Raw genomic sequence first — 271,325 nt, 5'->3', positions numbered from 1 at the left:
GGCTTGGCGGGTGCGGGATTAGAAGCTGGAGCACGTGGTGACCGTCTCCACTCCCCTTCTGCACCCTCTTCCAGGCCCAGGAGTGGGGTCAAGGCAGGTGACCGTCCTGCTCCTGGGTGCTGGGACCCTCGAGGCTCCCTTGGGGAGGTGGGGGCACCCAAGGTGGAGGAGAAAGTTTCTGCCAGGGTTCACCATGCAGAGACCTGTTGTGCTGGTGTGAGGCTGGGGCAAGGATTGGTGCGTGGCCCAGTGGGAGGTCTCGGGGGGCACGTGGGGAGGGGCTGGAGCACAGCCCATGGCAGGCAGACCCCGTCAGGCCCGGGACAGACACGGGCAGGCGGGTTATCGGCGGCTTTCAGGATTCCCCTCAAAGGGAGGGCAGGGAGCAGACATCCAGCCCAACCAGCTCATCACTCCAGTCTTCCTCCAGACCCTGTTTGGGCTTGGGAGAATACAGGGAATGAGCAGGTCCGGGTCAGGCTCCCCTTCAACAGTGTCTATCAATCGATCAATCATATTTATTGAGCGCTTATTCTGTGCAGAGCACTGAACTAAGTACTTGGGAGAGTACAATATAACAATATAACAGACACAATCCTTGCCCACAACAAGCTTACAGTCTTGTGGGAGGGAGGGAGGAAACAGACGTTAATATATATTCCGGATATGTAAGTAAGTGCTGTGGGGCTGCGGGAGGGGCCGGTGAATAAAAGGAGCAAGACATGGAGACACAGGAAGGAGTGGGTTAAAAGGATGTGAGGGCTTAGTCAGGGAAAGCCTCTTGGAGGAGATGTGCCTTCGCTAATGCTTTGAAGGTGCGTAGAATAATCGTCTATCAGATATGAAGAAGCGGGGGACATTCCAGGCCAGAGGCAGGAAGTGGGTGATTACTGCATCAGCCTCGTCTCTGATCTCCCATCCTCCTGTATCTCCCCACTTCAACCTGTACTTCACGCTGCTGCCCGGATCATCTTTGTGCAGAAACGCTCTGGGCATGTTACTCCCCTCCTCAAAAATCTCCAGTGGCTACCAATCAACCTACGCATCAGGCAAAAACTCCTCACTCTCAGCTTCAAGGCTGTCCATCACCTCGCCCCCTCCTACCTCACCTCCCTTCTTTCCTTCTCCAGCCCAGCCCGCACCCTTTGCTCCTCTGCCACTAACCTCCTCACTGTGCCTCATTCTCGCCTGTCCCACCATCGACCCCCAGCCCACGTCCTCCCCCTGGCCTGGAATGCCCTCCCTCCGCACATCCGCCAAGCTAGCTCTCTTCCTCCCTTCAAAGCCCAAATGAGAGCTCACCTCCTCCAGGAGGCCTTCCCAGACTGAGTGCCCTCCTTCCTCTCCCTTCCCCTCCCCATCCCCCCCGCCTTACCTCCTTCCCCTCCCCACAGCACCTGTATATATGTCTGTACATATTTATTACTCTATTTTACTTGTACATATTTACTAGTCTATTAATTTTATTTTTTTAATACGTTTTGTTGTCTGTCTCCCCCTTCTAGACTGTGAGCCCGCTGTTGGGTAGGGATCGTCTCTATATGTTGCCATCTTGTACTTCCCAAGCGCTTAGTACAGTACGATTGAATGAAATCATATTTACTGAGCTCTTGCTGTGTGCAGAGCACTGTACTAAGCGCTTGGAAAGTACAAGTTGGTGACGTCGGCAGAGATAGACGACATCGAGGAAGAGTGAGTAGGTTAGCATTACAGGAGTGAAGTGTGTGGGCTGGATTGTAGTAGGAGAATAGTGTGGTGAGGTAGGAAGGGGCAAGGTGACCGAGTGCTTTAAAGCCAATAGTAAGGAGTTTCTGTTTGGTGCAGAGATGGGTGAGCAAACACTGGAGGTTCTTGAGAAGTAGGAAAACGTGGACTGAACGTTTTTGTAGAAAAATGATCTGGGCAGCAGAGTGAAGTATGAACTGGAGTGGGGAGAGACAGGAGGCTGGGAGGTCAGCAAGGAAGCTGATACAGTAATCAGAGCGAGACAGGATAAATGCTTGGATTAACATGGTAGCAGTTTGGATGGAGAGGAAAGGGAGGATTTAAGCACGGTTGTGATGGTTGAACCGACAAGATTTAGTGATACAGTGAATATGTGGGTTGAATGAGAGAGAGGAGTCAAGGATAATGCTTAAGTTACGGGCCTGTGAGACAGGAAGGATGGTGGTGCTGACTACGGTAAGGGGAACGTCACGGGAGGGGACAAGGTTTGGGTGGGAAGATAAGGCGTTCTGTTGTTGACATGTTCGAGGTGATGGCAGGACATCCAAGTAGAGATGGCTTGAAGGTAGGAGGGAACACAAGACTGTAGAGAGGGAGAGAGATGAGGGCTGGAAAAGGAGATTGGAGAATCATCCACACAGAGGTCATGTGAGCGAATGAGTTCTCCAAGAGAGTGGATGTAGATGGAGAATAGAAGGAGACCCAGAACTGAACCTTGGGGGACACCCTCGGTTACGGGGTGGGAGGAGGAGAAGGAGCCTGCAGAAGAGGCTGAGGATGAGCATCAAGAGAGATATGAAGAGAACCAGGAGAGACAGTGTCAGTGAACTTGAGGTCGGATAATGTTTCCAGGAGAAGGGGATGATAGATGGTGTCACTCATTCATTCATTCAATCGTATCTATTGAACGCTTACTGTGTGCAGAGCACTGTACTAAGCGCTTGGGAAGTACGAGTCGGCAAGAGAGACGGTCCCTACCCGACAACGGGTTCACGGTCTAGAAGGGGGAGACCGACAACAAAACACGTAGACAGGTGTCAAAATCGTCAGAACAAACAGAATTAAAGCTATATGCAGAAAAGCAGCTGGGTGAGCAGCTGTGTCAAAAGCAGCTGAGTGGTCATGGAGGACTGGGATGGAGTAGAAGCCACTGGATTTGGCAAAAAGAAGATCAAAGGTGACATTCAAGGGGGCAGTTTCTATCGAGTGAAGGGGATGGAAGCCAGGTTGGAGGGGGTCAAGGAGAGAGCTGGAGAGGAACTTAAGACACGGTGTAGGCAACTCATCTGTAAAATGGGGATTAAGACTGTGAGCGATCTGTGAGACAGGGGCTGTGTCCAACCTGAGTATCTTGTATCTCCCCCAGCACTTAAGACAGTACCTGAAACATAGTAAGCACTTAGCGAATACTATTAAAAAAAATAAATATAATTGATGATGATGCACCTATGTGGATCCTATGGGGCTGGGGGCAGGTATCAAATGATTAAGGAGAACAGATCCAAGTGCACAGACAATGTAGAAGGGAGGGCAAATAGGAGAAATGAGGGCTTAGTCAGGGATGGCATCTTGGAGGAGGTGTGATTTTAGTAGGGCTTTGAAGGTGGGGGAAGAGATGGTCACCATGGATGCCCACTTTCTATTTGGCACAAAGGGGTGAAAAGGAAGCAGGACTTTTAGTAGAGGAGCAAGTGGTTTGGGAACTAACAGAAAGGCTTTGAAAAGCTAAGTGGTGAGAAAGACTCAACAGTGTCAGTTCAACTGCTCGGAAGTGTTTAAATCTTGTGGGAAACCAGCTCAAAAGAACGTCAACCGCAAACACCTTGAATTGACTGAGCACTCTAATGCTTCCAAAGCGCTTTCGTACCAACGATCTCGCCGCATCCTCACATCGTCCCTGTGAGGCGGGGATAATTCTCCCCATTTTACAAATGAGGCGACTGAGGCAGAAAGGTTACGCGGGTCAGTGGCAAACCAGGACCACGTGGTTTCCACGAGTAGCAGCAGGGCACAGTGGAAAGAGCACTGGACAAGGAGTCCAAAGGTCATGGGTACTAATCTCAGCTCTGTCACGCGTCTGATGTGTGACTTTGGGCAAGTCCCTTCACTTCTCTGGGCCTCAGTTCCCTCATCTGTAAAATGGGTATTGGGGCTGTGAGCACCATGTGGGACAGGGACTGTATCCACCCTAGCTCTTGGTACAGTGCCTGGCATATAGTAAGCGCTTAACGAATTCCCCCATTATGATAATTAAGCACATTGTGGGCAGGGATTGTCTCTATTGCTGAATTGTACTTTTCAAGCCCTTAGTACAGTGCTCTGCACATAGTGAGCACTCAATAAATACGACTGAATGAATGAATGAATATTAAAAGGGGGATTGAGACTGTGAGCCCCGCATGGGACAGCGACTGTGTCCAACTCAATTTGCTGTCTCCACCCCAGTGCTTAGTACAGTGCCTGGCACAGAGTAAGCTCTTAGGAAATATCATCCTCATCATCATCATCATTTCCAGTAAGCCACACTGCTTTCAAGCCCTGAGGGAGAAAAAACGACATCAACTGCCTCCTCCCTTCCCAGATTGCAGGGGATCATGGAGAGAATTGGAGAGTAACTTAAGACACAGGAGTGGGCAACTCATCTGTACATACTTATTACTCTATTTATTTACTTATTTTACTTGTACATATCTATTCTATTTATTTTATTTTGTTAGTATGTTTGGTTTTGTTCTCTGTCTCCCCCTTTTAGACTGTGAGCCCACTGTTGGGTAGGGACTGTCTCTATATGTTGCCAATTTGTACTTCCCAAGCGCTTAGTACAGTGCTCTGCACATAGTAAGCGCTCAATAAATACGATTGATTGATTGATTGATTGATTGACTGATCTGTAAAATGGGGGTTAAGACAGTGAGCGCTCTGTGAGATAGGGACTGTGTTCAATCCGAGTATCTTGAATCTCCCCCAGCACTTAAGACTGTAAGTGGCTAAGTGGTAGGGCCTGGGCATCAAAAGGTCACGGGTTCTAATCCCGGTTCTGCCACATGTCTGCTGTGTGACCCTGGGCAAGTCACTGCCCTTCTCTGGGCCTCAGTTCCTGCATCTATAAAATGGGGATTAATAATAATGATTGTGCTTGTTAAAGGCTTACTACTATGTGTCAAGTACTGTTCTAAGCACTGGACATATGCCCTATATGGGACAGGGATTGGGTTCAACCCGGCTACCTTGTATCTAACCCAGCGTTTAGAACAGTGCTTGGCACACGGTAAGTGCTGAACAAGTCCCCTAATTATAGTGCCCGGCAGTTAGTACAGTGCCTGGCACACAGTAAGCACAGAACAACTCCACCAATTACAGTACCCAGTGCTTAGTACAGTGCTTGGTATATAGCAAGCGCTGAACTAGACCCGTAATTACAGCACAATGCTTAGTACAGTGCCTGACACATAGTAAGTGCTGAACAAGTCCCCTAATTACAGTACCCAGCGCTTAGTACAGTGCCTGACACGATAAGTGCAGAACAAGTCCCCTAATTACAGCGCTCCGTGCTTAGTACAGTTCCTGGCATATAGTAAGTGCTGAACAAGTCCCCTAATTATAGCGCCCAGCAGTTAGTACAGTGCCTGGCACATGGTAAGCATTGAACAAATCCCCCAATTACAGCGCCCGACACTTAGTACAGTGCCTGGCACATAGTAAGCGCTGAACAAGTCCCCTAATTACAGCGCCCAGAGCTTAGTACAGTGCCTGGCACACGATAAGCACTGAACAAGTCCCCTAATTACAGTGCCCAGTGGGTAATACAGTGCCTGACACATGGTAAGCGCAAAACAAGTCTCCTAATTACAGCGCCCAGCGCTTAGTACAGTTCCTGGCATATAGTAAGTGCTGAACAAGTCCCCTAATTATAGTGCTCAATGGTTAGTACAGTGCCTGACACATGATAAACGCTGAACAAGTCCCCTAATTACAGCACCCAGCGCTTAGTACAATGCCTGGCACACGGTAAGCACTGAACAAGTCCCCTAATTACAGTGCCCAGTGGTTAGTACAGTGCCTGGCACATGATTTGTGCAAAATAAGTCCCCTAATTACAGTGCCCAGCGTTTAGTAGAGTGCCTGGCACATAGTAAGTGCTGGACAAGTCCCCTAATTACAGTGCCCAGCGCTTAGTACAGTGTCTGACACGGTAAGCGCAGACTGCGAGCCCAATGTTGGGTAGGGACCGTCTCTATCTGTTGCCAACTTGTACTTCCCAAGTGCTTAGTACAGTGCTCCGCACACAGTAAGCGCTCAATAAATACAATTGAATGAATGGATGAACAAGTCCCCGAATTACAGCGCCCAGCGGTTAGTACAATGCCTGACACATAGTCAGCCCTGAGCAAGTCCCCTAATTACAGCGCCCGGCGGTTACTACAGAGCCTGGCACCCGGTAAGTGCCGACCAGCTCCCCTAATTACAGCTCCCAGCGGTTAGTACAATGCCTGGCACACAGTCAGCCCTGAACAAATCCCCTAATTAGAGTGCCCGGCGGTTAGTACAGTGCCTGGCACCCGGTAAGCGCCGACAAGTCGCTGAATTACAGCGCCCAGCGGCTATTGCAGTGCCTGGCACCCGGTAAGCGCCGACCAAGTCCCCTAATTACAGCGCCCACCAGTTAGTACAATGCCTCGCACATAGCCCTGAACAAGTCCCCTAATTACAGTGCCCGGCGGTTAGTACAGCCCCTGGCACCCGTAAGCGCCGACAAGTCCCCGAATTACAGCGCCCAGCGGTTAGTACAGTGCCTGGCACATAGTAAGTGCTGACCAAGTCCCCTAATTGCAGTGCCCAGTGGTTAGTACAATGCCTCACACATAGCCCTGAACAAGTCCCCTAATTACTGTGCCCAGCGGTTAGTACAGCGCCTGGCACCCAGTAAGCGCAGACAAGTCCCCGAATTACAGGGCCCAGCGGTTAGTACAGTGCCTGGCACATAGTAAGTGCTGAACAAGTCCCATAATTACAATGCCTAGCGCTTACTACAGTGCCTGACACACAGTAAGCGCCGACCAGGTCCCCTAATTACATCATCATCATCATCATCAATCGTATTTATTGAGCGCTTACTATGTGCAGAGCACTGTACTAAGCGCTTGGGAAGTACAAATTGGCAACATATAGAGACAGTCCCTACCCAACAGTGGGCTCACAGTCTAAAAGGGGGAGACAGAGAACAAAACCAAACATACTAACAAAATAAAATTACAGCGCCCAGCGGTTAGTACAATGCCTCGCGCATAGCCCTGAACAAGTCCCCTAATTACTGTGCCCAGCGGTTAGTACAGCGCCTGGCACCCGGTAAGCGCCAAGTCGCCGAATTACAGCGCCCAGCGGTTAGTAAAGCGCCTGGCACCCGATAAGTGTCGACAAGTCACCGAATTACAGCGCCCAGCGGTTAGTACAGTGCCGGGCACATAGTAAGTGCTGAACAAGTCCCCTAATTATAGTGCCTAGCGTTTAGTACAGTGCCTGACACATGGTAAGCGCTGAACAAGTCCACTACGGCGCCCAGCGGTTAGCACAGTGCCTGGCACCCAGTAAGCGCCAAGTCCCCTAATTACAGCGCCCAGCGGTTAGTACAATGCCTGGCACATAATCAGCCCTGAACAAGCCCCCTAATTCTAGTGCCCGGCGGTTAGTACAGTGCCCGGCAGAGGGTGAGCGCTCGGCAAACGGCATGATGGTGCCGCTTCACATCTCTGTGCCTCAGTTCCCTCATCTGTAAAATGGGGATGAAGACTGTGAGCCCCCTGTGGGACAACCTGATCACCTTGTAACCTCCCCAGCGCTTAGAACAGTGCTTTGCACATAGTGAGCGCTTAATAAATGCCATTATTATTAGTAGTAGTAGTAGTATTATTATACAGTGCCCAGCGGTTAGTACAGTGCCTGGCACCCAGTAAGCGCCAAGTCCCCTAATTACAGCGCCCAGTGGTTGGTACAATGCCTGCCACATAGCCAGCCCTGAACAAGCCAACTAATTATAGTACCTAGCGCTTAGTACAGTGCCTGACTCAAGGTAAGCACTGAACAAGTCCACTACGGTGCCCAGCGGTTAGCACAGTGCCTGGACCCGGTAAGCGCCAAGTCCCCTAATCATGGCACCCAGCTGTTGGTACAATGCCTGGCACATAATCAGCCCTGAACAAGCCCCCTAATTCTAGTGCCCGGCGGTCAGTACAGTGCCCGGCAGAGGGTGAGCGCTCGGCAAACGGCATGATGGTGCCGCTTCACATCTCTGTGCCTCAGTTCCCTCATCTGTAAAATGGGGATGAAGACTGTGAGCCCCCTGTGGGACAACCTGATCACCTTGTAACCTCCCCAGCGCTTAGAACAGTGCTTTGCACATAGTGAGCGCTTAATAAATGCCATTATTATTATTATTATCATTATTATACAGTGCCCAGCGGTTAGTACAGTGTCTGGCACCCGGTAAGCGCCAAGTCCCCTAATTACGGCGCCCAGCGGTTGGTACGATGCCTGGCACATAGCCAGCCCTGAACAAGCCCCCTAATTATAGTGACCAGCGCTTAGTACAGTGCCTGGCACATAGTAAGTGCTGAACAAGTCCCCTAATTATAGTGCCTAGCGCTTAGTACAGTGCCTGGCACATAGTAAGTGCTGAACAAGTCCCCTAATTATAGTGCCTAGCGTTTAGTACAGTGCCTGACACATGGTAAGCGCTGAACAAGTCCACTACGGCGCCCAGCGGTTAGCACAGTGCCTGGCACCCAGTAAGCGCCAAGTCCCCTAATTATGGCGCCCAGCGGTTAGTACAATGCCTGGCACATAGCCAGCCCTGAACAAGCCCCCTAATTCTGGTGCCCGGCGCTTAGTACAGTGCCCGGCAGCGGGTGAGCGCTCGGCAAACGGTATGGTGATGCCGCTTCACATCTCTGTGCCTCAGTTCCCTCATCTGTAAAACGGGGATGAAGACTGTGAGCCCCCTGTGGGACAACCTGATCACCTTGTAACTTCGCCAGCGCTTAGAACAGTGCTTTGCACATAGTGAGCGCTTAATAAATGCCATTATTATTTTAATAAATGCCATTATTATTATTATTATTATACAGTGCCCAGCGGTTAGTACAGTGCCTGGCACCCGGTAAGCGCCAAGTCCCCTAATTACAGCGCCCAGCCGTTGGTACAATGCCTGGCACATAGCCAGCCCTGAACAAGCCCCCTAATTCTGGTGCCCGGCGCTTAGTACAGTGCCCGGCAGAGGGTGAGCGCTGGGCCAACGGTATGGTGATGCCCCTTCACTCCTCTGTGCCTCAGTTCCCTCATCTGTAAAATGGGGATGAAGACTGTGAGCCCCCTGTGGGACAACCTGATCACCCTGTAACCTCCCCTGCGCTTAGAACAGTGCTTTGCACATAGTGAGCGCTTAATAAATGCCATTATTATTATTATACAGTGCCCAGCGGTTAGTACAGTGCCTGGCACCCGGTAAGCGCCAAGTCCCCTAATTACAGCGCCCAGCGGTTGGTACAATGCCTGGCACATAGCCAGCCCTGAACAAGCCCCCTAATTCTGGTGCCCGGCGCTCAGTACAGTGCCCGGCAGAGGGTGAGCGCTGGGCCAACGGTATGGTGATGCCCCTTCACTCCTCTGTGCCTCAGTTCCCTCACCTGTAAAATGGGGATGAAGACTGTGAGTTCCCCGTGGGGCCAGCCTGATCATCATCATCATCAATCGTATTTACTGAGCGCTTACTATGTGCAGAGCACCGGACTAAGCGCTTGGGGAGTACAAATCGGCAACATATAGAGACAGTCCCTACCCAACATCAACTTGTAACCTCCCCAGCGCCTAGATCAGTGCTCTGCACATAGTAAGCACTTAAAAAAAGCCATCCTCCCGGCGGGCAGGGGTGTGGGTGTCGGAGGGGGCCGCGTCCCGGGCACCTGCTGGCCCTGTCGGGCTGGTCGAGGTGGTGCTTGCGGAGCAGGAGGAGATGCTGGACGCGGAAGGTGTCTCCGTCCCAGGCGGCGCGGTGCAGCTTGCCCAGCTCTCTCTCCTGCAGCCGGTAGCCGGCGGGGCCCGGGGGGTCGCCGGGGGTCGGGGGCAGCGGGGCCTGGGGGGTCTCCGCCAGCGGCAGCAGCAGCCCCCCCCCCGCCGCGATGCTTCTTCTTCATCCCCAGCCCGAAAAGCGTCCTGACCCGGGCGGCCAGGGCCGGCCCGGGGCCGCCCGGGCCCCCCGCGCCCCGCTGCCAACGCCGCCGCCCCACCTCCATCCTCCGGGTCGGGTCGGGCCCGATGCTGGTCCAACCTAGCAACGCCCGGTCACCCGGGCAACGCCCGGCGACCCTAGCAACGGCGCGGCCCGGGCCCCGGAGGCGCCACCGCGCACGCGCCGCGCCCGCCCGAGGCGAGGCGGTGCGCATGCGCGGGCCCCGCGGGACCCGGAACGGGGAGACTAAACCAGACCCGAGCGATAGGGGGCGCGCTCATCTCTCCTGTATAATAATGCCATTTATTGAGCGCTTACGATCAATCAATCAATTAATCGGATTTATTGAGCGCTTACTGCACTTGGGAAGTACAAGTTGGCAACACATAGAGACAGTCCCTACCCAACGGTGGGCTCACAGTCTAAAAATCCACTATGTGCAAAGCACCGTTCTAAGCGCCGGGGAGGTTAAAGGGTGATCAGGTGGTCCCACGGGGGGGCTCACAGTCTTCATCCCCATTTTACAGATGAGGCAACTGAGGCTCAGAGAAGTTAAGCCCCTTCCTTCCTCTCCCCCCTCGTCCCCCTCTCCATCCCCCCGTCTTACCTCCTTCCCTTCCCCACAGCACCTGTATATATGTATATATGGTTGTACATATTTATTACTCTATTTATTTATTTATTTATTTTATTTGTACATTTCTATCCTATTTATTTTATTTTGTTGGTATGTTTGGTTCTGTTCTCTGTCTCCCCCTTTTAGACTGTGAGCCCGCTGTTGGGTAGGGACTGTCTCTATGTGTTGCCAATTTGTACTTCCCAAGCGCTTAGTACAGTGCTCTGCACATAGTAAGCGCTCAATAAATACGATTGATTGATTGATTGATTGATTAAGCGACTCGCCCAAAGTCGCGCAGCTGACAGTTGGCGGAGCCGGTATTTGAACCCATGACCTCCGACTCCAAAGCCCGGGCTCTTTCCACTGAGCCACGCCGCATTAATTGAGAGCTTACTATGTGCAAAGCACCGTTCTAAGCGCTGGGGAGGTTACAAGGTGATCAGGTGGTCCCACGGGGGGCTCACAGTCTTCATCCCCATTTTACAGATGAGGGAACTGAGGCCCAGAGAAGTGAAGTTTTTTTTTTTTTAAATGGCATTTATTAAGCGCTTACTACGTACAAAGCACCGTTCTAAGCGCTGGGGAGGTTACAAGGTGATCAGGTGGTCCCACGGGGGGCTCACAGTCTTCATCCCCATTTTACAGATGAGGGAACTGAGGCCCAGAGAAGTGAAGTTTTGTTTTTTTTTTAATGGCATTTATTAAGCGCTTACTATGTACAAAGCACCGTTCTAAGCGTTGGGGAGGTTACAAGGTGATCAGGTGGTCCCACGGGGGGGGGGGGGGGGCTCACAGTCTTCATCTCCATTTTACAGATGAGGCAACTGAGGCCCAGAGAAGTGAAGTGACTTGCCCAAAGTCACACAGCTGACAAGTGGTGGAGGCGGGATTTGAACCCACGACCTCTGACTCCAAAGCCCGGGCTCTTTCCACTGAGCCACGCTGCTTCTCAATACTGATATTCATTCCTTCGTTCAGTCCTATTTACTGAGCGCTTACTGGGTGCAGAGCACTGGACTAAGCGCTTGGGCTGGTCCAACCTAGCAACGCCCGGTCACCCGGGCAACGCCCGGCGACCCTAGCAACGGCGCGGTCCGGGCCCCGGAGGCGCCACTGCGCACGCGCCGTGCCCGCCCGAGGCTAGGCAGTGCGCATGCGCGGGCTCCGCGGGACCCGCGGAACAGGGAGACTAAACCAGACCCGAGCGATAGGGGGCGCTCTCATCTCTCCTTTATAATAATAATAACGGCATTTATTGAGCGCTTACTATGTGCAAAGCACTAAGCGCTGGGGAGGTTACAAGGTGATCAAGTGGTCCCACGGGGGGCTCACAGTCTTCATCCCCATTTTACAGATGAGGGAACTGAGGCCCAGAGAAGTGAAGTTTTTTTTAATGACATTTACTAAGCCCTTACTATGTGCAAAGCACTGTTCTAAGCGCTGGGGAGGTTACAAAGTGATGAGGTTGCCCCACGTTGGGCTCACAGTCTTAATTCCCATTTTACAGATGAGGTAACTGAGGCCCAGAGAAGTGAAGTGACTTGCCCAAAATCACACAGCTGACAGTTGGCGGAGCCGGATTTGAACCCATGACCTCTGACTCCATAGCCCGGGCTCTTTCCACTGAGCCACGCTGCTTCTCAATACTAATAGTCATTCCTTCATTCAGTCCTATTTATTGAGCGCTTACTGGGTGCAGAGCAGTGGACTAAGCGCTTGGGAGCATTATAATAATAATAATGATAATGGCATTTATTAAGTGCTTACTAAAAGGTTACAAGGTGATCAGGTGGTCCCACTGGGGGGCTCACAGTCTTCAATCAATCCATCATATTTATTGAGCGCTTACTGTGTGCAGAGCACTGTACTAAGCGCTTGGGAAGTACAAGTCGGCAACACATAGAGACAGTCCCTACCCAACAGTGTCAATTTGGGAGACAATCCCCATGGGCAAATCAGCAACCGCAAGACATTTAGACTGGCCCTCCCAAGGGCCAAGTGGCCCCAGTGCCCTCCTCATTTGTGCCATGGAGACAGAGAATTGGCTCTCCCAGTCCTCAGAAGGGGTATCTGGACCAGAGTCAACGAGGTGTGGAGGGGAGGGGGTTCTCACACGGCCTGCATTAACTAGCTGGTGGTCTAATCTCCCTCCCCCTCTGCCCGAGCACATGTTATTACTCTATTTTATTTTGTTAGTATGTTTGGTTTTGTTCTCCGTCTCCCCCTTCTAGACTGTGAGCCCACTGCTGGGTAGGGACTGCCTCTATATGTTGCCAACTTGTACTTCCCAAGCGCTTAGTACAGTGCTCTGCACACAGTAAGTGCTCAATAAATACGATTGATAGATTGATTGATTGATAAATAAGGGCACAGCGGGAGGTCATTTTGGCTCAAGCAGCTTGCCCAGTTTTAGGACCAGGGTTTCCCTGGCCCACACCGACTTGTCCTTGAAAGGACCCGTTTTTAATTCTGGGTCTCTTCACCTGGTTAAAAGTGAAGCAGCAGGGCCTAGTGGGATCTGGATTTTAATCCTGACCCCACCACTAGCCTGCCGTGTGACCTTAAGCAACTCGCTTCACTTCTCTGTGCCTGTTACCTCAACTATTTATTTTATTTTGTTAATGTTTTTTGTTCTGTGTCTCCCCCTTCTAGACTGTGAGCCCACTGTTGGGTAGGGACCATCTCTATGATGCCAACTTGTACTTCCCAAGCGCTTAGTACAGTGCTCTGCACGCAGGAAGCGCTCAATAAATACGATTGAATGAATGAACTGTAAAATGGGGAATAGGACTGAGCCCCAGGTGGGACATAGGCTGTAGTAGTCTACGGTCTACACTGTACTTAGTACAGTGCCTGGTGCATAGTAAGCACTTTAAAATGCCATTAAAAAATCTGTTTTTTCCTGGGTCTGTCGAGTTGTTAATTTTGGAGGGCACACATGTTGGGAAGAGCTTGTCTTTTTTTAATTGGAATCAGACTCCAAAGTCATCCAGTTCTTGATTTAATTTTACATTTCGGCACACAGCAGGAGGCTGCTTCCTCATTATTATTCACTGGCAGGTTTCCTCACTTGAGGGGCTAATTAAATCTCTTTCATCCAGGTCCGTGGTAAGAAAAGTAGTCTGGCTTAGGCCAGACTGTCTCTAGGGCAGCCACTTGTAATTCAGAAAGCCATTTCACAATCTTTGTCTCCCGGAGCACCCCGACATTCAGTCTCCTCAAACCTCTGAGCTTCCTCCCAGTTCGGCCATTCCACTTAGCTCATCTTTGGGCTGGCCTCTAAAGAGGTAGGAGGGGAGAGCAAGACTGCTTAAAATGGCAGGATTTACTTAGTACTACTGATTGTGTTTTCACAACCATCCTTCTGCCTCTGGAGAACAAATACTTGCAAATAATTGTCTTGGACATGGCGGTGCGTAGTATGTAAGTACTGCCACCAACAGAAAACTCACTGGTTATGTCTGCTGGGGCCAGGCTCATAATAATAATAACCATGGTATTTGTTAAGCACTTACTATGATCCAAGCACTGTAATATACAAGATATATACCACACTTGTACTTCCCAAGCACTTAGTACAGTGCTCTGCACACAGTTGGCACTCAATAAATACAACTGAATGAATGAATAAATATACAAGACCCACACCAGGCTCATGTTTCGTAGGTGAGTTTCCAGATGGAAAATTCCCCTTTGGCCTGAATCTGCCTGCTGAAAACTACCCATGTTAGAAAATGACAAAGGAGGAGTCCGGTGTATAATTTGCACCCAACTTCTCATTGACTTGAGCATAACACAGGATGTATATAACAGGTGAGAAAAGAGTGATCCCCACCAGGTGATCCAACAAACACTTCTAACATCTTTTCCTGTTTTCTACTAGGTTAATAAAAGAACTAGTAGGTGGGCTTGTAATCACCTCAGTGCCTGGCACACAGTAAATATTTAGAAAATACCGCGTATTTATTGTTGCCTGCTGCATAGCTTTAGTTTTACCCAGCACATGGGCATCCACAGGAAAGCTGCAAGTCAGATGGAGAGACAAGTGTTTCTATGTAGGTGTGCGTTAGATACAGAAAAAAAAAACATCTGCAGGTAGACAGTGGACAGATCTTTGCATAGAGGGAAGGTGAATTTGAAGAAAATGTAGTGACGGCCCCAGAGCATAAAGTATGATCCCCAGCTCCCCCGGTTCTTACCGCTTAGCAGTGGGTAAAAGATTGAAAAGGGGCAGGATTTTTTGGTCCCATTGCCATTTGCAAGTTACAGCTGGTCTTCAAGCAGCACAAATCTGGTCCCAAATATGCTGATATGGGTCTGGATGGGTTTTGCCTGGGCTCTTCCAATTGCTTAATGGATCACCCTGGGTAAGTCACTTAACTTCTCTGTCCCTCAGTTACCTCATCTGTAAAATGGGAATGAAATCCTCCCCTCTCCAATTTAGACTGTGAGCTCCATGCAAGGCAGGGATTGTGTCCGACCTGAAAAACTTGTATCTACCCTGTGTCTGGATCAGTTTGACAATGCAGTAAGCACTTAGCAGATACCATAAAAAAATTTTTTTAATTAAAAAAAAGAGGGAGCTCCATCGAGGAAGATCCCTTTTCTTGTTGAGAATTTGCATTCCTTGAATAACAGGCTTTGGAAATAATAATAATAATCAATCAATCGTATTTATTGAGCGCTTACTGTGTGCACAGCACTGTACTAAGCGCTTGGGAAGTCCAAGTTGGCAACATATAGAGACAGTCCCTACCCAACAGTGGGCTCACAGTCTAGAAGGGGGAGACAGAGAACAAAACCAAACATACTAACAAAATAAAATAAATGGAATAGATATGTACAAGTAAAATAGAGTAATAAATATGTATGTAATAATAATAATACTTCCCAAGAGCTTAGTGCAGTGCTCTGCACACAGTAAGCGCTCAATAAGTATGATTGAATGAATGAATAATAATAATAGTACTTGTTAGGCATTTAATATGTGTCAAGCGCGGTTGTAAATACTGGCTTAGAGACATGCTAACCATGTTAGACAAAGTCCATGCCCCATTTAGGGATCACAGTCTTGATCACCACTTTACAGATGTGGTAACTGAGGCCCAAATAAGTGACTTGTCCAAGGTCACGCAGCAGAAAAGTGGCAGGATTAGAACGCAGATACCCGGCACACCGTACACAAATAAAATTAAATTAAAAAAACAAACCTAATGCTAAATATTTTCAACCTCCTGTTGGGTTTGTTTCATGCAAAAACGTCCAAAGTTTTTTTCTTACTGGATGTTTCCTAGATTGCTTTCGCTCTTGTGTATTACTGTGGAAGGCTGAACTATGCATAAACATTTTAAAATGTTCAAAAATTATCAAAAGCCATGACAGTTAGTTCCTCTGTGGAAATATACTTGTGTTTTTAAAAATGCACTAGAATTGGGAGGTAACTCATGCTGTGGTTTGAAGTTAGGTAATCCACCCACGATTGCCTCTAACCCTAAAAAATTTCTGAAGCAAAAACACTCCCCAAAAGCCCTCTTTCCTTGAGTCATATTAACAGTGCTTAGCTCTTGTTATTTAAAATTGGTGATTAATTCACCAATTCTCAAACCATCAATCACTTGCTGAGTAATTTACATGGGGAATTAAAAAAGTGACTGTTCTGGTGATTGACAGTGAATCTTATAAAACTGTTTTCTAGTTGTTTTTGATGGTTGCAAAGCGTTCCTGAAGGAATACGTCACCTACGTTTCTTTAGGCAACCCAAAGCATGACAGCCTCATATAATCCAGTTCTTTTAGAAAGTGAGGATTTATATTCTTAACAACCCCCATGTTAACTATTTACATGCCCCATGACCTACGCTATGCATGTGTGCTCCATCGTTTCTTCCAACATCACACCCTATCCAGATTCATGCACTCTGTGGGATGAAGTTCCCTAATTCCCCAATAATTCTAGCCCCAATATGTGCTAAAAACTCAGGTTAAAAATGAACTGTGCCCTGACAGCTTTTAAAATCCAGGTACCCTGGATTTGGTAGGGCAAAGATATTATCAACTTGGATGTGGTAGTGTTGTGATATGTTCCATTACACTTTTCCCAAGGAATCGTACCTGCTTCCAAATCTGGGAGAAATCAAATGTGACTTTGGGCAAGTCACTTAACTTCTCCGGGCCTCAGTTCCCTCATCTGTAAAATGGGGATGAAGACTGTGAGCCCCCCACGGGACAACCTGATCACCTTGTAACCCCCTAGCGCTTAGAACAGTGCTTTGCACATAGTAAGCGCTTAATAAATGCTTTCATTATTATTAGAAACCGAAATGATTAAAAACTACATACACAACACCCCCTAATTAAAATGTCATTCCTCATCTAAATTGTTTGAAAAGGAATGTGAAAGAATTCAAAATCCCCAGGAGGTCTCAGAAGATTCAGATGAAGAGTTGGAGACCTCTATTTTAAGGGGATCCTGAATAATCCTCAATTTGCGTAACCCACCCTTTGACATATTCTGCTATGGGTTGAAGGCCATTCATTTTGTACAGGTGAACTTTTTAGCATACTTCTTTAAGGCATAGGTTAGATACTAGCTACAATGACTACAAATTGTGGCACTGGGACTAAAGTGTCTTCAGAAATGTTAAGGAATGCAATGAACGATTTATCATCCTTGCAGATGCCACCTGCTGCTAAAAAGCTTTTCCTAGACTCGGTTCCAAACTTTATTCCCACGACCATTCCCTTCCTCCACTTTTGTGTCTCCTAGCTATTATACAACACCTGTTGCTTAGTCCCAACAAAACATCCTCTACCTAGTCTAATTTTCCCCAGCAAGGGGAAGCCTGTCTCCTCTCCCAAGGATATTCTTAAATCAAACCCTCCCACCCTTCACCCTTCCCAGAGAAAGGGGTGGCAAGGCTCCACAATTAACAGGACTGGCAAACATCACTGGTAGCAAAGGCAACAAATGTGACAGCTACAGTTTCCTACCTTATGACTCCGTTTTCTCTGACTCTTGACTCGCAAGTACTAATCCATAGTTCTGATATAATTAACCCAAAAATTCTGCCTAGAAAATGTCTCCCAAACCTTTGAAAATGTCAAAGTCACCACTTTTATAATAAAAATGCCAAATGTCATCAGGAATAATCTTCGCTAGGTAATCTGTGCTTAGTAAAAAAAAAAAAATCTGGCTGCCAAATTTGCAACTTCACGAAAAATCTTGCATTTAATAACTTTAAAAATGTTAATTTACATGTTCAACTACAAAACATTCACCAAAAGATGCGTGCAGACCCTGTAGATGGCAATGTCACACAATTTATAAAAACGCTACGGCATCAAACGCAGATAAACAGTTCTTTACAGCCAGCGATTTGCCAAGTCCCATGAATCCAGCTTCTCCTTCTCCTCAGTGTGCGACAGAGTTCAACGGTTCTGCTCGTATATTTCCCAAGTCGAGAGCGGAGTCTGTTTCTTCATCGATTTCTCCGATGACTGCACTGTAAACAATTGTGATAAAGTGGAACGAATTAAAATTTCTTACGGCCAAGTCTGAATGATACGGAATACTCACTCAGTCATATTTATCGAGCACTTACCGTGTGCAGAGCACTGTACGACGTGCTTGGGAAAGTATATTACAACAATATAACAGCTGGGAGATACGGCCCTTGCTCACAATGAGCTTACAGTCTAAAGGGAATAAATTCCCCGCTCTGCCGCTTTTCTGCTGTGTGACCTTCACTTCTCTGTGCCCCAGTTATCTCATCTGTAAAATGCGGATTAAGACTATGAGCCCCCCGTGGGACATGACTAGCTTGTATCTACCCCAGCACTTAGTACACTGCCTGGCACATAGTAAGTGCTTAACAAATACCATAAAAGCCTTGGATTATACATTGTTGTTCTACACTTTTACAAGTGGAAGGGGGAAGTAGCCAGAAAGACCTCAAACCGGGTGTAGGTTTTTTTCTGTGCCTTCCATTCTGCCAGGTGGTTTGAAGGAACTGTGGCATCAAAGGCCTCCCTCTTTCAAATAAGAAATCTTCGCCAACAGGTCTCCTCTATTCCAAGAGGTTCCCTGGCCACTACTTTTACAAGGGCACAAGCCCATCCCCTCCTTTTCCTCTCTGATCTTCAGATGTGTGGCTGAGAAAGTGAATCACGGACGCAGACCTTGCCTTTCAAGCAGCGTGGCTGATTAGTGAGCGTGGTCGACGGAGTGTGTTGGCCCTAATGGACGACGGTGTGGACAAGGTTATTCCTCCTAAGTTTCTTAAATAGACTGCGCAAATACCTTCATGACCTCCATCTACACTATACACTCATCTTTAGACTGTAAGCTTATGGTGGACAGGGAACGTGCCGCCAACCAACTGTTGTACTGTGCCCTTCCAAGTGTTGAGTACAGTGCTCCACAAATCAAATGTGGTTGATTGACTGATCATAAATACAGGCAGCCAACATTCAGGGACGGCAGCAAGAGGAATCCTGAGGACGCCACCTCCTCACTTAATCAATCAGTGGAATTTATTGAGCATTTACTGTGTGAAGTACTGTACTCTAGGCGCTTGGGAGAGTGCAATACATCTTACAGATGAGAAAACCGAGACTCAAAGAAATTAAATGACTTGCTCAAAGTCACACTGCAGGCAAATGGCAGAGTCTGGATTAGAACGCAGGTTCTTTGACTCCCCAGCACGTGTTCTTTCCACTAGGCCATGCTGCTTCTCAACTAATAACTAACCATAACTAATCAATCTGAGATATGGTTTCCATTTTGGTGGTAAACATCAAGAAATTTGACTTTCTGAGGCCAACGTTGTCTGGATTGAAATAAACACCAGACTCCTAATCCCGCCAGGTACTGCCCTTTCACAGATGGTCTTTTTTTTAAAAAAAAAAAAACCAAAACATCCAATTGTGGGGTTGTAGTTGGAACGTATTCTACTTACACATTGTCTCCTCTTACGATGTACAGCCCGAGGACCACTTGTTCTACTCCTTGGGAAGAGCTGAAGACCCGTTCATGGCTTTCATCTAAAATCAGGTTGATGGTCTGATCGAAACCTTTCAGGGTTCCCTAGAAGGTGCACAAAGTAAAAATCAGCCCAGTCTTTCATTCATATTCATTGAGCGCTTACTGCGTGCGGAGCATTTTGCTAAGCGCTTGGGAAGTCCAAGTTGGCAACATATAGAGACGGTCCCTACCCAACAACGGGCTCACAGTCTAGAAGGGGGAGACAGACAACAAAACATGTAGACAGGTGTCAAAGTTGCCTGAACAAATAGAATTAAAGCTATATGCACATCATTAACAAAATAAATAGAATAGTAAATATGTACAAGCAAAATAAATAGAGTAATAGATCTTTACAAATATATATACAAGTGCTGTGGGGAGGGGAAGGAGGTAGGGCGGGGGATGGGGAGGAGGAGAAGTCCTAAACAAAATCCAAAACACAGTTCATGACTAAGTTAGAGATCAGACAGATGCCTTTCTATTTCTGGGATACTTAACCATTTTAAAAGAGAAAACGGTTCTAGTGAAAATTCTACAACACAAGCCCTTTTTGACGATCTCCAGTTATTCCAAAGCAGAGAGGTTTAGTTTGGCCACGAAAATACACTGCTTAGCCTACCTTGTTTTAGAGCTAAATAATTGAAGATATACAAGTCCCAAGATCACAGAACGACCTTGCATTCTTCGGCCAAGCATTTATTGTTTCACCTCTGCTACATCCTTGTCGCCAGTCCCCTTTTCCCACTTCCTCTCCGACTGGGGACGGTGGATCAAGGCCGATGTCTCGATCTCACGGTCGGATTCTTTCCTAGCCCTCCGCACAATGCTTTCCACAAAAGTAAGCACTTACTGGTACTATTATGGTATTACTAGGCTAGAATTTCTTGACGAACCCCACATTTCCTGAGAACCAGAAGCAGTCTCTTGGAGGGCAAGTAAATGCATGGCATAATAAGTCCTTGAAATAGGCTTGGGTTTGAACAGAAAACAATGGATAAAATCGCTTGCCCGTCTACAGGTCTTGGAACTGGGCAAGTGATTATTCCAGTTACTGGTTCTGAGGCTCTTTGGGAGGGAGGCGGGATCCCGTCCCTTGGGCCCCCATCCCACTTCCCTAAACTTCCAGAATATAGACGTCTCCTGGAGATAAAAGTGGGCTCAAATGCTCCCATTTCACTTTCTTGCCTCTTCTTGTTACCTTTAAAAATGAGCCTGTGTATAGAATTCCACCCCCTTCATATTCTTAACTCCTTTGACTGTCATATAATAGAAGTTGATGAAGCCCCTGCTTTTTAAGTGAGCCAAGCAGGTGACTCCTTTGATTCCACCACTCACTTGCCTAACCCTCATTCCAAGACAATAATTAATAAATACAAGGCACGTCCTGTTCCGAGGTTTACTTCCCCAGATTCAGTAAAGCCAAATTAAAATAATGGTAACGATGACATGTACCAAGCGTGTACAATGTACCCTGAAGCGTGGCCTAGCGGAAAGAGCACGGGACTGGATCTGGGTTCTAATTCCAGCTCTGCCAGTCGACCGCCGTGTGACCTTGGGCAAGTCATATTCTCTACGCCTCAGTTTCCTCACCTGCCAAATGTGGATTAAAGCCTTCTACTTAGCCTGCGAGTCAATCAATCAATTGTATTTATTGAGCGCTTCCTGTGTGCAGAGCACTGTACTAAGCGCTTGGGAAGTACAAGTTGGCAACCTAGAGAGACGGTCCCTACCCAACAGTGGGCTCACAGTCTAGAAGGGGGAGACGGAGAACAAAACGAAATAGAATAAAATAAAATAACAAAATAAAATAGATATGTACAAGTAAAATAAATAGAGTAATAAATATGAACAAACAAATATACATGTCCTATGTGAGCAGCGTGGCTCAGTGGAAAGAGCCCGGGCTTTGGGGTCAGAGGTCGTGGGTTCAAATCCCCGCTCCGCCACTTGTCAGCTGTGTGACGTTGGGCAAGTCACTCCACTTCTCTGGGCCTCAGTTCCCTCATCTGTAAAATGGGGATGAAGACTGTGAGCCCCTCGTGGGACAACCTGATTACCTTGTACCTACCCCAGCGCTTAGAACAGTGCTTTGCACATAGTAAGCGCTTAACAAATGCCAACATTATTATCATTATTATTATTATAGGGACAACTTACAATCTGATTATTTTGTACTTACCCCCGTGATTAATACAGCGTTTGGTACGTAGCAAGTGCCTAAAAAATACCCTAATTATGTGCTCAGCACCGAGGTTGATACAAAATAACCATAATGGACACACAGTCTAAAAGAGAGGGAGAACAGGAATTTTCTCCCTTTTGTAAAGATGCGGAAACCAAGGCACAGAGACTTGCCCAAGGACACACAGCAGGCATATGGCAGGGGTCATGGGTTCAAATCCCAGCTCTGCCAAATGTCAGCTGTGTGACTTTGGGCAAGTCACTTAACTTCTCTGTGCCTCAGTTACCTCATCTGTAAAATGGGGATTAAGACTGTGAGCCCCACGTGGGACAACCTGATCACCCTGTAACCTCCCCAGCGCTTAGAACAGTGCTTTGCACGTAGTAAGTGCTTAATAAATGCCACTATTATTATTATTATTGTTATTATATGGCAGAGCCGGGTTCAGAACCCAGATTTCCTGACTCCCAGGGTCCTGGGCCCTTTCCTATGAACGGGATGAGGGAATCTCCTGGTGCAATCACCAAACAAGCCTTGGTCCAGCCACAAAAATTTAGGGATCAAGGATTCACGGAAAGGAATCGAATATAGTGATAATGATTTTCTCAGAGCCAATTTGCACCCCCTCCCTGCCTCTCAAGACTTCAAAAGGGCAGTGCCAAACGCGCTGGGAGGCAGCAGGGATGCAACACACTATGAAGTGCGTGCATTAATTTCACATACAAAATGCATTTATGCCGTCATTTAGACTGTGAGCCCACTGTTGGGTAGGGACTGTCTCTATATGTTGCCAACTTGTACTTCCCAAGCGCCTAGTACAGTGCTCTGCACACAGTAAGCGCTCAATAAATACGACTGATGATGACGATTGATGATTTATAGTCAAAGGGAAAGCAGGACTCGGGCAAGCAGTCACGGATCAGCGGGCAGTTGCCAGGATAGCCGCCTTTGGTCACCTAAGTTTCAACTATTTTCAGGAGGTTACGGAGATACAGGTAACTTGGTGGTGGGACAGGTAAAGTAAAACCAATATAAAATTAATTAATCCCCAGACAAGAGCTACATAAAAAAAAAAAAAAGCACGGAATAATGAGCACTTACCACAATCATTCTCCCATCAGACGTAATCACTGCGACGGTACCTGATCCCTGAGTCAAGGAAACATCTCGCAGAGAAAACCTACATTCCCTGGAAACTTGATATAAGAATTTAGGATTTTCTGGAAACCTACAGACCCCATTTGTTACTCAGGAACATTATAGCTACCCCCTGTAATGGAGCTGAGGATATTCTACGGATTAGTTCGAAGTTTACGGAAAAAATTATTTGGGTATGCTTTGCTTTGCAGAAACAGTAAATCAATCAATCAATCAATCGTATTTAAAGGCGCTCAATAAATACCACTAAATGATTGGTCAATCAATCATATTTATTGAGCGTTTACTGTGTGCAGAGCACTGTACTAAGCGCTTGGGAAGTACAAGTAAATCTCCAGGCACTAAGGATAGATATGTAAGCTCCTGTGTGCACGGATTGTGTCTACCGACTCTACTACACTGTACTCTCCCAAGCGTTTCATACAGCGCTCTGCACACCAAAGGCGCTCACTAAATACCACTAAATGATCGGTCAATCAATCAATCATATTTATTGAGCGCTTACTGTGTGCAGAGCACTGTACTAAGCGCTTGGGAAGTACAAGTAAATCTCCAGGCACTAAGGATAGATATGCAAGCTCCTGTGTGCACGGATTGTGTCTACCGACTCTACTGCGCTGTACTCTCTCAAGCGTTTAATACAGCGCTCTGCACACCAAAGGTGCTCAATAAATACCACTAAATGATCGGTCAATCAATCAATCATATTTATTGAGCGCTTACTGTGTGCAGAGCACTGTACTAAGCGCTTGGGAAGTACAAGTAAATCTCCAGACACTAAGGATCGACTGTAAGCTCCTGTGTGCACGGATTGTGTCTACCGACTCTACTACACTGTACTCTCCCAAGCGTTTAATACAGCGCTCTGCACACCAAAGGCGCTCACTAAATACCACTAAATGATCGGTCAATCAATCAATCATATTTATTGAGCGCTTACTGTGTGCAGAGCACTGTACTAAGCGCTTGGGAAGTACAAGTAAATCTCCAGGCACTAAGGATAGATATGTAAGCTCCTGTGTGCACGGATTGTGTCTACCGACTCTACTACACTGTACTCTCCCAAGCGTTTAATACAGCGCTCTGCACACCAAAGGCGCTCACTAAATACCACTAAATGATCGGTCAATCAGTCAATCATATTTATTGAGCGCTTACTGTGTGCAGAGCCCTGTACTAAGCGCTTGGGAAGTACAAGTAAATCTCCAGGCACTAAGGATAGATATGCAAGCTCCTGTGTGCACGGATTGTGTCTACCGACTCTACTGCACTGTACTCTCCCCAAGCGTTTAATACAGCGCTCAGCACACCAAAGGCACTCAATAAATACCACTAAATGATCGGTCAATCAATCAATCATATTTATTGAGCGCTTACTGTGTGCAGAGCACTGTACTAAGCGCTTGGGAAGTACAAGTAAATCTCCAGGCACTAAGGATAGATATGCAAGCTCCTGTGTGCACGGATTGTGTCTACCGACTCTACTGCGCTGTACTCTCTCAAGCGTTTAATACAGCGCTCTGCACACCAAAGGCGCTCACTAAATACCACTAAATGATCGGTCAATCAATCAATCATATTTATTGAGCGCTTACTGTGTGCAGAGCACTGTACTAAGCGCTTGGGAAGTACAAGTAAATCTCCAGGCACTAAGGATAGATATGCAAGCTCCTGTGTGCACGGATTGTGTCTACCGACTCTACTGTGCTGTACTCTCTCAAGCGTTTAATACAGCGCTCTGCACACCAAAGGCGCTCAATAAATACCACTAAATGATTGGTCCTGAACCTTCCATCTTTAATCACCTTCTAGCTTAAAAAAAACCCCAGAAAACATATCGAACGTGGGGTACGCCTGCCCCAGACACAGCTGATGGGTGGAAAGCCATTTCTTTTGACAGATCAATCTGAATTTTCTAATTTTCTTCGGTCCTCTGAGACGGTATCCAGGCCAGCAAAGGAGGAGGAATTGGAGGCCATCCGGCCTGGAGGGAAATTTGTGTTTCAATAGTATTTATTGGACGGCTGCTCTCGTAGGCGCTTAAAATGAAGGGGGATGGACGGAAAATTAAGGCACGAAAGGAGGGGAGGCGATGAGGTGACCAGGCCAGAGCTGCCATTCTCCTGATCGACTGGGGATTTCGAGACCACCCCAGTGTAAACGGTCCCAGAAGCAGCGGCGTGGCACAGTGGACAGAGCGCGGGCCCTAATTCATTCATTCAATCGTATTTATTGAGCGCCTACTGTGTGCACAGCGCTGTACTAAGCGCTTGGGAAGTCCGAGTTGGCAACATATAGAGACAGTCCCTACCCAACAGCGGGCTCACGGGCTAGAACGGGGAGACAGAGAGCAAAACCAAACATACTAACAAAATAAAATAAAAAGACTTGGGCGAGTGGCTTCACTTCTTTGTGCCTCGGTTACCTCATCTATAAAATGGGGATAGAGACTGGGAGCCCCTCATGGGACAGGAACTGTGTCCGGCCCGCTTTGCTTGTATCCACTCCAGCCCTGAGTACAGTGCCCGGCGCGTAGTGAGCACTGCTTCTCTGCTCAACGGGGCCACGCTCCTTAAATACGACTGAATGAATGAATGAATGAATGAATGAATGCTGTTATTAGGGAAGCTCGGTGGAAAGAGCCCGGGCTTTGCAGTCAGAGGTCATGGGTTCGAATCCCGGCTCCGCCACGTGTCTGCTGCGTGACCTTGGGCAAGTCACTTAACTTCTCGGACCCTCAGCGCCACACTCCTTAAATACGACTGAATGAATGAATGAATGCTGTTAGGGAAGCTCAGTGGAAAAAGCCCGGGCTTTGCAGTCAGAGGTCATGGGTTCGAATCCCAGCTCCGCCACGTGTCTGCTGTGTGACCTTGGGCAAGTCACGTAACTTCTCGGACCCTCAATGCCACACTCCTTAAATACGACTGAATGAATGAATGAATGCTGTTATTAGGGAAGCTCAGTGGAAAGAGCCCGGGCTTTGCAGTCAGAGGTCATGGGTTCGAATCCCGACTCCGCCACGTGTCTGCTGTGTGACCTTGGGCAAGTCACTTAACTTCTCGGAGCCTCAGTTCCCTCATCTGTAAAACGGGGAGAAGAGTGTGAGCCCCACGCGGGACAACCTCATCACCTTGTATCTCGTTATTATTATTATTATTATTATTATCTGTAAATGGGTATTCAATACCTGTTTTCCCTCCTACTTAGACTGCGACTTCCATGTGGAACAGGGTCTGTATCCAAACCTGATCATCTTTGAACAGTGCTCACCACATAGTAACATTTAACAAATTCCATTATTATTATTAGCATTCTTCTTATCATCAGACTGTGAGCCCACTGGTGGGTAGGGACTGTCTATGTTGCCAACTTGTACTTCCCAAGCGCTTAGTACAGTGCTCTGCACACAGTAAGCGCTCAATAAATACGATTGAGTGATTAGAACGGTGCTTTGCACATAGTAGCGCTTAACAAATACCACCATCATTATTACTGCAACCTCCCCAGCGCTTCGCACATTGTAAGCGCTTAACAAATACCATCATTATTATTACTGCAACCTCCCCAGCGCTTCGCACATTGTAAGCGCTTAACAAATACCATCATTATTATTACTGCAACCTCCCCAGCGCTTTGCACATTGTAAGCGCTTAACAAATACCCTTATTATTATTACTGCAACCTCCCCAGTGCTTCGCACATTGTAAGCGCTTAACAAATACCATCATTATTATTACCGTAACCTCCCCAGCGCTTCGCACATTGTAAGCGCTTAACAAATACCCTTATTATTATTACTGCAACCTCCCCAGTGCTTCGCACATTGTAAGCGCTTAACAAATACCATCATTATTATTACCGTAACCTCCCCAGCGCTTCGCACATTGTAAGCGCTTAACAAATACCATCATTATTATTACCGCAACCTCCCCAGCGCTTCGCACACTGTAAGCACTTCATCATCATCAATCGTATTTATTGAGCGCTTACTATGTGCAGAGCACTGTACTAAGCGCTTGGGAAGTACAAGTTGGCAACATCTAGAGACGGTCCCTACCCAACAGTGGGCTCACAGTCTAAAAGGGGGAGACAGACAACAAAACCAAACATACTAACAAAATAAAATAGAATAGATAGGTACAAATAAAATAAGTCATTAAGTGGCGAAGCCAGGATTAGAACCCACGACCTCTGACTCCAAAGCCCGTGCTCTTTCCACTCAGCCTATTTATTTGTTTATTTTACTTGTCCATATCTAGTCTATTTATTTTATTTTGTTAGTGTGTTTGGTTTTGTTCTCTGTCTCCCCCTTTTAGACTGTGAGCCCGCTGTTGGGTAGTGACTGTCTCTATATGTTGCCAACTTGGACTTCCCAAGCGCTTAGTCCAGTGCTCTGCACACAGTAAGCGCTCAATAAATACGATTGAGTGATTAGAACGGTGCTTTGCACATAGTAAGCGCTTAACAAATACCACCATCATTACTGCAACCTCCCCAGCGCTTCGCACATTGTAAGCGCTTAACAAATACCATCATTATTATTACTGCAACCTCCCCAGCGCTTCGCACATTGTAAGCGCTTAACAAACACCATCATTATTATTACTGCAACCTCCCCAGCGCTTCGCACATTGTAAGCGCTTAACAAATACCCTTATTATTATTACTGCAACCTCCCCAGTGCTTCGCACATTGTAAGCGCTTAACAAATACCATCATTATTATTACCGTAACCTCCCCAGCGCTTCGCACATTGTAAGCGCTTAACAAACACCATCATTATTATTACTGCAACCTCCCCAGCGCTTCGCACACTGTAAGCACTTCATCATCATCAATCGTATTTATTGAGCGCTTACTATGTGCAGAGCAATGTACTAAGCGCTTGGGAAGTACAAGTTGGCAACATCTAGAGACGGTCCCTACCCAACAGTGGGCTCACAGTCTAAAAGGGGGAGACAGACAACAAAACCAAACATACTAACAAAATAAAATAGAATAGATAGGTACAAATAAAATAAGTCATTAAGTGGCGAAGCCAGGATTAGAACCCACGACCTCTGACTCCAAAGCCCGTGCTCTTTCCACTCAGCCTATTTATTTGTTTATTTTACTTGTCCCTATCTAGTCTATTTATTTTATTTTGTTAGTGTGTTTGGTTTTGTTCTCTGTCTCCCCCTTTTAGACTGTGAGCCCGCTGTTGGGTAGTGACTGTCTCTATATGTTGCCAACTTGGACTTCCCAAGCGCTTAGTCCAGTGCTCTGCACACAGTAAGCGCTCAATAAATACGATTGAGTGATTAGAACGGTGCTTTGCACATAGTAAGCGCTTAACAAATACCACCATCATTATTACTGCAACCTCCCCAGCGCTTCGCACATTGTAAGCGCTTAACAAATACCATCATTATTATTACTGCAACCTCCCCAGCGCTTCGCACATTGTAAGCGCTTAACAAACACCATCATTATTATTACTGCAACCTCCCCAGCGCTTCGCACATTGTAAGCGCTTAACAAATACCCTTATTATTATTACTGCAACCTCCCCAGTGCTTCGCACATTGTAAGCGCTTAACAAATACCATCATTATTATTACCGTAACCTCCCCAGCGCTTCGCACATTGTAAGCGCTTAACAAATACCATCATTATTATTACCGCAACCTCCCCAGCGCTTCGCACACTGTAAGCACTTCATCATCATCAATCGTATTTATTGAGCGCTTACTATGTGCAGAGCACTGTACTAAGCGCTTGGGAAGTCCAAATTGGCAACATCTAGAGACGGTCCCTACCCAACAGTGGGCTCACAGTCTAAAAGGGGGAGACAGACAACAAAACCAAACATACCAACAAAATAAAATAGAATAGATAGGTACAAATAAAATAAGTCATTAAGTGGCGAAGCCAGGATTAGAACCCACGACCTCTGACTCCAAAGCCCGTGCTCTTTCCACTCAGCCTATTTATTTGTTTATTTTACTTGTCCATATCTAGTCTATTTATTTTATTTTGTTAGTGTGTTTGGTTTTGTTCTCTGTCTCCCCCTTTTAGACTGTGAGCCCACTGTTGGGTAGGGACTGTCTCTGTATGTTGCCAATTTGTACTTCCCGAGCGCTTAGTACAGTGCTCTGCACATAGTAAGCGCTCAATAAATACGCCTGAATGAATGAGGAGGGACCTACTTGTGCGCACGCGCGGGCCGGCGGGACCGGAAGTGAGCGGCCGGACGGGACCGGAAGTGCCCGACCCGAACCGGAAGTGACCGACCCGAACCGGACCGAACCCCGCCGAGTCCCGGCGGCCCCCGCGGCCTTCCCCGGCGAGCCGGGCCCCGCTCAGCGTCCGGATACGGTTGATAAAGTTCTCCAGGGCGGACGTCATGGCTCCGGCAACCGCCGCCTCCTCCTCCTCCGCAGATCTCGCGAGACGTCCTCCGCCCCCACCTCTCGCGAGACCTCCTCCCGCGCTCCCTCTCCCCCCCCGCCCCACTCTCGCGAGATTTTTGCGGGCCCAGGGCGCGCTCGGCAGTCTCCTACCTGTGGGCGGGAGGGGGCGAAACGCCTGCGCATGCGCGGAGGGGGCGAAATGCCTGCGCATGCGCGGAGGGCCCCCAAAAATCATCCTTGGGCTGTTTGTTCATAGTAATCAATCAGTCAATCAATTGTATTTATTGAGCGCTTACTATGTGCAGAGCACTGTACTAAGCGCTTGGGAAGGACAAATTAGCAACATATAGAGACAGTCCCTGCCCAACAGGGGGCTCACAGTCTAAAAGGGGCTCACAGTCTAATGGTGGTGGTGGTTATAATAATAATAATAATAAAGGCGTTTATTAAAAGCTGACTACGTGCAAATCACTGTTCTAAGCGCTGGGGAGGTTACAAGGTGATCAGGTGGTCCCACGGGGGGAGCTCACAGTCTTCATCCCCATTTTACAGATGAGGCAACTGAGGCCCAGAGAACAATAATAATAATAATAATAATAATGATGGCATTTATTAAGGGCTTACTATGTGCAAAGCACTGTTCTAAGCGCTGGGGAGGTTACAAGGTGATCAGGTGGTCCCACGGGGGGCTCACAGTCTTCATCCCCATTTTACAGATGAGGGAACTGAGGCACAGAGAATAATAATAATGATGATGATGGCATTTGTTAAGCGCTTACTATGTGCAAAGCCCTGTTCTAAGCGCTGGGGGGGATACAAGGTGATCAGGTTGTCCCATGGGGGGCTCTCAGTCTTCATCCCCATTTTACAGATGAGGGAACTGAGGCCCAGGGAATAATAATAATAATGATGATGGCATTTATTAAGCGCTTACTATGTGCAAAGCACCGTTCTAAGCGCTGGGGAGGTTACAAGGTGATCAGGTGGTCCCACGGGGGGCTCACAATCTTCATCCCCATTTTCCAGATGAGGGAACTGAGGTTCAGAGAATAATAATAACAATAATGATGGCTTTTATTAAGCGCTTACTATGTGCAAAGCACTGTTCTAATTGCTGGGGAGGTTACAAGGTGATCAGGTTGTCCCACGGGGCATTTATTAAGCGCTTACTATCTGCAAAGCACTGTTCCAAGTGCTGGGGAGGTTACAAGGTGATCAGGTTGTCCCACGGGGGGGCTCACAGTCTTTATCCCCATTTTACAGATGAGGGAACTGAGGCCCAGAGAATAATAATAATAATGATGATGATGATGAGGGCATTTATTAAGCGCTTACTATGTGCAAAGCACCGTTCTAAGCGCTGGGGAGGTTACAAGGTGATCAGGTTGTCCCACGGGGGGGCTCACAGTCTTCATCCCCATTTTACAGATGAGGGAACTGAGGCACAGAGAATAATAATAATAATAATGATGGCATTTATTAAGCGCTTACTATGTGCAAAGCACTGTTCTAACTGCTGGGGAGGTTACAAGGTGATCAGGTTGTCCCACGGGTCATTTATTAAGCGCTTACTATGTGCAGAGCACTGTTCCAAGTGCTGGGGAGGTTACAAGGTGATCAGGTTGTCCCACGGGGGGGCTCACAGTCTTTATCCCCATTTTACAGATGAGGGAACTGAGGCCCAGAGAATAATAATAATAATGATGATGATGAGGGCATTTATTAAGCGCTTACTATTTGCAAAGCACTGTTCTAAGCGCTGGGGAGGTTACAAGGTGATCAGGTTGTCCCACGGGGGGGCTCACAGTCTTCATCCCCATTTTACAGATGAGGGAACTGAGGCACAGAGAATAATATTAATAATAATAATAATAATAATAATAATGGCATTTATTAAGCGCTTATTATGTGCAAAGCACTGTTCTAACTGCTGGGGAGGTTACAAGTTGATCAGGTTGTCCCACGGGGGGCTCTCAGTCTTCATCCCCATTTTACAGATGAGGGAACTGAGGCCCAGAGAATAATAATAATAATGGCATTTATTAAGCGCTTACTATGTGCAAAGCACTGTTCTAACTGCTGGGGAGGCTACAAGGTGATCAGGTTGTCCCATGTGGGGGGCTCACAGTCTTAATCCCCATTTTACAGATGAGGTAACTGAGGTTCAGATTATAATAATAACAATAATGATGGCATTTATTAAGCACTTACTATGTGCAAATCACCGTTCTAAACGCTGGGGAGGTTACAAGTTGATCAGGTTGCCCCACAAGGGCTCACAGTTTTAATCCCCATTTTCCAAATGAGGGAACTGAGCCCAGAGAATAATAATTATAATAATGATGGCATATATTAAGCGCTTACTATGTGCAGAGCACTGTTCTAAACGCTGGGGAGGTTACAACGTGATCAGGTTGTCCCATGTGGGGAGCTCACAGTCTTAATCCCCATTTTACGGATGAGGTAACTGAGGCTCAGAGAAGAATAATAACAATAATGATGGCATTTATTAAGCACTTACTATGTGCAAATCACCGTTCTAAGCGCTGCGGGGAGGGGGGGGGGCGTTACCAGTTGATCAGGTTGTCCCACGGCGTGGGGGGGCTCACAGTCTTCATCCCCATTTTACAGATAAGGTAACTGAGGCACAGAGAATAATAGTAATGATGATGATGGCATTTATTAAGCGCTTACTATGTGCAAAGCACGGTTCTAAGCGCTGGGGAGGTTACAAGGTGATCAGGTTGTCCCACGGGGGGGCTCAGTCTTCATCCCCATTTTACAGATGAGGTAACTGAGGCACAGAGAATAATAATAATGAGGATGATGGCATTTATTAAGCGCTTACTATGTGCAAATCACTGTTCTAAGCGCTGGGGTGGTTACCAGTTGATCAGGTTGTCCCACGGGGGGCTCACAGTCTTCATCCCCATTTTACAGATGAGGTAACTGAGGCCCAGAGAATAATAATAATAATGATGATTATGGCATTTATTAAGCGCTTACTATGTGCAAAGCACCGCTCTAAGCGCTGGGGAGGTTACAAGTCGATCAGGTTGTCCCCCGGGGCGCTCACAGTCTTAATCCCCATTTTCCAGATAAGGTCACTGAGGCCCAGGGAAGTGAAGTGACTTGCCCAAAGTCACCCAGCTGACAATTGGCGGAGCCGGGATTTGAACCCACGACCTCTGACTCCAAAGCCCGGGCTCTTTCCACTGAGCCACGCTGCTTCTCTTGTGAGGCGCTTACTACGTGCCAAGCACTGTTCTAAGCGCTGGGGGAGATCTAGCGTCATCAGACGTCGTCATCAGTTGCATCATTCATTCAATCGTATTTATTGAGCGCTTACTGTGTACTAAGCGCTTGGGAAGTACAAGTCGGCAACATATGGAGACGGTCCCTACCCAGAAACGGGCTCACAGGCCAGAAGGAGGAGACAGACTCCCAAACAGAACAAAAAATCGTCGGAACAAATAAAATTCAAGCTATATGCACATAATTAATAAAATATATAGAATAGTAAATATGTACAATTGAAATAAATAGAGTAATAAATTGGTACAAATATATACAAGTGCTGGGGGGAGGGGATGGAGGTAGGGCGGGGGGATGGGGAGGGGGAGAAGAAAATGGGGGCTCAGTCTGGGAAGGCCTCCTGGAGGAGGTGAGCTCTCAGGAGGGCTTTGAAGGGAGGAAGAGAGCTAACTCGGTGGATGTGTGGAGGGAGAGCATCAAGAAGCAGCGTGGCTCAGTGGAAAGAGCCCGGGCTTGGGAGCCAGAGGTCCTGGGTTCTAATTCCGACTCCGCCGCTTGTCAGCTGGGTGACTTTGGACAAGTCACTTAAATACTACTACTAATAATGATGACATTTATTAAGCGCTTACTATGTGCAAAGCACCGTTCTAAGCGCTGGGGAAGTTACAAGGTGATCAGGCTGTCCCACGGGGGGCTCACAGTCTTCATCCCCATTTTACAGATGAGGGAACTGAAGCACAGAGAAGTGACTTGCCCAAAGTCACACAGCTGACAATTGGCAGAGCAGGGATTTGAACCCATGACCTCTGACTCCAAAGCCCGGGCTCTTTCCACTGAGCCACGCTGTTTCTCATAATAATGATGGCATTTATTAAGCGCTCACTATGCGCAAAGCACCGTTCTGAGCGCTGGGGAGGTTACAAGTTGATCAGGCTGTCCCACGGGGGGCTCACAGTCTTCATCCCCATTTTATAGGTGAGGGAACTGAGGCCCAGATAAATAAAGTGACTTGCCCAAAGTCACACAGCTGACAATTGGCGGAGCCGGCATTTGAACCCATGACCCCTGACTCCAAAGCCCGTGCTCTTTCCATTGAGCCACACTGCTTCTCACTTCACTTCTCTGGGCCTCAGTTACCTCATCTGTCAAATGGGGATGAAGACTGTGAGCCCCCCGTGGGGCAACCTGATCACCTTGTATCCTCCCCCAGTGCTTAGAACAGTGCCTCGCACACAGTAAGCGCTTAACAAATGCCATCGTTATTCATTTATTATTATCAGGTTGTCCCACGTGGGGCTCACAGTCTTAATCCCCCCATTTTACAGAGGAGGGAACTGAGGCACAGGGACGTTAAGTGACTTGCCCAAGGTCACACAGCTGACAAGCGGCAGAGCCTGGATTAGAACCCACGACCTCTGACTCCCAAGCCCGGGCTCTTTCCACTAAGCCATGGGCGCTTACTATGTGTCAAGCACCGTTCTAAGGTCATCAGGTTGTCCCCCTTGGGCCTCACACTCGTAATAATAATAATAATAATAATGGTATTTGTTAACCGCTTACTATGTGCAAAGCACTATTCTAATCCCCATTTTACAGATGAGGGAACTGAGGCACAGAAAAGTGAAGTGACTTGCCCGAGGTCACACAGCAGACAAGTGGATTACTAGACTTAGAGAAGCCACGTGGCTCAGTGGAAAGAGCCCGGGCTTGGGAGTCAGAGGTCATGGGTTCTAATCCCTGCACCGCCAATCGTCAGCTGTGTGACTTAGGGCAAGTCACTTCGCTTCTCTGGGCCTCAGTTTCCTCATCTATAAAATGGGGGTTAAGACTGTGAGTCTGATCACCTTGTATCCTCCCCACCGCTTAGAACAGTGCTCTGCATAGTAAGCGCTTAACAAATGCCATCATCATTATTAATATTATTATTAGACTGTGACTGTGAGTCTAGACTGTGAGCCCATTGTTGGGTAGGGACCGTCTCTATATGTTGCCAATTTCTGCTTCCCAAGTGCTTAGTACAGTGCTCTGCGTACAGTAAGCGCTCAATAAATACGATTGAATGAATGAACGGATTAGAACCCACATCCTCTGATTCCCAAGACGGGCTACGCTGCTGCTCAAAAGCAAAAATAGAGGAATTAGTAGAAGGTGGCATCCATAAGACTAATCAATTCATTCCATCACATTTATTGAGCGCTCACTGTGTCTGGAACACTGTACTAAGCTCTCGGGAAAATACAGTACAACAATAAACGGTGACGTTCCCTGCCCACAAGGAGTTTACAATCTAGAGGACGAGCTTGTCCATCAATCCGTGCTATTTATTGAGTCCTTACTGTGTGCAGAGCACTGTACTAAGCGTTTGGGGCTTAGTACAGTGCTCTGCTCAAAGTAAGCGCTCAATAAACACGACTGAGCGAATGAATGAGCGTGCAGTACAACAGAGTCGGTGGACACAGTCCCTGCCCACAACGAGTTTACAGTCTAGAAGGTTTTATTTGTTCACTTGTCACTCATTCGATCTTTCAATCCACTGCCTTCTTTGGTTTTTTAGCTATTGTAATCAGTATTTGGCAATTCATGACAGCTGATCGCCCTCATTATTCATTTATTCATTCAATAGTATTGAGCTCTTACTATGTGCAGCGCACTGTACTAAGCGCTTATTCATTCATTCAATCAATCCTATTTATTGAGCGCTTACTGCATGCAGAGCATTGTACTAAACGCTTGGGACAGTACAATTAAATTTTAAGCTTTCCGAGTGGAGGAAACCATGACTTTTAATAAAAACGGCATTTAAGCACTTACTTTGTGCCAAGCACTGCTCTAAGCGCTGGGGTAGATACAAGGTAATCAGGTTGTCCCACGCGGGGCTCAAAGTCTCAACCCCCATTTTACAGATGAGGCAACTGAGGCACAAAGAAGTTGTGACCCGCCCAAAGTCACACAGCTGATAAGCTGTGAGCCCCACATGGGTCAACCTCATCTCCTTGCGTTCCCCCCAGCGCTTAGAACAGTGCTTTGCACATAGTAAGCGCTTAACAAATACCAACATTATTATTATTATTATAAGCAGCGGTCAGAATTGGAACCCATGACCTGTGATTCCCAAGCCCATGATCTTTCCATTATGCCACGCTGCTTCTCATGCTGTACGTTATACTTATGCTGTATGTTCAGAAGTGTCCAACATAGTGTCCTTCACCCAGTAAAGTCCCAGTACAGAGTTTTGTTTGCACTGAGCACTCAGCACAGCGCTGTGCTTACTACAGGCACCCAATGTAATGCGCTCTGTATGAAGTAGGTACTCAAGCAGCATTGTTGGTGAGGAAAAATTCCAGAGTGAGCGTTTAGTGGGGTAAATTATTGGTATGGAAATGGGAGAAGATCCTTAAAATGCATTTTTTTTTTTTTTGCAATCCTCTGGGCTCTCAGAATTCGTCTGTTAGACCATGCCTCCTTCCAACACAATGCTGTTGACTTGTTACGGAAATGGGAGAAGATCCTTAAAATGCATTTTTTTTTTTGCAATCTTCTGGGCTCTCAGAATTCATCTGTTAGACCATGCCTCCTTCCAACACAATGCTTTTGACTTATTATGGAAATAGGAGACGATCCTTAAAATGCATTTTTTTTTTTTTTGCAATCTTCTGGGCTCTCAGAATTTGTCTGTTAGACCATGCCTCCTTCCAACACAATGCTGTTGACTTGGTATAGAAATGGGAGAAGATCCTTAAAATGCATTTTTTTTTTTTTTTGCAATCTTCTGGGCTCTCAGAATTCGTCTGTTAGACCATGCCTCCTTCCAACACAATGCTGGTGACTTGTTATGGAAATGGGAGAAGATCCTTAAAATGCATTTTTTTTTTTTTGCAATCTTCTGGGCTCTCAGAATTCGTCTGTTAGACCATGCCTCCTTCCAACACAATGCTGGTGAGTTGTTATGGAAATGGGAGAAGATCCTTAAAATCCATTTTTTTTTTTGTAATCTTCTGGGCTCTCAGAATTCGTCTGCTAGATCATGCCTCCTTCCAACACAATGCTGTTGACTTGTTACGGAAATGGGAGAAGATCCTTAAAATGCTTTTTTTTTTTTTTTTGCAATCTTCTGGGCTCTCAGAATTCGTCTGCTAGATCATGCCTCCTTCCAACACAGTGCTGGTGACTTGTTATGGAAATGGGAGAAGATCCTTAAAATGAATTTTTTTTTGCAATCTTCTGGGCTCTCAGAATTCATCTGTTAGATCATGCCTCCTTCCAACACAATGCTGTTGACTTGTTATGGAAATGGGAGATCCTTAAAATGCATTTTTTTTTTTTTACAATCTTCTGGGCTCTCAGAATTCATCTGTTAGAACATGCCTCCTTCCAACACAATGCTGGTGACTTGTTATGGAAATGGGAGAAGATCCTTAAAATGAATTTTTTTTTGCAATCTTCTGCGCTCTCAGAATTCGTCTGTTAGACCATGCCTCCTTCCAACACAATGCTGTTGACTTGTTAGGGAAATGGGAGAAGATCCTTAAAATGCATTTTTTTTTTTTGCAATCTTCTGGGCTCTCAGAATTCATCTGTTAGACCATGCCTCCTTCCAACACAATGCTGTTGACTTGTTATGGAAATGGGAGAAGATCCTTAAAATGCATTTTTTTTTTTTGCAATCTTCTGGGCTCTCAGAATTTGTCTGTTAGATCATGCCTCCTTCCAACACAATGCTGTTGACTTGTTATGGAAATGGGAGAAGATCCTTAAAATGCATTTTTTTTTCTGGCAATCTTCTGGGCTCTCAGAATTTGTCTGTTAGACCATTCCTCCTTCCAACACAATGCTGTTGACTTGTTACGGAAATGGGAGAAGATCCTTCAAATGCATTTTTTTTTTTTTGCAATCTTCTGGGCTCTCAGAATTTGTCTGTTAGACCATGCCTCCTTCCAACACAATGCTGGTGACTTGTTATGGAAATGGGAAAAGATCCTTAAAATGTATTTTTTTTTTTGCAATCTTCCTGGGCTCTCAGAATTAGTCTGTTAGACCATGCCTCCTTCCAACACAGTGCTGTTGACTTGTTATGGAAATGGGAGATCCTTAAAATGCATTTTTTTTTTTGCAATCTTCTGGGCTCTCAGAATTCGTCTGCTAGATCATGCCTCCTTCCAACACAATGCTGTTGACTTGTTAGGGAAACGGGAGAAGATCCTTAAAATGCATTTTTTTTTTTTGCAATCTCTGGGCTCTCAGAATTCGTCTGTTAGCCCATGCCTCCTTCCAACACAGTGCTGTTGACTTTTTACAGAAATGGGAGAAGATGCTTAAAATGCATTTTTTTTTTTTTTTGCAATCTTCTGGGCTCTCAGAATTCGTCTGCTAGATCATGCCTCCTTCCAACACAGTGCTGGTGACTTCTTATGGAAATGGGAGAAGATCCTTAAAATGCATTTTTTTTTTCAATCTTCTGGGCTCTCAGAATTCGTCTGTTAGACCATGCCTCCTTCCAACACAATGCTGGTGACTTGTTATGGAAATGGGAGAAGATCCTTAAAATGATTTTTTTTTTCAATCTTCTGCACTCTCAGAATTTGTCTGTTAGATCATGCCTCCTTCCAACACAATGCTGTTGACTTGTTATGGAAATGGGAGAAGATTCTTAAAATGCATTTTTTTTTTGCAATCTTCTGGGCTCTCAGAATTCGTCTGTTAGATCATGCCTCCTTCCAACACAATGCTGTTGACTTGTTACGGAAATGGGAGAAGATCCTTAAAATGCATTTTTTTTTTTTGGCAATCTTCTGGGCTCTCAGAATTTGTCTGTTAGACCATTCCTCCTTCCAACACAATGCTGTTGACTTGTTACAGAAATAGGAGAAGATCCTTAAAATGCATTTTTTTTTTGCAATCTTCTGGGCTCTCAGAATTTGTCTGTTAGACCATGCCTCCTTCCAACACAATGCTGTTGACTTGGTATGGAAATGGGAGAAGATCCTTAAAATGAATTTTTTTTTGCAATCTTCTGGGCTCTCAGAATTCGTCTGTTAGCCCATGCCTCCTTCCAACACAATGCTGGTGACTTGTTACAGAAATGGGAGAAGATCCTTAAAATGCATTTTTATTTTTTTGCAATCTTCTGGGCTCTCAGAATTCGTCTGTTAGACCATGCCTCCTTCCAACACAGTGCTGTTGACTTGTTATGGAAATGGGAGATCCTTAAAATGCATTTTTTTTTTGCAATCTTCTGGGCTCTCAGAATTCGTCTGTTAGACCATGACTCCTTCCAACACAATGCTGGTGACTTGTTTTGGAAACGGGAGAAGATCCTTAAAATGCATTTTATTTTGCAATCTTCTGGGCTCTCAGAATTCGTCTGGTAGATCATGCCTCCTTCAAGCACAATGCTGTTGACTTGTTACAGAAATGGGAGAAGATCCTTAAGATGCATTTTTTTTTTTTTTGCAATCTTCTGGGCTCTCAGAATTCGTCTGTTAGAACATGCCTCCTTCCAACACAGTGTGGTTGACTTATGGAAATGGGAGATCCTTAAAATGCATTTTTTTTTGCTATCTTCTGGGCTCACAGAATTTGTCTTAGATCATGCCTCCTTCCAACACAATGCTGTTGACTTGTTATGGAAATGGGAGAAGATCCTTAAAATGAATGTTTTTTTGCAATCTTCTGGGCTCTCAGAATTTGTCTGTTAGACCATGCCTCCTTCCAACACAATGCTGTTGACTTGTTACGGAAATGGGAGAAGATCCTTAAAATGCATTTTTTTTTTTTGCAATCTTCTGGGCTCTCAGAATTTGTCTGTTAGACCATGCCTCCTTCCAACACAGTGCTGTTGACTTGTTACGGAAATGGGAGAAGATTCTTAAAATGCATTTTTTTTTTTTTGCAATCTTTTGGGCTTTCAGAATTCGTCTCCTTCCAACACAATGCTGGTGACTGAAACGGCCACTGGAGGACACCAAAACTGTCTTATCCTGGAGTTGTGGCAACCAACATTTTCCCCGGAAATTTCCAGGGTAAAGGCAACTTAATTGATGGTTTTCTAGTGCCTATTCCCCCCTTCAGGGCGGGATTACACCGAAACCCTCCCCCCACTCATAAGAATGGTCTTTTTAGAGGCTGCCACAGTTGATGATCCCTTGGAAACCTGCTTCAGGTTTTTGTATCTGCTCCTGACAGAAAGGGATGTTTCCTCCCTTCTGTTACAAGAGGCTGGTGATGTAATCCCCTCGAACTCTAGGATTTAGGCAGGGATGCGAGTACCAGAAAGGGGAAAGAGATAACTGCTGTCTGTCATCATAAATACCATCGTTATTTATTGAGCACTTACTGTATAACAATAATAATAATGCATTATTACTGTATTTGTTATGCGCTTACAATGTGTCAGGCACTGCATTAAGCACCGGGGTGGATACGAGAAAATCGGGTTGGACACAGTCCCTGCCCCACGTGGGGCTCACAGTTCCAATCCCCATTTTACAGATGATGTAACAGAGGCCCAGAGAAGTGAAGTGAGTATTTATTTATTTTATTTTGTTAGTATGTTTGGTTTTGTTCTCTGTCTCCCCCTTTTAAACTGTGAGCCCACTGTTGGGTAGGGACTGTCTCTATATGTTGCCAGTTTGTACTTCCCAAGTGCTTAGTACAGTGCTCTGCACATAGTAAGTGCTCAATAAATACGATTGATGATGATGATGATTAGAACCCACGACCTTCTGACTCCCAAGCCCATGCTCTATCCACTATGCCATGCTGCTTCTCACTGCATATGGTATTTGTTAAGCCGAGCACTGTTCTGGGGTAGATACAGGGTAATCAAATCAAACACAGTCACTGTTTTTCCTGTAAAATGGGGATTAAGACTTTGGTGGAGCAAGGATTAGAACCCAGGGCCCTCTGACTCCAAGGCTCATGCTTTATCCATTAGGACACGATCCCTGTCCTTAAGAGGCTTGCAGTCTACTTTCTGTCATCTTGCAATGCTCCACCACTGCCGTTTCATTATTTTAATCAGCTTCCTTTATCCCCTCATTCCCCTGGCTGGAGACACCAAGCCTGTAGGGTTCAGGGGATAGGGTAAAAACAGAGGGAGAGTGAGAACGGCACCTAAGCCCACATGATAAAATCCAAGACGGAGTCATGCCAGAGAGTTCACTGATGGGTGTAATGGTGGTCTTTCATTCATTCATTCACTCGTATTTATTGAGCGCTTACTGTGTGCAGAGCACTGTACCAAGCCCTTGGGAAGTCCAAGTTGGCAGCATATAGAGACGGTCCCTACTCAACAGTGGGCTCACAGTCTAGAAGGTCTGTGGCAGTCCGCATGGAAACAAGTTAATCGGGTGTATTGAGCACTTACTCTATGCAGAGCACCGTACTAAACGCTTGGGAGAGTATAACAATATAACAGATACATTCCCTGCCCACAATGAATGCACAGTTCAGACAAAATGACCTATCTAAGCTGTTCAAGACCCCACTGCTACAGGCTATATCTTTCACTTGGATCCTGTACAACCCTGGCCTTTTTCAGCCTACAGAACATGACTCTAAGGAGAAACCAACTTTGGAAAAAGTTTCAGGAGACTGAAGTCAACTGCCACTCTCTCCTTTCCCTAGCCACCCAAATCATGCTTCAGAGTATGAGTATTTAGCTCCTTTGAGATGGCAAAGAAGTAGCGTGGCCTAGTGGGTAGAGCTTGTTTATTTATTTTACTTGTACATATCTATTCTACTTATTTTATTTTGTTAATATGTTTGGTTTTGTTCTCTGTCTCCCCCTTCTAGACTGTGAGCCCACTGTTGGGTAGGGACCATCTCTATATGTTGCCAACTTGTACTTCCCAAGCGCTTAGTACCATGCTCTGCACACAGTAAGTGCTCAATAAATACGACTGATTGATTGATTGATTGGACCTGGGAGTCAGAAGGACCTGGATTCTAATCCCGGCTCTGCCATTTGTCTGCTCTGTGAATTGGGGCAAGTCACTTCACTTCTCTGGGCCTCAGTTGCCTCATCTGTAAAATGGGGATTAAGACTGTGAGCCCCACGTGGGACAGGGACTGTGTCCAACCTGATTAGCCTGTATCTACCCCATTGTTTAGAACAGTGCCGGGCACACAGAAGCACTTAACAAATACCATTAAAAAAAGAAGACATACTACGGAGGAGAAGAGGAAACCGAGAAAGAAGGAAATGGTGTGGCCCCTGCAAATAGGTCAGTAGGCAGGAAACCACATTAGCCCTCACACCTCCAAGAGGCCTTCCCTGAAAGGCCTCCTTCCCTCTTCTCCCACTCCTTTCTACATCATCCTGACTCGCTCCCTTTATTCATCCCCCTCCTCCCAGCCCCACAGCACTTCTGTACATATCTGTAATTTATTTATTTATATTAACGTCCACCTCCCCCTGACCCCAGACTGCAAGCTCGCTGTGGGCAGGGAATGTGTCTGTTTATTGTTGCACTGTAGTCTCTCCAGGTACATACAAATGAATGAATGAGTGAATGAATGAAACTCCGAGCTAGGGAGGGCCGAACGTGGAGGCTAGCCCCAGAGGCTCTTTTTTGTTTGGGAGAGCCCTTGTTGGGAATGGAAAGGGGGGCAAAAATCACAGCTGGGGTCTCTCCTTCTGCTCCGGAGGGCTGGGGATTGAAGCCGACTAAGGAGGAGGTGTTGCCTTTTCTGGAGACTGGCTGTGTCAACATGGCCACGCTGCTTCTTTGCCATCCCAAAGGAGCTAAATGCTCGTTCTCTGAAACATGATTTTGGGTGGCTAGAGAATGGAGGGAGCTGCAGTTGAAGTCTGTCTCCTGAACCGTTATCCTTTATCCCTGAGTTTGTTCTTCAGCACAGCGCCTGTCCCTGCAGGGGATGCAGATGGTAGGTGGGAGTGGGAGAGGAGGGGGATGAAGCTTTTCAGAGTTTCTGCACCGAGATGCATTGCAGGCTCCTATTAATCGCTTTTGACAGTGGTGGATCATTTTTCAGGGAGATACAAGATGTCTTTGTGACTCGTAGCGAATAATCAGAAAATGGTTTTTAAAAAGTTCAATGGAAATCAGAAAATATAATCAATCAATCAATCAATCAATCATATTTATTGAGCACTTACTGTGTGCAGAGCACTGTACTAAGCGCTTGGGAAGTACAAGATGGCAACATATAGAGACAGTCCCTACCCAACAGTGGGCTTACAGTCTAAAAGGGGGAGACAGAGAACAAAACCAAACACACTAACAAAATGAAATATAAGACTGGAGACCTTCGATGCAGGAGTTACTGAGGCAAGTGCCAAGTGATCTTGCTATAGCAACTCCCTCCTTGCTCTCAGGATGCTGTATTTAACTTTAGGGACTATAAAGACCTTTCATTCCTTAAATAGCAAAGCATTCCAGTGTAATTCTTTTGAGAGGGCTTCGATGCTCTTTCCTTTCTTTAATGATGGATCAGTGATAGAAACATATAAGTGCCCTTTCCTATTGTAAAATCACTGGAGTTCAAACCATCAAATTGGCTAGTCCCAGCAAACTGCCATGGAAGTGATTGGGAAGACAAATTCCAAAAGGGCAGGGTGGGGATCGGCTATTTGACTTGTCCTGTAACATGCCCAGTTAAATAATAATAGTAATAATGGCATTAATTAAGCACACTTACTATGTGTCAAGCACTTATATCAATGCTGGGGTTATACAAGTTAATCAGGTTGGGCACCATCCCTGTCCCACACTGGATTCACCGTCTAAATAGGAGAGAGTCAGTTGGACAATCGCATTTATTATTACTGTACACTGAGGAGAGTGCAATATAACAGTGTAACAGATACATTCCTTTCCCACAATGACCTTATAGTCTAGAAAGAATGGGCATTGAATCCCTATTTTACAGTTCGGGAAACTGAGGCACAGAGAAGTTAAGTGACTCTCCCAAGATTACACAGCTACCAATTGACAGAGCCAAGATTAGAACTCATGTCTTTCGACTCCCAGGCTCTTTCTCTTTCCACTAGGCAACAGGGCTTCTCACTAGGTATAGTGATAGGTAGAAGGTGAGAAGCAAGCACCGTGGCCTAGTGGATAGAGCATGTGCCTGGGAATCAGAAGAACCTAAGTTTCCAATGCTGGTTCTTCCACTTTGCTGTGTGACCTTGAGCGAGTCTCTTAATTTCTCTGGGCTTCTGTTACCTCATCTGTGAAATGGAGATTAAGACTATGAGCCCCATGTGGGACACGGACTGTGTCCAACCTGATTAGCTTGTATATACTCCAGAGCTTAGTTTGGTGCCTTGCATGTCATAAGTGCTTACCAAACACCATTTTTTTTTTAAAAAAAAGGTGAGCTGGAGATGGAGAAGAGAGTGAGCTGGGGGTGGTAAGCGAAGAGAGCACATATGGAAGTTGGGGTAAATTAGTGAGGTCATTTCAGTTGGCTCAGGATAGGGATCTCTAATCCATTTCCTGGAGCTATACTACAAACCACTTTGAGTCACTACTAATCTAGACCCAGTTTGGAAAGGATAAAGCCTTCTCCATGAACCACCTAATTCTCAATCAATCCATCAACCCGCGGCATTTGTTGCCCGCTTACTGTATATATGTTTGTACATATTTATTACTCTATTTATTTATTTATTTTACTGGTACATATCTATTCTATTTATTTTATTTTTTTAGTATGGTTTTGTTCTCTGTCTCCCCCTTTTAGACTGTGAGCCCACTGTTGGGTAGGGACTGTCTCTATATGTTGCCAACTTGTACTTCCCAAGCGCTTAGTACAGTGCTCTGCACACAGTAAGCGCTCAATAAATACGATTGATTGATTGATTGATTACTGTGATCTCCTCTAAAGAGGCTGGCTTGTACGTCCGTACAAGTCAGACACCTCAATCAATGGTATTTATTGAGCACAAAGTACGGTATTACGTCTTCGGAGAATAAAATGCCTATTGTACAGTTCGGGAAACTGAGGCACAGAGGCACAGGGTTGGTGGATATGTTCCCTGCCCACAAGGAGCTGTCAGAGGATTTTTAAAATCCCAATTCTCTTTCAAAAGAGAAGGTCTTCTTAGATCATTAAACTGCACAGGCTTTCTCAGAGTGAGTCTGCAAAACACTCAGCTTCATCAAAGTGGAAATACTCACATCAGGAGGATTTCAGCCTTAAAATTAGATTTTTGAAACTGCAATGTTATTGGTTTTTTTTCCATATTGCATTTCCTGGGTAGCTGCTAAAACCTATATTCACAGTCTATTTTGGTTGGCTAAAGGAGAGGATGATAAACAGAACCAAACAAAAAGCTAACATTCAAGAATGTTAATTATAGCTCAGTAGGCTTGACAAGCTTGGTAACCAATTAATGTCTTAACATAGAAAATTACAGGGAAACAATCATATAAATCAAGGCTAAGAGGAGATCATGAGTTTTGGGAGAAGCCACTAAACTGGTGTGCTTGGAGTTTGTGTTCATTTACAACTGGCTCGATGGGATCTCTTGGCCCTACAAAACAGATGAAAAGCTAAGCAATCAGTATTATTTAGTGAGCTCCAGTTGGTGTAGAGCATTCTACTAGGCTGTTTGGGAGAGTATGCTGAAAATGGGAAACATGGTCTCTGCCCTCAAGGACCTTTCAATTTAATGGGGGGAGACAGGCAACCTTGAATCATTTTCAAATTTCCATTAATCAATAAATCATTATTTGAGGGCTTACTGTGTGCAGAACACAGTACTAAGTTTTAGGGGAAGTGCAATATAACAGAGTCGGTAAACACATTCCCTGCCCACAATGAGATTACAGCCTAGAGAAACAGAGTGGCTTAGTGGAAAGAGCAAAGGCTTGGGAGTCAGAGGTTGTGGGGCTAATCTCGGCTCTGCCACTTATCAGCTGTGTGACTTTGGGCAATCCACTTAACTTCTCTGGACCTCAGTTGCCTCATCTGTAAAATGGGGATGAAGACTGTGAGCCTCACGTGGGACAATTTGATTACCTTGTACCTACCCCAGTGCTTAGAACAGTGCTTGACACATAGTAAGCGCTTAACAAATACCATTATCATTATTATTATTATAGGGGGACCTGGGTTCTAATCCTGGCTCTGACACTTGTCTGCTGTGTGACCTGGGGCAAGTCACTTCATTTCTCTGTGCCTCCATTACCTGAAGGGTATTGAGGGTGAGGAGAGTCAATAATAATAGGAGGGAGAAACTTGGTGGAGAGCGTTGGAAGTATTGGTTAGTAGTTTCTGCTTAGTGTGAAGACACATGCAGAAACAAAGCAATTAAACTCTTGGAGTGGGACCGTCATGCTACTAAAGTTGAAAGATGCTACGGATGGTGCCATTCTTTCAGTCTGTGCAGGTATGGCTAGTGATATCCATCAACATTTGACCAACTGTCCCTTTTACATCTTGTGCAAGGAAGGTTAGACTCTTATTCTGTGGTTGGATTTGTCACCCATGGTGCCTGGTACTGCTTTTTTTTTTTTTTTACCCTTCACAGTCTTACCTAAGTCTCTGTTCCAGTTTACCCCATTTCCAACTGCTGTATGCCAGACAGATTTATTTTCTGCTGCTGTTCCCATCTGCAGCTACATCACATCTTTGAGTTTGCACTTCTTGGTGTCTTTAAAGTGTTTCCCCTCTCCACCTTGTCTCGTGTTAGGTGTGGACTGGAATGTCACTTGAGCCGCCTTCCAGTGGAAGCAGCATGGCCTAGGGGAAAGAGCACGGGCCTGGGAATCAGAGAACCTGAGTTCTAATCCCAGCTCTGTCTCTTGTCTGCTCTGTGACCTTGGGCAAGTTACTTTACTTCTCTATGCCTCAGTTTCCTCATAGGTGAAATGGGGATTAAAACTTTAAGCCCCATGTGGGACAAGGGACCGAGTCCAACCTGATTATCTTGTATCTACCCCGGCGCTTCGTGCAATGCCTGGCACAATTTAAGCACATAACAAATGCTACTATTATTATCCATAGTGCTTTACTGATGTTGAAAAGCTGTTCACTATCATCTGCGATCTTTTGGTTTCTTGTGTGTGTCTGTGTGTTTGTATATGCTTCAAGAGAACAGAGTTCGATGTTCAGAAAATCCTGGATAATAATAACTTTGAATATATTGACTACTTATCTTTTTCCATAGGACTGTCACATCGATGATCTCATTTTATCCTGCTCTAAAAATATATGAATCAGGATTTTAAGGAATGTATTTTCCCATAAATGCCCTGGCTTTACAACTGTGTTGAGCCCCAAACAAAGGACACTGGGAGAGGGCAAAATTAAAAAAAAAAAATAAATATATTGGTACCACTCTCAGAAAGATCTGCTCCCAAAATGCACAAAATTGCACTTGATAAAACATTGTTTCTCTGACTGCAGCCACTGCCTACATACTGTATTATGTGTTGCATTTTCAAAACCAAGACTTTTATTCATCGTATTTATATTCCTCATGGGAAGCAGTGTGCCTGGTGGATAGACCATGGGACTGGGAATCAGAAGGACCAGGATTCTAGTTTCAGCTCTGCTACTTGTCTGCTGTGTGACCTTGGGCAAGTCACTTTACTTCTCTGTGCCTGTTACTTCATATTTAAAATGGTGAATAAGACTCTGAGCCCTACATGGGACAGACTGTGTCCATCCTGATTAGTTTGTATCTACCCCTGTGCTTAGTACAGTGCCTGGCACATAGTAAGCACTTAACAAATATCATTTTTTTAAATGATATCTTCTACATCATTGCTTAATTGTATGTCTCTCCAATTGATAGACTAATCTTCTAATCTACCCAGCCTTGTCATTCCATTGGTATGCTTAGGCACTCGTTTATTTGTTTCTGATTGATTTATCCATTCTCTTTTTTTTCATATCTTTGGCCTTTTCAGTCACATGGGCACTCATAGGTGAGTTTCACCATCAGTGGTGACTTCTTCAAATACAAAAGGCAACTAAATATATACATGCCTGATATCTATGCTCATGCTCCCTTAACTATGATATAGTCATAAATTTATGTTGGCCTTCCTCATCAGATGGTAAGTTCTTTGAGGTCAGGAATCATGTTTGATACTTCTTCTACTATGCCTCTCAAGTGTCCAGTACAGAGTTCTGTGCACAGTAGGTGTGTGTCAAATACAGTTAATGATGATAATAAGGGTGATGGTGTTGATGTGATCATCATAATTATTGACACCAGGATAGCCTACTTCCCCTTGGTCATCTAACAGGAGAAAAGCAGCCTGGCATAGTGGAGACAGCACAGGTCGGGGAGTTGGAGTACCTGGGTTCTAATCCCAGCTCTGCCACTTACCTGCTGACTTGGGCAAGTCGCTTAACTTCTCTGTGCCTCAGTTGCCTCATCTGTAAAATGGGGATTAACAGTGTGAGCCCAACGTGAGTCGGGGTCTGTGTCCAACCTGATTATCTTGTGTCTACCCCAGCACTTAGTACAGTGACCGGCACATAGTGAGTGCTTAACAAATGCCTTTAAAGAAAAGGAGAGGATACTGATTCATTACATCTATCCCCCGCTTTCTGTGCATAAATTTCAGGATTTACTAGGACTCATGGTTCTAAGCAAGCTTCTCAGTGGGAAAAGAAAACAGGCCTCATTAGGATTAGCCTCAAAGAATCATTAATCACAGTCCAGCTTCTGTTCTGGTAGGGAACCCTGCCCAAAATATTCAGCCCCTGAAAAGTACAATAAAATAGTCAGTGTTATGGCCTGTAATATTCTTATGAAGTTGTGCGAACATTATGTTGCTAGCCATACTCAAGAAAACTGCCTGAGAAATATTCCAGGATAATAATTATGGTATTGATTAAGCATTTACTATATGCCAAGTACTGTACTAGGCATTGGGGTAAATTCAAGATATTTAGGTCAGACACTGGTTCTGTCCTGCATGGGATTCACAGTTTAGGTAGAGCAGATATTTATTTTCCATCGAACGTTCAAAGTATTTATTGAGCTTTCACTGTGTGCAGAGCACTGGGAGAGTACAATATAACAATATAGACAAGCAGCTTGGCTCAGTGGAAAAGAGCCAAGGACTTTGTAGTCAGAGGTCATGGGTTCAAATTCCGGCTCTGCCAATTGTCAGCTGTGTGACTTTGGGCAAGTCACTTAACTTCTCTGTGCCTCAGTTACCTCATCTGGAAAATGGGGATTAAGACTGTGAGCCTCCCATGGGGCAACCAATCACCTTGTAACCTCCCCAGTGCTTAAAACAGTGCTTTGCACATAGTAAGCAAGTAAGCACTTAATAAATGCCATCATTATTATTAGTAGTAGTAACAGAGTTGCTAGACACCTTCCCTGCCAAGAAGGAGCTTACAGTCTAGAATCTTCAGTCTACAGTCTCACCTGTCTCGTCACCGACCCCAGCCCACGTCCTGCCTCTGGCCTGGAACACCCTCCCTACTCAAATCCTACAGAAAATTACCATTCCCTCTTTCAAAGCCTTATTTAAGGCCACATTTCCTCCAAGAGCCTGCTCAGACTAAGCCCCACTTTTCCTCATCTCCCACTCCCTTCTGTGTCACCCTGACTTTCTCCCTTTTCTCTCCCCCCACACCAGCCCCACAGCATTTATGTATATATCTGTAATTTTGTTTATTTATACTGGTGTCTGTCTCCCCTGCCCCTAGATTTTGAGCTCGTGTAGGCAGGGAATGTCACTGTTTATTATTGAACTGCACTTTCCCAAGTGCTTAGTGCAGTGCTCTGCATACAGTAAGCACTTAATAAATATGATTGAATGAATAGTCTCTTTCTTTTCACTGTATTCCCCTTTTCCAGTTGCTTAGTACAGTATTCTTTACTCAGTCAGTGCTCAATAAATACCATTGATTGATTTTACAGGTGGAGAAACCGAGGCATGAAGTCGCTAAGGGTTGGAGATGATTTGGCAGCATAAGAAAAGACCCCTCTAGACTGTAAGCTTTTTGTGCACAGGGAATGTGTCCAGCACCTCTGCTGTACTGTACTCTCCCAAGAGCTTACAACAGTGTTCTGTACAAGGTACGCAGTCAATAAATACCATTGATTGACAGACTGATACCCCAGCTAAGATTTGGATTTAAGATAACTTACACCGATTTTTAAAATGAATTTTTAAGAATGATTGAAGAAGATCCTGATAGAAAGAGGGGATTTAAAGGAGTGAAGAGTCCAGGAGAAGGTGGCCCATCACAAGGTACTCTAGGAAGACAGGAAGAAGACTCTTGTTCAATCTAAATTGGAAAAATTATTCAACTAGAAGAAACACTCACCAGAACAAGTTTTTGCTTTAGCAAACTGCAGCAAACATTCATAATCGTACTGCAATTCCTCATTTAGTTAATGTTGTATTGTCATGCTTCGAATTACTTTACCGAAGATTAAACAGTATGTTAGGGATGTTTTAACATAACAGCCTGTAGCACATAAAGGAATTTCATATCCTTTTTCCAGATGTTTTGGCTCGGATCCCAGTGTAAGTTTCTGGGAAAATCCCACCCTAAGATTCGTCAGTAGGGGAGCGCTGCAAGGTTTAGTGGAAAGAGCATGTGGCTGGGAGCCAGGGGACCTTGATTCTAGTCCTAGCTCTGCCACTTGCCTGCCATGTGATCTTGAGCAAGCCGCTCACCCTCTCTGTCCTCAGTTTCCTCATTTGAGAAACAGGGACAAAATGCTTGTTCTCCCTCCCTGTTAGACGGTGAGCCTGGTATTTGACAGCAATTGGGTCATATCTAATTAACCTGCATCTTACTATGTACTTGGCAAATAGCAACTCCCTAATAAATATCTTAAAAAAAATGCAGCTTCACTTTCCAGGAGGCTATTGTTGTTCCTTTTGTGACATGGGGAATACCTTTATTCTGGGTTCCCCTAATGCATGGTTATCTTGACGACTCCTGGGTTTATTGTTTTATTGTTTGCATTTTCCTTTTGCTTTGCTTATTGAAAATAACTTGGTGGTGTTTTTTTCCTGACCACACATTTTTTGTGTCCACTTTGTACATTCAAACCAAATTTCTATCATCTGGTGCCTGCAATGTCCATTATAATAATTATGGTATTTGGTAAGCACTACGCACCAGACACTGTACTAAGTGCTGGGTTGGATACAAGGAAATCAGGCTGGACACAGTCCTTCTCCCATATGGGGTTCACAGTCTCAATCCCCATTTTACAAATGAGGTAACTGAGGCACAGAGAAGTTACAAAGTTATGTGATTTTCCCAAGTTCACACAGCAGGCAAGTGGTGGAGCTGGGATTAGAGCCCATTACCTTCTGCTTCCCAGCCTGTGCTCTATCCACTATGCCATGCTGCTTCTCTAAGCCCTGCCTTTCTGTCACTCAATTGAGGTATATATCACTGGGATCCATCATCCTGAAAATGGTGGACTGATTGGGTGAGGAAGAATAGCTCTGATCCCTCCCTTCAGTTTCCTTGCCCTGAGTTACTGATGGATCAATAGGGAATTGAGCTCCAGTTGCCCAACTAAGGGCCTAGTTGCAGTTGATCCAAGATCCAAGATCCAAGGTACTACCATCTTTTCCATCTCACAAGCCCGCAACCTTGGTCTCATCCTCGACTCCGCTCTCTCGTTCACCCCACACATCCAATCCCTTACCAATCTCACCTCCACATCATCAAGATCTGCCCTGTCCTCTCCATCCAAACTGCTACCTTGCTGGTTCAATCTCTCATCCTATCCCGACTGGATTACTGCATCACCCTCCTCTCTGATCTCCCATCCTTCGGTCTCTCCCCACTTCAGTCTATTCTTCACTCTGCTGCCCGGATCATCTTTGTGCAGAAACGCTCAGGGCATGCTACTCCCCACCTCAAAAATCTCCAGTGGCTGCCTGTCAGCCTACAAATCAATCAAAAACTCCTCACTCTCAGCTTAAAGGCTCTCCATCACCTCAACCCCTCCTACCTCACCTCCCTTCTCTCCTTCTACAGCCCAGCCTGCACCCTCCACTCCTCTGCCACTAATCTCCTCACTGTACCTCCTTCTCACCTGTGCCACCATTGACCCCCGGCCCACGTCCTTCCCCTGGCCTGGAATGCCCTCCCTCCACACATCCGCCAAGCTAGCTTCTTCCTCCCTTCAAATCCCTACTGAGAGCTCACCTCCTCCAAGAGGTCTTCCCAGACTGAGCCCCCTTTTTTCTCTCCTCCTCCCCATCCACCCCGCCCTACCTCCTTCCCCTCACCACAGCGCTTGTATATGTATTTGTATGGATTTATTACTCTATTGATTTTACTTGTACATATTTACTACTCTATTTATTTTGTTAATGATGTGCATATACTCCTAGACTGTGAGCCCATTGTTGCGTAGGGACTGTCTCTTTATGTTGCCAACTTGTCCTTCCCAAGCGCTTAGTACAGTGCTCTGCACACAGTAATCACTCAATAAATATGATTGAATAGCTTTAATTCTATTTGTTCTGATGACTTTGACACCTGCCTACATGTTTTGTTTTGTTGTCTGTCTCCCCCTTCTAGAATGTGAGCCCGTTGTTGGGTAGGGACCGTCTCTATATGTTGTCAACTTGTACTTTCCAAGCACTTAGTACAGTGCTCTGCACACAGTAAGTGCTCAATCATCATCAATCGTATTTATTGAGCGCTTACTATGTGCAGAGTACTGTACTCAATAAATATGATTGAATGAATGAATCCTACAACATTCTGGCACCGGGCCAGATTTGGTGATCCTGAAGAGGTAGTAGGGGGTTGAGAAGCAGCATGGCTCAGTGGAAAAAGCCCAGGCTTGGGAGTCAGAGGTCATGAGTTTTAATCCCAGCTCTGCCACTTGTCTGCTGTGTGACCTTGGGTGAGTCACTTCACTTCTCGGTGCCTCAGTTCCCTCATCTGTAAAATGGAGATTAAGACTGTGAGCTCCACGTGGGACAACCTGATTACCTTGTATCTACCCCAGCTCTTATAACAGTGCCTGGCACATAGCAAGTGCTTAACAAGTACCATAATTATTATTATTATTATTATTACCCAGAAAAGTGGTGTGCTCTTGGAACAAGTGATAGAGACTAACAGTACTTAAGACTTAGTAATAATAAAAGTTATTATCATTAGCATTATGGTACTTGGTAAGCACCTACTATGTGCCAAGCACTGTTCTTAGCACTGGGGTAGATACAAGTCTTTCAGTTTGGACATAGTCCCGGTCCCACTTGGGGATCACACTTTTAGTCTCCATTTTACAGAAGAGGTAACTGAGGCCCAGAGTATCAATCAATCAATCAATCGTATTTATTGAGCGCTTACTGTGTGCAGAGCACCGTATTAAGTGCTTGGGAAGTACAAGTTGGCAATATATGGATACAGTCCCTACCCAACAGTGGGCTCACAGTCTGAAACGGGGAGACAGAGAATGAAACCAAACATACTAACTAAATAAAATAAATAGAACAGATATATACAAGTAAAATAAATAAATAAATAAATAAATAGAGTAATAAATATGTATAAACATATATACATATATACAGGTGCTGTGGGGAAGGGAAGGAGGTAAGATGGGGGGATGGAGAGGGGGACGAGGGGGAGAGGAAGGAAGGGGCTCAGTCTGGGAAGGCCTCCTGGAGGAGGTGAGCTCTCAGTAGGGCCTTGAAGGGAGGAAGAGAGCTAGCTTGGCGGATGGGCAGAGGGAGGGCATTCCAGGCCCGGGGGATGATGTGGCCCGGGGGTCGATGGCGGGACAGGCAAGAACGAGGCCCGGTGAGGAGATTAGTGGCAGAGGAGCGGAGGGTGCGGGCTGGGCTGTAGAAGGAGAGAAGGGAGGTGAGGTAGGAAGGGGCAAGGTGATGGACAGCCTTGAAGCCCAAGGTGAGGAGTTTCTGCCTGATAGAGTAGTGAAGTGACTTGCCCAAGGTCATACAGCAGACAAGTGGTGGAACCGGGATTAGAACCCATGACCTTCTGCCTCCCAACCCTGTGCTCTATCCACTACTCCATGCTGCTTCTCACACTAAGCCATGCTGCTCCGGCCTTGAGGACCAGTCTGTGATCTCCTAGTCCCAATCCCCAAATCAGTCTGGTGCCCAGAGTGAATGTAGCAATCCTATGGTCAAGCTGACAGCTGAGCTCATGTCTCTGCAGAGCACAGGCTGAAGAGTACTAGATTGTGTGTGGGTGTCTTTCTGAATTTGTAGTAATCTCTCCTCTGGCTAGCTCCCTTTTTACCAGTCAACTCTAGGCTCTTGCTCTGCTTCAGCTCCTGCTCTTGGCTCCTCACAAGTAAACCGAACAGTCCCTCTCTTTCATCCCCCGACTTCCAATCAACAGCTTGAGAAGCAGCATGGCCTAGTGGATAAACTGGGATCTGGGTATCAGAAGGACCTGGGTTCTAATTCTACCTCTGCCATTGTCTGCTGGGTGATCTTGGGCAAGTCATTTAACTTCTCTGTGCCTCCGTTACCTCATCTGTATAATGGGGATTAAGGCAGAGACCCCCATGTTGGACACGGACTGTATCCAACGTGACTAACTTGTATTGACCCCTGCCCTTAGTACCGTACTTGTTTCATAGTAAGCACTTAACAAATATCATAAAATAAAGACAGTTCACGTCTTTCTCCCAGAGTGGAAGACAGACATTTCATGGCTTCTCTGCCTATCTTGGGTTCTGCTTTTGGGTAAAAAGACTGCACGATCCATGGGGTTGAGTCCAGCTGGGCTTGGTTTATGGCCTTCTTTTCTTCTTTAGAGCTCACTTCATCACCCTTAAACTGATTTCTGCAAGGGTCTCTATTAAAACCTGGATCTCTAGTATGTGACTGGGTTGTCTAATCCGTATTTGTTTCCATCAGCCTGTCGCTGACCATGCTCAACTTCAGATGACCCAGCTAGATATTTTGATATCATTTTTACAGAGATCTTGCATCAGCTTGCCAGGAGAACATTTATTATCCACAGTGAGTGATTTTTCTTCTCTACTTCTGAAAAAAAAATGATAGGGAGATACTTCCTCAAATCAAGTGTCTATTCATGGAGGATCAATGGAATAACAATCTGCTTGGGGTTGAAGCCAAAGGCTACATCATTGGGATGGGCTGGAAGACTATAAAACGTCTGTATTTTGTCTTTACTTTTTAGATTTTGCAGATTTCTACTTATCCTCTGGAGATGGGAATGGAGCCAGTGGTATTGTGGGGGCTGGGGTGGGAGGAAGAGTCAATCAGAATGGGGCCTGGGAGTGGGTCAGACTGAATTAGCCAGTGTCTCCTAAGCTAAGGATGGAGGCAGCAGGCAGAGCAATCTTCTGCTGTGCTTTCATCCAAGGACTTCGGGAAATTCTAGTCCCCATCACTCCGCCAAAGCCTCTCAGTTTCCCATCCAGTGGGAATAGGCCTTTACTTTCTCAGATTACCGTTAAGATAGTAAAATTCAGCCTGGCACTGTGTTCGTGAGGAACCTTGCTAACTGGAATTTGATGATGTTGGTGAGGAGGAAAAGGATATACATCAGCTGGGCTTTCGGTACTTCAACTGCAAATCCAGCCAGTTGATTTTCTTAAATGATGATTCTGTTCTTCCATTGCATGTGGACATCATTTACTGTAGACAAACATGAGGCACGTACTTAATTCCCATCCCTCTCTGCCATGCTCCGATGGAGATCCTGGCTAAGTGATGATACGTTTCCTCAATTGGCTCAGTAGTTAGTTAATTTTTAACACCTGGAGGATTTTACGAGTCAGTCGAACTTCCAAAAATTTGTGAAAGTTAATTCTGGGATGAAGTCTGATTGAGCTGTCTCCCTCACTTACAATGGGGTGAGGGGGTAGTGGGGAGGAAGGGAGGCATGTCTTCCCTTTTCATGGAAACTGGCTTATATCACTCCTGCACTTAAAAAATCCCATGTGCAGCATTCAAGTCCAGGTAGCCAAGTGAAAATTCTAGAGTCTTCTGGGTCTGCCTGTCTTCTCAAGCCCATATACACCCCGTCTTGGCTTTGGGCCTTTGGTTTGACTTACTATAAAACTTTTCTTCATGTGACTTAGAGACACTGAGTAGGAACTCAGAGTCCAAATCTGGTTTATGTCACCCCTTAATGCGAGCAGATCTTAGTTAGGTACTGGAGAAGTGGCTCAAACTGACAACTATCAAATTTTCTCTCCACTTTGCAGAACTACATTTTGCTTTTAGAACGTTTTCAATGGTACTGCTGAAAAGAAACACAGACTGCTTCAGATGAGTGTCTTTCTCCATTTCTGCCAGGGCCCCTGCATGATTCTTCTGGGTCACCAGCAGAAAGTAGACTGTCCTCATCCCCCTGATGTTCCCCTGTGAGTGCTTTTTCCGCTAAGGAATCTGTTCCCAGGCTGGGTCCTTTGAATCCTTCTGGAGTTCATGCTGCTTGAAATCTGGAGGTCTTTGGCTTGAGTCCAGGCCCCCCTGGCCCCCCAGGCCCCCAGTGAGAACACAGAAGCAATAATTAACCCTGTCACCCCAAAACAGCATCAGTTTGATCCCATCATAATTCTAGAGAATGGTAGGGGAGGTTTATAAGAGCCTTTGCTTTCTCAAGGACAGACAAGTTTCCCAAGGCAAAGTTATAGCATCTCTGTTTAATTAAGAGATGTTAATTCTATTCTCCCCTAATTCCAACCTACTCATTGTGCCTCGATCTCATCTATCTTGTCACCGACCTCTCACCCACAACCTGCCTCTTTCATGGTATGTTCTCCCTCCTCATATCCAACAGATGATCACTCTCCTCACCTTCAAAATCTTAAAAGCACATCTCCAAGAGGCTTTCCCTTACCAAGCCCTCATTTTCTCTTCTCCCATTCCTTTCTGTGGTACCCCTGCATTTGGATTTGCACCCTTTATTCACCCCTCCCTCAGCCCCACAGCACATTGAGCACATAGAGCAGCAGCGTGGCTCAGTGGAAAAAGCACGGGCTTTGGAGTCAGAGGTCATGGGTTCAAATCCTGGCTCCACCAATTGTCAGCTGTGTGACTTTGGGCAAGTCACTTAACTTCTCTGTGCCTCAATTACCTCATCTGGAAAATGGGGATTAAGACTGTGAGCTCCCCGTGGGACAACCTGATCACCTTGTAACCTCCCCAGTGCTTAGAACAGTGCTTTGCACATAGTAAGTACTTAATAAATGCCATTATTATTATCGATCTTCTTGCCAAATCCAACAGCTTCAACTTCAACATAATCCTCCCTTACCTCTCAGCTGCCTTCGACATTGTCAACCACCCCCTTCTCATGGAAACATTATCAAACCTGGGCTTCACTGACACTGTCCTCTCCTTGTCCTCCTCTTATCTCTCTGGCCACTCATTCTCAGTCCCTTTCACAGGCTCCTCCTCTGCCTTCCACTCCCTAACTGTGGTTGTGGGGGCAGGGGTCCCTCAAGATTCAGTCTGGTCTATTCTCCATCTACTCCCACTCCCTTGGAGAATTTATTAGCTCCTATGGCTTCAACTACCATCTCTATGCAGATGACAACCAAATCTACATCTCCAGCCCTGATCTCACTCCCTCTCTGCAGTCTTGCATTTCCTCCTGCCTTCAAGACATCTCTACTTGGATGTGCTCCCATCACCTCAATCTTAACATGTCCAGAACAGAACTCCTTATGTTCCCTCCCAAGCCCTGTCCTCCCCCGACTTTCCCATCACTGTAGATGGCACCACCATCCTGTCTCCCAAACCCATAGCCTTGGCGTTATCCTTGACTCCTCTCTTTCATTCAACCCACGTATTCAATCCATCACTAAATCCTGTCGGTCCCTCCTTCACAACATAGTGAAAATCCTCCCTTTCTTCTCCACCCAAACTGCTACCACAAGAGCACAATCACTTACCCTGTCCCACCTTGATTACTGCATCAGCCTCCTTGCTTACTCCCAGGCTTCTATTTCTCCCCACTCCAGTCCATACTTCACTCTGCTGCTTTGGTCATTTTTCTACAAAAACATTCAGGACATGTTTCCCCAATCCTCAAAAACCTCCAGTGATGTCCCATCCACCTCCGCATCCAACAAAAACTCTTCACTATTAGCTTCAAAGAACTCAATCACCTCGCCCCCTTCTATCTCCCTCATTCCTTTCCTATTACAACCCAGGCTGCACACTTAGATTCTCTATTGCTAACCTTCTCACTGAACCTCGATCTTGTCTTTCTCACTGCCAACCCCTAGCCCTCATCCTGCCTCTGGCTTTAAACACCCTCCCTCCTCAAATCCCACTGGAAATTACTCTTACCCCCTTCAAAGCCTTATTGAAGGCACATCTCCTCCAAGATTCCTTCCCTGACTAAGCCCTTCTTTCCTCTTCTCCTACTCCATTCTGCATCTCCCTGACTTGTTCCTTTTATTCATCCCCCCTCCCAACCTCAAAGCACTCTTGTACATATCTGTACTTTGTATATTTATATTGATGTCTGTCTCCCACTCTAGACTATAAGCTCATTGTGGGCAGGGATTATGTCTGTGTCTTGTTTCATTATACTCTTCCAAGAGCATAGTACAGTGCTCTGCAAGCAGTAAGTGCTCAATAAATACAATTGAATAAATGAATGAATGACTGGAAAGTCTCTTGGAGGACATGTGATTTCAGTAAGACTTTGAAGATGGGGAGAGTAATTGTCTATTGGATATGAAGAGGGAGGGCATTCCAGGCCAGAAGCAAGATGTGGGTGAAAGTGAGACGGTAGGTATTAGAAGAGCAAAGTATGTGGCCTGGGTTGTAGAAGGAAAGTAGCGAAGTGAGGTAGGAGGGGGAAAGGTAATTGACTGTTTTAAAGTCAGATACATACAATGTACTCACACATGGGGGGAAGCAGCTTGATGTACTGGATAGAGCACAGGTTTGAGTGTCATGAGGTCATAGGTTCTAATCCTGCTCTGCCACTTGTCTGCTGTGTGGCCTTGGGCAAGTCACTTAATTTCTCTGGGCCTCTGTTTGTGTGGGTACATGCACATATATGGCCATATGGATACGTGCAAGGATGTATGTGTGTGTGAGTGAGTGTGTGGGTATGTGGGTGTGCATGCATGTGTGGGTGGCTGTGGGCACAAAGAAAATGTGGGTGAACCCTTACCAGCTAGCAAAATGACTCAGATCTTTAAAATGCAAAAGATTTCCCAAGTTGCCCTGGGTATTAAGAAGTAAGAGTGTTCATTTACAAATGACACACAGCGGCAAACGTCTTTCATTTTAGAGGAATTGGCAGCAAGGGAGCGCCATGAAATTCACAGTTGCCGCAGGATTAGACAGAAACCCGACTGTCTGGGGTTCGACAATTGGGCTTCAATCTCCCGTCCCCACATGCCTTCCCCTCCTGCTGGAGCTGGAGCCTTCCCTGAACTCCCTTTGAGCAGATAATGGCAGCACAGACTTTGCCCTCCGATATCAAGAAGACACTGCCATTGAACCAGGCTTTTTCTAAACTATTAGTTCTAACTCACTGCTTAGAGGCCTTGAAGAATTAAGTAGGACAAGACTGCATTGGGTGACACCATTTTTTTTTCCAGTATTGTTGCTACAGATACCGCACACTGCCCTGCTGCTCCAGGTGAATTGCCTTCTTTTGAAGAGGGTCCGACTAAGTTTCTTGTAAGAGATTTTCTAATGAAAAGAGCATTATACCGACCAACTAAATTTAGAGATTCTGTCTTATTTTTGTACCCGATGAGGTGACTCACTGTTTAATTCTCTCCTCAGGCGATCTAATTAATAAAACGTTCCAATTTTTGTCAGGATACATTCAGCAGGGGGTTTAAATAACTAGTTTTCAAAGAGACCTACATAGCTATTGTCAAAAAATGTTCTTTGAGAGAGCTATAAATAGCCCCACATACAGTAAACCAAACACATAGCTTTCTTGGGCAGATATAATCTTTCATCGCTGCATTTGGCTGGCTCTAAAGGGTTCTTTAAAATGGGGAGCATCAGAAACCACATTGCCCCATTAAAAGGTCCCACAAAAAAAACCCTTTAAAAAGTTTTAAAGGTGATTTCACTAGAGGTGATTTCACTTTGAGCGAGGATGGAAATATTTCACAGGAAAGTGGATCTCATCAATCCCAGGAGCAGGACGATTTGGGGAGAACATTCAGGAAGCTGAAGCCTGGATTTTCCATTCTGGCTGCCTCATTTGACCCCTGGAATTTGATAATTGCCTGATCGACACCCAACTCTGTCCTGGATGGACCCAGCCTCAGTCAAATTCCTCCCATCTAGTTTCTGGCACTTCCAAATCAACAACCAGGAGTAGGATGCTGAGCCTGGAACAGCAAAGGAAAACATTCTAGAACCTCCTCTAGCTTCCATTTCACCCCTTGTTCCAGTCTAGGGTAATGCTGTTCACACAAGGTCCCTGTGGAGCACAGGCAAAGGGCAACCAAAGTACCGATGCCTATTTGACACATTTTTCATTCTTCAGAGAATGAGTTAAAGCTGGGTTGCTTAGTGGGGAGAAAGGCTGACACCAAGGTGTTCGTGTTGTTTGTAAGGACTCCAGTGTACGTGCTCTAGAGAGGCACAGTTTAGCTAGGGGCAATGTTACCGGGGCCAGAAGAGCTGGGAATGGCAGGGATGTTTCAGTGACATTGATTTAGCTTCTCCATTCTGAGGCAACTCGAATTACAGGGAAAGTGAACCAGAGCATGTCAGATTTTCACACTCCTCCCCCTGCATCTCTCCATATGGGTAGCACCTAATTCTAGTGCGGGGGTTTCAGAAAAAAAAGAGGAACCAGCTTGGGTGAGGGGGCTTAGAGGAAGAACTGGGTAGGGCCCACCATTTCCCTTATAGGAGCTCTGAGCCCTAACTCCCAGTCTCTCCCAACCTGCTTTTCGACTTTCCACTTTATTCCAGAAGGTTGTCCCTGCCCTGTAGGATGCTTGCAGGCAGATTGCAAGTTTGAGTCCTTGCCCTCCCTCTCCTGGCAGCAGTTTTCCCCCTCCTGTTAGGCGTGGTATTAATTAATTAAGACGTGTAGCCAATTAGCCTCATCTCCTTTTCTGAAGAGACACCAGTTCCCCTCCAACCGGAAAAGGATCTCTCCCAGTGGTGGGGCCTGCTGGGTCTGTATTGGGACAAAAATCGATCAATTGATCAATTAATCAATGGCATTTATTGAGAGCTTACTAAATACTAAACTCTCGGAAGAGTATAATACAGCAGAGATAGCAGACACATTCCCTGCCCCAGAAGAGCTAAAGTAGTTGCTAAGATGAGAGGCTGGCAGTGCTAACTCTCACGGGGCCCAGACTTTTATTTAAAGTTGTTGAGGTGGGGAGTGGAGAGGGCAAAGAGTCTCGTGGGGAGGCTGGAGACCTGTAGGAGATAAGCTTCAGAGAACAGGCCAGAAACCTCTGATCTGGCATCTCCCTTCAGCCCTGGTTGGAAACTCTCAGGTGTATCAGAGACTTAGCATAAATAAATCTTGGACTCCAGTCCCAAATGTTGTATGGGCCACTGCTTCCTGTTCTCCCCACAAGGAGAGGACACCTTGATTTAATTTACATCATAAACCTAATCTTCCCACTCAGATAACCCCTTGGGGTAGGACGGTCTTCTGGTATTTCATTTTTGGCTGACAGAGAAACTCAGAGGAAGTCATTCAGGATGAGTCCACATGGGATAGAATATTTTTTGAGAAGATTTTCCCATATCGGCCCGGGAAAGCCAAAGACAAGCCTCACATTTCAACAAGAGCAGTGATTGTGCCAACAAGATGGAGGAGCTCTTTAAGGAGTGTTGGGGCCACATAATCCAACTCCCTGCTTCCTCCAGGAATCTGTAAACGAGCACACATCTGAGGAGTCTCACCACATCCCCATCCCCATTGGTGATCCCTGACACTCAGACTCGGACGGAAGTTTGTCACGGATCGTTCCAGGAAGTTTTACTTGGCAGCCAGAGGCCCTTGTGCTTAGAAAAGAAGCAGATTTAGTGGAGAGAGCATGGGCCTGGCAGTCGGAAGGTCCTGGGTTCTAATCCCGACTCTGCCACATGTCCACTGTGTGACATTGGGCAAGTCACTTAACTTCTCTGGGCCTCAGTTACCTCATCTGTAAAATGGAGATTAAGAGCGTGAGCTCCAGGTAGGACAGGATGATTAACTTATGTCTGTCTCGGCACTTAGAACAGTGTTTGGCACTTAGTGAATGCTTAGCAAGTACCATAATTATTGCTTGCCAAGTGAATGATGCCCTTCAATGGGCAAACGGCAGCACACAGAGCAGGGAAGCAAGAAGCCAGGGTGTAGAGCCTCATCAGGGTACTTCCCTGCTCTCACACACACCAGGGCTTCAATCCTAGTCAGTCCTTTGTCAAGCAGATGTGGTCCAGGGAGGCCTCAGTGTATTCTGGGTCTTTCTCCTGGGGACTGAGTCTGGATGGAAGGTGCTCTCCACCTTCTGACAGCATCTTTGGTACCTGTGGTGCATGTATCATGACACTAGGGGCTTGGGAATATACCTAGAAAAGTGAATAAAATCAATCAATTGTATTTATCGAGTGCTTACTATGTGCCGAGCATTGTACTGTACCCTTGCGAGAGTACAATACACCAGGACTAGCAGACACGTTCCTTGCCCATAACGAGTTTATGGTCTAGAGGGAGAGACAGGCACTATTATGAATAAATAATTTATCATATGCAATTTAAAGAAGAAAAACCTTCAGGGAGTTCACCCTCTAGAGGGGAAGAGAAATAGGGAGACTGTTTAAGATCAACATTTTTAACATTTGAACAAATGTGGCTCAGCACAATTGCTGAACTCGCCCATCCTCGTCTTCTATTCTCCCTCCCCTTTCCAGGAAGTAAAAATTGTCCTGTGTTCTAAAGCATATGAAGGTTCCATTCAAACTCTATTACTTTTCTTAAAACCATCCTCTGATTTTGCCCTGACCCATCTCTCCTTTAACTTCTCTGGTTCTCCAGAGGTCTCCCAAATCCTCGATCAGCTCGATATGATAATGACGAGGGTATTTATTCCGTGCTCACACAGATCTCACTTGGCAAGCAGGGACCTTCAGAGAGAGTGGCAATCCCACCTCTCAGATCAATTTCTGAGGAATCAGATGAACGAAATGTTTTTAGGAAAGACTGCTGGGACGGACAAACTAAGAACTCATCTCCTGAACTTCCAAACCCTTTAAGCCTTCTGAATCTCTACGTGTCATTTGAGGGTGGGGAGTGAGAAGGGATGTGGGGCATGCCCATCTTCCAAATCAGTCTTGGGGTTGGAATTATGTTCAGCTGTCCAGGGTGCTGAAAGCAAGAGGGCTCTTGGGCTCTTTATCCCTTGTTCTTCATTCTTTCCTGCCAATGCCCAGTGGAATTTCCTGGAGTCCCAGAGCCTAGCCTTCCCATTAGAGGACTAACACCACTGAGTACCAACAGGCCTTTTTTAACTCCTTCTGACACCAAAGAAGATGGTGGAATCCCCAGAATCCTATGTCACTGAGCTGCAGCTCCATTGCCCTGACAAATCCCTTCCAGCAAGCAACTACTACTACCAGCTACAATTACTACTTCTACTATAACTACTACTACTACTAGAATAAATACTTATGCCCGTCTCTGGGAACTATTTGGTCAGCATCTTATCTTGATTTCTACACCTTTGACTAGCCTTCTGGGACGAATGGGATCATTTTTTAGCACCTGGGGATGAGATTATCCTAATAAATGAATTTGATTCTCCCTTTTGCCCCCGGACATGAGCTCTTCCTGGGATTCAGGAAGGAATGCAGATGTCCTCTGTTCTTTCCCAGTTTCCTGGAATCCTGGAATTGTACACCTGCTGATGGTGACATTTGTTAAGTGCTTACTATGTGTAAAGCACTGTTCTAAGCACTGGGGTGGATACAGGGTGATCAAGTTGTCCCAAGTGGGGTTCACAGACTTAATCCCCATTTTACAGATGAGGGAACTGAGGCACAGAGAAGTTAAGTGACTTGCCCAAAGTCACACAGCTGACAAGCGGTGGATCCATGACCTCTGACTCCCAAGTCTGGGCTCTTGCCACCGAGCCATGCTGCTTCTCAATGCACAGCACTAGAGGAGAACTGAGTCACTATCTTTAGGTGTTTTTGAGTGTACAGGTGAGCAAATGCAAAGTGTACTAGAGCTTCCACACGCTGGTCACCAGATTCAGCCTGCTCATAGCCTCTGGGATCTCACGCCCTCCCTCACCATCATTTCGCTGACCATCGAGGCACAGAAGCCCTGTGCTCACCCAGCCCACCAACACAAAGCACCTCTCCACACATAGGAGCACTGCAGAAGCGGAGGAGGACTGGAAATACGACTGAACGAATGAACTTTAAATACCTTACAACTCTGGGGAATTTCTGTTGCCAGGACAGGAAGGGTAAGGGAGGATCAGGAAGGATAAATTGAGCAGCAGTGCTGAGCAACTCTTGTTTGAAATGCTTTCTGTGTTTTTATTTGTCTTTCTCCCTAGATGGTGAACACTCTGTGGCCCTTACATTCACTTGCATAGGTAGATTTCCAGGCCCCAGCACCATGGTATGTGCTTTGGAGGCATTCAGTCAAGGATCGTGAGGGTGCATCATAGGGAAATAACACACAGTGCAGTGAAGAAGGAGGAGTCTTCTTGGAGGAGGACTGTTCAAAGGAGCTGCTGAGGAGCAGCATTTTCTAGTAGAAAGAGCACTGGCCTGCGAGTCAGAGGACCTGGGTTCTAAACCCAACTCTGCCATTTGTCTGCTGTGTGATTTGGGGAAAGTCTCAACTTCACTGTGCCTCAGTTTTCTCATCTGTAAAGTGGAGATTCAATATCTGTTCTCCCTCCCACCTAGACTGTGACAGAGATTGTGCCCGGCCTGATTAACTTTTATCTGCCTTCGTGCTTGGAACATCATTTGATTGATTCATTCATTCATTCATTCAACAGTATTTATTGAGCACTTACTGTGTGCAGAGCACTGTACTAAGTACTTGGTAAGTATAAATCGGCAACATATAGAGACAGTCCCTACCCAACTCACAGTCTAGAAGGGGGAGACATAACAAAACAAAACATGTGGACAGGTGTCAAAATCGTCAGAACAAATAGAATTAAAGCTATATGCACATCATTAACAAAATAAATAGAATAGTAAATATGTACAAGTAAAATTAATAGAGTAATAAAGCTGTACAAATATATATACAAGTGCTTTGGGGAGGTGAAGGAGGTAGGGTGGGGGGGATGGGGAGGAGGAGAGGAAAAAGGGGGCTTAGTCTGGGAAGGCTTCCTGGAGGAGGTGAGCTCTCAGTAGGTCTTTGAAAGGAGGAAGAGAGCTAGCTAGGCGGATGAGCGGAGGGAGGGCATTCCAGGCCAGGGGAAGGACGTGGGACAGGGGTCGATGGCGGGACAGGTGAGAACGAGATACAGTGAGGAGGTTAGTGGCAGAGGAGCAGAGGGTGTGGGCTGGGCTTTAGAAGGAGAGAAGGGAGGTAAGGTAGGAGGGGGCGAGGTGATGGAGAGGCTTGAAGCCGAGAGTGAGGAGTTTTTGCTTAATGCATAGTGAGTATTTAATCAATATAATAATTATTATCAATTATTAAGGGAGAAGTTTTCTGCAACCCCCAGGCATGCCCTGGCTACATTTCCATGCAAGATGGGTGAAATTTCGATGTTTGGTCCCTCCCTTAATATGGGGATTGGTGGTCTTTTGTCACTAATTTATCCGAGTTCACTCCCCCAACGTCACACCCCATCCACTAATTTATGAGGAGGATACAGAATTAAATTAGCAAAGCTCCTTTAATCAGCCCAGATGAGACCTAGATGAGAGAAATATGATTTGAGGCAGGAAGAGTCAGGAACAGTCAAAATGACCTTTAATGGCTTTCTTGGGTTCTAGGTTCAATTCATTGTATATCTAGGGGAGAGTATTAGTGCACGGTCAATCATTCGTTTATTCATTCAATCATATTTTTTGAGTGCTTACTGTGTACAGAACACTGTACTTAGCTCTTAGAAGAGTACAAAACAACAATAAACAGATACATTCCCTACCCACAACAAGCTTACAGTCTAGAGTGGGGGAGACAGTCATTAATATAAATAAATTACAGATATGCACATAGTGTCATGGGGCTGGGAGGGGAGATGAATAAAGGGAGCAAGTCAGAGTGGGGTGAGAGAAGAGAAAAGGAGGGCATAGTCATGGAAGACTTCCTGGAAGAGATGCTCCCTCAATAAGGCACATGTTCCATACCCATTAAAGAACAGAGTCTCCATTATGGAGACTGTCCTATTGGCCCCCAGGATATAAAATCAGGAGTTCCATAAGAAGGCCGCCTTCCTTTTTCTCCTTTACATACTTACTCTTTGATTGCTTACATTAAATTTTTTATGGTATTTTTTTAAGCTCTTACTATATGTCAAACACTATTCTAAGCATTGTGGTAGTTACAAGTTAATTAGGTCAGACCCAGTCCCTGTCCCAGATGGGGTTCACAATCTGAGTAGAAGGGAGAACAGGCATTTAATCCCTATTTTACAGTTGAGGAAACTGAGGCACAGAGAAGTTTAATGATTTGCCCAAAGTCACACAGCAGGCACGAGGCAGAGCTGGGATTATAACTCAGATCCTCTGATTCCCAGGACCATGCTGTTTACACTAGGTCACTCTGCTTTTCCTTGTTTTAGATACTTTATCCTATTTGCTTAGGAAAATTGCTAAAATAATGCAGGTATGACAACACAACCTCTCCAGGAAACTCCTGTCCATCCCATAGAATAGGTGACATCTGATCACTCTCTCTGTCTTGAAACAATTACTCCCTGTTGCAGAGATTACCATGGCAATTATATATTTTTGTTGAGCCGTACAGAACATGCCTCTTCAATTTCTATTAGTCATTTTCCGAAAACATTTTGAAACCTGGCAGTCTTTCCTTGTATTGTCATCTCTCCCTTTAGGGGTGCAAAGTCATTCTTAAACATTTAATGTAATCCCTTTCTCTTACCATATCCCTTGTCTATGCCACTGGGAGTCCCATGTGGACTTTAATGAATTCTCAGGTTTGACGTATCAGCCTTATACTGAGAATTCAAACGTCTACTAAAAAGTCACCTCCCAGTGACTATTTTTACTTAATTCTTTAAAAATTAATTCTCCTAACCTCCCAGTCACAACATCCCCTCATTTACTTTATTTATGCACTTATCACATATTTTATTTCTTCTCTAAGTAACTCAAGTGCTTAACACAGTGCTCTGTGTCCAGAAGATACTTGGCTTAATATGTTCGGACACCCAGAAGATATTCAGTTGTAAGTACTCTGCACACTTTAGGTGTTCAGTACAGTGCTCTGCATAGAACAGGTATGCAGTACGGTGCTAAGTGCGCTGTAGACACTCGGTACAGAGCTCTGCTTACTGTAGGTTAAGTCCATAATCCCAGTTGAGTGAACAAGTGCTCCATTTGGGCAGGGGGAACAAGGAATCTGATACACTGGGCTAAGGACTGAGAAATACCCGGTGGATTTGAGAACTGTAATCAGCCACTTGGAGGAATTCAGGCAGCATGAAAAAATTTGATGGTTGTATAGACAAGGCTACAGCAGGGTCAGATAATAGCTCTGGTGGGCCCAGGGCAGAAAACATTTGGTAGGCCTCTCACACCACTCCTTCTAAATCTTCCCCAGACAGTGCAATCCTGCCCTCAGGATTAGGCCTCTGTCCTAACATTTGGAGGACATTTGAACCCCTCAGAATCCCCCACAGAGATAACCTGTGGAGGGAAATTGTTGTTAATGCCTAAAAGAGACCCCTGAGGGAGTGAGATCCCCAAGCAATTGAAGTAGAAATAAAAATAATAGTAAAAATCATAATGATAATAATTATGGTATTTGTTAAGCACTTACTATGTGCCAAGCACTACTCTAAGCGCTGGGGTAGATACGAGTTAGTCAGTTGGACACAGTCCCTGTCCCAAATGATAAATATGGCATTTGTTAAGCACTGACTATGTGCCAAGCACTGCTCTAAGCACTGGAGTAGATACAAGGTAATCAGGCTGTCCCACATGGGGCTCACAGTCTTAATCCCCATTTTACAGATGAGGCAACTGAGGCACAGAGAAGTTAAGCGACTAGCCCAAGGAAACACAGCAGACAAGTGGTGGAGCTTGGATTAGAACCCATGTCCTCTGACCCCCAAGTCCGTGCTCTTTCCGCTAAGCCGCTTTGCTTCTCATATAGGGCTCACACTCTTAATCTCCATTTTACAAATGAGGGAACTGAGGCCCAGAGAAAAGAAGTGACTTGCCTAAGGTCACATATCAGACACGTGATGAAGTCAGGATTAGAACCCATGTCCCAGGCCTGTGCTCTATCTACTAAGCCATGGCCATTAAGCTAGATACTCCTCTAGGGCAAAGATCATGTCTTTTATTGACCATATGTAAGCACCTAATACAAAAGCTGCTCAACACAAGACTGTGCACATAGTAGACACTTAGTTCACTGCACTGCAAGCTTCCACAAACAGAAGATACTCAATGAATCTGATTGATTGAATGAATGAATGCTGGGGTGGTGGGTGGGCAGTGAGCCTGAGTTAGCCACGTCTCTCTCTCCCTTAGTTCAAGCAGCTCCTGCTTGGACCCTCAAACATCAGAAAATCAGCAAAAGTTTTCCACTTTAGGGTATTTATATTTGCTCATATTCATTTTTAAAATACACTCTACCTGTGTAAAGAGGGATGAATTTTTTCCACTTGTAAGAACCTCAGTTGGGCAGCCACACTGGAGAAAAGGCTGAGCACCAATCAATCGTATGCATTGAGTGCTTACTTTGTGCACACACTGTACTAAGTGCTTGGGAGAGGACAATGCAACACAGTTGGTGCACGTATTACCTGAGCACAACCAGTTTGCATCAGACCCATCACATGAGAACATAAGATATACCAGTTTTTGGCCCATGCCATTGTCCACATAGTCCAGGATTCTGCCTCCAACAGGGGCAACAAGATGCTTGGAGGAATTTGTGATTGTTGGTCTCCTAGATATCATGCCTCATGGTTAGTAAGTGCTTAAAAAATATCATTTTAAAAAAACTTAGAATGTGAATCCTGGTTGGGGCTGGGACTGTGTCTGAGCTGAATACCTTGAATCTACCCCAGTGCTTAGTGCAGTGTTTGGCACATAGTAAGAGCTTAACAAATACCACAGTTTTATACTTAGTATCCCCTGGGTTAAGGAGCATTTCCTTTTTCTGGAACAAATAGGAAAATGTAGAACAAATCCAGCTATAAGGCAAAACATCTACGTCAGAAATTCAATTGTACCAATATCTGTTTTCTGTCTGCCTTCTGTTTTAGATTATCTGTTTAATGAAAGGACCTTTTAAAGAATTAACTAAATTCTACTTGACCTGAAAGATCTCCATCAAAATTACATTACTTAAGCTGAACATTCCTTGTGGATAAAGACTACATCTTTTATTCTTTTTGTATGCTTCCAATCAATCAATCAATTAGTACTTACTATTTGCAGAACGTTGTAATAAGCAATTAGGAGAGTACAACAGAATCGGCTGACATGACCTCTGTCCTTGAAGAGCTTATCATCTAGCTGAGAAAACAGACACTCAAATAAATAAAAGGTAGGGTTTAGTATAGTGCTCAGTGCTACGCTCTGTCCATAGCTGGTGCACTCTGCATGAAGGAGGTTCAACCTGTTGCTCTGAACACATTATACCCTTAGGCGCTTAGTCAGAAGCTCCACATGCAATAGGCTCTCAGTACAGTGCTCGACACTCAGTAGGTACTCATCTACTGCTCTGCACACAAAAAACTTTCATTCAATTATATTGAAAGAACTGTTGACTGAATCTCAACTGGTAAAAATCCAGGTCTTAGCCAAGGGGAAACTGAAAATAGTGTCCAATTTCCTATGATTGTCACTGCAAACACCTCACCACCCGAACCCGTGTCATGCCAACCTGGAAAGTGATGAGGTAGTTTGGTTTCTGCGTCGACTAGAAAGGCACCTGGCACTTTAGGAGTCAGAAAAATGTCGAACCCCTGGGAGTTCAGAACCGTAATGTCGCTTTGGTCTTCAAGGGATTTTGCCTGGAGAGATGAGCACAAAAAGCCATTAATGTCAGTATACATTATTATCATCCTCAAGAATACTTGCATTAGAATTTAATACAGATTCCCAGGCTTGGCCAGAGGGTGGCAAGGAGGATGTTTAAGCGTGGCAAACCTCTGGGATTCCCTGCATCCTGGATTACAAATGCAGATGACCAACAGGGAGACCAGCTTGCTTACTGGCACTTGACAGTATCCTAATTGCTGAGCACACCCATTGAAGATGATGGACTAATTGAGTCGTGCATTATTTTTATTTTTAATGGTATTTATTAAGCACTTACTATGTGCCAGGCACTGTTCTAAGCATTGGGGAAGATACAAGATACTCAGGTTGGACACAGTCCACTTCCTACATGGGGCTCACAGTCTTAATCCCCATTTAACAGATGAGGTAACTGAGGCTCGGAGAAGTGAAGCAATTTGCCCAAGTTCGCACAGCAGATGAGTGGCAGAGCTGGGTTGCTAGGCTTCCTGGATAACAAATGCAACAACATTAATAATAATAATGATAATGTTAATGTTAATAACAATAATGATCACAGCAGACTAGATGGAGACTCATGAGCCAATTATGTTCTCACCCCCTCTGACAATCACAAACCATTCATTTCATAGAAAACAATAATACACCTGGAACAATTGATCACCAGGGGATAAACTTGGAGTTTTGGGTGGGTCATCTCTAGCCATTGAAGATGAGGTGAGGGTCATCCTAAGGGGAAGTATATGTAGGATAGACTGCTCTCTGGAGCTGTAGTTGTTTCTGCTGCCAGATTTTAACTGGAGCCTGTTTTCCTTTCCCATATGTCTGCCTGCATGCATCCCTTTGGCCTGTGAGCCTCTGAGCCAGAGAAACAGCATGGTTCAGTGGAAAGAGCCCAGGCTTGGGAGTCAGAGGACATGAGTTCTAGTCCTGGCTCCACCACCTGTCAGCTGTGTGACCTTGGGCAATCAATCAATCGTATTTATTGAGCGCTTACTGTGTGCAGAGCACTGTACTAAGCGCTTGGGAAGTACAAGTCACTTTGCTGTGCCTCAGTTACCTCATCTGGAAAATGGAGACTGTGAGCCCCACGTGAGACAACCTGATTACTTTGTATCTACCCCAGAGCTTAGAACAGTGCTTGGCACACAGTAAGTGCTTAACAAATGCCATCACTATGGGCCAGATTCACACCCTTCTATACTGTGAGCTCGTTTTGGGCAGGGTCTGTCATTCTATTGATTCAGTTCTCCGTCTCCCTCTGCCACTCACCACATCTTGATTATTTCATTATTTCATATACACCCTCCTCACCATGATCAGAAGAGGGAGGGGACAGAAGGGAAAACTCTAATTAACCAAGTAGCCACATGTTAATCCTTAGCAAACTGGGTAAAAATGGGGGGCGGGGGGTGTCGGGGGTGAGAGGAGATCAAGGAACACATCAAATTAAGAATAAAATATGATTTGGGATCAACTGTAATTCTCAATTGTCCACTTTAATGGAGTTCTTTCCATTAATCAAAATAAACTGTAATTGCAACGTTACCTTATTTGCATTTCAGAGACATGCAATAGTTTTATTATGTAGACAATTAAACATATTGAATAAAGCTGATAGGACTCTGGCCATGTGACTACTACAACATGCTTCTGATTCTCTGATTCTTGGATTTTTGAAGAAAAGATTCTGCCTTCCAACAAGGAGCCAGTGTATGTTATCATTCACTATGCAGTCCAAATTTTTTTTTTTAACTCAGCTGGCTTTCATAGCTGTCTGCAATTCTCCACGACACTTTGCTTAGAAAGAAATTGCTAAGTAAATAGAAGGACAATTTTCACTGTTAATATTGGACCATTTTGCACATTTTTCCCACATCCTTTTCAGAAGCTTTTCAAAAGGGCTTAAGGTAAAAAATAATGTTTTCCCTTCCTATTATGTTATTCACAAGGTACAATATGCAGTGCTGGGAGTGAGTTCAAAGGATCCTTTGCACCCTGATTTTTGTGGAAATTGAACTCTCTGAGTTGAAGGGCGTCATAAAGGCCCAGAATATTTTGATGCCTGGGGAGTCTTCTTTTGATGTGTTAGGAGATACTAGTTTAATATTTTGAACCGTCCAATTTTTCTCCATTAAGCTTTTTCATCTTGTTCAGTTCACCACCAGAACATAGTTATTTTTATTTCATTATTCATTTTCCCGTATGTCATTTTCAAAGTGCAGTCTGAAAACTGGGTGGTATCCAGAACCCATCTTTATTTCTATAAATGTTGCCTAGGTAAATTGAGTTTCAAAGAAGCCTGCTTGTGACTGACGGACTGAAAATAAACAGAGAAAACCCTAGTAGCTCTCCACACTCAAGCTTAAACACAGACCCTCAAGGATTTCAGTTTAGGCTGGATTTATTGCCCTGCAACAGCAGTAAGGAGGAGATATGTGAGAATCAGAACCATAAATTTTCCCATAAACATGAATAAATGTAAGTTTCAGAAACCACAGTGTAAAACAAAACTAATTTGGAAGGCGTATTGACATGTGGAATTCTGTTATCTGCTGCCAAGATTTAGAGAAAATAGAGTTTGGAATGTGTTCTGCATGTAACGGGAAGGCATGCAGACTTTACCATGAAAGGATCAATTCCCCTTTCCTCGCTGCAGTGTTCATCGCCTTCTTAACTTCGGCAACTCTGAGGGAACAAGGGCAGCCATTTTAACTGCCTTCCTAAGAATCAATAGGGAAATGTACTTTAAAGCCTCTGGGAATTTGGGATAGGCATCCTGCCAAGACACGTTTCACACTCAGATCAGCCACCACAGTCTCCTGTCACTAGAAGGGCACCTGGTCTGCAGCCATGAAACAATTTTGATATTCCCCTTTTCAGTCCTTCAAAACTGCTATTGAGGGAAATCATTCAGAGGTTGAAACTCTGACCAGAGGATGGGTCAGACTGCCTGAGGAGAAATGACTTCTCATTAAAAAGGACGAGGGAAAGTTAGAGCTGAAATGCAGTGTTTCCCAACCTCAAGAAGGTTGAAGAGAAAAATCCATTGTTTCATTCCCATCACACTTAAAAGGCTGTAGAGACTCAGTTTTCTGGTATGACTCGCCCCACCTTCAGAGTCTTATTAAAATCACATCTTACCCAAGAGGCCTTCCTGGACTAAGCCCTCATTTCCCCTATTCTCCTTCCCTCCTGTGTCTCCCTTGCTCTTGGTTTTGTAACTTTTATTCCCCCTGTCCCCTCTTGCCTCACAGCACTTATGTACATATCCATAATTTATTTTAATATCTGCCTCCCCTTCTAGACTGTAAGCTCCTTGAGGGTAGGGAACATGTCTACCAACTCTGTTGTCTTGTACACTCCCAAGTACACGGTAAGTGCTTGATAAATATGAATGACTGAATGGGAAGCAGCATGGCCTAGTGGATAGAGCATAGGCCTGGGAGTTAGAGGAACTGGGTTCTAATCCTGACTCTGCCACTTATCTGCTGGGTGACCTTAGGCAAGTCACTTAACTTCTAAAATAATATATTATTAGCTTCTCTAATAATAATATTATTATTACTAATTGATGACCATGTAGATATTCTTAATCACAGACGAGACTGTAAGTTCACTGTGTGCAGGGAATGGGTCTACCAACTCTGTTATTTTATTTTCTCCCAAGTGTTTAGTAGAGTGCTTTGCACACAGTAAGCAATTAATAAACGCCTTTGATTCATTGTTTGCTTGACTGAGACAGCATGATGAAGACTCTTATTGAGAATAATGGATGGCCTCATTCGTAATAACCTGTGTGAGGGAACTGATTTTAGTTGTAATGGTTTGCACAAGCTCACTCATTCATTGTTATATTTATTGAGCAAATACTGTGTGCAAAGCACTGTACTAAACACTTATGAGACATGGAATGTGTCTAACCTGATCACTTTGTATCTACCTCAGCGCTTAGAGCAGTGCCTGGCACATAGTAAGTGCTTAACAAATTCCATGGAAAAAAGGATCTTTCAGTCTAGAGGAAGATAAGCAAGAGGAAATAGGCTTAAACTACAGAACAAATTAAATAAGGCAGAAGTAGAGTTGTCTTTGGCTTTGAAGATGACTGTACTGATGGTGAGATTGTGTCCACAAGCGTGTGACATTGAGAGAGAACTGTTTAATAATAATAATGGTATCTGTTAAGTACTTACAATGTGCCAGGCACTGTACTAAGTTCTGGGGTGGATACAAATGAACCGGGTTGGGCACAGCCCCTGTCCCACGAGGGGCTCACAGTCTCAATCCCCGTTTTACAGATGAGGTAACTGAAGCAAAGAGAAGTGAAGCGACTTGCCCAAGGTCACACACCAAACAAATGTTGGAGCTGGGATTAGAACCCATGAGCTTCTGACTCCCAGTTCTGTGTGCTACTACACCATGTTGCTTCTCAACACACTCACACAGAATAGCTGTGAATATCTCCTTCCTATTTAGAACGTGAGCCACTGTGGGCCAGGGACTGTGTCCGACCTGATGTACACCAGCACTTAGAGCAGTGTTTAACACACAGTAAGACCTTAAGAAATACCATAATCATTGCCATGATTATTGTACAGTAGGGTACCTTTCCTGGTCCCTCGCCATTTGGCAAGAGTCTTGTTCAGACAGAAACAGCATGATATGTGCTGATCTGATATAAAATGGAATTCCCAGTTAGAGGAGGATTTTTACACACCATTTTTAAACACCAGAAAGGGTTATCAATAGAGATTGAGCAATCTCCTTCCTTAGAGATCTTTAAAAATAAACTTGATATCCATTTGGCTGAGATTGTTCAAGACAGTGATGTCCTTTTCAAAGGCAAAGGGATTGGCTGAATCATGTCTCTGAGTTCCTTCCATCCACATAGTATTATGGTTTAATTGGTTTTATCCCTGTAAATCCACATAAAGAATGATGAAATGCTTCAGGGTCAGCACCGATCAAATCAAATCTGCCCTCTCTTCCACTACTTGCATCCACTGAGAGAAACTGCATTTTATGGCACAGAATCCTAGGAAAGCAAAGCTGTCCAACTCATTGCTGGATGGGCAGGTCAATATTGACCACTGATCAGAGGGGCCATGGAAGGAGCCACCCAAGATGCTGATGGCATTTGTTAAGCGCTTAGTATGTGCAAAGCATTCTTCTAAGTGCTGGAGGGGGATACAAGGTGGTCAAGTTGTCCCACTTAGGGCTCACAGTCTTAATCCCCATTTTCCAGATGAGGTAACTGAGGCACAGAGAAGTTAAGTGAATTGCCCAAGGTCACACAGCTGACAATTGGTGCAGTCGGGATTTGAACCCATGACCTCTGACTCCCAAGCCCATGCTCTTTCCTTTGAGCCACGCTGTTTCTCTGCATTGAGCAGCCAACTCATGGAATCTGCTCCAGGAAAATGGTTTTCCTTGGTTGTGGAATGGGCACTACATCCAGGTGCAGATCCAGAGCTGATAACTTCCTCACCTGATTGGTAATGGCCAAAGTCATCGTGCCCAAAAGGCTTCTTCATGACAGCCCCAAATCTGGCAATTTACTTCTTGGTAGCTATAGGAATTTGCTCTGCTGCAGCCATGAAGCTTCAGAGTTTTCTATTCCTTTCCATTTGTTCTATCAAACCACCATCTCAGGGTTTGTAAGAGCATTTAGAATTTGAATCTTGCTGCCCTTCAATTGTCTTATTTTTTTTTTATGGTATCTGCTAAGCATTTGCTATGTGCCAGGCACTGTAGTAAGTGCTGGGGTTGATCAAGCCAATCAGATTGGACACAGTCCAAGTCCCACATGAGGCTCACAGTCTTAATTCCCATTTTACAGTTGAGGAAACTGAGGCACAGAGAAGTGAAGTGACTTGCCCGAGGTCACACAGCAGTTAAGTGGCAGAACCAGAATTAGAACCCAGATTCTTCTGATTTCCAGGCCCATGCTCTCTCCACTAGACCATGCTGCTTCTCTAGTTTCCATTTCCCACGGCACACTGGAAAAATTTGGGTTGAGAACACAAACACTAATGTTACAAGGGGACATTCACTGTCCCAGATTTCCATGGGACGTGGATGAAAAATGCTGTAGAATATCATTTAAACATTTACCAAGCCCAATATGTTAAAGTAACATTGCTTCCTTTACACCATTTTCCCTGCATTTCCATTTCCTTTAGCATGCATACGATAACTCCTCTAACATGAAAGTCTCTCAATTGATAATAATAAATAATGATGACGTCATTTGTTAAGCACTTACTATGTGCCAAGCACTGTACTAAGCACAGGGGTAGATACAAGCAATGGAAGCTGAAATTCAGGGCAAGTCTTTTCTGACCATCGTTGTGATGGTTTTATGAGCCTACAGGCACTGGTGAAGCATCAAGTCAATCAAATCAGTGGTGCTTATTAAGAACCTTCAGGGTGCACGACACTATACTTAATGCTCAGGAGAGTGGTAGAGAGGCAACATATATGGTGCCTGCTCACAAGGGGTTTGCAATCTAATTGGGATGGGTTCATCTGGGGAGAAGCAGCATGTCCTAGTGGAGAGAACCAGAGGAGTTGGTTCCTGGGAGTCCAAAGGAGACTGTGTTCTAACCCAGACTCTGGCACTGGTCTGCTGTGTGATGCTAGGCAAGTCACTTAACTTCACTGTTCCTCCATTCCCTCATCTGTGAAATGAGGATTAAGACTGTGAGCCCCATGCAGGACAGGGACTTTGCAGAACCAGATTAATTATTGTCTACCCCAGCGTTTAGAACAGTGCTTGACTCATAGTAAGTGCTTAACCAATACCATTACCATTATTATTCTGGCTCAGTTGCCCTAATAGCTGGGCAGAGGATTTTCCCCAGGAAGAAAGAAAATTTCACTAGTTTCATTTTTGCACAAGAAACTCCCTCTGTGTCTCCAAAAGCTATATAAACTCTGGTGACTAAATATACCATGTCAAGAGAATGAAATATGAATGTAGAGTAGCAGAGTCAAAACTGATCAGAAAGATAGGCTGCACTCGAAAGATTCAATTCATTTAAATTCTACTTATTGCCTCCTCTGGAGCTTGTCTGAATGAAGGAATGAAATTACTGATTATGTAAATAGAAATAGCACAAGCTTGGTACATGTTCTTCTATCTGTGTTCACTGAGCATCTGTCAGAGGGCTGAATTGACCTTTTCTACCTGCTGTAGGTTGTCACTGAGCTATCAGAGATCATCTGTGGGCTGCACATTGTGGAAAGCCAGAGGTCCCTTCGTGGAAGTCAGCCAGTTCCTAATTAGGAGGCAACAGCCGGAAGGCGGTACTAACAGAGTACTGCTCTCAGTCTCACAGTTACCAGATTTTCTGTTCGCTTCGGAAAATGAGAATTGATTGACATACAAAATCACATTTCAAGCTTTCAAAGATTCTGGTTGAGTGGCATTTATAAAAGTTAATGGAGAGCCCCAGTAATTCTTGCTCAATTCAAACCCCTCTCCTGTCCTTTCAAAATGGGTCAAGGGGCCCTGGTTTTAACACATAATCCAAGAATGCTTTTTGTATTTGGGTCTTTAATTGAATTGAATCCTTTATTTGCACAAGATGTCAAAGTGCCCACAATCCCTTGGTGGGGGGAGGCCTCTGGGCACTTCAGAAAAAGAATCAGCATGGCTATCCCCTTAACATTTTTCCTGGAAAGGGACCCAGACACATTCATTGCCATTCAAATCCTGTCCCTCTGGGATCAGGGGTCAATGAGAATATGAACAAGGATGATTTTTGAGAGAGGAATATGGATACTAAGCACGACCTTAAGATAGAGGCTTCCAGAGATATCCCAAGGGTTACAGTACACTGAGACACAATAGCTAAGATTGATACCTCTGAAGTTTAGAGTATTTCCAGATGATTCCCTCAGTGGGGCATGCATGGCCAACACCATTTTATAAGTCACTGAGCACTGCTATGGATGCTGTAAATCATTTCCCTGCAGTCCCACACCCAAAATCCTGCACAGGCATGTGTGTGCTTGTGCATGTGCATGTGGTATTTGTTAAGCATTTACTATCTGCCAGGTACTGTACTAAGCACTGGGGTTGAAACAAGCTAATCAGGATGGACACAGTCCATGTTCCACTTGGGGCTCACAGTCTTAATCCCCATTTTATTAATGAGAGAACTGAGGCCCAGAGATGTGAATTGACTTGCCTAAGGCCACACAGCAGACAAATGGCAGAGCCAGGATTATAACCCAGGTCCTCCTGACTCCGAGGCCTGTGCTCTATCCACTAGGCCATGCTGCTTGAAGACAGAGTTGCTTTCCTCACCACCACTGAAAGGCAAAAACATTGTATGTGGGATCCCTTCACAAAAGTTTGCTGGATTGCTCTGAATTATGAGGATTCAGTATCTTCAGAAAAAGGAAAATGAACTTTGTACCCCAGTTTCCAGGGGACTCAAAGATATAGCTCCTTTAAAATCCAAAGTGTATTAGGGCCAGCAGGAAAAAGGAAATAGGACATAATGTGGAAATTTTTTTGGCATCATCCACATTTCCAGTTCGAAGGACAGTGGGATGTTTATCGAAACAGAGAGAAGCCCTGAGTCTTTTCCATCCCACTCGGCATAAATACCATTTCTCCCTCGGGAAATGTCGATAGGGCATTTGGAAACTGAGGAGCGGAATCATTTTGACAGACTATCAGGTTGGGAAACAAACCCTACTGATCTCTCCCGCTGAGATTCTGAAAGAGAACTAGTCTTGTGTGAAGGGCAGCTTGGAGCAGGGCGCTTAAAGCAGCATGGCATAGTGGATAGAGCATAGGCCTGGGAATCAGCAGGTCACAGGTTCTAATCCTGACATCGTCACTTGTCTGCTGTGTGACCCTGGGCATGTCACTTCTCTTTTCTGTGCTTCAATTAACTAATCTGTAAAATGGGGATTGAGAATGTGAGCCCTAAGTGGGACAGGGACTGTGTCCAACATGCTTTGTTGGTATTCATCCCAACACTTAGTACATTCATTCATTCAATCGTATTTATTGAGCACGTACTGTGTGCAGAGCACTGTACTAAATGCTTGTGAAGTACAAGTTGGTAACATATAGAGATGGTCCCTACCCAATAGCGGGCTCACAGTCTAGAAGGGGGAGACAGACAACAAAACAACACATATTAACAAAATAAAATAAATAGAATAGTAAATACGTACAAGTCAAATAAATAGAGCAATAAATCTGTACAAACATATATAAAGGTGCTGTGGGGAGGGGAAGGAGGTAGGGTGGGGGGGATGGGGAGGAGGGGAGGGGGAGAGGAAGGAGGGGGCTCAATCTGGGAGACTTGAAAAAATTACATATTTATGTATGTAAATATACACACATAAATGCATATGTACAGTGTCTGGCACATAGTAAGTGCTTAACATCATTATTATTATCGTTATTATTATTGTTGTTATTATTATTATTAATGCAGCTTCCTGAACTACCGTCACATGGGGTGGAGGTGGTCCAGAGCCCTTGAAGGCAATTCATCACAGAGCAGTTAGCTGGACTCACTGTGGACAGCATCTGAGAACAGATGGATGCATTTCTGCTTAGTACAGTTCAAGCACCTAACACAGTGCTCTGCAGATGGTAAGCACTCAATAAATACCACTGATTGATGGATCTCTGCTACATCAGCCGCTGAGGACTGCTTGACTTTGGAGCTGCACTGCTGGGTGCCGGTGGTTTAGCTCAAGCTAGAGCCAGCCATTTCTTCGGCAGCTTGAGCTGGGATAAAAGAGTGTGTGTGGGGGTGGGAAGCGCTATTTTGAAAGCCCGGATGTCAGCCAAGAAAGACAATTTAAAAAGAAAATGGATTATTCCCTTCGGTCGGGACTCTCCTGCTTTCGTCAAAGGTGGGCTGCAGGAAGAGTGGGAACTAAAAGCGTCACAGTTAAGCAGTTGCCCATCCACCTCTGCATCAAACAGAAACTCCTTACCATCAGCTTCGAGGCTCTCCTTCTAAACCATAAGCTTGTCGTGGGCTGAGAAATTGTCTATCAACTCTGTTACAAGGTTATATTGTACTCTCCCAAGTGCTTAGCACAGTGCTCTGCACGCAGTAAGTGCTCAATAAATATGATTGATTGATAATTGATCGGTTGACCCAATCAGCTCTCCCCTTCCTCCCTAACTCTCTGATCCAGCCGACACACTTTGCTGCTCTAAAGCCAATCTACTCTCCATACCTTGATCTTATCTATCCCGTCATCCAACTGTTTTCCACATCCTCCGTTTGGTCTGGAACTCCCTCCCTTATCGTATCCCACAGACCACACTCTTCCCCACCTTCAAAGCCTTGTTCCACATAGGGCTCACAGTCTTAATACCCAATTTACAGAAAAACAAACTGAAGCACAGGGAAGTTAAGTGACTTGCCCTAGGTCACACAGTACACAAGTGACAGATCCGGAGCAAGAACCCGGGTCTTTCTGACTCTCAGGCCCCTGGTGTATCCATGCTGCTTCTCAAATAACGCTAATAATAATTCTAATCAATGGGATATGATGGAGATGAGACAAGTAATCATTTTGGAGAGATATTTTTAGGAGAAAAGACTGATTCATTGGTCCACGTGAATTGTCAACCTCTGCTCAGTACCAGGGTGCTAGATTTGACTGGGTGAGGGGAGAGAGGAGGAGGAGAAGCTTCTTGTGCAGAGGGCTCCCCTCTCAGGAACCACTTCCTGACTTTGTTCTCACAAATCCAAGGCATCTGGTTCCATTCAGAGAGCAGGACAAAGCCCCCTTGTTCCTGGTGCTGGGTCTCATCTGCTCAGCCTTATAAAAATAATTACTGTGGTATTTGTTAAATGCTTACTGGTACCTGGCACTGTGCAGGGGTGGATACAAGCAAATCGGGCTGGACGCAGTCCCTGTCCCACACGGGCCTCACAGCCTCAATCCCCTTTTACAGATGAGGTAACTGAGACAGAGAGAAGTAAAGTGACTTGCCCAAGGTCACACAGCAGACAAGTGGCGGAGCCGGGATTAGAACCCTTGATCTTCTGACTCCCAAGCCCTTGCTCTATCCGCTACGTCGTGCCCATATGCGGCAGAGGAAGGCTAAGCCTACCTTTGTTGGTGTTTGCTGTTTGCTGTTGCTATTTTTTCCCCCACCTGTGAGCTCACGGCGTTTTGTGGAAGCAAAACACATCCTAGAGGCCCTGCAAAGTTAGTGCAGAGTGAGGCAGGAGAGAAGAACATCGTTGGGAAATCACCCACACAAATTTCTGAACTAAGGAAAACATCACGCAGCCTGGGGAGGAGAGCTGGCGTTATCATCACTGCTTGGCCTAGATAAAGTCCTTTCTGTCTGTGCAGCAGAGAGTGTCGGCTTCATTGCTTATTCCCATTTTGGCCTGAGCTCTGGCCAGGTCTTCACAGTCAATAATGATAATAATGATTGTATTTAAGCACTTATTATGTGCCAAGCACTGTTCTAAGCACTAGGGTAGATACAAACTATTCAGGTTGATCACAGACCCCGTTCCACATGAGGCTCATGGCCGTAATCCCCATTTTACAGATGAGGTAACTGAAGCACAGAGAAGTGAAGTGATTTGCCCAAGGTCACACAGCAGACAAGCAGCAGAGCAGGGATTAGAATCCAAGTGCTTCTGGCTCTCAGGCCTGTGCTCTATCCACTAGGCCATGCTGCTTCTCAAGCAGCCAAGCACCGCAGCTCTCAATTCATTTGCATTGTACTCTCCCAAGCGCTTAGTACAGTGCTTTGTACGCAGTAAGTGCTCAATGAGTAAGTTTGACTGATTGATTGATCATGCTGATTCAGGCAGAAAGTCTCTTTGGCCTGGAATTTTCAACCAATCAATGATATTTACTGAGCACTTATGTGCAGAGCACTCTACTAAGTGCTTAGGAGAGTACAATATGACAGAACTAACAGACACGCAGGTAAAATGTTTTAGGATTATTTTGTGCAAACTCCCTGATTCTTGGCATAAAATGATGAACAGACATGGGGAAACCCATGAAGAAATATTTTAAAGGCGCCATCAATCAATCAATCGTATTTATTGAGCGCTTACTGTGTGCAGAGCACTGTACTAAGCGCTTGGGAAGTACAAGTTGGGCCATATAGCCATGTAGCATAACCTCAAATTTGGGGCAGAGCCATGGACCATTAAGGATAGCGCAGGAGTAAATAGATGAACAGGGGAAAAGCATATAGGAATGGGGTGAGTTTCGTGGGGTGGGGACTTCAAGAAAATTATAAAGGAGAGAGAAATGAAAACTGGACTGAACACTTTGGGTTGGAAATACTTTCAGGTAGAGTCACTTTGGCTAGAGTGTTTTACAGCTGATGTCCAATTTTGTGGCATCCATCCCTGTCATTTGTCCCTTGCAAAGGCCCTGGCTTTCGGCTTGGAAGAGGCACATGGATGAATGAAAAGATCAACAGGTCTAAACATCAAGAGGTTCTGGATTCTAGTACTGTTTCTGTCACTGGTCTATTGTGTGACTTCTGTCAAATCACTTAACCTCTCTGGTCCTCAGTTGCCTTCTCTGTAGAATAGGGACAGTAAACTCTACCTCCCTCTCCTCGCAAGACTACGGGGAGGGTAAAATGAAAGTAAAAGCGTTCAGGGAAAATAAGTGTATTCTCCAAATTCAATTTGAAGACCTAATATCATTAATTTAACAATATCCTTATTTAGTGAGTTGATGATCTACAGCTTTCTTAATTGGCTTATTAAAGGGAAAGCCTATGAATGGCAGTAGCTCACACTAGGGCAGGTGATAACCACAAGTCTTTTCGGGATCAACCCAAAAGTTGGAGGAATTAAATTTCTGCTGATTCTTCATACACTGAGAATTTTCCCCAGGGGAGGAAGAGGTTCTGATTAAAAAATCCTTCAGTTTCAGTCTGTTTGGAAAATCAAGCATCCATAGATTGTTGCAAGGCATGTCTGAGCCAATGTAATGTCAAACCCCCACCAAGACTTATGGCATTTCTTAAGCACTTACTATGTGCCAGGCGCTGTACTAAGCACTGGGGTGGATACAAGCAAACTGGGTTGGACACAGTCCCTATTCCACATGGGGTTCACAGTCTCAATCCTCATTTTATAGATGAGGTAACTGAGGTACAGAGAATCAATCAATCAATCAATTGTATTTATTGAGCGCTTACTGTGTGCAGAGCACTGTACTAAGCACTTGGGAAGTACAAGTTGGAAACATATAGAGACAGTCCCTACCCAACAGTGGGCTCACAGTCTAGAAGGGGGACTTTTATGTTTTAGAGAAGTGGAGTGTCTTGCCCAAGTTCATACAGCAGGCATGTGGCAGAGTCAGGATTAGAACCCATAACCTTCTGACTCCCAGGCCTTCTATCTCCTAGTTCCCTACTCTATCACTATGCCATGAAAGCAAGGAAATCCTGAAAAGCAGCAGAAGGGAAAATGGAATGATGTCTGAAGGCAGCTAGCGCAGAGTACTCTCTGCTTGGTGCTTCCTTTAAGGAACCTTGCCCAGCCTACAATAACTAATCTCCAGAAACCACATTCTACATCTCCATGGAAAAGCAATGTTTCCTAGTGGATAGAACACAGGCCTGGGCATCAGAAGGACCTGGGTTCTAATCCTCGCTCTGCCACTTGTCTGCTCGGTGATCTTAGGCAAGTCATTTCACTCCTCTGTGCCTCAGTTACCTCATCTGTAAAATGAGGGTTAAGACTGTGAGCCCCCTGTGACAGAACATAGACTGAGTCCAACCTGATTACTTTATATCTAGCCCAGTGCTTAGAACAGTGCCTGGCACATAGAAGCGCTTAACAAACACCATAAAAAAATGGATGGGAGGCATTCTCCAGAAACCAGTGTATAAGTTAGGTATATTGCATCCTGCTAGACTCTTCAGAGAACAGGACCACTACCATTTATAATCCACAGTGAGCTTGGTTTACTGGCAAATCACGCTTCTCCTCTAGATTGTAAACTCAATATGGGCAGGGAATGTGCCATCCAACTCTGTTGTATTGTACTATCCCAAGTACTCAGTATAGTGCTCTACACACAGTTACTGCTCAGTAAATACCATTGGTTGAATGATCTTGGTGGATAAGGATAAATCTAAGAAGCTACTGTCCTCAGGGCATCCCAGTTTCAGAGTTTGGGTTTGGATAACTCTCCTCCTAGACCGTAATTGTGAGCCCTCTGTTGGGTAGGGACCGTCTCTGTATGTTGCCAACTTGTACTTCCCAAGCACTTAGTACAGTGCTCTGCGCACAGTAACTGCTCAATAAATATGATTGAATGAATGAATGGGCAGGGAATGTATTGGCTAATTCAGTTGAATTGTACTCTTCCAAGAGCTTAGTACAGTGCTTTTGCACGTAGTAAGCACTGAATAGATACCATTGGTTGATTGACTGGTTGGAGAAATCTTCAAATCAGGTAGAAGCATGGCCTAGTTGATAGAATAAGGACCCGGGAGTCAGAAGGATCTGGGTTCTAGTCCAAACTCTGCCACATGCTTGCTGTGTGACCCTGGGCAAGTCACTTCACTTCTCAGTACCTCTGTTACCTCATCTGTAAAATGGAGATTAAGATTGAGCCTCTTATGGGTCATGGACTATGTCCAAACTGATTATTTTGTATCTACTCCAGCACTTAGTACAGTGCCTGGCACATGGGGAGCACTTAACAAATGCCATTTAAAACAAGCAAACACAAAAGTAGACTGGCAGGCTGACCAGCTGGTAGGATTTCTTTTGCATGACACAAAGTTTAAAACTCAGCATTTAGATTATCAATCTATGGTATTTATTGAATTCTTACTCTATGCAGAGCACTGTACTAAGTCCTTGGATGAGTAATAATAATAATAATGATGGTGCTGGTTAAATGCTTACTATGTGTCAAGCACTGTTCTAAGCAGAGGGGTAGACACAAGGTAATCAGGTTGGACACAGTCCCGGTCCCACATGGGCTCACACTTGGGGTTAGTAGGTAAATTCCCTGCCCACGATGAGCTTGTGGTCTAAAGGACAGGCTTTATTATACCAGTAAGTGAAGGTAACTGCTGATTTTAAACCATAGTGATCTCGCTCCCTGAAGAAAAACTGAGACTCCTCAGTTGTACTTTCCTCAGAACTTATTAAAGAGCTATGCATCCAGGAGCTGTTACAAAAATATGACTGATTGACTGATTGATTGATTGGATCCTAACTGTTGGAAACTCTGAGGTCTGGCTACCTTTGAGACATGACCCTGATGCCTGTCACGGCCTCTGCTGTGTGCCGAAACAACCTTGATCTCGCTAAAAGCAGGCCCTGTTCTCATCTCTCCAGCCAAAACGCAGTCTGTCAAACAGAGGCCCGGTTACCATGACAACGAGGACTAACATTTGTGGCTTTTTCACACTGGGGATCATTATATTCAGCTCCGTAAAACAGTTATGCCTTCTCGCTTCAGTCTCAGAAAAGATTAAAGATTTCCCCTGGGATGTTATGATTGTCCTTTAGGTAGGGTGGTATCAGAAACTCCTGCCCCAAAGCTGAAGCTGGGACAGTGTTATTTGTCAACTAAGTCTGTTCAAAGACTTAGCTAACATCCAAGGATTTCACCGACTTAAAATAATTAGACATATCTTGCTTCAGGAATCAGAGCTGCCACTTGAATTCTCTTACCTGCATCAGCCCACTTTCTGGGGCTAAAATCATGATTATAGTAATTTTTAATAGCATTTTCTAAGCACTTGCAGGTGCCAAGCACAATACGAAGCACTGGTGTGGATACAAACTAATCAGGTTGGACAGAGTTCAGGTCCCACTTGGGGCTCGCAGTCTAATCCCCATTTTACAGATGAGGGAACTGAGGCACAGAGAGGCTAAGTGACTTGCTCAAGGTCACACAGCAGAGAAGTGGTGGAGCTGGGTTTAGCATACAGGTCTTTCTAACTTCCAGGCCTGTACTCTATCCACTAGGCCATACTGCTCCTTTTGTTAAGCACTTACTATGTGTCCACCTTCGTTCTAAATGCCGGGGTAGATGGAAGTTAATAGGATAAATCTTCTCAACCCTCCCCATTCTTGATATTAAGTCATTAGAGCTCTCCCACGTCAGATGAAAAATGTCTATTAACTAGCAGTATCGGGCCTGTCACCATCCATAGAATATATTTTGGATCAGGTTCTAGATTTATGTATAAATGGTTTTTGATCACTTTTGCTGCCTAATATTGTCTTTGCCCCATTCCATAACAGAGAGGTATTTTTCCTCCAGTGATTTAGGCTTCTGAGAAAAGTTTTCAAATAAATCAATAAAGGGAACAGAGCCTGCTTTCTGAGTCTAACAGATCACCGATGCTTGACAGAATGAGCACAGCATTGCCTTGTTTTTAATCTAATAATCTCCTATCATTTCCATAAAACACAGAGATAAGTTTCCTGGAGCCAAAACAATATATTTAAGAATCTTTTCACCATCTTACTTTCTCCACGGCATGAGTACAAAAAAAGTGGCAAAAGAACATTCTCCGATTAGCCTGGCCTCTAATTATTTCTTTCAAAAATGAAAGGTAATTTGGATCAAACATAGAATTCTCAAAGCAATCTTCCATAATATCAGTGTCAATTGGATTCTAGCTTGGGCTTTTTAAAATGCTTTGTTTTACATCATTATTGCTTTCTGGGCAAATCTCAAGAGGAAAATAGTTCAGCAGAATTAAAGAAAGAACAGCCAGATTCTATAGACCTAAGGGTGAGAGGACTTCTAAAGGGCTAGAGATTAGCTAGAAGAAATGAGCTAGCCCTGCTATACAGCACTAATTCCTACAGTGACCTCCTTTTAATTCCCCTAACTTGCTGGAGCAGAACCTGACCTTGTCCCCTCTCTCTAATACACTATATCTGTCCTACTTGCTTTAATCAGCTGCTGATCAAATTCAGCTCTGGTTCATTCTCCATAAATAGCAGAAAACAGATTGGGCCAGGATGTAGCCCAATTTCTTCAGGCTCCTGATAACCTTCCTAGTAAATGAAACTCTGTTTCAAAGGAAAATAGAAAACAGAGGGTTTGAAGGGATTTTCCGCTAGGATATGGGCCAGATTTGATGAGGTTTAAGCCTTTGCCTGCTTCAGAAGACAGGCATCCTTTATATACTGGGGATTGTTTTAACCTGATAGTCCCTGGATGGACTCTGAAGAACAAATTACCACTGCAGAATTGCCCCTCACATCTATGATTCTGGAATCCACTCTTTGTACACACCATTATCTGGGTTCTACCCATGTTTTAGTGGCAAATTTGTAAAGCTCTTTAATCCTCATAACATCCCAGCAGATGTCCAAAACTCATCAGCAATAAATTATTATTAAAGACGTTCAGTAGAGGGACAAAACAGCCACAAGCCTATCAATCAATCATATTTACAGAATGCTTACTGTGTGCCCATAGCAAGCCTAGAGTCTAGTTTTTTTTTTGGGGGGGGCGGCGAGGCAGACATTAATTTAAGTGAATAAATTATGGATATGTACCTAAGTGCTGTGGGGCTGAGGGAGGAGCAAATCCAAGGGAACAAATCCAAGTGCAACGTTGATGCAGAAAGGAGTGGGAGAAGAGGAAATAAGGGCTTAATCAGGGAAGGCCTGTTGGAAGTGATATACCTTCAGTAAGGCTTTGAAGGTGGAGAGAGTAATTTTTTTGTCAGATATCATCATCATCAATCATATTTATTGAGCACTTACTGTGTGCAGAGCACTGTACTAAGAGCTTGGGAAGTACAAATTGGCAACACATAGAGACAGTCCCTACCCAACAGTGGGCTTACAGTCTAAAAGGGGGAGACAAAACCAAACATACTAACAAAATAAAATAAATAGAATAGATATGTACGAGTAAAATAAATAAATAAATAAATAAATAAATAGAGTAATAAATATGTACAAACATATATACAGGTGCTGTGGGGAAGGGAAGGAGGTAAGAGGAGAGGCAGGAGCGGGACAAGGGAGAGATTTAGGCATGGAGCAGATGGACCAAGAACAGAGGGTGAAGAGTCAAGTTCACGTCTGATCTGCTATCATTTTGATTTAAGGAGAATCAATCAATCAATCAATCAATCGTATTTATTGAGCGCTTACTATGTGCAGAGCACTGTACTAAGCGCTTGGGAAGTACAAATTGGCATCACATAGAGACAGTCCCTACCCAACAGTGGGCTCACAGTCTAAAAGGGGGAGACAGAGAACAGAACCAAACATACCAACAGAATAAAATAAGTAGGATAGAAATGTACAAGTAAAATAAATAAATAAATAAATAAATAAAGTAATAAATATGTACAACCATATATACATATATACAGGTGCTGTGGGGAAGGGAAGGAGGTAAGACGGGGGGATGGAGAGGGGGACGAGGGGGAGAGGAAAGAAGGGGCTCAGTCTGGGAAGGCCTCCTGGAGGAGGTGAGCTCTCATCAGGGCCTTGAAGGAAGGCCCTTGAGAAATGATCTTGTTTGGGAGGGATAGGAGATGAAGCTAGCTGAAGCTTAATAAAGGGGTTCTGATTATGTTTCATTGACTTGTAGTTTACTTATTTACATCATCATAAAAATAAAGGATAGCCACACTGCAGAGAAAATGTGGAGCTTCTTGGAGGCTTCATCAAGCCAGGGACTCTTGCCGGCCGACAATTACTCTCTCCCTATTCAAAGCCTTACTGAAGGCATATCTCCTCCAAGAGGCTTTCCCTGACTAAGCCCTCCTTTCCTCTTCTCCCACTCCCTTCATTCCTCCCCCCTCCCAGCCCCACAGCACTTATGTACATATCTGTAATTTTATTTTCTTATATTAATGTCTGCCTCCTCCTATAGACTGTAAGCTCACTTTGGGCAGGGTATGTGTCTGTTATATTGTTATATTGTACTCTCCCAAGAGCTTAGTACAGTGCTCTGCACCCAGTAAGCACTCCATAAATACTATTGACTGACTAATGTATCTTGTCCTTTTTCAAAAAGTTAGCACTTTGATATTGGTTCCGAGACCTTGACTCTAGTTCAGTGACATACAGACCACTGGAGTTTGCCCTGTTGCTGGCCTTCAGTTGGTGACAAGCACTGACACTAGAAAATGCGAAGAAAATCACTACACACGTTCACTTGGCCCAAATTAAGGTTTATGGTACATTGCTGCAGAAAGAGATGTGAGCAGGGAATGTGTCTACCAACTCAGTCTTCTAGACTGTAAGCTCGTTATGGGCAGGGAATGTGTCTGTTTATTGTTATATTGTACTTTGCACACAATAAGTGCACAATAAATACGACTGATTGAATGAATGATTATCAACTCTGTCCTCTAGACTCTAATCGTGGTGGGAAGGGAATGTGTCTGTTCATTGTTATATTGTACTCTCCCAAGTGCTTAATACAATGCTCTGCAAAAGGTAAGTGCTCAATAAATATGACTGACTGACCCACTTGTATTCTCCTAAGTGCTTAATACAGTGTTCTGCACACCGTAAGTGCTCAATAAATACCACTGACGGATTACATCAAATGAAGGCCTAACCTATTGGAGTTTTGGGGGTTGATTTGGTTCTTTAACAGATGGGCTCTGGCTTGTGATAGATGCTCTGCCAAGCATTTAGTACTGTGCTCTGCACACAGTAAGCACTCAATAAATATGATTGACTTACTGACTGATAGGTGGAGTGCAGCTCTAGGACTCCATCATGGAGGGTGCCCACTATAAGGATGCATATGAGAGAAAAAAGTGAACGAGCCCTAGTGAGAGGCAGATGCCAATGGTGTCATAACAGGAACAGGAATTTTCCATAGAATTTGGAGCTCCAGGGAAGAGACATAAAGGGTGTGGTGTGCTACTCCACACTGGAGAAACCACTTGGCCCAGTGGAATAACGCACAGGCCTGGGTGGCAGAGGACCTGGGTTCTAATCACACCTTTGCCACTTGCCTGCTGTGGGGACTTGGACAAGTCATTTAACTTCTCTGTGCCTCAGTTTCCTCATCTGTAAAATAGGTATTCAGTAACACTTCTCCCTCCTACTTAGGCTGGGTCTGACATACCTATCACGTATCTACCCCAGCATTTAATTTAGTGCTTGGCTACAGAGCAAGTGCTTAACAAAAACTACAATTATTATTACCACACAGGATGAACAGGGAATTTTCACATTCACCAAATCCCACCCTATCAAGATGAGGGGGGCATCCACTGGGGCTTGAATTTCAAAGATTCAGAACAAACATAAGAAAACCTTCCTTTCCTCAGCAGGTAGGAAACATGGAATTAATTCTCACAGGAAGCTATCCCTCAAGAAAAACCATCAGGTTCAAGAGGGTATTGGATAATGCTTATTATGGATGAACATTCCAGGCTGGGAGACTGGAGGAAAAATTAGGAATGTAGAGGGGGGAATATTTGTTCCTCTAGTGCCACCTTGCTTACTGTGCTTCCATCTCATCTATGTCACTGTCAACACCCTTTCCTACACCCTCACTCTGATCTGAACCTCCCTCCTCCTCCATAAATACCAGATTACCATTCTGCCCACCTTCAAAGCTGTAAAGGTCACATCTCCTCCAAGAGGCCTTCCCTGATTCAGCCCTCTTGTACTGACTCCCTCTCCCTTATAATAATAATGATAATAATTCATTCATTCAATCAATCATATTTATTGAGCACTTACTGTACTAAAGCGCTTGGGAAGTACAAGTCAGTGACATATAGAGATGGTCCCTACCCAACAACGGGCTCACAGTCTAGAAGGGGGAGACAGACAACAAAATAAAACATTTGTTAAGCACTTACATTGTGCCAAGCATTGTTCTAAGCACTGGGGCGATACAAGGTAAACAGGTTGTCCCATGTGGGGCTCACAGTCTTAATCCCCATTTTACAGATGAGGGAACTGAGGCACAGAGAAGTTAAGTGTCTCACCCAAAGTCACACAGCTGACAAGTGGTGGAGTCAGGATTAGAACCCACGACCTCTGACTCCCAAGCCTGTCCTCTTTCCACTAAACCACACTGTTTCTCTACGCACTGTCATGCACTTAGATCTGTATTCTTTGGGCATTTGCTATTCACCCCACCCTAAGCCACATTTTACGTACCTATCCATTTATTTGTTTATTTATATTAGTATCTGTCTCTCCTTCTAGACTGTAAGATCACTGTAATAATGATAATAATAATGGTATTTGTTAAGCTCTTACTATATGCCAGGCACTGTAGTAAGTGCTGAGGTGGAGACAAGCAAATTGGGCTGGACCCAATCCCAATCCCACGTGGGGCTTGCACTCTCAATCCCCATTTAATGGATGAGGTAACTGAGGCACAGAGAAGAGAAGTGACTTGCCCAAGGACAGAAGACAAGTGGCAGAGCTGGGATTAGAAGCCATCTCTATATGTTGCCAACTTGTACTTCCCAAGCGCTTAGTATAGTGCTCTGCACACAGTAAGCGCTCAATAAATACGATTGATTGATTGATTGATGACCTTCCGACTCCCAAGCCCATGCTCTATCCACTATGCCATGTTGTTTCTCATGTGGGCAGGAAAAATGTCTACCAATTCTGCTGCATTGCACTCTGCCAAGGGCTTAGTATTATTCTAGAAACAGTAAGTGCTCAATAAATACCATTGATTGATTGATGAGGGCAGATGTCTGGGGCTGAATAGGCCACGAATCTGACCTAATAATGACATTTCTTAAGTACAGACTGTGAAATTGTGAAATGAGGGCACGTGCAATGAGTAAAACAGGAAGAGAAGAAGCTAATGGGTGCACCCATGAAAGCAGAAATGACATGGGGTTAAGGGAAAAAGGGATGTAATGGTGAAGAGGAAATCTTTGGTCCTCCTATAGAAATACTCACCACAGAGACCTTAGATCAAAGGACTATCCTGAACATTGGAATGCCCCATGGAGGGTGAACAAACACTCTCTTCTACTGATTCCTCAGGAAAAGGAAAATAACTCCCCATACAAAAGAGGGGAAATAAACAAATAATGTGTGGATTCTAAAAAATTCCAGAACACAAAGATTATCATCTCTAAACCAGGAGAGGGAGGTTTTGCGGTTAAAGCCTAATTACTCGAGGAAGAAATCCTTCTTCGCACAAAGAAGGATTGATTGTGGGCTCACTTTAATTTATGCTGATCCTTGGATTCAGTCCAGAGTGGGCACATCTTATTATCCTCCAGCTGCCCCTGCAAGGCATGGTATATTTCTCAGGCGGAATTTCTCTGGCCTTGGTGTTTTAGATGGAAATGGGAGCGGTGGAACCTAGAGAAGCAAAGAAAAATAGAAATCACAGTGTCAAGATGTCATTTCTCCCATTTGCCCTTCTTTCTATCCACTTGGATCCGTATATATCATCATCATTGTAATCAAAGGAATCTACTCATTCATTCAGTTGTATTCATTGAACACTTACTGTGAGCAAAGCACTGTTCTAATCTCTTGTGAGAGTACAACATAACAATAAACACATTCCCTCCCCGCAATGAGTTTGATTGCTTACTATGTTCAGAGAAGTGTGCTAAGCACTCAGACATGTTTCCTGGTCATATTAAGCTTGCAGTCTTGAGGGGGACACAGACATTAATATAAATAATTCATAATACAGAATTTTAAAATATGAACATAAGTGCTGTGGTGTTGAGGGTGGGGAGAATAGCAAATGTCAAGAGGTCACAAATCCAAGGGCATAGGAGAAGGAAAAGGGAGAGGGAGTCGGGGAAAAGAGGGCTTAATCCGGGAAGTCCTCTGGAAGGAGATGTGACCTTGATAGTACTTTGAAGATGCCTTTAAGCACTTTTTAGTCACCCCACCCCCACCGCATTTATGTATTTATCCTTACACTCTCCCAATTCCCCTATCTGTAATTTATTTTAATTTCTGTCTCCCCTCTAGGCTGTAAATTCCTTGTTGGCAGGGATCATATCTACCAACTCAATTCTATTGTACTCTCCCATGCATTTAATACACTGCCCTGCGCAGTAGGTGTTCAGTAAATTAAAGAACATGTGGTTAAATCCAACTCTTAGAAACCTCCAATCTATGTGACATTGTGGCCTACTGGATAGAAGCAGATAGAAGCAGCATGGCCCTGCAGATGGAGCACGGGCCTGAGAGTCAGAAGGACCTGAGTTCTAATCCTGGCTCTGCCACTTGTCTACTGTGTGATCTTGGGCAAGTCACTTCATTTCTCCAGGTCTCAGTTACCTTGTCTGTAAAATGGGGATTAAGATCGTGAACCCTATGAGAAGCAGCGTGGCTCAGTGGAAAGAGCCCGGGCTTGGGAGTCAGAGGTCGTGGGTTCGAATCCCGGCTCTGCCACATGTCTGCTGTGTGACCTTGGGCAAGTCACTTAACTTCTCTGAGCCTCAGTTCCCTCATCTGTAAAATGGGGATGAAGACTGTGAACCCCACATGGGACAACCTGATCACCTTGTGCCCCCCCCCACAGTGCTTAGAACAGTGCTTTGCACATAGTAAGCACTTAATAAATGCCATTATTATTATTATTATCATTATTATATGGGACAAGGACTGTGTCGAATCTGATTCATTCATTCATTCAATCGTATTTATTGAGCGCTTACTGTGTGCAGAACACTGTACTAAGCGCTTGGGAGGTACAAGTCGGCAACATATAGAGACCCAACAACGGGCTCACAACCCAGAAGGGGGAGACAGATAACAAAACAAAACATGTAGACAGGTGATCAGCTCGTACTTACCCAAGCACTTAGTACAGTGCCTGGCACATAGTAACCACTTCACAAATACCATTAAAAAAAGATAAGTAAAGCACACATTGAGGATGAAAACAAGCAAAACAGCATGAAGCTGTTGGGCCCCACTGCTTTTTTAGGGTTTTATGGTTTTCACTAGACCATAAACTGCTTGCGGGAAGGGGTCATATGTACAGTTCCACTGTGTTGTCCCCTCCTAAACACTTGGCACAATGCTCTGCACAAAGCAGACAATAAATATCACTGAATGAAAAGCTTAGTTTCTTCTAGGTTCCAAGCAGGAGATAATGTTAAGGAGCAAGTAGAATATGGGGGGTAGAGAGAGGGGTGGCAGGATGTGGTTCTATGCCTCAGGGCAGAGAAGATAGGCCAGAGACAGGAGTGGGAGGATGAGAGAAGGGACAGTAGAGGTGACACTGGAGAGGTCCAAGGAGAGGAAGTGAAGGTGGCATAAGGGTTGTACTATGTTCTGTTGTAAATAAGCCGATCTTGGAACCGATCTGGGCAGTGGGCAGCCAGCAAACCACAATTAATAATAATAATGGTGGCATTGTTCAGTGCTTACTATATGCCAGGCACTGTACTAAGTGCTGGGGTAGATTCAAGTTAATCTGGTTGGACACAGTCCCTGTCCCACATACGACTCCTATTCTTATCTCCATTTTACAGATGAGGGAACTGAGGCACAGAGAAGTTAAGTGACTTCCCCAAGGTCACACAACAGACACGTGGTGGAGCCAGGATTAGAACCCAGGTCCTTCTGACTCACAGGCCCATGGTCTACCCACCTTGCCAGGTTGCTTCTCAAGACAATCCATCTAATCATTCAATGTTATATTTATTGAATGCTTACTGTGGGCAGCGCACAGTACTAAGAGCTTGAGAAAGTACAATTTAACAGAGTTGGTAGGCATGTTCCCTGACTACAAGGAGCTTACAGTATAGAGGGAGAGATAGACATTAATGTAAATAAATTGTGACTATGTACGTAAGTGCTGTGGGGCTGAGGGAGGGGTGAATTAAGGGTACAAATCCAAGTGCAAGGGTGATGCAGAAGGAAGTGAGAGATGGGAAAATGAGGGTTTAGTGGGGGAAGGTCTCTTGGAGGAGATTTGCTTTCAATAAGGCTTTGAAGGTGGGGAGAGTGATCATCTGACTCCTTTAACTGCAGGAATCTGCACCCATTCTCATCCCTCCAGTTTCTAGGCCAGAATATCCTAGGCCACCCAATCCCAAGTCTTTCTGCAATCCGTCCAATTCACTTCCACTGCTGCCACCTTGTCTATGAGAACTGCTACTCTCTCATGGGAAATTAAACCAGTCTGGCCCAATTATTCCAAGGTGCAGTGATTGCCACTAAAACCTTATTTTTTCAGGTGATTGCCAGTGGGTAGAGTGTTGATTTATTCTCCGGTACCAAGTTAAAAGCAATGCTATAAATTTACAAACCTCGCCTCTTTCTTCCTTCAGAAGTTGGCACTCTGTGAGCCTTTTTCAGCCTTCACAGACTTCTCAAGTCCTTGAAAACAGAACAGCTAGTGATTCTGCATTAGCAGCTGCCTATTCCGTAAGTTCCAGGATGCCTGCCCTTGAATCCCCATGATATGTATGCATCCAATTATTCTTGGCATTTGTTAACCATTTCTTTGCTTACTCTACTGATTATGGGGGAGGTCTGAACAGGGGGACAAAGAACCAAAAGTGCAGCATTCACTGTGTTTCCAAGTTGAACTTTTTTTTAGAACAGATATAATAATAATAATGGTATTTGTTAAGCGCCTACTGTGTGCCGAGCACTGTTCTAAGCACTGGGGAGGATACAAGGTGATCAGGTTGTCCCACGTGGGCTCATAGTCTTAATCCCCATTTTACAGATGAGGTAACTGAGGAACAGAGAAGTTAAGTGATTTGCCCAAAATCACACAGCTGATAGGTGGCAGAGCCGGAATTAGAACCCATGACCTCTGACTCTCAAGTCCATGCTCTTTCCATTAAGCCACGCTGCTTCTCTTCCTTTTCTGAGTCATAAATCAATTAATCAGTGGTATTTACTGATGCTTTCTGTGTGCAGAGCACTGTACTAAGCGCTTGGGGGAGTACAATACAGCAGAGTTGGTAGACATTTCCTGCTCATGAGTTTATAGCTTAGAGTTATTCATATAAGCTCTCTCTTCATGTCATGAGGGAGACAACATTCAATCATCTAATCATATTTATAAAATGCTGTTTGCGAAGTACTGTATTAAGCGCTTGGGAGAGTACAGTGTAATAAAGTTGGTACACAAGTTCTATGCCCACAAGGGCCTTACAGTCTAGAGGGGGAGACAGACCTTAAAATAAATTATACATATGTACGTGAAGTGCTCTGAGGTTGAGAGTGGGGTGAATAAAAGGTTCAAATCCAACTGCAAGGGTGATGCTTGTTCCCTTATCCCTCATATTATTTTAAAAAATACTTTATGTATTTTGTAGACTGCATTTCCTTCCTTATACTTAATAATTATCATGAGAGTCTAGGATCTTAACAAACCTGCCAGCACTGGGGTTGATACAAGGTAATTAAACCGGATGCAGTCCCTGTCCCACACAACCTAAGTAGGAGGAGAACAGGTATTGAATCCCCGTTTTACAGATGAGGAAACTAAGGCACAGATAAGTTAATTGCCCGAAGTCTTACAGCAGGCAAGTGGCAGAGCCGGGATTAGAAGTTGGTCCTCTGACTCTCAAGCCCATGATCTTTCCACTTCCTCAATGTGACTTTCCTGATCTTCCCCGACAGAACTGTACTATTTCTTTATAAGCCTGTTTTCTCATCTGGCCTAGTTTCTACTTTTTGTGATATCCGCTTACCAGTCACTTTTTCATTTCAGTTTTCCTACATTTGGTGTGGACTAAAGCAATAATTTCTAAATCTGATCACCCGGAGAAGAACGTGAGCTTCTTGGAGCAGCTTTCTTGACATTTTTAAAGACGCTAATCACATCCGGTAAACTGAGTTTTCCTTTGGAAAGTGCCCATACAGGGCCCATGGTAGATTATCTGTGTTTAGGGGAAGTGGAGATAAGCATGGACAGGCCTCAGAAAATCCCCATACTTCATTGTTGCCAATTGTTCCAACTTCTTCACCAAATCTTTCACCAGGGAGGTAAATTCATTCATTCATTCATTCAATTGAGTGCTTACTGTCTGCAGAGCACTGTACTAAGCACTTGGGAAGTACAAGTTGGTAACGTATAGAGATGGTCCCTACCCAGCAACGGGCTCACAGTCTAGAAGCTCCTCTGAGTTTTCACCTCACCCCTTGCCTTCTCTTCCAAAGAGGTACTTACGACATAGTCTTCATGGGGCAAAGCCTGTTTTTCCAATTCTTGTGCCAAAAGTGCCCATTTTTGATCATAGTATGCTGGGGTAAATGTAATCATCAGCACCAAACCAACGTTTTCAGTGAGAAGGGTGTGCCAGTGGGAATACTAATAATGCCATCCGAAATATCCAGAAATATGAATCCTGACATTAGCCTAACTGCCTTGCTGGAAGACTGCCTAACAGGAACTTTCCAACCCTGCCTGGTTGGGGATGAACTCCTACTCCGCATCCCTAATGAAAAAGAGTCAAAGCCTTTTTAAAATCAAATCTCCTTCAGGAGGCATTCCCCGACTAAGCCCTCTTTTGCACTACCCCCTCTCCCTTCTGTATCACCTATGGTCTTGGATCCATATCCAATCAATTGATATCCACCCTACCCCGAGCCCCACAACACTTAGGTGCTTATCTGTAATTTATTTTAATGTCTATCTCCCACTCTAGACTGAAAGATCCTTTTTTTTCCTTATGGTATGTGAGAGCTTACTATGTGCCAGGCACTGTACTAAGGTGCTGAAGTAGATACAAGATAATCAGATTAGACACAGTCTATGTCCCACTATGGGGCTCGCAGTCTTAATTCCCATTTTACAGATGAGGTAGGTGAGGTACGGAGAAGTTAAGGGGCATGTCCAAGGTCATGTGGAGCCAGGATTACAATTCAAGTCCTCGAGTCCAAGGGCTGTGCTCTTTCCAATAGGCTATGCTTGCTTCCCAACTGCTTTCAGGCAGGGAATGGTTCTACCAACTCTGTTTTATTCTCCCAAATATTTTGTTTAGTGCTCTGCAGACAGTGAATATGGGCCTAGCAGCCACAAGAACCTCGGTTCTAATCCGGGCTCTGCCACTTGTCTGCTTTGTGAGCTTGGGCAAGTCACTTTACTTCTCTGTTCTTCGGTTACTTCACCTTTCAGATGGGGATTAAGACTTTGAACTCCATGTGGGACATGAACTGTGTCCAACCTGATTAGCTTATATCCACCCCAACTTTTAGTACAGTAACTGGCACATAGCGCTTAACAAGTACCATAAAAAATTATAAAGTAGGTAGAAGTGTTATTATAGTCGCACAGCTCAAATGCTGTTCCCTTTGAATACAATATAAATGATGCTATCCCTGCTGCTACTGATGTTGATAGTAATTGAAACATTTTCCACTTAAATGAAAACTGTCCTTTTTAATTTTTAAATCACATGTGTTAAGCGTTAACCCTATGCCAGTCACTGTTCTAAGCTCCGGGGTAGATACAAGTTAATCAGGTTGGACACAGTCCCTGTCTCAGATGGGGCTCACAGTCTTAATCCCCATTTTATAGATGAGGTAACTGAGGCACAGAGAAGTGAAGTGACTTGCCCAAGTGACTTGACAGCAGACAAGTGATAGAGCTGGAATTAGAACACACGTTTTCTGACTTCCAGGCTTGTGGTCTTTCCACTAGGGAATGCCTTCTGGGAAGTTCAGGAGCTAATAGAAATCTGTTTTATTCCCAAACTTTTTTCGATTAAGGCAATAAACCCAAATAACCAAATCTATCATTTGGCCTTTATCAAAAGGGGATGAAAAGGACATATATGAATATTAAATTGAATTAAATCTCGTATTCCAGGCTAGGTGGCTTGAAAGCCTTCTTTAAGGACTTTAATGAAAGGAGTGATTGACAGCCATGTGACAAATGGCAAGACTTTGAAACTGAAGCCAGCGACACTATTTTTACTGTGGCAAATGCATTTAAAATCCATCTGCTTCAGGAACTGCAGATGACATGCACATAATTCAAGCAATTGGTATAAAGAACAGCATCTTGACAAAGTTTTCATGTGACAACGAATTCAGTTCTGCCTCCCGGGCAGAGCGATATCTCAGAATAATGGACCCTGGGAATTCTAATCTCAGCAATTTGATCGAGTCTCCAACTGACCTTTAAAAACCTAACTATTTCTCACCTCCTTAGTCTGATCCATGAGATGGAAGCAATTCTTTACTGCTTTGTAGGAGCTATCAAATATCCTGTCTTTAAAGGTTGGTGAGGAGAGATTATTATTAATGCAAAACTTGTCATCTCCATAATTCATGATGCATTGTGCCATAATAATTCCTTGAATTTGGAGGGTGTGTTTATCTTTTCAAAATGCTTTCTCATTACTTATCTTTTTTGTTTACCAAAACATCCCTGAATGGTAGGGAAGTGAGAAAACTAAAGGTGAGGAAACTGAGACCAGAAGGTTATCGTGATTTGTCCAAATCGGGACAAAGACTCAGGTCCCCTGACTCCCAGGGCTATTTTATTTCCTCAAGGCCACAATCTTCATCATGATCATCATCATCAAAGCTTTATTGAAGGCATATCTCCTCCAAGAGGCCTTCCCTGACCAAACCCTCTTTTCCTTTTTTACCACTCCTTTCTGCGTCACCTTAACTTGCTCCTTTTATTCAACCCCACTCCCAGCCCCACAACCCTTAGGTATATATCCATAATTTATTTATATTGATGTTTGTCTCCCCCTCTAGACTATAAACTCATCGTGGGCAGGGAGTATGTCTGTTATATTGTTATACTGTACTCTCCTGAGTGCTTGGTACAGTGCTCAGCTCACAGTAAACACTCAATAAATATGATTGATTGACTGATCGATCATCATCATTGTCATCCCCACTAGAGTCATCATGATAAGTATTTTCTGAGCACCTACTGTATTCAGAGCACTGTTCTAAACATTCAATAAAAGTAGAAGAGTTGATCCCTGCTGTCAAGGAGCTTACGTATCCACTGTGACTGCCAGATTAGTTTTTGTCTCTGTCTGACCATTGTCTTCAGAGCCTGCCATTGCCTGGAATTCAAGTTGCCTGAACATTGGAGAGGACAGAGCTAAACATGCTGCAATAATAGGCAAGAGGTGAGGAGGCAGAGGGAAGGGCCAACAAAGGGGAACACCCAGCTTTAGAAGGAGTTGCAGGAGAGATCCCCAAGAAAGACCTGTTCCACCCCATGAAGCCCACAGTGGATTGAAGAGGAAGCTGAGAAAAGGGTGATAATTTGGTTCTCTCCCCTGACTTCCTCTCTTCCTCCCTCCAGGGCAATGACATCAATGTTAATGCAGAGAGGGAAATCCACGGTTACAGGTTGCCAAGATAGATTTTGCAATGTAAGAAGGAGAAGAGGAAGAACATCTTCTGCACTGTACAGATGGAATTACATGTAATGATTTTCCAAAATACTTAGTACAATGCTTTGTGCAAGTAAGCTCTCAACAAGTATCACTGATTTTTTAAGGCATTTGTTAAGCACTTACTATGTGCCAGGCATGATTCTAAGCACTGGGATAGATGCAGGTAATCAGATTGGAAACAGTCCCTGTCCCAAGTGGGGCTCACAGTCTTAATCCCCATTTTACAGATCAGATAACTGAGGCACAGAAAAGTGAAGTGACATGCCTAGATCACACAGCAGACAAGTGGCAGAACAGGGATTAAAACCCAGGTTGTCAGCAAGCTCTAAATCATGGGTGCTTGAATTTGATTACCCAGATTGAAGTTATTACTAAACCGCACACAATATCCAAGTGTGGAGGTGAACCGAGGAAGAAGCATCTTAGAATTGAAAAAGCCAACCAGTTAGGAGAATAATCCTCAAAAATCCTGTCAAATCCACTTACGTGATCTGTTTCTTTATTCAGCTGCAATTGGTATAAACTTCTTCATGACAGGGAAATAATCTTAGCTTAACCTCACCCCAAGAGCTCAGCTTAGTGCTGTGTGGATGCCCTCTAGACAGAAAACATATTATGAAGGGAGCATTCTGCTAATTCTGTTGTACTCTCCTAAATGCTTGATACAGTGCTCTGCACATAGTAAGTGCACAATAAAGATCATTGATTGATTAATTTTGTGTACCCTGCCTACACCCAGCAAATACTGATTGACCTCCCGAAGGCTTTGGTGAGCAATGGCCTGGCAGGTACTAAGGCACAGAGACTCTGCTGTGATCTACTGAAGGACCCAGAATGGTGAAAAGAATTCAAGTACTAACAGTAAACAGTTTGTCTACATAAAAGAAGTAATAATAATAATAATTATGGTAGTTAAATGCTTACCACATAATAATGATGATGGCATTTATTAAGCGCTTACTATGTGCAAAGCACTTACTTCATGCCAGGCACTATACTAAGCACTGGGGTAGATACAAGCAAATTGGGTTGGACATAGTCCCTGTACCACATGGGGCTCACAGTCTCAATCCCCATCTTACAGATCAGGCAACTGAGACACAGAGAAGTGACTTGTTCAAGGTCACAAAGCAGACAAGTGGAAGAGCCAGGATCAGAACCCACGACCTTCTGATTCTCAGGTCCGTGCTCTATCCACTATGCCATGCTGCTTCCCTTGATCAAGAAATCCATTTTATATGTAAAGCAAACAAGTCAGAAAACCTTGTCATCAGCCTTACTGTGGTTTATCATTGAGTTCTGGATTCAGCACCTATGAATCACACTAGCTTCCTTCATTCTTCACTTGATGCATTTGCCCCATAAAAAGCCCGCTGACTGTTTTAGAGCCTACCTCTTGTTATCCTGGTCTTCATGAAGCTTTCACTCAAGGAGCACAAACCCTTGCCCAGTGGCTGGCTTCAAGACTGGTCTTTCTGCTGAAGTAGTCTCCCAGCAGCCCACTGTATTTTACTATGACTTTAAATAATTTATTTGTCCCTTCCAGCTTAAATGGGCTCTCTTTCAGTTCACCATGCAGCTACTACTTCCATATCCTGCTATCTATTCACCTTAACATACCCCTCCCAGTTAAATTGTATTTATTGTTGTGAGCATTACCTCAATGTTGGTGAGCTAACTTTATTCCAAGGATCCAATATTAGTGTCCTTGTCTTATCTGTTGTTGGCTGTGGTTCATAGGTGATGCTGGTGAAACTACTCAAGTAACTGGATGCATTTATTCCGATCAGTCCAGGTCTCACGGGCTGGACTCTTCCACAGCTTTGCAAATCTTCACCTTGATATGAAGTGTGATGCTCCGTTGCCTGTAAACTTTGTAAATCTTCCAAATGCCACCTCAGCCTACTAAATTCTGTTTTCTGTTTCTTTGTCTACCTGCACATTATTGACCAGTGAATTGCCTAGATAGCAGAATTATTAGATGGGCATTTTACTACCACCTTTTCCTCTTAGAGCAGTGCTGCTTTTAGCAGGAACTCAGGACTAAGTGGTCTCTAGTTTCTTTTACCTCTTCCATTCTCCTAGTATCTGGCCGTTTGGGCTGGAACTGAGATGAGCCAGCTGTGATTCATTTAACCTCACTGCTGTGCTGGTTTTCAGAAGGTCTCTGCATGTGCAGGTACTTCACGTAAGATTTGTCAGCTGAATTCTGGGAGAGATGATGCCCTCCATGTCCCTTAAGTCAAACCAGCTCAACCTGCTAAGGGAGGGCTGTGGCGTCTTTCCCTTCCTACCATCTTAATTTAAAAATATCACAGTAATGATCAAATCCCACCCAGAAATCCACTGAGGTTCCACCCCAGACTGAGTAATCCTAGGCCTTCTTTCCTCTGGTAGCAGTGGTACCAAGTTTCTTTATCCAGAGCTCCTAAAATCTTCCCAACATCCCTTTAATAACTATCCACGTCCAAGGTGCATTCAAGGAGAAGAGGAGCCATGTGTATCTTCCTCAAGAGAGCCTGGAGAAGCATGATAAAAATATATGATTCTCCTGTTGGGAGAAACCAATTTAAAGCTCCCCCTTCTGCCTCCTCACAGAACCAACTATTTTTGTGGAGCCAGGGAGGGAGCCAAAAATGCATTTTCTTTTCCAACAAGAAGCAGTTTTTTCCAGCTGTGTTTTTCCAATGTTTCTGAAAAGCGAATTAATTTTAAAAAGATCCAAAGAGAAAAACAGAGTCAGAACTGTGCAGGCGTTACACTTCTGACATGACATAATGCTACCACATACTCTTCCCGGAATATGTATGGAAAATGGGATTCGGTTTGAAAGAGCCACCCTGAAGCATTTTTTCTAGGTATGTTCCTCTGGACACTGAAGCTCAGATTCCCTGGCCCAGCAAGTGGAACTAAAATGTATTTCACTTCATCCAGACACCTGTTATAGTTAGGTACTTGCCACTGAATTCATCAAAGGATTGTCACAAAGGGTCCATTTAGAGCACCTTAGAGGATAGAGCTTGGGTCTGTGAGTCAGAGGGACCTGGGTTCTAATCCCAGCTCCATCACTTGTCTGCTGTGTGATCTTGTGAAATCAATTCACTTTTCTGTGCCTCAGCTAACTCATTTGTAAAATGGAGATTAATACTGTGAGCCCCATGTGGGACATGAACTGTGTCCAACTTGATTAGCTTGATATCTACTCCAGGTCTTAGTACAGTGACTCCACGTAATAAGCACTTAACAGATACCATAATTATTGACACTTGGTACAAGGCCTGGTACATTGTAAGTGCTTTAAAATACCATCAACAACGGTAAAAAAACCCTTTATTTTACCAGACATTTTCAAAATGAAGTCAGGGAGATGAATCACTCAGCCATATGAAAGTTGGATCGCGGGTCTCTGTTTTTGATGGAATTGGTAACCCCATTATCCTATGTGTCTCACCAAGGAGGAGAATTAAGTGACAGTACATTTCACATAAGTTCCCCAGGAATTGATAAGGGCATATAATGAGTCCTCAATTCTAAACCCTCATAGCTGAAGAATTGCCCGAGGAGATGTGCAGTCATAGACAACTCAATCCCTGGGTTAGCAACTGTGAGGCCAAACCAAGGAGAAGCAGCGTGGCTCAGTGGAAAGAGCGTGGGCTTTGGAGTCAGAGGTCATGGGTTCAAATCCCGGCTCCACCAATTGTCAGCTGTGTGACTTTGGGCAAGTCACTTAACTTCTCTGGGTCTCAGTTACTTCATCTGTAAAATGGGAGTGAAGACTGTGAGCCCCCCCCCCCCCCCGGTGGGACAACCTGATCACCTTTGAACCTCCCCAGTGGTTAGAACAGTGTTTTGTACATAGTAAGCACTCAATAAATGCCATTAAAATAAAGGAGAATCCATCAGTGGTATTTATTGAGCTCTTACTGTGTGCAGAGAACTACACTAAGTGCTTGAGAGAGTACAATACAGCAGAATTGTCACTTCACAAGTCACTTTACTTCTCTGGGCCTCAGCTCCCTCATCTGTAAAATGGGGATTAAGACTGTGAGCCCCCCGTGGGACAACTTGATCACTTTATAACCTCCCCAGCGCTTAGAACTGTGCTTTGCACAAAGTAAGCACTTAATAAATGCCATCCTTATTATATTATTATAATTGGCAGATGCATTCCCTGCCCACAACTAGCAGAAACCCTGCTATGAGCTGCGGGGGCTTCCCTCCAAAGGGGACAGACATGGGCATGAATTATTAATGGGAATTTCAATTTTCACTGATGTGATTTGAGGGTGAGGTCTGGGGAGAGGGGACTTGGGGATTTAAGGAATTTGGGGGATATCATAGGGAATCGTGAGGTAGATTTGGGTCTGGTTTATGTGAGGAGGAGAGGAGACAACAAGTTAAAGAGATCATATCCAAGAATGATGACTAGCTATTGCTTGTGAGTATGCTCTGGGGGACAGGATTCAACTACAGCAGTGGTTTGGATGATATGCAAGAGAAAAGTTCTAGTAAGAATTGTCAAACACCAGAATGGACTCCTGAAGTGGCTGATAGAACTTCGGATGCTGGGGGAATAATAATAATAATTAATAATAATAATTGGCATTTGTTAAGCACTTACTATGTGCAAAGCACTGTTCTAAGCGCTGGGGAGGATACAGGCTGATCAGGTTGTCCCACGTGGGGCTCACAGTCTTAATCCCCATTTTACAGATGAGGTAAATGAGGCCCAGAGAAGTTAAGTGACTTGCCCAAGATCACACAGCAGACATGTGGTGGAGTTGGGATTCGAACCCATGACCTCTGACTCCAAAGCCCGTGCTCTTTCCACTGAGCCACGCTGCTTCTCTACAATACCTAGTATTGGATAAAGCATGGGTCTGGCAGTCAGAAGATCATGGGTTCTAATCCTGTTACACCACTGTCTCCTGTGTGACCTTGGGCAAGTCACTTCACTTCTCTGGGCCTCAGTTACCTCATCTGTAAAATGGGGATTGAGACTTGGAGCCCCACATAGGACAGGGACTGTGTCCAACCTGATTTTCTTGAATCCACCTCAGTGCTTAGTACAGTGCCTGGCACATAGTAGGATCTCAACAGATACTATCATTTGTTATTACTATTATTTTTACATAAATAAATAAATAACACTACAATATAGTCCTCTAGATTGCACGTTCACTGTGGGCAGGGAATGTCTCTATCAACTCCGTTATATTGTACTCTCCCAAGTGCTTAGAACAGTGCTCTGCACATAGTAAGCACTCATTAAATACCACTGATTGACTGGTTGATTGACAAATGCCCTGGGCTGTTTTAGAGTAGTCCTACTGGAAAGGCAGGGGGTGTATTAAATGATTCTTCCTGCTCTGTGACTCTATTAGTACACCTCCAGAACTTAAATGTATACCATGTTCTTAGGGCTATGGAGACTTCTCAAGACAGACAGTTATATGACTAGTTGAGTCTGAATGATTTCATTTCAGAGAGGAGCAAGTTATACCTATTTAAAGATCTTTATTTTATATCCAAAATCTGCATCAGTCACTTTCCAAAGAAACGTGTCCATCCTATGGGGTTTCTGTGAAACATTCATTCCTTTTCTCCAAACATATATATATATATATATATATATATATATATATATATATATATATATATATATATATTTGGTTATATATGTATATATATACATGTATATATATATATATTTGGTTATATATGTATATATATATAATAACCACCAACACTCTGCTTCTAAAAAGAGAGCTTCAACACGCCTGGGCCAGTCACATGACCCAGTAATCTGAAAATGCTTCTGGCTGGCTGTGGTGTGGGAGCTACAAAGCTTTCTGAACCCAGCTTTGTAATGGTTTCAGAGCTTCCCTGGTGGAAACTGTTGGATTCCAATTCAAAAGACCATGTGTTATGCCACCTGCCTGGATCATTCTTAAAGTCTGGGCTGAATGCCCAAATCCCAGAGACAGGCCCCACCGGGAAGGGCAGGTCCGTCACAGGAAGTGGTTTGGCTCCGGTGTGGATGGGCTGGGCTAGGCCTGAGGGAACACAGCAAACACCAAGACTGTTCTTCAAAATAAAAATGGAGATCTCACTGGCCTCCAGTAAGCTGAAAGTGTCTTCATCCTCATTCTTTCTTTCCTTTCCTCCCCTTTCCTGGAAAAATTGAAGTGTAATCTCCAACCATCAACTCATCAATCAATAGTATTTATTGAGCACCTACTGGAGCCGTGGCATTCTGCTAAGTATTTGGGAGAGAACAACTGAGTAAGAGACATGGCCCCTAACCTCAAGGAGCACACATTTTAACAGGGAAGACTGAGAGCAATAAGCCATTTATAAGTAATGGAGAAGGAGAAAGAACTTAACTTCAGCAGCCGAGAGAAGAATCACAGAAGGTGAAGTAGATGAATATAGAAATGTTAGATGATATAAACTGAGGCCATGCATAAGAACAAAGGGTAAGTGAAAAAACATTCATGCTAAGGCAGCTGTTAGGTGCATGTGATCTGGGTAGTTGGGGCTTAATCAGTGATGATGATGATTTTTCTGGAAGCACTACGATATGGTTTCCTCAAAGTAGGGTCTGGGGTTCGTCTTCTACTCATGCCAACAGGCTGGGGTAAGGAGGGCTCCCTGCTTGGCAATGAGAAAAACACACAGAAGGCCAAAGTAGCACTGTAGATCTTGCCAGCTGACTCTGGGATTCTGGGGAATAGGGTGGGCAGCAATAGTCAGAATTCCCTTCATTCCATAAGCATTTTAATGGTATTGGAAGCAGTGTTGCCAAGTCGATAGAGCACATATCTGGCAGTCAGAAGGATCTGGATTCTCATCCCGGCTTCACCACTGTTCTCCTGTGTGATCTTGGGCAAGTCATTTTCGATAGAGCACATGCCTGGCAGTCAGAAGGATCTGGATTCTCATCCCGGCTTCACCGCTGTTCTCCTGTGTGATCTTGGGCAAGTCATTTAATTACTCTGTGCCTCAGTTACCTCATGTGTAAAATGCGGATTGATTGTGAGCCCCATATGGGACATGGACTGTGTCCAATCTAATTAGCTTGTATCTATCCCAGCACTTACTACAGTGCCTGGCACAGAATAAGCACATAACAAATGCCATTAAAAAGAAAATGAGTGCCACTCTGTGCCAGGCACTGAGCCCGTTGTTGGGTAGGGACCGTCGCTATATTTTGCCAACTTGTACTTCCCAAGCACTTAGTACAGTGCTCTGCACACAGTAAGCGCTCAATAAATACGATTGATTGAATGAATGAATACTAAGTACTGAGGTAGATGTTAGCTAATCAGGTTGGACACAATGCCACATGGGATTTACAATCTTAATCCTCATTTTACAGATGAGATAACTGAGACACAGAGGCATTAAGTGATTTGCCCAAGATTACAGAGCAGACTAGTGGAGGAGTCAGGACTGGAACCCAGGACCTTCTGATTCCCAGGCCCTATTCAGTGGATAGAGCACCTAGCCACTAAGCCAGAGTACTTCTCATCGACACCAGTTAAAAAGTTGGGACAGCACAGCACTTCAAAACATCGAAAAATTTTTTCACTCAACAAAATAAATTCTTCCTCAAGGAGACTCATCAGAAGGATTTATGTCCTATCTCCTCCTCCCCTTCCTCTCTGTAACACGGGCTCCTTTTAAAGTATTTTCCCTTCAGGTGCTGTTCTGAGTGTTAAGGACCTGTGGGAAAGGGAGAGGGGACAGAATTATTGCTCTGCGACATAAGAAATGCACTGTGTTAATGTAATCTTCATTTATTGTTTCTTCCCATTAGTCAACATTATCTATGAAGCATACACTGGGCACAGAGAGCACCGTAATCAGCCCTGAGGCAAGTAGCAGATGAATTACAAGGCATAAGGATGGCAGAACTCCATTGTAGCCATGCCAGTTGAAGCCCTCCAGACGGGATGCATGGTGGAGCTAGATTTGGGTGACTGCGGCATGCAATTTTTAGGAGAACTTTTTCTAGCCCCTTCCCCATTGGGGTGGACAGAGAGTTCCTAAATGGTCCTTCTCAGGGGATGGCTACCTCTTTAGCAATCCAACAACCAATAACCTAACCACTCCTTCACCCTAGGGGATTTCCCATCTGCAGAAAGATATGCAAGTAGTAGTGTTTACTTTGAGTTAATGGAATAAAGTGCACTGACCTTCACTTAGTTGATAAGGTTGTCTATTCCACCACTTTAAGCACTCTTGGGCATATGGTTATATTTATTCCACTTATTCAATAACGTTGTTTGCTTACTTTTGCTTTTATCAATTGAATGGATTCATTAATTCATTCAATAGTATTTATGGAGTGCTCACTGTGTGCAGAGCACTGTAGTAAGCGCTTGGGAAGTACAGGTTGGCAACATATAGAGATGGTCCCTACCCAACATCGGGCTCACAGTCTAGAAGGGGGAGACAGACAACAAAACAAAACATGTAGACAGGGGTCAAAGTCGTCAGAACGAATAGAATTAAAGCTATATGCACATTATTAACAAAATAAATAGAATAGTAAATATGTACAAGTAAAATCAATAGAGTAATAAATCTGTACAAATATGTATACAAGTGCTGTGGGGAGGGGAAGGAGGTAGGGCGGGGGGATGGGGAGGAGGAGAGGGAAAAGGGGGCTCAGTCTGGGAAGGCCTCTTGGAGGAGGTGAGTTCTCATTAGGGCTTTGAAGGGAGGAAGAGAGCTAGCTTGGCGGATGTGTGGAGGGAGGGCATTCCAGGACAGGGGAAGGATGTGGGCCGAGGGTCAACAGTGGGGCAGGTGAGAACGAGGTACAGTGAAGAGGTTAGCAACAGAGGAGTGGAGGGTGCAGGCTGGGCTGTAGAAGGAGAGAAGGGAGGTGAGATGAGATGCTTTTACTCTTGTTCCCACTGCTTGTATACTATTTGTGTCTACCGGTCTTCTGTACTGGACCACAGGCTCCTTGAGGGCAGGCACCATGTTTTCTATTTTTAATATATGTTCCCAAGTGCCTAGTACAGTGTTCTGCTTATGATGAGTGTTCAATAAGATAACGATGATAATGATTATGATGCTGTTAATGAATGTATCTAGGAGGGTTTCCTAAGGGAGCTGAGGACTTTTTAACTTTTGGAAGAGTTGAAGGACGTGGTTTGGTAAAGAGGAATAGGGCAGTGTGCCATGATTGAAAAAAAAAATTGCTAAGGATAGGGAAGATAAGCAGTTTGACTGGTCTCGAACTGAGATGTGGATTTTTACAGAATGGTTAACTTGTACTTCCCAAGAGCTTAGTACAGTGCTCTGCACACAGTAAGCGCTCAATAAATACAATTGAATGAATGAATGAATGAATAAAATGGTTAGGGAAAGCAGAGGTCCAGTTTAGGAAGAGTTTGAAAAGCTTTATGGGAAAAGCTCTTCATTCCCATCCAGGGAAGCAGCATGGCCTAATGGAAAGAACACAGGCCTGAGTTTCAGAGGGCCTAGGTTCTAATCCTGGCTCTGCCACTTACTGCTGTGTGATGTCGGGCAAGTCACTCAACTTCTCTGTGCCTCAGGTCCCTCAACTGCAAAATGGGGATTCAATGGTCATTCATGCATTCATTCAATCATATTTATTGAGCACTTAACTGTGTGCCGAGAACTGTATTAAGCACTTGGGAAAGTACAATACAACAATAAAAAGTGACATTCCCTGCCCACAATGAGTTTACAGTCTAGAGGTGGGGAGACAGACATGAATACAAATGAATAAAATTACAGATATGTTCATAAGTGCTGTGGGGCTGGGAAGGGAGAAGAGAAAAGAAAGAAAATCAGGGAGACACAGAAAGGAGTGGGAGATGAAAAATGGGACTTAGTCTGGGAAGGCCTCTTGGAGGAGATGTGCCTTCCATAAGGCTCTGAAGGTAGGGAGAGTAATTGTCTGTCGGATTTGAGGAGGGAGAGTGCAGGATGTGGGCCAGGGATCGATGATGAGACAGGAGAGATCGAGGCACAGTGAGAAGGTTAGCACTGGAGGAGCGAAGTATATGGGCTGGATTGTAGAAGCAAGAGAAGCAAGTTGAAGTAGGAGGGGGCAAGGTGTAGGAATGTTTTAAGCCAATGGTGAGGAGTTTTTGTTTGGTGCGGAGGGAGATGGGCAACCACTGGAGTTTTTTGAAAAGGCGAGTGACATATCCTGAATGTTTTTGTAGAAAAATGATCCAGGCAGAGAGTGAGAATCAGCATGCCTTAGTGACCAGAGCATGGATGTGGGAGTCAGAGGACATGGGTTCCAATTCTGGCTCCACCACTTGTCGGCTGTGTGACCTTAGGCAATCCACTTAACTTCTCTGTACCTCAGTTACCTCATCTGTAATATGGGGCTAAAGACTGTGAGCCCCATGTGGGACAACCCAATTACCTTGTATCTACCACAGAGCTTAGAAGAATGCTTGGCACATAGTAAGTGCTTAAAAAATACCATTATTATTATTATTATTACTATTAAATATGGACTGGAGTAAGGGGAGACAGGAGGCAGGGAGATCAGCAAGGAGGCTGATGTGGTAATCTAAGCGGGATAGGATGAGTGCTAGCAGGTTGGATGGAGAGGAAAGGGTGGCTTTAAGTGACGTTGTGAAGGAGGGTCTGACAGGATTTGGTGACCAATTGAATATGTGGTTTGAATGACAGGGAAGAGTCAAGGATAATGCCAAGGTTATGGGCTGGTGAGAAAGGAATGACAATGGTGCTGTCTACAGTGATGGGAAAGTGACAAGGAGGACAGAGTTTGGGTGGGAGTATAAGGAGCTCTGTTTTGGACATGTAAAGTTTGAGGTGACAGGAGGACATCTAGGTAGAGATGTCTTGAAGGCTAGAGGAGATGCTAGACTGGAGAGAGGGAGAGAGATCAGGGCTGGAGATGAGATTTGGGTATCATCTGCCTAGAGGAGGGAGTTGAAGTCATGGGAGTGAGTGAGTTCTCCGTGGGAGTGGGTTTAGATGGAAAATAGAAGGGGTCCCAGAACTGAACTTTGAGGGACCCCCACCCTGTTCTCCCTCCTGCTTAGACTGCGAGGCTCATGTGGGACCTGATTCTCTTTTATCTATCCCAGCACTCAGTACAATGTTTGGTATATAGTAATCACTTAACAAATACCACAGTTGTTTTTATTATTACCATCCACTCATGTACCAAGGGAGGTTGTGTTGCTCTGCAAGTTATTATCAGGCTGAGATTTGCATGCAGGCTCCCTGGGCTCTGCTATCTGTTTTGTGAGCCAGCATCTTAAACCACCAAAGACAAACTCCATCTTAGTGGTTGGAAGAGTTGTACTCCCATCCTCAGATCCTTTGAAGGAGACTCAACTCCTGAGGGCAAATGACTGAGCGTTTCAATGATGGAATCTTTTCTTTTTTTTTTTTTCTTTTCTTTTTTTCCTGTTTGGAGTTCCAAGGCTCTGCAAGCCTCCAGAGTTGGCCCAGATCGCAAAACACCCACTCACAACCACAAGAATTGAGGCGTGGGGAGGAGGGTCTGGAGTAAACTGAGTTCCCAAAACATCTTCCTTCTTGCCCACATCAGGTAAGACAGAAAGGGGAAGGTAGCTCATCCCTTCAATTGCAAATGGAAGAGTTTATGTTCCCAGGGTAATCCGGGCGTGCTCTGAAGTATTTAGAAAGATTAACAAATGGGAAAAGCTCATTAAAACTGAAACGTGGGATACCTGCTCTTGTGGGAGGTGACTCATTTTCAAGTGGACAAACTGGCATTTACATAAAATGAGCTGGGTTTCCTGCCTTAGCCTCCTCTCTCAGTCAGAAGAAGGAAAAAGCATCTTAAATCACTAACAGGAGTGTAGTGACCAACTGTCTGTCTCACTGTGATCTGGGGGATATGGTAGGTTCTGGTTATGCCCTTTGCTTGATAGACACAAGAGAATATGAAAAGACAGACAACAAATGATTGTCCAAAAGCACAAGGGTGGTTTAGTCTGATGTGCTGGCCTTCAATTGACCATATTTTCTTGAGCCCTTGAGTGGGACTTCCAGCGGTTTGGGCACCTATGAGATTTTAGCTGTGGAAATACTATGGGTAGGGGAAAGCTATAGAAATACTGGAAGAAACCCCTCCTGACTTTATGCAAAGTGTGGAAAAGGTGTCAGCTCCTCAGCAAACACTGGATCCCTGTCTGGGAAACCATGACTATTCCAGAAAAAATTTCAGGTATGCGTGTACGTCAGGTAGAGAGGGAGGCAGGGGCTCTCAAATAAAATGGCTTCTCCCTGGGAAGAATTCCCTGAGAAAATCCCTATTACGTGGCATCAAATTTACCAAAAATCATGGAAATCGTTGTCTCTCACAAGTCCCTACTACCCACAGAGGTTCTAGCAAAGATCTCTGCTCCTCAGTGTTAACCCACTCAATCTCTGTTGGCAAGAACCTGATTCCTAATTCCGTTGCTTAATTAGAATCTTATTTCTATCCACCGGCATTTCAGACTTTAAAAACACCAAACCCCTGAGATATCCAAAATGCCAAATTCTAGAAAATCCCATTTCTTTAGGCACTCCAGAGGAGAAGTTCTTTACCGCTCTAAAAATATTCTCTCCATCAGTTCAAAGGGTTTGCCTTGAAGTGAGATAGTTACGAGAGTTGAGAAATAAACGGATTTCAGAATCAAGTTCCTGACCTAAGCCCTGAATGAGACTAGAAAGGATGCAGAGTCAAAGAAACTGCCAGATCAGAGTCGTAAGGGCAAACTGTATGGGGGCCTAGTATGTATTTTGACCTCTCCTGGCTTTTCATCTATTAAAAATCGGAGAACATGAGCCTGCTGGGTAAGCCATTTCTCTCCGTGTTTGGTATTATTTCAACTTCCAAATCCTCCCATTGGCTTGGCACAGGAAATGGGGGATTCTGGGGAAACTTGATTTCTTTGCATGGTACCTCTTAGCTAACACGGTGTAGATCGTGTAATTCTACACATTGAACTTTTTCTTTCTTACTCCTTCGCATCAACCAGTGGCATGCCCATATTTGACCACTTCTGCTCACCAATGATTTGTACCAGAGGAGGACATAAGGATGTGTGTAAGTAGGTTCTACTGCTGAGGAGACATGCAGACTTCTATCAATTAATAACTCTTATTATGTGCACAGCACTAAGTGTTGGGAGAGTACAATACAACAGAATTCCCTGCCCATATTCTGCTTCCTATCCAGAATCCATCTGGTTTCCCAGGGAAGAAGCCACAATATGGCCACTGACTTTGACTTCAGTGGATGCCCAATAGTTGGATCATCTTCTCTCTGGCCTGATGATCAGATGACCCTGCCCCTCTCTGCCCCCTGCTCTTATGAGTTCCTCTAGCCCTAGATGTTTTCACAGTTATTTTCTTTCCACTGAAAGAAAAGTCAGGCCGTTGTTGCAGTGTTCCAGCAGATTCTGCTGTGAAAAAGCACATACGGATATGCTGTTCACTCCAGCCAACCATCTCACAGTGCTTGCTGTTGTCCACAGGGGAACTGGGTAGGGAAGTCTGAGAGGCTCAAAACAACCATCACCATTCCTGAAAATACAACTCAAGCATACTTCCTACTGACATCAGGGCAGCTCCAGATTGTAAACTCATTGTGGGTAAGGATTGTCTATCCATTCTATTGTAAGTACCATTCCAAGTGTTCCATATAGTGCTCTGCATATAGTAAGCTCTCAGTAAATACCTCTAAACTATAAGCTTGTTGTGGGCAAATAATGTGTCTGTTTTTATATTGTACTCTCCCAAGTGCTTAGCGCAGTGCTCTGAACACAGTAAGCACTCAATAAATACGACTGACTGACATGGTCTTCTGTGAGGAGGCAAGGAGGCATCACAAAAGGAGGACATTTTTCCCCCTCTCCTTACTGCCCGCCCCCCACCCCCAGTCCTTCCCCATTCCTGTTGGAGCAGAGAGCAGGGAAGAAATCTGCAACTGCAATTACGGATGCATCCACTGGAATTGATGGGAGCCTGAGGGTCTGGATTTCCTCAATCCTGCCCCTCTTTCTCCATTAAAGAGAGAGATTCAGGAAATGGAGATTTCACCAATCTCACACACTGCAATCTGAGCCGTAATACACACCAGTCTTTTGGCAGCGGATACTTGGAATGTTGAATTTTACTTAGTGAGCGCAAGGTATCAAATTCCCAAGTTGTAGCTTAGCTGGAAGAACACTAGCACTGCCATTCCTGTGTCAAACAATGATCCATCCAGCTCAGCACTCCATCACTACCAGGTTGCTTCTGGGAATCATCTGTGGGATTACCATCCGGAATGGGGGTGCCTCTAACTTTCCCCTCAGCACACCTAACCTTCCTAGTAACTGTTCCATTAATAATAATTACAGTACTTGTCCTGGCTCCACCACTTTGCCGTGCAACTTTGGGCAAGTCACTTTTTTTGGATAGTATTTATTAAGCGCTTACTATGTGCAAAGCACTGTTCTGAGCACTGGGGAGGTTACAAGATGATCAGGTTGTCCCACGGGGGGCTCACAGTCTTAATCCCCATTTTACAGATGAGGTAACCGAGGCGCAGAGAAGTTAAGTGACTTGCCCAAAGTCACACAGCTGACAAGTGGCGGAGCGGGATTTGAACCCATGACCTCTGACTCCAAAGCCCATGCTCTTTCCACTGAGCCACGCTACTTCACTTCTCTGTGCCACAGTTACCTAATCTGTAAAATGGGGTGACTGTGAGCCCCATGTGGGACAGGGATTATGTCCAAGCTAATTTGCTTGTATCTACCCCAGTGCTTAGTACAGTGCCTGGCATGTAGTAAACACTTAGCTAATACCACAGTTATTATTATTACTATTATGTGCCTACTGTGTGCCAAGCACTGTTCTAAGCACTGGAGTAGATACAAGCTAATCATGTTGGACTCAGTCCCTGGTTCACATGGGGCTCACAATCTTAATCCTCATTTTACAGATTATGTAACTGAGGCCCAGAGAAGTGAAGTAACTCAATCAAGGTCACACAGCAGACATGTGGAGGATCCGGGATTAGAATCCAGGTCCTTCTGATTCCCAGGCCCATGATCTATCCACTAAGCCACACTGCTTCTCTATCCAAACCCCTTTTGAATGTACTGATATTTTTGGACAAGGTTAAAAAATTAAATTTGCTTACTACCAACCTTCCTCCCCACCTCCCCTGATTAACATCTCTCTATGAATCTATACCCTTTACTTTTATACTTCCCCTTATACTTCCTTGTGGACCATATTGCATCCAATTTCCATGCATTTCCTCAACGCTTCATACAATTTCACATCCAGATTGAGATTATGATAAGCGTGATGATGATGAAAATAATGAGGAAAAGAATGTAGAAAAGGATTTTTAAGATCTTTGGGAGCTGAGATTGCTTTTACTTTATTATGGAAGCAGAGGTTAGGGGTGGGGTGAATATCAAATGTCCAAAGTATCAGATCTGAGTGCAGGGAAGACACAAGTGAGAGTGAGCCGGGGAAAAGAGGGCTTAATTGGGAAAGATTTCTTGGAGAAGATGTGACCTTAATAATTCTTTGAAGGTGGAGGGAGTTCAGCACGAGGGAGGATGTTGGAAAGGGTTTGGTGGTGAGATAGAGATAATAATAATAACAATAACAATAATAATAATTATGCTATTTGTTAAGCACTTACTATGTGCCAAGAAATGTTGTAAGCATTGGGGTAGATACAAGCTAGTCAGGTTGTCCCACGTAGGGCTCACAGTCTTAATCCCCATTTTACAGATGGGGTAACTGAGGCCCAGAGAAGTGAAGTGACTTGCCCAAGGTCACACAGAAGATTTCAGTTATCTACCCTCTGTCCTGTTCTAATATGGTGCTGGATGCTTACATGTAACTGTAAGATCCTTGTGGGGCAGGGATAGTGTCTACCACCTCTTCTGTGTTATCTTTTCCCAAACACTCAGTTCAATGAACTCTCAATAGTTTCCATCAATTGTGTGATTTTCTGTCTGTTTTCCATGCAAGTCTCCCTCTTCTACTCACGCCTCTGCAGTCTGCAGTTCTGATGCTATGTCAGACTCCACACTAACCTGGGACAGGACTGAAAAATCTCTGGGGGAAGTTTGGGCTTCAGGATTTACCCCCAGTAAACCCTTCGGGGTGATGCAAAATCCACATCTTTCTGCAATATGGCATCTGTGACATCATCATATTAAGACGTGTCATGACACATCCTCTAGACTGTAAGCTTGTTGCAGGTAGGGAATGGGCCTGCTAATTAATAATAATGATGGCATTTATTAAGCACTTACTAGGTGCAAGCTTATTCTGTTGTGTTGTACCCCCCCAAGGTCTGCACACAGTAAGTGCTCAATAAATAACATTGTTGACTGATGAGCTAGCAACCATTCCCTGTCGTTATCCTTCACCTCCTACAGTAACAAGGCCAATTCCTTTCATGGGCCTAGCTCTGAAACATAACTCCTGCAGAAATCATTCTTTCAAGAAGGGCGTTGAGTAATGGCAGGAATTTACAGGGCCATTGGCATTCTCTGAGTTTCCTATTTACCCAGATTTACTTTGACTTCTCCCCCATTCCCAATGCCAGGATCTACACCTGGTATTGATCGCCCATCGTTTGGCTTTGATCTGGGCATTCTGCGTGTTCATTTCTATTAAAGGAAGCGACATTCTCCAGTTTACTATTAAGCTGGATGAATCAGCCCAGTGTTCCCTGCTCCTTGCTTATTTTAAGCAAAGCAAGTAAAAGCAACTGTGAGGGAATCAGCTGGTTAGGAAGGCGAGTTGTTAAATCAAATTACACCTCCAACCGTCTGACATGCTGAACCTGCTCAGAAAATGCTGAACCAGCAAGCACACCTAGATTGCTAGCTCTATACCAGGCCTCAGGGAATTGAAAATTCATTTTCCCCTCACTGACATAGAGCAAGTGCCTTTGTATTTCCTTCATTTCTTCGGTGGCCAAGTATTGACTTGCATACCATGTTTATTTCATGATTTCTTCAATTCTGTTTGGCGGGTCAGTTATTGTAGGCATTTGTTTTGATATTGTAAGAGAAAATAAAGAAAAGATGTAGGCTGAAGGTAAATTAGTTCCTGAGAGTTAAGGCTCCCACTTGTTTTATTTTAGCATTTATTTAGGGGCAACTATGACAGAACACTGTTTTGGACACCTCTTGTGTGCAGAGCACTTGTCTGGGAGCCTACTGTGTGTACACAGCAATATACAAGGTGCTTGGGAACATACAACTGAAGCAAAAGACAATGACCATTCATTCATTCATTCATTTAATCATATTTATTGAGTACTTACTGTGTGCAGAGCATTGTACTAAGTGCTTGGAACAATACAATATAGCAGTAAACAAACACATTTCCTGCCCATGACAAGTTTACAGTTTAGAGGGGAAACTTACATTCCAATGGGAAAGGAAGTAGACACAAATGCCGGTGTCAAATCGGTAAAAGAGCATAATTGTAAATCAAAACAAAAGCAAGAAATTAAAAAAAAAACACATACACACACATACACAAATGCACGTGTGCTAATGGGTCACTACAAGGATGGTGGGGAAATTAATCAGGATACACCTTTTTATGGTATTTTTTAAGCACTTACTATGTGTACTACACTGCACTACACTGTACTAAGCACTAGGGTAGATACAAGGAAATCATATTGGACAGAGTGTATATACCATATAATACTCATTTACAGATGAGGTAACTGAGGCACAGAGACGTTATGTGACTTGTCCAAGGTCACACAGTAGACAAGTGGCTGAGAGGAATTTTAAACCTGGTCCCTCTGACTCCCAGGACTGTGCTTTATCTATTAGGCCACACTGCTCTGTAGAAGGTGGCATTTGGGGGTCGTTTTCAAGGTGGTAGGGACATGGTTTGGCAGATCTGAAGTGAGAGCCATGGGTGGAACAAAGGAGAATTCTCTTTTTTTAACCCCTTTCCTGCCCCTTGCTGTGGCCCAACCCAGTTTGCCTCAGAATCATCTTTGAACCATTCAGAGCGTTTCCTGATGAACTACAGAGAGTTGGCTTCTGCATTCTCTACAGACAGATAACCAACCTTCCAGAAAGACTGGGTAAAGAGGTCAGGCTCTTCTAATTGTGGATCAGGAGAGAACAAAGAGGAAAGCAATGGAATAGGAAATTCAGGGGGAGAACAAGGATGGATTTCCAGCCAATACCAGGGGGTGGACCTTCAGCCCTCAGGTCAATCACCATGCCCTTGGGAGAAGGAGAGGACACCCAACCGAATGATCCAGGTAGGATTATCCCAGGAGAAGGAAGCAGGAATCCTAAGTGTGGAACCCCATTTCAATCCCTTTTCTCCCTCATACTTAGATGTGAGAGTCCCATGGGATATACACTGGATCTTACCTGACTATCTTGTTTTTACCCCCAGTAGTTAGTACAGTGCGTGGCACAAAATTAGCGCTTAACAAATACCATAATTATTATGACAATCAGGACTCCAAGAGAAAGAAATGAACATGGCACCAGGTATAGTAGGAAAGAAATGTGACATTGCGCCCGGTGTGGGCAAGGATTGTCTTTTTTTATTGATGAATTGTACTTTCCAAGCACTTAATACAGTGCTCGGCACACAATACGTGCTTAATAAACATGAATGAATGAATCAAGAGGTAGTCTGTACCAGCACAAGATGAGGAAAGGATGGTCAAGAAGATATCAGTCTTATGAGCCCCACTTGCATGTACTGGTAAAGTCTCCGTGTCACAAGGCCTTGTCCACACACACTGATAAAATCTCACTGTCACAAGTTCAGCCACAAGCTCTAAGGAGAGCTGTATATTCAGTAAAGACTATTATACTTTGGGGCTGAGTTGGACTCCAGCAATCAATGGTATTTACTGAGTGCTTACTGGGAGCAGAACATTCATTCAATCATATTTATTAAGCGCTTGATTGCAGAACATTCATTCAATCATATTTATTAAGCGCTTACTGTGCGCAGAGCACTGTACTAAGCACTTGGAAAGTACAATTCAGCAACAAATAACAATGGGCTCACAGTCTAGAAGGGGGGAGACAGACTTCAAAACAAGGTAAACAGGCATTAATAGCATCAGTTTAAATAAATAGAATCATAGATAGATAGATATACATCATTAATAAAATAAATAGAATAATATGTACCTATATACACGAGTGCTGTGGGATGGGGGGTAGAGCAGAGGGAGGAAGTCAGGACAATGGGGAGGGGAGGAAGAGCAGAGGAGAAGGGGGGCTTAGTCTGGGAAGGCTGTACTGAACACTTGAGAGAAGACAATACAAAAGAGTTGGTAGACCCATTCTCTGCCCCTGAGACCTTGAAATCTAGAGACCATGTGAAGAAAGTTTAATACTGTTCCTACACAAAAGGAACCAACCATCCAAGGTAATCAGTGAACAAGATTCTCCTTTTCACCCTTAGGATCACTCACTCTCCTAAAGTCCAGAGGAATCGAGTCTTCCCTTGCCCTCAGTGGGAATATTTTCCTCCAATTGTCTCCTGTTTAAGAGGAAAGAGTCAAGCCTTCCCTTGCTTATCTGTCTGACTTCCATCATCTCAACCCTCCTTTTCTGTGATATTGTTAGGCACTTTTTATTTTCCAGGCACTAAACTAAGCACTGGGGTTGATTCCAGCTAATCAGGTAGGACAGAGTCCATATCCCACATAATAATAATAATAATGGCATTTATTAAGCACTTACTATGTGCAAAGCACTGTTCTAAGTGCTGGCGAGGTTACAAGGTAATCAGGTTATCCCACGGGGGGCTCACAGTCTTAATCCCCATTTTTTACAGATGAGGGAACTGAGGCCCAGAGAAGTTAAGTGACTTGCCCAAAGTCACACAGCTAACAACTGGCAGAGCAGGGATTCGAACCCGTGACCCCTGACTCCAAAGCCTGTGCTCTTTCCACTGAGCCATGCTGGACACTTGGTCTTAATCCCCATTTTACAGATGAGGTAACTGAGGCACGGAGATGTTAAGTGACTTGCCCAAGGTCACACAGCAGACAAGTGGTGGAGTGGGATTAGAACCCAGGTCCTTCTGTCTCCCATGTTCATGCTCCGTCCACTAGGCAACACTTTTTCCACGTGCTCTTTGAAGGAGCACAGGAACAGAATTACCCTAGCTCAAAAGAGGATTGAAAATATGGTGAATTTATGTGCACACAGCACAGGAGGGAGTGTTGGTCACGCACTTATCCTTTCAAACCTTCACTGGCATCATCTTTGAACACCAACAACCACTAAATATACCATTCTTTGAAGGCCAAAGAATTATCTTTAAAAGCATGAACCTGCTTTCAACAACACTGTTAATGAAAGGTCTAATTTAGAGGCTTCAACTGGATGAGTCAATTGCTGATTCTTTAAACATTTACCCAGGCATCTTCGTGTGAAACTCTAAATAGAACAATTTCAACGGCAAGCAGACATCAGCTTACTTTCTAGACATTTTTTTTTCCTTTCAGTGATAAAATCCTAGAATAGAATCCCATACTGGAAGGTTAAAAAGCTGACATATTTCTTTGGACTTTCGGATCTGTGGTTTCGAATCTCCATGGTCTAACCTGCCCCAGTCTGGGTAAGTGAGATCCTGACTGGCCTCCAAAACAGTCATACGCCCTAGAACAAGAGCTCAGCACGATTCCCTACACATTGTAAGCATCAATCAATCGATCGATCAAACAATGGAATTTATTAAGCATTTACTGTTTACTTTACTAAGCACTTGGGAAGATGAAATACAACAGAGTTGGCAGATATGGCCCCTGATCACAATGAGTTTACAGTCTAGAGGGGAAGAGAAACATTAATATAAATAGCTCTGGTGGGCCAGTCTTATTGGCTTTCGTAAAGAGTAGATATTCCAAGTATTTCTGTATCCCCAGAATTCCTTTGCTCAGGCAACAGAAAAACTCCACAAGGATGATCAGTGAAAGGGAAACAGGAAAGCATAGCAGAAATAATACAGGCCTGGGAATCAGATAAATTGGGTTCTAATCCAAGCTCTGCTATGTACCTGCAGTGTGATTTAGGGCAAATCACTCCATTTCTCTGAGCCTCAGTTTCCTCATCCACAAACTGGGTATTCAGTATCTGTTCGCCCTTTCCCTTAGACTCTGAGTCCCATATCCAGGTTGGACTGTGTCCAACCTGATTATCTTCTACTGATACACTGTAAGCGCTTAACAAATAGAACAATTATCAGTAAAAAGAACTACATACCAGTTCGTGCAGAATCATCAAAATGATTGGCTAATTGTGTTTCCAAAACAAACGGGTCAATTATTTTCTCCTGTGGCCTAATTCCCTGCTTGTGCTGCCAACAGGAAGTGAAACAGCAGGAAATCAGTCTGCCCATCAATTGTAGTTATCGAGCACTTACTCTGTGCAGAGCACTGTACTAAGCACTCAGGAGAGTCCAGGACAGTAGAGTTGGTAGGCACGGTCCCTGCCCTCAAGGAAACAGACATTAAAATAAATTACAGATATTTGTTCTGTGCTTGTTGCATTAATGATATCTGGGAGTGTGAACACTGCTCAGGAATGTACTCTCCCAAGCGCTCAGTATAGTGCTCTGCAAACAGTATGCACTCAGTAAATACAATTGACTGACTGAATGAATGAGCACGCTGTGGGGAAGGAATCTATCTACCTGGTGTATTGGACTGTCCCAAGTGTACAGTGCTCTGCACACAATAAGTGCTCAACAAATATGAGTGATTTATAGGATGAATGCTTTCAGCAAGATTTCCCTGTGGTGGAAAGGGAAGGGATGACCACCTGCGTCAGTGGAAACAGACCAGAGAGAACAGGAGAGGGAGAGTGGTGTCATGAAAACCACCATCATTAAGAGCAATCCTTCCACCCAAGTTCTCAATCTGGAAGTTTCAGGGCTGGGGCTCATCAACCATTCCCAATGGGAGACTCCATTCTCACCATCACTGCTGTAGTTGTGCGATCCAAAGGCTGGAGACCTCTATGGGCCTTTCTGCGACCATGTATTTGGCGATCGTATTTTCAATTTTGAGAAGAGATGTCATCTCAGCACCCAATTATCCTTTCCATTTGTTTCGACTCCAAAATAGCACCTGCCTTTGGTAAGAATGAGCATCCCTCCATCCCAGCAGTTACCTCATGCCAAAAGGAGAGAGCTGGGCTCTTGCTAGAGCCAAGACCAACTGGTTTCTGCTGGAAGATAAATTGTCTTCATGCTTTCATAGGCAAAGATCTTCATTTTATTCTCCCTGAAACCAGCATAATTTAAATCTATTTTCTATTCCAGAAGACTAAAAGTGTATGCCCATCTGTCCCTCTTGAAGTTAAGTGATCTTGTAAAAGAATACAGTGGAGATCCAGATGCTGCAGAGGCCCAGTGCCAGTATGTTTCATTTTCAGAATGAGGTAACAGTCTCTGGATGGTTTCTGAAACCTTTCCCATCATCCAAACCTTCTGCAGGCACCGCAAAAACTTTCTCCGAAGAGTTCAAGTTAAGACAGTCTGATAGGAAAGCAGTGGTCATGCTGGTCCCCTCTGTCTCCCCAACCTCTCCTCACCTCTCACTCTGCAGCAGTTTTTAAAAAAATTTTGTTTATGGAATTTGTTAATCACTCATTATATGCCAGCACTGTACTAAGTGCTTGAGAAGATATAAGCTAATCAGGTTGAACAAAGTCCACATCCCATATGGGGCTCACAGCCTTAATCTCCACTGTAGACATGAGGTAACTGAGGCACAGATAATTTAAGTGATTTGCCCACCCAAGCTCACACAGCAGGCAAGTGGTGAAGCGGGGAAGAACCCAGTCAAAGATGAATTCCAACTTCAGTCAACATCTTTCAAAAACACTGATCGAAGCTCTTCAATCCTCTCCTCAAACATCACTTCTTTTCAGCTTATTCAAAAACTCATCATCAGCTTCAAGGCTTTCCATCAACTCACTCCCTCTGACTAATTTACTCTCTTCTCTCTCTACTTTCTAGTTCATGCTTTGTTCTCCTCCCATGCTAATGTTCTAACCACAGCTCACTTGAGATTCTTCCTTCATCTAAACAAGGGGATTGAGTGAGTGCCTTCTGAGTGCAGAGCACTGAACTAAAGGTTTGGAGAGTATGTATCTTTCCCCCAGGATTGAGTTCTCTCTCCCATCAAATAGGCCAGCCCTGCCTCCCAAGGTTGCCTGCAAAGCCACTCTGACTAATACTCACCACCCTAGTCATGCGATCCCATCAGCCACTTTATCTCTCATGTGTACATGTATTCATTTATTTGCTTTTGATTAATTTTCTCGTGGGTTTATCATTTGTATCTATTTTCTCAATCTCTTCCCTCTTATATATTCATGACAATGTATAGAAGCTTCTCCAGGGTGGGGACCATTCCATTTATTGCTATTGGCTGTCTTGAAGTACATTTTTGTTTGATGATAGTGCAACCTACTCTGAGGTCCTAACTGCATGTACATGTGTTGTTTAAAAAATAAAAAAGCAAAAAGTAACTGATGTGCGATTGACATTCCCTTTCACAATGGGTGGACAGACCCTTCATTGATTGCCCCTTACAAGGACTCTCTCTTCTAGACTGTGAGCCCACTGTTGGGTAGGGACCGTCTCTATATGTTGCCAACCTGTACTTCCCAAGCGCTTAGTACAGTGCTCTTCACACAGTAAGCACTCAATAAATACGATTGATTGATTGATTCATTGTTTTCAAACCTGTCTCTTGGTATCATCTTCTACATGCAATCTTTGCTGGCATAGAACAGGCCCTGTAAATGATTGTTTCCTGCCAGGCTTTTCTGACCTCCAGTGTTCTCCAAACAGTCCACTGCTACATTGCATTGTTTGAAGTTGTTCTTCAGTACATCTTTAAATAATTTATTCTGCGCTCCTGGTGTATCCCATTTCAGTTTGTCCCACAGTAACTACTTGGGTATTCTGCAGGAGTCCATCCACCTCACTGTGGATATTCTGGTCCTGCCATTTGGGGTTGAGAGAGGTTCATTCATTCATTCATTCATTCAATCGTATTTATTGAGCTCTTACTGTGTGCAGAGCACTGTACCAAGTGCTAGGGAGAGTACAGTGCAACAATAAGCAGATACATTCCCTGCCCACAATGAGCTTACAGTTTAGATGGGGAGACATATGTTAATAGTTTTAAATAATGCTTTCGAAACTGCTCTGGATGCTGGATGAGTCTGGGACAGTAGATACAGGATTTAGCAAGGGATCTCATTGTTTTGAGCACAGGGATAAATTTAGGGTGGTTAAGAGGTGACAGGGCAGGGGAGGGAAAGATTTGGGGATAAAGGTGAAAGGGAGAGGTGGGAGAAGGGAGAGGAAAATAAAACCATTCTCACCCACCTTACCACACAGTCTAATCTTTCTCTGCCACTATCATCACTACAACAGACATTTCTATCCCTTTCCAGGCTCCACATTCCTCCTATCCCCAACTCCTGAGCTCAGTAAAGACAAGCCTTCCCCCGCCAGCTACTTTCCCACCAGCTCACCCAGGAAGCCTGGAGGTTCCCTTGGGGACAAGGTTGCGGTTGAGGCTCCAGAGACACTGCAGCACCAATTTAAACTTTTCAGAACCACCATCGTGCTACATATCAGCTCAGAGTTGCCAGCTGTTCTACCAGCCAAAAAGCAGAGGTCACTCCAGGTCACTTGACCTATCCCAAGCCTGATATTGGGGGCTAGAGGAGGCCCTCAGTTTTGCAGCCTGTTTCATTTAATTGTATTTATTTACTTACTGTTTGCAGAGCACTGTACTGAGCACTTGGAAATTACAATTCGGCAACATATAGAGACAGTCCCTACCCAACAATGGGCTCACAGTCTAGATGAAAACAACAGGAACCCTGAAGTTGCCAGAGTCAGGCTGGGACTGCTTTCTGCTGGCAGGGTCAACAGACAGAGTTGATATTGGTGGCTCATCTGTGGCTCCTTCGGGAAGGGGAAGCTAGCTACAACTGCTCACTCAGCTCAAAAATCCGTGGGTGGGGCTAAAGGCTTCAATCACTTTATGCCAATTTCACGGCTTGAGCACCACAACAGCTTTGTAAGACTTTAAGTGGTGGAGAGTTTGATGTTCCTTCCTTATTATATTACCATCTAGAGGGGGAAACAGACATTAATATAAATAAATAATATACAGATATGTGCATAAATTCTGTGGGGCCAAGGGTGGGATGAACATCAAATGCCCAAAGGTTAGAGATCCAAATTTAAGATGTAGAAGGTTATCACAAAGATTTGTGAGGGTGTGTGTGCCCTGCTTCTATGTTCTTCAGGGGATCAGATATGTAATTTGTCCCCAGCTTCTAAATCTCTTGTAGCATCCTCAACCAAAGTGGTATAGAATAGAACAAAATGGCCAACCTCACAACCCTGTTTCATTCTGCTGATGATGGAATAAGATTCTGACAGTTTTTTAGTCCTTTTCCAGCTTTTCTCCACTGTACTTATTGACTCTCTTCAACCACTACACCCCAACCTGTATTCTCTGCTCCTCCAAAACTCACCTTTACATTCCACGCTGCTCTCAAATCGCTGCCTCTAACTCCTTGCTCAACACTTTTTCAATTTTTATTATTTGTTTTATTTTGTTTCATGGTACTTGTTAAGCGCTTAATCCATACCATGCACTGTACTAAGCTCTGGGGCTAAATATAAGCTAATCACGTTGGACAGTCACAGTCTTAATCCCCATTTTACAGATGAGGTAATTGAGGCACAGGAAAGTTAAGTGACTTGGCCAAGGTCACACGGTAGACAGATGTCAGAGCCAGGATCAGAACCCAGGTCCTTCTGACTCATGGGCCTGTGACTCTGTCCACTAGGCCATGTTTCTCCCAGCCTAGAACTCTCTATCCCTTCAAATCCAACAGGCCACTGTTCTCTCCATCTTTAAATCCCTTCTGAAATTCCATCGATTACAGAAATCTTTGCCCAATTAAAAAAACTTCCACCACTTCAAGGTTACCAGTGGTATTTATTGAACATTTACTGCAATAAGCACTTGCATCAACTCAACATTCACCTTAGAACTTAAGAATTTATTCCTTTCTCAGCACTTTTATAGCAATGTGACTCTTATACTACTACTTTTTCTGTTTCGTCTTACCATATTCCCACTTACTACCAGTTTTATTTTTGTTCTTCCTCTTGCTCCTGCTCTTTGCAAATAATCTTTGTCTCCCCTACCAGGCTGTAAAGTACCTAAGGACAGAGAACCTTTGCCGTATGCTCCCAGGTGCTTAGTACAGTTCTCTGCCAACAGTAGAACCTCAGTACAATTGATTGATTGACTGTAGCATTTCTTCAACTCTGACTCAACCAATCACACCACCATGGAAGGTTTCCTAGCAGTCTGTTCAGTGCTTTTCACAATGTTGTTGGTGATGATGATGAGAAATTCATTCATTCATTCATTCGTTCAGTCGTATTTATTGAGCGCTTACTGTGTGCAGAGCACTGTACTAAGCATTCGGGAAGTACAAGTTGGCAACACATAGAGACGGTCCCTACCCAACAGTAGGCTCACAGTCTAGAAGGGGGAGACAGAGAACAAAACAAAACATATTAACAAAATGAAATGAATAGAATAAATATGTACAAATAAAATAAATAGAGTAATAAATACATACAAACATATATACATATATACAGGTGCTGTGGGGAGGGGAAGGAGGTAAGGCGGGGGGATGGGGAGGGGGAGAAGGGGGAGAGGAAGGAGGGGGACTTCTCAATTACGAAGAAATTGAATGTTCCATTTCCTACAATGTGAGATTCAGACACTCTGGGCATTTTGAAAAATCAGAGAATAAATTATTCATCAAGCGAGGTGACTCAAAATCAAGTACAATGTCAACTGAAGGTTTTTCTATCCAGAAAGATAAATCTCAATTACTCCTTTCTATTTTATAGAAGTCAGTCTTGAAAATGAAAGAGGTAAAGTTTAATATGACAGAAAGGTGTTAGCTAGTGTCTCGTTCTACGGCTATAAATCGTATTTTTAAATGTTATTGTTTGTGTGTGGTCTGACAATTTGAACATGTAGGAAGAGTCAAATTTATGGGCTACATCAAAGATTGTCACAAAAATAACAGGGAAATGGTACTCTATAGCACTCACACATCACAGTCTTATCACCTTGAAACAAAAAAGCATGGAAATTAAACAATCAGCCAGACCTTCAACTCAGGAGTTAGCATAACATGCTGGGTAGTTCTGATCTAGAAAAGCAGCAAGGTCTATTGGCAAATAGTCCAGTTCTGGATATCAGGACTATGGTGTTTGAGTTCTAGTTCTGCCACTGGCCTGCTGTGTGACCTCAGGGATGTCACTTAACCTCTCTGGGCCTTAGTTTCCTCATCTGACAAAAGAAAAAGATAATCATAGCTGTCTCTCCCTCCATCACAAGGATGATATGAAGATAAAATGAGATAACTATGATTTATTGATTGATAACTGGTATCAAAGTGTTTTTGGGAAATGAAAGAACACAACAGTCTAGTTATTAAGGAATTTTGCAGGAGAATAAAAATATTGGTGTGCAGAATCTATCTGATTTCCCAGGAGCCTGGGGGCTCAGGCAGAAAAGGAAGTGTAGACTGTGGGGTGGGAGAGGGGTGAGCAAGTTGTAGTCAATTATCGTGCACCTGGAATCAGCTGGAAGCACCAAAACACTCCCAGGAAAAGGCCTAACACGGCACACAAACATCAAGTCTGGCATCTGGTATCCACAAGTGCTGTCATTGGCCACACTGGGTCCACCCGAAGCAATCAAGACCTCTGAATAGGGGCGTCAATCACATTTATTCTGGGACATCCGGATCTTAATTTCCCAGAAGAATATGCTGCATCTGCCGGGCCTCAGCCTATTTCTCTTCCACCTTTCTCCTCTGAATTGCAATTGAAGTACAAATAGCCAATCTCCCCCCTGCTAACTGGCTCACGAGCCAGCTGCCATCAGCGCTGTTGAGACACCATTAGGTGATCCCATGCAGGCATGGCCAATGGCCTCTCTCATTTCCTCTCAGCAAGAAGGCTCTTTTTTTAGACATGCCAATACTGTATTTTATCTCTCAGCAAGGGCCGAATTGGAGAGACATGTCCTGAAAATCTGTCTTCCAACAGGCATCCCTGTAGGGCACCCCTTGATATCCACAGATCGAAGTCCAACAGAATTCATTTCCAGTTCATCTGATCACTTAAGTGGCCTCACCGACAGTTCAGGGCTGCGGGATAATATTCCTCTGTCCAAGGTAGAAACCTTTTATTATTCCAGGATGGGAAAGGCTGTGTATAGAAATTTCTCAGAGACACCCTTTGCCTGGGGTAGGGTTTAGAAAGCTCAAGAGCAGTAATTGTGTCTGGCTGGTAACTACGAGCTATCGCTCATTTGGAGCCAGGGGATCTGAGTTCTAGGCCCAGCTTTGTGGCTGGCCTGCTCTGCAATTTTGGGCAAGTCATCTCGTCTCTCTGGGCCTCTGCTTCCATCTCGGTAAAATGGGCATTATAATACCTCTCCCCACCTCAAAGGGATGTTGTGAGGATAAAATGAGATAATTGATGGGAAACTGCTTTGGGAAAATACAAGGGCTCTACCAGTACAAAATACTAAGTAGTAAGAATTACAGATCCATCTCAGAGTTGGATCACAGGGTATACTGGGAGAGCAATCTTCATTTCTGACTGGAAGAGTACTGACTCCCTGACTGGTCATGTGTGGGATGAGTGGTGCTTGGGATCTGAGGTCAATGAACCCTATCTCCCTGGGGCATGGGAGTGAGGGGATGATGGTAAATCTTGTTAAGTTAGCTCACGGAGTCAGAAAATTTGTTTGTGCAGGTGTAGATGTAGGAGAAGCACATGGCTTAATGGAAGTAGTCCGGGGCTGGGAGTCAGAGGACCTGGGTTCTAATCCTAGCTCTGCCACTTTCCTGCTGTGGGATCTTGAGCTAGTTAGCTTAACGTTTCTGTGCCTCAGTCTTTTTGGTCTGTATAATGGGGATTTGGTGTGTCCTCCTTCCCCATTAGGCTGTGAGCCCAAATGAGGTCCCCTGATTATCTTGTATCTTCCTCATCATTTAGAACAGTGCTTGGCACATAGTAAGTGCTTAACAAATGGCACAATTATTACTATTGGAATTGCTCTCTGGTCCCAGACCCTTCCCTCTTCAGTCCTGCCCATTTCTTCCCTGGTGATAGTCATTTTAATCAGCATCAACTTGGGAATGGTCCTTCCTGTCTGGGGATGAAGCTAGAGGGTCTGTGTCCCATGTTACATATCCAGTTGGGATTCTCCAGTTCCATCCTATGGGGTTCATCTGCAGAACTTGAGCCAGAAGCAGTGAAGTCCCCTCCACAGGACCACCAGATGACCACTCTGGACACTTTCTGAATGGCCCCGTTATTTAAGCAATGATCACTGGAAAAGAAAATGAAGGGATCTGTTGAGTTTTGGCCCATGTTGAATTCCCAAAACCAATTTGCTAGCTGTGGCTTAGGGAGTCAGTGGGTTAGGGAGGAGAATGACTGCACTCTTATAAGCTGTTCCTCTGCTTATCAAATCAATCAATGGTACTTACTGATCATTTACTGTGTGCAGAGCACAGTGTTAAACACTTGAGAGAGTGCAGAGTACAGCAGAGTTGGTAAATAAGTTCCCTGTCCACAGCGAGCTTACATACTACCCCACTGACACAGAACTTCATCACACTGATGCTTGGATGGATATAAGCTGGTCAAGAGTCGGGTTCCAAGCGTGGCCCCAGAAGATGCCATCCCTGGGCAAGCCCCACGATCCATCCAGCCGAGGTTTCTGTCTTTGACAGAGGCAGCAGGGCACTTGGAGAAACCTGGAGGGTTGCCCCCATGAATACCCACCATCCAACACCCCAACCATCTCACAACATCTATAACTTCTTACCTACACTCTCTTATCCATTCAATTATCCAAACCCTCTGGGAATCTGATGATATTTCCAGTCCTCCCTGGTTTTCTAAGGAACAATGACTATGTTTACAAATACTCCTATGGAGTGAAGAAATGCTTCTTTTTATTTATTTCAAATCTTTCACCCTCAAACTTCAGTTGGTGCCCCCTTGTCCAAGTTGACTAGGTATTTAGATAAACTATTCAATCGAATTTTCATGATTTCTGGAGCCCTGAATTAGGGCCGGGTATATACCATGCCTCCTCTTGATCACTTCTCTTTTCCAATCTCTGGTTGATCAATCATTCAATGGAGTTATTGATCGCTTACTATGTGAGCCCATTTTTAGGTAGGGACTGTCTCCATATGTTGCCAACATGTACTTCCCAAGCACTTAGTTCAGTGCTCTGCACACAGTAAGCACTCAATAAATAGGATTGAATGAATGAATGAATGTGCAGAGCACTGTATTAAGCACTTGGGAGAGTGAGTACAGCAGAATTAACAGACTCCTTCCCTTCTCATAATGAGATAATAGTCTAGAATGATGTAGCCAGGGAGTCTTTTTATTGCAGCAGCTTGTTAATTTCTCCTGGCAGTAGACAGGTTAACTCATAAGCAGTGTAACTGGTTTCCTTTCTGCTGTGATGGCAAGGAGAAGCATCCTTCTGGCCAGAAGCCAGTTGAGTAGTAAATACAGATGGATAATGGATGGAGCACGGTTGCCACAGGTAGATGACCTATTTCCCCAGTGCAATAAGTCTGCTCATTCAGTGGCCAGCAGAAGTGAAAGTGAAGTATGGTATTTGGATGTCACCCCTTTCAGTGGTCTACTTTAAGTCCTGGCTTGATTTTCTAGCTGTTGATATATTCCTTTGTTCTTTCAGCTTCCATTTGAACAGATTTGCAACTTGCAGTTGGACTATATTGATGTGGAAAGTCACGGGGAAGATCCTTGGAGTCTCTGGAGTCCAAATTGTGACTTGTTTTTGATCAGTCCTAAGTATTTTCCGTTAGCAGGAACATTATTTTAAACAGAATTTCTTTCATTCTTGAGTCATCTCAGTGGATTGAAGTCACCCTAGAAGTACAGGTAGCAAACCCTCAGGTGCTCTAGACTAGATGGGAATCTAAAGGACTTGTGTTCTAATCCTGGCTCTGTGACTTGTCTGCCATGTCCTTGGGCAAGTCAATTCATTTCTCAGTGCCTCGGTTATCTATCTCAGCTGTAATAATGATGGCATTTGTTAAGCACTTACTATGTGCAAAGCACTGTTCTAAGGACTGGGGGGATACAAGGCAATCAGGTTGTCCCACATGGGGCTCACAGTCTTAATCTCCATTTTCCAGATGAGGGAACTGAGGCACAGAGAAGTTAAGTGACTTGCCCAAAGTCACACAGCTGACAAGTGGCGAAGCAGGGATTAAAACCCATGACCTCTGACTCCCAAGCCCGTGCTCTTTCCTCTGAGCCATGCTGCTTCTCAATCTGTAAAATGGGGATTAAGACTGGGAGCCCCATGTGGAATATGGACCATGTTCAACCTGATTAGCTTTGATCTACCCAGTGCTTAGTACAGTTCCTGGCACATAGTAAGCACTTAACAAATACCATTAAAAAAGACCCTAGGAAACAGCAGCAGAGGACTGGAAAGCCTGACGTGCAACAAAATCTGATAGAGATTGTGACGCAAAGAGGGAGAAAATGAAAATAGCATCAGACATACTGGGTAACAAATGAAACATGTAACAAGGGGCAATCTTTACATGCTCATGTTGGGAAGGGATTGTTGATCACACATCAGCTTCCTCAGCCACAGTCATACATGCTGAGAAAATCTCACTTCCATTAGTTTTACCTTCTAATCTGAAGACTTTCATCCAAACCAACAAGGTTCAAACGTAGCAGCATAGCCTAGTGGATAGAGCACGGGTCTAGGAGTCAGAAGGGCCTGGGTTCTAATCTCGGCTCTGCCACCTGTCTGCTGTGTGACCTTGGGCAAGTCACTCAACTTCTCTGAGCCTCAGTTATCTCATCTGTAAAATAAGGATTAAGACTACGAGCCCCATTTCGGACAGGGACCGTGTCTAACTTGATTATAACGTACCTACCCCAACGCTTAGTACAGCGTCTTACATATAGTAAGCATTTAAAAAATACCATTATAAAACAACAAAAACAATAAAAAACCCCAAGGATTTCTTCAATTTCCAGAATGCTGTGGAAAGCCTGCCAATTCCAGCTCTTTCCCTCTATTAATTGTTATAGTGTCAATAAAAGTAGGGTAAAAAAAGAACACCTTAGGTAAAAGAAATAAAACAGACAAAGTTAATGATTGGTAAAACAAATTTAGGCATACAGAAGGAGAGAGACATTTTCTCAGAAGGGAAATGAACCATTTTGAGTTTCCAGAACATGATCTGTAGCTTATAGAAAAGCAAAAACATTTTAGGCGACTAGAGAAAACTCTTTTTCTGCTGTTGTTTCAACTTCTAAGGCTACGTGAGTTCTCAACGTCATTGTTTATAACAACTTGCTAGTATTACAGAACTCGTATTGCAATTACGAGACTCGCATGACCCGCTGGCCTACATTGGAAGTTAGGCACAACCGATGAACCACAATAATATTGTAAGATGAAAAAGGTAAGTGTCTTTTTCTGTGGTCTTCATCCAATAACTGCTCTACTTTGTTGAACCTCCTGGCATTCCCAGGCGTGAAAGATTTTTAAATTTCTAACCAACACAGTAGCATGCTCAAGTGTGTGAAACATTTTTAAAAACAGAAATAAATGGAGCCACCTTCTGAAACCCAGAGCATTCTAAACAGGTAAGTAAAATGTCATAAGCAATCAATCATATTTATTGAGCACTTACTACGTGCTAAGCACTTGGGAGAGTAAAACACGGAAGAATTGGCAGACGTGTTCCCTGCCCATAACAAGGTTGCAGTCAAGAGGGGGAGACAGACATTTCTATGAATAAATAATTGTCTCTATCTGTTGCTGAATTGTACTTTTCAAGTGCTTAGTACAGTGCTCTGCGCACAGTAAGTGCTCAATAAATACGGTTAAATGAATGAATTTAATAATAAATATGATTGAGCGAGTGAGTGAATGAATTAAAAGATATGTACATAATGGCTGTGGGGTTGGGGGCAGGTGAATATCCAAAGGTCACAGATCCAAGTGCAAAGATTACACAGAAGGCAGAGTGAGCCAGGAAAAAGAGGGCTTAACTGGGGAAGGCCTCTTGGAGAAGATGTGACCTTGGTCATGCTTTGAAGGTGGAGAGTGTGCTGGTCTGATATATATGGAGGGGGAGGGAATTCCACACTAGGAGGGGGAAGACATGGGAAATGGGTTGGTGGCGAGATAGATGAGATGGGGGCACAATGAGTAAACTGGTGTTAGAGGAGAAGAGTGTGTAGGCTGGGCTTTAGTAGGAGATTAGTGAGGTAAAGTAGGTGGGGAAGCAGCATGGCTCAGTGGAAAGAGCACGGGCTTTGAAGTCAGAGTTCATGGGTTCGAATCCCGGCTCCACCAGTTGTCAGCTGTGTGACTTTGGGCAAGTCACTTCACTTCTCTGAGCCTTAGTTACCTCAACTGTAAAATGGGGATTAAGATTGTGAGCCCCCCGTGGGACAACCTGATCACCTTGAAACCTCCCCAGCACTTAGAACAGTGCTTTGCACATAGTAAGTGCTTAATAAACGCCATTATTAAATGCCATTATTAAGGGGCAAGTGTTCTAAGTGCTGGGGTAGCTATAAATCAATCAATGTGGCCAGGAGTCAGATTTGCCTTGTATCTACCCCAGTACTTAGGGCAGTGTCTGGCACATGGTAAGCGCTTAACAAATACCATAAAAACAATCAAGTCAGACACATTCCCGTGGTTTATCACACAGTAGTATTCACTGAGAGCCTACTGCTTGCAGAATGTTTAACCAGTCCCTTTGGGAGAGTTTGTCAGCAGCAAAAGTCACGGTTCCTACTCTGCATTAGCTTACAGCCTAAGGAGGGAGATATGCAGACACAAGCCAAGCTAAAAACCACTGCAACATCCCAACATTTGAAGACAGGCTTTGGTCCAATATTCACTGCTGCAGGGATTCTGGAAGTGGGGAGGTGAGGTGCAGTGGTTGGTGGGAGGTTGGACAGGAAGTTGGGTGGAATTCCCAAGGATGGCAGGGTCCTGATGACATGGAGACCAGGCTGGAACCATTTGCCTAGCAACCCCATATATCTCCTTTTTGTTTTTGTTTTTTTAATGGTACTTGTTAATCACAGTTCTAAGCAGTGGGGTATACAAGAGAATCACATTGGACACAGTTCATGTCCCACATGAGCTTCACAGTCTTCATCCTCATTTTACAGATGAGCTAACTGAGGCACAAAGAAGTGAAGTGATTAGCCCCAGGTCACATAACAGACAAGTAGCAGAGCGGGTATTAGAACCCATATCCCTCTGATTCCCAGGCCTATACTCTACACACCAGCTCATGTTGCTTTCCTGAAATTTCATCTTAGACTTCCCTTTGCTCTGTTCTGCCTGGTCCATTTCTATCCCTCAGAGAAGAAAATAAACTGTTAGATTTCTCATCTCCATCCCAATGATTCATTCATTCAGTCAGTTGTATTTATTGAGCGCTTATGTGTGCAGAGCACTGTGCTGATTCTCTGAGTCCTTAGAGATGTTAGCAAAAGAACAGCACTAATAAACTTCATATTTTTGCCACTCCAGTAATTGCAAATGAAAAAAGAGAGTATTTTTCCCATGTTTCAATCGGGTTTTCGATTCTGCCTTCCTTGCATGAGGTTTCCAACATGGTTTTCAAATGTGTTAATAGAAAAGAGTTTGTCCTAGAATATAATGGAACTGAGTTTTTGGTTTTCCAAGGGCCATAATAAAAACTGGAGGTTTAGTATGGCATTTATTAGGTGCTTACTATATGCCAGGCACTGTATTAAATGCTGGGGTAGATACAAGCTAATCCGATTGGACACAGTTCCTGTCCCGCATGGGTCTGACAATCTTAATCCCCTTTTTACAGATGAGGTAACTGAGGTACAGTGAAGTGAAGTGTCTTGCCAAAGGTCACACAGCAGACAAGTGGCAGAGTGGGATTAGAACTCAGCTCCTCTGAGTCCCAGATCCTGGCTCTTTTCACTAGGCTATGCTGTTTCCTTGTTCTGAGATGGGTATTGGTGTGGGGCTGATGTTTCCTAGGGCAAGGATACTAAAAGATGTTCTTGACCATTTAGGAAATGATTGTTCTTTTGAGACAAGTGCTGTAAAGGGGGCTATTAATAATAGCTGCCATTCCCACTCTCATAAGGACTTTTTTTTTTAATGGAATGTGTTAAGCACTTACTATATGTCATGCACTAGGGTAGACCAGTATGGACACAGTCCATGTCCTACATGAGGCTCACAGTTTTAATCCCCATTTTAGAGATGAGGTAACTGAGGCACAGAGAAGGTAAGTGACTTGCTCAAGTTCACCCTGCAGACAAGTGGCAGAGTCAGGATTAGAACTCAGGTCCTCTGACTCCAGGCAAGAGCTCTTCCCACTAGGACACACTCCTGATCATTGTGAGATATAATGGGATATGAGATTTGAAAGTGCTTTCAAGTCCTAGAAGCCAAGATGGAGTCATATCTAGAGTATCCCATTCTAAACAAACTGGATTTTCACATGGGGAGAAAGGGGCATAAATGTGTGGATGACTGGATCGTCTCCCCACCCTCTATTATCCAGTTCCCTCAACTGCAAAATGGGAATTCAATACTTTTTCTCCCTCCTAGTTGGACTGTAAGCCCCATATGGGGCCTGATTATCTTGTATCACCTCCAGCGATTAGTGCAATGCTTGGTGCATTGCAAGCGCTTAACAAATACCACTATCATTATTATCATTACTATTATTTTTGTTACTGTTATTATTCATCTAACGGAGAAACAGGCAGCTGCATCATTTATAGTTAGGAGCACAAATCAGAGGTACAAATAGTCCTATCAAGAGAAGGGAAAGATACAGAGTGAATTTAAATCAGTGCAAAAATAGTACAGTATATAAATCAATATGTACTTAAGTGCATAAGTGTCCAAGTGGCTGTGAATATATGTGTGGAAGAGGCTGCTGGGAAGAACAAGCTGGAGAGGAAGAAATTAACTGGAGAATGTCTTCTGGAAAAGTAGGATTTCAGGGGGACTTTGACGCTTTGACAGCAGTAATGTAGGGCTGGAGAGGGGTGAGGTGAGTGAGCTGGGGAGTGAATGGAGTAGATATTCATTCAAATCATATTATTGAGCGCTTACTGTGTGCAGAGCACTGTACTAAGCACTTGTATGAAGAGAGTGCTGGGAGAGGGCCATTAACGGAGAAATTTCCCAGTGTTAGATGGTTCATCCTTAACCAAGCAGATGGATACCCAGGAAGCAAATCATGGATCCTCCCACGGTTCTGGTGCCACTGCCAGAGACAGATTCCTGGGCTAGGTGAACCAATATTATTATTATTATTCATTCAATCATACTTATTAAGCACTTACTGTGTGCAGAGCACTGTACTAAGCACTTCAGCACTTAGTGCAGTGCTCAGTGCTTAGAACAGTGCTTTGCACATAGTAAGCACTTAACAAATGCCATCATTATTATTATTATTACAAATCAGCAACATATAGAGAGGGTCCCTACCCAAAAATTGTATTATTATTGTATTTGTTAAGGGCTTTATATGTGTCAAGCACTGTTCTAAACACTGTCAATCAGGTTGGACACAGTCCCTGTCCTGCATCGGAGTCACAGTCTAAGTAGGAGGAAAGGAAGGAATTTATCCCCGCTCCCAGCCCCACAGCACTTATGCCCATATCTGCAATTTATTTATATATATTGGTGTCTGTCTCCCCCTCTAGATTGTAAATTCACTGTGGGCAGGGAATGTGTCTGTATATTGTTGTATTGCTCTCCCAAGCATTTAGTACAGTGTTCTGCACACAGGAAGTGCTCAATAAATATGATTGACTAAATGACTGATTGACAGATATTTAATCCCCATTTTACAGAAGAGGAAACTGAGGCAGAGAGAAGTTCAGTGACTTGCCCAGGGTCACAGAGCCCGCAGTTGGCATAGATGGGATTTGAAGTTAGATCCTCTGACTCATAGGTCCGTGCTCTTTCCAGTGGGCCACAGTGCTTCAACAGTGAGGCTTATGTTACAAAGTTAGTGCCCCACTTCCAGTATTTCTTAGGCTAGTCTACTGGGTGCAAAGTAACAACTAAGGCAATTGGGAATATTCAGCAGGAGTGGTAGAAGTCCAAATGATGATGATGATGATAATGATGATGTTGAGGAAGAGGAGCAGAGGAAGAGGAGGAGGCAAGGAAAAATGAGGAGGAAAAGGAGGTAAATGAAGACAAATGTGCTCTATACAGTGGCTCTACACAGTATAAGCTGTCCCTGATCTGTGAAGAGTGAACAATGTGTTCCCAGCAAGGAACCATTCCCACAGGGTTTTGTGTGTCCACATCACTGCCAGGGTAACACAATACAGTGCGGAGTGCATAATGTCCACATTAATTTATCACCAACATTTTGACACTCTCCACGTTGCTTCATCAGCGTCTTGACCTTCTGCAGACTGAAAATGACATCAGCAGAGAGGTTTTTTTCCCCCTCCCATTCTGTCATCCTAAAAAGGAAATTTTTCCTTCCAGTCTGCCCAGGTAATGGCTTCCCAGAGCTTTTGAGCATGTGAAATGGGCAGTTGGAGTGAAAGGATAAAATTATATGCTGGGTTACCGACAAATTCACAACCTGCTTAATCCCCATGCAGACGCTTGCTTCCAAGGATACTTGGAGCAGACAACATCTATTTCCTCCGGGACCATAAATAGACACCCTTGTGTGGGATTGACGCAAAGTGGAGAGGGGCACAGGGAAATGGTCTCATTCGGAGGCATTAAACGTTTTCTATTCTGTGAGGTGGCCCTAAGGGCCTGATCTGTAAAATACCTGGGCAATGCTTCTGGGGTCCTGTTTGCCTCTGTTGCTACCATTAGCATTTGCCAAGTCGCTATTGACAAATGCACTTTATTTCACAGTTTTAGCCAGCCTCCTGTCTGTTGTAATGGAAATGAACTTTCTCAGAGACAGACAATCCTAAATGCTACCCCCTTGCTCATTCAAACACAAGGGACCAGATTTCACTTACACAGTTGACACCTCAAAGATTTCAAGGGGTTTGCATTTCCTTTAATAATTCTATGCCTATGCATAGAATTCTATAAATAATTCTGTGCCATGTATGTAAATATCCAAGCAGCAGTGAACTGGAAGGGGTGCAAGCAAACCAGGAAGACAGAATACATGATTTAAAGGCACAGTGAAGCACATTATCAAGCAACCTGATTATTTATATCTTATCGTCTTGAAAAGCAGCGTGGCATAGTGGATGGAGTATGGGCCTGGAGTCGTGGGTTCTAATCCCAGCTCAGCTACGTGTTTGCTGTGTGACCTTGGGCAAGGCACTTCCCTTCTCTGTGCCTCAGTTCCCTCAGCTGTAAAATGGGAATTCAGACTGTAAGCCCCCACATGAGGCCAGCCCGATTTGCTTGTGTCTATCCCACTGCTTAGTTCAGTGCCTGGCACATAGTAAGTATTTAACAAATACAACAGTTATCATTATTATAACTACCCTAGTGGTTAGGTCAGTGGTTGACACATAGTAAGCGTTTAACAAATGACACAACTATTATTATTAAACAGCATGACACCAGTGGACTGTTGGGAAGTGTCCAGACCAGACCAGCCTGGTGGGTAGTGACTGAGGGACAGTTATTCTCCTTGAGTAAAATCTTCACAAAGAGCAGGCTGCCAACAGGTGGGTGTGAAAACAGAGGCAATCCCTAAATGAGGTAAACCCATTAGCACAGCAAGGATCTCTCCTTAGGTGCACTCTCTCAATCACATTTCGGAAGCAGAAGTGATAGTTTTAAGTGTATGTTTGTTTCAGGGCACCACGCTAAGCACTGGAAGAAGGATACAGTTGGAAATTAGACATGGCCCTTATCCCTTGAAGGGCTTATAATTGGTACTTTTAGACAATCGAAAGCATTTTTGAGCATTTACTGCGTGTAGAGCACTGTGGTAAGCACTTAGGGGAGTACAATACAACAGAGTTGGTAAACACATTCCCTGTCCACAAGGAGTTTACAGGAATTCCTGCATGCATAGATAGGATTTCACCATTCATAGTGCTATCTTAAAATACAAAGGGCTAGTGGATACAGAGACACACACAGACACACATAGACACACACACACACACACGTGCACACTGCCCTCTTCTTAATGGTAAAATCTCAGTGCTGCTAAAACAGGTCCCTTGACTTCTTTCTTATCATAGTGGAAAGGTGCTGCATCTTATGACCGGACAAATTGCCTATTTTTAAAACTTTGTAAGAAAAAACGCCTAATTAATGGCTAATGGTAAAAACACTTCTGCTTTATGGTTGCCTAGCAACTGACATACGTAGGCCCATCTGAGTGCCTAAGAGGCTTGCACAAACAAAGCGAGTTCAAACATTTCAAATTCAGGTGCATAAATGAAGCACTGGACCAGACCAGATCATTGAAAATCATTTTTCTAAAATGATTTTACTCACGGACAAGCATTTCTTGTGTTCTAGCATTAGCTGGAGTCATCTAACAAAAAACACTGATTCGGAACCCAGAAGACCCACAATTAAGAGAAGCAGTGTGGTCTAGTGGATAGAGCATGGGCTTGGGAGTCAGACAAGGACCTGAGTTCTAATTCCGGCTCGGCCACTTGTCTGCTGGGCGACCTTGGTCAAGTCACACTTTTCTGTGCCTCAGTTATAAAAAGGGGATGAAGACTGTGAGCCCTAGGTGGGACAGGGATGGTGTCCAATCCGATTACCTGGTATCTACCCCAGCGTTTAATACAGTGCCTGGCACGTAATGAGAGTTTAACAAATACCGCAATTACTATTATTAAGAGTGAATGTACTGTTCTTATTTCTGCACTCAGGAACAGCTTTGGCAACAGGGACTCGGAATTCATTTGATTTCAAGAAAACGGATGAGAGAGCCCTCTATACTGGGAAGGGGAATGAGACAAACCAGACACAGGAAGAGCTGAATACTAGAAGAGCTGATTTCACAAAATCAATTTAGCCTGGACTGAAAGCCCAAACTCCTAGCAATGTCAGAATCTCACTCCAATCTTGTCTGAAAGGGAATAAATGCTGTGGTCATTTCCATTTCCAGAAGCGAAAACTGGAGAAACTTCATGTTGTAGATTTGTTTATTAGCAACGTGTCAGTTCCTTCCCAGAGTTTTACCTTTCCACAGAGATCCCAATATGCTCATTTTATGTTTCATCTACTCCTACTCCTGCTCCCCCTGGTTTCTAATCTCGGCTCCACCACCTGCTTGCTGTGTGACCTTGGGCAAGTCACTTGAGCAAGACTTCTCTGGGCCTCGGCCTCAGTTTCCTCATCTGTTAAATGGAGATTAAATACCCATTCTCCCTCTATTTTAAGCTGTGAGCCCCTTGTAGTTCAGAAACTGGGTCTGGTCTGATTGCATCCTATCTTTCCCAGCATTTAGTACTGGGTTTGGCACGTAGTGGGTGCTTAAAAAAATCCTAATTACAATAATAATAACAATGATTATTATCATCATCATTAATTATTATTAATATCCTCCTGGGGGCCACACCTGACATCAAAAAGCAGGGCAAGATCACCAATAATAAAGTTCTGTATCACAGTCAACTCACTTAAGAGCAATTGAAGCAATATTCACAGCAACACAGTTCCAGCGGGCAGAGCTCACAAGAATCATCATAATAAAAACAATAATATTTGTTAAATGTTTACTGTGTAGCAAGCACTGTTCTACGCACTAGGGTAAGTACAAGATAATCAGGTTGTACATAGTCACTGTTCACATAGGGCTCACGGTCTAAGTAAGAAAGAGTAGGATTTAATCCCCATTTTGCCAATGAGGAAACTGAAACACAGAGAAGTTAAATGACTTGCTCAAGGTCGCACAAAAAGCACGTGGAGGAACTAGGATTATAACCCAGGTCCTCTGATTCTCGGGCCCATGCCACTTTCAGGCTCCCCCTCTAGTCCGTAAGCTCGTTGTGGGAAAGGAAGGTGTCTGTTTATTGCTATACTGTTCTCTGCCAAGCGCTTAATACAGTGCTCTGCATACAGTAAGCACTCAATAAATACGATTGACTATTTCCACTAGGCCACACTACTTCTGAGAAGAACCCAAGCAGCTGCTATATGGTGAGATGCAATCAGGCGTGTGCAGGCCAAAAAGGCAGAACAAAAATTTGGAAGATGCGATGAAATACCATCTCTAACCATACACGGTGAAACAGAGGCCTACTGGAAGACAGCAGAGGCCGCAGCAGACAGACAGACAGACAGACAGATAGACCAGCCTGGGAAGAGGTTGCTCTCCTTAAGCAGAGACTTTGGGTTGCTAGGGAGGTGAGGATGAGTGTGGTACTTGTTAAGCACTTACTATGTGCCAGGCACCTTACTAAACTCTGGGGTAGATACAAGATAATCAGGTGGGCACAGTCCCTGTCCCACAGAGGGCTCACAATCTTAATCCCCATTTTAAACATGAGGAAACTGAGGCAGAGAGAAATTAAGGGACTTGCCCGAGGACACAGAGCGGAAGAGTGGTAGAGCCGGGATTAGAGCCTAGGTCCTCCGATACCCCAGGACCGTGCTCTTTCCGCTAGGCCACGCTTCTTCCCTCAAGATGCAGAGATGCAGAATTGGGTTGGAAAACAGTGTCAGGCTTTACGAGGGGCTCATGCATCAACTCGGGAAAGGATCATTTTCCCATGCACCCCACTGTGAAGTAGAGTACGGTTGTCTAAAGACCTTTCCAACCATGTCTGAGCATATAGATAGCATCTCAGTAGTATCATCTTGGTATAGAAAAGGACTGATCCACTCACGTGAGCACCAACACCACTTCTCTAAAGCAATAGATCTTGCAGGAATACTCTATTCAATCGTGTCTGACACATGATATTATGTTAAAAAAACCTAATTGATTAAAGCTTGGATTTCCATTCATGTCAAGGCTTTCTTTTCACTCCCCTTTCCCTGCTAGAACAACCATCTCATTTTCCCTCCCAATCAGGAAGTGTCTTTTATGCCATGGGATGGGTAACTTGTTGGTTTAATGAAGCAAGGAGAGATGTAATTTCCAGGATCGGCTATGCGCTGGCATTTGCTGGTTTATTTCACTCTCTTGTCTTGGAAACTGATTCTTCTTGCAAAGTATCTACCGGAGACGGGTGGATTTCTAATCTCTTTGCCAGTTAATGGGGTGTGAGATGAGGCTGAGCGGACCAGACAAGGCTGGACGCTTGGGAGTTAACAATTCCACATGAGCCGGGCAGGAAGCTGAGACGCTGCTTTGCATCCCAGCAGTGAGAGACTGGTGTGCTTTGGTCCAGTCAATAATGCTGTTCATTCACCACTACAAACACTGGATTTCAGCAGGGAGGAAGTTAACAGCGCTGCGGTTTTGTTTGGCTTTGTTCCGTTTTCTCCGTGCAGCCAAGTGATTTAATCCCTGGTGCGGTAGTTCTGTGTTCTCGGTGAGGGATGGGGCCAGTGTTTCCTCCCGGGAAGGGTGGTGACTGGGGCCTCAGTGTTCTCCGAAGCAGTTAGTCTTGATCGCGAGAGAATGAACTGGATCCAGTCCCCGGTGAAGCCGGGCCGCGCGACTGGGTCTTTCTCCTTCTTTAATTCTCCTGTTTGGTTGTTGGGGGCCAGGAGGGCAATAGTTAACTCCCTGGACAGGAATTCAATATCGATAGCAAGAAAAATCCACTGCCTTGTGTGGAAATGTCCTTGGAAGACTTCAGGCACTCTTCTTGCTAGAGTCCCGGCTCCAGCTCCCCACTGAAGAAGTCAAAACCCACCGTTTCATGTGGGAATACTAAGCCGAGGAGGGGATTGATTCTGGAGGCAGAGAGGCTGGGGAGAGGGCAGGGGAGGAAAAGGGAATCGGAGGGTCAGAGGCAGGATTATGCAAAGCAGGGTAGAGAGCACAGGCCTAGGAGTCAGAAGGGCATGGGTTCTAATTCTGGCTCTTCCAGTTGCTTGCTGTGTGACCTTGGGTACGTCACTTAACTTCTCTGGGCCTTAATTTCCTCAATTGTACAATAGGGATACCTGTTCTCCTTGCTACTTAGACTGTGAGCCCCGTGCAGAACAGGGACTGTGTCCAACCTCATTAATTTTACCTACCCCAGTATTTAGAACAGTGCTTAACACATGGTAAGAACTTAGCTCATACCATAAAAATGGGGAAATGAAGAGAGAGAAGGTCCCGGAGCAGCTTCAGGCTTGAAGCAGCAAGGACCTTGAAGGAGATTAGACCTGCAATTTGAAGATGGTGGCCAGTCCATCTCATTCCGGTGGTCATTTCCAGGATTCTAGTCTGGTGCAGATAAGGTCTCCTGGCTTGAGGACCGACAGGCATAGCTGACACATCCCTAGCCATCTAGCTTTCTTCCACAAGGGAAGGAGCTTGCTTTTCCCAGCCTGTGGCAAAGATCCAGAGTGACTCTCACCAGAGGGATTTTTCCCGCCCAGCCTTGAGTCAGATTTCAGCCCAGTCACAAACTTGTCACGGGTGGCAAAAATCTAAATTTAGGGGTCGAAACGTGGGAGTGTGGCTGCCAGGAACTGAAAAGGCAGGGCCCCGGTGTTGGATGTGACAAACTTAGGCTCTCCCAGAATTTCACTGTGGTGCAGTCCTGGTTAAAAAAGAGCTGCTGATAAGTGGGTTGAGTACTGTTTTCCCATCTCTGGGCCTGGACATGGGAATCTGACTTGATCTGTGTTTTTTCAGCACATTCTTAGGGGAACTGGGATAGAGGAAAGAGGTAGAAGGTGTCCATGTGGTCCTGATGAGGTAAGAGAGTAGCTCAGCATGGGAGCTGGCAGGCAGATCTGTGAAGACTGAGAATCAAATGAGATGGGCCAGAATGGGGGGCTCCGGGTGGGAGGAGGGGAGGGACAAAGGGAGTATTTTAGGAAGCAGATGCCATAATCTCATGAAAAATACCTGGATTTCACTGGAGCATATTGAGCACCGCCCTGAACAATGAATCGGGTTACAAGGAACCGGTGCATTTCAGTCTCTCAGGATAGCTACTTTATTCAGAGGGTCCAAGGAGGGTGAAGTCCCAGTTCCCGGTCTCAAGTTGCTAACAGCCTCATGGAGGAAGGCTGGACAGATTTTGCATTTGACACAGCTGGGGAGAAAAGAAAAAAAAAAGCGCCTGAGGCAAAGGTGCATAACATTCTAATCCTTGGGAGACAGTCCCCTGCAGGAGTTTGGAAATAGGATCCTGACTCCTTAAATAATAAGAATCATTGTGGTGTTTAAGCACTTACTTTGTGTTAAACACCGTACTAGGGGCTGGGATGAATACAGATAATTGGGATAGACACAGTCCGTGTCTCTCCCTCTGGACTGTAAGGTCCTCTTGGGCAGGGAATGTGTCCCCCAACTCTGTTCTCTTGCACTCTTCCAAGTCCTTAGTCCAGTGTTCTGCACACAGTAAATGCTTAATAAATACCATTGTTTGATTGACTGACAGGCTAAATAGGAGGGAGAGTAGGTCTTGACCAAAGACCTGCAGGGATGGCTTCTTCCCCACTAATTTCCAAGTCTCCCCATCCCAAAAGATACCCTCCTTTGACCCCATGGCTCGCTCCAGTTATGGCCCCATCTTCCTCCTGCCATTCCTCCCCAAGCTCCTTGAGTGAGTTGTCTACACCTACTGTCTCAAGATCCTCTCCTCCAATTCTCTCCTTGCCCCCCTCCAATCTGGCTTCTGCTCCCTTCACCCCACGGAAAGCGCCCTCTCAAAGGTCACAGATGATCTCCTTCTAAATCCAAATTGCCAAATCTAACGGCTTTCTACTCCATCCTAAGCCTCCTGGACCTCTCAGCTGCTTTAGACACTTTCAACCACCAGCTGACTGTGGGTGTCCGCCAACCTACTCACGGTTCCTCGATTAAATCCCTTTTCCCTTCCCTCCTTAGACTGTGAGCTTCATATGGAATGGAGTCCGTGGCTGATTTGGTTGCCCAAATCTACTCCAGGGCTTGGGACGTATTAAGTGCTTAATGTACAACACAATTATTATTACTGTGCTGCTTTTCATACCGCTGGCTACAATGTCCCTGCTTTCCTTAATCGCGGTGATCTTAGCCATGAGAAGCAGCGTGGCTTAGTGGAAAGAGCACGGTCTTGGGAGTCAAAGGATGTGGGTTCTAATTCCGACTCCACCACTTACCTGCTGTGTGACCTTGGGCAAGCCACTTAATAATAAAAATAATGATAATGAGGGTATTTAAGTCACTTAAGTGACAACTTCTCTGTGCTTCAGTTACCTCATCTGTCAAATGGGAATGAAGACAGTGAGCCCCACGTGGGACAACCTGATTACCTTGTATCTACCCCAGCACTTAGAACAGTGTTTGACATATAGTAAGCACTTAACAAATACCAATATTATTATTAATGTTAGCCCTATAGGTCTTGCGATCAGTAGAGGATTTGGGAGAGCTTCCTCTTGACCGTTGGCTCGTTGTGGGCAGGGCTCGTGTCTATCAGATCTGTTACATCCTATTCTCCCAAGAGCTTCAAACAGTGCTCGGCCCGCACAGTAAAGTGCTCAATCAATTCTAACGATTGATAGATTGACCGATCGATCCGAGCTACAAACAGCGGACTTGTTCTGACGTTCCAGGAGAGAGCATCCCCTCGGAGGGATGGGCGGCAGGACCCCCAGAGCGGGCCCTCCCTCGGGAGCAAGGCTATGGCGCTCGACCAGGATGGGCAGGGGTCCTCCCTCCCTCGACCCGGATTTGGGGGGCCTCTTGGGGGGTGTCTCCAGAGGGGTTTCTGGCCTCTGCTGGTATCGACACCTGTCTACTTGTGTTGCCTTCTGTCTCTCCCTTCTAGACCGTGAGCCCGTTCTTGGATAGGGACCGTCTCTGCTGTCGATTTGTACTTCCCGAGCTCTTAGTCCAGTGCTCTGCACACAGTAAACGCTCAATAAATACGATTGAATGACTGACTGACTAATAATAATGGCATTTGTTAAGCGCTTACTATGTGCAAACACTGTTCTAAGCACTGGAGGGGAATACAAGACGATCTGGCTGTCCCACGGGGGGCTCACAGTTTTAATCCCCATTTTCCAGATGAGGTAACGGAGGCACAGAGAAGTTGACCCACCTCCCCCACACGTCTGCTGTGTGACCTTGGGCAAGTCACTTCACTTCCCTGTGCCTCAGTTCCCTCTTCTGAAAAATGGGGATTAAGACTGCGAGCCCCACATGGGACAACCTCATCTCCTTGTGTTCCCCCCAGCGCTTAGAAGAGTGCTTTGCGCATAGTAAGCGCTTAACAAATACCAGCATCATTATTATTATTATTGAGTGATTTGAACCCATGACCTGTGCCTCCAAAGCCCGTGCTCTTTTCCACTAAAGCACGAAGGGACGGTCCCGGAGCAGGGCCACCAGGGACAGGGGTTGGGGGCAATGTTGGGGAGGGGGGGACGACGAGGGGCAGGGCCGGAGGGCTTCTTGGAGGAGGGGAAGGGGAGGCAGGCTGGGCTCGGGCTCGGGGGTCCCGGGGGATTTGTGGGGGAGCCGGGGGAGAAGGAAAATCCCGGCGGAGAGGGAGAGGGAGAGGGAGAGGGAGAGGGTAGGGCTGGGTCGGTGCTAAGGGCGGTCTGAGCCTGGGGAGGTCCGCGGGGAGACTTGGGGGTCCAAGGGGGGGGGTCCCCCCTCGGAGCCCTAACCCCCGGCCGGCGCGTAGGAGGTTAAAGGGGAGGGACGGGTTGGGGGGGGAGAAGGGAGGGGAGGGGAGGGGGCGGGCAGGGGGCTGGGGGAGGAGCCCCGGAGCCCCAGCGCAGGAGTCCAGCCCAGTCCGGCCCGGCCCGGCCCGGCCCAACCGCTGTGCTGGGGGTTCTCCCACCACCCCCCATCCCCTCGGACGGACCCTCCTCCTCCTCGTCCTCCTCCCCCCGGAAAGATGGCGACGTCCGGGGTGAGCGGCGGGCCGCAGGGCTCCGGGACCCCCGGCCCCCCTTGCCCCCCGGCCCTAACCCAGGGGATCCCAACCACCAGCCAACAGGGGATGCCGGATGCCGGCTTGGAGGCTGGGGGCTCCGGGCTGGGGTTAGAGGCTGGGGGCTGGGGGCTGGGGGCTGCGGGCTGCGGGCTGCGGGATGAGGGCTGCGGGCTGCGGGATGAGGGCTGCGGGCTGGGACTGGGGGATGAGGGCTGCGTACTGGGGTTGGGGGCTGGGGGCTGAAGCTGGAGGTTGAGGCTGGGGTTGGAGCCTGGGGCTTGGGGCTGCGGACTGAGTCTGGGAGCTGGGGCTGCGGGCTGGGGTTAGAGGCTGGGGGCTGGGGTTAGAGGCTGGGGGCTGGGGACTGGGGCTGGGGACTGCGGGCTGAGATTGGGGGCTGGGGGTTGAGGCTGGGGCTTGGGGCTGAGGCTGGGGCTGGGGGCTGCGGGCTGGGGGCTGGGGTTAGGGGCTGGAGCTGGGGGCTGCCGGCTGGAGCTGCGGACTGAGTCTGGGAGCTGGGGCTGCGGGCTGCGGTTAGAGGCTGGAGGCTTGGGGCTGCAGGCTGGGGCTTGGGGCTGGGGTTAGGGGCTGGAGCTGGGGACTGCGGGCTGAGGTTGGGGGCTGGGGGCTGAGGCTGGGGCTTGAGGCTGGGGCTGGGGGCTGGGGGCTGAGCCTGGGGACTGGGGCTGGGGCTGGGGGCTGAGCCTGGGGACTGGGGCTGGGGCTGCGGGCTGAGCCTGGGGGCTGGGGCTGGGGGCTGCGGGCTGAGTCTGGGGGCTGGGGCTGGGGGCTGCGGGCTGAGCCTGGGGGCTGCGGGCTGAGCCTGGGGACTGGGGCTGGGGGCTGCGGGCTGGAGCTGCGGACTGAGCCTGGGAGCTGGGCCTGGGGGCTGAGCCTGCGGGCTGAGGTTGGGGGCTGGGGATAGGGGCTGGGGGCTGGGGGCTGCGGGCTGGGGCTGAGGTTGGGACTGGGAGCTGGGGTTGGAGGCTGCGAGCTGGGGGCTGCGAGCCGGGGCTGGAGGCTGGGGCTGGAGGCTGGGAGTTGGGGGCTGGGGGTTGGGGCTGGGGGCCGAGGCTGCGGGCTGGGGCTGGGTTGGGGGCTGGATCTGGGGGCTGCGAGCTAGGGTTGGGGGCTGGGGCTGGGAGCTGCGGGCTGAGGTTGGGAGCCGCGGGCTGGGAGCTGCGGGCTGAGGTTGGGAGGCGGGGGCTGCGGGTTGGGGCTGGGGGCGCCCGGGAGGGCTCGGAGCGGGGCGGCGGGGACCCGGGGCCGGGAACCGTCGGGGCGGCGGAGCCGGCGGAGCCAGATCCCCCTCCTCCTTGAGCCCCCCGCCCCCGCTTCTCTCCTGTGCCCGCTCATTTCCCCCTCCCCTCCGCCGCCCGGCCCTGGCCCCCGTTCTCTGCTTTCGCCCCCCAATTTCAAGTCCTCTGCAAACCTCGCCCCCATCTGTCTCCTCTTTCCTCGCCCCCATCCCGGGGCCGCTGCAATAGATCGGCCCCTCCCCCATCTCCATCCCTGTCCCGACCCCCCCCCCCCCCAGCTCCTCCCGACCCCCGACCCCCGTCCCTGCCCTCCTGGACCAGCTAGCTCCCTCCTCTTTGCATCGCAGCCCTTCCACTGTGCTTTCCCTCCGGGGCTGTGCCGTGGGCTTTTTGTGTATCTGGGTTGTGCGTATACGTGTGTGTGTATGTGTGTGTGTGTGTGTATGTTTATCTCCCAGGATGTTTGAATCCGAGTGTCCACTTCTGCTTGCATCTGTGTGAGGGTGTGCACTGGTGTGTGTGTGTGTGTGTGTGTTTATCTCCCAGGGTCCATGAATCCGTATGTTCACTTGTTCTTGCATCAGTGTGAGGGTGTGTTTACTTCCCAGGGTGTATGAATCCGTACGTTCACTTGTGCTTGCATCTGTGTGAGGGTGTGCACTCTGTGTGTGTGTGTGTGTGTGTGTGTTTACTTCCCAGGGTGTATGAATCCAAATGTTCACTTGTGCTTGCATCTGTGTGAGGGTGTGCACTGTGTGTGTGTGTGTTTCCCAGGGTGTATGAATCTGTATGTTCACTGTGCTTGCATCTGTGTGAGGGTGTGCACTTTATGTGTGTGTGTGTGTGTGTGTGTGTTTACTTCCCTGGGTGTATGAATCCGTATGTTCACTTGTGCTTGCATCTGTGTGAGGGTGTGCACTTTATGTGTGTGTGTTTACTTCCCAGGGTGTATGAATCTGTGTGTTCACTTGTGCTTGCATCTGTGTGAGGGTGTGCACTGTGTGTGTGTGTGTGTTTACTTCCCAGGGTGTATGAATCCAAATGTTCACTTGTGCTTGCATCTGTGTGAGGGTGTGCACTTTATGTGTGTGTGTTTACTTCCCAGGGTGTATGAATCCGAATGTTCACTTGTGCTTGCATCTGTGTAAGGGTGTGCACTGTGTGTGTACTGTGTGTGTGTTTATTTCCCAGGGTGTATGAATCTGTATGTTCACTGTGCTTGCATCTGTGTGAGGGTGTGCACTTTATGTGTGTGTGTGTGTTTACCTCCCAGGGTGCATGAATCCGTATGTTCACTTGTGTTTGCATGTGTGTGAGAGTGTGCACCTCCCAGGGTGTATGAATCTGTGTGTTCACTAGTGCTTGCATCTGTGCGAGGGTGCTTACTTGTCTTGTGTGTCTGTGTGTCGGGGGGTGAGTGCGTTTATCTCCCAGGTGTATGAATCCGTGTGTTCACTTGTGCTTGTATCTGTATGAGGGTGGGCACGTGTGTGTGTGTGGTGTGCGGTGTGTTTATCTCCCAGGGCGACTGAATCTGTATGTTCACTGTGCTTGCGTCTGTGCGTGGGTGTGCACTTGTCACCTCTCCAAGGGGCAGAGGAGCCGGGGAGAGAGAGAGGCAGAGAAATGATGGGGCAGCTGCTAGTCGAGGATACCGTGGGCACTGGGCACAGGCGAGGATGCTGTGTGGGGGTGTGTGGAGGTGGGAGAGGGCACGGTGCCCGCCTTTGGGGCCAGGCAGTGTGATGGGTCGTGTCCTGGTAGCGTGGAGACTCCCTGGCTCGGAATGTCGCTGGGCCCGAGTCTGTAGGAAAACCCTCTGTGAGCCCAGGGATCACTCCCGCCCCCCTTCCTCCCTCCCCATTGGCAGGGCTTGGCATCAGCAAGGTTTCCTTCCATCATTCCTGCTTTGTACCCCATGCCCGCAGGACTCAAAGCGGCACCCAGAGCTGGGGCGGTGGATCCTGATGAAATGCGGGGAGCTCCAGTCAAAGCCCTCCATGCCAAGGAACGATCCTGCCATACGAGGATTCACCCCCTCTTTTGCTGCCCACTTAAGTGGGCCTTGGGGTGGGAGATGGGAGAAGGGGAGAGGGCAAGGGGGCATGGACAAGAAGCAAGATCCAGCATCCGGCCAGCGCAGGCCGAGCAGACGAGAGTGAATTGCAGGAGCTCATTTAACTTTCACCATCTCAACTGCTGCTCCTGATATTAGGGTGCGTGGGAGAGAAGTGAAGGAGGACTGTCCCAGGGTAGAGTCTGGGACCGGGGCAGGGAAAAACAGAGCGGGGAGGGGATGAGGTAGAAGACTGTTGGATTATCACTGCACAGAAACCCACAGAAAATTCAGTCTGGGGAACTTTGGAACGTTCTGCTTCTGCCCCTTGGGATGGAAAGTAAGGGTACGCGTCCCCGAAAATTCCCAGGAGAAACACCCGTTTTAAGCCTAAAATGGCTAAGTCCCCTCGAAGCACCCTGCAAAAGACCAGCTCGGAGAGATGGAGCCTCCTCGAGGGGAGGGAAACTATATCCCAATTAATTAATTCCCCCAGCCCTGAGCATATAGTAGCGCAAAACAAATACTATGTTGAAAGAAGAGAGAAACGTACAGATCATGTCTTTATTCATTAGGGTAGAGTTTGTAAGACTAATTGCACCCCACACATGTGAGCTGTCAGGCAGTCAGTCGTATTTATTGAGTGTTTACAGTGTGCAGAGCACTGTACTAAGCATTGGGAGAGTACAATAGAACAATAAACAGACACATTTCCTGCCCACGAGTTTACAGTCTAGAGGGGGACCGTCGGCAGTGGGACCCCTCAAATATTCTCCTGCTGGCTTTCCTTCGAGCAGAGGTGTATAACCCCACCATGGACCTCTGATTGGCAACCTGGCTCCAATTAGTAGTTTGGTTGTAAATTGAAATGGCAGTTGGGTTGGAGGGTTTTTGTTGTTGTCATGTCAATATTCTTTTTGGTTGGTTAACAATTCATAGTATGCCAGGATTTCATTTGCGGTTCACCCACCCTGGGATTTAATCACACTACCAGGCTGAGAGCAGACTCAGTTTACCGTTAGCCAGACATCTTTTTTTCAGTCCCAAGTTAGATCTGGGATGGTTGCTACATATTTTGAGGGAGTTAATGTATTAGCTTTTAATAAATCTGTCATTCTTTTAGTACTTTTAAAGATATGATGATTTTCCACTCCCTGTTTTTTTTTTCCTGAAATTACAGGTAATGGCTAGGGAAAATCATAACGCTGAATGGGTGTTGGATTCCTTTTTAAAAATTCACTTTCTGGTAGAAAAAAGGTCATTTTTTAGAGAAAATGAAACAAGCGGTACAGTTGAATAGGGCATAGATGATATTCTGTGGACTTATTTTAAAATTTAATCAACCTAGGCAGAAAAGTTGTAACTCTCATTGACTGTTTAAAAAAATGCAGGACATTGAATCCCTCTTCAGGTTCAGAGTTGACTAGAAATTCCGGCTGCCTCGGAGAAAATTCCGGTTCTTTGAATGACTCATTTTGCTTCTTTAATGTTATTTTCTCCTTACAAAATAGCTTCGTTTGTGTATTTTCTGATTCGGTGAGTGCCACCTTTTCTCTGAAGAAGTCATCAAAGGGAGGCTGGGTCTTTTGCCAATTCCAAAATGCCAGTGTTTTCTGCAAGCTGATCTATTTGGACTGTTGCCTGGTAACCCCGCTTAATTTATAGCTTGCAGTCCAATATGATTTCCAGTGTGGAGTGTTTTTAATTCAATTCGTAAACCTCTCTGTGGAGCTCTGAATCCTGAACACGTCCATGAAAGGGGTGACAGAATATTCAGTCTTGTCGTTTAAATGAGGCTCATGTCTGACAACCATTTGGGGAGACCAACTTATTTTCAGTTCCTGAGGTTGAAATTGCGACCTTTGTCGTATTGATCTATCCACTTTGGAAATAACTCAGTGGATTGTGCAGGTCAATTGGAAATGAGTACTGTAACCTGTTTTTATTATTATGATGATGATTATTATCATCACTAAGGAATTTGAATGAAAGATGCGGGTGGGGGAGGAGGAGGAACATTTGCTTTTAATGGTCACCAAGGAATTAGAGAGTCAAAAGGAGTGGTGTATTCTGTAGTGCTATATTTGGGAGTGTGGCCAGCATTCCTGTCATTCTGGACTTTCCTGAACAAAGTACAGCAGTTGGTGTACTAAAGAATACTAGGTATACACATCGTTGCCATGGCAATCATGACAGAGGAAAACTTGAGCAATGGTTTTGTTGGAAGTGCCAATACCAGGGGATGAGATGACTTACACCTACATGAAAATGTTTGAAAATAAAATCACTGACACATTGGGTAATTTTCTGTTACCTTTCAGGTGAGCTTTAGGTACTTAGCAATGAAAAGGCATATCTTGATGGAGTAACAGCATTAGCTATGGTTCCTTTCCTGAAATGTTGGCAAATGATGAGTGCTAATTTAGAAGGAGAACAAGCTTCTGTCTTGGGTCAAGAGCTGTAGAAATGTTGATTTCCATTTCATCAAGAGGTGGAAAATCCTCTGTCCTGATTTAGTGTTCGCCATGCTGAGCTTTTTCCAAGAGAATAAAAAAAGGGGGTGTTGCTGATCTTCATGCTTCTGAGATGCGTTGCAGATAGCTCATAATTGACTTTAGCAATAGTTCATGTTTTTGAACTATTTTGAACCTTTTATGTGGGTGTCTTATGAGCCTAGACACACGGTTTTAGTTTGCAATTCTGGTTTCTGTATCTCATTTGTAAAAAGTCCTTGCATGTAAGAGGATTAGGCAGGCAGGCTCAACGAGAGGCTCTATTGCCAAAATTAAAGTTTGTCACACTCGCAGAAGCAACAATTATTGTTCTCTTGTGTGTGTGCTTGTGTGCGTGCCGACGTGTTGCAAGGTAGGGTTAAATTTAGAAATGTTGCCTGATGAATTAAGATGCGACTGTCAGAGGACTGAATTAGTTATTCAGGCATTTACTGATGCTTCTCTGCCCGCAAAGGCAGCCCTACGTCATTAGGGTGATTTCTGTCAAACATTTCGCTTTCCCACTCTTGCTTTCCTCCCCGGCTCCTCAGCTGATTTCTTTTCTGCTTCCTTCTTCATCTCAAGGCAGTTTTCCCTCTAGCCCCACACTCCTGACTTTCTTCCTGGGGCTGGATTGCTTCAGCTGAGCCCTGAATCTTGAGAGAGACAATTTGCTCCAGGGGGGAAAATAAATAAATAAATAAATCTAGGAAAAGCCAGATAAAGAAACTGGGCTATCTAGAGGCAAGGAGAGCAGAGAAGACTTCGGGAGCCGTAAGGATTTTATTTTCTCATAAATCAAATTGGACGGGAACTGAGCTGGAAAGAAAGGATCAGGTCCATGGCAGGGAAATTTCCTTGGTAAGGATTTTGGTCGCATAAACGTGGCCGTAACTCCAGGGAGCTATTTTTAAGGGCCATGGGTAAAAAGCACTGGGAGCTGCAATAACCCTGATTGGGCAGACCATTCAGGAAAGGTTGAACTCTTGCTTTTCCCAGGAATATGTGTGTGTGTGTGTGTGTGTGTGTGTATGTATGTGCGCGCGTGCGTGTGCATGCTTCCAGGGCCCACATGAAGCATTCGCACACTTTCCACAGGCTAAGGAGCAATTAAAAATGTTCCAGCTAGTGCCGTGCAGCCAAGTTTAGACTGCTACAGGGAATGAAGGTTTTTTGTTTCCAGAAAGGCTTTGGTCTGAAAACGTAGAGTCTCATTTAAAGGCAAAAGAGTTTTGAGCTCTGATGCTGAGATTCTGCATAATCATTAAGGCAGAAGCTTGAACCTCTGGGTTCCAATGGGACCAGGTGAAATTGAGCATGGAGGTCTTTGCTCCAGAAAGGTGATAGTCTTAATGAGTTTTGAGCTCCCAAAAAGAAATCCCATTTGATTTCACTGGTGTAAAAATGCAGAGGAGGGAAACAGAACACCCTTCTCTGATCTGTAGGAAAATCAGCATGGCCTAGTGGAAAGAGCACGGGCCTGGAAATCAGAAGGACCTGGGTTCTCATCCCGGCTCCGCCACTTGTCTGCTTTGTAACCTTGGGCAAATCACTTCACTTCTCTGTGCCTCAGTCACCTCATCTGTAAAATGGGGATTAATTCTGTGAGCCCTGTGTGGGACAAAGTGTGTCCAACCCAATTATCTTGTCTATGCCAGCACCCAGTACAGTGCTTGGCACATAGTAAACATTTAACGAATACCACAATTACTATTATTATTCTCTCTGTCCACATTTTGAAAGCTGGGTCTATTAAAAAGGAAGAATTTGGAACCTTGCCCATGCCCCTTATGCACCCTTCCCTGGTTTTCGTTTTAGCCTCTTTAAAGCCTAGGTCTATTGGTCCTTCCTCTGACCTTTTTAAACTTCTTTCTTTCTGGTTCATTTCATTTTTACACCGTCCTGCACCCCTGCTCAGTGATAGGCTGAGAAATGTCATTGATTCAAGAATGGGGGAAGGAAATGCTGGAGATCAGGGATGGAACCAACCACGAAAGCTCTGGAGAAGTATTTTAACCGCAGGATTCCTTACCCATCCGCCAGCTGTCGGTTGGGCTTAACCCAGAATCCCTTATCAAAGGTCTTTATCATTCCTCGCTGATGATTTTTGGGTGGCTCAGTAGAGGCACGAATGGCGAGGCGACATGCCAGCCTGAGGGCATGACAATACCAGGGCGGCGATCCCTGCAGTCCTGGGTAATTCACTAGATGACTGCAGAAAAGTCACTTAATCTTCTTGTGCCTCCCTTTCTGTGAAACGAGAAAAGCAGCACTGACCCCAGGGGGATAAGGGAGGGTTGTCTCTACCACTTCTCTGCTCCTTCTTGGCCGATTCCCTCCTGAGAGCATGGGACTACCACGCAATCCCCGTCAGGGGCATTTCCGCACTTGACAGTTTACTAAGTGGCCATCAGAAGCCTTCCTACTCAGACACCTGATGCCGAGCCGGCATTCCGACTCCAGTTTTTTGTCATCCTCTGAAATTTGCCGTGGCAGGGAATAATTCAGCTGAGATTGTGAGGATTCACTAGTCTATCAGACCTAGCTAGGGACAGAGGAAGGGAGAAACTTTGAGAAGGTTTGGAGCAAACAAAAACTGGACCATCTTCAGTCAGTTTGCTGTCCTTCAAGACAGCACTTCTCCTCCTCACCCATTTTCCAGCTGTATTGGACCTCAGGCCAGGTTCAAAACTTCATTTTCTCCAGTTCAAATGAATAGAGAAATAGGGCTAGGGGGTGTTGTTGGGACCTAAAAGAAATTCTCTTTATGTTGTTTCCTGTGTGAGCAGGGACAGATTTGAGAGAGATGCCTTTTTCTCATTGACAAACGCTATAAATATTTGGTTGGCATTTAGGAAGCCGTATCTGTGGCTTTTGCTTTTGTAGGCCGTGTTTTTTTGTCTGATTTAGGTGCCTGGAGGGTTTAACCAGGCCAGTAGTGAGGATAAACTCCTGTCTCGGTACCTCTGATTGCACTGACTGAGAGTTCTTGGGAGAGTATATGTTGAAAATTAGGTGGTGCCATCTGTCTTTAGCATTTTATGAGCCAGAATCCTTGGGCTTCTATTAAGCTAATACACTCTTTTAAAATTACCCTTCTAATGCTTTGAATTATTTTTTTTTTTTACTTTTGGAGCACAGCACATGCTTTTGAGTCATTTCCTTCTTCATGGTTGTAATGACAGAGGGTTTTCCAATTAGGGATTCATTTGATGGTAAAAATGAAAGCTCACCTCGGCCTCACCCACCGCTTCTTCTTGATTCTCATACCCTGGTCTCTGAGCTCATGAAACATGTGCCAAATCAGAACCAGAAATGCTTAGCGTCAGTCCCGGCCAGAGTCTGGTGAAGTTGGAATCACTGCCCCACTTTCCTCTTCTTCTTCCATCTTCTCATTCCAACTTTCCCGTTCTCCTCCTGGCTATTGGCCTTTGGTGTTACTGGAGAGGTTTCACTTTACAGAGAGGGGCCCCGGTGCCATTTATGATGGGAACAGTTCTCTTTCTAGTTGGCCCCAAATTGCAGGCACTTCAAGTTTTTTTTTGTTTCTTTGGCAAGCCCATCTCAAATTGCCCAAATTACCAGGGTCCAAAGTCTACCCTGTTCGGCACATTCATCCCCTTCGGCATGCCTGGCAAGCGTGCATTTGCTGGAGATGGCTGGGGATAATTGTTCTGGTGTCGTGGAGGGGAAAACTGAGGCAGATTGAAGGTTGTGAGATAAAGGGATCTGAGTTGGACTGCCCGGCCTCCTGAAAGTCCTCTGTTGCCCCTCACCACGTATCCTGCAAATGAGTCCCCCTCTAGGCTGTAAGCTCCTTGTGATCAGGAAATGTGTCTGTTTATTGTTATCCTGTACCCTCCCATGTGCTTAGTACAGTGCTCTGCAAACAGTCAGCGCTCAATAAATCTGACTGAATGAATGAATGAACGATCCTGTGTCTCTACAGGAGATTCTTTTGTTGCTATCACTCCCAATCCAGAATATTTATAGGGCAATCAATTATTTGGTAGTCCTGAAGATTAAGAGCTTTACTCAAGAAGCTTCTGGAAGCAAGTATAATAAAAAAATTCAATTAATTGAAACTTTTAAAGCAACCAGGAACAATATTAATAAAATATCCAACTTGAAAGCCTTCTGGGTAGCTCTCTGCACCACTCCCATTGGGAAGGGCCGGTGTAATCCATTGAAGTGATCTAGCCTGGCTAGGCAGGGATTTCTTAGAGCAGGTTGGCCCTTCCACAGAATACCCTGGCTCCAGCTCCCTGTAAATCTGGTTGATTTTAGGCTGCAGTCAAATGAGGAGCTAGACAGACCAAATTATTGACAAATAGAGGGAACAGGAGGGACGAAAAAGATACGACAGAGTATGGCAGGGTGCTGTAGATTAATTAAAAGGTGATTAAATGTATATGGAGATATCTGTACATATCTATATATATACCTAAGTTTTGAGGATGAATTTAAATGTATAATGTTAAGGGTATTTTAGAATTGATGTGACTTAGGATATTGAGGTTTAATAAAGGAAGAGTTCATGGAGGAGATGGGATTTCAAGCTGGGGAGAGTCATGGTGGGATAGATTTGAAGAATAGCAGTGTGGTCTAGTGGAAAGAGCATGGGCCTGAGAGCCAGGAGACCTGGGTTCTAGTCCTGGCTCTGCCAATTACTTGCTGTGTGATGGTGGGAAAGTCACATAACTTCTCTGTACTTCAGTTTCCTCAATTGTAAAATGGGGATTCAATACCTGTTCTCTGTCCTACTTAGACTGTGAGCCCCTTGTGGGACAGGAACTTTGTCTGATCTGATTAACTGTTATAATAATAATAATAATAATAATGGCATTTATTAAGCACTTACTATGTGCAAAGCACTGTTCTAAGCGCTGGGGGGATACAAGGTCATGAGGTTGTCCCACGTGGGGCTCACAGTCTTCATCCCCATTTTACAGATGAGGGAACTGAGGCCCAGAGAAGTGAAGTGACTTGCCCAAAGTCACACAGCTGACAAGTGGCGGAGCCGGGCTTTGAACCCATGACCTCTGACTCCAAAGCCCGGGCTCTTTTCCACTGAGCCATGCTGGTTATCTGCCCCAGAACGGTGCTTGGCACATAGTGAGTGCTTAATAAATGCTACGATATTAATAATGATATTCAATCAATGAATGGTATTTATTGAGCACTTATTATGCACAGAGCACTATACTAAGTGCTCAGGAGACTACAACGGAATAATAATGATAATAACGATGATGAGGAAGAGAGCTTCAGGGCTTAGAGATGGGAAGGTTGAGAGTGAGGAGCAACAATTAGAAAGTTGGCTTGGGAGGAGTGAGAATACAAGCTAGGGAATAGTGCAGGAAGAGAGCCAGTACAAATGATGGAACAAACCCAAAATTAGTCCACCTCCTTCCCCTAAGCCTCTGTGATGCCAACCTCATGGGTGAAGAGTCTTTGAAGGGTGGGAGCAGGGTCTCTGTGGATGACGAATGCCCCTGAATGGTGCCCCTCTAGACTGGAACCAGAAGTGGTTGTGAAGCCCTGAGACCATCCACCTGTCTAACCCCTTAGCTATGCTGACTATTCCACAGATGTCCAGATAGTCACTGGGTGTCTCAAGCAGCTGGAAGACCTTTCCAAGCTACTGCCCATTCCCTTGGGCAAGGCAGTCCCAGATTTTGGCAGGCTGTCAGGGGAAACTTTAGTCAAATAGACCCATCTCCCCAAATCAGGGCCGTTAAGGGTAAAACTGTTTGGCCAGCTTTACACCCACCTCCACGCTGCTCTGGCTCACGTTCAAGGACTGGGCTGGGGCATAATCAGTTTAGTTTCCACAGTACAGTGGAACTTGTAGTGTAGTAGCCCCAGAATGCTGGGGGATTTGAACCCCACACTTCGCCCGGTGCCTGGAGATGAAGTGGAAAGGGGTGACCTGATGTCCCACTACCCAAGCTTCCATCACAAACAATGCAACTGGACTCCACCAAGGGCCCCACGTATCCCACAGTGACCATTTGTCTCTGCCCTCATCAGTGTGATTTTCTTTCACAGAAAAAGGAGTTTGACGTGGACACCCTCAGCAAAGCCGAACTGCGGATGCTCCTGAGTGTGATGGAAGGGGAGCTGGAAGCCAGGGATGTCGTCATTGAGGCCCTGAGGGTGAGTGGCTTCTTGGGTTTCGTCTCTCTTTGCTGTATGTTCGTGATCCCCCCTCCGGCCTAGGGAATTCCAAACCCCAGACAAAACCCATTCTCCCCTGTCTTGCTGGCTGACTGATCGGGACGTTCTTCATTCCAATTCAAAACTTCTGTCAGGAGGAAATTAGGGGAGGAGTGCATTCAGTCTTAGCTGAAGAAGAGGTGAGAAATCCAGGAGTGTGGTGGCAAGCTAAATGCTCTGGGGTTTGGTGGGCGCTGAACATTGTACATTAAACCCTGGAGCATTTTTGAGCTCTCTGCTAACTTGGGTAAATCAGATGTTTTCTCGGCACTAGGAGCTTGGTGGTGTTCCAGGCGAGGGGGAGGCCAGAGAGGGAAGAGGATTTTTGCAGTGAGGGGAATACTTTGTTGTTCTTCAATTTAATGGTGTCTGCAACGTGTGATTTATGGCTTCTTATTTCCAGCAACATTTTTCAGCAGTTTCCGCATCAGCCTCCCGAGGATTCTTGTCATGCTACTGATTACCCACAGGCCTCATCAAAACTAAATGTCTTGGTGGGAAATTACTTTAACATTCTTGACACGAATGGTGTTTTCTAATTGGCTCCCCCAGGTATCATCCCTGCGTTGATATTAAAAGTTGTGTCTGTCTGAGCAACTCGTTTTTTGCCCCTTTTAGCTTTAAATTCTCCCTTTCCCTCATAATGTTGTAGAATGTTTATGATCATGGTGGCTTTTATTTCTTGGGAATTGGGTGTTTCCTGGCCTGCTGTTGGGTTAAGTGTTGTGTGGGATCAACTACCTCTGTCACTGCTGGTTTGTCAAGCTGTTCACACCGGGACTCCCTCCCAGAATGCCGAATGCATGGGAGGCCCACTCCCTGTCACGTATGTTAAAGGATGGAATGGTCAGCCCAAGGTGAAGGTGGGTGAGGCAGAACGGGCACAGGCTAACAGGGCACGAAGGTGAATCTTGGGTGGTGGGGCAGGTAGAGCATGGCAAATGGGATGAACTGTACCAGGAGCTCCTGAATCACTTGAAGTTCTACAACAGCCCTTCCCTACCACCTAAGGACTCATTGTCCCATGTAACACTTATGTTTATATCTTACATACTCTGTTACTTCCTCCTATCTATAATTTACTTTATGCCCATCTTCCCTGCTATGTTATAAATTCCTTCAGAGTAGGTATTATGTCTATGTTTTTTATGGTATTTGCTAAGTGCTTACTATGTGGCATGCACTGTATTAAGACCTGGGGTAGATACAAGATAATTAGGTTGGACACAGTCCATATCCCACATGGGGCTCACAGTCTTAATCCCCATTTTTCAGAAGAGATAAGTGAGGCAAAGAGGAAGAGAAGTGACCCAGCAGGCAAGTGGCAGAGCTGGGATTAGATCTCAGACTCTTGATCTATCCACTAGAGCCACACTGCTTCTGCAGGGTCTACTGATTCCATTAGGCTCCCCCAAGCCTTCAATACAATTTCCAGTAGGTGTTCAATAGATATGATTGATTGATTGACTGTGATTAATCAACCTAAACAGGTTTGCCAGGAGTGTCCAGCTCCCCTGCTCACTTCCCCCGGGAGTCTCCTGACTCCCAGGTATGAATTCTTTCTACTAGTCCGGCTTATGGCTTTATACAGGAAGGGAGCTCTTGAGTAGACTCTTGAAGAAAGGTTGGGACGTGGTTAGGGGAAGTGGTTCAGGTGGGAATGGCGTGAGCGATGGCTTGAAAGCTGGAGGGTGGAGAACGAGTGGGGAAATACTCATCACCTTGCCCCCTTCTACCTCTCCTCACCGCTCTCTTATTATAACCCAGCCTGAACACTTCACTCCTCTAATGCCAAACTACTCACTGTACCTCAATCTGGTCTATCTTGCCGCCGACCTCTCGCCCACGTCCTGCCTCTGGTCTGGAGTGCCCTCCCTCTTCATATTCCGACAGACAATCAATCTCCACACTTTCAAAACCTTATTGAAGGCACATCTCCTTCAAAAGGCCTTCCCTGCCCAAGACCTCATTTTCCTTTCCTTGCACTCCTTTCTGCGTCACTCTGAGCAGTGTCACTTTGTGGAAAGACCATGGGCTTGGGGGTTAGAGGTCATGGGTTCTAATCTCGGCTCTGCCACTTGTCAGCTGTGTGACTTTGGGCAAGTTACTTCACTTCTCTGTGCCTCAGTTACCCCATCTGTAAAATGGGGATTGACTGTGAGCCCCACGTGGGACAACCTGATAACCTTGTATCTATCCCAGTGCTTAAAACAGTGCTTGGCACACAGTAAGTGCTTAACAAATACCATTATTATTATTAACACCCCCCCCCAACAGAATTTATGTACAAATCTGTAATTTATTTACTTGTGTCTGTCTCCCCCTCTAGACTGTAAGTTCATTGTGGGCAGGGAATGTGTCTGTTGTTATATTGCACTCTCCCAAGTGCTTAGTACAGTACAGTAAATGCTTATAAATATGATTGATTGACAGCCCAAGTTGGTGTGCAGCAGGACAGGAGTGAGGTGCTGAGGGAGGGACTTAGTTGGTGTAGGATGTCGCCTCTGATGGCCAGGCACTTCACAAAAGAGGAAAATGGGCTCCTGCTGACCGAAGTAAAAAGGGTTTCTTTGAGGAAAGAGGTTCGCCAAAGTGGGCATTTACCCAGCTGGTTTCTAGGCTGTATTCACCCTACTTCCCCTTCACAGCTAAGAGCATGCTCAGTGCTCACTGTAATGGACTGGGATCAGGTGTTGAACCAGATTCCAATGACAATGAGGACCCTGCTAAGGCTGCAGAAAGTGCAAAAGCCTGATTGCATGCAGGTCCCTACAGTAGAGCCCGCTGTGGCCCAATCCATTGGAAGCTTATTGCTTCCTCTCTCCACTGTCTCCCCACACCATTTCCAACCCCCTACTGAACAAGAGAGGCAGCCTGTACTCAGCAGCTCCCTCTCTTCCCCCTCATACAATTTCAATAATTGAGTATGTGTTCTCTGTGTTCTGCCTCAGCATCCATACAACGCTTTTGGGAATTGTCCCTAAAGAGCAACACCGGGTCGACAATAAAAGCCACAGTAGAGAGTCTTGCTAAAGGAAAGATCAGTAGAGTCTTTATGAGCATAGTGAGATTTGGGGCGTGTTTATCGATATTTCATTTCTGGGAAGTGAATCCGGGTTTTGGGCTGTAAAACTTTAACCCCAAAGAAAGAGTATAGCCTAGTGGAAAGAACACAGGACTGGGAGTCAAGAGACCTGGGTTCTAATTTGGGCTCAACCATTTGCCCACCATTTGTTTGAAATTGGGAAAGACACTCTTGGATATTAGATGGCACTCTTCCAACAGTAGCAAATCCATTTCCCAGAAGCAGGAATAATCAGAGGTGGGCAGGTTAGAAATGAGAAACACAAATAGTCAATTCCAGAAGCCGAAGTGACGTGGAAATAATGACAACTCTGTAAAACCCATCTGGAGATTTCCAGCACAAGCTCTTTAGCTCGTAAGAAACTGTTCCACAGAACAACATACCCGGCTTTTCGAAACCCAACCTCACTACAGTGTAGAACAGATACAGGGGTGATGAATCACCTAATATGATTTTCTAAAATCTAATTGCAGATGATTTTCAATCATCAATGACTCCCAGAATGTAAATTCATTCTTCAACAATCTCAACCGCTGAAAAACCTCTTCAGGGCATGGATGAAGACAAGGTCCAGACTTGAAGATAGAATGAAGGATTTGAGTTAAGGATGAGGCTGAGGTAAAGTGTAAAACTAGGATAAGGCTAGATATATGGAGAGGATTTGGATTATGTCAGGGGCCAGCATTAGGATTCAAGATAGGGTCAAGGTTAAGGCTTCACTGTGGGCAGGGAAGCTCTGTTGTACTGTCCTGTCCCAAGTGCTTGGTTCAGTGTTCTGCACAGTCAGCACTAAATAAATGCCATTGGTTGGTTATTAATAATAATGATAGTAAAATGGCATTTTTAAGCAATTACTGTATACCAAGCACTCTACAGAGCACTGAGGTAGATCCATATAATCAGGTTGGACGCAGTCCCTGTCCCACATGGGGCTCATCATCTAAGTAAGGGGGAAATGAGGTACGGAATACTCATTTTGCAGATGAGAAAACTGAGGCACAGAGAAGTTAAATGACTTGTCCAAGGTCACACTGCCATGTGGCAAGTGGAGGAGGCAGGATTGGAACTCAAGACCACTAACTCCCAGGCCTGTGTGTTTGCCACTAGGCCACAAAATTATTTTGAAGTCAACATCACAGATAAAATCTTGGGTGGGATGAGCCAGGGGGTTGAGCCAGGATGGTCCTTCAGAGCAGTTTATGGACTCACATCACCTCTAGGTTGTGCATTCAGCCCACAGCATCAATTTCCTAGGGGTCTGAGTTGGTCAAAGAGTGGGACAACTTTTCATTAGCCACTGATTCCCCTCCCCTCTGAAGGGACCTTTTCTTCTTACTCAGAACCATCGAAAAAAATCAAGTACACTATTCATTGATTTCTGCCTGTGAGAGTACAGTACCTCCAAAGAGCTTGTGATGCTTCTTAGGTGAATTTTCTCCAACAGAGAAAAAGAATGCAAGGGAAATGGATTTTGTACCATTCTGATACTAGCGAATTACTGAAGGGAATTTCTAGAGCATCAGTATGGCTTCTCTCTCATCAATAGAGGGAATACAGTCTCCCTCATCAGTAATTACCATTGATGATTCTCTCAAAGCAGTATTTAGGAGAATAGATTGCAGGTTAGCACATTCCTGTGAACAGTGCAGTGCTTCTGTAGGAAAATGGGAAGAAATCTGATCTCTGAGTCCTTACATTAACAGACCAGTTCCTAAGGGGATAGTGCTAATGAATCCAGCTAACAGAGGACTAATTTCCAAAATCTTTCATTTCTCTGCCAGAATGAATGATCAGTTCTATTGAAGTCCCATAAATGTGCTAGGATTGCTTGAAGCTTTGCTAGTTTTGTGTTTGTCTCTGTGTGTTAGCGTGCCTTCCAGTGCAATAACTGTGCCTTAAATTCTGTTGTATTGGAGGCAGAAATGATTTACTGGCAATTACATCATAAAGTGATCATTAATAATTCGATTAGACAGTTTAGTTGAAAATTAATGTGTAAACACACAGTTATTTTTATAGAAAAGAAAGAGCTTGAACTGATCAGTTCTAAATCTAGCAGCAGGGCCTAGTGGAAAGAGCATTGGGTTCTAATCCTAGCTCTGACACTTCTCTGCTGTGTGACCTTGGGCAAATCAATTAACTTCTCTGTGCCTCAGTTTCTCATCAGTAAAATGGGGATCTGATACCTGTTCTCCCTCCAACTTATATTGAGAGTCCCAATCTGTTTCCAACCTGATAGCCTTGCATCTGCCCCAGAACTTAGAACAGTGCTTGGCACATAGTAAGTGAGTAACAAATACCATTATGATTATAATTGTTATTACGATTATTATTAGCTGGGATGAGAGACAGACATTAAAATAAATTACAAATAAGGGAAATGGCAGATTACAAGTATCTGTCCATAGGTGCTGTCAGATGAGGGATAGGATGAATATGAACTGCCTAAAGGGTACAGTTCCAGATGCATAGATAATAATAATACTGATGGTATTTGTTAAGTGTTTCCTATGGTCCAAGCACTGTTCTAAGCACTGGATGACACAGAAGGGAAGGCAAATAGGAGAAATAAGGGCTTAGTCAGGAAGGCCGCTCAGAGGAGATATGATTTTAGTAAGGCTTTGAAGATAGGGAGAGTGCTGATCTTTAGGAGTTCCAGGCCAGAGGAAGAATGCGAGCAAGGGGTAAGTGGCGAGAGGAACGAGATTGAGGCAAAGAGAGTAGAGATTGGCATTAAAGGAGCAAAGTGTGCGGGCTGATTTGTAGTAGGCGATCAGAGAGGTGAGGTAGGACGTGAAGAACTGATTGAAAGCCTTAAAGCTGATGATTACTTATTACTTAAGCTCCAACTCCTATGCATGTAATAATAGTAATAATTATGGTATTTGTTAAGCCTTTACTATGTGCCAGGCACTGTACTAAACACTGGAGTGGATACAGGCACGGGCTTGGACACAGTCCCTTGTCCCATATGGGGCTCACAGTCTCAATCTCCATTTTACTTATGAGGTAACTGAGGCACAAAGAAGTTAAGTGACTAGCCCAAGGTCACACAGCAGACAAGTGGCGGAGACAGGATTAGAATACATATATCCTTCTCCTTCTGCCTCTTATCTGTAATTTATTTCAATGTCTGTTTCCCATGCTAGTTAGGAAGCTCCTTGAGGGTAGGGGCCATGACTACTAATATTATTACACTCACCCAAGCTCTTAGAATAGTGCTCTGCTCACAATATATGTTCAATAAATACTATCTATTGATTGACTTTGTGGACACTGCTCACAATATATGTTCAATAAATACTATCTATTGATTGACTTTGTGGACACCAGGAGAGCATTCTCTGTCAGCGTGGCAATTCCAGAGTTCACTCTGTTTTCCATTTTGCCTCCTGGTGCCCAGATATTCCTGCAGCTCCTGATTCCACAGTTGCCTCCCTCAAATTCCACTTCCTGATTGCCGTGTCTGAGACTCGCCTGCTTAGTATGATCCTTGATCCTGAATGAAATTCCTTAGCAAGTAGATGGCCTTGGATATGAGTCACTCAGACGTTAAAGAGGTGCCTAGTGTCCCAACTTGGGTATCCACTGTTGACCCTAAGTGTGGAAGGAGCCAGAAAAAGTGTCTCTAAAGAAAGTTTTGCTTCATTCCAAACTACGTTTCCCCACCATTCTCATACCAGACAGAGGAGGTCTCATTTTGCAGTGCTTAGAGAAGCAGTATGGGCTAGTGGAAATAGCATGGGCCTGGGAATCAGAGGTCCTGGATTCTAATCCCGGCTCTGCCAAATGCTTGTTGTGTGACTTTGGGCAAGTAACAACTTCTCCATGCCTCAGTTTTCCTGTTCTTCCTCCTACCTAGACTGTGAGTCTCACGCGGGACAGGGACTGTGTCCAACCTAATTTACTTTTATCTTATCCCAGCACATAGAACCGGGTTGACACATTGTAAGCACTTAACAAATACTATTAAAAAAAAAATCAACAAAAAACCTCACAGAGAACTGCTTCTTTTCCACGACTCAGTTTGTATTAGCTCTCATTACTGACCCTTGGGTATCCAGGTATTTCCTCTAAGTCAGTAACCCGGAAACCTCTTCATCATGAAAATAGTGTTTCAGCGGTGACAGTCAACATTTCTCTATGTGATAGTCAATCGGTAGGTATTGAATGAGTGCCCTCAGGGTTCCTGGCCCTCGTGGACCCTGTGTGGAATATGATCGAGTACCGAGGTGGAATTTCCAGTTCCAGAGGAATGAGGGGATAGGCAAGCCTGTAATCAGTCAGTCAGTGGCATTTATTGAGTACTTACTGTTTGCCAAACACCGTACTGAGCGCTTGGGAGAGTACAGTACAACAGAACAACAGAACTGATAGACAAATTCCCTGCCTGCAGTGAGCAGACAGTCTAGAGACAAGTGTACAGTCAAGTGATTGGGGGAAGCAACATAGTTTAGTGGAATGAACGTGGGCCTCAGAGTCAGAGGACCTGGGTTCTAATCCTGGATCTTCCAATTGGTTGCTCTGCAACCAAGGGCAAATCACTTAACATCTCTGTAAAATGGGGATTGTATACCTGTTCTCCCTCCTATTTAAACTGTGTATCCCATGTGGGTCAGGGACAGTGTCCAACCTGATTAACTTGCGTTTACCCCACTACTTAGAAAAGCGCTTGACACATAGTAACTGCTTAACAAATCCAACTATTGTTATTATTGTTATTATAGTTATTAGGGCCAAGCTTACACACGTACACACAGTGATTAAAGAGTAGTTACTGGGAGAGTTTGGTTAGTGTTCTGCTGCAGTAATGGAGAGTGACTATGACAAATCTAGGAAGGAAAAGAATCTCATTGGCTAGAAGGAAGATGCAGATTTCAGGCATTTGGGATGGTTGGAGAGTATAGTTAGTACAGTGCTCTGCACATAATAAGCGCTCAGTAAATACGATTGATGATGATAGTTTGCCCACTTTTAATTCACACCTTGAATTTTGAAATTTGAAAAGTCTGCCTTAATAAATCTAACTCCAGTTTTGGAAAAAGCATAGCATTTCCATGTTTAAGAATTCATTCACTTGATCATGTTTAGTGAGCGCTTACTGTGTGCAGAACATAGTACTAAGCACTTGGGAAGTACAAGAATGCCCAGTGGTTGAGGTATGTAAAATCCTTACATGCAAACAATAGGCAAAATCATACTTATGCCCCAGGCTTTCCTGTTAAACAGTGACAAACAATATGACATTTGGTTGTGTTTCATTAGCAACATTTTGGCTAAGTAAGAGCTTGAAAGTGCATCGCCTTCCCTGGAATGTAAAATTCCCTCTAATTGCATGCAGTTAACAAAAACATGAAATTAACTTATGCTGAGCAGAGCTGAATTCATGAAAACTGAAATTTCTTGTGTTTGCTTTTCTGCTTTCTCTGGTGGCTCTTTTGTGTCCTATTTGGAGGCTGGAAAGGAGGGGAAGAGCTGGGCGTTTGTTCGTTTCATAAACACAAAACTATTTCTCATGACATTTAAATGGCTGACTTCCTTACGGGTTGTATTTCACCCACACTGGGGTCCTTTTGAATGCAGGAAGCATTTATTTTGCTTCTTCTTCAGTCCTGGGAAATTGGACTGAAGGAAAACCTCTATTGACGATCGTGGAAAAAACAGGCAAGGAGCAGGCAGTACAGTAGCGTCTTGTATTTAGTGTTTGGGGGCCCTGAATGACTTCTATAAGGCTGTGAGACCAGGACTTGCTACCAAAGACATCTCAGCGGATTCATCGGCACCACCGACAAGCCAGACTCAACACCAAGTGACAGAACAGGATCGATCAATCAATCCATCGTATTTATTGAGCACTTACTGTGTGCAGAGCATGCTACTAAGTGCTTTGGAGAGTATAATAGAGTTGGTAGACATGTTCTCTGCTCACAAGGGGCTTACAGTCTAGGGGGGGAGAGAGACATCAAAATAAATTATGGATCTGTACCTAAATGCTGTGGGGCTAAGGGTGGAGTGAATCGAGTTCAGATTCAAGTGCAAGGATGATGCAAAAGGGAGAGGGAGTTGAGGAAATGAGGGCTTAGTTAGGGAAGGCCTCTTGGAGAAGATGTGATTATAATAAAGCTTTGAAAGTGGGGAGAGTGATGTCTGTCTGATATGAAGGGGGAGGGAGTTCCAGGACGGAGGAAGGATGTGAGAGAGGGTTCGGTGGTGAGATAGATGAGGCTCTGAGCTCCTTGTGGGCAGGAACTGTGACTGTTTACTGTTATATTGTACTTTCCCAAGCGCTTAGTACAGTGCTTTGCATGCAGTAAGCACTCACTGAATTGAATGAAATCGAGGTACAGCTCACCATTTATGAGGTCTTGAATTCAGTCAGCATTGAAACAATTGAAGCAATTCCCAAAGTGTCCCACATCTGCAGGACAGTCTTTGGGGGCGATGGAAGATCGCAATATTCCTAAGCAACGGCTGGATGGGGAATGCAGGGGGGAGATACTCAATTTAGGAGGGTAAAAATCAATGATTTAAGGACCTAATTCATTCATTCAATTGTATTTATTGAGTGCTTTCTGTATGCAGAGCACTGTACTAAGCACTTGGGAAGTACCCAATCTCCAACAATGTAACATAACAGTGAACTGTTGGAAAACAGCAATCAGATTGGTCTGGTGAGGCAGGAACGAGACTTGCTTTCCTAGAGGAAAGACAGGATGATTGTTGGGATATCAAGAGGTGAGCTTGAAAAACAGACAAGCCCTATATGGGATAAGTTCACCAGCACAAAAAGGATCTATCCTTGTAGATAATCAGTGCTGGAGAGAATACTGACTTTTTTCCATTGGTCTTTTCAGCCACCCACACATGCTCAGATAAGATCTCTCCAACAGTAGTAATAATAGCCTTTTGGGAGTGCTCACTGGGTTTAATGCACTGTACTGTTTGGGAAGAACAAAATGAACAAACCAGCGTCCTGCCCATCAGGAGTTTACACTTTAATGGGGGAGAGAGACACCAAACTAATTACGGAGTAATCAAAATAGATCAGGACTGTACAAACACACAAGAGGGCTGAGGATCGAAAACAAAGGACTCTCTATATTGAAAAGTGTGTGATTTTTACTCTCCCTTCGTTCAGTTAGGACTGAAATGTCTTAATTGTACCAACATTTCCGCACAAGTCACTCATGACAAAAGTCCACTGTGTTAGTGGTGTAACCGTGAGAGGACAAAGCTAATGTTGTTGGCTTCTCCAGCTGGGACTCCACATGCTGGAATGTCCTAGAGTTTGCCGCTCTGGTGTCAGACAGAGAAGCTTCCCAAATGGGGCTTGTTTCTCCTCTTAATAATAATAGTAATAATAATTGTAGCATTTGTTATGTGCTTACTGTGTGCCAGGCACTGAATTAAACACTGGAGTGGATACAGTTGGACACAGTCCCTGTCCCAAATGGGGCTCACGGTCTCAAGCCCCATTTTACAGGTGAGGTAACTGAGGTCTAGAGAAATGAATTGACTTGCCCAAGGTCACACAGCAGACAAGTGGTGGAGCTGGGATGACCTTCTAACTCCCAGGCCTGTGCTCTCTATACATTATGCCATGCTGCCTTCTATTCCTGGGTCTTCTCCAGGGCCCCCTGCTCCACCCTGTTGGGGGCTTCTGCCTGCCAGAGCTCAGTGGGGCCCACAAGCTGACTCTTAGTACAGTGCTCAGTGCTTAGTTCAGTGCCTTACATAGTAAGTGCTTAACAAATACATTTTAAAAAGTGGGAGATTCAATCGCTTCATTGGAATTTCCCCTCTAACTGCTGAGCATTGACCCAAATCTGGAGAGATTACTGGCTCACCAGACTTCAAAAGGCGGCCATTCAATCAATCATCAATCATATGTATTGAGCGCTTATTACGTGCAGAACACTGTACTAAGCATTTGGAAGAGTACAGTATAATAGAGTTTGTGGACATGTTCCCATCTCACAAGGAGCTTACAGATAGAGGGGAAGACAGAGATTAATATAAATTAATTTCAGATAGGTACATACCTCCTGTGGGGCTGAGGGTGGGGTGATTAAGGATGTAACTCCAAGTGCAAGGGTGATGCAGAAGGGATAGAGAGTAGAGAAAATGAGGGCTTAGTTGGCCAGTGGCAGCACCCTAAGGCACTGAACAACTGTCCCCTCCTGTTCCTCAGTACTAGGCAGGGAGGCCACCAGCTGAAAACTGGATTGTCATTATAAGCATCAAATGACTCCTCGATTGAAGGGCAAGAGCTTTGTGTGGAGAACGAACACTTCCAGAAATCCAGGGGACTGCTTTTTTTTAATAGTATTTGTTAAGTGCTTCCTATGTACCAGACATTGTACTAAATCCTGGGGAAAATATATGACAGTAGGGTTGGACACTGTCTATATCCCATCTGGGGCTCACAGTCTTAATCCCCATTTTACGGATGAGGTAACTGAAACACAGAGAAGTTAAGTGACTTGCCCGAGGTCATCCAGCAGACATGGGGCAGAGCAGGATTAGAACCCAGGACCTCGGATTCCCAGGCCCATGTTTTTACCACTGGACAACACTGCTTTTCTGTTTGCGGGCATCACTGGAGAATGTGCCCTGTGTATGCCACATCCCAAGTCCACTGGCTCAGTCGTTGAAAAAAATTAGGGTGAGTCTCATGAAAACCAAGCACTGTGTCTAAAATACACATTCTGCATCTCTGCTTTCTTCTGGTTGGGTTTTCATGGCATTCTAGCTTTGGGGAATGATATCATCATGGCATTTGTTAAGCGCTTACTATGTGCAAAGCACTGTTCTAAGCGCTGGGGGAATACAAGGTGATCAGGTTGTCCCACAGGCCAAGTGTCTCCAGAGGCACAGATAATCAGTTTCTAAATGAACACAACTAAAAAAACCCCTCCCTCACCCAGCCCCCCCCCCAAAAAAAAAAAAAACCTTTGGAAGGCAGCAGAGGGCTCTTACAGATAGTAAGGGGATACTGGCAGCAGGTATCTGGGCCCCTTTAAGTGGGCAGGAATGTGTCTGTTTCTTGTTATATTGTACTCTCCCAAACACTTACCACAGTGCTTTGAACACGGGAAGCGCTCAATAAATATGACTGAATGAATGAATGAATAAATGAATTTCATGATATGGGGCTCTTCAAGGTTGTTTGCTCTAGGAAGGGATGTGGTCCTTCGTCAGGGGACTGAGAGGGACATATGGGAAAGACGGTGTGGTCTGAGGGAAAAGGCAGGAGCCTGCAAGTTAAAGGACCTGGGTTCTAGGCCCAGCTCTGACCTGTTCTGTGACTGGGTCTCAGATTCCTGATTTGTAAAAGAGCTATTGCTTGTCCACCTCTCACCTCTCCATCTCTCACCTCTCCACCTCAGATGAGTTGTAAGGGATATTGTAAGGACATAATGAGATAAGATCATAGAAGCTGTGCACGAACTATAGGCATCATTGTTTGAGGTGCTAGAACTAGAGGGATGGTGTTTTCAGAGGGGGGTGGGATCAAGGCCAATTTTTCAGCCTGAATTACATTTTAGGTGTAATGATCTATGAAAACTATTGGCAAAACTGTCTTGAGGAGAGGAATGGGGGCTGGAGATCTGGGGAGGAATGAATGTGCCTTAATAAAAAAAAAATAGGCACTTAGACCACTGTCAGGAGCTGAGACATATTCTGAGGAAAATGAACTTTTAAAGAGTGTTCCGCCTTGCAGAACCACTTTCCCTTCTGGCTATCTTAGCATGCTGAGCCCTGCTCAGCCTTTTCTTTATGGGAACATTTTGGCTTCCTATCTTCCTGATGGTCCTGTGGCTGCCTCCCTGCAGGGCTGTGAAACCCTATAACGAAGCCATGTTACTGCTCCAGAGAGATGGCTCTCCTTTGTCTGCTTCCCTTCATGTTCCAGATCCCTTGTTATCCCCACGGAGTGCTTGTCACAGGAGGGGGGTGGTGGAGGAATAAGAGGGAGATGGTACCATCATTCTAGCCTTACATCCCTCTTCTCAGTGAACTCTTACAGCAGCAAGGATCCCCCCTACCCCTTTAGCCTAAGGGACACCTCTAGACTAGCAGCGAGAAGCAGTGTGGTCTAATGGTTAGAGCATGGGCTGGGGAATCAGAAGGACATAGGTTCTAATCCTGGCTCCACCGCTTGTCTTCCGTGTGACCTTGGGCAAATGACTTCACTTCTCTGTGCCTCAGTGACCTCATCTACAAAATGGGGATTGACTACGAGTGCTATGAGGGACGAGGACTGTGTCCAATCCGATTAACTTGTATCTACCCCAGTGCTTAGCACAGTTCAGGGCACATAGTAAACACTCAACAAAAACAAATAAAAAGAGCATCCAGGAGTGCATGCAGGAATACTTGGAAGGAAGTGCTGAGACCAAGGAAGCAGCATGGAATAGTGGATAGAGCACGGGTCTGAGTCAGAAAGTCAAGGGTTCTAATCCTGCTCTGCCACTTGTGTGGTGTGTGGCCTTGGGCAAGTCACTTCACTTCTCTGAGCCTCAGTTCCCTCATCTGTAAAATGTGGATTAAGACTGCGAGCGTCATGTGGGACAGGGATTGTGTCCAGCTCAGTTATCATGTATCTACCTCAGCACTTAGAACAGTGCGTGGCCCGTAGTAAAATTATAATGGCATTTATTAAGCACTTACTATGTGCAAAGCACTGTTCTAAGTACTGGGGCTGTTACAAGGTGATCAGGTTGTTCCTCCGGGGGCTCACAGTCTTAATTCCCATTTTACAGATGAGGTAACTGAGGCGCAGAGAAGTTAAGTGACTTAAAAACTACCATTATTATTATTGTTATTAAGAAAGAGACAAATTATCCTTACAAGTATGACAGGAAAAGGAACTTGAACAACTATGGTTTCATCTGTCCCCAATTTCTCCTGCCCCCTCACCAGAAGTGTTGCCAGTGGCTGCATCGCTTCCTCTTGCCCTGCCCTTTAAAGCATTATTTGTCTGGCTTCTGACTGTTGTTCTGTGCCTCACTGAGACTCCGTGGGCGGCCAGAGGAATTGTCGAATAGGATTCTGTCCTGTTTGTCATGGGGGAGTGGCATGTTGGGAATTGGAGATGCCGAGAGGCCTTCCGGAACCGGCCGCTTTGAAGTCAAGCAGCCCATGAATTTGAGATCAGTGAGGCCTTCTCTAAATGCACAGCGGTGAGGTGTGCAGCAGTAAAGAGAGCATGGAGGCTGAGGAGAGATTTTGAGTGGAGTGCCTTAAATAGCAGATCTGAAATAGAAAAAATTATCAGGGTGAGTCAGAATGTTCCCTGATCCTTTCCCTGAGGTTAGCTATGCCCTGAAAACAAATCCTCAGAGTGCAGAGCAATGTTTAAAACAATAACGTAGGTACAGAATCATGTTAGGAACAATAGTTTGCAGACCATAACTTGAATAATACCCCAATTAACACTCTTTCACTCAAGGCCTTGGGATATCCCTTTTGAAAAACAGAAGTGAGACTTCTTTCCCAAGACTTGTGAACCTAGTGCAGTGTGGCACTTGAAAGTACACAATAAAGGAAAATCATATAGTCCCTTCCCTCGAGAGGCTTACCATCTAATGGGGGAAACAGGCAGGTGGAAATTGCACCTCTTACAAAGTGCTGGGCACAGCAGAGGAACTCATCTGCATCATACTCTCCCAAGCAATTAGTACGGTGCTCTGCACAAAGTAAGTGCTCAATAAGTACCATTGATGATGATGATTTAGATGATGTTGAGGAAGTGGGACAGAAAATATTCCACTTGGAGTGTTCTGCTTGCTTCTGAGTTGGCAGCACTTCTCCACCCTGCTCTTCTCTGCCCTCCCCTACCACTTTGCTCCCCGATTCTTTCTGCACGCTCTCTGTGCTGGAGCTGTGAGTCCATGAATCTGGCCCCTCTGCCAAATCCCGTTGACTCCATTTCCCACTGTCATCTTGGATGTTCGAAAGAAGTTGATTTTTGTGGCGACTGGATGGTAGAGGAGGGCAGACATGGAGAGGCATTCCAGAGGGACGAAACAGCTTCCACATGAGGATAGACCCAAAAGACTCAAACCCCTTATTCTGGAAGGATGCAGATTGAGAGGGGACAAATTGAAGGGCTTAGAATTGTTCCCCAAAACGCACAGCACCAGGATGAAGCATGCCCACTGAAGCTGGAAGATGATAGGTTCAGAACAAGCGAAAGGAGACGTTGTTTCCTACAGCCACTGGTAAACGGGAAGTTGTGTAGCCAGTAACTGATGAGAGCTCCAGAAAAGATCACTGGAGAGAATGTTAGGGATGTAGAGGGGAAGTCAGCAGTCTTACCTATTCCAACCCTAACCATGAGGATGAGTATCTAAGAGCATAGTAGCCATCACGTGGTTCTTCCAAGTGTTTTGGGGCTGCAGTCCTGGGCTGGATGGACTCTAGGTTTGTCTCATACCATTCCACACTCACCCAACCCTCTCCCCCAAAAGCACTTCAGTTAGCTGTGTGACTCTGGGCACATCTCTGCGCCTCAGTTGCCTCATCTGTAAAATGCGGATTAAGACTGTGAGCCCCATGTTGGACAACCTAATTGCCTTGTATCTACCCCAGCACTTAGAACAGTGTTTGGCACAATCAATCAATCAGTCGTATTTAATGAGTGCTTACTGTGTGCACAGCACTGTACTAAGTGCTTGGGAAGTACAAGTTGGCAACAAATAGAGATGATCCCTACCCAACAGTGGGCTCACAGTCTAGAAGTACAAAATAAGCGCTTAACAAATACCAACATTATTATTATTATTTTTTTAATGGTATTTGTTAAGCGTTAATCGTGTGCTATGCACTATACTAAGCACTGAGGTAGATACAAGCTAATCACAATGGACACAGTCCATGTCCCTAATGAAGGTCCCAGTCTTATTCCCAATTTTTTACAGATGAGGGAACTGAGGCACAGAGAAGTGAGGTTATTTGCCTAAGGTCACACAACAGAAAAGTGGTGAAGATGGGATTAGAACCCAGCTAATTACCTTGTATTTACTTTGTATTACCTTGTATTTATCCCAGTGCTTAGAACAGTGCTTGGCACTTAGTAAGTGCTTAACAAATACCATAATTTTTATTATTATTAGGTCCTCTGACTCCCAGGCCTGTGCTATTTCTACTAAGCCACGCTGCTTCTTTTTTTCTCCAGCCTGTGGTGTATTTTAGTGTCTGTCTGCTGCACCTGACCATAAGCTCCTTGAGGGCAAGAATCATGTCTACCAACTGTGTTGTACTTTCCCGAGCACTTAGTAAAGCAGCATAGCATTGTCTCCCCCTTTTAGACTGTGAGCCCACTGTTGGGTAGGGACTGTCTCTATGTGTTGCCAATTTGTACTTCCCAAGCGCTTAGTACAGTGCTCTGCACATAGTATGCGCTCAATAAATACGATTGATTGATTGATTGATTGATTAGCCTAATGGAGCATGGGTCTGGGAATCAGATGATCTGGGTTCTAATCCTGGATCTGCCACTTGTCTGCTTGGATGAGACACTAAACATCTCTATGCCTCAAGTACCTCATCTATAAAAATGGGGATTAAGACTGTGAGGCCTATGTAGGACAAGCGCTTAGTACAGTGCTCTGCACATAGTAAGCGTTCAATAAATACGATTGATGATGTAGGACAGGGACTGAATCCAACCCTATTATTTTGTATCTACCCCAGTGCTAAGTACAGTGCTTTGCATATAGTGGACACTTAACAAATACCATTAAAAAAAACCAAAAAAAAAACCCCAAAAAGTAAGTGCTGAATAAATTCATTCATCCAGTTGTATTTATTGAAGGCTTACTGTGTGCAGAACATTGCATTTAGGGTTTGGGAGAGTGTGATGTAATGATAAGCAGACACATTCCCAAATACTGTGGATTGATTGAAAGGATGACCATAGTGGTTATGGTTCCTCTGAAGTGGCGGGTGCTCCAGGACTTAGAACAGTGCTCCAGTGCTTAGAACAGTGCTTGGCACATAGTAAGCACTCAACAAATGCCATTATTATTATTACTATTTATGGCTCAGGCACATGGGGAACTTTCTCAAAGCTGCAGAGACACATTCAATGCCCTCGTGAGCAGGGTGGGACTGCTCCAAACACCAACCTAAAAGAACTGAGGAGCTGAAGCTGGCAACTGCTGCTGCTGCTTCCCTTTCCGGGGTCAGAGTGAGCTCTCCTGGGGACTGTGTGTCCCAGACAGGGGCAGGTCAAGATATTCTGCTCCAGTACTTGAAGAATTTCATGTTCCTTCCCAATGGACAAGTCCAAATGTCACCTGTCTAGGGCAGCTCCTTACAGATCCAGGCTCCAGATCCAGGCCCAGTGAACACTGAACTCAGGGATAGAACAGGGGAAAGATCATCCAGGGCTGGGTGGTTCGCAGATGTTTATTTTTTTTTAATGGTATTTAACTGCTTACTATGTGTTAAGCACTGTACTAAGCACTAAGCAATGGGGTAGATGAAAGCTAATCAGGTTGGGCAATATCCATGTCCCATATGGGGCTCACAGTCTTAGTCCCCATTTTACTGATGAGGGAACTGAGGCTCAGAGAAGTGAAGTGACTTGCTCAAGGGCACACAGCAGACAAGTGGCAGAGCTGGGATTAGAACTCAGGTCCTTCTGACTCCCAAGCCCGGGTTTATCCACTAGACCATGCTGTTTCTCTATGGTGAAAACTCACAATCAATCAGTCAGTTGTATCTGAGTGCTTACTGTGAGCAGAGCACTGTACTAGGTGCTTGGGAGAGTTGGTAGGCTCATTCTTTTTCCACAATCAGCCTACAATCCAGAGAGGAGCTGACAACAGACCAGAGAGGATAGGAGGGGGATGATAGGGGGCAAGGGAGAAATTGCCTCAGCCTCTTTCCCTACATGGAAGGAGGGGAAAGAAACAAGAGCCATTCAGGGAAGAGAGCGGGCATAGAGGTTCCAGCTGGGGGCAAAAACAAAAACAGTGCCAGGTGAAGCAAATGTCAAAATGATATCACAAAAGAGGACAACTTTTTGTATGTGCTATGCTGCTGGGGCTGTAGGTACCTGCGTTGTCTTGAGCCATGTGGGGCTCACAGCAGATCAGAGCACTCTTATTGCTCCTTACCACCCCTGGCCTGGGCTCTTGGGCCTGATGAGAATTTGCATTTTGGTCATTCATTTATTCATTCATTCAATCCTATTTATTGAGCACTTACTGTGTGAAGAGTACTGTATTAGCCCTTGGGAGAGTACAATACAACAATAAATGGACACATTCCCTGCCCTCAATGAGTTTACAGAGAAGCAGCATGGCTCAGTGGAAAGAGCATGGGCTTTGGGGTCAGAAGTCATGAGTTCAAATCCCTGCTCCACGAGTTGTCAGCTGTGTGACTTTGGGCAAGTCAACTTCTCTATGCCTCAGTGACCTCATCTGTAAACTGGGGATAAAGGCTGTGAGCACCCCTTGGGGCAACCTGATCACCTTGGAACCTCCCTAGTGCTTAGAACAGTGCTTTGCACAGAGTAAGCGCTTAATAAATGCTATCATTATTATTATTATTACAATCTAAAGGGGTCAGCTCCTGAAAGCAGACCAAATCCCTGTTGCCTCTGAGAATCATCAAGAGGAAGGTCACCGGGGGTCCCCCAGACTTTGAATTGCCCACAGAGAGCCAGAAGAGGAATAACACAGAGCCTGAGGGAAGCTGCGTGGCCTAGTGGATAGAGCCCAGGCCCGGGAGTCAAAAGGTCCTGGGTTCTAATCCTGACTCTGCCACTTCTCTGTTGTATGACTGTGGGCAAGTCATTTAACTTCCCCATGACTCAGTTCCCTCATCTGTTAAATGGGGATTAAGGGTGTGAGCCCTATGTGGGACAGGGACTATGTCCAACCTTATTATCTTGTATCTACCCCAGCTCTTAGAACAGTGTCTGGCACATGGTAAATACTTAACAAATATCGCAATTATTAATATTATTATTACTGAAAGTGTTATCTGTCACCAGTCCTGAGGGAGCACACCATTACCAGACCAAAGAAGAAGCAAAGGGGACGTGAAGGAATTTCTCTTCCCAGAAAATTGTTGAAATTGGCTGGAATTCATATGCCCGTAGTACTAATGTTTCTTATTAATGCTTCACTTGTGCTTAATTGTCCCACTTCCAACCAAGAAGAATTTAGAGTCCTTGGCCCTTCTGGAATCTCTTTTCCACTCCCTTGTCTGGTCAATCTATTGTGTTTTGTAGTCGCTCACTCTGGGTTGCCTACAATTTCAGGACAGTGGGAGTCTGGAAGTTCTTTAGCACTTTGGTTAAATTGGAAATCCATTTTGCAAAGGTGCGGGTACTGGGTTTTGAAAGACTTCTTGGTTGTATCCTGGTGAATAATAAGAATAATAATAATAACTGTAATATTTGTTAAGCACTTACTATGTGCCAGGTACTATATTAAACTCTGGGATAGATACAAGATAACTGGATTGGACACAGCCCCTGTCCCACATTGGGTTCAAAATCCCCATTTTACATATGAGGTAACTAAGGCACAGAGAATTGAAGTGACTTTCCCTAGGTCACATGGCAGACAAGTGGCAGAGCTTGGATTAGAACCCAGGTCCTTCTTACTCTCAGGCCATACTCTGTCCACTAGGCCATGCAGTTTCACTTGTAATAATTGCACTGGCAAATCTTGCCCAAAAAGGTGGGATTGAGGGTTCGGATCAGGCTTCTCAACCCCCAAAACTGCAGGTCACCCCTGATTTTCCATGAGACTTTGGGGATCCTATTGAACCATTTAGCAGATTTCCAAAGTGAGGCTAAGTTCCTGGTTTGCTTGAGAGGACTGGTCAAGATAAGCTAACAGAAAGAATGAAGTATGTTGCAAATAAAGTGCCATGTAATGGCTTATTTTTACAGTTTGACTGATAGCATTTGAACCCATTTCTCTAACAGTAATGGTGTTTCTCTTACTCATGGTTGGCTGAGGTGACTGTGTTTTATATTAGCAAAAGTAAATGCCCTCAAGAGACGCAATTAAAGGGGAATGATCTTTCTGGCATCAATTGAAAATAATGTTTTTTCATATAACACAGTAATAAATGTGTTTAATTATTTTCCATCACTTCCTGATGTTATTAGTATGTTTTTTTCCACTGCTAGAGTAAATATCAAGTTAATTCTCTTTTTTTGTACCTTATTAAATAGGATTCAGGATAAAGGGAATCTTTTGGTTTGCTCTATTATTTTCAGCAAAATAGTAAAATACAGCTTTTAAAGATGCCATTAAATACATCTGTGCTCTTTCATGAAATAACTGGCCTGCCACCTTGCAGCAATTAAGCTGAAAGACAGAAACTTGAACATTCTGTTCAAATCATCATTTTTTTTACTTAGCATGAATCTTAAGTACTCTCTTCCAGAATGAATAATATTTTTCTAAAACGTTCTATCAGAAGTTGTCTCCAGATTTGAAAACTTCCATTTTAATGTATTTGAGAGTGTGATGCCTTATAGCTTGAACACTACATCAGTCAGGGGTGGTTTTGATACCAAATCTGTTATCTGGTAGTCTAAGATCAAGAAAAAAAGCAGTTTCCCAGTAAATAAATTAGCGCTATCAAAGTAAATCCTCCCAGGATATGGAAGAGCTCACCTGAAAATGATAAGCAAGGTGGTTTTTGAGAAGAACTGAGGATGATGTTGCAATTTTGTATCTTGCGACTGGATTGTAGCAAAACATAGAGTGATTGCGTGGTGTTTTCAGAGGCATCAGACTGAGTTCATCTCATCCACTAGAAAACAAATAAAATCAAGCTGGTTCTTCAGAGCTCTAGAAGGGGAAAGAAAAGAAAGAGGCGCTATTTGTTGTTTATCCAGTGTGCCTCTTCAAACCCCTCAGTGGTTCTCCAATGGCTTCCATTGTCCTGCATGGCTTGTTTAATTGCCAAGACCCACAAAAGGAGGAAAGTAGTAGTATAGATAATACATATGATGTGTTTGCTGTGTGCAAAGCGCTGTACTGAACAGCTTCTTCTTTGTGCAAGTTCTCAAACGAATCAGGTCAGCTGTGGCCTACCAATAGCACACAGTAATAAGGATCCATTCATTCATTCATTCAATTGTATTTATTGAGCCCTTACTGGGTGCAAAGCACTGTACTAAGCATTTGGGAGAGTGGGGTACAACAATAGACACATTCCCTGTCCACAATGAGCTCTCAATCTGGCCATAATTGGTCTGATCTGTGGCTCATCCTGTCTCTAATAATTGCCTTACTGGGCACAACCTCATGGTTAGGGTTGGACTACCCCACACCCCCAACTTTTTTGTCGACTGTATAAGAAATTATTAAGCTCTCACTTTTTTCAGGTCACTGTACTACATGTTGAGTACAAAAGTCACCCATTTGTTTATTCTATAGTAAGAACTGCTTTGGCTAATGAGAAAACCTGTAGTTCAATCAATCAATCGTATTTAGAAAAATAATTATGGTACTTGTTAAGTACTTACTATGCACCAAGCACCATTCTAAGCACTGGGGTAGATACAAGTTAATCAGGCTGGACATAGTCTCTGTCCCACACTGGGCTCACACGCTTAATCCCCAATTTAAAGATGAAGTAACTGAGGCCCAGAGAAGTGAAGTGACTCCAGCAGACATGTGGTGGAGCTGTGATTAGAACCCAGGTCCTTCTGACTCCCAGTCCCATGCTCTATCCATGAAACCACGCTGCTTCTACCAAGCCATGCCATTTTTATTGAGCACTTACTATGTGTAGGACAGTGTAGTAAGCGCCGTGTTAAGTACAGTACAGGAGAGTTGGTAGACACGTTCCATACACACAAGAAGCTTACAGTCTAGAGGGGAAGACAGATATTAAAATAAATTATGGACATGGTTATAAGTGCTATAGGGCTGAGGATGGGGTGACTATCAAGTGCTCTGAGGGTCCAGATCCAAGTGCTCAGGCACTGCAGAAAGGAGAAATGTGGGCTTAGTCGAGGAAGCTTCTTGAAGGAGATGTTATTTTAATAAGCTTTATTAAATGGAAAGGGGTTGTCTGTCATACATGAAGATGTGGGGAGCTCCAGGCCAGAGGGAGGATGTGGGCAAGGTGTCGGTGGTGAGGTAGATGAGATCGAGGTACAGATATTTATCGTCAGTCATTGTCAGTCGTATTCAGTGAGTGCTTACGGTGGGCAGAGCACTGTGCTGCTTGCGACAGTACAATATAACAGATACATCCCTGCCCACAGTGAGTTTACAGCCTATAGGGGCAGGCAGACATTAATATAAATAAATAAATAAAATTAAATATATTACAGATATGTACATAAGATAAGTACATAATTGGAGCTACTTCTATAAAACATATTTTAACACTTCAGAACTGAAACATCCCACGCTTGGCCCCACACACCCGGAAAAAGTTTGGGAAAGATGGCAGCATCTCACTGAAGATAAGGATGTCATCTCTCCTTCCATCTGGGATCTGACATTTGGTACTTTGTTGCCTTTTTGACTGGCATTCGGTGAGTAGCTGGAAGCCATTAACCTGCTATTATTTAGCATTTTGAATTTTTAATAACTGCATCTCAAGTATTTTGATTGTTCCAGTGTGGACCCTCAGTATTTGGTGAGACAATGATCTTAAAATCATAGGATACTTTAAAGCAGATTGCTACTGCTGTTTATGTTAGGGAAGGTGTGATTTCTGTTAGACTGTGAGCCCACTGTTGGGTAGGGACTGTCTCTATATGTTGCCAATTTGTACTTCCCAAGCACTTAGTACAGTGCTCTGCACATAGTAAGCGCTCAATAAATACGATTGATTGATTGATTGATTGATTTCAATCTGAAAACCCCATTCAGAAACTCTGTGGAATCCTGATAAGGGGATCAGCTGGGCAAATTTCAGTTCCTGAAATATCATTTTTTTCAGGTTTGGATGTACTGTCTGTTTTGATTTTGTGTCTCTGCAATCAGAGTGTGAGGGTAGGTGGACTCTCTGAGTAGTCGGTTTTCCCAAAAGCTGGTATTGATTATAATTGATTTGGTTTTGATTAAAATTTTTTGCATTCTGGCTGAGATTAAAGCTTCCTTCCCTGTCCCCAAGTTCACTACCATCCACAAAGCTCATCTCATGAATTCATATTTTAGAATGCTTGATCGCCAAAGGAATCCCAGCAGGCCAGAGCTTGAATACAAATTCTTGTCACTGAACCATTTTAAGAATCAGAGCTCAATATTAGTTCTCTGCTACTCCTCCATGAATTCAGGCAAATCAGTCTCTTCACTCCCTGAGCAGAGAAGCCCTACGCCATCACCCATCAAAGGATGAAGAGAGTTCATTGAGCCAAAAGGCCAGTCACACCAAGGAGAGAGCTAGTCTTGCAGCAAAACAACCAGCTTCTTAACAAATCCAAGGTCTCCGTCGTTCCTTCCTCTTTAAATAGTGCAGCAGCTCTGTGGAAAAAAATTTTCAGAGCGGCCATATTCTCTTCCTGTAATTTTTTCCTCTTGTTCCCAGATTGAATCTTCACATTAGAAAAGTAAGTGGAAAGAGATCACCCTTGCCAGATCCTTGGTGTTTTCTATTTACACTGCTGCTCTTGACTCAGAGAGCAACTGATTGGCTTGATTAATCCTGGTTTGGAAGCTGTGCTCAGCCTCACCTGGAATGATGTGATGCGACCCTTGCCATTGGGAGCATTTTCGTTAGCCTGTCATCATGGACACCTTCCTTCCCGCCTAACTGTCATGGCTCAGGGAACCGTTAGGGCTCAGAGAGCTTGGCAGAAATCATGAAGAGACCACAGGATTTTTAAAGCAAAGCCCCGGAGTCAGGTTGCTTCTAAAACCCAGAGGCCTGATCTCGGGACAGTGAGCTCATTGTGGGCAGGGAATGTGTTTGTTGTTGTATTGTTATCTCCCAAGCATTTAATACAGTGCTTTGCACACAGTAAGTGCTTAATAAATATGACTGAATTAATGAACTAGATGTCATGCCCCGCTACCTGTTATTAGGAAAGTGGGTTAATATTAAAGGCAAAAAGCCGCTGCTCAATCACTGCAGCTCAACTAGTAACACATTGAATTTGCAGGGTGTCTGCCAACAGTGGCGTGTACTCTCCAAAGCTCTCAGTACAGTCCTCTGCACATGATAATCTCTCAATATATACCACTGTTTGAGTGATTGATTAATTCTAAGGTGCATTTCTTCCCCAAAGCACTTTCCCTTCCCTCCTCTCATCTGTCCTCCCAGTCTCCCTGTGAGGTAGAGAGAGATGGAGATTATTATCCCCATTCTGGATGAGGAAATTGAGGTTCCAGAGTGGGGAAGTGCCTTACCTGAGGACACAGAGTGAGTCCAGGGATAGAAGTTGGATTAGAACCCAGCTCTTTTAGTCTCCCACATCAGGCCACTTCTCTACCTCCCACCACTGCAAAAGTGATGAAAATAATTGCTGGGGGATTGACTGTTAGGGAATTCAGACATAGATTTCCTCCCTGCCCTTTCTGCTAAACTAAAGGATCATCAATAGCATGAAATTTTTCCTCTGAGCCACTTTCCACAGGGGAAAGAACTCCAACATTTTGAATACCAATCTTGGATTAGTCTAACTCTCTCCACTCCACACTACTTTGAGCTTATCAAACATCCCCCCAGGAAGAATCTGTGGATCTGTGATGGATATAGTAATAATAATAATGATGATTTACATTTAAGTGCTTACTACATGCCAAATGCTGTTTTAAACACTGGTGCAGATACAATACAGTATGCATTGTTATGGCATTTGTTCAGTGCTTACTGTGTATCAGGCACAAGACAATCAGGTTTGCCACAGTCTCTGTCCCGACTAGACAGTATAAGACAAATTGGTGTTAGAAGTGTGTGGTCTGGATTGTAAGAAATCAGTAAGGTAAGGTTGGATGGGGTGAGTTGATTGAGTGGTAAGGAGTTTCTGTACAACATGGAGGTAGATGGACAACCACTGGAGGCTCTTGAGGAGTGGGGAGACATGGCTTGAACATTTTTTTTAGAAAAATCATCCAGGCTTTAGAGTGAAGTAGGGACTGCAGTGGGAAGAGACAGAAGGTGGGGAGGTCAGCAAGGAGGCTGATGCAGTAATCAGGGTAGGATATGACAAGTGCTTGGATCAGAATAGTAACAGTGGCCATCTTGTGAAAGTAGAATTGACAAGATTTGGTGACAGATTGAAAATATAGGTTGAATGAGAGAGATGAGTCGAGGACAATACCAAGGTTATGGATTTGTGAGATAGGGAGGGTGGTTTACAGTGATAGGAAAGACAGGGGGAGGACAAGTTTGGATGGGAAGACCAAGAGTTCTGTTTTGGACATGTTTAGTTTGAGGTGTCGGTGGGACATCTAAGCAGAGATTTTCTGAAAAGAGGAGGAAATGTGAGACTGCAGGAAAGGAGTAAGGACAGGGCTCAAGAGGTAGATTTGGGAAGCACCCATGTAGCGATGGTAGTGGAAGCCATGGGAGCTAATGAGTTCTCCAAGGGAGTGGATGTGGGTGGAGAATAGAAGGGGACTCTGAGAGAAAGTGGGAAGCAGAGGAGGAGCTTGCGAAAGAGACTGAGAAGGAGTAGCCAGAGAGCTAGGAGGAGAACTAGGAAACGACAAGGTCAGTGAAGCCAAAGTTGGATAAGGTTTCAAGGAGAACACAGTGCAATCAGATCCGACCCAATCTCTGTTCCACACTGGGCTCCCAGTCTAATGGGGAAGAGAGAAGAGGTATTTAATCCCCGTTTTACAGATGAGGAAACCGAGCTCCAGAGATGTAAAGTGACTCAACCCAGGTCACACAGCAGGCAGGTGGTCAAGCTAGGATCAGGACACTGATCACCTGACTCCCAATTCTCTGCTGTTTTCACTAGGCCATACTGCTTCTAGGGAAACAGGAGGGTAGAGCTCAGACAGAAGACTGTAGCGGCCTCCAGAGAGGCCTGCTGTGGGCGACCTCCGCGGAGAAACTCTGTCACCTCGGCCGATGCCACCCAGCCTGAGCAGATCTGGCGGCTCCTCCCCGCCCCAGAGCGGGCAGCCTGGCTGAGAAAGTGGAAAACCAATTCGGTCTGTTATGCACAAGCAGAAAATTGAAGGGAAAAAAAAATCCATATAGTTTTTCCATATTGACTCCTTTGGGGTTGTCTGCTTCTGCCCTCAAAGGCTAGCCTGGGAAAGGTTTTCATAGGCCTAATCTTTTCCTGAGCATCTAGAACTCCTTAGTAAGACTTCACTGTTTTCACTTTTTTCCCCGGGATGTTTAGCTTGCTCTCCATCATGCAGCTGTTTAATATATCTTCAAAAGAATTTCTGTAAGGACAACTCCTCAGCTGCCACCCTCACCCCTGTTTATGATCTACTACGTCTACAGTCTAAACATTTCATCAAGATTAATCACCCTGGCTCCTCCCTGCTTAGGAACCTTCTAAACTGGCCCTAGTCCCCGAGGGTATCTTCACTGCCTGGGATTGTCATTTCACTGTGGAGAGGTTTATGTTATCACAGCTCCTGCTACCCTGAAATTCCCACTTCATGTTTGAAATCCCAGATAAACTTGCCTTCCTTATCCCTCACCGCCTGGGGGATAAATGTCCTGGTCTGCTTATTAGTCTTTCTCTGATCTGAGAATCTTTTGTTTCTAAATCACTGGGATTGCATGTGGATTCATGAAGAGAAAAAAAAAAGTGTAAGGAACCAAACCAGAGGATACATTTAGGTGTTTCAATAGAATGGAACTCATTCATCCTTGCTCGGTGTTCCAAAAAATGTTTCCATACTATCACTCTCATATAAACTAACTGTGAGTAGGGATTGTCTCTCTTTATTGCCGTATTGTACTTTCCAAGCACTTAGTACAGTGCTCTGCAGACAGTAAGCGCTCAATAAATATGATTGAATGAATGAAAGAATGAATAAACTCTGAGTTGGCTGGGCGAGGAGTCAGAAAGGGGTGACACATAAAGCACTCACACATATTTGGAAGTGCCATCCAGGCAAGTATTGTGGTAATTTTCAATAATAATAATAATAATAATGATGGCATTTATTAAGCGCTTACTATGTGCAAAGCATTGCTCTAAGCAGTGGACACTGTTCAGTGGTACTCTCATTTCTGCCTTAAGGTGTCTTTTTACTATGCATTTTGTGGATCCTGATGGCAGAACATTTCTGACAAGACAAGCTCCTTTTGGACAAGGAACACATCTACCAACTCTGTTATATTGTACTCTCCCAATCGCTTGAAGCAGTGCTCTGAGCACAGCAAATGCTCAAAAGATACAACTGATTGATTGATTTATCCATTTTGATTCGGCTTGACAATAAAATGGTTGTGCTTTAGTGTATGATGTCAAACGTGGTGGCTGCTAAAGCACCCATTTTCCTTAACGTAGGTTTCAGCAGAAGTGAAAACTCCAAGTTAGGGCAGAACTGGATGTATAAACTGCATGTTCTCTGGGTACAGAACACTGTGCTAATTACCTGGGGGTTGTATCAAGGGAGCCTTCAAGTTGCTGACAATCTATTTGGAATATAAGCAGAAGAATAGTGGTGACTGTTAAATAAGTAATAGGCTGTGAGAGCAGATATAAAGTATAAACATAAGTGAATAAAGCAATCAATAGCAATCGAGAAAGAGATAGAGGCATAAGAGTGTTGTGGTTTTTGAAGGAATGGCAATATCAGGAAGGTGGGGGAATTCATCAGGGAAGCCCTCCTAGAGGAGGAGGGGTTTTTTGTTTGTTTTTGGTGGGGATGGGTACGTTGAAGATAGGAAAGGTTATGATTCATTGAAACTGAGTGGAGATGATGTTCTAGTTGGTGGGACAGACCTGAGCAATGAGCAGAAAGAACAAGATCCAGGGCCAGACAGGGGCCAGACTATAAGCTCCTTGTGAGTAGGGAGCAGGTCTACCAGCTCTATTGGATTGTTCTCCCCCAAGGTCTTAGTATGTTGTTCTGCACAGAGTAAGCACTCAATTGTTTGTTTGTTTTGTGGTATTTGATAACCACTTACCATGTGCCAGGCACCATACTAATCACGAGGATAGATACAAGGTCATCTGGTCCCTGTCCTGCATGGGGCTCACAGTCTTAATCCCCCATTTTACAGATGAAGCAACTGAAACACAGAGGAGTGAAATGACTTGCCCAAGGTCACACAGCAGACCACTGACAGAGTTGGGATTAAAACCCAGGTCCTTCTGACTCACAGGCCCGTGCTCTAGCCTTAGGGCCATGCTGCTTCTAAGCAGCACTTCTCTCCACTAGCCAAGTTACAATGGAGAACATGGGAGGGAGGTGGGGAGAGCGATTTCTCTCTCCTTCCCTGTCTTCGCTGTGTGGAATCATATGCTCCCTAGGATCCGTTTTGGCTTATTCTCAGATTTGTTCTCTTATCCATTTCCAGCCTCCATGAAATAATCAGAAATCATCTGGACCCTCTCCCTTTTCTCAACTGGTCATGTGAACAGAGGCAGCCCCTTCTAATAATAATAACTGTGGTATTTTTTAAGTGCTTACTATGTGCCAAGCACTGTATTAAACGTTGGGGTAGATACAAGATAAGCAGGCCCCTCATGGGTGGGGCTAGTGGTCTAAGTAGAAGGTAGAACAGATATTGAATTCCCATTTTGCAGATGAGGGAACTAAGGGACAAATAAATGAAGTGACTTGCCCAAGGTCACACAGCAGTCCAGTGGCAGAGCATACACAAAGTCCATGATCAAAGAAAGTGTCAAGGGCTCATCTTCTGAGCAAAAACACTCACTGCCCATGATTAGGAAAGGTTTTCAAGCACATCTAAGGGGTGCACACACATGAGCCCGCTGTTGGGTAGGGACCATCTCTATATGTTGCCAACTTGTACTTCCCAAGCGCTTAGTACAGTGCTCGGCACACAGTAAGTGCTCAATAAATACAGTTGAATGAATGAATGAATATATGCACACATGCACACACACAAACAAATGTACACAAATGTACACACTAGACTGAAAGCACCTCTCTAGATTGTAAGCTTCTTGTGGGTGGGGAATGGGCCAACCACCTCTGTTGTATTGAACTCTCCCAAGCGCTTAGTCCAGTGCTCTGCACATTATAAGCGCTCACTAAATACCAATGATCTATTGATTGAAATACCCACAATTCCAAAAGCACGCATATTTGCTGTCCCAGAAGATTTTCAAACTGTTCATTCAGTGGCATTTAAACTTCATTATTTGCAAGAGTTGCTTATTCATCGTAATTCAGTAGCATCTACTCCAGACAGTATGGCACTATGGATGGTGTGATTAAGAAAAATCATAATCATAACATTGATCTTGTGGACATTAATTATTTTGCTCATGGGAAGGATGTGTAATTAATTCAATAAAACAAATTCCAATGGTAAAGGGGGAACTGTCTTCTTTCACATTGTAGGAATAAGGAATTATTAAAGCACCACAATCTCCTCGGCAGTATTTTAATAATTCCAGCTCTGTCGGGGGCAGCGAATTCATTTGACATTACAAACACGAATAGCAGAAAAAATAATAATGAGTTTGTTATGCAGAAAAATTAATCTCAGAAGGATGATCTGCACAAATGCCAAGCTTTCAAAGCTCCTGGGAATGCAGTCACTTTTCATAGCCCGTACTCAGTGTTAGAGAGAAGAGAAAATGCAATAGGTCAAAGATGCATCAAGTGTGTTTTGTATACGGGTGGTAATAGTAAGTGCCATGTTGACAAAACGTGGGCAGTGATTCATTGTTCATCTTAGCTACCCAGGTCAAATAGGCCTGAGTAGTAGACAGTAAGCAATTCCACTTAGAGCGTAAGATCCTCAAGGGCAGGGACCGTTCTGAATGAGAGAGGCAGCACAGCCTGGTGGAAAGAGACTTGGGAGTCCGCGAACTTGGGTTGTAATCACAGCTCCGCCACTTGTCTGCTATGTGACCTTGGGCAACTCACTTAACTTCTCTGTGCCTCAGTTCCCTCATCTGTAAAATGGGGATTAGGACTGTGAACACTATGTGGAACAGGGACTCTGTCCAACCTGGTTATCTTGTATCTATCCCGGTCCGCTAGTATCACTGGTTCCCAAGTCCAACCCCTAGCCTATACCTATTTTTAAGGTTTTTTTTTTCATCTCGAGCGCCATAGACCTCCTTGCTGCTATTGCTACTGCTGCCACCACCCCAGCCCTGCCACCCCAGTGATTCTTTGCCCTTTGGGGCTGCATAGGCCAAAGTCAAGAACAGGGCAAGATGGGGAACAGTAGGTGGAATTGGAAGTGGTAGAGGAAGACTGGATGGGGGAGAGATTGGACCTTTAACCCCGAGCTCTCTCTTCTCATCAAAGCCCAGCTCATGGCCCAAATCCCTCTCCTCCTCCTCCTCCTTTTTTTTTCTTAATGGTATTTGTTAAGCACTTACTTTGATTTAGACACTGTTCTGAGCTCTGGGGTACATACAAGCTACTCAGGTTAGACACAGTCCATGTCCCACATGAGGCTCACAGCCTTAATCCCCATTTTACACATGAAATAACTGAGGCCCAGAGAAGTGAAGTGACTTGCCCAAGGTCATACAGCAGACAAGTGGCAGAGCCAGGATTAGACCCAGGTCCTTTTGCTCCAAGGTCTGTGCTTTATCCACTAGACTACTCTTCTCCTCCTCCTCCCGCCCTGCACCTGTTTTCCCCTCACCTTTCCCCAGTCTGAGCACACACACATCCTTCCACATCTTTGCAGCCCTGGATAGGCAGACTGATAGTTGTGGCCAAGAGGCAAGGCTGTGGAGACAACAGTGAGGTCTGTCCCATTAGAGCTGTAGGAAATGAAAATGACAAAAAATAGATCTTGCATAGAAGGAGGTTTGGGGGACAAGAGACAGAATGGGGTGAATTTGGGGTGCAGGGCAAGGAGGTTCTGAACACTGTGGCATCCTAGGGAGAGTGGCATCCTAGGGAGAGTGCAGAGAGAGCAAGGTTGATGTTACACACCCTCTGTGGCAAGCCCTGAACTAAGTTCTGGGATAAATGCAATATGAACAAATCAGACAGTCCTTAACCCACAAAGGACTGTGGGAGAATGAGAGGAAGAGGGAGAGGAAGAACAGGTATCTTTTTCCTGCTTTTACTGGCAATGAAAGTAAAGCAAAGAGAGTAGAAGTGACTTGTCCAAGGTCACATAGCAGGCAAGTAGCAAAGCTGGGGCTAGAACCCAGGTCTCCTGATTCCCAGTCATGTGTTCTGTCTCCTAGGTCATCCTGCTTCTCTTGAGATCTCAGGCCTTAATTAGTGGCACCTGGAAAACTGGGGGAGTTAAGTGGTTTTGATACTCTCACTGAGTCTAACCCTAAACAGTGAGCCTTCTCAGGTGACTATCAATTGACAAACAACTTCAAGTTAAAAAGACTTGCCCATGGATAGAGAATACCCTCCTATGAGATGCAAACACTTGACAGGGAAGTCAAAATTTACTTAAATGATTATGAATGGAAAGGAAATGAACACTGACTGGCCCCAGATGAGGAATTAAAATCTTTTCATTTGTATTTTATTCCCAGTGACAAAAACATTTTGGTGGGCTATTGAATATGGAGTCATTATCTGAGAGAATATGCCAGTAGTCCAATTTTATCCTATCATGAAAAATCGAAATCTCATTTAACTTTAAATATGAGTTAGGCCCCTGGAGATTTTGAAGTTACTTTTTAATATAGCATATTCCATTAGACTGAAAGTTTTTCTGACTTTTCCATTGCTCGAGTGCCCGTTGTGTGCAAGGCTCTGTTCTTGGCATCTACTGTGTGCAGAGCACTGTACTAGACCCCTACCATGTTCAAAGGATCATATTGAGCTCTCGATGTTTGCAGAGCTTTCCACTAGGTAACTATGCTGTGTACTGTACTGAGCACTTAAAGGGTGCAGAACTTTGGAGTAGGTGTCTTCTGCATGCAGAACACTATAACGAACATTCAAAAGTATATGATGAACATAGGAGACACACAGTCACTGCCCTTGTTGAGCTTGCAATTTAATAAAATCGGAATATGATTATGCTCACTCACCCTGATGCTCTTCCCTTCATACTGTGCTGTAGCTGCAGAGAGAGAGAGAGGTTGCAGAAGAGGGAAAGTAGAGGTGCAGGGTGGGAGAAGGGGGGAGATGAGATGAGGGGGGAAAGAAAGGGGAGGGGAGAGAGAAGGGGGTGGGGAGGGAGGGAGAGAGGAGGATGGGAGAGATAAATGGGGGAGAAAGATGCGGAGGGTGGCAGGGGAGAAACAGAGGGACAGATGGAGTGGGAGAGAGAGAAAGATATACGGGGGTGGGGATGAAAAAGAGTGAGGGGAGGGAGAAAGGGGAGAGAGGAGAGAGAAGGAGTGAGGGAGAGGAAAGAGAGGACAGTGAGGAGAGAGAAGGGGTTGGTGATGGAGGAGATTGAGAGGGGTGGGAGGGGAAAAGCTGGGAGAAAGATGGGAGGGAGGGTGGGGAGAGAGAGAGAGAAGGGGTGGGGATGGAGGAGAGTGAGGGGAGTGGGGAAGGGAGAAGGAGGGGAGAGAAATGGGGAGAGGGAGAAAGAGAAAGAACACAGGTGTCTGTCTTCTGTTCAGGGGTGGAACTGCTCCCTGGGATTTCATGCCCACGGAGATACATGCCCAACTACAACCCTCTGGTCCCATTAAGAACCCTTAAAGCTGGTCCAGGTAGCAGCAGTGGCAGCCAAAATGGGGGCAGCGGAGCCCCTTCATCCAGAAACTGGGTCAAGGAGCCAGGCAACTGACAGAGGCCAGAGAGCAGTACCCTCCACTTCATCCGGTTTTCCCTGTTTCTCTGCTGTTACTTTCTCGGATGGAAAGAGTTTGAACTACCTGATTTAAGGGACCCCTGAACAGAGTCAGCAAAGTCTTGGCTCTCGTCCCAGCAGTGATCTTAGCCAATGCATATTTTATTTTAACCTTCAGAGCATTCCATGAGGTCCTAAGGCTTTTGGGCTTTATAGACACTAAATAGATTTGAATAGTGAACCCCAAGAGTGACGGTGTTCTCCATGGTCAGGAAATCTGTCTGTTCAAATGGTCCATGTCACTGGGAAGCTAATATCTTGTTTGTCTTTGTTCCAGAGCAAATCGGGGTTGACAGTGTTATTGGGATGATTATAATCTTGCTCTCACAGCGTTATGTAAACAGTTTTGGTCCAGTTAAACTTGCCCATATTTGGCAACGTTTCATGGTGAATATAATTTATAGTTGCTGCTTTTTAAATGAAACTTATAGGGCTTTTTGGGTCAACTGTTCCAGGAAAAAAAAATTGCATTGACCACTGCAGACAGGTAGAGATCTGACAAAACTAGGCATTCAATTATAAATCCGTCGGTGGTATTTATTGAGTGCTTACTGTGTGCAGAGCACTCTAACTAAAAGATTGGGAATGTGGTAGTAATAGTATTTAAGTGGTTACTGTGTGCAGAACACTCTACTTTGAGATTGGGAATGTGGTAGTAATAGTATTTAAGAGCTTACTGTGTGCAGAGCACTGTTCTAAGCACGGGACGACAATACTCTGGTGCCTTGTCCCTCATGGGGCTCTCAGCAAAAGAGAACAATACAATACAGTTCATAGATATAGTATCCCCCATGGGGCTCACAGGGTTAATCCCCATTTTGCAGAAGAGGGAATTGAAGAACCAGAGAAGTGAAGTGAGTTGCCCAAGGTCTCTCAGCAGGCAAATGGCGGGCATGCCTTGGTGGATAGTGTATCTGGGAGTCAGAGGACCTGAGTTCTAATCCCAGCCCCACCATGTGCCCGCTCTATCACCTCGGGCAAGTCACTTAACTTCTCTGTGCCTTAGTCGCATCATCTGTAAAATGGGAATTAAGACTGTGAGCCCATATTGGATTTCAACTGTGTCCAACCTGACTAGCTTGTGTGTACCCGAGTGCTTGGCACATAGCAAGCACTTAACAAAACCATGAAAAAAAAATCCCTGCCCACAAGGAGCTTACAATCTACAGGGGGAGTCAGATACTAAAATAATTGCAGATAGGGGAAATAATAGAGTATAAGGATATGTACATAAGTGCTGTGGGGCTGGGGTGATTTTCAAGTTGCGTAGGCCAAGTGCATAGTTGAAATGTAAGGGGAAATGTAAGCTTCCTATCAATCAATTAATCAGTGCTATTTATCAAGCCCTTACTATGTGCAGAGCATTTACTAAGTGCTTGGGAGAGTACAGTACAACAAGATTAGCAGACACATTCCCTGTCCATAGCAAGCTTACAGTCCAGAGGGATGTCTAGGGTTGCCTGGTTGTTGTATATATTCAAGTGCACAGATGCATATAAATACAGGAGGCAGCATGGTGTAGTAATAGTAATAATTGTGATATTTGTTAAACACTTATTATTTGATAAGCACTGTTCTAAGCACTGTGTACTTGCAAAAAAAAATCAGGTCAGACACAGTTCCTGTCCCACAGTCTAATGAGAAGGAAGACCAAGTACTGAATCCCCATTTTACAGAGGAGGAAACTAAGGAAACTAAGGCACAGAGAAATTAAGTGATTTGCCCAATGTCACACAGCAGACAAGTGGTAGAACCAGGATTATCACCCTGGTCCTTTCACTCTCGGGCATCTGCTCTTTCCACAAGACCATGTTGTTTCTCCAGCATGGAAGAGCTGTAGCTAAAGAGTACAAGTCTGGAACCTGAAAGACCCAGGTTTGAGTCTGAGCTCTATCACTAGCCTGCTGTGTGACCTTGGACAAACAATTTAACCTCTCTGAACCTCTGACTCCTCATCTGCAAAATGTTCTTATAATACCTGCCTTTCTTCCTACTCCAGGGGCTTGTTGTGAAGGTGACAATGACAAAAGTAATGTGAGAGCATTTTCAGAATAAAAGCACTATGCAAAAACCAGGGTATTATTTTATACATGCATCTATATATGTGTCCTTATGCACCTCACCTTGTAATGTGAGGGCTGGGTTAATGTAAAACCAGTGTTCTCTAACTCAACATATTCATTCATTCAATCGGAGTCCTTCCTCCTTCTCCTTCCTCACTCTGCTTCCCCTGGCCCCTTCTCTTCTTTACCCATTTTGACTCCCGTTCCCAAAGTTATCCTGGAATCTTTCTCTCTCTCTCTGTCTCTCTCTCTCTGTCTCTCTCTCTGTCTTTGTCTCTCTCTGTCTCTCTGTCTCTCTCCCCCCACCCCCCACCCCCCACACCTGGGTGATAAATGTCCTGGTCTGCGTGTTAGTCTGTCTCTGATCTGAGAAGCTTTTGTTTCTATATCACTGGGACTACATGTGGATTCATGAAGAGCAAAAAAAAAAAAAAAAAAAAAACCGTGCAAGGAACCAAACCAGAAGATACATTTAGGCATTTGAATAGAATGGAACTCATTCATCCTTGCTTCAAAAAATGCTTCCATACAATCACTCTCATATAAACTAACTGTGATTAGGGATTATCTCTCTTTATTGCTGTTTTGTGCTTTCCAAGCGCTTAGTACAATGCTCCGCACACAGTAAGTGCTCAATAAATGGATTGAATGAATGAATGAACAAACTCTGAATTGGCTGGGCATGGAGACAGAAAGGGGTGACACATATAGCACCCACACATATTTGGAAGTACCATCCAGGCAGGTATTGTGGTAATTTTCAATGGTACTCTCATTCATGCCTTAAAATGTCTCTTTTTACTATGCATTTTGTGGAACCTGATGGCAGAATATTTCTGACAACACAAACTCCTTTTGGACAAGGAACGTATCTACCAACTCTGTTATATTGTACTCTCCCAATCACTTGATGCAATGCTCTGAGCACAGCAAATACTCAAAAAATACAACTGATTGATTTATCCATTTTGATTTGGCTTGACAATAAAATGGCTGTGCATTGGTGTACGATGTCAAACGTGATGACTGCTAAAACACTCATTTTCCTTAATAGGTTTCTGCAGAAATGAACAGTAGTCCTTGAGTGCTTACTATGTGCAGAGCACTGTACTAAGCGCTTGGGAGAGTACAACTTAATAACATAGTAACTACTTAACAAATACCATTAAAAAGAATAAATCAATTGGATCTATAGAGTGCTTACTTCATGCAGAGCACTGTACTTAGCACTTGGGAGAATACGATATAACAGAGTTGGTAGACCTATGCTCATGAGCACAAGTCATTTCTTCCAATCATCCCCACTGTCATTAAGAATTTTTCTCAATTCCCTAACAGTCCTCCAGCCCAAGCATGTAGTGAAAACCTACTATAAGGCTAACTAAGCATATATGGTATTATTTCTGGAAAATGGTACTTTGAGTCCAACAGCTATTACATAGTCATCCTTTCAGAATTGACCATACAATATTAAAAATAAAGAAGTGAAGTTGGGAAGCGTGACCAGCCGAATTGGTGACTTACTGTTCATCATCAACTATTTGGAAGATAAAGCTGTCATGTCTGGAAGTGATTAAGATTGAAGGATTTTTAGTCTCCTGGATTGCTAAACCCTGAACATTGGGTTTTTAGGGCAGGGATTGTATCTACCAACTCTATTGTATTGAACTTTCGCAAGTGCTTAATTCAGGACTGTGTACTCAGTAAGTGCTCAACAAATATTGATTAATTGACTGATTTCCCCTTAGAAGAAAGCCAATCCCTAAGAGTGGAATTGAATTGCTAAATTAACAACAAAAAAAAATCAGGAACCTCGTTTGATTTTCCCATCCAGCCATTGTTTACTAAACTTGGCTTTCTGATGCAGATTCCAAATTGGAAAAACTCAGCCTATCCAATACCCTCCTCTGTAAAATGAGAATCTATCCCCAGAACATGCAGTTTCAGGCATTGTGCACAATGGATTTGTTGGAAGTGCCGTTTTCTTTTCCCACAGGAAGGGACAGGGATTTTCCTCTATCTGGTTGTTCCAAGATATTTAAAATGCTAGGAAGAAATTGTGTGCTTTTAACATTCTTGAATCATTTATAACTGCTTCAAGGTATTTCCACTACCAGCTGCCCATATTGCTAATTTCCATTTAATGCATTAAATGTTCAGGGATGATTCTAGGAGATTGCATTTTGTAATTAAAGAGGCATGAAATGAACCTGAAACTTTGACCCTAGGGGCCAGTATTTTTACAGTGAGCCTTTGGTGTACAGCTTTGATGCAGTGTTTTTTATTTCTCTTTCACCACCCCGAAAGGCAGCAGTATCAGCTGGTGGTAAAATTAATTAAGTGACATTTTTGCAGTATGATGCTCTCCTGTCAGAGTCTAGGAATTGGTTAGACACCCTCCTTCGTCTGTTTTTCACCAAATGGAGTTGACTAGGTACCTACTGTAATTTCACTGAAGCCTTTATGTCCATTTCCTTAGTTGACTAAATTATATGCCATATGAATGTAATGTCTTAATTCACATCGATCTCTTCACCAAGGATTGGATCACACAGCAACTCCACTTTTAAATATGTAAGACATTTCTGCATGACCTACAATAAGTTTCAGATACCTTGGCTGTAAGGCTGTGGATTTTCCTTACCTGGTGAAGATTTTATTTTATTTTATTCAGTTTTTCTTAAGATACCTTTGATAAATTAATCTTTCTTTGTCTGGAAGAGGACTGGTTTCCTCAAAGCACCTTTTTTGAAGCTCCCAAGCATGTAGTAGCATGTTCTGCATACAGTAAGTGCTGGATAAATACGATTGATTGATTAATTGATTGGGTGAAACCCCACACGAGCCCAATTCTGTTTTTACTCTCAATTGCTGGAAAGATTTTCAGGCACAAATCTTTTAGCATTCTTCACACTTCTTTATTCATGCCTTGGGCTTTGAGAGTGTTTTCATTCTTGTTCAAAGCCATGAAGGATTAAGATATTGTTGATAACAGTGATGATAATTATAATAGTAATAATGCTAATAATATGTTTATAAAGTGTTATGGGCCAAACATTCATTCAGTCATATTTATTGAGAGCTTACTGTGTGCAAAGCACTGTAGTAAGCACTCAGAAAATACAGTATAACAGCCAATTGAAACATTCCTGCCCACAATGATCTCAGAGTCTAGAGGGGAAGAAAGACATTAATATAACTAAATAAATAAATAAATAAAATATGGATATAAGAACTAAATTTCAGATATAATGAATTATAGATATGTAATTAGCACAAACATTGTGCTAAATGCTGTGGTAGGTACAAGAAAATTGGATTGAACCTAGGCCCTGTCCCACACCATGCTCTTAGTCTATGAAGGAGGGTGAACCGCTTTTCTGTTGCCATTTGGTAGATGAGGAAACTGAGGAACAAAGAGATTAAGTCATTTACTAGGAGTCATACAGAGTGGCAGATATGGCAGTAAGACCTGGGTCTTCCAACAAGACTTTAAGCTTGTTGTGGGCAGGGAACATGTTGACCAACTCTGTTATACTGTACTCTTCCAAGTGCTCAGTACAGTGCTCTGCACACAGTAAATACTCAATAAATACCATTCATTGATTGATTTCATACCTGTGCTCTTTCCACCAGGCCATGGTACAGGTTTTCTGAATTAGAAATCAAGAGACCACGCAGAAAGAAAGAAAAGACTGATCTGAGCAGACCCAGGAAAATTCCAGTGTTCCCTGGGAGAGAACACGGCCCAGGCTACAGCAGATGTTTGAAACGTGTTTAGAAAACGGACAAGATCAATCATGGAACTTTCACCAGTGGCTATCTCCCCTTGCTAAGTGTCCCATTTCCTTTCACCCTAGGCTCGCAGAAAAGAGGTGTTTATCCAGGAACGATATGGAAGGTTTAACCTCAATGACCCATTCCTGGCTCTGCAGAGAGACTACGAAGCAGGTGCCGGTGATGCAGAGAAGAAGCCCGTCTGTACCAACCCCCTCTCTATTTTGGAGGCCGTCATGGCTCACTGCCGAAAAATGCAAGAGAGGATGTCCGCCCAGCTGGCCGCCGCAGAGAGCAGGCAGAAGAAGGTACAGCAGCCATTCCTTGTTCCACCCTTGTCTCTTCCACTCTCGGTCCTTTCTCTTCCCCAGCCTACATGACATCTTTGGGCTTCGAGAACAGGGCTGTGATCTGGTCATTTGGAGAAGACCTGTTGATAATAATATCTATGGTATTTGTGAAGCCCTTACTATGTGCCAGGCAAGTGCTGGGCACTTCTGAGCCTTCCAGAGTCTGGCACAGAGATGATTTCTGAGAGTGGTGTGTGATTGTGGCTTCTTGAACATGGGGTAATTCTCCTCTGGAGTAATTGCCCTTCTGAGACTAAATGAAAGTGAGCCCTTGTTTCCAATCAGAATTTTGGTTTGAGATGTTAATAGTTCTCTCCTGGTGACGGGGTGGTTTCTTCAAGCCCATTCAATATATTTCCACTACCAGCTGCCCATATTGCTAATTTCCATTTAATGCATTAAATGTTCAGGGATGATTCTAGGAGATTGCATTTTGTAATTAAAGAGGCATGAAATGAACCTGAAACTTCATATCTGAAGTTTCCCCTGTCATCCATTTGGTTAGGAAGAGGAGTTAGTTACATAATTCCTGTGCATCTATTCAGAAATTACAGCAGGGCAGAATTATCCGCAAGTCAGGGAATGAATATACTAAAGATATTTTGTTCTTTAACACAGGTGTCCATTTCTGAACCACAATCTTGCCGGAGTAGAAAAACAAATCCTGAATTGGACTGTGTGAAAGGACAGCTCAGGTGTTTTACTGATGAAGTCTGTGTCCCATCAAGTAACAGGGAACAGCAGGCATGGAGAATGATGGCATTTCTAGGGAAGTGGGGGTTGTAATTTAGGGATGACAGCATCATAACAAGCAGGAGAGGTAACCAGAAATCCCCAACCATGAAGGACTTGTTGGAAGTTGTAGGGGAGCTGGAGATCCAAGGAGAGATTCTTCCAAGGGGAGAGTGGCTTGTTATCCACTTCCTGCAGGAAGCTTTCTCCCTAATGGGGCAGAGACACTTGAGGTTTCTTTGTGGGATAATTGGTATTCACTTTGCTACCATGTCCACTAAGGTTTCCTGGGCACCTTTCATTTCCCCACCCTTTTCACTCTCCCCTCTACATTGCTTATGGACTTCAGTCTGTACCCCTTAAGACTTTGATACTCACCCCAGCCCCACAGCACTTTTATGTAGTTACATTCTACTAATTCCCCTTTCTGTAATTTATTTTAAAGTCCATCCATGTAAATTGTCAGCTTTTTGAGGGCAGGGATTTTGTCTAACAATTCTAACATACTATATTCTCCTAAGTGCTTTGAACGGTGCTCTGCACATGGTAGCTCTCAGGAAATACCACTGATTGATTGACTAAGTTAGGGAAAAATTTGATTATTAAGAGCTGCAGGGAGCGAACCAGCTGTAATCCTCTCCTTCCTCACTCTGCTTCCCCTGACCCCTTCTCTTCTTTCCCATTTTGACTCCCTTTCCCAAAGTTCTCCTGGAAAATCTCTCTCTCTCTCTCTCTCCCTCTCTCTCCCTCTCTCTCCCTCTCTCTCCCTCTCCCTCTCCCTCTCCCTCTCCCCCCCCTCTCTCCCTCTCTCTCCCTCTCTCCCTCCTTCCCTCTCTCCCTCTTTCCCTCTCTCTCTCCCTCTCTCCCCCCTGCAGGGAGATGCAGGGCAGATGTGGATTGGCCAGAAAGTGCTGACACTCATATAAGAGGTTCTGATAATCAATCCCCATCTTTATTTAGTGCCCTAAAATACTAAGAGCTTTCTCCCTAGTGGGGCAGAGCCACTTGAGGTTTCTTTCTGGAATAATTGGTATTCACTTTCCTACCAAGTGTACCAAGGTTTCCTGGGCACCTTTCATTAAGATCAAATTCTGCCTCTTCTAGCCCTGCTCCCTGAGGTAATTGAAACCAAGAGAGTGCCGGGTTTGTATCTTCAGAAAAACAATTGGCTGAAGGAGAGTCCTTGATTCATCGTATGAATTCTGATTTCACCAAGTACCCTTTTTATTTTAGAAATGATAGACTCTCCACAGGAATTAAATTGGAGTGGAATGACTTAGAACAACATTCCAGCTCCTCTGGGAAATCTCTGGATAGATTCCATGGCCACTGCAGTCGGCCAGGTCCTGTTGTTCTCCCCGGGACCCTTCCCTCCACTGCCACCCTCACCCCAACCCTGTTCTCTCAGCTTCAGCTCTTTGACAGAAGGGAGTGAACAGAATCGCCCATCGAGACCTTCTCTTCTGTTGTCGGTTCTAGTAACCACCCCAGAGAGACAGACCAGGGGGTCGGGGCAGAGATTTAGTGCTGTGGCTGAATCAGAGGGAGCTGGGGAGTTTCAACTTTTGCCTTCTAGGAAAAGGCCAGCAGAAAGAGTGTTCTAGGGAAGGCCCAAGCAGTAGACCAAAGAGAAAGTGTACTGGGCTTAGGTTTTCGTCCTTAGGTTTAGGTTTCATTGCTCTGCATTTGCTTGGAGTTTGGATGTAGCTGTGGGTTCTCCTTTCCTGTGGCTCTAGAGACTTCTTTCTGCCGCTCCTTACTGGAGGAAGTGAGCGAGGGGCAAGCTGGCCTCTGATGTACTCCATCCCAGCTTTCTGGGATTAACCACTTAGGAGCTGGTCTGCAGCAAGGAGGCTGATACATTAATCAAGATGGGATAAAATAAGTGTTTGGATTAACATGGTCGCAATTTGGATGGAGAGGTAAGGGTGGATTTAGTGATAGATTGAATATGTGCATTGAATGAGAGAGATGAATCAAGGATAACACCAAGGTTGTGGACTTAAAACTATCCCTTTGTCCCCTTAGACTGTAAGCTCCTTTTGGGTAGGGAACATGTCTGTCAACTATGCTGTATTGTACTCTTCCAAGAGCTTAGTATGCAGTGCTCTGCATATAGCAAGCGCTCAGTAAATACCATTAATTTATTGATTGATTACAAGTATGATGGTGGAAGGCTGGGACAGTAGTGTGTTTGTCCCTTACCTGTGGCACAGGGCTTCTCCCCGACCAGCTGGGAAAGAACAGGGCCCTGGGCCATATGTATGGTTCAATGAGAAAAAATTTCACCAACCGCGGAGTGGGATGTACAATCACACAGATCAGGTTGCCTGCTACCTCCTCTGAGTGCCAATGTATTTATTGATTATTTTTTTTGTAAGAAGAATGATGTAGAAAAGTTTGGAAAGCAGTTATTTCACCAATCGTTCTAATAGCATCTTTGAGATGGAATGAGTACCAAGTGGTTTCATCCATTATTCAAGTGAAATTATAGATATTTTCCTAAATGTGCCCTTTGCCCAGAAGGCCCCTCCCTCTAACTTTAGTGCTTAGCATAGTCCTAAGTGCTTAGTACAGTGCTTTGTACACAGTAAGCACTTAATAAATGCCATTAATCAATAGCTACATTGGACTACTGGTGGACTTGAAAGTTTCAGAACTTTGGGGTCTTGGCTTTGCCTAATTCATTCATTCATTCATTCAATCGTATTTATCAGATCTCTGCTCTAGCGATGAGTGTTACCTTATAGACCTGGGTCTTGGGGTGAGTGTTTTGGATAAAGATGAAATTTGGGTTTGGATAAACTCCTCTTTCCCAGTCAGATGCTACTAGATTTGTGGCCGAGCTTAATAGAGTGCCTCCCCTTGAAGCATGGTAAATTCATACAAATTTTTACCCTGGACTCTGTCACGCCTTAACAAAGCTCCTCAGCAAACCACAGATGTCTCAAGAGGATTTAAGGAACCCCCACAAACCACATGGCCTCAATCCAGCACATTTCAGCTGATGACACTGCAAATCACTTTTGTATTTCTTGGACTTTGCACTTTTCAATTATGGTCTTAACATTTCAAACTCACTATCTGGGATTAAGTTATCCTGAATGACTGTCTAAATTTGGACAGGAGGAGTAAAAGAAAACATTTTATTTACTTTACCAATTTTCAGTTAATTTTTAAGTAAATCAGGCATGCCAAAAAATGGATTTTATTTGAGATTCAGCAACGGTTTCAATTTCCTGAAGGCCACTTGAGCTAAAATCCTCTGCTCCCACTCCCTTCTGCATTGCCCTTGTACTTGGATCTTTTCACTCCACCCTCAGCCCCACGGCACTTAGGTCCATATCCATAATCTATTTTACTGTCTGTCTCCCTCTCTAGACAGCAGACGTTTTGTGGACTGGGAACATGTCTACCAAATCTGTTTCATTGTACTCTCCCAAGAGCTTAGTATGTGCTTTGCACACTGCAGGCACTACATAGATATGATGGATTGAATGATTAAAATCAAAAGGCCCCAAGATGGAGGGTTTCTCTGTGTTTGTTCTTTGTTCAAACTCCCAACAGGTTTCGTACAACCAAGGGTTGGATTCTTAAATAACATTGCATTAAGGAGAGATCTAATGGTACTATGGCTTGGAATGTGCCCCATGAAATATTTATAACCGTTGCTCTCAACACCAGATTTTGTTCTACCCAAAGAGAAATGTACTGGCTGAAGAGCATTCCTTAATTCATTACCGATGTTCTCTCCACATGACAATGTATGTGTCTGGTTGTTTCTTCCTAATCATGTAGCTCATATCCCCATGAACAGAGCATATAAAAATGGCATCCATCTTATGACTGTCCAGAGATTTACTCAGATTGAATCAGTGGCTATTTGCCCCTTCATATTACTAGGAGACCAGGCCATCTGTGGAGGCAATTATTATTTAACTGCTTCAGTGAAGGGCTAGGGTATACGGAGACTAAGCATCTAATGATAATAATAATTATGGTATTTGGTAAGCGCTTACTACGTGCCAAGCGCCATACTAAACACTGGGGTTGATACAAGGTCATCAGTTTGGGCACAGTCCCTATCCCACCTGGTAGTCACAGTCTAAGTAGGAGGAAGAATGGTTACTGAACCCCATTTTTTTGCAGATGAGGAAACTGAGGTACAGGAGATTACCTCGGGAGATGGAACTGAGCAGAGATGGCTAAATTAAAGACCCTGGCTCCAAATGGAACTGCCAGCTGCTTGCCAAACAGCAGGCACTGCTTGATCTTTGGTGCTCAGTGAGTGGCAAAGCTACTCGTTGTGGGACCAAATAGTGCCCTGAGTCACAGTTTCCAGGGACTCTTTTCCCAGGGAAGAAATTTTCAGGGTGTAACTACCACACTGACATGAATGATAATTTCACTGGTTAACTTCCCCCAACCCCTCCACAGTACACATGCACAAAGGGACCTCCAGTTATGGACACTTCCATGACCCAATGTTCACCCCATTTTGGTAATTTGCAACTTGGGTGGGGGAAAGCAAGGGTTTTCAACCAGTTTGTAGAAACTGTGGTCCAAAGGTCTCCACCTAACATCTACATCCACCTCCTCTCCCCCATCTTCATCCCCCAACCTCCTTTCTTCCTTCACATCCGCCTCCCCCAAAGCCCTTCCAGAGGAATGCTCCCCAAAGAGGGAGTTGAGGGAGCAAAGCAGCAACAGCCAGGTTAGGAAAAAAGAGGTCCTGCTACTGACTTCCTAGGACTCATGCCTGAGAGCTGAAGGATACGCTTTTTTCTGGGCACCCGGAAGAGACCCGGACTCTGGAGAGTCAGCGATGCCAGGAGAAGTAGGAGCAGCATACCTTCTCACTTGCTCTGACTGCTGCCGTTCCAATTCCTGTTAGGCTTCCAGAGTCCTCTCTTCATCACATGAGACTGACCACTAGCATTGCTGCTGCCAATACTGCCACCATAGCAGTCACACCCATCCCTTCCTCTGAAAGGTTCCCCCCACTCCCAGACGAGCTTCCACTTGAAGCCTATTTATCAAGAAATATTGGAAGAAAAAAACACCCAACAAATCCTGCCTCTCTCCATTCTGTAACTGTTCTTTAGTCTAAGAGAATATATGTCAGAGCTGGAAACAGTCATCTTTTCCAAGAACAAAATTTACCCCCGAACAATCTTTTGGAAGCAAATATCTTAACCACACATTTTCAGTTTATTTGAGTTCTGGGAAAGATCCATTTGCAACTTTTGTACACTAGAATTAGAACATCCTTTCAAGCGAATTCAGTGCTCCTGTGGAGTGACAGGATGATAATCAGGGAAAGACAGGAGCTCTATCTCTAAGGAGGGTATAAAAATATCGAAAGTGGGGCATTCTGCTGCTACAGTGTCTGAACTTTGCTTAGGCTGTACCAATCAATCAATCGGTCATATTTATTGAGCACTTACTGTAGGCAGAGGACTGACTAAGCAGTTGGGGGCATACCATGTAACAGAGTTGGTAGACAAGTTCCCTGCCCACAAGGAGTTTACAGAATAAACCACTTCACGGAATGAGAAGAGAGGCGGGCTCATTCAGCCCGCGTTCCTGCTGAGATGACTCACTAGGGAGCTAAGTGTTCTGTTTTTTCTTGGGCCTGCGCAATCTGGCTCCAGTCGAACTAGAAACACTCAAATAACCACCGAGTTCTGTAGACTGTAAGCTCCATGTAGACAGAAATTGTATCTACCATCTCTCTCGTATTGTACTTTCCCAAGTACTTAGTACAGTACTCTACTCAGGGTAAGTGCTCAATGAATACCATGGATTGACTGAGTCATTTTGTGCAGGATGGAGAGTCAGTAATCAACAACTTCAAACTTCTCTGCAACTCCCTCTCATCTCGCATCATCATTGGCATTTATTGGGAGCTTACTATGTGCGGAGCACTGTTCTAAGTGCAGGGGAGAGTACAGTACAACAGAGTTGGTAGACACATTCCCTGTCCACAGTGAGCCTACAGTCTAGACGGGGAGGCTGTCATTGATATAAATGAATAGTTTATAATATATAATTTCTAGATGAGACCATGGACAAGTCCCTTAGCTTCTCTGTGCTTCAGTTTCCCCAACTGTAATATAAGGATACCTGTTCTCCCTCCTACTTAGACTGTGAGCCCCACGTGGGACAGGTACTGTGTCTGGCCTAATTAACTTGTTCCTACCCTAGTGTTTAGGAAAATGTTTGATACACAGTAAGTGATTAACAAATACTGTTAAAAAATAAAAAAAAATCCTGGCTCGGACACTTCCTTCCACCAGCGTGGAACTCCCTCCTACTTCATTATTTCATAACTGAAAAACCAATACTTACCCCAGTTGGCCCTATTACAACCATATTCCCTCCAGAAAGTGTTCCCTGACTAATCTCTTATCTTCCTAATCTATCATCCTTTGCACCTGAGCCCTTATCCCTTAAACACTCTGATGCTCACTCCATTCCCACAGCACTTAAGTATGTATCCTTATACCTTGTTTCTTCTCCCTACCTGGAATTTATTTTAATTTCTCCCTCCTCTGCTAGATTCAAGTAACTTGAGGGAAGGGGTAGTGCCTAATAACTCTATTGTTCTCTCCCAAGTGTTTAGTCCTGTGTTCTGCACACTGAAAGTCCTTGATAAATACCATTTATCGATTAATGGATTTACCCCCTCTTTACCTGCCCTAGAGTTGAGCCACTTATGTACACATCTGTACATTATACATTATAAATTGTTTATATCAGTGTCTGTCTCTCCCTCTAGACTGTTAGCTTGTTGTGTGTAGGGAACATGTCTACCAGTTCTGTTGAATTGTACTTTCCTGAATGCTTAGTACAGTGCTCTGTACACAGTAAACACTCAAAAAAATGCCAGTAATGATGATGGTAATGATGATTGAACCACTGCCAATAAGTTCCAGTTTTTCTTTGGTGTATGTTTCTGGTACAACTTTATGCAGAAGGTTGAAGCATGATCTCTTGTTTTGTTATGCTTAGAAAACATAGTCTCTAACCTGGAATGAGGTTGCCCCTTTTAATTAGAGATTGTTCTATATTGAAAGAGGTAACCAAAACAGCCAATTTCGAGAAGTTAATGAGAATATCCTTCTTCATTACGGGCAAGACGGACAGCATCACAATGGCTCTTAAGCCGCTTCTACAAGGAGACAGCTCAACTGAATTAGAGCAGGCACCTAGGTACATGAATCCAAATCTTTTATCTTTAAAGAAGAGCATTTTACTCATTCATTTACATACAAGTGTTCCAGTCTATCACGTTGATATACACTCTTTGCAAACTGCTTCATGAAATACCTTTCAATCTGTAAATTTTCTTCTATCATGCCGTCCCACATGGGTTTAGCGGAAAGGGGAGATTAACACACACACACACACACACACACACACACATATATGTAATTTATATTCTTTTGTACACGAGTGATTCCTCTGAAGAAATTCATTATTACAATGGATCTAACACTGGGTCATTTTCTTCTTCCAGTTGGTGGTTAAATTATAAATACCCCCGTTTCTCTCAGATTTCACATGCTAGAAATAGCCCTCTTCCCATGCCCTCTGTCCAGACTTCCACATGGAGCTCAGCCTTATTTCTCTGTGAACCTCTTAACTCCCATCTGCATGGTTTCCTCCCTTCACTCTGCCAAAGCTTGCCTCCTGAATGCCGCTCTTTTTACCTCTCCCATGTTGGCTCTGTGTGCTATTCTTGAAGCAGCACCCGCTCCTCCCCCACATCCTGCCCGCCTCCCTGCCAGCCTGGAAAGATCCATTCTCCCAAATCCTTCTTCCAAATCTATCTCTTCTGGGAAGACAGTCCGTGACACCATCCCACTGTAATGCTTCTCCAACTCCTCCCTGGCAGCAGTCGTGAGCGGTTAATGAAGGAAAGAGAAATCCCATCCATCTCCTTATGCACATTGTCCGTGGGCAGACTGAGTTTCTGCTGGAGGTGCACCTGTTCTGGCTTCTGCCTCCTTAATCATCATCATCAAGATTATCATGACATTTTTTAAGTTCTTACTATATGCCAAGTACTGTACTAAGCACTGGGCTGGATACAAGCAAATCAAGGTGAACAGAGCCTGTCTCACATGGGACTCACAGTCTTAATCCCCATTTTACAGATGAGGTAACTGAGGCCCAGAGAAGTTAAGTGACTTGGCCAAGGTCCCACAAAAGAGAGGTGGCAGAGCCAGGATTAGAACCCATGTCCTTCTGACTCTCAGAACCGTGCTGTATCCACTAGGCCGTGCTGCTTCTCCATCAGCTTCATCAACAGCATGTTCAGAGAATTCAGGGCCAGGAGAATATGCCAAAGAAGCAAAGATTGTGATATCTGGTCTTGGACACCTTGCAGTTGATTGGTGTCTGCTCCTGGGAAAGATAGTAGTGAGCAGTGAAGTATTTACTTTGTATTTACCCCAGCCCTTAGAATGCTGCTTGGCACATACTAAAAACACTTAACAAATACTATTATTTGTCCCCCTCAAATAGCCCCAACAGTCCTTCGGGTATAGTATGTATTGAGCACATTCTCTGTGCGGAGCATTGTACTGAGCATGTGGAACCATACCAAAGAGTTAGTAGATAATACTCCCTGCCATCTATATATAGATGCTAAAATAAATTACAGGTTCAAGGAAACAGCCAAATGTAAAGATATGTACATAAATGACAGCATGGCCTAGTGGAAAGTACACAGCCCTGGGAGTCAGTGGACCTGGGTTCTAATTCTAATAGAGAAGCAGCATGGCTCAGGGAAAAGAGCCCGGGCTTGGGAGTCAGAGGTCATGGGTTATAATCCCAGCTCAGCCACTTGTCAGCTGTGTGACTTTGGGCAAGTCACTTAACATCTCTGGGCCTCAGTTCCCTCATCTGTAAAATGGGGATTAAGACTATGAGCCCCACATGGGACAACCTGATCACCTTGTATCCTCCCCAGAACAGTGTTTTGCACATAGTAAGTGCTTAACAAATACCGTCACTATTATTAATTCTGCTCTGTCACTTGTCTGCTGTGTGACCTTAGGCAAGTTGACTTCACTTCTCCGTGCCTCAGTAACCACATTTGCAAAATGGGGATTCAATACCTGTTCTCCATCCTACTAAGACTTGATTAGCTTGTATTCATCCCAGCGCTTTGAACAGTCCCTGGCATATATTAAGTGTTTAACAAATACCGCAATTGTGAGTGCTAAGATTGAAGGGATGGGCACAGCCAAGATGCAGAAGTGCTGAAGGCAGGAAGTAAGGTATTGGGAAGTGGTATTTATTGAATTTTTACTATGTGCAGAGCACTATACTAAGCTCTAGGAAGACTACAATATAATAAAACTGATAGACATGATCCCTGCCCTCAGAGAACCTAAGAACTTAGAGAAGCAGCGTGACTTAGTGGAAAGAGCACAGGTTTGGGAGTCAGAGGTTGTGGGTTCTAATCCTGGCTCCTCCACTTATCAGCTGTATGACTTTGGGCCAGTCAACTCCTCCATGCCTCAGTTACCTCATCTGTAAAATGGAGATTAAGACTCTGAGCCCCACGTGGGAGAACCTGATTACCTAGTATCTACCCCAGCACTTAGAACAGTGCTTGGCACATAGTAAGCACTTAGCAAATACCATCATTATTATTATTATCATTACAGTCTAGTGGACTGCAAGCTCTCCCTTCCATGTGAACCAACACACTGTTTGTAGTCTTTAATTTTTCTCAGAAACCTGAATTTCTTACTGGCTTTCTGCAAGTTCTAAGACTTTTAATTGGTCCCCCTACCCCTAAATACCAATTTCTAAAATATTCACTTAAATTCCAAGGGGAATAGAATTCACATTTGGGAAGCTAAATTCAATAAACCAAAGTAAAATAATGCGCTCCTCTCTTTTTTCATTCACCAGTATAGGTGGACCAAAAAATCATATTGGACCCTACGCTTTGTTTATGATCTGACATGTTTCCTGAAGGCTTGATAAGAATTAGACTAATTTTTCCATTAAAATCTCCATGTGACTGATCTAATGTGAGAGTCATGAATAACTGAATTTGGAACGATAAGTGAATTAATTATTTAATAATCTCTTGGGTGTGTGTGCCTCTTTATAGTGCTTGCCCACTGAATTCTTGTATTGTAACTGCCTATTTGATGACAAAAGCAAAAGTTTCTCATTCCATACCCACAGTTGTGAAATACCCATTGCCTGAAGACGGTAGGAGACCACAGTCAAATTCTATAATCAATCAATCGGTGGCACTTATTGAGCTCTTACTCCTTGCAGAGCACTGTAGTTGACCTCTTCCACCACACAGCTGATTCAGAGGGTCTGCATAACTGTGTGATGATGATCAAGCGCTTAGTACAGTGTTCTGCACACAGTAAGCGCTCAATAAATATGATTGAGTGAATGAATGTGTGTGTATGTGTGTTTGTGTGTGTAGTGTCCCATCCTTTATTCTAATTAGCAAATAAAAGTCTTCTTTCCTGTAGTCAGATGAATGTACTGAAGTGTTTTTCCTTGGGGTCGAGGATGTAAAAAGGTCTTTGTTGGGTCCTAGAGATAGTACAGTGCTCTGCAAATGATAAGCGCTCCATAAATACCATTGATTGATTGATTGATATCTGGCCCTACATAGTCAGTTCTTCAGTACTTGATCGATCAAAGCTTAGACGAAAGGAAGCATTGGAAACCACCCACTCAACACCCAGCGGTGCAGTTCTAAGGAGAAACCCTTTCTGATTTTAGCTTTAACTTTGAAATTGCAAATTAGCATTTCCCTTCTTTTCCATAGATGCCTTAATGGTAAAAATAGCTTTGTGTTGATGAAACTTTATTTTCAGAAAACCTTAGATTTCCGGAAAAAAGAGGCCATATTTTATGTAATTTCTCACTGTAGCTAGTCCTAAACCAAAGACGATTTAAACACCTTGGCCTCCTGTTAGGGTAACTCCTTGAAATTGTCTCAGAGTGCCTTTATTTCTTGAAAGGATTTTCCTATCATCTCATTTTATCCCCTCAGACTACTCTTGTGAGGTAAGAGAGGGTTTTGCAAGTGGGAAAACTGAGGCACAGGCAGGTTGTGACTGTCCAAAAGTCATAACACGTGCCAATATTAGGAGAAGCAGCATGAGAAAACAACATGGCCTAGTGGAAAGAACCTGGGAGCCAGAGGACCTGGGTTCTAATTCCGACTCTACCACCCACCTGCCGTATGACCTTGGACAATTCACTTAACTTCATTGTGCCTCAGTTTCATCAAATGAAAAATGGGGATTCAATACCTACTCAAATGTAAGCCCTATGTGGGACAGGGCCTGTATCTGTTTTAATTGTTGCATCTACCCCAGCACTCAGAATGGTGCTTGACACAAAGTAAGCACTTAACAAATGCTGCAGAGAAAAAACGTCCAAAAACCAGGTCTCCCAGCTCAGCAGGTGATGTTCTTGCCACCACACTTCTTTATCTGTTCTCCCACTCCTCCAGCCTGTAAGCCCCATGTGGGATAGGGATCCTGTCTGACCTGAATTTTTAATTTTTATGGTACTTGTTAAACGCTTTCTATGTGTCAGACACTGTTCTAAATGCTGGAGTCTCTACAAGTTAATTAGGTCTGACACAGTCCCTGTCCCATATGTGGCTCAGTCCAAGTAGGAGGGGGAACAGGTATACCCATTTTACAGTTGAGGAAACTGAGGCACAGAGAACTGAAGTGACTTGCCCAAGGTCACATAGCAAGCAATTGGCAGAGCCAGGACAAGAACCCAGGTCCTTCTGACACCCAGGCCTGTTCTCCCTCTATTAGGCCATGCTGCTTAGCACCTATCACCCCGAGCATTTAGTAAGTGCTTGGTGCAATGTAAGGGCTTAACAAATACCATTTTAATTACTGTTGATGATGATGATGATAATGAATGATAATATTTCAAGGAGCACAGCACTTCAGTTCATCCCAGTCACTCAGTTTTCAGGGGTAAAGGCAGATATGAAAGAACTGTCTCTCAAGTCCCAAGGTTGTTGAGGCCTAGAACTTGCGTGTCTTAATCCAAATTTGCTTGTGCTTCTCTTACAGTTGGAAATGGAGAAGTCGCAGTTGCACATCCTCCAGCAGGAGCACAGGAAGCTCTCTGCCTGCCTCGAAGATGAACGGGGCAAGAACAAACAGGTGGTGCTCATGCTGGTCAAAGAGTGTAAACAGCTTTCCAGCAGGGTAGGTGAGGAAGGCGAGAAGCTGGAGGAAGCGGCCTCCAAGCTGGATGCAGAAAAGAGAAAGACGGGCGAGCTAGAAGGGGCCCTGTTGGCTGAGAGGCAGAAGGGCTCCCAGATGGAAGCCCGCATGGAGAAGCAGCTCTCCGAATTCGACACGGAGCGGGAGCAGCTACGGGCCAAGCTGAGCAGGGAGGAAGCACTCACGGCCGACCTCAGGGAAGAGATCGACAAGATGAGAAAGATGATCGAGCAGCTGAAGAAGGGCAACGACCACAAACCGAGCCTCTCTTTCCCCCGGGGCAAAACAAAAGACAGGCGCTCGGTGTCCGTGGGGACCGAAGGGCCGGCATCGCGCTCTGTGGCCTGCCAGACCGACCCCATGGTGGAGGGTGCCGATCCAGTGAAGAAGTTCCACGTGGCGTTCCCTGCGAAGCCCTCCTCAACAGGCCCCATGGTTTCTGGGGCCACCAGAGTGGGCATTGGGAAGCCCGGCGTGGGTCGGCAGTATTCCCATGGTGACCTGCTCACCACCTCTTCACCCAGTGTCCCCGGTCCACCCCGGATCCAGGAAAACGGACTGAGCTCTGGCCCAACCGCCGAGCCAGTGGCTAGCGCCCTCCTGCCCCTTCTAAACAGCGCTCCTTCTCCCGCTGCTTCTCAGAACCCCCCACTCACCTCCTCCACGCCCAATCTCCATTCACCGTGTGCCAATGCGGCTTCGTACCCGGCGCTCAATCCGCGGGTCCAAGCGGCCCGGTTCAGATTCCAGGGCAATGCCAACGACCAAGACCAGAACGGGAACACCACCCAGAGCCCTCCATCCAGGGAGGTCTCCCCCTCCAGCCGGGACACTCTGGTCGTCAGGCAGCTGGCCCGCAACACGGTCACCCAAGCGCTCTCCAGGTTCACCAGCCCCCAGGCCGGAGCCCCACCAAGCCCCAGAGCCCCCCACCCGGGGGAAGGAGGGACCGGCCCGGCCCCCGGCGGGAGAGCGAGTGCTAAGACCCCCAACGCCCCACGCATCGACCGGGGGAACCCTCCTCCCATCCCTCCGAAAAAGCCAGGGCTGTCCCAGACCCCTTCGCCGCCCCACCCCCAGGGGCTCAAGGTCCTCAAGGACAGCGGCCGCCCAGCCAGTGCGGGGGCCAAAGTCGATAGCAAAACCGGGGTGCTGCCGCCTGCCACTCCACCCCACGGAATCAGGGTAATGAACGAGGAAAACCTCGCCAAGTCTTCCTCCTCCCAGCCACCCCCAAAACTGGCGGGAGACTTAGCTCCGGCCGTGCCCGCGGGCTGCGCCCAGCCCGCTGTGGCCGCGTCTCAGGTGGGTGCCTGCCCGGGCCGCAACCCGGGACCGAGCCGGCCTGCATGTTCAGAAAGTAGCCATGCCATCCCCACCGCCATTGCCTGTAGCTCCTCCATAAACCCCGTTAGTGCCTCATCCTGTGCACCCTGGGCCTCCCACAGCCTCCTGGTAGCAGCCTCAGGTAAAGGGAACAGACTATTCCACCCTCTTCTCCAAAAAATGTCTTCTCTCTTGGGAAATCCATCTGCCAGTTTGCCTCACTTTCCCTCACCGTGTCTCTTTTTGCCTTTCCTTTGAAGCTTTTTGTTCCACTGCACTTTCTTTTTTCGTTCTTTTTCTTTCCCAGCCGATTCCTGGAAGGTTTGTGGGTACGGTGATTCATTTCACTTCACCAGTGGCCTCTTTGGACTCTTCGCGCCCACCTCCAGAGGGTGAGGGCTCAGGGAATAGCCATGTAGAGCTAGTAGAAGCTGTTCTTTTGGGTTCCTGGAAATATGGCCAGAAGAGCAAAGCAGAGATTATCATCTCCAACGGCTACCTTCCGAGCCCCAAATGGAATTTGGTTCCCTCCAGCTTGCATCCTTTGCAGGTCTTTCCTAATAATAATAATGATAATTGTGACTTTTGTTCAGCACTTACTACGTGCTAAGCACTTTACTAAGAGCTGGGATAGATGTGAGATAATCAGGTCCCACCTGGGGCTCACAGACTAAGTAGGAGGGAGAACAGGTATTGAATCCCCATTTTGCACTTGAGGGACCTGAGGCCTGGAAAAGTTAAGTGATTTGCCCAAGTCACGCAGCAGACAAACGGCAGAGAAGGTTTAGAGTCCAGCTTCTCTGTCTCCCAGGCCCATGCCCTTTCCACTAAGCTGTGCTGCTTTTCCACTGCCCTTCTCTGTGGAAGTTGATGGAAACTGAATTTTTTCTCCAGTGAAAGACCCAACCAGCCTAGTATTCTACACAGGGTCCGTCCAGGCATTCAGAAGGTAGAGTGTCACTTAATTCACCTAATAAATTATTTCATCAAAGTGGTGCACAGCACACCCATTGTTCACCTTTGCTTGTCTGATTCCAAAAGCTCTTCAAGGGCTTGGATCGGCCCTTCAGCTATTTCTCCAAGCCCTGAAACTCCAATCAGAATATCAGAATTGCAGAGACAATCTTCCATGGCTGGTGAGTGGGGATTATCATATCCCTATCAATCAATCAATCAATCAACCCATCTACTGATTCTGTTACACTCTCCCAAGCTCTTAGTAGAGTGCTCTGCACACTGCAAGTGTTCAATAAATGCAATTGATTGATTGAATGATTGATGATGGTATTCATTGAGTACTTGGTACAGAGCACTATACTGAGCGCTTGGGAGAGTACAATAAAACAGAGTTGGTAAACGTATAATCTACCCACGATAGGTCCAATGCCCCTTTTGTAAATGAAGTGGACCAACTGACAGGGCCAGACCAAAGCAACCCTGACTTTACCAGGTTGTACAGTTTTTTGCTGAGGTTTTCACTGTACTGTGCTATCCACGATCAGGGCTGAGTTTTAGCTAAGCCAAAGGGATGTGGACTTCACCCCAATCTCCTCCATTCATTCATTCAATCGTGTTTATTGAGCGTTTACAGTATACAGAGGACTCCAGTGGTCATAGAGTAGAGTCCGTTTCCTGTGTCTGCTCCCAGTGGAGAAGGTATCAGGTAGGACCCTGATTTGATGAGCGTGTGGCCAGCCTGTCATTAATGTCAGCAGTGAAGACACGCGGGCCTTGCAGTGCATGACAGACCAGTCATGGTTCCAGTGCCCCCTCTACATCATGCTGCTGCAGACAAGGGACAAAGTGAAGATATCCACATGCACTAAGCTATTTGAACACCCTCACACCATAGAAATATAGCCCTGCTTAATTAAAATAGCTCAGTGTAAGCTTCAATTGACTCTTCTCTGCTGATGTCCCCAGAACTATGGGCATCACCCCAGCCCAGCTCTCTGAAACACCAGGCCCTATTTATTTATATTAATATCTATCTCCCCCTCTAGACCATAAGCTTGTTTTGGGCAGGGACTATGTCTGTTATATTGTACTCTCCCAAGCACGTAGTATAAGGGAAGCAGTATGGCCTAGTGGCTAGAGCACAGGCCTAGGAGTCAGAAGATCATGGGTTCTAATCCCAGCCATACCACTTGTCCTCTGTGTGGCTTTGGGCAAGTCACTTCACTTCCCTGTGCCTCAGTTACTTCATCTGCAAAATGGAGATTAAGACTGTGAGCCCCATGCGGGACAGGGACTATGTCCAACCCAACTTCTTTTATGCACCCAGCGCTTAGTATGGTGCCAAGCCCATAGTAAATGCTTAATAAATACCATAAGTGTTATTATGATTATTATCTGTACACAGTAAGAGCTCAAAAAATACGTTTGACTGACTGTGGAAGGGAAGGGCCTTTGGCTCGGAGGAGTAGAGGGGATTAAAGTCCCCATCCCTGCTCAGATGCCTCAGACAGAAGTTGAGGGCTAGGAAGGATGCCTGACCTTCTGCAGACATTACTTGGCATGACCCAGTAGGGGTGAGGTCACTGGTGCCATGTGACAGGAGATGAGGGCAAGCTAGGGAGAACACAAGCCACACCTAATAATGATAATTGTGGTATTTGTTAAAGCACTTGCTATGTGCCAAGCACTGTTCTAAGCACTACAGTAGGTATGAGGTAATTGGTTCGGACACAGTTGCAGACCCACATGGGGCTCACAGTCGTAATTCCCATTTTACAGATTAGGAAATTGAGGCACAGAGAAGTGAAGTGACTTGCTTAAGGTCACAGACCAGAAAAGTGGCAGAGCCAGGATCTGGGGTTGGAGGACGTGGCTGTCAGCCAGGCCTGATCTCTCTCCATTTGGACTGTATTTTTCCCTCAGCCCAGGCAAAACCACACTTCATTGTCTGCTGCTTGGAAGAAAGAACATTGCAGTCCGCAGCAGGGGCAAGAGAAAGGGAAATTTCAGTTTCCCCAGCCTCAGGATCCTTCATTGTTCTATGCCAGCTACTTCCCTGGGGAAAAGTGGCCCAGATTATGTGCGGTGAATAATAAGCAGGATGTAGATGAACTAGGACAGTAAACCCTCGATAGAATTCCCACAGGCCAAAGCTAGCCAATTCCTGTTAGCTTCGTTTGCTAAGATAAAAAAAAAAAGAGGCTGTAAAATTGAAATGGCTGAGGCAGCTGGATCACCATGCCCATGGGGATTTTCTTTTCATTTTCATCTTTTGGTTTGGCCTCTCTCTCCTTCTGTCCCTTCAGAATTTTTATTTTCTTTGAATTTTTGTTATGATATTGTTTATCCTCTGTGTGTGTGACTGGCCTGGGGGCTTAGGCCCCCTCTCCCCAAATGGGATTGATCCAAGCTTTGAAATTAACCATCTCTGTGTTCTGAAGCTGATGCCAGAAGCTGTTTTCCTGCCTCCCGTCCAGGCACCCTTGCATGTCCATGAACTTTCCCGGTGGCTTCACCCTTGCTATTGTTCGCCTGTGAAATCACACACTTCCTCCCTTCTCTCCTAACATCATTAAACCCTCCTAAACCAACATGGATCTGTGCTGCCTTGTCACATTTTATGTTTGCATTTAACCTTCAAAGTAGGTCTTGAAATGGGAAAAATGTGCTTTTTGCGTATGGTTTTACGATTTTATGCAATAAGTTTTCATCCAGGTTATCTGGTCAGGGGTTCTATCAAAAGCATCCTCCCTTTTTCAGGGATTTGATACAATTGGAAAGGCTTGAGCTTCACATTTTCCCTACCTGTGGGCACTAGAGTAATGTTCTGTAATAAGGTAGCATAAGTCAATCAGCATAGAATGAGCCCAGTTTTACTTGGAGAGAGTGAATTGAAGTCCAAATGCATTGAATTTCCACCCGGATGATCCAGACCTCTGAGTTGCAAGCAAGACCAATTGGGTGCCTGCACTGCCCAGCTGAGAATCACAGTGGTGGAGGCCATCACAGCCTCACCTGAGCACTGGGGGTCTTGTGGGGCTGATGCTGATGCAGTGTGAATGGCCTTCTGTGTGACCTTTTCTACACTTCAGTTTTCTCAATTGTAAAATAGGGAGAAATATCCCTTTCCCTCTTCCTTGGACTGTGAGCCGATTGTGGGACAGGGACTGTGTCCAATCTGATTATCTTTTACCTACCCCAGCGCTTAGTACAGGGCTTGACACATAGTAAGCACTTAACAAATACCATAATGATGATGATAATAATAATAATTAGGGGCACTTGGGCAGACTGTCCCCTTTCCCACACCCTCTCCAGAGCTGCAATTGCACAGATGAGGGCTTGCACTTATAGCCTCCCTGAGCCTCCTAAAGCATCATTTTGGCAGCAGGAGCTCCCACAGAGTTGTGTGTGGGGGGGTGTACTTTGTCCCATGATGGTCCATGGGAGACTCTGGATGATCTGGATCTTAATAATAATGATAATGATGGTATGCATCAAACACTTACTGTGTGTCAAGCAGAGTTCTAAGCTCTGAGGTAGATACAAGCTAATAAGGTTGTTTGCACTCCCTGGCTGACAGTCTTAATCCCCATTTTACAGATGAGATAACTGAGGTACAGAGAAATGAAGTGACTTGCCCAAGCACACACAGCAGACAAATGGCAGAGCGGGGATTAGAACCCAGGTCCTTCTGATTCCCAGGCCCGAGCTCTATCCATTAGGCCATGCTGCTTCAGTGGAGTGTCCCCTGTAATTAATTGTAACCGGGGAAGCCTGCCTATCCTCGGTGAGGCGTGTAAGGGTCTGTACAGTCAAGGCCATGGGGAACAGGGAGACCTTAGCTCCTTTGCATCTCAGCCTGAGTTGAACCCTTCCTGGTCCTCTTAAAAATAAATACAATATCAACTATAACATTAATAACATTTGTTAAGTGCTTATCCCTAGCACTGTTCTAAGCCCTGGGGAAGATTCAAGATAATCAGGTCTGCCACAGTCTCTGTCCCACACGGGGCTCACAGACAAGTAGGAGGAACATGTATTGAATCCTCATTTTATTGAGGTGAGGAAACTGAGGCACAGAGAAATTCAGTGACTTGCGCAAGGTCACCCAGCAGGCTGGTGGAAGAGTTGGGATTAGAACCCAGGTCCTCCAGGTCCTAGGCCCTTGTTTGTTCCACTAGGCCACACTGCTTCTCTCTTCCTGGGTGCCTCCTCACCAAGTCACTTCTGTAAGCACCTGAAGGGCAGAGGAACATATCCACCAATTCTGTTGTGTTGTGCTTTCCCAAACACCTACTATAGTGTTCAGCACATGGTAAGCACTAGGTAAACACCATTCACTGATTGATTGGCTATCCACATTGGTTGTGCCCTGCTCTACCGAGCTTTTGGAACCCCAAGTGGGCAGGAAAGGTGACCCCTAAACTGGTCCCCAGCCATGGATCTCTTACACCTCCCCACCCAAATATGCAGCAGTTCCCTCCAAGTTAGAATCCACGTCCTTCTCCTTCCTGTGGATGGGCCGGGAGTGCGGTTAGACAACCATCAGCGGACACAAGCCAAAACACTGAAAATCGCTAATGAATTCTTGGTTGTGTTCTTAGCAGCCAAACCCCATTACTGCTAAATGGAACCCAAGGGAAGGAAATTGGTTCCTAGAACCATCGCGGTTTATTTTCTCTCAGATTCGTGTGGGGCTCATCTTCGAGCATGGGCAGTGATCCAAAGTCAGTGGGGAGGAGAAGACAGAGGGACAGAAAGCAGAAGTCAGAATAATAGACGGAATGACAGAGGGAAGATAGAATGAGAGACTAAGATAGAAATTCAGAGAGATGTAGAGCCTCAAGGAGACAGAGCCCCAGACATGAGAAGATAGACTCACCCACTCCTGTGCGGTAACCTGACAAAGACAGCTCTTGAGAAGATGTTCCCTTCTAGTAGCACCAGCAAGAGTTGGGGAGAGGCCCAGCGGAGAGCAACCTGCCCCCCTCTAACTCTGCTAAAGCTGGACTCAAGATTCAGCGAGAGGGTTCCTGGAGCTAGAGTCCTGTAACTCTAGAATTTGCAGCAGCCCTTCTATCATGACGCAGGAGTAGAACTCCATCAAACAATGGTATTTATTGAGTGCTTATTCTGTGTGGGGTGCAGAAACGAGAAGGTGCTAATTACTAACCAATAACTTTGTTCATTTGTACATGTTACATTTCTCTCAAAGAAATGAGGACTCTGGCTAAAAGAGCCCTTCCCTGTATGCCTGCTGGACTGCGAATGATGATGATGATGATGTTGATGATGAATAATAATGATAATAATGGTATTTGTTAAGTGCTTACTATGTGCCAAGCACTGGGGTAGATACAAGGCAATCAGGTCTTACATGGGGCTCACAGTCTAAGGAGGAGGGAGAACCGGCATTGAATTCCCATTTTGCAGATGAAGAAACTGAGGCATAGGGAAGTTAAGTGACTTTCACAGGGACACATACCAGACAGGTGGCGGAGGTGGGTTTGGAACCCAGATCTTCTGATTCCTAGGTTCATACGCTTTCCACTAGGCCATGCCTCAATTCTGAGACCTCAGGACTGAGATCCTGTTCAGACAAATAGGTTGGAGTGCTAGGAGTTTGCACAGCACCACCTTCACTTTCTCTCCCCTGCCAGTCATGTTCCTACTGGGGCAGGAGTGCAAAGAACTGAGAGGCAGGCAAGGGCACAGATCACTGTGAAGTGTGGATGTTGATGAAAAATATGGTATAGTTTTAAACCTACCTTTACTACTCAAAGAATTTCTGGTAAGCTACAAATGAGAATAAAATCACATAAAGATGTAATTTGCCAAAATACAATCAAAAGTCTTAGTTACACTGTTTTTTGTAGTTGTTTTGTTTCTTTGTCTCAGATACATCTAGTAGTTTGGGGGCAGTTTTCTTTGTCCAGTTTTGTACAGTTGATCAGGGTTTGAGGTGAGTAGTATTAAAGACTGCATAAGTTTTAGTGAATATAAATATTTCTGGAGTTTATTTTGGATTTTTAAATAGGGAAGGGTGGACTCAGCAAGGGAAGACTTTTGTAAATTGCTACAAAGCCGGAAGGCACAAGGGTTTCAATGTGCTGGAGTTTGCATAGGTATTCAATCCTCAGTATTTCAGTCTGCTGCACTATCCTGGTTAATTGGATGGAAAACATAAAATATTAATGAGCCATGTAAAGGTGATTATCAAGTTATATCATCTGGCTTTTATGCATACTGCTGCTCTTACCTCTCGCACTTCAAGAGAAATAGTAAGTCCAGCATTGGTGGGTAATCTTTGGAAAACATAAACTACTCACCAAGGAAGAATTTGATCATGTGTTGAATTGTTTTTCCCTTCATGTGTAGAGAGTTTTCTTCTGGATATTCCTCATTAGCCAGGCTTAGATCTGGGAAGGGGGAAACGGTGCAAGTAGTTTCAGGAACCATAGTCCAGGCAGCCCCAAGAAGCTGCTACGCAGATAGTGTGTAGGAGTGAGGAAAACTCTGTGCCTTAAAATGTAATTCAGGACTCACCAGTTCTCTGACCCCCTCCTCTGCCGCACCCCAGGAGACATATTCATGAACAGGTGCACATAACATAAATTAACATGAATTGGGGGGAAGGTCTTTTCTCCCATTTTTCTCTCCTGCATGACCCTTCAGTGAGCCACGCCTGCACAGTTTGCCCATAAACCTCATTTTCGTATTGAGACCAGGAGCACAGAATGCTGGCTAAAAATTGATTTAAGTAGAAGAATGTTACGTGATGGTGAGACACTCCGCCTAACCTGCATGTGCATTCTTGCTGTTAATCCCAGTGAAAATCCCATGACCATGAAAATTTTATATGTGTAGCAAGTTGCAATTGGGGAAATCATCGATCCTTATTTACTAAGCTACTTGAGTCAGCACTGGTCATATCTGTAAGGTGTTGTAAATGAACCCATATTTACTTTTTCCTCTTTTTCTTTTTCAGCCTTTTGGTCAAGAAAGAGTTCACAAAATCTTCCAAACTATATGCAGCAAACTTCCCACACTAAACAAATTATCCTCTAATAAGGCTGCTAAATACTGCTAAGAGCTTAGTACAGTGCTTTGCACACAGTAAAGCTCAATAAATACAATTGAATGAATGCTAAATTGAACCTCTAACAAAGATAACTTAAGCTCTCTATGAAAATTTTATTTTTTTTTTGCCTTTTGCTATTTTATTGGGTGACCTGGAAGTTTCTGTTATTAGTTGTGTAATTATCTGCTGACATGGGTCCTTTTCTTAAAATAAGTTTTTAAAAATGTCAGCCTTTGGAAGTAATGCAGTATATGTTCTCTCAAAGTCTAGATCAAGCTGTATTAGTTTAGTTGCTCCATGAGCACATTTTAATAGAAACTCAGCATGCTTTATCTTTATTTTATTTCAATTAGGGCAATCGATCAATTGTTTGAATATGTCTTTGACTAAATTTGATAATGAAAGATGGCTAGCATACCTCCCATCTTTAAAGGAGCATGGAAAAATAAATTTAAAAGAGGAGAAAAGCTCTCAATTTACAGCAACAAAATAACTTTGATGGCTGCAATGTCAGTTCCTAATATGTTCTATTAGGAGGGAAATGGCCTGAAATGTGTGGGCATTTGAAAATTGGGATTCCGAGAGTGAATTTCTGTTTGGAGAATGTGGTTGTTCTCTGTGAAATGTCCTGTTACTGCTGATTGCATTAACCGGTGGAAAAAGAATCAGTGTTGGGGCCAAATGAATGGAAAATAACTTGCCACAGCCTGCCGACTGGATTATGTGTTGAAAGGATAAAAATACTGTTATAGGTGTATGCTAAATCAATCTTAATGGGCCACGTGGTGTTAAAAACCCCGTGAGCCTGTGTGTGTGTGTGTGTGTGTGTGTGTGTGTGTATGTGTGTTTAATTAATTAATAGTAGATTTTGTAAGTGTGATCATTGAAAAAGAAGTGCAGAGTGTCACTTTATCCTTGCAAGCCACCTTCTAACTGCAGTCCCTTTAACTCACAGGGTGGCCCCCCTCCCTAACCCCTTTGCTAACAAGTTGTGGTCCTGTGTCCCTGGGTGGCAGGCCCACCCGTCTTCACCAAGCTGCTGCCCAGGGAAATGTCACTTTATTGTCTGTGCTGCTTAATGAAGAAGGACTGGACATTAATCACGCCTGTGAAGATGGCTCTTCTGCCTTGTATTCTGCTGCTAAGAATGGACATACAGGTAAAGAGAGACCACCGTATTCCACTGTTAGTATCCTGCGAATCCAGGACTGTCAAGCCTTTTGGGGGTGGGAGGGGAGAAGATGCTCAAGTGAATGAAGATTGTTTAGCATCCAGATGATATGGTGTAATGGTTAATAATAATCATAATGGCATTTATTAAGCACTTACTATGTGCAAAGCACTGTTCTAAGCGCTGGGGAAGTTACAAGGTGCTCAGGCTGTCCCATGGGGTGCTCACGGTCTTAATCCCCATTTTACAGATGAGATAACTGAGGCACAGAGGAGTTAAGTGACTTGCCCAAAGTCACACAGCTGACAGTTGGCAGAGCCAGAATTTGAATCCATGAACTCTGACTCCAAAGCCCGTGCTCTTTCCACTGAGCCATGCTGCTTCTCCAAGATTAAGATTGCGTTAAGATTGCGTTCATTAACCCTGGAAAATTATGAGAAAGTTCATTATAAAAGAAAATGTTCACAGTGTTTGAATTTCATTACTGAGGCCTGGGAGTGAGTCTTGTCTTCAGAACTGGGAGAGTGGGCCAGGTAAGGGAGAGTGAACTCTCAGCATCTTAGTCACAGCCTCAGGCTATGGGCCAGGTAGGGGAGAGTGAACTCTCAGTATCTTAGTCACAGCCTCAGGCTATTAAACCCAATTACATCTCTCCCTTTGTAAATGTAAAGCCCCTTGCTGATTCAATAAAACAATTCACCTGCAATCACTGTGTTTGGATCTGAGGTGAAATCATCCTTAATTGCTCCTTATAACAAGTCACTAGTGCAAATAAAAGGATAAGTATTTTCTAACTTCTACTCCAGGGACCTTTTTAAGAGCTAGGAAAGGCTAAAGTCATGGAACGTTTTAGCAACTTGGTCTGGTTTTAGATTCTATATTTAGATTTTCTTGTTCTGAACTATCCAGTGCCACCAGGATTGTGCCAAGCATTTTACTAGTAAAATAGGAGGGATCTGGGGCCTTTTGTTTCCTCCTTAAAGTAAAAATCTTAGAACCTGCAGTCTTTCAGGATGGTGTAGGGAGACTGATGATTTGGCTGCAGAAGCAATAGGCTTAGAGGGATTGTGATCACCCCCATGGGGTTTCTGGAGAATGGCCAAGATCAGGGTGACTGCCTCATATTCTGGAGCCCAGCTCGACTCTGGAAATCCATCCAGATCCGTCCAGATTGGCCTCACCTGAGCATGCCTCGGTTTCCAGAATTCCAGCGTAAAGCTAGGTCAGAAGTGTTTCAGGATATGTCTGGGTGCAGGTGTGGTTGTCTTGGTGAGTGATAATAATAATAGTGGTACTTCAAGCACTGTTATAAGCACTGGAGTAGAAACAAGTTAACCAGGTCCCTGTCCCACAAGGGGCTCACATTTGTGATCCCCATTTTATAGATGAAATAACTGAGGCACAGAGAAGTGAAGTGACTTGCCCAAGGTCACACAGCAGACATGTGGCCAAGCCGGGATTAGACCCAGATCCTTCTGACTCTGAGGCCCGTGCTCTATAGACTAAGCAACATTGCTTCTCGAAGTGTGTCAATGTGTGTTTGCCTGTGTGTACCCAAGGAGTGGCTGTTGTGTGACTATGTCTCTGTGTGTCTGTAGAGTGTGTCTGCTAGAACCATAGGTTTCTCTGTTTGAGTGTTCCCTGGCCATCCTCAGTTCATTTTGGGCCTGAGAAAATCTGGTCACATTATTCAAGGAGAACTTCACCAGCCTCCCCCAACCTCCCTCCCCTGGGTTGACATCCCCTGGACTGACTCAAATCTTGCTGGGCTTTTAAACATAGACATTAGCTTCCCAACCCAGTGTCCCTGCCCCTTTAGAGTTCCCTCAGTGGAGTCATGCCAAGGATGGAGTGGAATTCAGAAACCTCTGGTGGTGAGATGTGGGGAGAAAAGATCTGGGCCAGCCCTTCTCCCCAGAAATATTTTAAAGATTCCTCATAAGTAACAAAGGCATCATGCAGCAAGGAACAGAAAATCGAATATAAAATCCAATGAGCCCTATAAAATCCAATAAGCCCTGTCTATGTTGCCGAGAGAAGGGGATTTTCAAAGATTGCCTCCTAAACTCCATCCTGTGGCATTTTCCACTATTGGGATTTCTCCATTCATGTCCAGCTATCCTCAGCTTTTTGCAGAGCCATCAAAATAATTGAAGAGAAAGGTTTGCAGGCGAACCGACCCTAGTGGATAGGAGCATGGGCCTGGGAATCAGAAAGTCCTGGGTTCTAATCTCAGCTCTAACACTCGTCTGCTGTGTGACCTTGGTTCAGTCCCTTAACTTCTCTGGGCTTCAGTTAACTCATCTGTAAAATGGGGAGAGAGACTGTGAGCCCCACTTGGGGCAGGGACTGTGTCCAACCCCATTTGTATCCACCCCAGTGCTTAGTATTGTGCCTGGTATATAGTAAGTGCTTAACAAATACCACAGTTGTTATTATTAAGATGGGTTGAAATGTTGTCCAAATGCCAAGTTAATCTGCAGGTAAGATCGGCAACTATTATTTACATGGTTTCAACTTCAGGTTGCTGAACTTCTCTTTGTATAAATCCTTGCATTTTTTTTTTCAATTGTGAAGGTGGGTAAGAGGAGAGTGAAATTCCAGAGATCCTAAAATTTTGTCAGCTGCTCAGATTTGTTGTTCTAGTAGAAATGGGCTAGGTTTTAGAGATTGGGATGGGGACACCACCCCGAGTCCCCAGGAAATGGCGATGCATTCATCCAACTTTTTTCTGTTTAAATCCTCAGACTGTGTGAGATTGCTGCTGAATGCCAATGCGCAAGTTGATGATGCCGATAAAAATGGCTTCACCCCCTTGTGTTCAGCAGCCGCTCAGGGACATGTTAAGTAAGTGACAATCCAGAGTAGATTTTCTTCTCGGAAAACTAAACTGGGGACGTTTGCATTTTCGACCGAGGAAATTTGGGTTTCCAAACTGTTACCACGAATGGCTTGCCTAAATTGAAACTCAACATAGCGTATCCATCTGATTGCTAACCAGCCCCACTTGTGCATGTGTATCATCAAATTAAGGAGCTGGATGGAGCAGGGAGGGGTCATAGACAGATGAATGACTAAATGATTCAGGAGAGCTGGAGGCTTATACTTTCCTGACAAATTCCCAAACTGGGGATTCCACGGAGTGGAGGGAAAACTCCTTGTGAGCAGAAAACATGTCACTTAATTATTCTGAGCTTCCAAAGAACTTAGAACACTGCACCATACTGAGAGCTCAATAAGCACTGCTGCTACTACTACTACTACTACTACTACTACTACTACTCCCCCCCCCCCCCCAGAAACCCATTCCAACAATTTATTATCTTGAATTCTTTTTTATACCCAACTTAAATCTCTCCTACTCTAATGGAAATCCACTGCCACTTACTTGATCCTTTGTGGACAAGGAGAACAACTGGTCTTTCTTCAAAGATTCTATGAAGAAACAATGTTGCCTAGTGGAAAAAGCACGGGCCTGGGAATCAGAAGACCTGGGTTCTAATCCCAGCTCTGTCCAAATACCTACTGTGTGACTTCTGGGCAAGTCATTTAACTTCTCTGAACCTCAGTTCCCTCATCTGCAAGATGGGGATTCAGTATTTTTTCTCCCTCCTTCTCAGACTGTGAGCCCCATGTGGGATCTGATTATTTTGTATCTACCAGTGCCTAGAACAATGCAGCAAATATAATTATCATTCCAAAACCCTCCAGAATGTGGTCTGGGAGTCAGGTGACCTGGGTTCTAGCCCTGGCTCTGCTACTAATGTGTGGCCTTGATCAAATCACTTAACCTCTCTGAGCCTCCATTTCTCCCTTTGTAGAATAATCAATCAATTGATCAAGCACTTACTACAATAATAATGATAAAGGTATTTGTTAAGCGCTTACTATGTGCTGAGCGCTGAGGTATTCATTCATACATTCAATTGTATTTATTGAGCGTTTACTGTGTGCTGTATTAAACGTTTGGGAAGTACAAGTTGGCAGCATATAGAGATGGTCCCTACCCAACAGCAGGCGCACAGTCTAGAAGGGGGAGACAGAAAACAAAACAAAACATATTAACAAAATAAAATAGAATAGTAAATATGTACAAGTAAAATAAATGGAGTAATAAATATGTACAAACATATATACAGGTGCTGTGGGGAGGGGAAGGAGGTAGGGCAGGGGGGATGGGGAGAGGGAGGAGGGGGAGAGAAAGGAGGGGGCTCAAGGTTTACTACAAGGGTTGTCTACAAGGTTATCAGATTGTCCCACATGGAGCTCACAGTCTTAATCCCCATTTTACAGAGGAGGTAACTGAGGCCCAGGGAAGTGAAGTGACTTGCCCAAAGTCACAAAGCTGACAAGTGGCAGAGCTGGGATTAGAACCCACGACCTCTGACTCCCGAGCCCGTGCTCTTACCACTAAGCCACACTGCTTCTCTGCACTTACTATGTGCTTGGGAGAGCACAACACAATAATAGACATATTCTGTGCCCAAAAGGACAACAGTTCTTGTCTGTGCTAGCCCACGGGGATGCTGTGAGGATAAAATGATAAAACTGATGTGAAAATGAGTTGGCAAAATTAAAGCCCTTTAAAAATTCAAGTATCCCTCAGAAAGGGTGGTGGTGACAAAGGCAGATCCTGAATAAGTGACCCTCGTGACTAAACGATAAAGCATCCTTTACTCTCCCTCCACCCCAGTGGCTTGTAGAAATCAAGCAGTGTGCCTAGTCAGGCTCAGACCCTGGGCATCTGCTCTGTCTGTTCCGGCTGTGGCTGTTCCTCGGGGGGTTTATGGGCTTCCGGATTTGTGGGAGCAGCTAAGTGTTTTTGTTTGGGCATGTGTGCAACACGGGCTGCTGGTGTGAGGGGCTCACCTACTTTGCTGGTGGAGCAGAGTTAGCAAGCCAAAGAGGCAGTGACACTGGGGTGTGGTGTCACTTCGACTCCTCAGATGCGATATAAATTGGATCTAATAATTTGGGAAGGCTGTATTGCAGGATCACAGTGGGTGACGATTGGGTGAACACTGCCCCTCAAATCCCATATCACCATTGAAACTCAAATGCGGCAGGTTCGCCTTTCTGACCTCTGCTCCTTGTGAGCAGGGGACACCTCATCTCTTTGTGTGTACTTCCCAAATGCTTCGAACAAGGCACTGCTCCTAGGAGGCACTCAATAAATACTATTAATATGAAAACTACTTTTCACCCCACAGTTTAGCACCGCCCTTAGTACATAGTAAGCACTCGAAAAACACCACTGCGGCTATTATTACTACCTAATTGTCAGCTCCCTTAGGTCTATGACATTGCACTCTCTTGTATCATGCTGTACTCTTTTGTATTGAACACTATTATATCAAAGTGAAGGGGAAATGATAAGACCAGGGTAGTTGCACAATTCATAATGAAATGTTTTCTGATATAGGTGGTTTTATAGATTAAAACATCTAGGAATAAAATTTTTAAGATTGCTTTCCTCATTTGGCTAAGGAGGTGGATTGGTTCCCAAACAGGCAATGAATTTTAATTCTGTTTTCCACTACAGGTGTGCAGAATTACTAATTGCATATCACGCTGACATTAACCATGCTGCTGAAGGAGGTCAGACACCTCTCTACCTGGCCTGTAAAAATGGAAATAACGAATGTATTAAACTCCTGCTGGAAGCTGGAACAGACCGAAGTATAACAACCAGCGTAAGTGAAAGACTATTTAAAAACAGTGGTGTGTGGGTGTACCTGTGCTGTTAGAAAAACTAGATTGTTTTCAATTCCCCAGGGATTTTAGGGGAGATTTATTGGGATTAGAATGTAAATGGCTTTGCATGCATTTTTATGGCTATCTCTCCTGTTAGAGCAAAGGACACGTCTTGTACTTCTCTTGAAACAATAATCGTATTTGTAGTATTTGTCAAGCACGGTGCTAAACACTGGGGGTTATACAAGATAAGCTTGTTGTGGGTAAGGAATGTGTCTGTTTCTGTATTGTACTCTCCCAAGCGCTTAGTACAGTGCTCCAGAAAAAGTAAGCACTCAATGAGTGCGATTGAATGAATGAATGAATATATCAGGTCCTACAGTCTAAGTAGGAGGGAATACAGGTGTTGAAGCCCATTTTGCAGATGAGGGAACTGAGGCATTGAGAAGCTAAGTGACTTGCCCAAGGAGGTCACATAGAAGACAGGTGGTGAAGGTGGGATTAGAACCCAGGTCCTCTGGCTCCAGGCCCGAGCTCTTTCCACTAGACCATGCTGCTGTACATTCCCAAGTACTTATCCAGTGCTTTGTACCCAATAAATGCTCAAAAAATACAATACCATCATCACCAATATGTTTGTAAAGTGTTTAATTAGTTCTAGGTTTAGGGCAAATCAGTAGAAATTGTTAACCATAGCAGAAAGAGACCTGGGAGAGAAACCCAATTAGCTTTTGTTTATTTCTTAGACATTTTGTTTTTATAATACAAGATATATAGGGTGATCATTCACCCGATTTTATTCCAAACAGCTTGGCTTTCAGTTGGTCTGCTCCTGTCCGTTACTGATCTAGTACTAGGCACCTTCACTCTAAGAGGAAGAGAAATGAATGAGGAAAAGATGAAGGCAGCTTTAGCTGATGAGCAAAAGGTATGATGTCAGCAAGCTGAGATCACCAGTGTTACTTTAAGTAAAGACCCATACATCTAGAGAGACAAACCTGTAGAAATACATTGTATTTCACAGGAGATTAGCCAGTTCTCACTTTGGTCTTTCAATGAAAGGATATCAGAGGAGTTCTGAGGATTGAAGTCGTTCAAGGGCACTTGCCTTACCTTTGTTATGCTAATGAAAAGGAAAACTAATGCCACTCAAAAGGGAGATGATAGTCCTTATGTTTAGAACAGTGCCCATTGCTTAGAACAGTGCTTTGCACATAGTAAGCACTTAAAAAATACCATTATTATTATTATTATAGGGATTCCCAAATAAAGGTATGTGCCAGGCCATCTCTGGCAGCAGACCTGTAGTGCAGGAGCTTCCTGGTGCATAGGCATAGTTGACCCTGTATTTTCAGTCTTTTCAGGAGAAAGTCCCCCAAGAATTGCTTTTTTTCCAGGCATCATTAACTAAATTCAATGAAGTAGCAAAGAAACCAATTCAAGTTGAAAATGTGTGAACAGAACATGACCCTGAGAGTCAGAAGGACCTGCTTTCTCAGATCAGCTCTACCACTTGGGCAAGTCACTTGATTTCTCTGTGCCTCAGTTACCTCATCTGTAAAACGGGGATTAGGACTGTGAGCATCATGTGGAACATGGACTGTGCCCAACTTAATCATCTTGTAATAATAAATAATAATGATGTCTTTTGTTAAGCGCTTACTATGTGCCAAGCACTGTTCTAAGCACTGGGGGTATACAAGGTAATCAGGTTGTTCCACCTGGGGCTTACAGTCTTAATCTCCATTTTACAGATGAGGTAACTGAGGCCCAGAGAAATTAAGTGAAGTCAGCCCAAAGTCACAAAGCAGATAAGTGGAGGAGCCGTGATTAGAACCTATGACCTCTTACTCCCAAGCCCATGCTCTTTCCACTGAGCCACACTGCTTCTCTTGTACCTTCCCCAGTACTTTCTACGGTATCTGACACGCAGTAAGCACTGAACAGATACCATAAAAAATTGTTCACTGCCTCTGTTATCAATCAGTCAATCAATGGTATTTACTGAGTGATTACTGTGTGGAGAGCACACTTGAGAAAATGCAATATAACGAAGTTGAGAGGCATGATCCCTGTGCCCACAAGGAGTTTACAATCCACACACACTCTGAAGTCTGAAAGACGGCTCTTCCTCCTGTCTAACACAAATCCCTCCCACTGTAATTTAAACTCATTCCCTCATTTGAGATTGTTCATTTTTCTCCTGTGAACCTGCAATCGCTAATAAAAGTCTACCAAACCACCGTGCATATCAGAATTAAATGAGCGCCTTGTGGACACAGAGTCCTTCCTGTTCTCAGCACATCAGTATTGTTAGCCAATAGGCAGCATGAAGATGGGTTTCACAGATATTCAGTTAAAAGGAAACAAGGAGGTTAACCGATGTTACAGAAATTTCTGGGGCCCTATCCCTAACACTAACTGGCCTCCTGGCTATTTGTTCCTGGCTGACTGACACCCAAAGGAAAATTGACCATGAAGCCATGTGAGAAGCAGCATGGTCTAGTGGATAGAACATGGGCCTTGAAGTCAGAAGGACCTGGCTTCTAATCCCTGTTCTTCCACTTGTCTGCCATGTGACCTTGGGCAAATCACTTCACTACTCTGTGCCTCAGTTACCTCATCTGTAAAGTGAGGAGTAAGACTCTAAGCCTCATTTGGGACAGGGAATGTGCCCAACCTAATAGTAATTACGGTATTTGTTAAGCGCTTACTATGTGCCGAGCGCTGTTCTAAGCCCTGGGGAAGATACAAGCTAATCAGGTTGGACACAGTAACTGTTCCAGTGCTTAGTACAGTGCCAGACTCATAGTAAACGCTTTACAGATACCACTGGAAAAAAAAAAAAGGTCATAACAGATCTCTTTGACCAACAGAAATGAAAAGGACTTAGGTTCGCTTTCTACTGTTGACTTTCAGGTTGGCTGGACCCCAGTCCACGCTGCTGTGGATGCTGGAAACGTGGACAGCCTCATGCTCCTCATGTACTATGGAGGGGCCGAGATTGGGAATTCTGGGAGCAAAGAGCAGGTGGGCTCAGAGGGCGGAGAGGAGAACCAGAGAGCCACGCCTGTCATTTCTGCCGATCTCATCAACCAGGCTGACAAGGAGGGTTGGACAGCTGCCCACATTGCGGCTTCAAAAGGTTTGAAGGTTAGTTGTTCTGAATACAGTCTACTAAGAGGAGCTCTAGCTCTATTTGCTCCATCTTTTAAAATAGTATTTATTAAGTGCTTAGTAGGTTCCAAGTGCTATACTAAGCACTAGGGTTGATACAAGATGGATAGATCAAGTCCCTCTCCCACCTGGGGCTCCCAGTCCGAGAGGTAGAATAGGTTATTTTATCCTCACTTTACAGAAACAAAACCTGAGGCACAGAAAGGTTAAGCGACTTGCTCTAGGTCACACAGCAGTTGAGGCAGATCAAGGACTAGAACCCTGGCCTTTGGACACCCCCTTCCCCCCAGTGTTTTTTCCACTAGGCCACTTTGCCTCCCCTTTCAAAGATGCTGATAAACAGCTGCAGTATTGCTTTATGAGAGAAGCAGCGTGGCTCAGTGGAAAGAGCACGGGCTTTGGAGTCAAGAGGCCATGAGTTCAAACCCCGGCTCTGCCAATTGTCAGCTGTGTGACTTTGGGCAAGTCACTTAACTTCTTGGTGCCTCAGTTACCTCATCTGTAAAATGGGGACTAAGACTGTGAGCCCCCCAAGAGACAACCTGATCACCTTGTAACCTTCCCAGCGCGTAGAACAGTGCTTTGCACGTAGTAAGCACTTAACAAATGCCATTATTATTATTATTATTATTATTATTATTATTTATGCTTCTTGTTGGTGTTTCAAAACAGAGACCCTCAAGGACCAGGGGAATGAGGGTGGAGCCGGGCAGGGTAGGGTCAGGTAGAGGCAGAGGGAGGCAGAGATTCGAGCTCCATTTGTAGGGCTCATGCTGGAGATTTTGTAGCGTTGGCCACACCAGGTTGGGTGGGACAGGAAGTACTCATTTGTTACCAAACAATCAATAATGAGTATTTATTGAGGGCCTACTCTGTGCAGAACTCTTTACCAAGCACTTGAGAGGATGGACTGAAAGTCTGGGGCCCGGCTCCCTCACACCAGCCCCAACTTAGGTTTGTCCTAGCCCAATTCCAGCTCCAGTGGCCAAATGGAATCAGGAGATCGGGAGATCTTTAGTCCCAAACCGGAAACAGTTTTCAGATCACTAAGCTTCTACAGTATCAACTCCATTGTTTACTACAGTGCTTGGCACATATTAAGCATTTAATTAATATTATTATTTATGATTACATGTGCAGTCCTCCGACACACTCCCCCACATCAACCACTGAGTTTTCTCAATCGAAGTGCCTTAGTGACATAATCTGTCTAAGGTGTCCACTTTTTTCCTTGTTTTGAAAGTCATTGAAACCCAGAGTGTGTTCTGTGGTGAAACACACACGACTGAATGCATCGTCTCAATAAACTCATGCAAGGTTGTATCCAGACGTTCTGAGGTGAGAAGGGGATTTCCAATAAAGTTCCAAGGCTGCCTCTGCAGACAGCTGACTTTTGTTTGGGGTCTTCGGCCCCAAGGTAACGTCTTTAATCTCAGCTAGTAATGGCGCTCTCGTCTCTCCAGAATTGTCTGGAAATCCTCTGCGGTCATGGCAGGCTGGAAGCCGAACGGAAAGATAAGTGCGATCGAACTGTGCATGACGTGGCAACAGATGACTGCAAACATCTTCTGGAGAACCTCAGTGAGTGGCAGTTTGCAGTCTCATCCTGCTGAAATATTTAAACCCTGGAGCCACAGTGGGGTCATTTGCTTCTTAACTTCCAAGTGCTTTTTGTTGCTGCTGTTGTTGTTCAACTCCCAACCATAAAACCAGCTTCTTGCTCTTTGCCAATACCCTAGTCATCATCATGGGATTTGCAAATTTTTTATAAAATGGTTCCCAGCCCCGAACTGTACTGCAGGCTGAGTTGGTCCATTGTCCTGTCTTTTTCCTCTAAGAGACGATGCTCATAATTTCCCTTCAGTGTCTTTCAAGCAGCATGGCTTAGTGGAAAGAGCACGGGCCACGGGCTTAGGAGTCAGAGGTCTTGGGTTCTAATCTCGGCTCTGCCAGTTGTGAGCTGTGTGACCTTGGGCAAGTCACTTAACTTCTCTGTGCCTCAGTTCCCTCATCTGTAAAATGGGGATGAAGACTGTGAGCCCCACGTGGGACAACCTGATTTCCTTGTGTCTACCCCAGCACTTAGAACAGTGCTTGACACATAGTAAGCGCTTAACACATACTAACATTATTAGTATTATTATTTCTATCCCTTCTGATGGTCCTGATGGGGATTGGTTTGATTCCCTTTGATACACAAAGCAGAAACTCTTCCACCAGCTTGCTCTCTTAAACACATCAGCTCTCTTCATCTGTTTCTCCCCAGCTCATGGCTTTTACTTCCCTTCTCAGCTTCCCTCTGACCTGTTCCTCGCTGTCCATTCTCCTGCCTCTGATCTCTTACTCAGGCTGTTTCCCCTGCTTCAAACTCCCTCTTCCTTCAAATATGTCAGGCCACAGCTCTCCCTATCTCCAAAGCCCTCCTAACACCCCCCCTCCTCCAGGAAGCCTTCCCCAACTAATTCTCCACACCCGAAGTTGTATCAACCCAATTGCCACCCTTAGCATTTTAGTCAATTCCTCATTCGTAGTGGAAAGAGCACAGACCTGGGAATCGGATGACCTGGGTTCTAATCCTAAATCTGCTACTTGCCTGTCATGTGATCTTGGGTAAGTCACTTCTCTGTGCTTCAGTTTCCTTACCTGTATAATGGGTATATATACCTGTTCTCTCCCTGTCCTTAGACTGGGAGTCCCATGTGGTCAGGGACTGTGCCTGACTGATTATCTTATATCTACCTCAGTGCTTTGTACAGGGCTTGGCACACAGAAAGAGTTTATCAATAATAACAATATATTAGTATTATTATAATAAGAAGAAGAATTATGTACCCTCAATAAGGGGGAATTCACTGTTCTCCCAAACAGCCTAAGGTGTCGTCACTCTTAAACGGACAATCTGGGCTCCTATGTCCCTATGTCTGGGCTCATTGCCCGTCACTCAATCCCCAGTACCAAAATTCTGCCCGAGTTTCTGGTCATTCCCTGACAGAAACAGAGATTCAGTCTTTGAACCTTCTTGTGATGGACAAAAATTTTCACATTTTGGTGCTTGGCTACACAAAAGGAAGGACTATTGCGGAGGGTAACTGAAAGCAACTGTGTTCTATCCTATTCCTTGTTATTCACATTCAGAAAAGCTTTCCTCTTAGAAAACTGCCAAGGTCTCTCTTCCTTTTCCCATTTTCAACTATTTCTGTCGCGGTTTATGCTCTGAAAGGAAATAAGTCCTGTGGGATTAGTGTCAGGAATAATTAGGATTGGAAGCTCAGCTGGGTCTATGCCTGGACTAAATCTACAAGAAGTGAAAGAATAAAAAATTAAGAAAATCATCTCTCTTCTGATCAAGGCTAAGAAATTAGCCTAGAAACAGAAAATTGGGATGATTCGAACTTCACTTGATGTGAATATATATATATATATGTTGATATACAATTATATATTATAGTAATATAATACATATTGATATACATATATATGAAGTAAGTGGACTATGAATATATATATTTTTCTGTGCAAACCCATAAGTCTCTTTTAATGCTTTGCAATGACTTTCATTTTTATTTATTTCACAATACCCCTGCTCACTTTCCTTTCATGAAATTTACTGCCCTCATATTTTCTTTGTTTTCCGCTTCTCCCAGATGCTTTGAAAATATCCGTAAGAATTTCTGTTGGTGAGAAACAGCCAGCCATTTGTGGTTCCGATGATTTTGAAGAAGAAAACACAATATGTGCTTTAAGTATCCGTAAACAAACATCGTGGGATGATTTTTCCAAAGCTGTGAGTCAGGCTGTGACGAACCATTTCCAAGCAATATCGTCTGATGGATGGAAGCGACTAGAAGACTTGACATTTAATAACGCCACTGAATCCAGCGTTGGCCTCAGTGTGAGCAGTATCCTATCAGTCAAACTAGGTATCAACTGCCTAGCCATGCATGGGGAAAAGCTACATTTTGGGGTTTATATTGTTGGTGGGGTTCATATAGTGTGGTGGGTAATACTTTGAGGAAATGCATTCAGGGTTGACTGGCTTCCTGGCTGGTTCTACTCATTAAAGGGGGTTGTCTGCTAGAGGCTTTTATGCATGGAACATTTTGTGCTCGAAGCGTAAAACATGATTTGAGTTCTTGTTGCGGTTTTGGGATAGGCTTTCTGTCTAGCTGAGACTGGGAGGAGGGAAGCTGGGGTAGCAAGACCATCCTGTAAAACTTAGAACACCACCAGTCAATCAATCAGTCAAATATATTGAGTGCCTACAATGTCCTGAGCACTGTACTAAGAGCTTGGAAAAATGCAACAGAGTTGGTAGATACATTCCCTGCCCACAGTGAGCTTACAGTCTGGAAGGGATACAGACATTAATATAAAGAAATGAAATTACAGATATGTACATAACTGTTGTGGAGCTGAGGGAAGGGTGAATAAAGGGCGTGAATCCAAGGCAAGGATGACGCAGAAGGGAGTGGGAGAAGAGGAAATGTGGGCTTACTCTCAGAATGCCCCTTGGAGGAGATGTGCTTTTTATAAGGCTTTGAAGATGGAGAGAGTGATCGTCTGTCGGAAGTGAAGAGGAAGGGCATTTCAGGAAAGAGGCAGGATGTGGCCAAGTGGTCATCGGTGAGATAGACCAGATAGATGTCAACATAGCAGCGTGACTTTGAGCGTCAGCTGTGTCATGTGGGGTTCATATTGGTTCAGTTCTTTCCCAGCTGACAGGGGCTGGATTCGTGTTCTAGTGGATTTAGGACAGTAATCCCGGCAAGTTACCAAAGGCCAAAGTTTTCTTTCTAGTCACAGTAGCAGTAGTAAAAGTAGTAGTAGTAGTAGTAGTAGTAGTCGTAGTCGTAGTAGTAGTAGTTTTCAATTGATCAATTCCTCCAAGGTCGATTTATGCTGTACAGATAGAACATTGTTTTATTTGTATGTAGAACATAGATGCCTATGGGAAGCAGCATGGCCTAGTGGAAAAAGCCTGGGCCTGGAAATCAGAGGACCTGGGTTCTAATCCTGACTCCCACTTGCCCGCTGTGTGTCCTTAGGCAAGTCACTTAACTTCTTTGGGCCTCAGTTTCCTCATTTGTAAAATGGGGATTCAATACTCATTCTCCCTCCTATTTACAATGTGAGCCCTATATGGGATCTGATGATCTTGTAGCTACACCAGCACATAGTGCAGTGCTTGCCACATGGTAAGTGCTTAACAAATACCACAGTATAATAATTATTCTTCTTATTATGGAATGCTATGACAACCTCTGGGATTGTATGATACAAGTTCATTGTGCAAAATTCTGAATGTGAGCAATTAATTTGGTCATACTGGGTATGGATTTCAGTCACAGAGTTGTAACATTTGCCAAGATGAAGACCTAGTCAGGTTTGTTTCACTCTGACCCTCTGTAACTTTGTTTTTTACAAATAGGTAATGTGACGTGGTCAACAGGTCAGAGTTTTTCCCAGCCTCCGTGGGACTTTCTGCAAAAGAACAAGGTGGAACATGTAACTGTATTTTTGTCAGGTAAAGCTTTGTCGACTGGTTCGGCTTTTGAAAAGTTGTGCGTTGAATTGCCACCTCAAAGGAAGAGGGAGTCAGGGCTGCTTTGGGGCAACTTGCATTTCTTCATGTCACCTGCTTCTCTGATTCTCCTTGAGCAAGTAACTGCTTTTATTGCTGAAATTTTTCTGGATTTGAAATGAACTTGGATTCATTTCAGTAATGGATTTGAATGAACTCATTCTCTCTACTTTCCCCAAAAAGTGTTAGGACTTCACAACTCACTGTTGGGTGCCCCAATTGTGAATGGGGTGGAGATTCAAGGAACTAGCATACTTCACTTGCCATCATAAATGGGGTGGGGATTTGGGAGAACAAACAGAACAATTAATGAGTGATAGCATCTCCTCTGTGGACGAGAGGAAAAGGTAAGCAGGGGAAGTTGACACTCGCCTGGGAATTGTTTGCATGGACCCTGCCATCCTCCCTCTCTATGCTGTGACCTCTTGGGGCTCCTGAATTATTCATTATGGTATTTAAGTGCTTACTATGTGCCATGCACTGTACTAAGCATTGGGGTTAGATATTAGTTAATCAGGTCAGGTACAGTCCCTGCCCCACATAGGGTTCACAATTTAGAGGAGAGGGAAGATAGGTACTGAATCCCCACTTCAGTTGGGGAAACTGGGGCACAGAGAATTTAAGTGACATGCCCATAGTCACATAGTACGCAAGTGACAGAACCAGGATTAAAACCCAGGTCCTTTGACTCCTAAACCCACAACCTGGGTATTTCTTATATTGAAGTATTTGAAGATGTAGTATCTAGTTTTGCAAAAATTAAGCACTGCACTTGTAAAAACTGATATACAAGCACCAACCTTCACTTGGGAGGTGAGTGTCATGCAGAAAGGGTGAATGTTTTACTGGGTGGTGACTGAGCTTTCTCCGTCCCGTGAGCCACTCTGTAGTTAATGCGTATTATTTCCATACTTGTTAATTTTGACATAGTTTTATCAGTGGAGATTCGCTGACTTTGTGTGCAAACTGTTTTCTTAAAGGACCTCAAGAAGGCTGCCTCAGTAGCGTGACTTACGCATCCATGATCCCTCTTCAGATGCTACAGAACTACCTCCGGCTGGTAAGTTTTCAGGACATGATTAGAGCTGCAGCATTTGATTACAGAAAAATAGTCCACTTGTTAAGTGCAGTTTTTGACCTTGATATCTGCTTACTACCCATGCCCGCACTTGGGTTTGCATCCTTTATTCACCCCTCCCTCAGTCCCACAGCACTTATGTACATATCCATAATTTATTCCCATAAATCAATGTCTGTCTCCCCATCTAGACCATAATCTCGTTGTGGGCAGTGAATGTATCTACCAGCTCTGTTATATTGTTCTCTCCCAAGCTCTTAGTAAAGTGCTCTGCATACAGTAAACACTCAATAAATACAACTGATTGATTGATTACTCACTTCAGGAAATAGCCAAAGGCCCAGGAAGAAACCAATCCAGGGAAACATGGGAAAGGAATATCACAGGGAACCAGGAGCAGTGTAATAACAGTAATGGCATTTGTTAAGCATTTACTTTATTCCAAGCACTGTGCTAAAGACTGAGGTAGTTTGAAGTTGATAGGACTGTTCCTGTCCCATATAGGGCTCACAAGTAAGAACGGGTACTTTAATCCTAATAATTATTATCATTATTAGTATAATATTGATTAAGTACTTACTACGTGCCAAGCCTTATACTAAGCCCTGGAATGGATACAGTACATGTTATCCCTGTCCCACATGGAGCTCACAGTTTAAGGGGGATGGAGAAGAGGTAGTGAGTTTGCACATTACAGATGAGGAAACTGTGTGAATCTGGATCTTTCACCTTTGGGGATTTGGTATTCACCTCACCCTCAGCCCCACAGCACTTATGTGTGTATTTAAAAATTATGAATTATAAATTATTTATTTGCATTAATGTCTGTCTCCCCCTCTAGACCGCAAGTTCGTTGTGGGTCGGGAATATGTCTACCAACTCTGTTGTATTGTGCTCTCCCAAGCCCTTAGTACAATGCTCTGCACACAGTATGCTTTCAGTAAATATCTTGGATTGATTGAGGCCCAAAGAAGTTGTGATTTTCTCCAAAGTTACACAGAAGGCAGGTGGCAGTGGCAGGATTAGAATTCAGGTCTCCTGACTCCCATCCCTCTGCTCTTTCCACATTGTTTACTTAGCCCCTCTATCACCCCATCATTTGACAGAGCCTCAGACTATGTGGAGTCTATGTCCAGAACACAGACCCTTAATCACCAAGAAAGTCAATTCTTCTCATTCTCACCAAACCGACTCTGGGCTGAGTTGAACCTCCCCTGCCCAGGGGTTTTACATTTGTGGAAACTCCCACAGCCCCTCCTTCCACATTCCCCTGAAGCTTACCACCTCCCCCTAGACTGACACCAAGCACATGCACCCTCCTCGGATCTTGATGATGGATGATTGATGTTGGCTTAACATGCAGCAAAAATTGAGAGACTGTAAATCCTTGAGCATTTCTGTTGTGAGCTGCAATCAATCAATCATTCAGTTAATCCTGTAAATTACTGTGCTTACTATGTGCAGAGCAGTGCTCTAAGTGCTTGGGGGAGTCCAGTGTAACAATATAACAGATGCTTTACCTGCTCATAGTGAGCTTACAGTCCCTCCGAGCTTGGAGGCTGTTTGGCTGACTTGGGCGCAGCAGGTGCTGCACTTTGAATTTCTTGGGCAGCTGACAGGAAACATTAAGCTCAGATCATCAGAACCATCCTGTGTCAAATCCTCCACTTCTACCACATCTGGGACCAAGTGGACCAGTAGGGTTAGGGGAGTATGTCTGCCAGGACTAGTAAATTGGCCCTGGAAACACAGAGCCTTCCTCTCCTCAAACCCACTCTTCTCTTACCCTCCTTCCCTACACTCTCCACTCCCTCCCCAGACAGAGCAAAAATCCTGCCAGGCAATTATTTGAGGGAATGTCGGCAACCAATAATGAGCAACCAGTTATTCCCAGCCTGCTGTCAAAGTGGACAGGTGTGAACTGAAGGTCTCTCTGGGCCTGCTTCCCAGTGTGTCTATGTATGTCGGGCAGTGAATACCTTAGCTATAGCCAAGAGGAAGCCCAAGCTGTTTGGGTTGGAATCCCTCTCTGTAGCTCCTTTTGGCTTGGCGTGGGCCATTTGTGGTTCCTTGTTTTTCTAACTCATCTAGTTCCCTGACTCCTGACCTACATCTGCCCCTCAGACAGTGGAAAGCTTTCCTGGCTTTCTGACGGGTTTGCACACTTTAGAGAAAGAACCAAAGTTGTTTGTTTCTATTTAGTTTTTATTAATGGGATTTCCATCAGTAAGAAGTGAAAATAGCTAATAGATGTGTTTCTGTGTTCGGGCCTGAAACTGCAGCAAAGCATTTCAGGGAAGGTCATTTCAAAAAAAGAGAGCAAAGCCATGAACTAATCAGTGGTATTTATTGAGTGCTTACTGTGTGCAGTCCATTGTACCAAGCAGTTGGGAAAGTACAATGCAATAGAGTTAGTAGACGAGGTCACCGGCCTCAAGAAGTTTACAGTTTGGCTTAGAAGCTTGAAATTGTGTCAAGGGCCCAGAAATTCATCGTGGCAATCAATCATCAATCAATGCATTTATTGAGTGCTTACTATGTGCAGAACACTCTACTAAGAGGTTGGGAGGGTACAATGCCACCAAAGTTGAGAGATCCTAGAGTAGACTGGATAGAACTAGTACCTGCAAAAGGAATGCATAGTTTTAGCTCCCCTTGATGAGAAAAAAAAATCTTACTTTGAATTAAATTTTGAAGTATCTCTGGTGCTCGGGAAGAATGAATGAGTTACAGCAAATCAACCTTTTGATTTTAGCCATTTTTGTAATGATGCTGAACTGTTTTTGTCCAAATTAAATTTTGCCCCAAATGTCATCAAAAGCTCCACTTACTGGCAGCAGGAACCATACATGTTAGATACCTGTGTGCCCCAAATTTCAGCTGCTTAGAAGCAATGTGACAAGGATAGAATTGGGATTGAGAAGCCACATGGCATGGTGGATATAGCACGGGTCTGCGAGTCAGAAGGTCATGGGTTCTAATCCCAGCTCTGACACTTGTCTGCTGTGTGACCTTGGGCAAGTCACTTAACTTCTCTGTGCCTCAGTTCATCTGTAAAATGAGGATTGAGATTGTGATTCCCATGTAGGACAGGTACTGTTTCCAACCTGATTTGCTTGTATCCATCCCTGTGCTTAGTACATAGTAAGTGCATAACAAATACCATAATAATAATAATAATGATAGCATTTATTAAGGGCTTACTATGTGCAAAGCACTGTTCTAAGCACTGGGGAGGTTACAAGGTGATCAGGTTGTCCCACAGAGGGCTCACAGTCTTAACCCCATTTTCCAGATGAGGTAACTGAGGCACAGAGAAGTGAAGTGCCTTGCCCGAAGTCACACAGCTGACAATTGGTGGAGCCGGGATTTGAACCCCTGACCACTGACTCCAAAGCCCATGCGGTGTTTAACAAGTTTAGGCAACAGTCTGATTTTTATGGGATTCTCCCTTCTGAGGAATTTGGACATTAGTTGACTCGAAGTCACCATGAACATTACGCAGCGTGTGACTTGGGTTTGTACTGGGGGGACAGTGGCTTTGCCCCCTTATTTAGGAAACTAAAGCCCCTGGTGCCCAGTTAAATGCAGTCAGGGGGAAGAATAGGGAACCCCATAAGAGAAGATGTGCTTTAGACACAATAAACTGCCTAAAATCTTGCAGTGAGTGACAGTGACCTCTGGCGGGACTTATAAGCAGAAGCTATAATGATAAAGTTGGGTGCTTGCCATGTACAGAACATGTACTACACATGGGGAATGATAATGAATGATTATTATAGTATTTGTTAAACACTATGTACCAGGTACTGTACTAAGTGCTGGGGTGGATACAAGCAAATCGGGTTGGACACAGTCCCTGTCCTACATGGGGCTCACAGTCTCAATCCCCATTTTACAGATGAGATAACTGAGGCCCAGAGAAGTGAAGTGACTTGCCCAAGATCACACAACAGACAAGTGGCAGAACCCATGACCTCCAGAAATCCAGGAACATTGATTTACAACTAGTTCCTGACCCACAATCTAAAAAGGGTAGGGTACTGCTAAAGGGAGGATGAACACCCAAAGAAATAAATAATGGTGAAAATTTAGCAAAAGGAACAGTTGAGTCATAACTGCAATCAGAGGAATGGAGTCCATCCCAGTCAGACTTCTAGCTCTAGGAAAGGACATCCTTGGTCCAAACAACGCTAGCCACAATTACCAGGCTACAACATCATGCCTATCCTCCTTTTTTCTTATCCATCTGAGGCAGAGGCATCACCAAGTCATATGAGAGAGTGATGGGTGTTAGGTATTATTCTCCCCTTTTTATAGATGGTTAAACTGAGGTCCATCAAGATGAAATGACTTGCCTGAGGTCACACAGCAGGCCAGTGGCAGATTGGGATTGGAACCCAGGTCTCCTGATTCCCACTCCAATGCTCTTTCTCTGAGGCCTAATAATTATTTGGGGGCCTTCGTTCCCAAAATTATGTGACGTAACCACTGGGGGATGGATGGATGTGGGGAGAAGGAGGTTCAGAATCTCTTAATATTGTTATCATCATTAATAATGATAATAATAATGACTGTGGTATTTGTTTAACATTTACTCAGAGCCAAGCACTGGACTAAGCACTAGAATAGATAGAAGGTAGTCAAGTTAGTGGCAAGTCCCTGTCCTGCAAGAGACAGTCTAAATAGAAAGGAGAACAAATATTGAATCACCATTTAAAGATGAAGAAACTGAGGCATAGAGAAGTTGTTAGTCACGCAATAGACAAGTGGCACAGCTGAGATTAGAGCCCTAATAATAATAATGATGGTGATATTTGTTAAGCGCTTACTATGTGCCAGGCATTGTACTAAGCACTGGGATGGGTATACGCAAATCGGGTTGGACAGAATCCCTGTCCCCCATGAGTCTCGCAGTCTTAATCCCCATTTTACAGATGAGATTACTGAGGCACAGAGAAGTTAAGTGGCTTGACCAGGATCACACTGCAGACAAGTGGCAGAGCTGGAGTTGGAACCCAGGTCCTTCTGACTACAGGCCCGTGCTCTGTCCACTACGCCAAGCTCCCTAGAGGTCCCATTGTTCAGATGTACCCTTCCCAACATGGAAGAATGACTGTCCACTGGGGCCAGTGGGAACGTTGAAGATTGCCAAAGTGTGGTCACCTTCCTGGATGGTTTCTCCACAAGAGAACCCAAGGCTCCCGTTTTGACCTCTCTGCTCTTGGTTTATCTACAGGTGGAGCAATATCATAACGTGGTCTTCCATGGCCCTGAAGGAAGCTTGCAAGACTACATAGCCCATCAGATAGCACTCTGCCTGAAGGTAATACCCGACCCTCCACCCACAGGCTTCTGGAAATTTGGAGGGGGGCGGGGTGTGGTTTTAAGGAATCCATATATTTTTCTTCTGCAGCACAAGCAGACGGCTGCAGGATTCCCTTGTGAAATAGTGAAAGCCGAAGTGGACACCAACTTCTCCAGGGAGCAGCTAGTGGAGTTATTCATCAGTAGCGGTAAGATCCCTCTGGTGTTTCTGCTTAGGCTTCTAGCCGGCAACTTGGCAATGATGCTGATGGAAGGAAAGTGCTATATAATAGGGATTTCTCAATCGATTAACACAGTTTTATTCTCACTTAGTGGCAGCAGCAGCCCTCTAGAAATTGGAGTGTGCTGAGACCCCAAAGATCTCCTTTCTGCTGCCGTTGAGAGAATAAAACTGTTAGAAGAATTAACTGACTCTAATGGGATTAATCAGTTGATCGGCAATCCTTGCTTATATAGCACTTTCACATTCCCCTTAAGTTTCTGGAGTAATGGTAACCAAAAATTTATGATTGAAAGCTTAGACTGTGTGATGTTCCTTCTGTTCCTGAATACTGCAAATGGTGCTCTGAATAAATTAGTCTCCTAGCCATTAAGAAGTCACAGTCCTTTTAGAATGGCTTCCATGAAGATGGTTTGCTGTGACTTTTTTTTCTAATTTAGCAGTTAAGAAACAGTTATGCATGTCAGGATTAAGGGTTTGACTCCATGTCACCCCCAGAATTAGTGGCAGAACTAAGATACAGTGAAAGCACAGACAGGAAATGGATGATCTGTTCATTTTACAGGCCTCTAGATAGTAAGCTTGTTATGGACAGGGTACGTATCTGCTAATTCTTTTGTACTCAAGCACGTAGTACAGTGCTCAGCATATAATAAGTATTCAATAAATCCCATCGATTGATTGACTTTAACCCCAGTCCCTTCCCTTGCTGTGAGACTCTGTATTCGACCCTGTCCTTGCTCTGCCCCGAGCCCAGATGAGAATGCTGAAGTGGTTGGGTCCTCAGAGGGCATCCAGGGTTGTGCGAAATTGTGAAGGGAACCAAGAATGGATAAAGATAAACCAGTTTAAAGAGAAGTCGATTCCCTTAGCCTCTAAGTGGATACACCAGACGAAAGGTAAATGAGTCTTACTTTCTCCCCGGGCCTTTCCCCAGAGACTGTTGCACAACTGGGTCAGGGTGGTGAGGTGGTCATTGTAGCAGTGGAAAGGCAAATTCAAGCTCATTGTTTAAGGTAGAATTAGAACAAGATGTATATTTTTGAAAATTGCTTGCAGCCTTCACAGGTAATTTTTCATTCAGAGATGCTAACGATATATATCCAAACTACAAAATTCACTTGAAACTTCTGAGAGAACTTTTCTTTTGTTGATATCAGGGGTTTTTCAACCATTTTTAGAAACTGTAGCCCTAAGGCCTCAAGATATCACCTTCCCCTCACATTCACTGTACTCTTCTCACAACGCTACATCTGATATCCACCTTTCATCCACCTCCCTTCACTCCCACTTCACACCTCTTCTCCTCAGCACCATAATCTCCTTCACAGCCTCAGAGGACCTACACTAGAGCCACAGCTGAAGAATGGAGTAACAGTAGAGAAATAAGAAGGAGAAGGAAAAGAAGAAAAACTGTTCCTGCGTTTAGTTCAACTAACTAACCAGAATTTAAACTCCCAGAGCAGCTGGGCCACATCTTAGCTTCAGTCAGAGAAAGGAATTCTGGTAGGCTGGTGGCAGTAGGGACAATTTTCTCTTTTCACTGGTAGTTGCTCTTCTACTTTCTGCTTCAGTCCTCTCAAACTCATTCTTTTCTTCCCTCTCACCCGAGCAAGACACCCTCCCTTTGGTCTGGAAGCCCCTCCCTCTTCACAATTGGCAGACCACTGCTCTCCTCATCTTCAAAACCCTTCTGAAATCACATCTCCTCAGGGAGGCCTGCCCTGATTATCATTTCTCCACCCTATTTCCCCCATTTCCCCAACTGTCACTTTAGCTCTTGAGCACTTATTCAGTGCAGAGTCCTGTACTAAGAATTTGGGAGACAATGATAGAATTAGTATACACAATCCCTTCTCTCAATAAATTTCAAATCTAGTGGGAAAAATAGACACTAAAATTAATTACAGAGAGGGGAAAGCAACAAAGTTTACATGTGGGGAGGAGGCTAGGTGAGTACCTAAGTGCTTAGTGACGCAAACATGCTAAAGTTGTAGTAGTGGGAGAAATAGGACAGAGATAAGATAGATTAATCAGGGAAGACCTCCTGGAGGAGATAGGTGTAACTTCAAGAAGACTTTGAAGATGGGGAGAAAAGTCGTCTGTGGACTGTGAATGAGGAAGGGAATTCTAGGAAGGAGGGAGGATGTGAGCAAGATATAAGCAGTATGAGAGGCAAGATACCTTACATTTTTCTCTGATCAGGATGTCCAGATGGAAGCACAATAAGAATCCCAGGCTCATCTGCTCACACTAAAGCAGGCCTTTAGAATATTGAGCACGGGCCTAGGAGTCAAAGGAATTGTGTTGTAATCCCACCCTTGCCAATTTCCTACTGTGTGATTTTCAACAAGACACTTAATTTCTCTCTGCCTCAGTTACCTTATCTATAAAGTGAGGATTCAGTCCTTCTCCCTCTGATTTAGATTGAGAGCCCCAGGTAGAACAAGGACTCTATCCAACCTGATTAACTTATATCTACCCGAGCATTTAGAACAGTTCTTGTCACATAGTAAGCACTTAACAAATAACATAAAAATAAAAGTCTTTCTGGACATAAATCATGTCCTGGGAATAAACAATTTGGAAGCTGCATTCTCTAGAAATAGTATTAAAAGCAATACCAATAATAGAATGTATTACGTACTTAAGTGCTTGCGAAGTCTTGTCTCCAAGGATCCGATCTCTAAGTACAGCAACATTTCCTCTGGGTTCAGAGCAGATACAGACTCTGTTCCATGTGGGGCTCACCCAGTAAGAAGTTTGGTGTCACCAAGATACCAATTCTTAATTCAGATTAATCTTGGCTTAGCCCACTAAGGCAACTTCACCTTCCATGGTACCTGAATCAAGGCAGCGCAGAGCTCAGAGAAGGAGTACGTCCTAGTGGAAAGATCGCAGGCCTGGGAGCCAGAACTGGCTTCCAAATTCAGCTCTACCACTTCCCTGCTATGTGACCTTGGGCATGTCACCTAACTTCTAGGTGACTCCATTTCCTCATCTATAAAACAGGGGATAAAAGTCCTGTTCTCCCTTCCCCTTAGACTGTGAGTTTCATATAGGGCAGAGACTGTGTCCTATCCAATTATCCTGTACCCACCCCAGGGTTTAGAACAGTGATTGGCACATAGAAGTGCTTAACAATACCGTATTTGCTATTGTAATTAGCTCCGAAAGTAACAGATATAATATGGGGGTGTTGCTTGAATCTGGCTCAACACTTCCTAAAAGAAAAATATCTATATACTTTGGGATTCTTTCCCTACAGCATACTTAGAATTAGTATCATCTCCATTTGTACAGTGATAACTGAGCACTGATCTATTTTACCATTTCTTGTACTGTGGCTTGCTAGGTAAATTGCCTTTTCTCTGTATTTCAGCTTGTCTGATCCCTGTGAAACAGCCTCCTGTGAAGAAAAAAGTCATTGTCATCTTAGAGAATTTGGAAAAAGCTTCATTATCAGAGTTGTTGGGAGACTTTCTAACTCCCCTTGAGAACCGTGGCAGTGAAAATCCCTATACTTTTCAAAAAGGTAAAGAAAATACGTTGGCATGACACATTAGGGTGATAGAACAACTAAAGAAGGAAGCAGGGTGGCCATGTGGAAAAAGCACGGGCCTGGGAGTGAGAGGACCAGAGTTCTAATCCCAGCTCCACAACTTGTATGCAGAGTGACCCTGGGCAAGTTATTTAACCTTTCTGTGCCTCAGTTTCATCATCTGTAAAATAAGGACTAAATCCAATTGCCCTCCTACTTAGACTCTGAGCCCCTTGTGGGACAGGAGTTGCGTCCAGCCTGCTTATCTTGTACTTACCCCAGCACTTAATACAATTCTTGGCCCATAGTAAGTGCTTAAGAAATGCAGTAAGAAAAAGAAAATAAAGAAGTTACTGTCAATTGCCTAACAGTTCTGTTTTCATGTTAATCTTTTGGCTCTAGATGAATATGTATGGCTTAGGGCATTTGTTGGTAAATTTATTTAACAGTATTTACTGATTGCCTACTGTAAGCAGAGCACCATACTTGGTATCTGGGAGTACAGTAAAAATTTGATGAAGGAGGTCCCTGTCCTCAAAGACCTCACAGTCTTGACAGATTCCATAAGTGATTTGCTGGATGGAAGCATGATCTATTGCCATATTGTGTTTTTGTGTTCTTTTTTTTTTTCAGGGAATGGAGTGGCCGATTCTTATTACTTCCACGAAAACTGCTTTGTGGTGGGAACCATTGCAAAGTCGTGTCTTCAGGGATCTGATCTCTTAGTGCAGCAACATTTCCGCTGGGTTCAGTTAAGATGGGATGGAGAGCCCATCCACGGGCTTCTGCAAAGGTTTTTAAGAAGGAAAGTGATGAATAAGGTAAGAGAGCGGCAATAGCTGGATCATTAAGTCATTTCTTTATTGTCCGGGGAAAGCTGTGACTCTAAATCTGAAAAGTGAATTCTTTATGGAGTTGTCTGGGTCCAAGAACTTCTGAGCATTAAGCCAAATCTGATCATTCAGTCAAAGCTCCTTGGCAATATAACTACTTTGGTCTTTTATGATACTATTTTCGCCATATCCACACTATTTATTATTCTATAATCTTCATTCAGTCAATCAATCAATCAATCATATATATTGGGTGTGTACTGTGAGCAGAGCACTATACTAAGTGCTTGAGAGAAAACAATACAGCAAAGTTGGTAGACCAGTTCCCTGACCTAAAGGAGCTTACAGTCTAGATTGGGAGACCAACATTAAAATAAATTATGGATATGTAAATAAGTGCTGTGGGGATGAGGGTGGGGTGAATAAAGGGTACGAATCCAAGTACAAGGGTGATACAGAAGGGAGAGGGAGTAGAGAAAATGAGGATGTAGTTAGGAAAGACCCCTTGGAGGAGATTTGATTTATTTGTAAAATAAATAAATAGTAAACTTCTATCTTGTTTACCCTTATTCACTTCACAGTCTGGAATTTTTTAATTTTAGGGAGGCGGGATGAAAAAGGGACCAAGTTAGGGCGATCCATAAAGGAGTGGGAGAAGAGGAAAGCGGGGCTTAGTCAGGAAAGGCCTCTTGTACTAAGCACTGTACTGACTGCTTGGGAGAGTACGATACAACAAAGTTGGCAGACGTTCCCTGCCCATCATCAATCAATCAGTAGTATTTACTGAGAGCTCACTGTGTGCAGAGCACTGGTACTAGATTCTTGGGAAGGTATAATATGACAGATTCCCTGCCCATAATGGTGGAATTAGCAGAGTCTCAGGAAAAGGGAGGTTTCCCTTGAGGGCATGGTGAATTGAAAAGTGACAACTGATGGAACATAAAGGAGAGAGACACATAAGTGGGAGAGAGCACTATAGGAGGGCAAGCCAAAGGGAATTTTAAGCCTCCTGCCCTGTTTTCTTTTTTCCTCATGTTAAAAAAGAGAAGAAAGGCACTAGCCACCTTTTTCCTTTACAAAAGAAACTCCCCAAGTGGCTGAATAAAGCAGTTCCTGGGTAAGCACACAATTTGATTGGTTGACAGCATGGAACATCAGAGACTGGAAGCAGCAGAAGTGAATAAATCTTTTGTGGAAGCCAACAGCCTGTAATTACCTTCTCCTCCAGCCTCTTTCTCTGAGGCCCTATAGTCAGTGTTGGAGACAGGATCCTGGGCTGGATGTCCTGTGGGTTTGAACTAGCAGTGGCTCTGCTGATGGTTTTCTGCTCCTAAATAACTTCTGAAAGCTGAGGTTTTTGTTTAGACCTCTTTGCTGCTTTTGAGTGTGCCCTTTCTCTGCTTTAGAGATTTTCAAACTGTTGGAAGTGAGAGCAGATTTGATTTTCCAACAATGTAACTAGCTATTAAAGCTCCCCATTTTTATAGCTCTTGATCTCCAAATCCTGCTGGAGCAGTATCCAAGGTAGGGGTTATGGAAATAGAACAGACATTATTTTTTGAGGGAACATTTGGGAAAAGAATAGGATTAACCCCAAATGATTCACTATTTGAATATTCATGCCATCTGAATGCTGCCTTATTTGTTCACATTGTTTTGATCAAAACATTCTTCTTTTGTCTAGTGTGGGATGTGACCAAATTGCACTGCTTCTCCAAAGATAACCTCAATTATTTAACAATATAGGCATGAGCAAAATGCCTATAGTAACATAAACATGAATTTTATTTAGCTCCATGGTGATTTTGTTATTTTGAGAGCTCTCAGATGGCAAGTAATCCTGTTTAATTTTAGGATTTTGTCCTAAAACTAGAAGAGAAGGTTTTGTACAATATACTTCTCAGATAGAGATGTTACCATTAAAAACTTAAAGGAGTGGTATAAATATCCTTAAACCAGTTTGGCACTTCCATATTCACATGTGTTTATTATCATCATAACACTCAATATTGAGTGTCTACTGTGGGCAGAGCACTGTACCGAGCACTTATTGTGAGTGTAGCGCTTTATCAGTTTCATGAAAGCATACAATAGAAGTAAATGATAAAGCATCACCTAATAGAAACCAGCCTGGCGTAGTGGAAAGGGCAAGGCCTGGGGATCCGAGGACCTAGATGCTAATCCCGGCTGTGCAACTTGCCTGCTGTATGACCTTGGGCAAGCCACCTAGCATCTTGGTGCCTCAGTTTCTCATTTGTAAAATGAGGTTTAAATACCTGTTCTCCCTCCCCATTAGACTGTGAGCCCCACATTCATTCATTCAATCATATTTATTGAATGCTTACTGGGTGCAAAGCACTGTACTAAGCATTTAACATGATATAGGAACTGTATTTGATCTGATTATCTTGTTTGTACCCCAGTGATTATTATTAATAATGATATCTGTTAAGCACTTACTATATGCAAGGTACTGTATCAAGCTCTGGGATAGACACAGAATAATTGGTTTGGGCACAGTACCTACCCAAAAAGAGGGTCATAATCTAAGCTTAGTACCCTCATAGTAAGCATTTAACAATCATTATCATTATTGCTAAAATAATCATTATCCTAAAGGGCCATACCCAAATTGTATTCACATAACAGTAACAAGAATAAAAGCATAGATAGAATTGATTTAAAAAGTAGGCAACTACCAAGTGAATAGAATAAATAAACAAATATACATAAATGTGCCAATATGTTTAAATGGCATGACTGGGGATGGGGATACGGGGAACACCTCTTGAAGGAGGAGGGTTTTTAGAAGGCTTTGAAGATGGAGAGAGATATCATTTGACAAATTCAAAGGGAGAAGAAAGACTATGAAGGAGGAAAAGTGGGGACATGGGGTCAACTCGTCTCTACCAAAACAAGCCAAGTTTTTCTCTTTTACCATCATAGCAGAGCGCGAAGACTGGTAGAGAAGGTATATGAGGTGAAATGTCTTCTCCTGTCCCATTTTTCCATGCCCAGTTCTATTCAGAATTGTGGCCAGTTTGAAATTACTCCTGAGCCTCACATGTGAATGCAAATATAGTCATGTTCTTCAAGTTTCAAAAACCTCCTTCTCCTCTCCAGGTAGTTTTAGAAACTTTCCTCTGTGTCTCTACCCTTTCTCTAGTTCCGAGGGAAAGTGCCTTCTCCCTGTGATCCCGTGTGCAAGGTTATCGATTGGATCCTTACCGTCTGGCACCAGCTGAACTCCTGTTTGTCCCGCCTGGGCACTCCAGAGGCCCTTATAGGGCCCAGGTATTTCCTGTCATGCCCAGTGGTTCCAGGGCATGCCCATGTGACTGTGAAGTAAGTGGGTCTTGTTTAGTTTGTGGTGCAACAGAAAGAACATCTGTAAAAATGGGGATTAAGATTGTGAGTCTTATGTGGGCAGGGACTGTGTCCAACCTGATTAGTTTGTATCTGCCCCTCCACTTAGTATGGTGTCTGGCACTTAGAAAGTGCTTAATGAATACCATAAAAAAAGGCAGGGCAAGTCTTCTGATGTATTAGAAGGTGGAGAGAAGCAAGGAGATTTTATCACTTCGGAGACCCTTAAAGCTTTTGACTGAGGTGAAATTTCTCTAAAAAGTTTACTTTTTTCAGACTTTGCTTGGGTCAAAAAAAAAGTTTAGTTTTAATGGGGCAAAAATGGGCAAAACCTAAGGAATTTGGAGGACACAAGTTAATGAAGCATTTGATTGCCTAGCCACCCTTAAAGTATGTCCCAAATCATTGTGGAATCTGGGTTCTAATCCCAGTTCTACCACTGGCATATGGCAATCACTTATCCTCTCTGAACCTCATTTTCCTCATCTGTAAAACTGAGATAACATGTGTTTGTTCCTACTCCTAAGAAGTGTTGAAGGGGCAAAATGAGGTTTTTTTTATTATTTTGTGCCTACTATATGCAGAGCCCTAAATCAGTACATTTATTGAGTGCTTACTGTATGCCAAGCACTGTACTAAGTGCTTGGGAGACTAGTCCATCAGTCAGTCAGTTGTATTTATTGAATGTTTACTATGTTCAGGGCATTTTACTAAGCACTTCAGAGAGTAAAATACAACAATAAAGAGACACATTCCCTGCCCACAACAAGAATTGGTAGTCACTTTCCCTTTCTGAAATGAGCTTACACTCTAGAGGAAGCTGAAATAGATAGGAGAGAGTGCAATAAATGTGAAAGAAATGTTCCCTTCCCTCAAAGAGTTCACACTCTAATGATAACTTTGAGGAAAGTTCTTTAAATATAATAAATCATTATTATCAATTTAAGATGTCATCATTTCCAGAATTAAGTGCCTGTATTGCAGAACAACACTGAGTTAGGCACTTAATACAGAGCTCTGCAGATATTGTACAGAGCACCACATTGAGATGTCATTTTTTTCTTTAATGATATTTAAGTCCTCACTATGTAATAGGCACTGTACTAAGCACTGGGGTAGACACAAGTTAATCAGGTTGGACACAATCCCTGCCCAACATAGGGCTCACAGTCTTTAATCCCCATTTTACAGATGAGGTAACTGAGACACAAAAAAAATTAAGTGACTTGCCCAGTATCATGGAGTAGACAACTGGTAGTGCTGGGATTAGAATCCAAGTCCTTCTGACTCCCAGGCTCAAGTTCTATCCACTAGGCCATGCCGCTTCTCTTTCCTGCTTTGGAGGAGATCCTGGTCTAATGGGGAAGTTGAACTGATAAAAATGATGCTATGATGCCTGAGATTTCAGGAGGTAAATCTTGAATAATAAGGAATAATTATAATATTTATTAAATACTTACTATGTGTAGCAATAGTAGTAGTAATAGTATTTATTAAGTGCTTATTGTGTGAAGAGCACTGTACTAAGCCCTGGGAGAGAACATACAGATAGGAATTTTGACATGGTCCCTGTCCCTTGGAGGGCTCACAATCTGAGAGTTCGAGTGGATAAAAGGGATTGGAGACAGACACACCAGAAGTGATGAAACATTAAAACATCACACAAATAAACACACAAAATAGGTTCAATCAATCAATCAGTCGTATTTATTGAGTGCTTACTGTGTGCAGAGCACACAGTCTTGGTGGGGATGGAGGAGTCCGAGAGGACATGGAAGCAGCTTTTATCCCTGTCCTGATGAGCATGGAGCATGCCAGGAGCAGGGACTCTTGATGGAGGAAGGGAAGGTATCATGTGAAAAGCAGTGTACCACATGTACCACCTGTGTGTTGTGCAATATGAACTGTACCACCTGGTAAGGATTTATGATTGAGGCAGAGGGTAATGTGTATTTATTTTAGGTTTATGAGTAAGGTGGTATTTTCTGAATCACATTTTAGGAAGAAGCAGCATGGCCTAGTGGATACAGCATGGGCCTGGGAATCAGAAGGACCTGGGTTCTAATTCCAGTTTTGCCAGTTGTCTACTGGGTGACCTTGGACAAGTCACGTAACTTCTTTATGCCTCAGTTACTATCTGTAAAATGGGGATTAAGCCTGGGAGCCCTAAATGGGACAGGGACTGTGACCAACCTGATTAACTTGTATCTACCCCAGCACTTAGTACAGTACCTGGAACATAGTAAAGATTTAACAAATACCATAAAAAAATGTAAATAACAATGTGTAGGATGAACTGAAGGGGGAGAGGCTGGAGGCAGGGAGGCCATTGAGAAGGCTACTCAAAACATGGCAAGTGTTTGACTGGTGACCATATGGGTGAAGAATAAGGAGCAGATTGGAGAGGGATTGAGCGTCAGACTGAATGTGAGAGTTAACAGACCTCTCAATCCCCAGGTAATTAATTCCCTTGGGGAAATTAAGAATCCCTCTGGGGGAGAAATGCCTGTGGCTCTATGGCCTAAAGCAGATTTTCTCTGTCCTTCCAGGTGGATGTCCAAATTATGGAACGCCGTGATTGCTCCCAAAGTTCAAGAAGCCATACTCTCAAGAGCCTCCGTGAAGAGACCAGCAGTCAGACCGAGTCCCAGCCAAGGGCAGCAAGCCGTGGTCAAAGCAGCCCTCAGCATCTTGCTGAACAAGGCCATTCTACACGGCTGTCCTCTCCCCAGAGCAGGTACAGGGGCTGGCTGAATCCCCAGTCTCGAAAAATTAGGCTGATGGATTGATTTTGACATTATTTATTGAATCTGAGAGATTGAGCAGCCCCTGGAGCAAATAAGGGCTTCCCAGATGCCACAATCCTCCAGGAATCTGGGATCATGGGGCGTTAGCCACTGCTCGACCCCTTCCCTTCTGACTCTCCGTGCTCTGATTTTAGAGTTGGGCCAGTATATGGCTGAGTTCCGGAGTGGGTGCTTCCCGTTATCCATGGTTTCCAGCTACAGCGGTAGTCACAGGAAGAAAGGAGAGAGTGGGTCCTGGAGGAAAGTGAACACCAGCCCCCGAAAGAAATCTGGCTTCTCCTCTTCCCAGGCCTGGACTAAGCAAGAGGCTAGGAAGGACGGTAAGGAGCTACCCTAGAGGTCCTCTGATAATTTGTAATCCACTAGACTGTAAACTCCTTGGGCACAGGGATTGAATCTATCAACTACATTGCACTTCCTCAAGCACTCAGTACAGTGCGCTGCACACGCACACAGCCCAGCACCAAGCAGCTTCTTCCAAACTGGGTTTTACAGATAGTTGTTTGGTACACTGAGGACTGATTATCTGGGGTGAAGCTACTTACCCACAGGGTCAAGCCCTAACCAAATCTCAGAGGGTCTTTGGCTCTAGCTGTAATTTCTGAGACCATTCCTAGTCTCAGACTTCCCTGTTCCAGATCTGATTTCCCGAGGGAGCTGCCCATTCCCTGGTTATCATTAATCCTAAATGTCCTCTGGTCGCAGCCAGCAAAATTTCTTTACACCTAAATCCTATATTCAGTAGTAATGGTTCAGTGGGTGTTTAACCAGACAAGGGGCCCTCCTTCTTAGCTCCCTTTGATCAAGTAGATGAGGAGATAAGGAATTTCCAAGAAAAAAAACCCTGCTAAGAATTCCTCAAAGACCTAGGAAAAATAAAGTCCCCTCATGGTGAAGAGAACTCATTTTATATAGGTTGAACATCAATTAAAAGTGTTCATAATCCATCTCCCGCCTACCATTCCTTTTCAAACACCCTGAATGAGTTAATAATTATAATAATGGTACTTGTTAAGTACTTACTATGTGCCAAACCCTGTTCTAAGCACTGAGGTAGATACAAGGTAATCAAGTTGGGCACAGTCTGTGTCCCACATGGGGCTCACACTCTTATCCTTGTTTTATGGATGAGATAACTGAGGCACAGGGAAGTTAAGTGACTTGCCCAAGGTCACACAACGGACATGTGGCAGAGTTAGAACCCAGGTCCTTCTGATTCCCAGGCCCATGTTCTACACACTAAGCCATGAGGTGTTTGCACCCTCTGCCTTCACTTCCCCTCCTTCACTGAAATCTGACTTCCACTCCCTTGACTCAACAGTAACTGCCCTCTCCTAGGGCACCAATAATGTTCTCCATGCCCAGTCTAATAGAGTCTACTCCATCCTAATCCTCCTAGACTTTCAACAGTCTTTGACCCTGTGGACCTCCCCCTTCTTCTGGAAACCTTAACCAACCTTGGCTTCACTGATTCTGTCTTCTCTTGATCCTCCTCCTATCTCTCCAGCCTCTCCCTCTTGGTCTATTTCATCTGCTACTCCTCTACCTCCCTTCCTCTAACTGCGGGGGTCCCTCGGTGCTCAATTCTGGGTCCTCTTCTATTCTCCATTGACACCCACTCCCTTGGAGAACTGGTAAAGCTTCAATTACCATCTCTATGCAGAGGACGGTCCAGTTCTACCATGTCTGCTGTTTTATACTTTTCCAACTGCTTAGTCTGGTGCTCTGAACACTGTAAGTACTCAATAATAATAATAATGATGATGGCATTTATTAAGTGCTTACTATGTGCAAAGCACTGTTCTAAGCGCTGGGGAGGTTACAAGGTGATCAGGTTGTCCCACGAGGGGCTCACAATCTTAATCCCCATTTTACAGTTGAGGTAACTGAGGCCCAGAGAAGTGAAGTGACTTGCCCAAAGTCACACAGCTGACAATTGGCGGAGCCGGGATTCGAACCCATGAACTCAGACTCCAAAGCCCGGGCTCCTTCCACTGAGCCACACAATAAACTCTCTTGATTGATTAATCTACCCCGTCCAGCCCCCTTCTCCTTTTCTGCACTCTCACATTTCCTCCTGCCGTCAGCACATCTCTCGTTGAACGAACCACCTTCACCTCAAACATAACATTTCCAAAACAGAACTTCTCATCCTCCCGTCCAAACCATTTCCTCTCCTTGACTCTCCCATCATTGTTAACAACAACACCACCCTCCCCTGTCTCACAAGTCCACAACCTCGGTATTATCCTTGACTCGTCTTTTTCCTTCAAGCTGCATATTCAGCCAATCACCAAATCCCATCACTTCCATCATCACCGTAGTTCTAGAATCCACCCCTTCTTTTCCATCCAAACTGCTACCATCCTGGTCCAAGCACTTGTCATATCCTGTCTTGACTACTGCATTCTTGACTACTAGGAGAAGCAGCGTGGCTAGGAGAAGCAGCGTGGCTCAGTGGAAAGAGCCCGGGCTTTGGAGTCAGTGGTCAGGGGTTCAAATCCCAGCTCTGACAATTGTCAGCTGTGTGACTTTGGGCAAGTCGCTTCACTTCACTTCTCTGGGCCTCAGTTCCCTCATCTGTAAAATGGGAATGAAGACTGTGAGCCCCCCATGGGACAACCTGATCACCTTGTAACCTCCCCAGCGCTTAGAGCAGTGCTTTGCACATAGTAAGCACTTAATAAATGTCATCATTACTGCAACAGCCTCCTCACAGACCTCCCTGCCTCCAGTCTCTCCTCTCTCTAGTTCATTCTTCATTCTGCTATTCAAATCTTTTTCCTAAGATATTGTTCTTTGCACATCTCCCCAGTCCTCAAAAACCTCCAGTGGTTGTACATACATCTCTGTATCAAATAAAAACACCATGCCTTTGACTTTAGGGCACCAAATTAGCTCTCTTGCTTCTACTTATCTTTGCTACAGTCCCATTGCAACCCAGCCCACTCACTTTGCCTTCCAATGCCAACCTATTTATTACGTTTCAATCTCATCTCTCTCGACCCTTTGCTCCTGCCTGGAACTCCCTCCTACTTCGTATCTTTCGTATCTTTCAGACCACTGTTCTCCCCATCTTCAGAGTCCTACTAAAATCTCACCTCCTCCAAGAAGTCTTTCCTGACTCACCTCTCATCTCCCCACCCTGGGTCTTAGCAATGAGATCTAGCAATCTGTGATGCTGAGATTCCAAGCTTAGCAGGCTGACAGGATGGTGGTGTTGCCAAAGGTGATTGTGAAGGAAGGGCATAGGGGGTGGCTTTTGTGTCAGGGCAAAAAAGTGAAAACATAAAACCTACTGACATCACTGCTGGATGTGTACCTGATAGATAAGGTGAAAATTTTCTTGTTCATTTAATCTTCTCAGTTCATGTCCCTCCTACTTAGACTGTGAACACCATGAGGGGCATAATTATCTTGTATCTATCCCAGTGGTTAGCACAGTGCTTGACACATAGTAAATGCTTAAACAAGTGTTATTATCATTAACAGTAATAATAATAATATCATGATTAATCCAACAACAGCCCATAGCCATTTAGCCTGTCCTTAGTGGGTGCACACACACACATACACACACACACACACACACACACACATATTTATATTTATCTCATTTTACATAGATTTACAATACTTACCTATTTTGCTCTACTCCCACTCTCCAGGGTTATAACATTCTTTCTTCTGCTCTCATAATTTGTAAATGATTTAGGTCTCCCTGCCTCCCGCATTAGATCATAAACTTTCCAAGGACAGGACCATCCATGTCTTCTGTTTGTTGGCACCCAAATAAGCACTCAACCAATACCATTGATTGATTGAATATTTTGCTTTCTAAAAGGGATTTCTTGTTTCTACCTCAGAAAACTCGGCCCACTTCCCTCAACTTTTCCCTAAACCATGATAAGAAAGTGCACGGAGAACAAAGAGCAAAGCCCTGGGTAGGAGGAGAACATTCATCCTAAAGACGATTAGTCCATCATTTACCATGAAGCATTTATGGGATTTCAGTGTGATACAGAGCACTTTAAAACCAGAAATGTAGATGAGTCCCCAGGGCGATCTCAGTCTAAATTGAAAGCAGACGGCATCTATAAAAATCCCATCACTCACAGAACACTGCTTCCTGGGATAAACCAGAGGGCTCCTGGTGATTTTCCAGAACCCCACTTTGAAGGTCTGCCTTTGTTTCATATGGGTATCAATCCAACTGTCAATTCCTCTTCTTTTAGAACTACAAATGTTCACCTTAGCCACCACTAAACTCTTCCATCTCTGACACAGGTCATGTGTCTGTTTTTCGGCCAGCCTGGAAACACTCAGTTTCAGAGGAAAACACTTCTGCTCTTGATTAATGAGACCCCATAATTCTCGAGGGACTGACTGTATGTGTCTTCAAAGTTCCTCTCTAAAAAAAGAAACGAAGGAAGGCATGGATGACCTAGACATTAAACTGGGACATGCTTCCCAAGGGGTCAGATCTGAAGCCTTTGAAGGCTCTGTGGAAATTAGACCCCTGGCAGTTAAGGAGGGACTGAGGCATGAGGCAAGCCCCTACCTAATGTCAGGAGAGTTAAGATATTGGTTCTGGTTTAGGTAACACTGACAATAATGCAGTGGACTCTTGCCTGGTCTGCATCATAATCCCATCTCCTTTCTCTTCTGTGAAAGAGAAGTCTTTTGTCCACTGAACTCACAAGGAGGAGGTTGTCTACATTCATTCAATTATATTTATTGAGCGCTTACTGTGTGCAGAGCACTGTACTAAGCGCTTGGGAAGTACAAGTCGGCAACATATAGAGGCGGTCCCTACCCAACAACAGGCTCACAGTCTAGAAGATCCAGCCAGATATAACCATGGCAACCACCTGTCTTCCAAGCACAAAATTCAGGCCAGGTTTCTCTTATAACAGGGGATTTGTGTAGCACCCCACTGAATTGGTTTCTGTTTCTCTGTAGGTATAAGAAATGACACAGGACATCAAAATGGCAACAGCATCACTTCTCTAGCAAAACAAAAGTAAGTTTGTCTTGACACAGGAACCGCAGCTAAATAACCATGTTTGAACAACCAGCATTCTTGTAAGAAAGATGTCTCTTCAGGACTCAAGGAAACTAAAAGCTTCATTGATTTTGTTAGATAAGTGGATTCTACCTTCAAGATAAAAACAAAAGTCTACTTTAAATAGGAAAAAAAACTGCCAGGTTTGAATTAAGCATGAAAAGTACCTAGAAAGTGATTACTAGTTGCTATAATTACTATTGATGTTTTAAGAAATGTCTGTTCTGATTTGTGACTGGAGATTATATTTGCCCAGGATTCTAAATGTTTGTTGTTGGGGTTTTTTTCCACAATTCTTCCCAAGTTCTGTTTTCTTAGCTCAAGTCTCACCACTACAAAAGGAATTTTCCCTTGGAATTTTTTTGTCACTGGGATAGTGCACAGGAATGGTAGACAGGTCTTTGCCTTCTGTAAGTCACCAATTATAATTTGAAAAATGGAACTTTTACCCTTTGCTTTTCTTCCTGTAAAGTTTGGCAGGGATAAATCTGAGCCACATATGTCTTCTCAGTAGGATTTGGAAGTTGGGCCAAGTGTTTTTTTTTAATGTAAAGAGATCTGGATCCATTTTAGCCTTGCTGCTAGGATCTGTAAACTGTAGGTCGCAACGCATGTTGTGTATCAGGATGTGTGTGTCCCAACCCTGTGGTCCAGGGGTGAAAACCAGACTCAGTCAATAGTTTTCTTTGAGCACCTATTGTGTAGAGAGCTCTGTGCATTTCTTGGGAGAGTACAGTAGTTAGTAAATGGTCCCTGTCCCCAAGGAGCTTGCGATCTATCAAGGGAAATAATTTACAGATAGGAGAAAAAAGGAAAAGGGCAAATGTGCATGAGTAGCACTGGACTAATGAGCTGATGTAGCATCTTTGCATTCATGTAGGTTCTCTGCTGATTTATTTTGTAATTATTATTTATGTGCTTCTTCTTTATTTACTTGGCTCATTGATTGCTTTCACACTCCTGCATGATAAAGCTTCATATAAGCACTCAGTAAATGACTTAAAATAAATACCTTTGATGAGGATAATGACGATAATTCATATCTGCTTGTCTTTCTTATTAGACTGGTAATTTCCGCTTACTGTTCTGCTTAGACTGGGAGCCCCACATGGGACAGAGACTTGTGTCTGACCTGATTATCTTGTATCTACCCCAGTCGTTAGTACAATGCTTGGTACAGTGTAAGTACTTAACAAACAACACAATTATTCATTCATTCATTTTTTCGATCCTATTTATTTGGTGCTTACTGTATGCAAAGCACTGTACTAAACACTTATGGATTTCGTTGTTTGTCTCTCTCTTTCTCTTTTTTGGGATGCAGATCTTTAGAGAACGGCCATCCACAAGTGTTACATCTAGATCAAAGGCTGTCTCTAGGTTCCGATGATGAGGTGGACCTTGTGAGGGAACTTCAGAGCATGTGTTCCAGTAAATCTGAATCTGATATAAGCAAGGTGAGCCCTGAGCTTGATTCATCACGTGATCATGGGGGCAGGACCTGATCTTGAGGGTAAGGGAACTGGTCTCCCCTGTGAGGCCGGCCGGAATAGATCTTACTTTCTCAGTCGATTAATCGGTAGCATTTATTGAGTGATTTCTCTGGGCATTGCACTAAGCACTTGGGAGAGTAAAATCTCTCCTCAGGGAAGAGCCTCCTCATGTCAAGCCTACATGTGCTCTGGCCTTTGATGCCCTGTGGTGCCCCTCCCTCATCAGCAGGGTCCCTGACTCTCCCATTCCCTAGGATGGCCAAGTTCTGACAGCCTTGAGTCCCCACTGCAGTGGACCCCCTCGGTTGGCAATGGTAGAATTATTCCTGTTCCACACAGTCCCTTGTGGAAAACGGCCACCTTTCTCTTGCAACCAGATAGCAGTAGGAGTATCAGAAGCTATTTCCTTCATTTTTCTCCCATGGGACACTTGCTTTTCACTTCTGTCCCCTCCTCCACCAGTATGAGTGACTTAAATATGAAGGGCTGCCAGCCTGGGCCAGACTCCTGATGCAACCTTAGTCCTTTCTCTGACAGTGGCACTAAGATGCTTGACCTCTTAGGATGCTTGACTACTGAAGACAAATGACTATTTAGTGAGCCCCATGTGGGACAGGGACTGCATCGGACCTGATTATCTTGTATCTACCTCAGCAGTCGGTACCGTGCTTGGCACACATAATAAGCACTTCACAAATATTATCATTATTATTTTTACTGACTACAACGTCACAGGGAGATGATTGGGAATGATTGAACGGGACATTACTTGCCCTCATTGAAACTGGAGTCAAGCGACCCTACGTAGTTATCTACTGTGACAACAGCACAGTGAATCAAATTTATAACCAAGGCTTTTCCTTTCTTGCTCTCTTCTGGGTATTAGAAGGAGGTAGGTCATACAAATGACAGATGTTGCCTACAGATTGTTTTCCTTTAGATGAACCTGTGACTGTGATAAGCTAGTTAAGTTTGTGGTGTGGGAGACTAGAGAGACAATGTCTTAAGCTCATTTTGAGCAGGGAACATGTCCACTAATTCTGTTGTAGTTTCCCAAGCACTTAGTACAGTACTGTGCACATAGTAAGCACTCACTAGATACCATCGATTGCTTGATTGATGTGCCTGCTATTTGCAGCACCTGCTCCTCGTTTTAAAACCTGCCTCTTGGTCTCCTGATCTTCCCAAAGCTTTTGGTCAAGGCTTCTCCTGATTACTACACCTCAGGCAGTTTGCAGTGTAGACAGGTTGTCCATGTTATCCTACAAATGTACTGGAGAAATACCACCCCCTTCTTGGAAGAAAACAGTTCATTCCCTCCTGAAAATGCTCTAGAATGAGGAGCCTTATTTAAACTTTAGGCTCTCTTCTCATTGAAATGCTTTTGGATTTGATCACCAGTGTCCTCAGACTGATGGTATTCTGGCTTTAAGATTCCAAGTTAAGTCCTCCAGAATTTCAATTTTCCCCATTTTTTCAGATTGCAGATTCCAAGGATGATTTCAGAATGTTTGGCAGCTCCCGGACTGATCCCGATCCTGAGTTTTCACCGACCATGCCTGATCCAAGTTTGCCAAGCTCCGAAAAGGTAAGCACCATGGTGAGCCCTGGGGTAGGGTGGAATAGGATCTCTCGGTAGGAATAACACCAAGAGTTACCTCTCCATTTCCACAGGGAACGAAATCTGCTCTTGTGCTTCAGCAGTGAGGTTGAGAAAACTGGTGGTTTGTCACCAAATAACATCAAAGGGCAATTATTTCTGTCCACATGGATAATCTCAAAGAATGCCTGAAACGTAAAGCCCAGAGGCTTTCTTTAAATTCCCTTTGATTTGATTTTACTTCTTGGAAAGTCTCTGGGTGGCCTAGAAAGATGGTTCTTGGTTTTCATTGGCTGGTGGCAAAAGTACCAATAGTAATAGAGTTTTCATTGCTCTGAATCAGAATTGCAAAATGAAAGTGTTAAATAGAATGTCAACAACATCAGGAACAGAAGAGTGGTTATTAGTCAGGGACGGGAAGTAATAGGAGGTTGAGCAGATTCTATTCCTGGAATTTCCATTTCAGAGACAAGGCATCTTGCTTTTAGGGACTTAGTTCTCACTAAAGGACATGATGAAAAATCAGAGTCATAGTCAAGGAAGAAAAGCAAGGGAAGGTAGGATCCATCAGCTCTTCCTTTCCAATGAGCAAGTCATCTCATTTTAATTTTATTTCATAATTTGTCAAAATAGATCCTGTAATAGTTGACAGTGTACCCTAGCAGAGTGTGGGTTTATTTTTGGTGAGGCTGAAAAAATAAAGCTTTGATTTTTGTCTAGCACCAAAATCCAACCCTTCAGGGGGAGTCCCTACACCTATGCTATGAGAATGCTATTGATCAGTTCCTGTACAGCTGAATATCAAATAGCCCCAGCCACAGTGGGGCTATTTGACAAAGGTGCAGATTTACTTTGCAGATATGATAGCAAAATCTAATGTCTGTGCTTGGCTGGTTCAAATCTTGTTCCACCCCTACCACCCCCAGAACCATGTGCAGGACATGGACAGGACAGGCAGGTAAATGGATATCCCATGGTTCATGCACCTTGAATGTGTCTGAGTCTCCTTCACATCAGTTCTCTCAGTTTACCCTCCTAACATCCCTGTGAGGCAGGGACACACACATTTTATTCTCCCCCAAACTACAGGTAAGGATACCGTGACCCAAAGAGGTCAAGTGATTTGTCCAAGGTCGCACAGCTGGCCAACTCTCCTGACATCCCAGTCCCGTGCTTCTCTACTGGGTTTTGCTGCTCGCCATTTCCCAGGACTAGAAGCATTCCATTTCCCCACTATGTTCTTAGACTAAATAATGATACTACTAATAATGATAATAATAATATTTACGAAGTATTTCGTCTGTGCTAAACACTGGGGAAGATATAAGCTAATCAGATCAGACAGATCCCGCCTCACACAAGCTTCTGCTGACTGGAAAGATGCTGGCTGAGAGAGGACGGGATTGAAATTTGCAAAAACACTAAGGGTGCGGATGGGACCAACGTGAATTTGGTCACTAAATCCCACAACACCAGAAGAGGATGCACCAGGAGGGGTCACTCACCAGAGCACGAGGCTCATAGGGTCAAGCAAACAAAAGGAAAAACGTCTTCACCCTTGCAGTGGGAACAACCTGGAATTTGTTCCCACAGGAAGTTGTATAGCTGAATATATCTGACTGATCCAGGAAGGGTTTGGATGAACTCATAGATGAGTGGTAATAGTGGTGGAAAGAGCCTGGGCTTGGTAGCCAGAGGTCATGGGTTCTAATTCCAGCTCTGCCACTTGTCAGTTGTGTGACTTTGGGCAAGTCACTTAACTTCTCTTTGCCTCAGTTCCCTCATCTGTAAAATGGGAATTAAGACTGTGAGCCCCATGTGGGACTTGTATCCCCCCAGTGCTTAGAACAGTGCTTCACACATAGTAAGAGCTTAACAAATGCCATCATTATTATTATTATTATTAGTAGTAGTAGTAGTAGTATTTATTTAGTGCCACTTTAGGCAGTTCATTGTACTTGGTGTTTGAGAAGTACAGAATAACAAAGTGACATGTTCCCCACTAACAAAGACCTTGCACCGTAATGGGGGGAAACAAGCCTGAAAATGTTTATAACTAGAGTGGCTGAAATAAATGAGTCCATGTGTATGCATGAGAGCTGAGGAGGGTGTAAATAGGTCTGTGTTAGCACTGGCTGAAGGGATAATATGGCTCAGGTTACTGGGAAATCAATCAGGGAAAACTTGTTGGTGAACATGGAATGTAAGGAGGACTTTAAATGTAGGGAGAGCTGTGGTCTGTGGTCCATACTGTGTTACTGGGAAAGAAGGACTGGGCATGTTAAAAGACTCAAGGAAAATTCTATGAAACCACCACCAGCTCCCTTGCCTCTTAAGTGTTTTCTATGATGATTCCTCCTCTTTTAAATTCACCACAATCTGAGGAGCAGTGAAATAATTTGGCTCAGGGTCTCTGAGCCCCCCCCCCGGCAACGTCTCTCCACCACCTCCAAAGTTCATAGATCCATGCCCACAGTTTTAACTACCAATGTCTCGTTGAAAGATCGTGATTGCTCTCCTGCATTTATGGGAAGTGTGCCCTATAGAGGTGTGTTATTTGTTCTCTGGCCATACTCCAGGCACTGGCACCTTGCGTTCAGTTGTCTGGGCAGGAAATGTGTCTACAGTGCCTGGCACAAAATAAGTGCTTAGAAAATACCATAATTATTACCACCTCTGGTATGTTTTAATAATAATAATAATAATGACGGCATTTGTTAAGCGCCTACTATGTGCGAAGTACTGTTCTAAGCGCTGGGGGTGGGGAATACAAATTGATCAGGTTGTCCCACGTGAGGCTCACAGCCTTAATCCCCATTTTACAGATGAGGTAACTGAGGCTCAGAGGAGTTAAATGACTTGCCCAAGGTCACACAGCAGACAAGTGGCAGAGACGGGATTAGAACCCATGACCTCTGACTCCCAAGCCCGTGCTCTTACCGCTGAGCCATACTGTTTCTCACTGAGCCACGCCGCTTCTCACTCTCCTAAGCACTTAGTATAGTTCTTTCTCTGCACTATATATATCTATATTAAGATTTATAGATATAAAAATATATCTATATTTATATAGAGATATATATCAATAAATATGATTGATTGCTTCTGATTTGGGGCCATCTCCATTCGATTTTAAGCTCCGTGAGGGCAGGAATCATGTCTTCACTCATCTCAGTACCAAGGATGTCAGACTAGGAGAGTATTGAATATGTGTGTGTGTGTGTGTGTGTGTGTGTGTGTGTGTGTGTGTAGATATTTGGGTATGTGTTTTAAAGTTTATAAGTGTGACTGTAGGGACAAGGATATAATTACGGGTATGAGGGGCTATCCACATGTGCATGTTTATGTGTGCTTGAGGGATGAAGGGGTGGGATATTCAGTATCTACTGCCTTTGCAAAGTTGTGCCATCAAGTGGAGATAAGGGTTTTTGTCCAGGTTTCGTTCTCTAGACTGTGAGCTTGTCTCTAGACTGTGAGCTCGTTGTGGGCAGGGAATGTCTCTGCTGTTGTATTGTACTCTCCCAAGCGCTCAGTACAGTGCTCCGCACACGGTAAGCACTCAATAAATACGATTAAATGAATGAAGAACGTGAATCCAGGGCAGTCTGGAGCCCTAACGTTTCTCTCCCAGCAGATGGCAGTGCCATCTGCCTTCAGTAGCACTGTCAGGGGTAGAAGCTTTTCCTGCATCTAGAATAATAATAATAATAATGTTGGCATTTGTTAAGCGCTTACTATGTGCAAAGCACTGTTCTAAGCGCTGGGGAGCTTACAAGGTGATCAGGTTGTCCCACAGGGGGCTCAAAGTCTTCATCCCCATTTTACAGAGGAGGTAACTGAGGCACAGAGAAGTTAAGTGACTTGCCCAGCGTCACACAGCTGACAATTGGCGGAGCTGGAATTTGATCCCATGACCACTGACTCCAAAGCTCATGCTCTTTCCACTGAGCCACGCAACAGTATCTTGGCCCATGGCGCAGGGCCTGGCTGTCAATCAATCAATCAATCATTTATTGAGTGCTTACTGTGTGCAGAACACTGTACTAAGCGCTTGGAGTACAAGTTGGCAACATATAGAGACAGTCCCTACCCAACAGTGGGCTCACAGTCTAAAAGGGGGTCCCCACTCTCGCACCACCGACTCCCCTCAGGCGAGAGCAGCCTTCAGACCTCATCTCCCCCTCCTCCCCCTCTCCATCCCCCCCGTCTTACCTCCTTCCCTTCCCCACAGCACCTGTATATATGTATATGTTTGTACATATTTATTACTCCATTTATTTTACTTGTACATATCTGTTCTATTTATTTGATTTTGTTAATATGTTTGGTTTTGTTCTCTGTCTCCCCCTTCTAGACTGTGAGCCCACTGTTGGGTAGGGACCGTCTCTATATGTTGCCAACTTGTACTTCCCAAGTGCTTAGTACAGTGCTCTGCACACAGTAAGCGCTCAATAAATACGATTTATTTAATAAATAAATAAATTGATTTATTATTTGATTTATTGATAATTGATTTATTGATTTATCATTTATTTAATAAATAAATTGATTGATTGATTGATTGATCACAGCAGGGAGCCTGAAATAGCCAGAGTGTGCCCAAGGCCGTGAGCTAGCTGGTCCGCTGACTCTCATGCTTTCTCCATCGTCTTTGGGGATGTTGGGGGGAGGGCCTCCTCTTGCCTGGAATGGCCGAGCCTTCGGCCAGGTGCTCAACCTCACATCTCTCCGTCACCGGACTTGGAAGAGGTCAGAGAAGAGTTGTGTGTGGCTTTCACCCAGTTTATATCTGGCCCGTCTGATTCCAGTGCCAAACTGGACCCTTTCACGTGCAGTTTACATAATTTCAGCACTCGGACTCTTTCCCACGTGGCTCCTGCTAGTGAGTTGCACAACTCGGAAGCTCCGTCCGAGTCTGCACGGACCTAGGAAGGGAAGGCGGTGACTTTGCAGCCGATGAAGGGAGCCAGGATCACCCAGTCTCTACAACTCAACCCAGTATGCTGGCTGGGCTCCTTCTCAGAATGCAACAGCCCTAGGGTCATCTTTCATAGAAAAGTCAGGTGACACAGTGAAGGCCCGCTTCATTTTCAGCTGCCTCACATTAGAGTGTACCCTCTCGATAGTTAGGGAATGTGCACTGTATTTGTTATACTTTCCCAAGCATTTAGAACTGTGCAACTTCCACAGTAGGCCCTCAGGAGAAACCATTATTACAACTAGTACTACCAGTGCCACTACGAATCAGCACCAAACAGGGACAGGGACCTTATAACAACATGGCTTAGCATAAAGAGCATGTTGCCTGGGAGTCAGAGGCCCTGGGTTCTAATCCTGATTCTGCTACTTGCCTGCTGGGTGACCATGGGCAATTCCCTTAACTTCTCTGTACCTGTAAAATGGGGATTCAATACCCCTTCTCCCTCCCATTTAAACTGTGAACGCTATGTAAGACAGGGACTGTGTCCAACCTGATTATCTTGTATCTACCCCAGCGCTCAGTACAGTGCTTGGTTTGTAGAAAGCATTTTAGGAAAACTAGAAAAGTTGTATTCAGCTAGTGATGCTGCCTTTATTCTGCCGGCTCCACTACTTGCCATGGAGTTCAACCACCTTCTCCATCTCTTCCCTCCACCGAGGGTACCAGCCTGAATTGAAGCGGCCATGCTCATGGCACCCCTTTATTTTGTGTTTTGTTACAGGAGGTCTGTCCTCTTAGCAGCAATCCAACTCTCGAATGCAGCAACAATACACCAAAACCCGACTCAGGGGTTTCGAGAGTGAAATCTTTCCTCCCTGTGCCCAGGAATAAAGTCGCACAGTGTTCTCCGAACACCAAAAGAAGCAACAACAGCAGCAGCAGCAGCAGCAGTAATACAAGGCAAAGAGAAATTAACAACAACTTAAAAGAAGAGCTTTGGGTCTTACGCAAAAACATACAATAGGTATACCTGACCAGTAGGCCCTTCCTCCAACTTTCTCGCCATTTACGTTGTCTGTATATTTTGTGTAAAAAAAAAAAAATCAAAGTACGAAAGGATGTACATACCTTTGGAACCCCCCCACCCGACCCCCGTTTCACTATACTATGATATGTGTGTGTATAGGACCACAATTCAGTTTTTATGTAAAGCTGTTTCTAGCCAACTTTGAGTTGCTTTACTCTGGACATGACCTTGGGTTAAGCTATGTTGCCAAGAAGTTATGCCCAGTTTTCAAATTGTTTTCTAACATGAAACTTGTTTTAGTGTAACGATACTATTCAGGGGTATTACCACAGAAACGGTCAGGATATTGTATATACATACTCTTTGAAATTCATGAGTTATCTTACATAGAATACGTTGCACACTGTGTACAGCCTTGGCTTAGAGTATATGTAAATGACATTTTTAAGAGGAAGAACGTGATTTTATCTTCACTCTACGAGGAGTGAATAAATGTGGCAATAACTTAAATGATTGCAAACACAGAATGATTCCTTTTTGCTAGAAGCCATATTAAACACTTTGATTATCCACAAACCCTGCCTGCCTAATTTTGTTTTTTTCTTCAGATGCTTAACCTACCTGTTGAATTGCACCATGTATATGAATGCGATGGGTTTGAAATATGATTCTCGCTACGGATAAAATGACAATGCAATAAACATGGAATCTTTCTTACAAAACTGAAGTTTCTGCTCTGTTCAGTGGATGAAGAAAAGCTTTACCCCTTTGAGAGAATTGGTGGGATGCTTCTTCAGGTGATGTTTCAAGAGAATGATGAACAGTAGGTGGTGAGCAGCATTACAAGTAGTAGGAGATGTCCCCTAAGCTGTAAAAGCCAAGTTTTTGGAAACTGAATTCCACTGTAAGCTCCTTGTGAGCAGGAAGTGTGACTGTTTGTTGTTATATTGTACTCTCCCAAGCCCTTAGCACATAGTAAGTGCTCAGTAAACACCTCTGAATGAATGACTTCCCAATATGGGGTTTGCCCAGGGTAGCATGACCCATTAGATTGTAAGAGCCTTGAGGGAACAGACTGTAGAGTGCTCTCAGGTCAGAGATTGTGTCTACTAACCTGATTGTACTCTTCCAAGCACTTAGTACAGTGTTCTGCATATTGTAAAGGCTCAATAAATACCATTGATTGACCGATTGATTGATTAGGGCAGATCTCTATACCTCTGGTGTGTATTTACAACACAGTCCACAAGCCAGGAATGGAGAACTCTTAATCCTAAAGGTAGATAAGCTGAGTACTTACATGGATAGGCCTATGTAGTGGTCCGCTGACCTTGACACTGTTTATGCACAGAGGAAATGTTCTTACTAAAGTCACCAGAGGCCTGGGGGGCTACAGAACCTCCTCACAACCTGTTCCAGTCCCCAGGGAGTTTCTTTGAGGAGGAAGGAGGGGCCGGACTTCTCCGAAGTTCCAACCTTCCCATCTCCAGCTTCTGCTAACACAACCTTGCAGTTAAGACTTGCGCTCTACCAGCCCACCCCAGCAAACATTGGCAGAATTAAGCTATCAGGGGTCAGTCTTTTCATTCTTTCAGTAGTATCTATTGAGTGCTTACAGTGTGCCTTTTGATGTCACGATCACATTTCTACTAGTAATAAACCTAAAGCCTCTCTGGGCTGCTGCAGATTGGAAAGGTATTGAAATATTCTTCTCTTACAGAGGGCAGACTTCTCTAGACTGTAAACTCCTTATAGGCAGGAAATTGTCTACCAATTCTGTTGCACTATATTCTCCCAAGCGCTAAGTGTATTGCTATTACTGCACTCAGTAAATACAACTGTGATTATTTGTCATCTCTGAGCCCTCCTAGAATGTAGTTATTCTCAGAAAGGCAGGCACTTCACATATTCATTCATTTGTTCATTCAGTCATATTTATTGAGTGCTTACTGTGTGCAGAGGACTGTACTAAATGCTTGGGAGAGTACAATATAACAATAAACAGACACATTCCCTGCCCACAACAAGTTTCACAGCTGGGCCCATATAGAGATAGGGTGTAAGCATTCAGCTCATCAGGGTTTACACCTGACAGGGTCAGCTGGACACTTGGCAGAGCTCTATCTGGCCAGGAATGGGCCCTTACTGGATGTCAGAGGTCACCAAGGAGGCTTGTCAGAGTGACTTATCTTTCTAAACCATGATTGTCCATTCCCCATTCTTTCAGTGGAACCCAGATGGATCTGGCAGCTTATAGCAGTGCAACAAATCTATGGCAGGTATGTAGCCCCATGGCCTCAGAGCTGCACCTATCCTTGCCAGGTTGTCTTAACTGCACTGTTGTCATTCATTCATTTGTATTTATTGAGCGCTTACTGTGTGCCGAGCACCATACTAAGCACTTGGGAGAATGCAATATAACAATAAACAGACACATTCCCTGCCCGTAACGAGCTTCCTGAGGCAGCTTTCCTCCAGTTTCCCTCTCACTTTCTGAACTGAGGTTGAGCAGGGCTTGGTTAGTACAGGGATCGTAGAGGCTGGAGATCAGGGGCACCAGAGGAACGATAATCCCACAAAACATCTCCCAATGAGGACCTCACCTGCATGAGTTGCCACCATCACGCTGCCCTCCCCTCCACTACAGAATAGCAGCATGGCTCTGTGGAAAGAGCCCGGGCTTGGGAGTCAGAGGTCATGGGTTCTAATCCTGACTCCGCCACGTGTCTGCTGTGTGACCTTGGACAAGTCACTTAACTTCTCTGAGCCTCAGTTACCTCGCCTGCAAAATGGGGATGAAGACTGTAAGCCCCACGTGGCACAACCTCATCAACTTGTATCCCCCCAACCAGCGCTTAGAACAGTACTTTGCACATAGTAAGCGCTTAACAAATGCCATGAAACAAAACAAAACAAACAAGTATGGACAGATGGAATACACTCCCCCCTACCCTGAGCCCCCATCTTTTCTCTCCCACAGCAGAGCTCCCTCTCATCTCCTATAAATATTACTCTATTTATTTATTTATTTATTTATTTTACTTGTACATATCTATTCTATTTATTTTATTTTGTTAGTATGTTTGGTTTTGTTCTCTGTCTCCCCCTTTTAGACTGTGAGCCCACTGTTGGGTAGGGACTGTCTCTATATGTTGCAAACTTGTACTTCCCAAGCGCTTAGTACAGTGCTCTGCACACAGTAAGCGCTCTATAAATACGATTGATGATGATGATGATCTCTGCAGCCCCAGCATTTCTGTCAGGGGCAGCATGCAGAAGGAAGTGAGATCTGTAGCCCCCAGGTGCACAGCAGCTGAAGCCCTGGTTGATATGGTTCAGAAAACCCACCAGCTCAGCATCAGGATGTCAGGAAGAGGAGCAATCTCCCAGATCTACACAGAAAGAAGGAGTGGGGAATCATCCCCTCACCTGTCCTCTCCCCCTCATCCCAAATACCTCTGGCTGAGAGAAAGCAGACCAAGTCAGGCATAGTTGCACCATCTGGGCCCAAAGAAAGTACCTGCCCTCAGGAGTAAATGCCAATCGCTCCACAGCACTTATGTACTTAACCTTAATACTCTACTATTTCTCCTCTCTCTATCCTCTTTTTTTAAAAAATGGTATTTGTTAAGCACTTGCTATGAGCCAGACACTGTACTAAGTACTGGGGTAGATACAAACTAATAGGTCAGGTACAG

General features: G+C 44.5%; 2 protein-coding genes across 2 annotated transcripts; one reads left to right on the top strand and one right to left on the bottom strand.

The window, feature by feature from the left end:
• Positions 1-17,770: 17,770 nt before the first annotated feature.
• On the bottom strand, positions 17,771-29,363 carry LSM8 (LSM8 homolog, U6 small nuclear RNA associated). Its single transcript, XM_038752945.1, has 4 exons — positions 29,289-29,363; positions 22,873-22,913; positions 19,522-19,649; positions 17,771-18,066 (listed from the first exon to the last, which is right to left on the bottom strand). Exons 1-4 carry the CDS (start codon positions 29,317-29,319, stop codon positions 17,976-17,978), a joined length of 291 nt encoding a protein of 96 aa, XP_038608873.1. The 5' UTR covers positions 29,320-29,363; the 3' UTR covers positions 17,771-17,975.
• Positions 29,364-147,096: 117,733 nt separating this feature from the next.
• CTTNBP2 (cortactin binding protein 2) lies at positions 147,097-268,354 on the top strand. Its single transcript, XM_038752501.1, has 23 exons — positions 147,097-147,170; positions 159,053-159,160; positions 198,103-198,327; positions 211,203-212,826; positions 221,681-221,884; positions 224,644-224,743; positions 227,439-227,589; positions 230,510-230,743; positions 232,231-232,348; positions 234,412-234,687; positions 236,196-236,291; positions 237,329-237,408; positions 242,666-242,752; positions 242,843-242,942; positions 246,357-246,509; positions 247,149-247,336; positions 250,515-250,693; positions 253,264-253,451; positions 253,656-253,841; positions 258,484-258,544; positions 259,911-260,043; positions 261,560-261,667; positions 267,382-268,354. Exons 1-23 carry the CDS (start codon positions 147,156-147,158, stop codon positions 267,622-267,624), a joined length of 4,857 nt encoding a protein of 1,618 aa, XP_038608429.1. The 5' UTR covers positions 147,097-147,155; the 3' UTR covers positions 267,625-268,354.
• Positions 268,355-271,325: the final 2,971 nt, after the last annotated feature.

The sequence above is a fragment of the Tachyglossus aculeatus genome, chromosome 10 (genome assembly GCF_015852505.1).
Source record: "Tachyglossus aculeatus isolate mTacAcu1 chromosome 10, mTacAcu1.pri, whole genome shotgun sequence".
NCBI lineage: Eukaryota > Metazoa > Chordata > Mammalia > Monotremata > Tachyglossidae > Tachyglossus > Tachyglossus aculeatus.
The sequence above is the reverse complement of the archived record's forward strand: the minus strand, read 5'-3'. Positions and strand labels throughout refer to the sequence as shown.

Bases quoted from the DNA above. Each gene is read 5' to 3' on its own strand.
- LSM8 (XM_038752945.1), bottom strand. From the start codon at position 29,319: ATGACGTCCGCCCTGGAGAACTTTATCAACC. The intron at 19,650-22,872 runs GTAAGTGCTCAT...TGCACCTTCTAG, and splicing joins CTGATGGGAGAATGATTGTG to GGAACCCTGAAAGGTTTCGA. The intron at 18,067-19,521 runs GTAAGTAGAATA...AATTGTTTACAG, and splicing joins ATCGTAAGAGGAGACAATGT to TGCAGTCATCGGAGAAATCG.
- CTTNBP2 (XM_038752501.1), top strand. The intron at 242,753-242,842 runs GTAATACCCGAC...TTTCTTCTGCAG, and splicing joins AGATAGCACTCTGCCTGAAG to CACAAGCAGACGGCTGCAGG. The intron at 253,452-253,655 runs GTACAGGGGCTG...CTCTGATTTTAG, and splicing joins CTGTCCTCTCCCCAGAGCAG to AGTTGGGCCAGTATATGGCT.